Source organism: Sphaerodactylus townsendi, linkage group LG07, assembly GCF_021028975.2.
Source record: "Sphaerodactylus townsendi isolate TG3544 linkage group LG07, MPM_Stown_v2.3, whole genome shotgun sequence".
NCBI lineage: Eukaryota > Metazoa > Chordata > Lepidosauria > Squamata > Sphaerodactylidae > Sphaerodactylus > Sphaerodactylus townsendi.
The window spans coordinates 89,212,153-89,500,510 of NC_059431.1; the positions used below are offsets into that span (position 1 = coordinate 89,212,153).

Consider the following 288,358-nt stretch of genomic DNA (forward strand, 5'->3'; position numbering starts at 1 on the left):
TACAAAGCTTCCTCTAAAGAACAGCAACTTAAGAGAGCCTGTCATAAGACCCCAAGGGTGAATTCTATTCCTCACATTAAAGCCTATGCAGAGTTTCTGTATTAGCTTTCCAGCTAACATGATAGTTTACTATCCATGAGGAATCTGAGGTGGAACACAAGATAATTCAATCAAATGACTTCTCTACACTGAAGTAGCACAGTCCTGTCCTCTCAGCAAGAACAAGGCTATAGTGGTGGCGAGGGTGGGGGGAGGAGGAGAGAGATTAGGGTTTGGGGTAAAATATTTAATGACTGCCACATAATGAAATCAAAGCAGGGTTCCCTCAGCTTCCAAAATATGCTCTTGATTGATTGGCTCCAGCTCCAGCTTAAATTGTCACAGGTGCCAAACCAGCCACCAACAATGCTGCTTTGTACACCACACATAGGCCATAGCAGAAAGTGACAGTGAGGGGGGAAATGGGGAGGGGAAGCAAGACTTATTAAAAAGCTGAGTCTCAGCCATGAGTCATACAGGGAAATGGGGGGCGGGGGAGATGTTATCTGAATACAACCATGTAGAGTGATTCCTGCACTGTTGCAAAAAAAACATGTTCTGCTTTCCAGTAAATACAAAAGAGCCAAATGGACTAAGAAGAATTGTTACATTGAGCCAATGGACCAAGCTGGCATCCAATCGCTGCCAAGCATCTTCCACTTAATTCACTGAAGACTTCTTGTTTTCGGAACACTCTCTTTCTTCTGTTATTACACACGAACATCTTCAATGATGTTCTATGATGGCTATGCCATCTAACAGCAGTGACCGCTAATGTTGTAAGCTAATTGCTTCCAGCTCTAAAAAGAACCACCACTAGATGCTCAAGCAATGAAATATAAATGTACCTTTCAACTACAGAAGCCTTCGTTGTTTTGTTTGCCAACATAAAATGAGAGGTTCAGTAAGAAGGTGGCTCTGCCTCTCTGAATACTAACCAATGATTATGATGCTTCACTGAGAACGGATGGAATACTTGTGAGAACTCTGCTTTGACGTTTTCTGTGGGTACATGCGCTTCCTCTCATGAAGTGTGATTTTCTAGCCTACCTCCTCCTAAAGTAAGCCTAAAATGCTCCATGACATCTGTTTCTGTAGCATCCTCCTCCTCCTCCAGGAGTAGGGGGGCATTTCAGCCTGTTGTGGTTATACTGTTTATTCTGCAAGTCCAAGGTTTTCAAAATAAATGAATGTGTCTTATTATAACATTAGCTCTGTAACTCCAATCCACTATTTCCCAAATCTAGTGGAACAGTCTGTAATTTAGGCCTGGACTTGGCTTAGCTCCTAGACTTAGCCTGTGAAACCTGTCACATTTTGGAAGTGAAGCAGGGTCAACCCTGGTCAGTACTTGGACAGGAGACCACCAAGGAATTCCAGGATTGCTGGACAAAGGCAGGCAATAACAAACTTTGAATGTCTCTAGCCTTGAAAACCCAATAGGGTCACCATAAACTGATTGCAGCTTGAGGGCAAAATACACACAACCCCCCCCCCCCCTTTTGTATTCTAATAACAAAATCAGCCTAATATTTGGATACTTAAATCAGGTGCCTGGAGTTGTGAATGGACAAGGAAGATCTTTCTACAAACCTGAAAAGAGTTCCTGGTTTGCATAAAAATCTGAAACCTTAAAAAAAAAATCGGGGTGTGTGTGTGTGTGTGTGTGTGTGTGTGTGTGTGTGTGTGTGTGTGTGTGTGTGTGTGTGTGTGTGTAAAAAACCTGAAAATAATCAAAGGAATGCCTGCAGTTTTAAGCAATGGATGCCTCAGTGGCTGCTGCTAGGCAACCACAGTATTTCAGGCTTCCCTTTCTGTGAATTAAAAGCAAGGGGAGGGGGCAAGGCCCTTCTCAGGCATAGGACTCAGTGGGACAAGGCCTGGCTAAGGTGGCCAGCCCCGGGTTAGGAAATTCTGGGAGATGGACAACGTTCGGGGAGGCAAAAGGCCTCAAGGTATGACATTAGGACTCTACCTTGTTTCCAGGGAAACAAGGACTCTACCTTGTTTCCAGGGAAACAAACATCTGTCACCTGGAGTTCAGTTGTAATTCTGGGGATCTCCAGTTCCCAACTTTGAGGGTTCTCTACCATGCAATCAGGCCTTCCATTTCCAAGTCTAAACTTTAAGGGTTCTCTACCATACAACTGGGCCCAGTTGTCCTAGGTAGAGGCTGCTGGGGAAGGGGCAGCTGAACATAAAGGGACAGATAAAAATAGGTTTGGTTGTTGGGAAGAAGGAGATACAAGTGCTAACTCCAAGTTAGGAAATACCTGGAGATTGGGGAGTGGGGGGTTCAGGAGGGGTATGATGTCTTAGACTGCACTCTCCAAAACAGCCATTTCCTCCATGAGAACTGGGGGATGGAGATAATTCAGAATTACAACTGATCTCCAGAGAACAAAGATCAGTTCTGCTGGAGAATATGGCTGCTTTTAAGCATGGGTTTTTTAGCCATTATATGATGCTGAGGTTGCTTTCCTCCCCAAACTTTTTCCTTTCAGGGTTCCACCCCACAAATATCCAGGAATTTCCCAACCTGGAGCTGGCAATACAAAGGGGGAAGTGAGTATGTAGTTGGGAGATCTGTTGTGATTTCAGGAGATCTCCAGGCCTCACCTGAAGGTTGGCAGCCCTAGAAAGAGATAAGGAATCAGGAAAAGGAGAGAGGCTATGGGGGCTTTTAGGAAAGGGAAAGATAAAATAGTGGGGGAAGGGGGAATGAGTTGCCACCCTCAAGTCCTTGCAGGTTCCCACTTATGTATGTGCATATTTTTTAATATATGTGTGTATTTTACATATAAAATATAAACCAGTATAAAATAATTACCTCAGTAAACATTCACTCTCTAAGGTAGGTCTGTATTCTTGCCATATTACAGACAGCCCGAGAAACAGCAGTATGAGTAGGTAAACGACAGGTAAAAGAGAGCAGCAGTGGCGTAGTGGTTAAGAGCAGGTGAATTCTAATCTCGAAGAACCGGGTTTGATTCCCAGCTCTGCTGCTTGAGCTGTGGAGGCTTATCTGGGGAATTCAGATTAGCCGGTGCACTCCCACACTCCAGCTGGTGCACTTTGGCCAGTCAATACAGCTTTTGAGCTCTCTCTCGAGGCCCCACCCACCTCACAGGGTGTTTGTTGTGAGGGGGGAAGGGCAAGGAGATTGTAAGCTCCTTTGAGTCTCCTACAGGAGAGAAAGGGGGGATATAAATCCAAACTCTTCTCTTTCTTCTTCTAAACTGATCCATTGAGCAATTTCCAGTGGATCACCGAACTGCTGTTTAGATTCTTGCAAAAAACACTGGTTTTGGTCTAATCCAGAAAGCAACACATTTATTCTGTTTGTGTTGAAGATCCCTTTACATACAGTAGTAATGGCTTAACTGTTAAAGAGATCCTGAGAATACATTCCTGCTTTGCAAATTTAATGCATGTCACTGGACCACAGAAGCAGCAGTAAATAACGGAACGTAGGTAGAGTTAGCCCATCCCGTTGTAGCCATTATGATTAATGCTCTTCTAAAACCTCAAGGTGTTATTTTAAAAAAGGTTATGGACATTTTAATGGCAAATGCAGAGGTTTAACGAACTCCACTGAACTCCTGTTATTTTACCAAAAACGGGGCACTTTGTAACCTACTCTGTAATTAGTGTTCAAAAAAGTGATTCTTCAGAGCATTACACAGAAGAAGCAGAATAGAGGAAAAAGTACCCATGCAATCATTTCTTTGTAAGTTTGGTGCTCCATGAGCTGTTCGTAGGTATGAAGCTTTTGTTCTCATCCAATCACCAAGGTACCATTATCTTCAGAAAACCCTTGCTTCAAACAGACTGTACTCAGGCAGAGCTATTCAAAGTATCAATGTCTCAATACCATATCAGCAAAGCCTAACATAATGCTTCTAGGGCGAAGCTCTCCTTTTGCCCATGCAAATAGTAAAAACAGCCACTGGTCTCAGAATGAGGCAAGATTTCTGGAAAGATGCTGCTTGTGCGAAGGTGTCACAATTTACCCAGCGGCAGCAACTTGAAGGAAAAAAGAGTCATAGTTACAGGAAGTATTTATGCAGTCTGTCTCCAAAAACTCAAAAGTGACAGGAGATAGAAACACTGAACTGGCAATATCGCTTTGAAAAGGTAAAGGCAGATCACGTTTCATACCTCATGTAAACACTTCTTTCTTCTTGGGCTGTGATTCCTGAGGGGATAGTACTGACATTTCTCTTCCAAATAGCTCAATTTTTTAGGTGTTTTCAGGCAACGCTGATTCAGCACACATGTATTCTGTAAGTAATGCTGTCCATCCATTTCTTTGCGTTCCAATGGGCGTGGCCTCCGACCAAAGTTTAGGGCTGCTTTTGCAACAGAAGCCTCTCCTGTCGCATAATACGCCCATATACCACTGGAGCCTAAGTTTCCCTGCTTTCTAGAGCATTGGTGCCATTCCATGTAAACACTAAGGGCAAAGATAACCAAAAGCAAAGGATGCAAATGGAACAAACTATTCAGGGTTTATAAGAACATAAGAACAAGCCAGCTGGATCAGACCAGGAACCATCTAGGTCCAGCTCTCTTGCCACTGCAAGTGGCCTCACCAGGGTGCCTTTGGGAAATTAAGCATAGATGTGAACGTGAATGGCTCTCTCTCATGGGTTGTTGCTCCCCGAAAGCACCTGGTCTGTTAAGGCACGGTAATCTCAGATCAAGTGGAGGATCAAGATTGGTAAGCTGCCATAACCCGACTTCTCCTCCATAAATCTGTCCAAGCCCCTTTTAAAGCTATCCAGGTTAGTGGCCACCACAACTCACCTCCTGTGGCAGCATATTCCAAACACCAACTACATCGCTAAGTGGAAGAAGTGTTTCCTTTTATTAGTCCCACTTCTTCCCCCCCAGCATTTTCAAATGAATGCCTCTGGTTCTAGTATTGTGAGAAAGAGAGAAAAATTTCTCTGTCAACATTTTCTACCCCATGTATACCTTTGTAGACTTCAATCATATCCCCCCCCCTCAGCCTCCCCTCTCCAAACTAAAGAGTCCCAAACGCTGCAGCCTTCCTCCTCAGGGAAGGTGCTCCAGTCCCCTCAATCATCCTTTGTTGCCCCTTCTCTCTGCACTTCTCTTCTTTCTATCTCCTCAATATCCTTTGAGATGCGGGCCACCAGAACTGGACACAGTACTCCTAAGCGGTCAGCATCTAATTGCTTTATATAAGGGCATGACAATCTTTGCAGTTTTATTCTCAATTCCTTTCCCACTTATCCCCAGCATAGAGTTTGCCTTTTTCACAGCTGCCATTACGCATTGAGTTGACACATTCCCATGGAACTATCAACTAAGACGCCTTAAATCCCTTTCCTGGTCTGTGACTGATAGCACTCGACCCCGTAGCTGTATGTGAAGTTTGGATTTCTTGCCCCTCATGTGCATCACTTCTTACATTTTGCCACATTGAACTGCATTTGCCATTTCTGAGCCCACTCACACCCTAATTTTATCAAGGTCCGCTTTGGAGCTCTTTTGGTAATCCCTTTGTGGTTCTCACCACCCTACATAATTTGGTATCATCTAAAATTTGGCCACCACGCTTACTCCAATCCCCTACTTCCAGGTCATCATTTATGAACAGGTTAAAGAGCACTGGTCCCAAACGATCCTTGGGGACAGTAATACCCGACTCCGACATCTCTCCATTGTGAGAACTTCCTGTTTACACCCACTCTTTGTTTCCTGTTTCTCAACCAGTTTTAATCCATAGGAGGATCTCTTTATTCCCTCTTCATTGCTGTGGGAGTTTTCTCAACAGTCTCTGGTGAAGTAATTTGTCAAAAGCCTTTTGAAATTCAAGTAGACAATGTCCACTCTGCTCACTCCCTTATCCACATGCCTGTTTACACCCTCAAAGAACTCTAGTAAGCTCTGTAAGACAGGGATTTTGCTCTCTGCAAAGCCATGCTGGACTCTTTTCAGCAGGTCTTGGCTTTTCTACATGTTTTATAATTTTATCTTTTAATGATAGATTCTACTAATTTACTCAGGAACAGGGTCAAACTGACTGGCCTGTAATTTCCTGGACCCCCCTAGGATCCTTTCTTAAAGATTATGTGACATTGGCCATCTTCCAGTCTTCAGGGATGGAGCCTGATTGTCAGGGATAAGCTGTATATTAAAGTGAGAAGATCAGCAATTTCATGCTTTGAGCTTTTAAGAACTCTTGGGTGAATGCAATCTGGGCCAGGGATTTGGTAACATTTAGTTTATCAATGGCTGCCAGAACTTCTTCCCCTTGGTTCACCACTATCTTCGCTAGTTCCTGATTCGGCCTCCTCACAGAAGCTTTTTCTGGTCTAGGTGCAGGAATGTTCCTCACCTCCTCTTGGGTGAAGACAGATGCAAAGAATTCATTCAGCTTCTCTGCAATCTCCCAAGCCATCTTTAGCACACCCTTGTTCCTTTTGTCATCTAACGGCCTCACCGCTTCCCCTTGCTGGCTTCTCTGCTTGCTTTGATGTACTTTGAAGAACTGTTTGTTGCTGGTTAGTCTTGATGTTCATAGCCATGCGCTCTCATAACTCCTTTTTTTTGCCTCCCCACAGCTGCTTAACTTGGCTTCTTTGCCACCATTCATGTGTTCCTCTCATATTCTTCACTGGGGCAGTCAAACTGGACTTCCATTTTCTAAAAGACATTTTCTTTTTTCTGATAATTTCTCAACCTCTCTTGTTAACCATGGTGGCTTTCTTTGGACTGGGTGCTGCCTTTTCTAAACTTGTGGAACACATTCCAGCTGAGCTTTTTTATTACCGTGTGTTTTTTAAATAACCTCCAAGCATCCTGGACAGTTTTGACTCTCTTTGATTTTCCCTTTTCAGCTTCCTCATGCACTATCATCCCCTCATCTTTGAGAAATTTCCTTTCTGAAGGTTAATGTAACTACATTAGTAGTTGCCACTTGTTCGAATGCTGAGATACTGAATCTGACAGCATTGTGGTCGCTGTTCCCTATCGGCTCAACAACAATTTTAACTGATGACTGATGTCGATCAATTTTAACTGATGTTGATCAATTTTAACTGATGACTGATTAACAAGCAGTATGCCACTTGCCTTCTTTCAAGCGCACAGTTTAGTACAAAGACAAACGGAACACCTGATGCTGCCTTATACTGAATCAGACCATTGGTTCATCAAGGTCTAATTGGTCTGAATTATTTAAGTTTCCCAGTAAGCGTTTTCTCCATTCTGTTCTACAATATCCAGTGAGAAAAAGCAAAGGCAGTGATTAAATCTCTAGAATTCTGGCAAGCCCTTCAATTTCCAATGAGAAAGTGGAAAGTATAACTCTTCCTATTCCCATTTATGAGTTCTCTTATGTCTAATTCAGAAGCTAGGGAATTTCAAAGTTTCATATCCATCTGTTGTCAAGAACATGGCCCTGAGTGCAGTATTTTTTCTGACTATCCAAATACCAAACCTTTCACCATAATTTTTTGCTAAAAGAGGTTGTGCCCATAGATCACTGGTTATTCTGCCATTGTTCCAGTACAGCAATACTTCACAACTGGACACAGATTATTTGAATGCAGTGATAGAGTAATACCCAATGATGACTGAATGAAGCCAAAAACTGCAATCAAGCAAAGCTGAGCTTAAATTCTCATGGATACAGGGGTTGCTCACCCATTATGGAACCAGAAGGTGGGAGCATTGGGAACACCAAGGGTTGCTTGCCAGGGCTGGTCCCAAGCACCCTGCCCACTTTCCCCCATGACTGAGGAAGGAAGAGACGGCAGCTATCTGCTCTGCTGTGCACCTCCTTCCAGCTTTGTGGTGGACGCAGTGGCTCACCTTGCCTGTTTTCCCTCAACTCACCCTCAAAAGAGAGAAATGAGAGGGTAGCCCCCAGATCCACTGATGCTGGAACTTCTTCCCATTTAACTACCCAGCCTTTGGGTAAAAGGCAGCAGCAGCAGCCCCTTCTTTTCAGTCTAGTTTTGGTACCTCCGGCTCAAGCTTATAGGAGGGATGCTGGCTGGTTTTGTGTGCACTCCATCTCATGCCCAGTTGCGCAAGGGACACTTGCTGGGTCCATGAACATCTCAGTGACCTGCTGAAGTAGTTGGCATGAGCCCAGGCCTACATGGGGACGGGGCAAGCTAGGGGCTGGGCTGGGGGACCAAAAAACACTAGAATGAGCTGTCACTTGCTTGGATATTCCATGCATGTCCATGACCCTCCATGGACTTTTCAGGCAAATCTTCATCTTAAACTGTGTTTTCCAGATATGCCAAACAATGACTACAACAAAAACTCAGAGAGCCAAGCATGTCTAACATGGATTGTGAAGCATTTTGGATATTAAGAAAGCTTCTGAGTCAGACTTCAGCAAAGACCACAAACATGGATTAGGCTGACAGAGTGTAATGTCTTTTGATTTTCAACCAGCCATCTATCCACAGGAAAAGGAAAAATGGCATTCTCCAATGTTCAAAAGTTGGTATGCTCTCACCATAAATGGTCATCATTTATTTTGCACCAATCTTTACACTGCACTTGAGAACCAGCATGAAAGGAAAATAAACTTTTTTTCACCTCATAATTTCAGTGCACAGTTTGGGGACTGATTCTTTCTTGAACAGTACACTTAGAGCTGTTTTATACTCATCTTCTGAAAAAATAGATGCACTGCACTTTCTTTCACACATCTTCAATCTCCTTCCTGGTTTGCTTTAAAAAAAAAACACAACAATTGCCAAACACTGAGGTGATGTTTTCAGTGATTTTCCACAAGAAGATACAGTCGGTTTGGATCCCATAGGTGTATAATATGCATAGCTAGAATTTTTGGTCTACTGCTCAATCATGCAGTTTGAACAGAGAAGTTTTCCCAGCCTGTTTAGGATTAGCTTGAAAGTACACCCTCAGCTGCAGCTTTGCGTTCTTGTATTTTTTTGTCTAGGTTAAAAGATTTCTCTTTCTCTCTCTCTGGAAACCCATGGGCAGTTGACAGCATAAAAGAAAAACAATTTAAAAATAAAAATAAGTGAAACAATTCAGTAAGCTAAAATGTTAACAGGGAAACCCCAGGATACCTGGGAGAAAGATGGATATACAAATATTTGAAGTAAATAAGCAATCATTAATATTTTAGAACTGCAAACAGCAGTGCAAAATAAGTCATTTCAGTGTGAAGAAATGCCCAACATGACAGAATTCTGCTAGAATTTCAACAAGTAGGAATCTGTCACAAACTCCATTATATTATCCAAGGATTTAATTGGGACCTTCACACATACATTTTCATTGATATTACCAATTTTTAATGTCAACTGACCCAGTTGCAAAATAAAGTTGCCTGTACACACCATTGGATAATGTGCTACAGCAATAATTTCCAACTGGATTTTTCTGTATGAATGGTTGCAAATGACTGCAGTAGTCCCTAATCCTCATCACCACTACAGTGAGTATGGCGTGCGGGACAGAATGCAGGGTGTGCATCATGAAGACCTGGATTTAAATATTTTTACATGATGAAGGTAACATAAGCTGCCCAAGTAAAGAAGTTGTCCGAAGGATAAAGGAGGATGTTGTTACCAGGTGACAGTTAGACAAACTGTCAATTGGAGAATGCTTTCCAATATTATAGTATGTCTAAATAGCAAGAATGACAACCTTGGTGGCCAAGGCTAGCCCAAGCTTATCAGATTTTGGAAGATAAGTAGCACTTGGATAGGAGACACCAAAGAATTCTAGGATCACTATGCAGTGGAAGGCAATAGAAAACCACTCTTGTTAGTCTCTTGCCTTGAAAATCCCATGAGAGATTGCCATAAAGTGGGCATGGGAACAACACTTGCTACCACTACCAAATGGGAAGAAATCATACTGGAGTGTCTCTTTGCTTCTACCCAGCCCTACAAAATTGTTGTTGTTCAAAGGAGCAGTTTGCCTACTCAGGCATCTCAGTAGCTATTGGGAGGTCAGGGGAGAAGATAGCTGCAATAAGACACATGATTATATAATTCTTACATAGATCATGCTCCTTGATAGGGTGATAGAGCTAATGGTCATCTGTGATAACTCTCAAATGGCAGATGGGCCAGAGAGACATTCATTTTTTTTCAAAAATTACACTACCTTATTTCAATTATTTCAAGGACTGAAATTATTCGTTATTTTTAATGATCTTCAAAGGAGGTTTTCATGCTTATTTTCCAGTCTTGTCTGCCATGAGTTTAAGTGTGGGCAGAGTATAGACTTAAAAATATAGCCAAGCGTTCATATGTCTGGCAGAATAAACCAACAGATGCGCATGTAGGCACTTTCAGTGTCTATTGAAATCAGAAAACGCCTGCTTGAAAAACCTTACAGCTCAGTGGCAGAGTATATGTTTAGGATGTTGATGGTTCCAGGTACAGTCTCTGGAAACAAAGTTTAAAAGACTGGGGAAAGTACTGGGAAAAGTACTGTGTGAGACCCTGGAAGTCACAGGAACAGATGAACGAGTCTGACTGTAAGCTATATAACAAAGTTGCATTTACCAGTAACTGTTGTTCAAGGGTTGTATGTGCAGGCACACATGGGACTGCAGAGGTGCAGGCCGGCCCCAGAGAACTGCCAAGGTTTCTGAAGCTTCAGAGCACTCTCTTCCCTCCCATACAGAGCTGAGAGGGGGCTGGTTTCCCATCCAGACAGTCACGTAATGGGAGGGGACAGCACTCTTCCCTTTGCCCTTGTGGAAGACCACCAGTCAAGTAAACAGCAGCCCACAGCGGGGAAAGGAGGGAGGGATGCGTTCCTGGACAGAAGACACTCAAACAACAGTTACAAGTAAGTGCAATTTTATTTTCATTGTGTCTTCAGTGCAGTCCTGCATGTAGCAAGCTCATTTACCATGACGGCTGGTGTGGGCTTGTCAATAAAACGACTGAAAGACTGCTGTCCCAACAGCTGCATCTTTCCTAGAATCTACAGCGAAGGAGTAATGCTGGAGTAAACATGGAGAGGACCAGGCTGCTGCTTTGTAGATGTCCTGGAGATTGACCCTGGCAAGGAAAGCAGCTGCAGAGGTTTGAGTCTCGGTGGAATGGAATGAGCCTACCTCCTGAGAAACCACCTTTAGCATTTCTACACACTTCATCTCATTGGCAGAAACTACCCATCTAGTAAGAATGGTTGAGAAGAGACAGCTTTGCCTTTCTTAGGACCTTTAAAACAAAACAAATGTATGGCTTGTCTAAATGAATTTGTATGACTTAAATGAAAAAGGAGTGTCCTTCTGATCTCAGTTGTGTGGAGTGATTTGTTCTGCTGAGGATTAATTCATTGGGAAATATGGAACTGGGAAACCACTTTAAGTCTAAATTCTAGACTAGGGCGTAGGACTACTTGATCAGGATGGATCAGGATGTCAGTGTGGAGAGCTGACAACTCCTTCACTCTCCTGGCTGAGGTGACAGCAAGAAGAAAGGCAATCTGTTAGTGACTCAAAAGCAGAGGTGGGATCCAACCGAGGTTCTCACCACTCTCTAGGAAGTGGCTACCTAATTTTTCCTCAGTGCCGAAAGGGTTACATAAAGCAACCTCCTCCTGCCCAATAGGACTGGAGGTGCGTGTGTGTGGCGGTGTTTGAATCCCACCACCATCGGAACCTGCTATTAAAATGTTTGGATCCCACCACTGCTCAAAAGGTTTATATATTATTTGTGATAAGACCAAACACAAACTCTAAACAGGGAGAAAACGCTTAAACACAGGGAAAAGGTTGGTTATTTAATGTCAAGACCTCTCAAAAATTTCTTGGAGGCAGAGGCTGGGAACTGATTGCAAGTGCCAAAAGGGGCATGGCGTGCAGAGATTGTAGCCAGGAATACTTTGATAGAAGTAGTGGCTGGACCATTCTCTTTTCACTATAGCAAATATCAAAAAAGTCAGGTATAGGACAGGTGTCAGGATGCACCCTTGAACTGCGCCCAGTGAATAAAACATATCCATTTGGAACTGTAAGAGCTACGTATAGAATGCTTGTGTGACATTAGCGAAGACCTATGAAACCCTATTCAGGTCAGATGTGTGGAAGGGGCATTAGACACAGATCAGGTTTTCTTGAGGGATTCAGAGGGGACATTGTGGTGGACTAGTGTCCCAATCACGACAAGATCATCTTCCATTGGAAGGACCCTGAAATTTCCTTGAGAGTTTGTCAACAGGAAAGGGAACCAAAACCTCTTTGGTTAATAGGGGGTATCAGGATCCCTATTAATCAGTCTGAGACCGTCTTTGCTATGATCTTGTGAATCAAAAGGAAAGGAGAGAAAGCATAACAGAGGCAATCTGACTAGTGCTGCTAGAAATAATCCAATAAATTCTTGTCCAACCCTACCCTGAAGTAGAATAGACCCCAGAACTGACTCATTGGCAAACAGGTCAATATGAGGGTTGTGCCCAGTGGTTAAAATGCATCCATTTGGAAGCATAAGAGCTATGTATAGAAGGCTTGAGTGATATTGGTAAAACCTCTGCAACACTTTTCAGGTCACTGCCACAGTTGGGAGGCCTTGACACAGAGGAACATGGAACCCATTCCCCCCTTGCTTGTTGATGTGAAATTTTGTAGCTATACTGTCCAAAGCAACGAGCAGACATTTCCCCATGGATGTGGCTGAAAGATATGCAGAAGCCTACCTGATCACTCTGATTTCTAAAAGGTATCTATGGCCCCTTCCGCACATGCAGAATAACGCACTTTCAATCCACTTTCACAATTGTTTGCAAGTGGATTTTGCTATTCTGCACAATCAAAGCCAACTGCAAAGTACATTGAAAGTGGATTGAAAGTGCATTATTCTGCATGTGTGGAAGGGGCATATGTAGGTTAGACACAGGTTCTGATCAATGATCCCAAACTCAGGAGTTGCAGAAAGCCCCCAAGCTGATAAAAAGGCATACGTAAAAATGGCAGAACTATGAGGGAAGGTGTCCCAGCAAATTATCCTGAGTCCAACCAATGCAGAAATCTGAGGACTGCTTTGGGGATTGAAAGTTTACAATAGTGGTCCTCCAGATGTTCATAGACTAAGATTTCCACCAACCCCTGCCAGCATCAGCAGGCAGAGGCTGATGGGAATCACAGTCCCCAAACATCAGAAGAGCTAGTTTTGGACACCCCTGGTTTACATCACTGGGAATCCATGTTAGGTCTGAATTTCCTAAATAATTGATTACACAAACATCTCATGTTTAATTTTGCAAAGGGGATTATTGAGGTAGTGGGAAAACAGTGCTCAAGGACTGAATGTACTTGAACAATGTAAATGGTAAATATTTTTTGTGTGAAATGGCATCCAAGGTAACTCAAACTCTATAGTTTACATAGGCTGTAAGTGGGACTTTCCTACATTGATTACCAGATTAGTTAATGTTTGGGAGGTGAAAACCGAAGACTTAGGAGGAAGGAGCAACAAACAGTCAGTTGTTTAGATATGGATACACTGCACAACCTTTTGACATTAAAAAGGCAGCTACAGTTGGCATGAATTTTGTGAGAACATGCAGAGGTTTAAGAGGAAGAAGAAGAGTTGGATTTATATCTCCCGTTTCTCTCCTATAGGAGGCTCAAAGGGGCTTACAAACTCCTTTCCCTTCCCCCCCCACAACAAACACCCTGTGAGAGGTAGGTGAGGGCTGAGAGAAAATTCAGGCCTAGTTTTAGAAACTGTGACTAGCCCAGGGTGAGAGACCTGCAGCTCTCAGATGTTCTAGGATTAGTCTAGAACCTTCCCATCAGAATAGCCTGAATCCACAGTTTCAGCATGGCCAATTGGCCATGCTGGTAGGGGCTGATGGGAATTGTAGTTCCTGAACATCTGGAGAGCCGCAGGTTCCCTACCCCTGGACTAGCCCAAGGTCACCCAGATGGCGTGCGTTGGAGTGTACAGGCTAATCTGAATTCCCCAGATAAGCCTCCACAGTTCAGGTGGCAGAGCGGGGAATCAAACCCAGTTCCTCCAGATTAGAGTACACCTGCTCTTAACCACTGCTGCTCCTGTTTTCCCTTTTGGTTTAGACAAACCAAAAGGGAAAACATTATATTCATATAGGTTGTCCTTGGTGTTGAGGAGACAATGGCTTAGACTGAGAGGTATTTTTAACTTTATTTTTGGCCTTTTTAATGGGGGTTCAGTAGTTGCTAGTTTGGCCACAAACACCAAGTCTGGAGTCCACCCAGATGAAGCCATATGGACTGAAGAGACCAAAGGTGTATGAACCTCTTTAAGGATTTCTCCTTGAGAATTTCTACCAAGGTAAAAGACTTTCCCCCACAGCATACTCGAAAGCCCTGAAGCTTTCATGGCTGGCCTTGGATGGGCATGTCGTCTTGGAGATATTATTTTCACTGATGCATAGAAGACATTCATCATGCTGATCATTTTAAACCATCTTTGTTCCATGCTGGGAACATTTTTTTAATAGCACCATGTCGGCAAAGAAACTGAGGAAAAATGAAATGCTCAGCTAAAGCCGGTCATCTCGCCACAGCAGTCAAGAAAGAACTGAGGCAGGTGTGACTTCACTGCCTCCATCATGTGACCATCTGGCCCGGAAACCAGCCCACTCTCAGGCCCAGATGGGACTGAGGAGAGCACTCCAAGTACTCTGAAACTTCTGTAAGCATTTTTGTCAGTTCTCCATGGCCAGCCTACATTGTCCCATGCGGGACTGCAGTGATTTTTTTATCAGTGACTGCAATGATTTTGAACAAAATTTTCTTCAAAATGTTCTGAGAAGCACCAACCTAAGGCCTAACATCATTCTTCTAACTTAAAGAGTTCCCCCACTAACAAGATAGAGGGCTTCAATGTTGCTGGACAAAGTGGTATGATACATGTTTTTAACCTTGCATTAAAATTGAAAGGATATCATTTGAAGCAACTAAAAAATAGGTGTTTTTTTTAAGCAAACAGATCCAGGCAAAATCCTAATAAACTAACAGTGCCATGTGAAGTCTTGCATGGGCATACTGCTCATGTTTCATGCCTTACCCCCACCAAGCCCATTTAACCAGACCCAAATGCCTTTCTAAGTAAGCTTTGTTTCACAGAGAACTCAGACACTAAAGTCAGAGGCCTATTGTGCACTTACTCTTTGCAGGGAGGCCATGTGCTTTGCAGTGGGGTTTCCCCACAATTTTCTGTTTGCAGAAGAAATCTCCTGCTGTGATGTGTTTCTAGTCGATCTGATCATATTTGGTCACTGACCGTAAATAAAGACTTTACCTGTAGTCGATCTGATCAGCCATTTTGTCCCCCTGTTGCTAACTTGCCTGCTTCCTTGCAGCCTCCTTTTCAGCGTTTTTTTTAAAAAATTGGTCTCTAGTTCTTGGGTCCAGCATTATTTTCCTGGATTTAAGAGGTTTCAGTGATAGATTTTGACTGCTAATATTAATGTTTGAAAATATTTAATGAAAAGATAGCTCTGCAATGTAATTTAATGATTGTACTACTTGTTTCTGTTGCCTGCTGGCTTTTTGTTTTTTGCTTTGTGGACTTTTGTCCAGCGTTACTTCGCTGACAGGGTCCTTTGCTTCATCAATAGACCACTGGATTTCAAACCAAAACAACCCCAAAGCCCTCCTAATTGATCTGAAATGATGAAACTAGGGCAAGGAAAGGTGGAAGGAGCAAAACACTCCAAAGAGTAATTTACACCCTATCTTCTGTGCTTTCTCTGCAAAGGTGGGGATTTGCACTTTCCCCACTTTCAGAAACTGCAGGGATTCTCTCATCTGCAGCAAAGTGAATGAGTGGGAAAACCTGCATACAACCAAGAATCTGACCGGAAGGTAATGTACACTCACTGTGGAGCAGACCACAAGTGCACAAATGGCCAAAGTAGCTTCCACCCCTTGGAAGGTGACTAAAAATACTCATATCTAGACAACAACCAGTCACACACTATCAAGGGAAGAGATAGTGGGAGGGCATAATTGAGCAGAATGGAGTTATTTCAGAGGTATACGGAAGGAAAGATGGGTCCTTCAGATATTTGGGTGAAGGCCTATATAAAAGGAAGAGAGTAGCCCCTCTCTTAAGGATCACTATTCAGAGGCAGGGAATGGCACATCTCCCTTGTCAATCCCTTGCCTTGAAACCCCTACAGGATTGCCATAAGTTGGCTGAAACTGCATGGCACTTTATACATACTCAACTGCTCCTTTGGGGGTACCTAGATACATAACACTACATCTCACAGCTAAGATAAGCAAAATTTGCTGAAGTTTGGATAGAAGAAGGAAATCTAAATACACAGGAATGTGAGCTGGCCTCTTTTTTCATTTCCCAAGTGAATTGTTCAGTTGAGTCTCAACCCTGATAGGCAGTTTGAGGGGGGGGGGGTCAGCTATCAACATTATCTCCTTTTCTTTTTCCCCTTTTTGGGGGGGGCACTTAAAAGTAACTACTTCATTTCAGATACATGATTGTCTAACAGCAAAACAGCTTTAGACTGTATATTCTTACCTCACCTCTCCCATGCAAACTTCCGACTTCTGGCCTTTGTTAGTTAGATTGCATCTGCACCGATGGACACTTGTAACTAAATAAATCATAACCAGAGCTCCCATCTTAAACAGGTTTTGAAGCAGAGTTTGAATTAATTGCTAAACTCTTACAAAAAATAAACTTGTAAACTTGGTTAATACAAATGATGGCCTGCACCCACTCACCTGCAAGGTGTGAACTTACAAGTAAAAGAATAGGGAGGGAGTGCATCACTGATTTGCAAAGAGCCAGTGTTATGTCTACAAATACAAGCACTGACAACATATTCAACAAATTTTACCTAAAATAAATTAAGGGGTAAATATGACCTCCCCAGCAGAAGCTGTAATTGAAAAAATAGTGGGGAATAATAGTGTTATGAATAACAGAAAATATTGCCTAGAAGAGCCAGCATGATGCACTGGGCATAGTGCTATACTTGAAATGGGGAGACCAAAGTTCAAATTGTACTCAGCTGTGAAACTCACTGGGTGATCTTAAACCACCTATCCAACATCACAAGCATGCTGCAAAGGGACAAGGGAAGAATCACTGTGTATGTGCCACTATGACCTCCTTGGAGGGAAAGATATGCATGTAAATCCTGTCCAGAAATTTACATAAGCCTGGTATCAGGTGGCTATGTACAAATTGCAACCACACACTTGCATTAAACCCTAATTTACTTTTGGTGTGCTATCTTACACCTGAAAGATTGATGTAATTAGAACTTGCTGCTAGCTCAGTGTTTTCTGAATTTCTGAAACACTGAGATAGATTTTGAAAGTAGACTCTGGTAAATGTTAGATTATCTCTTAAGAATGCTAAGCATAGACACAGTTGATTGTGAGGACCTTCCTATAAGAATGCTCTGAAATACACATTCTGCTTGTACAACTAATGTTAAACAGAAATCAAAGGAAATTGAAGTTTGCATTTCTGACATTGCAAAATAGATAAACATAAGTACAACACCTTGTTTATATAACTGCTCCTTAGTTCTAAATATCAAACAAATTGGGATAAGGTTACATGTCTAACTCAGTTTGTGATGTTCTTAAAAGGCCAGAATTTCAGTCCACTAGATAGCACTGGCCCAAGCAATATTGGTCACATGCAAATGTCACAGCCACTGGTGAGACTGCACCATGAAATAAATACATGTATGAAGTGGGCCAATCAGGTAAAGATATGTATGATTTCTTGTTTTTGTATCATTTATTCTGTTTCTGCTAAATATATGGTAAAACAAGGAACAGAATGACTCCTATGACTTAACTGCTGGAAGTTTTATCCAGAAGTTTAGTTATTTATCTAAAATATTTATTTACCAGCCTTTCTCCTATGTATCTCAGGACTCAAGGCAGGGGAACAGGATTACAGAGAATTTACCAGGAACTAGCTATATATGTTAAAGCATGAGTTAGAAAAAACTTGTGTACTTTACAAAAACAAAACACCCAGAAAGAACACTAGAGTGATACTGGGCTTACTTTTCCAACAGTAGATAAACTGATGCACCTAGGTATTTAGATCTGAGTAATTGTTAAAAGAATACAAGGGGAAAATATAGATGTTTGTTTTAAGTACAAAGAGAGTATTTGCACCATCAGTCCAAGCAAAGTGACATCAAATGTTGGAAACAGCTGACAGGAAAATAGGGAAGGTTACAAAGTGGTTGTTTTGTAGCTACAATAAATTGGCAAATTGTCTGTTTCTGGACCCAGGATTTAGGGAATAGTACAATCCAAACTAATTTGGAAGATGTTGGTATGGAACTCATTCCTCACCTTGGAGCAACTCGTTTCCTTAGCCTGTTGGAGTCTCTGACAGTTAAGTATTATGCAGATTGTTTTAATTGTTTTCACAACCCAGAGGCTGTTACCATGCCACTGTGCCATCTCCTGAGGGCTCCAGGTTGCATGGGAAGGGAATGAAGATGAGAAAAACCCCAGCCACTGGAAAGCCCTCCACAGCCCAAAACTTTTCCAAAGGCTACATTGAGGGTGTTCCTGGGTTGAAATCCAGGTGGAAGCTGACTAAAATCAGCTCCACCCCCAGGAAAGCCACTAGCCCACCCCCAGCCACACTGTGTCCAATTTTAGTTGGGGTAACTGGGCAGCAGCCTTTTCCAGGTCAAGCGCTGCTGGGCTATGAGGTACCACCTGCTAGCATGTTTGCTCTCCTTGCCAGCCTAAGTGGCACTTACAGCGGTGGGGTGGGCAAACTTACAGCGGTGGGGTGAGACCCACTCCCTGCCCCCAATTGGGTAGCCCATGTATTAAGATAGGTTTTAGTCTTTCTTATTTTCAGGTTGCATTTGACCTCTGAAATCTGCACTGTATTTTCTCTTGGTTAATAAATCTTTTCTAATCAGTAAGTGTGGGAACTGCTTGTGAATAACCAGTCCCTGAACCCACCAGTAAGGTTTGGCTGGTTTGCCGGATACTACCCTCAAAGGAGTTGGTCAGCCTCCAGGGTTTAGGAGGGTAGCAATGACCTTGCTGGGTGATTTGCCCAGATTCTTTGAGGTATTTCCTTCAAGTTGGCTGAACCTTGGTTCTGTTTCTAAACCCCTGAAACATGTATAACCTTCACAAAAACATATGCAGAATGTAAGTGGTAGGGTAAAACTATTCTCCTCCTCCTTTCCAATGTCCATCTGACTAGGCAAAGCCAGAAAACCTCTTTTTTGCCATTAAACCATAGCTGGATACCTGGTAGGGTTTTCAAGGCAAGATATAATCAAAGGTGATTTGCAATTGCTGGCCTTGCATAGCAAAACTAATATTCCTTGGTGGTCTCCCATCCAAGTACTAACCAGATCCTACTCTGCTTAGCTTCTGAGATCTAATGAAATTGGGCTAGCCTGGGCTATCCAGATCAGGGCAAGAACACTTTCTGTAACAAGCTGTTCCAGATCTGGGGTTTTTAATTTGGCTGATGTGATTTTTTCATCAGAACATTAGTGTATCAGGGCCAATAAGCATGTACTACTGGATTTGTCTAACAAAAGGCAATTATGTCAACACTTTTTTGCCCAAATGCTGCTTTTGACATTACTTCCAATGAAGCTGTGACTCACATGGCTACTTTGGATTCAGCTATAGTGTTGCAAACTTGTACAACAATTATACACCTCATATATACACAACCAAGTAATACTTCAGGTGAATCTTTAACAAACAAAATAAAATGCCCACTTTATCTTTTTTAGCCTTTGGGACGAACATGGCAACCACCTCAACACTAAGACACCTTTAGAGTTAAGAAGGAAATTCAGGCCTACATGCCAAAATTCAGGCAGAGCCCAGTGTTCTACCTGTGGAAGTGATGTGTGAAGAAAACTTCTGAATGTGATAAAGTGGAAGCAGAATTCAGAGCATATTGGAGAAAGAAAGCCTCGCAAAACAGTTTTGAGTGGCATAAGTATCTCTCAAGATATTGAGGTACCAGGGTGATGTTTGTTATGGGTCATGTTTGTTATAAATGTGTGTTTCCCATCTACTCAGCATGCATGCTTTCAAACTACCTGTCCCAAAGGCACAATTGTTTTTAGTGGTGAAAAAAAATGTCAACATTGCAGTCTCAAGAACTTTTTGCTGTTGAGAGAAGTATGGAATGCAAAAGAGTAACACTATTATTACTTGAGAGCCATATATTAACTTCACTAGTTCATCACGCAACCCTTCTTGAGAAATTTATTCCCAGAGATAACAGATTTTCGCCAAATGCTTTTTACAGTGGTGCGTCTAACCAGTACAATGGTGGGTCTTACCAGTGTACTAATTTTAGAGCTTGAAGTGGTACTAAAAACATGTTGGAAAACCTTAACCTCCCCGCCCGCCTTGGAAGCTCGCTCCAAACAAACAAAAAATTCTAAAGACCTGTGCAAACACACTCTTCTTTCCCTTCAACTTTGTTTATTGATGTACTGAACATGAAAAAGTACAAAGGATCCAAACACAAAAGAAAACATGTACAGCCTCTTTTTAAATACTCAACAGAATATATTTTTCTACTCCAACAGATGTGAATTAAGTCATACTGTACAACTTCAAATAAATACCAGCCTTACATTTTATTAAGTGCTCTGATAAACAGTACAAAGTGAAGCCCGATACACATGCCTTCTCATCAATGCCCCCCAGTTCGTTTGTTTGTTTGCTACAGTAATATATAGCAGCAAAGAATGTAGATTCTGTTCTCCCCACCCCCCCCACAATGGAACCCTTTGTTTTCTGAAAAACTGTTTAAATGCACAATAGTTTTTCAACGCAGTTAAAACAAGCATGTGTCGAGAAGCCAATTGATTTTTAAGTAGCATTGAGTGGGTCCAGCATGAAACGTTGCTTGTCACTTTAGCACACTTTATTCTCCCACAGTATATGTACTGTACTATACTGAAATTTTATAACTACATTTTTAAAAAAATAAGAATCAAAAAAAGCAACTGCAAAGATCATGTACAAGTATGTTAATGCATAGCACATTGCTTGTTCTAAGGGGAAGCATATGAGCATCTCAGTTTATACAAAAAGCAGGACGTAACTATATAGTTGTATCAGTGCATCCTGGGGAAGGCACAGCAGCCTTCAGCTTTTGAAAAATTTATTATAAGCTAGATGCTAATCAGAAAATATCTGTACTTTTTTGACCTTAAATTTCTTCCATACATGGTAAAGACTTTTATTATTTCCCCAAATAAGTGATTTAAGCATCATACAAAGTTAAATTTCAATAGCATACAGGTATTTATGATTCTGGTATGAAAAATGTAAGGAATTTGTTCAAAACCTATGGTTATACTCATTTTTTACCACAAACATATTTATAAACAAAAATGTAGCATCACCATAAACAGCTGAAGCTAGACTATCTACAGACAAAATTTGCAACGTATCTGATACACTGTAAATTCAAGTCCCCAGGACAACAAAAATGAATAAGCAGACCTCAAGTAACAATGTTAATGCCATTTACAAAGAAAAAATACAAAAAACATTCAAAATCTGAACATCACTTGGCATGTTAAAGGAAACAAAAACCAGAAGAAAACCCAAAGTAGTAGCTGAAAAGAGGTTCATAAACGCAAGATCTTATTTACATTACACAAAGCTCAGGTGTTAGCCTTGAACGTAACTTCCAAAATACCTTCAAATATATCCAATGCAAGACTGCTTCTTCCTGGTCTGCCATTAAGCAAACCATGTGCAAACGTCTTTTTTTCCTTTAAGACAAAACAATTCTTCAAACAATACTGCAAGTACATCACTAAACACCATGAGCTCTATCTGAAGGGAATTCTATAGGAAGAACAGATTTTTCCCCCATCTCAGTTAATTTAAATTTCTTGCCTGCTCTTATATACTTTTAAATGTTTTTTCTTTTGTTTCAAAATCACAAGTTAACGTGAGCCACTTATCACATAGTAACCAGGATGTTCAGAGACTGCACCAACAATTACAAAAGCAAAACCAGCAGTGCTTTCCCAGTGATTCCACTTCTTGAATAACAAAGATCTCTAAAGAATTTCTACATCATAAATCTCTCTAAAGTTTTTCCCCAACCACTGCAAATTTCCTGGTAAGTTTTAAAAGCTCACTAGGTGTCATATGAAGAGATTTCTCAAAGTATTCAAGTCAAAATATTTGTTCCAGGACCTGTAAAAAGTTTCTCCAAATTTTCTCTTTTTTATAAAAATAGATGCTTTGTTTTTTTTTAAACCCACATCAAAGAGGCTCTTATCTCTTTGGCAAGGTACTGCTTTACGAAAAGTTCTCCAGTAATCTTACAATAAGCTTTTATAATGCACCACCCCCCCTTCCCCAAACCCAAATCATAACTACAAAATAAATACTTTTAAACTTTATAAATAAAAATGTAAACTTCAAAAACATTTTTTTTCTTGAACAGACTAAACAGCAAGGCAGTTAAGTGTAAACCAAAAGAAACTCAAGACAATCAACTTAAAGATTATAACACAAAGCCTCAATATCTACTCACAGGTTCAAGGCAGTCGTGTAAAAGAAATTTCTTCCCTTAGCGCAAACATTTTAAAAGGTCCGCCTTCTTCAAAGAAGGCAATAGAATGCATTGTGACAGGTAAAAACCCTGTACCTCTTGTCCATATTCAAACATAAGATATTTAACAAGTTTTAATTCAAATACTAGCAATAAAAAATCTCGCATATTTCTTAGGATGCTAGTCTTTTTTTTTAATCCCCCCCATCTCAATACTGACTTACAAAGACATTTACTAATGTATAAAGTTTCTTTTTTAACTTGCCTTTGTTGAATAGTTTTCAAATATAAATTGGGCTGAGGACAATTCATTAGGCTTTGTGCGTTTTGTTTGTTTTAAACGAGACCTGCAACACTCTGTCTCCAAGGCGGTATCCATTCAGGCTGGCTATTGCCATGGCTGCCTCGTCATAGTTTGTCATAGTCACAAATCCAAAACCTTTGCACTTGTTTGTGTTGAAGTCACGGATGACCTTGACGTTGGTCACGGCGCCGAAGGGTCCAAACATTTGCCACAGGATGCTCTCGTCCGCATCAGGAGCTAAATTGTATACAAAAATGCACCATCCTGTTCCTGCATGTCCCGGGATATTGATCCCAGCCAAACTGGTCATTCCGTCAATGGTCATTGGAGAAAACCTACTAACCAATGGGGATGGGGGAGGAGAAACACAAAAGAGACACAAAGCTTTTTTTAGATTCAGGCATGAATTTAAGGATGCAGTCTATTTCCATGTACAACATGCTGATTGTTAAACCAAGACCCTTTCTGCACAATTAAACTTTGCACTGTAAATGAGCACAGAACCATTTTGCATAACATGTTTATCATTCCTAATTTTGTCTGGAGTGACTAAACACTCTCAGCTTGGAATGGAAAAATGGCATTTACCCCAGGCTCTGTTTCATTCATGGCTATAATGCAACAGTGCAATAGAGTGATTAATGTCAGACTAAAAGCTCGGGTTTGAATCCCTAGCCAAGAACTTCACTAGGTGATTCTGGGGCCAGTCAATCTCAGGGGATGTTAGGACAGTCTGGGAAGGGGGCAATCCTCCTCTGAAGCTCCCTGGAATAAAGGCTGGAAAAAAATACAGAGAACTACCAACAAATTATGAGAAGTAGATTAAGGATTCCATAAACCTCTGGGGCAGGTTTCCTTCAAACAAGACTTTGGGTCAAGTAACTCTTCTTCTATTAGAAACAGCTTAATTTTACAATCACATCCCATACTGCAAGACACCCGCCACAGCTCACTGTCCTCAAAGGCTGCCACTGTGGTTTCTACATGAATTGCAGTTCCAGATGCCTCTGCCTGCAGTCTTTTAGTGCAGGGAGTGACATATTCCAAGAATCAGGTTTATCTCAACTCTCATATGTTTGGTCAATACTGCTATAGTGACTGGCGTATCTATGGAATTGGTTACTTAAGGATGAAGAGCACATCACCAGCATCCTCCCTGCCCTACACATGTATCTCAAACCTGTATACAGTTCCATTCTTTGGAGGCAGTACGCACCTTTAACTTCACATAGCTTCATTCGAAGAAACAGCTGCCAGTAAAAACAACTAGCTAAGAATGAAAGTAGGACAAATCTTGAACAGGTCATAAAGAGTTCATCATTCTCCTAACCTTTGGCGCCCATTTGCAATATGGAATTCTTCACTTTGCAAATTAAACTGGAGGCCATTACCTGGATAAATATAGTTTAAATCACACATTCAGCTCCATGTGCATTGATATAAAATGAGAATTACCAAATCCAGATGAAGAAAAAAAATCAAATTTAAATGGATTGCTACTGTTTATTACACTGTAGGGCTATATAGAATTCATATGTGTACATGAATATTCTGAAGTATTATGTGCAAGTGCTATCATTATCCTGGCAGGCTCATTCCCTCTCATCATCTATTGCATACAGATCTACTAAAGGGGTTTACTATATTGTTTCAAACACACTGTGTTGTTTCAAACGAACAAATGCAGCTGAACATACTACGTCAATTGTGCAAAAAGGCTCCTTGGTCTTTCAAAATGCTAGACTGACATAGAAGGAAAGAGATTATGATTTTTTTAATGTAAAGAGGAGTCAGCAAACAAGCAGTGTTAAAAATAATGCTAAAAACTGAGGACAAGGGAAGGAAATGACACGTGTTCACTGAAATGAAATGGGTTTGTATAATGTCCATGCAAGCAGAACACAGTGCAATTTTTTTTCTTAAAGAATATTCCAATATACTATACATTAGGAAGATTAGGTGTTATGGATCTAACACAAATCCTCATTACCTCTTTACTCCATAAGCCATATTGAGCAGATTGTCCAACCTGAAAAACATATTTAGTAAAGGGTTCAGTCTTCAGATTTACCCTTAAACATCATATTGCTAGTATGTCTCATCTAAATTTCACAGAACAAGTTTATGAGGCTGTGGTTGTACAAACATATATTACCTACCCTTTGCCACATGGAGCTGGCATATTTCCACACAGCCAGTTACAATTACCCTTCTAGTAGTTATTTATGTATAAGAGTTCCATCTTGGTAGGACAAATCACAAGATTTTCAAGACCATTAGGCAGGTCACATACGATAAAAATGTCCCCTATTAAAATAATCCAGAGGATGCAATTCACTTAAAAATCATTTCTGGAAGGTGAAGTCATTTTGTTAGTGACAAAGGTTGTTTTTTTCATGGCGAAATTGCATCTGGGTGGACCCAAGATCTCATATACCGGGTCAATTTTGCACCGGTCTGTGATTCTTCATGGATCCCCACTTCTGCCCCTACACTGCTCCAGCTATTTCTTCACGGGCACAGGGCTTTTTTCAATTGCCCCAGACAATCTCCGTTTCTCGCATTCTGATGGGTTGCTGGTTGTGTCACTCAAATTGCGTCATTCTCCCCCATTCCCTTTCACAGAGGGAGAAACCATGGATTTAGAAAAAGAAAGGGGGGAAGGGGGAACGAAGAGCAGTCTGCCTTTCCCAGGCAGGACGGGAGGAAAGCATGCGAGTGGGGGGCAGCAGCCCTTCTGCAACGGCTGCAGTGAAAGACTCCATTTAGGAGAGGAGGAGGAAGCCCTTTTACACAGATGACGACTGGGAAGCCGCAATTCCTTTCACGCTCGCCTCTTCTCCTCTTTGCCACACTGCCCGTAAATCTCCCCCCCCCCTCTTCCAGCAGATTGATTTTTGCCACTGTGGGTCCCCCCTCCTCTTTGGGCTCTACACAAGCCTCTGCTTATTGTGATCAAAGCAACCTCCTCTCCCCATCTTTGCCATTTGCATTTCCAGCTCACACTTTCAGTGTGGAAAGTGTTAGAGCGAGCCACCCTAATGGTGAGAGCAGAAAAAATACAAGAGTTCACCCAAGATCTGGCTCCTCGCGAGTTGATTGCACTACAGCGCACCGGCCGGGGGTTAGCATGCGAGGAATTTATTTTAAAAAATACCCCCTTGTTAGTGATTTCTGAAATTCACGGAGCAAAGGCAATACCATAGGGCAGTGCCAGGGCCACCTGGGCCAGACATGCTGCAGCTCCGGGAGCTGTGAGGAATCCTCGAATGCACAGGCATATTCCCTGTGCTCACACCAGTGCAATTTCACTGTGAAAAATTGCCCAAAATATATCCACCTTTAAGGAACTGCTTAATAGATGCCCTAAATAGATGTCTATATAACTACTCCACAATTATAAAGTTATCTGGGTTTCCAAATCGATATTTTGTTTAAAATCCAGTATGATTAATCCAATTTGCCAAAATTTCTGATTAGGCACTTTCTTGATGTCTATTACTTGTTTCTGCACCAGTTTCCCTCAAAGTTTTAAAATATCATACTAACTCTTGATTTACCACCAGCAGTATTCTAAATACTTAAAATGTCATAACCCACCCTGAGGCTTTGGTTAGAGGTTGGGATAGAAATACATATAAATACATACATACTGCCAAATATATACATAAATAAATACATACATACTGCCAAATAACCTTTAAAACAGTAATGCCAATTTGGCAGATTATATTTTGCTGTAAAACATGAACCTATGCAAAGTGAGTGATTTTATGCTAATACAGGATTGGTGCATAAGTTAATGTTGGCTCTTCCTTATCCGTCACTATGATATCAAAGTCTGAACAAATCCACTCATTTATCCACATTACATAATAAAATGTATGCAAGCATGTGTAAAGAGTGTAAGTAATATGACTGTATAAAGATGTTCAATGTTAACAAAATCCAACGTTATGACAAAATGTGAGTTAATCCTATCTCTCAAAAAGAAATAAAACTACAAAGCATGAGTGGCCTGCCTGGCAGTGCAGAGAATGCCTAATTATTGGTACCAAGGAAGTTGCTTTTTTCTGAGGTTTTCAGCGAGTCTCTCATATTTATATGGGGCAAAAAGATTCAAATGCATCACTTCTGAGTGGATATGCTGTGCGGGACAAAAAGGATCAAATATATCACTTCTGATGTGATGTTGTGGATGACTTAACTACCTTCAATTGCCAATGAGGTGGGCATCTGACACACAGCAATATTTAACTGGTTGAAAGGCATGTCAGGAACAGAATATCAGCCTCAGCCTGATCAGAGAGTCAGCCAGGTGTGAAGAGAGAGGACTCAGCAGTTGCTGATGGAAGCAACAAAAAGTGCTGAAGAAGACCGCGGAGGGTCTGGCAAAGGAAGCTTAAAGGAAGAATGGGACTGGAGGAAGAAGAGCCTCAGAAGATGTACAGTAGCTGAAAACAAGTTGGAGTCTTCCTGGTGCAGCCTCATGATGTCCTTATCCCAGACCTATGTTAAGCACATCAGTCAATTCAATATAGTAATTAAAGAAAACCTGTCTGGTGAAAAGGATGCACCAGTATCCGTGCCGTAAAAACCAACAATCATCTCTATGGCTACCAGCCAGAATTTTAAAGATTCTGAAAATAATCTGAGAGAGGCATTTTTCCCACTGTCTCCTCTGGTCATGGAGGTTTTTGAACATACAAAAAACTGAAGCAAAGTTGGGGATAGTGCACACAACACAAGTAACAATTATTTTGGAAATACCGAAAAACATGCTATGTGCATGTTTCAGAATACGTCTAAAATATGAAGAATGACAATTCAATACCAATTTTAATTATTCATTTTAGGACATAAGTGTGGAGTATCTGATGATGGAATAGTCAATAAATAACTGCTGGCAATGTCTGGTATTCACAAAATTTGAATGCCAAGATGCACCAAATTTTGTACATTGGCCTATATCCACCAAACAGTTCTGGGGGCAGGGGGAAGGCAGATTTTTTTGGTAGATTTGCCCCTTCCTCTACTGACCACCAACTTCCACATATTTTTCCTGAGTGTCCTCGGTCACCCAAAAAGTGCATTTCAGGAAACATTTTTTGGTCTTCAGAAAGATAGGCCAAAAAGTTGTGCTGTGTGACTGAAATCTCTTATGTCAATGAAAATTTCTAGTAGATCCAAACCATTCACTGTAACACATGTAAGCTGGAAAGAATATTCACACAGCTGAGTGCTAAATGCTCATTTTACCTTTCCTTAACCATCAAATGAGTCATATTCATACATCCTTTTAATGACCATTACACCATTGTAAGTTGGCAGCAGCTATTTTTATAGCCACTCCAATTTAGTTCAACTGCTCTTGTTTTTCCTATGTGAAATCCAAAATATGCATTTACGAATAACACTGCAGAAGTTCAGCAAGCAAGAAAGGCTTTGAAGATGCTACATTTGAAATGACGTTAATCATCTATTTACATACTGCAGAATAGAGACACATTACTCTGTATCCCTGAACAATCCACATATTGTCTGTTCAGAATAATTTTAGTAAGTGAAGCAGGATCAGGAAACTACCACTGACGAGGAAGGAGTGGAGAGGTTTCAGTAATACGTACAGTGATATTTTCAGCAAAGTACCAGCAGAATGAATGCAGACCACCAGCAGATTGTTTGTTTTTCACAAATAAAATCCAGGTAGCGCTTCAGAGAATTCTCATTACTCCCTTTTGAATATTTTCAGCAAGCTATAAAAATTGAATTGCTGTTAACATGTGTTATTTAAGGCTGCATGTGTATACTTATTTACAAAACGTGTGTGTTGCCTTTCTAAGCAACGAAGAAGCTAATGTTTAAAACTGGGATACCAGATTGGTATTAAAGTACTGTTTTGAGTAGTACAAATGAATAGCTGCTGTGGATAGTTGGGCTTAATATTTCTACAGGATATAATGTAGATATGTAATCAAAAACTTAAACTATGATTGTGAACCCAAAATTCTATTTGACGTAACCAATACAACTCATAGTTAGTGTCTCTAATGTCAATATACAGTCTAGATTAGGCAGCCTCACTAACACAAAAAAGGATGTGGCCAGGTCAAACACTAGTTAGATTACATCTTAAGCAATGTATTGAACAGTATCAAGTGAGATAAATACATAGAAAGTCAAGTTTTCGAGTCACTTATTGGCCTCTGTACTGAGGAAATTTAATGAAATACTGTTGTACGCAAAAATACATCTGGATTCAGCCCCACGCTTAGAAACTAGAAGTCCAATTAAAGATACTAGCATAAGCTAGCCTTAGTTCAGAAATAATAGAAATACACTGAAATATATTTTCAGACTCCAAAGCCTATGAACGAACATTCCTGCAAAATAAACAGCCACAGGCTGACAGAGCTCTCTGCTGGCACCCCCCTGAACAAAACGGACAATACAATTTTCAGTTTTAATATGGCCTCCTTCCAGGCTTGTGTGCATCTTTTAGTATGCTGGCCTGTAAAGTGAGCAGAGTAGTATGTCATCAGAAATGACCATGATTACTTACCCATAAAAAATCCTCATCTGAGCAAGAGGACATCTTGTGGGTGATTTCCACCATCCAATTGGGAAGACAGGAAACAATTCGTTCCCCTTCCTTTTGGTCATGGGAAGGACTGGTAGTGGCAGGAAGGCATAAAGAAGTCCCTTCAGCCACTGGAGGCCTGGGAATCCATGGATTCCACTGATGGATGGAAGTATCAAGTGAAATAATGTGCCATCTGATAACTGAATGGAGTACCAGTTTGCCCATGCACTGGGTTAACTGAGGAAAAGGTCTTTCTTGAGATTCTATTCTCCTTCCTGGATTTCCTGACAACTGAGTCAGTCTGCCTGGAAGTTGATCACTCCCCTCACATGTTTCACCTGTACTGAACGGTGATTCTTCTCTGTCCAAGAGAGAATCTTTATCGTCTTCCTGTAAAGAGCAGAGGATTAGGAGCTCCCTTAGTGATTGATGTATGCTTTTGTTGCAGTATTGTCTGACCTTATTAAAAAGTGAGTTCCTTTGAGTCTCTGATGGAAAGTCAGGAGTTCAAGACAGACAGCTCTCATCTCTACTCTGTTGATGCGTAATGTCACCTCTTTAGGTGACTACTGATCCTGGGCTGCCCCCCCCCCCCTCCATAGAGGCTTGTGTCTGTGAAGACTTGAATTTGGTTGGGTATCCGGTAGCACTTTCCCTGAAGGACATGTGTAGTCTTGGTCCACCACCCAAGCTGCACTTCATTTGATGTGCTTTCTTGACTTGAATGCTTTCTCAGGACTTTCTCCTGGAATGGGCTTAACCATGATTGTAGACTCCTGGTGTGGAACCTACCCAATAGGACGGCATCCATAGTGGAGATTAGAAGGCCCAGTAATGATGGCAGAGACATCAAGGCTGAAGATCTGCCATGGATGGTGGGTATCGCGAGGTCTCTGATCTTTTTGGCCTTTTATAGGGGAACAAAGAACTTATTGACAAAGTGTCAGTGATCACCCCCAGATGCTCCAACCTTTGAATTGGAGCAAGGAAACTTGTCAAGTTTACTAAGAAGCCATGCTCCTTGAGACATGCCACTACCCTCTCTGGCTACCTATGTGATGAGGACCTTATCAACAGGTTGTCCAGGTAGGGTTGGAGGAATATGTTGCTTAACATCACTATGATGTTCATTGGAAGCTTAGAGAAAACCCTCGATTCTGACAACAGTGTGAAAGACAGAGCCTTGAATTGCAGTTGCATGCCATTCATGCAGAATCAAAAGATATTGTCTGTGCCCAAGAAAGATGGGGATGCTTCTGTCAGGTTGATCGAGGTGAGAAACTCACCTGGTAAGGGGTATTCTGTTATTGACCTCAAGGTTTCTATCCAAAAATGCCTCAACCTCATGAATTCGTTGACATATTTGAGGTTGAGGATCATCCCTCCTATCTGTTTTTCTTAGGCATGGTAGAAAATATCTAGTAAATGCCTTTTCCTCTTTCATAAGACAACTCTGGTTTGACGGCCTGACTCTCCAAAAGATGTTTCATGGCTGCGAGGGTCTTTAATCTTTTGCTCTTGTTGAGTGAGAGGGATGAGATTAACATCCAGTCCAGAGGGATCTGGGTAAATTCGACTGTGTATCTGGTTGAGACTACCTTGATGGCCCAACTATTTGCATGGGATTGGATCCAGACTGTCTTGAAGGAGACCAGACACCCCCTCCCCATCACTGGAATTGACACTGAGTTATGCCTTTTCTGGCTTGTTCTCCTGATCAGGTCTGTCAGATCTGGAAATAAACTTCTGCAAATACTGGCCTCTGCTGAACTGCTGCCTATGGTCTTGCTGAAACCTCTGAAGCATTTGGTTGGAACAAAAAGATTGCAGCTCTGCTGGATGTCTGTCCAAACACTTCAGGTTCTTGAGTATGGCCTTTTTCTTGTCCTTGGCTTCTACCAGGATCTTATTCAGAGAAACGCCAAAGAGTTTGTCGCCTTGGAAGGGGTATGATGACACAGTTGTGTTTGAATGGTAGTCAGCCTGCCACATATGAAGCCATAGCACATGTCAAGTTGCTGCTGTTGATTCTATCACCCTCGCTGAAAAGGTGAGTGAATTCAAGATGGCACTTGATGAGAAGGCAGCAGCCTTTAGAAGTCAATTGGTGCCTTCATGCAGCTGGCAGTTCCCCTCAGGCAGAAGCTGGATAATCTTATGTGCCCACACTATGGCTTCCCAGCATAATGGAAGCAGTGGCAGAGGCTCCGATGGACACTGCAATAGTCTCATGTGCCTTCCTAGAGGTCTGCTTTGCATGGTGATCCAGGCTATCCTTGACACGCCCTTCTCCATCTTCTGACAGTTAGCCAGATGTTTGCAGCAAAACCAACAGGGTGTCTACTAGCGGCACCCATAAGAGTTCATCTGCATATGATGGTAAGACATGCAGTTTCTTCACAAAATAAGGAAATTGTTTGCCATGGATTTTGCCCACTCCCCTTCTGAGTCTCAAAAAATTGGGGAAAGGGGAAATCCTTTTCAGTGCCCACATCAGGAAAAATCTCCTTATTCCCTTTATGTTTAGATTTTGAGTCTGGTTCTGGATGATCCCGCCCCCCCCCCCTTCTTTCAGATGCAAGGCTGCCAGACATTTGGATAGTCGTCCCCTTTAAAGATGTGGGCCTTCTGCTCTGGCACCTAAACCTAACTGTTGTCTTCTTCCTCTTCCAAGAGGAACTCCCCCTCCTCTTTTGGATCTGCATTGCTCTCTGAGGAGAGTGGAGGCTCTCTGTTAGGACTAATATGCTTTCACTTTCTGCCCACCTTTGTTTGCCATAATAAAAAAATGACCAAGTGGGGGGTTGTGCAACATAAATGAAAACAGAGAAAGTGCACAGAACACAGCTAGCAGCAATAGCTATGTAAGTCAGGAATATTTACAAGGTGAAAAATCTTTAAAAAGTATTCATAGCAAGATCCAAAAATTATTTGGTGTCATCCAATCTATTTACAAATGTAAGTACAAAAGCTCAAAAGAGCACCAACAGTGCTCTTTTTAACTCTAAAAACAGATGAATGAAAATTCATCATAAAGGAATCATGGAGCACTGTTGATGTGTTTTTGATCCTTTGTACATATGTTTGTAAATAGATTATACGACACCACTGTTGGTCAAGCATTCCCTCCCCACCTAGCCAGCTAGTCTCCTAAGGCTGGGTTGCTGATGAGGCATGGTTTGGAGTTCTTGAATCCAGACCAGGAATTCCTTGTTGAATCAAGGATCTCAGTTCATCCCTCAGGGTTTCCCCTCACAAACGAGCTAAAGTGAGATGGGAATGAATAAAACCCAGATGTAGGTACACTACTGCCCTGGTTTAGTGTTGTCATTTACTCCCAATGAAGTTAGAGAGATGTCCTTGCCTCCTGGTACACCTGCATTGCTCCCAGGGTTGGTAGAGTTCTTTGTAGATTGGAGACAGGAAGAAGCAGATTTGGCAGTGACCTTGCCTGGGTGTGATTTTTTGGCATGCTTCTTTGGCCCTGACTGTACAATGGTGGGCACCTCCTCGACCATGATCGAGACAACCATAGAAGGCATGCCCATTGGGTCAGACACTTGTCTCACTGTTAGGGGAGCATCTAGATCATACTCAGATAAAAAGCTGTCTTGCCGTGGGCTCTGCTGCGTGACTCAGACTCCTATTCAATCATCTCTCAGGTGCAGGATTTTTATCCCTCTATCTCTTATCATAAACCTCCTCCTCAGCAAGTCTCGTAGAGTTGGAGACAGTGAGAAGAGGAAAACGTACAGAAGGACAGAAAAAAAGGGGGAATAAAGAAGATGGCTGGGGAAAAGGAACAAGGAAGAACTAGTTGAACGGTTAAGAAAGAAGGTAGACTTTTGTAAAATAAGACAAGAAAGTAGAGAGGCTTCCTAGATAGTTGTTCACCTGGGACAGGAAAAGAATTGAGGAGGGAACCATCCGATTACCAACAGGAAGGGGAAAGAATGGTTTCTTGTATCCCCGACTGGATGGTGGGAATCACCAAAAAGATGTTCTGTGGCTCAGTGGGAGAACACAGACAGCTGGTTAGCTGTGTAATTGATACAACACTCAATCAGTAAAGAAAAGTTGTCCTTTACCCTGTCCCTAACATAAGGAAAAAACCTTCACATAATTTCCATTTCAGACACATAGAACATGCAGGCCCTCAAGCCGTATTTTAAGGCTTCCAGCACACACCAGTATGCACCCACTGACCTAACAAGGTAGAAAAAAGACCCAGTCATTAACACTACGTGGTTTATAAGAATTATTATTTCCCATCCAGCAACTATCAGTGAAAACCAAAACCAACGAAAACTGACGCAACGCTGTCTGCACAGGCGCAACACAAACAGCGCAGTGAATTTACGCAAAAGTCGCCTCAGATTTCATTGGCAAGCCAACAAAATTGGAGGCGACTGACGAAATCCGAGGTAAAAAACGGCTGGCGACAATCGGCGAAAACTGATATCACGAAAACCGAGGCTCCACTGTATTGGAAATGTGCCAACAAACTACAATCCTACTAAGTAATGCTGAATACAGGCAGTCCCCCTTTGAGCAATTCCAGGCTACCTGACATGAATACACATCATAACTGTGAGTCAGAATGAAAACACCCAGAATTTTTAAGATCCAGGCTGCCATTCTGAAACTTGTTTAGCAAGAAATAAGCCCCACTGAAGCTGCAGTGACTTCACAAGGGACAGGAACCAACTACACAGACTTCTCAAGATTTCATTAAAGAACTATTAAGGGCACAGAACTAATGCACTAGGAGTCAAGTCAACATTCAAGTTAAAAGCAAAAAAGAGATATTTTAATACAATAAGGCCCTTTTTTGGTTTATATTAGTTACACCAGATGGCGGCAGTGTTTTGGATTCATACTAATTTATTTACTACCAAATGTTCACAATCCAAACTTGCACACCATATTCTCCTGTCCTTATTCTCAGCCTGATTAACATCACTGGCAATCTGCGAGCCTATAAACAATATAGGGGAGGGCTGAACCACAGTAACTTGAGTAAAAGCTACTCATGGACTTCCAAGACCACATGATATTGTGTGTCCTAACCCTGGCATCTGTCATTTCCACAAGAGTTTATTTACCTCTTTCATGTTAGTGCAGCAATTCCCCAATGACCTTAACATCAGACACAGTGCATTCTGGGATTCCTCTTCTGAACAGTGCTATCTCTGCTCTGGCACTGACTACTGGAGCAGGCAGTCTGCCTATGGAGAAAGGGCAAGTCTACTCTTATTCAGTATTCAGCAGTTTGATAAGAGTAAGTGTTAAAAACAATGCTCAAGAAAAAGAACACGAATTCCACTGAATACTGAATAAAGACATCTGTCTCTTCCTGCTCATGTAGGAAGTTAAATGAATGTTTTTATAAGTTGCCATCTGAAGTTGCTTGGAATGTTTGCTAGTGACTAGCTTGTTAACAACATACTTGTTAATTAGATTTTAAATTCTGTTTTAAAATTTATACTTTTTTTCACCTGAGAATGCCAATATCTACCAAAGATGAAGAGTTCTTCAAGCTCTTTCTACTCAGCATTAAAAAAAGAAAGAAATTTAAAGCTGGACAAACTAGGATGTGATGCAAATCAGCAGCAAGTTAGTACTAGAAAACACAAGCTAGCATCTCACAAAAGGCACTAAACCCATTCAAAAGACACCAATCAGATCATGAATGTAGATTAAAGCAGTATTTGCGTCAATTCACACCATCTATCCCTTTCGACACAATAAAATATTAGAGAAACACATGAGCTGTGTCACAAGAGCACAGACTTCAGACTATTTTCCCTCCTCCAAATATGTTTTATGTTGCAAAAAAGGGCAGAGTGAGAAATATGACAATTGAAACCAGGAAACAGACAATCTTTTTAAAGATATGGGATATCAAATGGTTATGAAACTTGCCGCAGCAAGTATAAACTTAGATACTATTTTTACAACATTGCAAACAATGTCAAACATGCTGCAAATTGAGGAAACAGTTTATCTTATTGTTTACGTGTTACTAATTAGGAGTTAAAAACCTTTTGTCTGTCTACAGCTGCCAATAGGTGGCAGTGCTTTTAAGTAAGTACTGACTGTTATGCCGTTTTGATGCTGAAATTCTTAGAAAACCAACAGTGCTCTCGCATCAGGAAATGCACCGCTTATCAGGGAAAGCATAAGCAAATCTCAGAAACTTCAATACATCACCACTTACCTAAAACGTTGAGCCTGCTGAGCTAGAGGTCCTGGATACCTTCTGTTTGGAGATTGGTACAGCTGGGAAAGGATGGCCTGATTGGTTTTTTGGCTTGGATTGTTGGCAAACTTTACAGTGATTGGCTCTGTGGCACCTGGAGGTTTCTGCCCATTCAAGCCTTTGATGGCTTCTTCTGCCTCAATCCTCTTGTCGAATCGTATGAAGCCCACACCCCTTGAAACTCCTACGTGGAAGCACAGGGTTCAATCACTTACTTCCAAAACTTATACCAGGCCAAAACAGTGCGTCCGGTTTTTAAGGTATTGCCTGCCAGTGCTGCACATGAGATGGCAGAGGGCCCAGTTCAGGAGAGTTACCAGCTACCGTTACCCACCTGATGTTTTTAAACTGGACCTTGTGAGCTCATTGAATTAATTATTTTAATGCAACCAGGATATCCTATTGCAAAATAGTTTTTATTTCCCAACTTACCAATAGAAAAACTTTAATATACTTCATTATATGTCTGTTTGCTGGGGGGTTGGGGGTGGGGTTTGTTGTTTTATTTTTAGTTTTAAACTAAAATGTTTTTAACTAATATTGAGACACAAAGAAAGGTGGGATATACATTTTCATAATAAATATATAAAATATGCTTCAGTGTGTGCATGGCAGATGATCTATGCAAGCCTACTGAATATTTGCCCGCTTAAATCAGGCTCACCTGTTCTCCTAATGAATCCCAGCATTGTTTTTAAAAAGTAGAGGGAAAGCACAAGAGGTGCTTAAGGAGAAACTGTTTTTCCTATTTTACAAATGTTATTTTTGCATGTGTTTGTAACCCATGCCATTTCAGTATTTTTTTGGTTTTGTTAGATCTTAGGGCCCAGGGAATAAAAGCTCACTGAGCATGTGCAGTTGGTAAGCTTGCTTACTTATTACCAACTGCAAGAGCCCCACCCTCCTCAATTGATCTGGCCTGCAGTAGGAGAAGGAAGGCCTACAGCTTAATTGAGGGAATGACTTATTTTTTTACAGGCCCAAATTGAGGGAAGACCTGCAGCAGCTACATCAGATGCAGAAGGCCAGATGGGAGAAAGAAGCCCTGCTTGATTAATAGTTTGGACTTTATTGCTATTCTTTCATTACTGGACACTGTTAGTGGTGGTAACTGTTCTGAGTGCTTTTTCTTAAAACAGCACTGAAGATTTTGTACAATTGAGTTGTGCTGCATATATATACTCACTATATATTCACTATTATCTACGTATTCTTAAACGATAGAAAGTTGTGTTAAGATTAAAAGTTTGTTAATTTGTTCAAGCAATTTCATATTGGTTTGTTAAGCCACAGGGTGCTGTCATATATTATTTCCTAAGCCTCCAATGGAGATTGATGTGGCCAAGGATAAGTAGATTACATGTTCGCTTTGAAATGACTGCTTTACAAACTCAGGGAAAATTTCAGTCACAGTTCGGAGTTTTAACTATGAAATAGTTAAGGTAATCCCTCCAAATATTTGGACAGAAGTGCAGATTTCTTTAACACAGGCAGTATTAATAAATGTTGGTAAACTTTTCAGCACCAAAAATATCAAGCCATAGTAATCTGACCTTCTTAGAATCATCCGTTACTGGTAAACAATTCCTCATCACAAATATGCAATTCCTGATCACAAATGTCATCCCTCGACAGAAGCCTGCTTCTGCATGAAGCTCACATTTGCAATATCGCCGAGAGAAGACAATAAGTCTGCAGTGTCATTTCTGAAATTCTCTCCATGTATTTAAAGCAAATGCTATACAGTATGTGATTTTTTTTGTGGGGGGGGGGAGGAGTAACGGGATTAAGAGTGCATTCCACTGTGCACTAGATCTTAAAAGCATGTTGTTAAATATTTTGCCAATTAATGCACCGGATGGTATAATGAGTTGTTTAAGTATTTGGTGACAGTGGCCAGAGTCACATTTCCTGCAAGACAGAAAGCAGAGCAACCTCCAGATCTTACAGGATGGATGAACAAATTAAGCAAATAGTCAACAATTGTAAAGCAAAAACCTCTGATGCATAACAAATCACGTACAAAATTCAGAAAAAAATGGGAGTGTCTTTTTGGACTACACAGATCAAGGTCTGCGACAACAAGAAACAATAATGGGCATATGGATAAGAACAACAGTTGTATTTAGAACATTTTAGTCTTGAAAACTGTAAACAAAATATTTGATGATGTACGTTTTAGAAGTTGACAGGTGCAAGAATGCTCCACACAACTTTTTTCTGTAATAAAATCCTCTTTTATTCTTTATAAAATAATAAAAAGAACATTCCAGATGTGGAAATATGGTAGGAAATAAGATTCCTAAATTTCTAACATTGCTATAGGGTGCTTCAGTCTTTAGCAGATTTGTCTACTACATTCAGGTTTACTGCATCACAGAGAAAGACTGTTTCAGCAATGCACTCAATTTTGCAAAGCTTTAAAAGTCAAGTGTGAGATTAATAAAAATGAACTATTCAATCTTAATGCACCAAATCAATATGACTTTCTGATTTAAAAAAAACTCCTGGGATTCATTTTCCTCTGGTTTTTACAGTTCATATTCTTCAGCAGTATAATAATACAACTTTTTAAAAGTCTTAGTAGCAATTACCAGCTTAGATTTTGTATAATCCGGGCCTGAGAGAACAGCTGAGTACTTTTTCATAAAACTGTATGATTTTATTTCAGGGGAGGGGGAAGCTGTTTATTAGTATTTTATAGGGAGCACAGGAACTATTTTCACTCCATGGCTTGGAAATGAAGATTATAGCAGCCGTAAATTTATTACAAGGCATGAAACAGGCTTCAAACCCACACCTTCTAGGTGGAAATGACTCAGGCTGACTGACTCCACTGCACAATCTATTTTCGTCCATGCATATTTATGAACAATTCCAGCAGAAAAATTGTATTTTCTGGCCCACATATACCTTTGATATATTTTGGAGACAAGTCTGCTGTATTAGAAGATGGAATATTTTGCCACATACCAGACTGAAAAAGCAAGAGAGACAACACAGAGTACCTGTCTACTTACCAGTGACTTGGTCAACAAGAATACGGGAAGTAATAATACGTCCATATTGTGAGAATAGCTGTTCTAGTTCTTTCTGAGTCATAGTTTTTGGGAGACCACTGACATACAGATTAGCATCTCTAATGGAAGCTGAACTTGGTCGCGCATAGGAAACCTGGAGAAGGAGAATGAAGAAAAACAAAGGATTCATTGGACCAAATAGCAATAGGCTTCCACAAGTTGCAGTTGGGTCTGGTAACCAATTTCTTACTAGCCCCTTAAAGTATCACACCCACCAGTTTCATTTTTAAAAAACCCACATTTAACCCCTCCCCAAAAGATAATTTCTAGCCTAATGAAAAAAACCCTAACCCTAACCCTAACCCTAATGAAAAATTGCACTATAGTACTAAAAGGAAAGCATTCTCTAAAATTGAGGGTTAATTTAAATCAATACATGAAAGGGTCCATTGAATACTTACTGTGAAGGGTCTTTCTACTGTAGGTAAGGGGGATATCTTAGATGGGTGTCTTCTCCACCAATAGCAAGGAGGCAGGAAGTGATGAATTAATTTTGCCGTGTCACTTCCGGTTAGTCGTCTCGAGGCCATTTTCCTTCAGTACCTCCGTGACTTTGCAGTCTATCCAACCGTTTTTTGAAGTGACCGGCTAACAACTTAGAAATAACAATTAACACAACTTATCTATAATTACTTGAGGCTCCGAGTAACAACCCAACCAAACATTCGACATATAACTAGGCATCGGGGACCCATAAGGAACAGGGGGGGTCAAGATGTCCCCCTTACCTACAGTAGAAAGACCCTTCACAGTAAGTATTCAATGGACCCTTCTACTGTAGGTGGGGGACATCTTAGATGGGACCTCCCCAAGCGGTGTCCCCAATTAGGGAGGGTCCTATGCGTCCCCGATGATATGTTCTAGCACTCTGCGGCCAAAGGCCATTTCCGCTGAGTGCAAAGAATTGATTTTATAATGACGGACGAAAGAAGAAATGGAGGCCCAGGTGGCCGCTCTGCAGATTTCTTCTACTGATGCTCGATTGCGGAAGGCCGCGTTGGTTGCTGCGCTGCGGATCGAATGGGCTGTGATGCCCGGTGGGACCGGGAGGGCAGCCGCTTTGTATGCCTCAATGATTGTGGCTTTTAAGGTGGTACTTATAGCTGCTGTTGACATGGTTGTGCCTACGTTAGGTGGGCTAACGTTAATGAAGAGACTTTCAGTTTTGCGCATGCTCTCGGTGCGGATTATGAAGGCCTTAAGGGCCCTGCGTACATCTAAGGTATGCCATTCTTTCTCTTTGGGATGAGATGGGTTAGGCATGAAGTTTGGTACCACTATCTCCTGTTGAAGATGGAATTTTGAGCATACTTTAGGAATGAACGTTGGATCCAGACGAAGCACCACCCTGTCTTTGTGGAATATGCATAGCTTCGCATTGACAGATAGGGCTCTTAGCTCGGAAACCCTGCACGCTGAAGTGATTGCCAGAAGGAAGAGGGTCTTCATCCTAACACAACGTAACGGGATGGTTTGTATGGGTTCGAAGGGAGGTTTTGTTAGTGCAGTCAGTACTGCGTGTAGGCGCCAGGACGGGAACCGGTGGGCGACTGGAGGCTGCGATAGTTTCACTCCCCTCAGAAAGTTAGTCACGTCAGGGTGGCTAGCAATCGTCTTGCCATTGATAGATTGGCAGACCGTCGTTAGGGCCGAAATCTGTCTTTTTAGCGTAGCGCAGCAGAGTCCTCTGTCGAACCCTTGTTGAAGGAATTCTAGGATGTTACCTATGGATGGGGTTTCCGGATCTATGTTGCGTGCCTGACACCATGTTACAAAGGTTCTCCAGGTGGCGTTGTAGATGTTGACTGTTGAGCGTTTTCTAGCTGCCAGTATGGTTTTAGTGACTTTGGTTGAGTAGCCCCTTTGTATCAGTTTTCTCCACTCACACGCCACGCGGTCAGCCTGAGCCACCCTGGGTTCGGATGGCTGATGGGTCCCTGTGTCAATAAGTCTGGGGTTATTGGCAGGGTCAGCGGTCGATGTGTTGACATTTCGATGATCGATGAGTACCACGGTCTTCTGGGCCATTTTGGTGTAACTAGGATGACCTGTGCTTTTTCCGACCTGATTTTTCTTATGAGGCGTGAGATTAGAGGAAATGGTGGAAAGGCATACATTAGTGTTTGGGGCCATGGTGCCGTGATGGCGTCCACTTGTGTCGCTTGATGATGATAATGTCTGGACATGAATTTCTGCAGTTGAGTGTTTTCTGCTGTGGCAAATAAGTCTATTTCGGGCTGTCCAAAGTGTTGGCAGATCTCCGAGAAAACTTGGGGGTTGAGTCTCCATTCGCCCTCCTGTACCTGTTGTCTGCTCAACCAGTCCGCTTTGTTGTTTTTTGTTCCGCGAATGTATTGAGCTTCGATAGATAGTAGGTGTTGTTCTGACCAGTTGAGCACTTTCAGGGCTTCCCTGTGTAGTCTGGGGGATCTCGATCCACCCTGATTGTTTATGTACATCTTGGTAGAGACATTGTCCGTTCTTACTATTAGGTGCTGTAGGTGGATTTCCTTTTGGAAATGTTGTAGGGCCAGGAAAACCGCTCGTGTCTCCAGCAGGTTGATGGGAAGTGCTGCTTCCTGTGTCGTCCAAGCACCTTGTACATAGTTCTGATTGAGAGTGGCCCCCCAGCCCGACAGGCTGGAGTCAGTGAAAATTTGCAATCTTTTGCCGTGCAGATAGCATCTTCCCTGTTTTAGGTTGTTTGGGTGGGTCCACCATTTTAGGCTTTCTCGGACCTGCGGTGTCAGGTACAGTTTTCTGTCCTTTTTTTAAGATGATATCCAGCTGGAAGCATCTTAGAAATAATTGTAGGGGCCTGGCGTGCAGTCGTGCCCACTGATTTAAGTCTATGACTGAGATAAATAGGCCTAACAGACTTGCCAGGTGCAGTAGCCTGGGTCGAGGCGTTGTCAAAACCTTGGCTGCCTGTCTCTGAATTTTTTGCATTTTTTCCAATGGAATAAATAGGGCGTTCTTTCTGGTGTCTATGATTGCCTCTAGGTGCTCTAGCTTCTGGGTGGGTAGGAGGGAGCTTTTTTGCAGGTTTATGAGAAATCCGTATTGTTGTAACGTTTGTTGAACCTGTGCAATGTCTTGTAACCCCCTGAGTTTGCTTTTGGACCTTACAAGTAGGTCGTCTAAGTAGGGGTGAATATGAATCCCCTCCTCCCTGAGTTGTATGATGGGGCCTAGTAGCATCTTGGAGAATGTTCTGGGGGCTGTGGCCAGCCCGAATGGTAATGCATGGAATTGAAAATGATTTTCCCGCACTGTGAACCTGAGGAACTTTTTGTGTGCCGAGTTTATGGGAATGTGAAGGTAGGCCTCCTGGAGGTCTAGTGAGGTGAGGAATTCCCTGTGTCTCAGGGCTACTGTGATGGATCTGAGCGATTCCATTTTGAATTTGGGTAGTCGAATGAATTTGTTCACATATCTGAGGTTCAGCACCGCTCTGCAGTCCCCGTTTCATTTGGGGACTGTAAAGAAGTGCGAATAGGTTCCTGAGAATTTCTCCTGGGGAGGGACCGGCTCCACAGCCTGAATGTTCACTAGATGTGTGACTGCCTGTATGGCCCTTTGGGCTTTGGCGTGGTTTGTGGAGAGTGGGGAGGGTACGAATATGGGGTTGGGGAAGGCAAGAAATTCTATCACGTAGCCCGTGTTGATCACCTCTTTGGTCCATCGGTCTATGTGTGTCCCTTGCCAGGCTGCCTGGAAGTTGGCAAGTCGCCCCCCCACCGGGTAACCCTGATAATCATTGTTTGTTTTTGTCTGTTTTGAAGTTCTTCCCTTGTTTTTGAAAGGGACGAAAGGAGTTTTTGTTGCGAAAGGAGTTTTGGTTCTGCCATGTATTGCGGTTACTGTCCCTGTTGAATCTGGGCAGGGTTTTCTGTGTCCTGAATGTGGTACGTGAACCCCCTTGTGAGCCTGTAGGTCTATCCTGTCTGACCGATTTGGGCATGGCTTTCTTTTGGTCTTTGGTTTGGACCAACACCTGTTCTAGTTCCTTCCCAAACACCTGTTCTCCATAATAGGAATAGGCTGCCCCTGCATTCTTAGATTGTAAGTCTGCCTGCCAAGGGCGCAGCCATGTGTTGTGTCTAGCCATCATATTTGAGGCTATGGTTCTGGCCACCATTGCAATGGCGTCTAATATGGCGTCTGCTATGAACGCGTTGGCTATGAGCACACGTTCTATGCCTTCTCTAATAGCTGTGTTTTCAGTCGGGATCATGTCTAAGATCCTTTTTGTCCAAACCATTGAAGCCCTGGCTACCGTGGAGGCCGGGGTGAGCGCTTTAATTGCTGCCGCCAACCAATTGTGCGACCTGTGCAAGGCGGCCTCCGAGCGTCTGTCTAACGGATCCTTGATATTACTTTCGCCTTCTTTAGCTACTAGAGCGCCTGAGTGTAAAACTGCGACAGGAGCCTCTACCGTGGGCACTTTTAGCAAAGTATGGAATTGTTGGGGCAAAAGATAGACCTTCTTGTATGCTGGTGGTAACCCTTTGCAGCTAGTGGGGTTGAGCCATTCTCTCTGGATACGCTTGACAAAGTATTCAGGGACCGGGAAGAACTTTTGCGCTTCCAAGTCTGGTGGGAAATAGTCAGTCTTACCCTTGGGATAACCCTTGATGGGTTTGGTTGGGTTATTAGTTTTATCAGGGGCAGGTGGTTCCTCAGCGTCCGCCTGATCCTGGAGGTCCAGGGCAGAGATGGTTTTATTAATTAAGAGTTGTATGTCCTCTTGTTTAAAGAATTGGGGAGATTGTTCACTTTTTTCAATGATAGGTTCCTCAGTGTCTGAGAACCTAGCAGTTTCCTCCTCTTCCTCTCCTTCCAATTCTTCTTCCTCTTCCTCTTGCAGGGCAAGAGGGTTCCTGTACTGGAACATGGCCGCCTCCCCTGCAGAGCTAGGTATGGCTCTGGTTATGTTTAGTTGGGGTCTAGCGGCTGCTGCGCGTTGCTCTCTGGCATCCAGCACTTGTTCTATTTGTTCCCTGAGGAGTTGTGCAAAGACGGCAGGGGGCGCTCTTTGCCACATCGTCAGGTCGTCGCTACCAGCGGCCTGAGAATGAGCGGGAACTTCCATGATGTCTGACTTGCTCCCCTCCCCGTCGTCAGCCCAGGGCCCCGGTACCTGCACCTGGCGTCCGTTGTGCTCGTTAGTTGCCGCTGACGAGTTCGCCGGTGGGTTGACCCAGCACTCCTCTGCCCTGACGGGGTGGGAGGAACTGGTCTGGGAGCCGCCCGTTTGGCCCGCGCCCTTGGAAGGCGTCAAGCTCCCTGGCAGCGCTTTCTTTTTCGTCTTCTTGGGCGGCAGAGGTCCCTCCGCGCGCCCCGCTGTCTTGTCCGGGACTCCGGTCTTTGCCGCACCTTCGGTTTGGGACGTGGTGGGAGCGTGTTTACGTCCCCCTTTAGCCGCTCGTGTCCCCTCTGCAGCAGACTGAGCGAAGTCTTCCCGCGGCGGTGTGAAAAGCCCGAGGCCATTGGTCTTTCGGCTCTCGGAATTAGGCGGGAATTTTGAATGTCGCTTCCTTTGCTTTTTAAGTGCAGTAGTTTGCTTTCAAGTGTCTGGTGCTCTGATATTTGTAGTCGCTAGTCTACTCAACACACCAAGCACTACACATACACACACACACACGTTGGGACTCAGGAGCCTCTCACTACACTACCACTCCCTGCAAGGCAGGAAAAAATACTGAAGGAAAATGGCCTCGAGACGACTAACTGGAAGTGACACGGCAAAATTAATTCATCACTTCCTGCCTCCTTGCTATTGGTGGAGAAGACACCCATCTAAGATGTCCCCCACCTACAGTAGAATGGTCTGTACTTTTAAATGGTGATTAATTTTGTAACTTTGACTTGTTCTCTCTTTTTACCTTGATCAAGTAAAAACTTTTAACACAAATTAAATTACTAGGAAGAAATTTGGGTCAATCCATAACTTTTATACAACTGGGAATTTGGTAACAGCCTGAAATGTATATGCTGAATAGTATCTGAGGTCATTATAAGCATAACATATTGGGAGTCACAAGAGCCAATGCTTAAATTTCTGTCCCAAAGAATAAAAGGACAACGGACCAGCTTCTTCAAGACTGAGGAACTCTGTGGAACCTAAACAAGTGTTCAAAGAACAGTCTTTTTCTTTTAAAGAAAAAGATGGGACCAGAGGAACGATTTCTTTTAAAGAAAAAGATGGGACCAGAGGAACGATTTCTTTGTGGAAGCCTGCATGCTTTGTTTGCAGAAGACTCCAAGTAGCTGGCATGTCCAGGTAGAAACATCTCTGGTAGCACAACGAAATTTCATCCTGTGGATAAAACCTCCTTTGATCAGTGGACTGGAAAAAAAGATTTGTACTAAGAATCAGTACACGCTACACAGAACAAACTGAGGTGAAAAGTGGGTATTTTCATAGTGGTCCTGCATCTTCTCTCACCCTCTTTCTTATTGAGAAGGTTAAGGGAAGCAGAGAAGCCCCAAGGACAAGGAAAGTTGCTTTGAAGTAAAAGACAGCATGGGGTTGAAAATGAAAGTAAAATTGATTGCAGGCCTAGGCCTATGACATTGCAAATGGCACAGCATCGCAATCTCCTTTGCCCTTAAGCGCAATCAGCAGGAGGACAGCATCCTCGCCACTGGCAACCTGGCGAGCACTTTTTACAGAACTATGCATAAGAGGAATGTGAGACTCAACTACACACGTGTATCCTTTCTTCAGATTTATTAATAGGCAACTGACAAACACACCTAGAAATGTATTATTTTTGTGATGCAGCAGAACAGAATTCTGGGTTTTCATCATGAAAAAGGACAGTCCTCCTAGGACCTAGGAGAACACGTTGGGTAGGGGTGGCTCATTCTTACTGCAGGTAATTTATTTCCTTAAGGTAACAACAGAAATGTACAATTTGTGACATGTCACTTGTTCAAATACCTAAGGTACACCACTGACCACATGGTAAATCTGAGAAATTCTACTTCATTTTGCCAGGACACGCGACTCTACTTCTACACATAGGATGAGAATGGCCAGCTGGGATAGTATGTGTAGGATAAGTGAGCTTTTTTCCCACTGGCCAGAGATGCAGCTACCCACCTACTCTTGTCTCCTGTTCAACTAATTCATTGATTTTTATAATTCTACATCATATTTTTTTTAAAAAATAAACATCTAACCAGTTGATGAGAAAAGGCCGTATAAATTATGAACTTTAAAGGAGTACTGAACAACACTCCCATTGTTCTGTATTTAAAATAACGCTGGTTTAGATAAACAAATACTGTATTGCTTTGGTTTACTCCCAGTTACCACTTCCTCTTTTAGCCTTCAAAGCTTCCACTGGCAGAAATTGCATAGTACAGTGTCCCTTCTATTGCTATTTATTACAGGACAGGTATTATCTATTACAACAGTTAATAACTTGTTACTAAAATCACTAAGGAACAGGATGTGAAATCACTGAGGTCCAACTAAAAGGAGAAGCTTATCAAAATTACATTTACACAGTTAATCAACATATGCAAGAAACATCAATCATGTCTGAGTACAATCTTTCCTCCAATGACTTTTTAAAAGTCAAACTGCTGCTAACAGAGGTTACACTAATAAACACAAAGTTTTCACTCACACATATTTTCCTTACCAGGCAGAGTCCAAAATATACCATGAAGGGGTAGAAAACTCTCCACAGCCGCTTAACCAGGGAAGGGATGAGAAAAAGAGCTGAGGGTGACTTTAGCCAGTAATGCATGGGTGGTCTCCTTTGCTTTGGGTGTACATTGCCTTTGGGTCTGATTCTTAGGTACAGACACATTTTCCCCTCTTTGGCACACACCCCACTCTCATAACGGAGAACTGCCACAGTTTAAAAAAAAACTCTTTAAGTGTGACCTTTCCTTCTCATTTTGCAGGGAGAGCAAAGGAGAGCCCAATATACTATTGTTTCCTCAGGTTTCCTTACTCCTCCCAGTCTTTCCCCACCCACCACGCAGTACCTCTTCTCACTCCACCCATCACAATTTCAGGGTGATCAAAAGGTTTGGGGAAATCCCCCCACATGTTTCTATTTAATTTTTTCATGTTTTAAGCCTATCACTGGAATGGTAGACTGGAATGGTGAATCTGGTAAAATTGACAAGGTTGTTTCAACGATTTATTGCTAGGTAAAAGATAAAACTAGTAGGCAACCTCCCAAATAGAGGTTGCTTGGCAACAACTAAGAGATGGGGGAAAATTGTCTGGGAACAGTTTAGAGACAAAACTATTACATTTAGAGGGTTCAAACAGTGCTATGCTATGGACCTTGTGTAATGATGCTACACACAGAAAAATAACAATCACCACCCCCCTTCAACACACAAACACCACACACCCATATACAGGAAGAAGTTTCTCAAGCCTTTGCAAAGTGTCTACTTACATATTTTTCCAACCTCATTTATGTTTCACAAACTCAAAACCTGACACTTGTAATCCAATCCTCCCAGAGCTCAGGTGTCAAACTCGCGGCCCTCCAGGTGTTGTGGACTACAGGTCCCATCATCCCCTGCCAGCATGATGCTGGCAGGGGATGATGGGAACTGTAGTCCATAACATCTGGAGGGCCACGAGTTTGACACCTATGTCCCAGAGGGTCTTCAGTATAGTAGTTCTACAGTATGGGTAGATGAAATGCAAAGCGGTCCTCCATCAGCCGCCCCAAATGTTCAGAATGCAACATGCACATACTCTTATTAGTGCATGAGAGCATCTAAACATGTTCAATAGTGTTTCCTATCAACAGAGCAGTTACAACAAGTTGGGGTAGGGTGGGGGGAGATAGAGATAGACAGAAAGAAAGGAATGACTGCTTTTGTTCCTTCAGAAAACTCCAGATGGGTTGCCTGGGGTTCCAAGAGATCCTCCATCCAGGCACTGACCTTCCCACTTCAGACTGGCTTACCGTTAGCAAAGGTGCTGCATCACACATGCTCCAACCATTACTAAGAGACCACAAGGAACCAAAACGAATCCACAAGCTTCAAATTTTTAAAAAAGAAAAAAAAATCAGCTGAAAGCCTCTAATTTAAAGATTCTACCTGCCAACAACAACTGCTGTATAAGAGCTGCCAATTTTAACAGCTTTCACAGGATTTATATATGATAAATACAGTAAACAACGATGACAATGGCCGATCAATTATTTTTCGGAAGAATTAAGAATTCCATAAAGTTACATTTAGTGCTTGAATACCCTCACACGTGCATATGCAGACACGCATGATATTGCCTGTCATCCAGCCTACAGTTATGCTAAATTCTATGAAGAAAAATGTCATGTAATGCAGAAATATGGAATAATACAAAAGCAGACTGGGATAATGCCACAAACAGCAATGATTTTTGTCCTGCTTTTTGTGTATCACCAGTGTGGCTGAACCCTCCTCAAGCAACAGTGCTTACTGGCTCAGCTGATTTGATATTTATGGAGAAATGTTGTGACCATCTGATCAGATTCATTCTGCATGTTCCTGTTAGGCAGCTTGTGCCTAGTGTGTGCTCTGCCATGGCCATGGGTCAAGCTTTGTCAGTGGCTGTCCCATGGCCACGTAATGGCCTCCCAAAAACCAGTGGGGTGATTTCTACCTCCTGCCTTTCTGGTCAGACTGTAAGACAGAGAATTTGGGGGAAGTTTCAGAATACATTGCCTATGGAGCATAAGGTGCATTCAGGCTAGTTTTCAAAAATATAGTTTGAGATTTGTCATTTTATCAAATTGTTTTTATATTGTTGTCAACCAACTTGGGTCCTGAGATATCTGGGAGACAGATCGTTATATAAAATGTTTAAGTGAATACTACTTTGCTAATTCCTGAGTTGCAAGTGGCTCATACTCGCTGTGAACGGATCGACTCTTTGGACTAGATCTTCTTATTTTGATTTGTTCTCTGCAAATGTAACACCATATCTTCACATGCTGGACCTGCTGGTCTCTCTGCATAATACCTTTTTTAAAAAATACAGCTTCACACACCCTTCTGCCTTTGGTAGTGAGGTGTAATGCCTTACCCTCCGCCACGCTGGAAGGTTGATTCAAAAAGATCGTGAGGTCAGAAAGAGTATGCAAATTTAAGTTCAGGAAAACAGAAACACTCAACCAGGGTTCCCCTGCCCCGCTATCCCTTTTATAATGTAGCCTGCTCTAAGATTATTGCCCCATCATTGTACAAAATTTCAGGAGGCTCAGAAGAATATTGAAGTAAAATGCTGCTAGCTGGAGGAAATATTCCATCTTTCTAGCCAGTACTGTCCACTAATTTGTAAGATATAGCAAACTCAACTCATGCTGTAGGATTAAGTGGGAACTACATACTTTTATGATATAATTTAAAAAAAAACCTTTTCAGCTATTAAGGATATTCTAAATTTTTAAATTTGAATTGTAAATTGTGATTTTATATTGTATCACCTGCTATTTAATCCACAGTCTGTATCAGGTATTTTAAAACAGAGATGAATTTTACGATTGTGTCAGTTCTTTTGCGCTTGCATTTGGCTAGATGCATTATTAAACTTAACAGGATTTTGCAAGTGAAAGAATGCTGCTATCATAAAAGGTATCACATAAGAACAGAGAGACCAAAAACAGTTGCAGAAAGTGAATTAATTCCTTTTCTCTTATTTATAGAAAATTCAGAAATATCAGCTTATGATTACAGCTTAATATTATTCTTCTGATTTCTGTACAGATTTACAACATGTCGAATTCTTGACCAACTCCCCTTTTCGGATGGGCAAGAAGCCCTCCTGACCTCAGAACAGAAGGAACACTTGTGGCAAGATTTCAAGGTTCCATTCTTGCTTTGAGGAGGAGGTCTTGGAAACTTGGGACTTCCAATAGCTGTGTCCTTGAGTGTTCGTGAGGGAATTATGTCTCATACACAACATGCTGAAGAACTTCTCAAATCTAGAGTTGAATAGACTTTCTCTTTCACACGTTTAGGTCATGGAAAAAAGGATGGTAGATAAATCTCCTGTCTTCTGTGAAAGATGGCATTAGCTTTGGGAATGAATGTGGGGTCTGGTCGGAGTGCCATCTTGTCTTTGTGAAATATACAAAAAGCTTTCCTGGATGCAAGAGCTCTTAACTCTGACACCCTTCTATCTGAGATCACCGCCGTTAGGAATAGGGTCTTGTTTCAAAGGCACTTAAGGGAAACCTGAGACCCCTTGAATTTCCCTTCAGGAATGATATGACATGTAGCTTTTTAGTCAAAGGATCAATGGTTGCTATAGCCGCTGCCTGTCAATGTAGAATAGATACCTTCAGATGTTGTCAGACATTGCCTTGAAGGAAGCCTAACAGTTGCCCCAGTCTTGGGTTTAATGGATCAATTTTTTTGTGTTGAAACCATTGCATGATAGCCTTCTACAAAGAGCTGTATATATGTCTCGTGGATAGCTTCCTGTAAGCTAAAATAACTTTGGCCACTTCTGGGGTGTAGCCAAGTCTTAGCAACCCATCCCTTTCAGGAGTCATGCAGTCAAATGGAGCCACTCAGGATCTGGGTGACAGACCAGATCTTGCTGAAGCAGGTCTTGCCTCACAGGGATCCGCCAAGGCTCTTGAACTGAAAGTTCCACTAGAGCCAAGAACCAAAGTCTTCAAGGCCATTCCAAAGCTATCAAAGTAACCAAGCTACGTTCCAGTCTTATCTTTCTCAGAGCCTTTGAAATAACCAGCAGAGGCAGAAACATAAAAAGCAGTCCCTGTGGCACAGGGAAGCCAGTGCATCTATTTGCTCCATCCATGAATGACAGTATCTATTAAAGAATCACAGCACATGATTTTTGGAAGCTGAGATTAAGAGATCTACCTTTGGGACTCCAAATCTGTTTGTGATCAGCAAAAAAAAATCTCTGCCCTGATGGGCCACTTGTTCTCATCCATGGTCTTGCTCCCCAGTGATCTCCATTGGGAGTGGGGGCTCCAAGAGGTTTAGAGGAGATGCAACAAAAGTATGGTTTGCAAATCTACTATGGTTCAAACAATGTTTTCAAATTCAGGATTGCAAAGAAATCCTTAATTATAGTTTAGGTATTCAGTTTTAATGCACAAGCAAGATTAAGGACAACAAGCCACAGCATGTGATGTCCATCCTCTGTCTGTGTCAATTGAAAAATTGAGTGTCATAGGGATTTTAAAATGCTAAATTATGAGAAATACCATATGTAGCTTATAAGTCTTTACATTTACCTTGCATGAAATGCTATGGATTTTGAATTTATCAGTTTAACATTTCCTATTAATCAGACAATCCCCCAATGAAGCAGTGATTTCTTGTCATAATGAATACTTCAACATTGTTTTAGACAGAAAATATTCATCTCGCTGGACCCCAAGCTTTCCTTATCAAATGATCTTTTATTGAATCACCTCAGAATGGAACAGCAATTTGCACTATGATTTGTTTCAGCAAACACAGCATGAAATTTGAGATGTGATGCATCAGATTTCCTTCGGCAAAGAACTCAACTTTTGACAAAAAAGTGAAGTGATTTTAATTACAACTGAATGCCATTGATTGTGTATACACAAACAAAATGAGTCCAAACTGCAGAATTTATTTTGGTTCTGACCTCTTGCTTTAAGTACTTATTGAAAAAAAGTACACCCTGCTTTTCCAAGAGCATAGAAATACACATCAGTAGATAATTTACTATACTGATATCACTTGAAAAGAAAACAATTATTTCTCTGAACTGTCTTCCAATAGATTACTTTTAGGGCAGACTGTCAGTTTTAACCAGTGGATAGAATCCATTCATGTTTTGACCTTGTGGGCATTACACGGAAAATGCACATGTCCTATGTCCATTTCCCAATTTACCAACATAAGAATATTCATTTCACATGTAATTCAGATAGTTGTCCTGGCAGATAATCTGTCAATATGAGTGAAAAGCAGTATGAGTGAAAAGCAATATGAGTGAAAAGTCCCCTCCTAAAAAGAGGGGAAGGCTCTGTTTTTTCCATGGCTGACTAGTAAGCTTTACTGATTGTGTTACTTGTAGTGGGTAATTTAAAAAAATATACTAATGTGCACAAGTCTTTCTAGTCACTTGGGCACCAAGACCATGTCATTTTTTGATCTTTTGGAGCATATTTTCACAACTATAAGCCAGCTCCTTGAGTTTAAAATCCAGCCACTTTCAACTATGAAATAAAACTTCCTGAAGAGCTCTTGTGGTGGTTACCCTTCCTGTTAGAGACATTTGCATCATCAACAGAATTGTCATCACCTATAAATATTCAAATAGATACACCTGAACCTTCCAGGAGAACAAACTGGAAAGAAACAGTCAACTTCACAGAAGACTTAAAAGGGCTTCAAAGAGTACCTCAGCATTCATATTAACATGCTGATGGACATCTACTGCAGGACTGCAGCTAAGTCCCTTATAGGAGACAGACCACAAGCTTCTCATATGCTTTGATTACTGCCAGCCTGATAATATGTACTCTCAAACTGAATCAAATATCTTGAATAACTTTATGGTGGCCAGATAGAATTTACAAATGGGCAGTCACTATTCAAACAACTAACCATGAAGGATTGAACTTCCTTGGACCCTACGCTGTTCGGCAAGTCTTTCATACTGTGAATCCAGGGACCTGGGAGGGGAGCAGTAAGAGGACCCCCAGTCTACAGAGCAGAACACTGGTGGGATTCTCAATTCCATTTCAATGGGTTTTAATTTTTTTTGACATTCTATATTTCCACTCCAATTAACCTGAGTTCACAAGGCAGCCTAACTATAAAACTCTACACAAAGTCACTCAACCACTCACTCAAAGCAACTAAATTCTTAACCTCAAAAGACCTGGTGAAAAAATCATACACTTTTTAAAGGTCAAAGGGAACTGACACTGTGGGCTTCAAGGAAGAAAGACTGTATCCTGTGAAGTGGGAGGCGGGGGAGGGGGTGCTATGTCAGATTTATTTCAATTAGAGAAATTTAAAGAATGATATAACTTCCAAGGCTATAACTGCAATCTTGGGAGATGGAAACATTAAATAAAATGGGACTTGCTTCGAAGGCTACCTCCCTTTCTACAATTATTCCTCGTGGCTAATTTATGATAGAAACTTGCTCTGTGATTTTTTCTTACACATATTGTTGAATTGAGCATTCTGAACTGAGATTACAAAGCCAACTGTTTACAAATAAAATGAGCCTTTGTACCATCCAGCAACAAAATCTAAAATCTAGGGTCATACAACCAAAATCTCTTTTGTACTACGGAATTTTTTGCTGTTTAGGAGAAAAGCTGAAATTAGACAAGGATCCAAAATGTCCTTACAGCTTATAGTCAGCGGTGTATACATTACCTGCAACACCTCAATACAGGGAAAAAAACCCTGTCATTTTTGAGCTCCCCTATCTTCAAGTATGAGGTGAAAACAACACTCAGAATACACTGATAAATCTTAAATTTGTCTCTGGAATACAATGTGATATAACAGGGACTGACCCTACAGTTGCACTAGGCATCAGACAACCAAGTACCACAGCCAGAATCTACTACTTCCTGTCAGGAGATAGAGAGGGACAAAAAGCAAGAGGTGAGCTCATTCTGATTTCCTATCACAGCCTGCCAAAATAGGTACACTCCTAAAATATAGGTGGCAATGGCCTGGATAGCCCAGTGTAACCTGGTTTCATCAGCTCACAGAAGCTACGAAGTGTTAAACCTGGTTAGTATTTTGATGGAAGATAACCAAGAAGTTACCAGGGTAGCTATGTACAGGCAGGCAATGGCAAACCACCTGTGAGCATCTCTTACCTTAAAACCCCCCAAAATTAGCTGAACCTTAATGAAAAAAAAACAGTTTGAATATACGAGTACACTGCAAAAGATCACTGTATTACTAGGAGAAAATAATTTCTACAAATAAGTCTTTTTTTTATTTGAATGAACACTTCAACGTTATCTAACACTTCAAATTGCTTTCTTGGGGATTTTTTTCCAGTCATATAACTCTCTCCAAGTAAAACATGCTGCATCAGTACAAGAAATGGCCTTCTCACAACAGGAAGATGTTTTTATTCAATCTTGTTGAAAGAGAGATGGCCTCCCACAAAAAATGTCCCTAGCATCATGAGCAGTCTGGGACCTTCATATCTTTGGGACTGCATCTCTCAATACTACCCTCAAAGGGTTCTTCTCTCCTCAAATTCTAATCTCCTGGAAATTCCGGGCCCAAAGGATATCTGGCTGGCCTCAACTAGGGCTAGGGCTTTTCAACCCTGCCCCCTAGGGTTGATCGATACCCAAAAAATTTGATAAATTTTGGATTCGGATGTTTTGGGGCATAAAATGATCTGTATGCCCAAATCCAATTCATAGCCGATTCAGATATGCCCGAAAATTCAGGTAAATCTGAAAAATTCGGGTCCGTTTTAATTTTTTTAAATTTTTTGTGTTTTTACATGTTTTGGCCTGCAGGGGGCACAATTTTAAAGCTAGTGGCACCGAACTTTCAGGACATCATCTGGAGACTGTTCTGATGATTCTCCCAAAGTTTGGTGAATGTTAATTCAGGGAGTTCAAAGTTATTGACCCCAAAAAGGGGTGCCACCATCCCTCATTGTTTCCAATGGGAGCTAACAGGAGATGGGGGCTACACCTTTGAGGGTGCATAACTTTGGACCCCCTCAACCAAACTTCACCTTCGGGGATGAGGCGGCCTATAAATTTAATAAACAAACAAAAAAAACAAGCAAGCAAAGTTTACCAAACCTGGATGGTGTCACCAAGAGACTCTCCTGAAGATACCCTGAAAGCTTTGTCGCTTTACCTTGGGAAATGTGCACCCCACAGCCCTTCCCCAGAAATTTCCCATTGGCTTCAATGGAGCCACTTCAGAGCACAGAATCTCCCAGCTCTCTAGTCTTCCCACCATAGAACTTGAAGAGGCTTACTATGATTTACCACCACTCCTACACATGAAGCCTGCTCAGTCACTGGAAACTGTGTAATAGACTTTTCTCTGTGATATACCTCTGAAGATGCCAGCCACAGATGCAGGCAACTTGTTAAGAACAAGATCTACCAGACCACGGCCACACAGCCCGGAAAACCCTACAGAACCTCCACCTCTTAAAATGAAGCAATTCTGCAACACACTTCAAGCAAGGAGCATACTTGGGGCAGAGGGAGGGAAGGTTTTTGTTGGGGACTCGGGAGGGAAGGGTTTTGTTGTCAGAGGGCTTTTTAAAAAAATGAGTTGGGCCGTCCAAGGCCTGATTCAATAATGGCACTGAATTGGACGCCATTGATTTGGATAGCTCCAAATCGGACGCCATTGATTCGGACCTGGCTCAGTCCAAATCGGAGGCGATTTGGACTGAACTGTTGATTTGGCCAATCCAAATCGCCATCCCTACTGACCTCAACATGGTGGAACTGGTTACCATTTGAGATAAGAGCCCTGCAGAATATGGAAAGTTCTGCAGGGCCTTGAAAACTGAAATTCTGCACCAACCATTTGGTTAAGGCAGCCAAGGCTTGATACCAAATTTGGTCCACGCCCTCTCTTCCCTCATTTCCCCTTTCCTTTCCCTCCCCACTTTCTTTCTTGTCCTTTTTTCTTGTCTCTCCCTTGATGCACTTCTAATGTTGGAATTCCTATGTGTGGACTGTGAGGAGGTCCTTTGTAGAGGTACCTTCCAGTATTTATATTACCGGGAAGCCAAAGTTTTTATTGCCAAGTCGTTGATGTTTAAGGATGTAGGTTTTAAACTGAAATGTTTTATTTATTTATTATATACTGTATTATAATGCTGTGTTCATCACTCTAAGCCTGGTCTTGCTGGGGTAGGGCAGGGTATAAATTTTAAACAGAGTAAAAAAAGAAAAGTAATTAGAACAGCCAACAGAACCAGCATTTTAAACAACTGAATCAACAGCTTAGGTCTGTGGTGGTGAACCTTTGGCATTCCAGATGTTATGGACTACAATTCCTATCAGCTCCTTCCAAAGGCTCGCCACCATTGGTAGGTGAACACTCCATTTCCAATGTTGCCCAGGACCTCAACAGAACATCTAATCATGAGTGATTTCTAAGCGCCATATGGAACCCTATTAGGGCTGCCAGTTTTCAGAGTTCAGTCATTTGCTTCTCATTTTCTTAACATCTCTGTCTGCTGCCTACTCGCCAAACTCCCTGGCTTTTGAGTTATTGCAATTTTATGAAATTTAGATGTCTTCAACGGTGGATTCATTGGCTGCAGAAATTACTTCCAGTGGAGAACCACCACTGGACACTTACCATAAAGAGTCCTTCTCCTCTGAGCATAGGAGACATCTTTTGGGTCAGTGGTGGCGAACCTTTGGCACTCCAGATGTTATGCACTACAATTCCCATCAGCCCCTGCCAGCATGGCCAATTGACCATGCTGGCAGAAGCTGATGGGAATTGCAGTCCATAGCATCTGGAGTGCCAAAGGTTCGCCATCACGGTTTTGGGTGATTCCCATTATTCAGTCAGGGATTAAAGAACAGATTTTTGACTTCCTGTTTCCTGTGGGAGTCACCCAATCCTCCTACAGGCCAGGTAACTCCAACCAGCCATGCCTTAACACTAACAGCACTAATAACCAAGCCCAGTCAACTATAAACCAACAGTGCTTAAAAGAGCAAGAAAAGTAAGATTAATAGTTTAAGGAAAGATAGCAAGAAACCGTTTATGGTCCTCCAACTGGAACAATAACTAGGGAGTGCAAGATGTCCCCCTATGCTCAGAGGAGAAGGACCCTTCATGTTAAGTGTCCAATAGTTGTTCTCCCTCTGAGTTGGAGAACATCTTCTGGGACCTCCTAGAGCAGTACCTTCTTTTGTGTGAGTCATCAACTTGCTGATCTTTTACATGTTGGAGGTTCCTCCTTCCAAAAGCTGCATTCATAGAGTTGTAGGTATTTATTTTGTAGTGGCAAATGAAAGTTGATATGGAGGACCACACTGCAGCTCTACAAATTTTTTCCACTGAAGCAACTTGGCTAGTGTGACACTGATTGCTGCGCTTCAGATTAAATGTGCCACAATTCCTGTGGTAGCATCTTACATGCTTCAATAGTACAGCTTCTTAGACATTTGCTAATTGAGGAAGATTGAATTGTGGTTCCTGCATTTGGAGGAACTAGAGAAATAAGCATGGAAGCAGTTTTTTTTAATTTGTTAAGTTTTAATTACATACATTTTGACTGTCCTCAGTATGTTCAGACAATACCACCTCTTTTCATTAGGATGTCTTGAGTTAGAACAAAAAGGCAGATAGGTTTCTTTCTGCCTGTGGAAAGATGTGTTAGCCTTAGGCCAAACCTAGGGTCAATACGCTATGTTTATTCTTATTGACCATGCACTGGCAGGACACTGATTTCAAGTATGCATGTAGCCAAAGTCATGATGACTAGAAAGATGTTCTTCTTCTGCAAGAATGTTAATAGGATCTCTTTGATTGGTTCAAAAGGATGTCCAGTTCGTACTGTCAGAACTATTTTTAATTTCCAGGTTGGAAACATGTATAGTTGAGCCCTGTCCTTATGAGATGCTCTTTTGAAGAATCTGCAGATAGAGGGATGCTAAGAAGTCGACCAGCTGTCAATTTTGGTATCACTATGGTAATGGAGGCCACCTGCCTTTTAAAAGGAGCAGCTTACAGATATGCTTCTACGCTATCCTTTAGGAACTGAAGAATGTCATTGGCCTTGGATATAAAAGATCCACTTCTTTCCTTCTGCATCACATGGCCAAAGCTTTCAATGTGAAATTGTAGGTTACATTTCTGGACTGTTTTTTTTTAGGTTAATATACTGTCAGTGACTTCCCTTCTATAAACTAGTTTGATGAAGAGGCTCCACTCAATCTCCAGGAGGTCAGTTGCCACCTGTCTGGCTGAGTGACAAACTGGCCCCTGCTGGACTAGATCCTTGTGACTTGGGAGTCTGAACTGTGTTCTCGTTGTTCTTGGGAGTCTGAACAGCATTCTCACTGACAACTGTTGTAGAGTTGAGAGCCATGTCTTCCTGGATCTTCCTCAGCAATTTGGGAATTATAGGAACCAGAGGGAAAGAATACAGGAGACCCAGAAGCCAGTTGGATGTAAGGGCATCTGTAGCCTCCACTGCTGGATAGCAGAAGCAGGTGAAGAACCTCCGTAGCTGATGGTTCAAGTTGGACCCAAAGAGGTCCATTACTGGGGTGCCCATCTGCCTGGAGACTAACTGGAAGACCTCCTTCTTTAGGCTCCACTCCTCCTCCAGTATCTTCAGACAGCTGAGCCTCGGCTTACACATTTGTTGATCCCTTGATGCACCCAACCCTCAGGGCAGGAGATGTTCTCTGCCTATAGTAAAATATTTCTGCTGCATTCCTGGTCACACTGTGAATCTTAAATGAGAGCTACCACAAGGTCATCAGTTAGCAGTCTTTGCAGAATCTCATTCATTTTCTCGGAGAAGAAATATATACTTTTCACATTTCTATTTTTTAAATTAATTTTCAAAATTTGACAAACAATAAAATCAAGATAAAAAAATCTTTACATGAAACTCTTAGATTTTTCCAACGATTATAATTCATATTTAATACATTTGGTATATATTCACAAGTTTAGGAAACATTTTATTTTAGTCTTCATTTTGATCATCTAACAGCCTACTATATGTTCTTATGAATACCCACTAATTGTTCGGAAGTTTCTAATTCTATACTTCTCTTATCCTCAATTTACGTAAGTTAATCATATATTCCATTTATTGTGAAATTCTGTAATAAGTCTATTATGCACTGAAAACATTAATTTTGCCATTGTTGCGTATTCTGTTAGTTTACTTATCCATTTATTCAACTCAGGAATTTTGTCTGCTTTCCACTTTGAGGCATACACCACTCTGGCAGCAGTCACCATATATTTAAATAGTTCACTGTACTGTTTTGATATGTTGCTTGGCAGCATATTTAATAATATACTTTTTGGTTCTAATACTAATTTGATTTTGAATATCTTCTGCATCTCACTATGAATAATTATCCAATATTTTCTTGCTTTCTTACATGCTCATCACCTTTGGTAAAACGTTGCATCTGAATTTTAGCATTCCCAACATTTACTATGACAACCTTTGTTAGCTTTTGCTACCTCTTGTGGTGTAATATACCACTTATAAAATATTTTTGTTCCAATTTTCTGTTAGCATTTGACATTCAGTAAACTTAATTTCTTTAGTACATAAATTTTCCCATTGATTTACACATACATTCTCTCCACAATTTTGTGTTCATTTTATCAGTCTTTCACTTTCTCTGTTTCCGTGTGAAGTAACAGCTTGTAATTTTTTCCTAAAATATGTTTCATATCTCTTGTAATTAACTATTAAAATTAGTTCTTCCTCAAAGGTCCTCCTTCTTTTGTTAGTTGTTGTTTAAATGTTGAAATGATTTGATTGTACAGTAGTCATGAAATATTATTTTTCTTATCTTTAATTGTCTGCCAAGATTTTATTCTCTCTTGCTTATCAATCATATTTCCATATGTTATATTGTCCATTATATTGTTCATATGTTATATTGGAGATGTAAATGGTGATACTGGTGGACTATCTCTTACATGTTTCCCATCCTGCTTCTGTATCGCCCTTTGTGATTTTTTAGTCCACAGACAGTTATGCATTCCTTCTTTATCATCCATTGTTTCTAATTTTGCATTTCTCCACTTTGGATCTGTAATCCAATTTGATATCCAATGAATCCCGCTGCTTGACTATAAATACTTTTAGCTTGAGGAGTGTGATAACCGATGAGATGTGGGATCTCCTCCTTGAAACGGTCTGGAAATGCAAAGGTATTTTGGAAGCATCTGTGCATTGCCTGGGAACCATCTGAGCCCTGCCTAAAGATCAATCCTTAGAAGGCTTTCCCTGTGGGATCTTGAGCTGTAGCATCTTAATTGGGAGGGAAGGAAGATCACCTCAATTAAAGAAATGTCTACTTACCCTGAATGAGACTTCCTCATCAGAGTCTTGATCCAACTCAGAGTCATGTACAAAGTCAAAGTATCTTCCAATTCAGGAGTCTTCAGACGAAAGGAACACGACCATTAGAAGTTTTTTGTATCATCTGGGCAACCAAGATAGGATGGGGCTGTCTGGCATCTTGATACTCATGTTCCAAAGGTATCAGAAATAATTGAACATTTCAGCTATCACTGAATTTAATCATAGTACTTCTGCAATGTACATGCAAGCAATGTAAATATGTTAGGAATCGTTTCAGCTAACTGTTCTGTTCCCACTTAAATAATGCTGTGAATAAAGAATTTTAGTGCATTTTTCATGGGACACACAATTTTTCTTTATTAGCAGTGTTCATGAGAAATGTAAAGGTTCTTTTCCTCAAACAGTTTTTCTCTTTTCAATATATGTTCTTGTTGCTGTATTTATATCTAAACATGTTTTCCATGACAAATATTTTACAACCATGCAAAAGGGTAGAAGGAAGTTGTATGTAATTGGAAAATTGAATATGAGGCTTCAGGTTTTGATTAAAAGTTAATGTATCAATAGATGCTAGCAATTGGAACATGAGATAAGCCACTAGAAGAGTTCCAAAAGCAGATCTCCTAAGTCTTAAGTCCTTTCAGGAACCATGAAAACAGGAATCCAAAATACCCCTAACGAAAGCAAGCAATACTTTCAAACGTATTCTCATTTCCTCTTTGCAAAAGTTTCCTCCAGCACTTTTTCCCATCATGTTTTAACCTATAGAACATTTATATTAAACCCAAAGGTATGTGGGGAAGCTATGAGGGAGAGTCAGTGTGGGATAATGGTTAAGAGCAGCAAACTAATTTGGAGAACTGGGTTTGATTCCTCATTCTTCCACATGAGCAGAGGATTCTAATCTGATGAACTGGGTTTCTTCCCTCACTTCTATTAATGAAGCGTCCTGGGTGACCTTGGTCTAGTCAAAGGTCTCAGAATGTTCTCAGTCCCACCTTTCTCACAAGGTGCCTGTTGTGGGAAGTGGAAGGGAAGATCATTGTAAGCCGCTCTGAAACTCCTTAATGGTAGAGAAAAGCTGGAAATACAAACCAACCCTTCTTCTTGGCATTATAGTTCCAAAGTAATAAAGTGCTGAGGTCACTTAAGCTCTTGTTCTTTTCAAAATACTACCCTTCATAGACTACTAACTCAGGTAACACATCAAGTACCAATTAATACAGAATTTGCAGCATGCAATCACAAGAGGAGGCAACAACCTCAAGGGGTCAATCTTCTGAAAAGAATAGGCATCTTAGATTGGCTCAAATAATAATAAAAATACAAAATACTTAAAATGGTTCAAACAGCATGTTACAAGATTGAAATCATGCTTGCAAAAAGATTTTGTACCACCCTACTTCATGTTCCACAGAGCTGGGTGGGGAGGATAAAATGGCTAACTCGAGCCAGTGCAGCACCTTATCAGTTACAGAAAAATGGAAGCTCATTTTGTTTTCAAAATTCTTGGGTACAGCATGTTTACGCTGCTGCGCTTCAAAGAGCCTTTCATTTTTAGAGAGGATCTTGTATGAACAGGCCTTCCCTCCAATTTCAAAGCAAGCACAACATTTAAAATTACCTAAAATTGCCCAACACTACAGCACAGCCATTTGAGCAACTATGATTAGTGCTGAAAATGCAGTCAAGTAATACCGACTTGTCCTTGTTTGACTGATGGATGCATAAATTATTATACCTGGGACTACACGCCAGGTTTTGAAGAGGTTCTATATTTCCATAGCTCAAGCTGTCAAATAGCTTTACTGTGTTCAATATTATTAGTTGGAGTATCTGCATCTTCAAAATATACCTTTCAGAAAAAAAGGGTGAGATATTCAAGAATTTAGCATGAACTGTGTTAAACAAGGGAAACGAAAGGACACTAAAAAAAAGCCCTACAAATGATATTAAAGTTAAAAGGTTCAACAGAGCAGATGGTCTAATTAATTTGTTTTTTCAAACTCCTGCAGAAATTTTAGACTGGGAAAACACCTTTTCTTTTGTTCCAACACAAATTGTTATTCTGTCACACATCTGCAGAATCATTTTACTTTATCTTGGGAGTACAGTCCTGTGCTATTTAATTACCCTGTCAAGAGCACTAAATGGTTTGGCACCAAGCCCTTTCCCTCAATCTCTGCTGATTGATAGCATCAATAAAATTCACTCACTTTAATTAAACCTCCAAATAGGATCTCCTTTTGCCACTCACTAGGATCAATGTTCTTTAACATGGAAAGAACAAAATGCAGAGGTTGAGAGGGTGCTTCTTCCTCACCTTCACAGTTCATTTCCTTCAGATGTTTTAAAGGGATTTTGTACAACGCATACATATTTCACAGTTCCCTTGACACACAGGTTAATGGAAAAGATTGCTGTGAGAAGCCTTTTTTCCTACTGAGGAAACGCACACAGCCTCCTAAGATTGTTGGGATTTAGGTTTGTTTTGAATTATAAACCTTCTAGGTGTTCTACAGCTAGTAAGTGTATAGGCTGTGGGTTTGCTGCTGTGAGGTGAATTTAGTGGTGCACAAGGAGGTGGAGATTACTGAGGATGGATTAATACATAAACTAAGGAGATTTATTTTTTACATGTTGGTTTTAAAGAAACAAACAAACAGCACAGGCCTCAAGATAGACAAAGCAGAAACTTGGCTGAGGAACAAAACCTTCAAACTGGTTAGGGCTTCAGAGAGTAGTTAAGCTTTCTGACAATACTTTCAGGCACAAAGAGACTTTATTGACTAGCCCAGAGATCTGAACCATAAAGCTCTGAAGCCACATGCCACTCTGGAGCTCTTTTACTGTTCTGCAGTGGCTCCCTACCTGAGTAGATGGGCCAGACAGGCAGAGCAGCTCAGGAGGTGTGGCCTGGCATGGAGGCTGGTAGCTGATGGCCTCCAGAAGCCATGCAGCAGGCAGGAAAGGCAGCCAACAACACAGTCAGCATTAGGGGCAGAGTTGGGATTGGAGGAGTGGATTTACTTTTCTACAGGTTGTGGCGAAGAAGACTCCTGGGCACCCTGCAGAGAAACATTACCCCTCAGGTGTCTGCAGCTGCGCCCCATCAGCAGCTGGACTTTCCACCAGCTGGATCTTGCATAGTGGCAGTGGCCTCAGATGGATTCCCAGAAGGTGGCCTCTTAGCAAAGCTACAGTTAGGTCTGCCAGGCTTCCCTGGCAATGCACACGAACCCAAAGGGTGCTCCCCAATGGCTCACCTTCATCCTGGAGACATGTGACTAGTGGGGGCCATGGGGTTCTGTCCTGGATCCAGTGCTTTTCAATATTTATCAATGACTTGGATGATGGAATATAGGGCATGCTAATCAAATTTGCAGATGACACTAATTCAGGAGAGGTAACCAATATCCCAGAAGGCACAGTCAGAATTTAAAATGACCTGGACAGAGTAGAGAGCTGGGCCAAAACTAAGAAAATGACTTTCAACAGAGATAAATGTAAGATACTACACTTCAACAGAAAGAATGAAATACACAGATACAGGATGGGTGACACCTGACTTGACAGCACTACATGTGAAAGCGATCTGGGAGTTTCGTAGACCACAAACTGAAAATGAGTCAGCAGTGTCTGGAGAAGAGAAAACTAAGGATGACACAATAGCCATGTTTAAATATTTGAAGGGATGTCATGTTGGTGAGGGAGAAAGTTTGTTTTGTGCTGCTCCACAGATTAGGACAAGGAGTAATGGATTCAAGGTACAGGAAAAGAGATACCACCTAAACATTAGGAAGAGCTTCCTAACAGCAAGGTCTGCTCGACAGTGGAATACACTGCCTCAGAGTGAGGTGGAGTTTTCTTCCTTGCAGTTTTTTTAACAGAGGCTGGATGGCCATCTGTCAGGAGTGCTTTGATTGTGTATTCCTGCATAGCAGGGGGTTGGACTTGATGGCCCTTATGGTCCCTTCCAACTCTATGATTCTATGCTCGCCAACTCCATCAGGGAGGCAGAGAGGGGAGACCTTTGTTTGGGCTGATTTGGAAGAAGAAGAGTTGGATTTATATCCCCCCTTTTTCTCCTGTAAGGAGACTCACAGGGGCTTACAAACTCCGTTCCCTTTCCCCCTCACAACAAACACTCTGTGATGTAGGTGGGGCTGAGAAAGCTCAGAAGAACTGTGACTAGCCCAAAGTCACCCAGCTGGCGTGTGTCGGAGTGCACAGGCTCATCTGAATTCCCCAGATAAGCCTCCACAGCTCAAGCAGCAGAGCGGGGAATCAAACCCAGTTCCTCCAGATTAGAGTACCCCTGCTCTTAACCACTATGCCACTGCTGCTGGAGAGCTCTGCAAGGGAGTGTGGTGTCATTTTGTTTTGTAATAAAGGTTTTAATTGACCAAGAGCCGTCACCTTCTCTGGTAGACCCCAGCCAGGCTATCCTTGACAGTCCACAGTCAGGGTAATCCTGGGTGGGTTGGTGGGTTTGGAGAAGAGGAATTCTGCCTAAAACTGCATAAGGCACAGAGCGGGGGATAACCTTGAGGGTTGGAGGGTTATAAAATGATGCCTGGGATGGAAAAAGTGGAGAGAACTTTTTCTTCCTCCTCTACACTAGCAGGGCAGGGGAGACTCCAAAGATTTGGATTTATTAAGTGAAATTTGAGCGGTAGTCTCTCATTCACTAAGACTCTAAACCAGGGGTAGGGAACCTGCAGCTCTCCAGATGTTCAGGAACTACAATTCCCATCAGCCTCTGTCAGCATGGCCAATTGGCCATGCTGGTAGGGGCTGATGGGAATTGTAGTTCCTGAACATCTGGAGAGCCGAAGGTTCCCTACCCCTGCTCTAAACAAAGTCATCTACACTCAATCTATATATATAAAAAGCTAACGATCCGTTTGTTGGTGCAGCTCCCCTAACGCCCGTAAAGCGTGCTGGACGAATAGAAGCCCCTAAATTTCTCATACATGACATCCCTCCCCTGTTGCGTGGGCAAGGTAATCGGACCTTCAAATCACTAAAAGTCCACATACCTGAGCCAGGTAAAACATCTTTTTCCTGGGCGCACTCAGGCCATGAAGCTGGCTGTGTTTAACTGTCACCCTTAGAATGTTACGGGTGGCAGCCTGTCTCCAGTCTTGGTATGCGAGGGCTTAGAGATGTTCGTGGCAGATGGGCAGAGAGATGAGCAGTGAAATAACCAGTAAATAGGGAATACTGTTAGGTAATACGAGTGGAAGTGAAACACATACACACTTTGCCATGTGAGACGTCAGGTGGGGTTCCCCCACACACACACATGCAGGTAACGTTCACTCTCTGTGCCTCACCCAATACTACTCTCACACACAACACACACATACTCTCATCCCACATCCAGCTCATCCTCTCACACACCTCACTCTGCCCCTCCCTCACATCCAACCACCACTTCTACCCACTTTCTTTCACCCCATATTCGCTTACTACAGCTCTCTTTTACTAAAAAGCGTTTAGCTGGAGTTTGCACTTTTTTCTTTCTAAGGTGAAAATCCCCACGAGGTGAGGCCGAACCAACACCTACTAGCTCCGGGCTTCTTTTGCACTTGGCCCTTTAAGAACCCAGGGAGCTGGCCTTGATCTGAGCGCCTCACCTACTCCCTGCCTCTGGCTGCCTGGACTGGGACCATAGGCCTGCTTGCCCCATTCTCTCCTCTCTAATTACCCAAGTTGCCAGGACTGTGCGTGTCAACCAGCCTCATGGACAGCGGGATTCGCACTCTGGACAGTTCCGTTGTGGAATGGAAAGGGTTACCTTATACTAAAAACCAAGACAGCACCATATAATAATGTGAATTGAAAAGGGAAAGAGGGATTCCATTTGACCACCCCAAAAGAAGAAGAGGAGGAGGAGGAGGAGGAGGAGTTTGGATTTATATCCCCCCTTTCTCTCCTGTAGGAGACTCAAAGGGGCTTACAACCTCCTTGCCCTTCACCCCTCACAACAAACACCCTGTGAGGTGGGTGGGGCTGAGAGAGCTCTGAAAATCTGTGACTATCCCAAGGTCACACAGCTGGTGTGTGTGGGAGTGCACAGGCTAATCTGAATTCCCAAGATAAGCCTCCACAACTCAAGCTGCAGAGCTTGGAATCAAACCCGGTTCCTCCAGTGCACCTGCTCTTAGCCACTATGACACTGCTGCTTCCAAAAGGCTATGCTGTGGATCATTGGACCTGCATGGACATCTGTGTGGGTTGTGGACTGTGATGAGAAGGACAAATGCCACAACAACGCTTGGCCGGGCCCTGCTAGTTATTTATAAAATCCATTTATACCCTCCATTTCTCCCCAGTGGGGACCGTAAGCAGCTTAGCTTGTTTTCCTTGTTTCCATTTTATCCAAATAACAATCTTTAATAGGCTCAGAGCATTAAAATGAAGATAACAAATATGTTTTGCAACTCCAGCCCATGCTGGGGACGGGGGGGATGAATCTTTTCATAGTAAAGGTTGCCAACTTCTGGACTAGGGGCTGGTTGGATCCTCTCTCTGACACAGGATTCCACCTACATCAGCCTGTACCTTTTCCCAGAGTCAGACTAAGTTGTACAAGGTCTGCCCATCAACACAAAAAGGCCTAACAAGCACTCTCTTCTCTTCCAGAGACACAGCTAAACTGTTCTGCCCCCCTACCAGGTCACACTGTTCTGACCCCTCACTCTGTCAGTTCTGCCCCCCTACCAGGTCACAAACTGTTCTGACCCCTCACTCTGTCAGCTCTTTTTCCTGAGCCAGACCTGAGCTGACTCAGATGTCTCCCTGAGGCAGAACTCAGCACTCCCTCCACTATCTCATTCCCCTTCTCAAAGATTTGTATGCTGGAGCAACGTAACTGTGGGCTCATCTGAGTGGCCAATTTGTGGCTGATTTTCCTTTTCGGAAAGGGCAGCCTCCCATCCATTCCCTGATGGGGATTTAAAACAATTAAAATCATTTGGCCACTGTGCCATTTCCCCTCCTCGCCTGGGGCTCTTGGGTGGCTGATCATTCCCTCCTTCCCTGACCTGGGGGTTGGTTGCCCCAGCCGATGACTTTTCCAGTTGGCCCGAGGGGCCAAGACTCAACCGCACCCAAAGGGCGCCTGGTGTACGCGGCAGCCCTTGCCCACGCCACCCTCTTATGGTGGGGATCATCAAAGGGTCTACTGTCCCACAGAGCATTCCAGAAACAGTGGATCCATAAGTTTCCACGAGTCTGTCACCTAAGCAGAACAGGGCAGCGGTATCCATGCGGGCCTTTAGGACAAAGTGGTCAGCTCCTCCTCAGTAGAAATTAAGTCCACATTTACCCCCATGCCAAAGATCAGATCCAGTGTGTGCCAAAGATCAGATCGAGTGTGTGTCCTGCTTGGTGTGTGGGGTCCATATTAACCAGGGAGAGTCCCAGTGCTATCATGAAAGACACTAGGTCCACCTGTTGAAATGAGGACATGTCTACATGAACGTTGAAGCCCCCCAGAACAATGAGCCTGGGAAACCTCAAGGCTTCCAGGATATACAAGGTCATTTGTATATACAATTGCAATGGATATACAAGGTCATTTTGGCATGGTGTCTGCCAGTGTGCTTGGTGGCCGGTACCCCAGCAGAATACTCAAACTCTCCCCGGCATCCCACACCAGGTCAAATACTGGAGATCACTGAGACTGGGGCTGACCTGAAGGAGAAAGTCATCTACAGATTATTTTCCAATGATATGTTTCTGTAAATATGTAGTGAACCAACATAGGTAGCACTGTTAACTTTAAAAATACATCAGTACCCATTTCAACATTGTTGTCGTTCAGGCTTTTATTTTATTCTAGAAAGCACATCTATCTACTGAGAAGCTTGCAATGGATATACAAGGTCATTTTATATAATGGCCAATGAAGAAACTTTTTCAGATTCTTTCTACCGACTCATGCTTGATAACAATGTATTTAACATTATTAAAATAAGACACACAGTGGGAAGAATACTCATAGACTTTAATTTGAGGAAGCAGTTTATATTCTGTCAGGTGATAATTATCCATAAACATATTAATGGTCAACTGAGAAATGTCATATGAAAGAATATTCCTATGAGAAAGAAAGAACATTTGGCCACTGTGGGGAATTGTTAGTTTGCACTATGGAGTTAAAAACATAGATTGTACATTGGTGGACAAAATGAAGACATCCTACTTTAAATCCTCTCTATACTCTTGTCATAAAATGTAAAGTATGAAAACAGACCAGTGGATACATACCAAGAATGGTCCTTCTCCTACAAGGCCAGGAAAAAATCTTGTGTTGGGTGATTTCTCACTCCCTTTCTCAGGGAGCCAGGATAAAATTCGTCACTTCCTGTCTCCTTATGGTGGGGATCATCCACTTCCAGTTCCAAAGCTTAACAAAGCAGTGAACCACTTCCACAATCTAATTCAAATTTGTTTCACTATAATGAGGACTACAACCTCACAGTGACAGGAAGTAAGAATAAAACAGTCTGATCCTAATGAGGTAGAATTAAACAAAGAATTATTTAACTCTGACTACATACTACTGCATTCGATGATGACAATGGGTGGACCAAGATGCCCTCCTGGAAGGAGAAGGACCATTTGCGATATATATCCAACGGAGCATTCTCCCAGAGGCCAGGTGACATCTTGTGTTGGGACCTCCCACAGAAGTGTCCCTTAGTAAGGGAGGGTCATCGTCTTAGTTCTCTAATACATACTGAAGAATGTGACTGCCAAAGGTGGCATCTGCAGAACTGTAAGTATGGATCTTGTAGTGACGTACAAAAGTCAAGACCGACGACTAGGTGGCAGCCCTACAAATCTCCTTCACTGAGTCATGTCTGGCTAACGTGTTCAAGGCAGAGCTTCTGATAGAATGAGCAGTGATACTCAAGGGTACATCTACATTTGTAGCTTCATAAGCCTCAATTATGCAGGATTTTAGCATAGAGCTGACAGAAGTTTTGGACATAGGAGGACTGGTTGATGAAAAGAGACTCTGATTTCCTGACCTCTTGTGATGGAATAATGAAAGCATTAAGTGCCTCATGTACATCTAGGTCGTGCCACATGTGTTTCTTAGGATGAGAAGGATTGGGGCAGAAGGTAGGAAGGAATACCTCCTGCTGTAGATGAAAATTTCGAAGCAACCTTGGGTCTGAATGTAGGGTTCCATGTTGATTGATTGGGTCAGTCCAAAGCCCAACCTTCTCAGGATGAAAGATGCAAAGCTTCGGTTTGGTACACTGCACTCCAAGAGGAGACACTCTTCTGGCCAAGGTCAGGGCTATAAGGGAGAGAGTCTTCACACAAACCCACCGAAGAGATATGGATTGCACAAGTTTAAAAGCAGCCTTAGTCAAAGCTGATAAGATGGTATGTAACCTCCAAGTGGAGAACCAATGGTTTTGAGGAGGCTGAAGTTGACCAATCCCCTTAAAGAACTTCAATATGTCAGGATGCTTGGAGACTGGAAGACGTCTGAAGTGGGGCAATATCATGGCCAAAGTGGTGATCTGCCTTTTCAGAGTAGTGCTCCCCAATCCAGTGTCAGCCTCAGCTTTCAGAAAGACTTGTTTCCTTCTTCACCAACTGACAATGGCCCTACGGGTGGCATGATAAAGTCTTACCATAAAGGGTTGTCTAGAGGCAACCAGGATTTCCGTTACTTTCGAAGAATAACCAGATCTCACAAATTTTCCCTCATTCAATAGCCATGTGGGCAGCCAGTACCATTCCAGATATGGGTGGCAGACTGGTCCATGTCTCAGCATGTCCGGTTCAACTGGAAGAATAAATGGAGGCCAACGACATCTCCTGAAGGCAGGAGAACCAGGGTTTTTTTTGGCCAGTGAGGAGCTACCAGAATTACCCATGCCTGGAGACAGATCTGGTGCAGGAGCTTCAGCAGGACTGGGATCAGAGGGAAGGCATAAAGCAAGGCCTTTGGCCAGCTGGCGGTCAGTGTGTCGGTGGCCTCCACCCTCAGATGAAACTACCTGGTCATGAAATATGGTGTCTGACTGTTGTTGGGGCTGGCAAAGAGGTCCATCTCCACAACGTCGACCAGATGGGTCATCTGATTGAACAAAGGTGACATAAAGTAACAAATTTGATCCTGTTTCCCTGAGAAAAGGGGTGGGAATCCCTGAACCCAAGATGTCCTCTGGTCTCTGGGAGAATTCCAATTTCATACTCTTGAGTCACTCTCTGATTTCCCACCTAAAATTTATCATATATTAAATAGGCTATTAATTTTACAAAGAATAGAAGAATCTAGCAGCTGTGGGATGCTACTTTGGTTGAAGCATGCACAACTTGATCTACCACACAGATATAATAATATCAAAATATAGGAAACCTATGAACAAGACACTGATACCATTCTTATTGCCAGAAAACACAATATTCCAGCAATTATTAATTTATTGGTGGTGGACAGTGCCCTCAAATCACAATCGATTTATGACAACCCAGTAGGATTTTCAAGGCAGATGTTTAGAGGTGGTTTGTCATTGTCTGTCGAAGGCTCTTGCTCTCTTTGTGGGTCTATTGGAGAAGGGAGACATTAGCAGACATTCTGAAGGCAGAACAGGAACTCTATTATGTAGCCTAAAGAAACGATTTCTGTTGCCCAGGAATCTACTCTTGACTGAGTGCAGTTGTCCCAAAATAAGGCTAATCTGCTGCCCATCAGAGCTGATATGTCACGCTTTGGAAGGTTTGTTTACTTTGAAACTTGCGGTTGGGAAAAGGTTATATGTTTGGATGTCGACCCTGATTCCTGTGTGATCTTTTGTAATCTTGTTAGAAGTGCATCAAGGCATTTTGAGATCAAAAGGAATTATTGGTGGCTGGTTTTCTACCGAGCCTCCTGAGGGTCCGTAGCGTGGCCTTAGTTTATCCTTAGTTTCCTCTAGGATTGGATTTGTCCCCAAACAACTGTCTGAGTGCTCAGAGGCAGGAAAAGAATTGGGAGAAGAATGGGGTGGGAAGAAAATGACCTAATATCATAAGTCCAGGAATTGTGGGAGAATTAGTACCCAAACATCAGGATGTCCCCTTCTCCTCAAATGAGAACTATCACTCTGAGCAACTCGACACATCTTTGAAATATCTACGAAACGTCAGGAGAGAATGCTGCTAGAACACGGCCATACAGCCCGGAAACCACACAGCACCCAAATATCTACGAATTGTTGGATTTTTTTTTTCCAGTAGTAGAGCAGTGGTTCTATAAATAACACAAAAAAGATACACTGCTTGCAAAAGGAGTAGAGATATCGGGGTCACTGGGAACCATATCAAGTCAACGTGGTATATGAATGATAAAGGTGCCTGGGAATTTTACACCACCTCCAGACTGTACTAAGACAGAACACTCTAGCTTAACTGAAATAGAAATACTATTTTCTTGTCAGCATTATTTTCTTGTAACAGCACACAAAGACATAAATGAATCTTGTAACAATAGCCCTCTTTCCCACATGACCTCATTATTTTTCTTAAAAGATGGAAAGAAAAATAAATACCCTTCACTACTGTGGTCACTAAACAGAAGCCCCTCACATGAAAGGACTGGAATATCAAGTGAGACAGAAGGTGGATAGGAAGGGGCTGTGGCTCATTGGAAGAGCGTATAAGTATGTCCATGTTCTTAGAGAACACAAATCCACAGATGTCTATGCTTGCAAAATGGTGTTACTGAGGAACTAATACACTGAGTAACTTCTTATACAAACAAAGGATTTTATGTACAAATAAAATTATTTTATGTTAAGCCAAGCCCAGAGAAATTTCTAGATATACAAGCAACAAAGATAAAATGGTACAAGCATGGCCTCTTTGGAAAGAATAGAAATACATGCAGTTTAAAAAGTCCAACATTTGCAGTGGTGAAAATGCTACTCTAATTAAAATGAACAGAATTGGCAAAACAGAAGCTGGTTTCTATTTTACTGCTGTGATTGTGACTAGATACATTCAAATGGGTTAATGTGATTGTAAAGTCTGAATGGTTAAATATAAAAACTTCCCTAGATATACTTTACATCAAGTGAGTATGGTATACCAGTCCACTTTAGTACCACTATTACTACTGTACTTCACAGTCAAATTCAATGCATTATTGGAAAGGGCAAAGCCTATTAAGAGAACTTCTTTGGCATACCCCCAAAACTTATGTTGTTAACATTCTAGATCAGTAATTTGACCATGCGCCCTGAAAGGTGCTAGGACTTCAGTGGAGCTGGGGATGTTTGAGTCTGGAAGAAGCGTGGAGGTTAAAGCTGACATGATAAATCCCATGTTTTAAATATTTGAATGGAAATGTCATGTCAAAGAGGGAACAAAGCTTGTTTCTCTGCTGCCTCTGAGAGCCTTTAGGACATGGAGTAATGGATTCAAGGTGAAGGAAAAGAGATTCCACGTAAACATTAGGAAGAACTTCCTGACCGTCAGGGCTGTTTGACAGTGGAATTCACTGCCTGGGAGAGTGGTGGAGTCCCCTTCTTTGGAGGTTTTTAAACAAAGGCTGGATCAGCATATGTTGGGAGTGCTTTGATTGTGTGTTCCTGCATTGCAGGGGGTTTGACTTGATGGCCCTTGTGGTCTCTTCCAACTCTATGATTCTATGAAAAGATCAATATTTTATTTTGAGAATTTGGACTAAAGCTGGATTCTGTATCTTTTACTTAACACAGAGATAAATGTGCAAACAAATATACCAAATTCATGGGATTGGCTTAAGAAATGGGAAAAATGTTTCTCCATTTTCAGAGCGACAGAATTATTAGTTATGAGACAATTTCTACAGATGGGGACAGTGAGAGATTTACTGTGTTTTCAGTTCTTCTAATTTAAACACCTAAATCCCTGTACGACAAATCAATGAGGAGAAAGTAATGAGGGGTAACAGATAAGGAATGCTGGAATTTTCATTGGATTATAGAATGGTTTTATATAATACTGAGAGGCACTTTCTATTAACTTAGTATTAGCTCCCCGGCATTGTGCCTAGAAATGGCCCAGAATACCTTGGAGACTTGGTTAAGAACCTTTAAATACTGGCTCAGGATACATTATCAGCAGGATCCAAACATTGTTTAAGATGTTGTCTGATTCAAAAGTGGCAAACACTATTAAAAAGAAAACAGTCCATTGGATACGCACCATGAAGGGCCCTTCTCCTGGTAGGCTAGGGGGATATCTTGCTGGGTGATTCCTCACCCGTTTTCCGGGGAGGCAGGAAAAAGTATTTTGCCACTTCCTGTCAGTGGATTTGGCTCCATTTTCTCTCAGTATACTACTGACGAAGCAGTCCCTAAATCATCTAGTAACAATGATAACAACAATAACAATAACAACAATCACAACAGGAAGCAACATGGAGCACGCAACAAGAAGGAACAAAAAACTGTACCAACAGCTCATACTAGATGCTAACAATTATGCAAGAGGGCCAAGATGTCCTCCTAGCCTACCAGGAGAAGGGCCCTTTATGGTGAGTATCCAATGGACTGTTCTCCTGGAGGCGGAGGACATCTTGCTGAGACCTCCCAGAGCAGAGTCCCTGAAACTGGGTGGGTCATCGTTAGTTCTCCAGAATGTGCTCCACAATCCTTCGTCCGAATGCTGTCTTGGCATCCGCCCAGGATTGTAACTTGTAATGCCTAACAAAGGACGAAGTAGATGACCAGATCTGTTCTACTGTCACGTTATGCCTGAAGGCTGAATTGGGGGCAGTGCCGTAATCCCAGGAGGAATTGGTAGACTGAGCACCTTACGTGCCTCTATGATGCAAGCCTTCAGCGTGGAACTAATAGCTGCTTTGGACATCTGAAGTTCAAAGGTGAAATGTTGATAAAGAGGCTCTTCATCTGCCAAACATCTGTTCTAACGTTTACAGTCAGGTTCAATGGACAAGTCCATCAATGATACTGCAGTCACCATCCAATACCTACTGGATCATGGGTTTGTGATGAACCTTCAAAATAGTTCCTTCTATCCTTCTCAATGACTGGAACACCTAGGGGTCCTGGTGGAAACAGTGCACAGCTCTCTATTCCTACCTGCAGTCAAAGCATGGAAACTCAAGAAGATGGAATCCTCAGTCATCAGCAGCAGAGGCTCTTTGATCATGAAACTGGCCAAACTGGGAGTGATATAGTAGGAATATATGTTCAATAAGCCAGACTTCAATCCAGACCACCCCAGAGCTTGCTACGTCTTTACCAACTGGATATCATGAACAGTCCAGGTTCTGCTAGAGGTCAAGTCATCACTCCAGTGGTGGATGGACTTGGACAACTTACAACAGGGCAAGCTCTTTCACATAAGAGACCAAGTTCAATTGTTCATGGATGCCAATCTGTCTGTCTGGGGAGTGTCCCTGGGGAATCAGACAGTGCAGAATCTTGGCCATTTGCCTGGCAATCATTCATTTCAAACCTCTAATCCAGAATTATCATCACCTTGTTAGGCCAGACAATATCTCTGCAAAGACATATATCAACAACTAGAGTGGTTCTAGGTCTTCCAAACTTAATCAGGAAGTCCTGACAATCCTCATATGGGCAGAGATGCACCTAGCCTCCATTCATGTGAAACACATCATGTGAAACACATCATGTGAAACACATAAAGGGGATCCTCAACATCAAGCCAACTGGCTCATCAGGAAATTCATTCTGAAGTCAGAATGGACCCTCAAAAAAAGCCTGTTCCAGCAGACCAAGAAATGTCTCAGATACTCGTTAGTAGATCTCTCTGCGTCTCCCAAGAACAACCCAGTGAACAAGTTTTTCTCTAGATACTTCCATTGGAAAGTGAAGGGAACAGATGCCCTCATAGCTTTCTAGCCTCAGGGACTACTCCATGCCTTTCTGCCAACTCCTGTCATTCCAGGGTTGCTAAGAAAAATCAAACAGCTGAATGTGCTGGTGATTGTGGTGGTGCCACACTGGCCTCATTGGCCTTGGTTTTCATCTCTCTGGAAGTTGTCCATATGCCATTCTCTCAGATTGCCAGTGGAACCAGACATCAGCATTCACAATGGCTCAATCTGACCGTGTGGAAGATGAGGGGAAAAAACACTTGAAGCTAAAATACTCTCAGGAGGTAGTAAACACCATCCTCGCCTCCAGATGCCCATCCACCACACACATGCATAACACAACATGGAGAGCATTTTATAGGCAGTTGAAGCACAACAGAGTAGAACCACTAAAGTCTCACATCTCTAAAGTGTTGCTTTTACAGTGTGATCATTCTTCAAGTCTGAAAGCACCCACTCTATGCTGCCAGACAGCAGCTCTTTCCACAGTTCTACCTCTCTACAGGAGTTCTCCATTGTCAAAGCATCCCCATCTATATATATAAAAAGCTAACCGTGAGTCATGCCTTAACGCCAAAACGCCTGGACCAAATCGGCTGCAATTTTCTGGGACCTCTGCTCACCCAAGCGAGCGTGTTTTGCCACACTCACTTCTACCAAACACCTCACCTGTGCCAGGTAAAACACTTTTTTCACTCACGAGGTGGATGCTGAGCCGCCGAATGCTTTACCCGTTAGAGCGGCACGCCCTCCTGGCCCCCACAGTTCCACATCGCATGCCCGGCATCGCCAATGGAGAGGAGGCCCTTCAGGAGACCTCTTCGCCGCCATGGGAGACAGACGTGTTTTGCTGCCTTGCGCCCCAGCGGGAACATGGCACAGGGTGGCGCCGCCCACCTCCACGCCACTAGCATTGCAGCCACTGCCACATCTGGCCCCTGCCAGAGGAGGGAGATCCAGCGGCACCAGTTCTGCCGACGGCGCCGGTCACGGCCTCCCTACGGAGCACCTGCAGGGCTCTTGCCACCCACTGCTGGCCCGGTCTCAGCAGGAACATGCCCTCGGTCCACGCAACGGGCACCCTTCAGACCACAGCGGCTGTGCACATCCCGGGGCACGGCAGAGCTGATACGTTTGGAGGGCTGCCGTGGACTGAAGGGTGTGCGTTGCGTGGGCTGAGGGTGTGCTCCTGCCAAGACTGGGCCAGAAGTGGGCGGCGAGGTCCCTGCAGGTGCTCCGCAGGGAGGCCGCAACCGGGGCCATTGGCGGAGCTGGTGCCGCCGGACCTCCCTCCTCCAGCAGGGGCTGCATGTGGCGGTGGCTGCTTTGCTGGTAAGCCGCAGCAAAGCGTGGCTGGGTCCGCTAGTATCTTATGATTTGTCAAGGGCGTAACACAGTTGGATTCACAACTCCACAGATTCCCTACCTGGAGTCTACACACAGTACTCACAGCATTAACTAAGACCCTATTTGAGTCCACTCAGGAGATACTCTGAAGTGGATGTACATAAAGGTTCTGTTTCTAGTAGTTGTGACTTCGGCCCAACAGGCATTGGAGCTAGGTGGATTCTCAACAAAATCAGAGTTGTCCATATTCCACAAAGATAAAGACACCCTGAGGCCTGACCCAATCTTTGCTCCCAAAGTATCCAAAAATTCCTTACTATTCAGGAATAATATCTACCTTCACTTTGCCCTAAAACTTCTCACCCCACAGAGAGAATCTGGCATTTCCTAGATGTCCACGCTGCATTGAAAACTTTCACACATACGATATTTAACATTATAAAGATGGACTATATATTTGTTAACATAACTCCTCCCAATCTAGGCAAACCAATGTCAAAGGAAGCTATTAAATCTACATTGAAAACCTCAATTATCAAGGCCTGAAAAGCTCCAAATCTTAGCCAAACAACCCTCAACTGAAGAGATTTGCAGGGCTGCAACCAGGTCTCAAATCTCTACCTTTGTGAGGCATTACAGACTGAACACATATGTGCAAAGGCTGCCTTTGGCCTTAGGATCCTGCAGCATGTGGGTAGATCATCAGCCAACAACCCACTTTGTATTGGGGGGCACTGCTTGGGGAGGTCCCACACAAGATGTCCTCCTGGCTCAGGGGGAGAATGGTCCACTGTATGCTCACCATGAAGGGTCCTTACCCCTGAGGACAGGAAGACATCTTGGCCCTCCCTATGTCGTTAGGCTATTGATCTACACTTGTTTTCAGTATTTTTGCCCTCCGCATCTTCTGCTTCTGTTAATTTACTGTTCCAATTTCACATTATATAGATAGTGTAACAATACTGCTAAGAAGGAAAATCAATTGGCAAAGGTGAGTCCCACTGCAGAAAACAGGAATTGGAAGAAAAACTTGTTCCTGCCTCCCTAAAGAAGATGTGGGAATCATCCATGCAAGATGTCCTCCTGTCCTCAGGGAAGAAGAACTCTTCATGGTGAGTATCCAATAGATTGGTCTATCTCTACACCCAACATTGTCCTTCTCTCTGAAGTAATACATGCTAGTCATGCATTGCTCTCTACCCCCTTGGTCTTCTGGACAGGTTATGTATCACCCTAAATCAGGGGTCTGCAACCTGCGGCTCTGGAGCCGCATGTGGCTCTTTCAGCCTTATACTGTGGCTCCACGTGGCCTGGAGGTCGGAGGGTAGCGTGGGCGTGTCCCTCCAGCCCTCCAGAGCAGCGCTGGAAGGAAAGGTGAGTGGAGGGGCTGAACCAGCTCGGTAGATCTTTGGGGCCGTGGAATACAGGTCCAAATGGCTCCTTGGGTGGTAAAGGTTGCCAACCCCTGCCCTAAATCAAGTCCTCCTTTTTAACACTCACTCCACTCGTTATTTCCTTAGGCTCTTTATGTTTCTGACACTCTATTTTATTTGTAGTATCTCCATCTTTTCAACAAAACAATTTTTTCTTGTTTTTCTTGATCTTTCTGGGTTTAATTTCTTAAAGAAGGATCCTGGTATACACTGGTGGAGAATCCTGCTGTTTCCTGCCTCTTGCTAACCTGCCTTTTATCCTCTCATTTCCCCAAATTAATTATCAGAAGGCAGACCATCAATTTGGGTAGCAAAGCCAGTGTCAGAACTGCGCTAATTTTGTACAGTTCAACACTAGTGAGTTGCAAAACCTCAACTACAGCACCACAGTAGTCACTGCACATTCTAGAAACCTCTTATACTATAATAAAGTATAGGCATGGTTACAGTTTGATCAACTGTTACGAAGAAGTTGATTTAGATCAGAACAACCTTCACTGAAAAATACATCTTTTGTACTGGCTAAACATCTCTGAAGTTAGACTAGGACTGAAAAGCACTCCAAATTTTTTTAAAAAAGATTTCACCACATTCCAAACGTTTAGTTTAGTTCATTCAATAAGTTATCCTTCCCCAAATGGGTTCAGTTCCGCAAACTGAGTCATAAGTAAGACAGTACAAAAGCGACGAGTCTCTCAGCATCTTCTCAATTTGAAATCTGGATGAGAAATGAGGTCCCTCTCATCATAAGGTACTAATTTACTGCAATGCAGTCAAGTAATCAGGATGAAAACCATCTTCTTTATAATCAGCTATTTAAACTGATGACAACTCTTTCTTGTATGGAGCCTACCAAAAATAAAATAAACCACAAGGTGCTACATTTCTTTGAAAAAACACAGCTTCTCGTTTTGACTGGATACTTTACTGACAGAGGGTAAAATCACACCAAAAATACATGAAGTACCTTGTTTCCTCGAAAATAAGACAGTGTCTTATATTAATTTTTGCTCCCCAAGATGCGCTATGTCTTATTTTCAGGGGATGTCTTATTTTTCCGCTCCACAGCTGCATGCTCTGGTGTTCTGTTCGACGGGCATGCTTCTAAACAAAAACTTTGCTATGTCTTACTTTCGGGGGATGCTTTATATTTAGCACTTCAGCAAAACCTCTACTACGCCTTATTTTCAGAGGATGTCTTATTTTCAGGGAAACAGGGTACCAGTTTCAGTGTTATTGGGTCATTTCATAGTCAAGAGCCTACTTCTAATACACCCAGACCACAGGAAACCATTCCAACAAGATTCCAATTTATATACCAAGGTTGCATGTTGCCGATAGCGACATCTGATTTTGCTTTGAACCAGACTGAAAAAGCTGTATTATACCTTCTCAGATAACATATAACATAGTACACAGACTTTTGAGTTCTCCAGGACATTCACTGGGCTTATTCTACCAAGTAGTGTGTGACCTAGGCAAATTTAAGTCTGTGGTCCAGAAAAAAAAAGAAAAAATGGATTCTCTATGAAGGGTATAGACTAGGCCTTAAGATCATGGCCTGACAAAGAACTCGGGAGAACCTGAAAGCTAGTGCTCATTAAAAAAAGCTGCATAACCCCTTTCATTAAGATCAGCCAAACTAACAGCAGCTCAACAACTCCTTTAGGTGAAAAGAAACAGCTTCAAGTTGGTAGATCAAGAAAAGAGAAGCAGAAAGGAAATGTGGGAAAGTATTCATTACCAATCCGATATGATAGACTTAATTCGCATGAGAAGAGCGGGTGAGCACATTTTGGAACAGGGAAATGGTGGTCAGGAAAGAGTTAAGAAAATAATAATAATTCTCCAAGCTACCTCTGCACAGATTGGATGCAGATCCTTTAGAATAAGTCCTTTAATAAGTAGAAGACTTCAGACGCAACCAAATATACTCAAGCATGCACTCATTTGACTCCCTACAGTAAGGTAAGAGTAGTCTTCAGAAAAGCATCAAAAATAACTACATATTCAGGGACAAGGATTCTCAATGTCAGCACAATATCAAGGAAATCACCATGTATATGGGTTTCATTTTAGCATATTTCCAGAGAAAGCAAATACGATAGGACTAGCAATATCATGTTTTAGCTTGTAAGACTAGTAGTATCATACTTTAGCTTGTAAGTATATAGAAAGCCTGCTTGTTTTAGAGACACAGACCATACTACCTTTAGGTATTGTATGTCACCCGTGCAATCATACCACTTAGCTTTAACTTTTACATACTTTTATTGTTTTGGTTTGAAGTCTCAATCCATTCAGAGTATTGATTGCTTTTTCAGCATCCTTGGGGTCAATGTAGTTCACAAATCCATATCCCAAACTCTGGCCTGATGAGCAAAAACAGAAAAGAGAAGTATGAATTATTCCGTGGTGCAAGTCATTAAAAAACACAGATTTAATAGGCAATTTAAGTCATTTGCATATTGAAGACAAATGAAGAATTTAATTAAAGAATCATTTTTGTTAACTTCTTCTCTAAATAGTGTTACAACAATACAGTACATTAATACTACTAGTTATTTCATACTGTTCTTCGTTCTCTTCCATAACGAGCTACTGTGGTGTGGTAGTGCCAAATTAAGTCACAATGGACGAAAATTATGCGAAAACAACTTTTGTTAATTGGAAGCTCAAGTTTTATAGACTTGTATTTTTTGTTATTACAATAATGTAAAAAAATGGGGTGTTTCATAATTACCACAATTAATACAAAAATGGAACAAAATCCCCATCTAAACAGATATAATGAAAAAATAGTATTCTTTGTTCAGATGTCTTTTGTTACTGCAGTCTCTTGCCTCTACTGATTCCACTTTTACAGGCAGGCAGCATTTACCTAATAAGGGTACAGGTGGCATGGCATTCCTTAGGGAGGAGGAAAGACAGACTCTGAGGTATTTTGACTGACTGCAAACTATAACCACTAGGATTACATACATATGTGAAGTATTCAAATTCTGAAGGATATGTAGAGGGACTCTGCCTTTCCCTTTCCCCCCAGTGCCTGCCCTGCTGTGCCAAATTTCCCCTTGCAGTCTGAACTTGTGTGCCGCTCTTCAGACTTTATCCCTTCGGAGCAAACCCACTTCAAGGCCACTCTTCTGTCTGTCTACAATCCTTACTTGTGGCACCAATGGCATTGCTTTGTCAGTCAGCCTGTTCCTCATAGCTACTTTTCTTCAAGATGTGTCTGTCTGGGTTACTACTTGGAATCTTTCCCACCAATTCTTCCATAGGCTTTAATGTTAAACATGGGTATCTTTCATTGCCTCAGAAAGGAGGGGGCTAAGCTGGGTAACCTTGCTTTGGGAAATTACACATACACCAAGTTTTGTTCAATTTAGATGGAAAACCAAGAATGTATGGAGTTGAAAGAGAGGGCAGGGGCGGGGGGGATCTTCAACTGAAACCAAAGGAAAATAATAATGAAATAAAATTATTAAAATGAAACAATAACTAAGGGCAAAAAAACTATGTAAAACCCTTGGGAATTAACAAAAATGAAGAAACAAAACAAACTCTCATGCACAAGTCTAAAGTTTTATTATATTGTTTCAAGCTACTCAGTTCAATTACAACTGGTGTGTTCTATTAACGAAGGCATTTCCCACAGACACAAAAGACTTCCACTGTTGTAATTCATAGGCTTCACACCAATGGAACATGCTGCCTATTTGCCTGGAATAGTGAGATACAAAGTCACTGAAAGAGTCTGTTGGCATTTCGATGTTTAGAGGAATCAGGGGAAATTACTGTCCATGAAACATCTGCAAGATGCATCCTGTAGTGACTGATAGGAGCTTGACATTACCTTCAGCCTGAGAGAAGTTTTAAATGTTTTTCTACTTCACAAATAAAAACAATATCAAAGCATCAAATTATGGAATTATTTGATGCTAGGTTAAAAAAAGAAAAGCTCCAATCCCCTTATAAATTGGTGGCCAAAGTTAACTACCTGGATTATAATTTACATGTTCCCATGAACTTCTGATGACTTATTTAGCTCATACAGAAAATGCCATAATATCATATGAAAGCCAATACCATATTTGGAAATCAATATTATCCATAAGCTATGAAAGAAAATGTAAAGCTTTCTGGATTACATAAATCTATGACTTGGATAATTAGAGATAATAATAATTATATGGATAAGTAATTTTAATATTTTAATATTTGTTGAGCCTTAAAAATAAAAATTGGAACAGATGTAAGCAAGTTTCACATCTTACATAATTTCTTATGACTGATTTTAATTTTATGTAAACAATGTTAAAATTATTTTAAAATAGTATCCATATATCTGAATGTACAACACATTTTTCTTATAATTTCTGAAATAAGAGTTCCCAGTTTTCTGCAGATGTTCTATAAAGTAACTAGCATCAAAGCCCATTGCAGGGGGAAATGCACTGGGCTCTAGGGAAGGGGAGGCAAGTAAGCATTTTCCCCCACAATGAGCTGTACTGGTGCTTCAGCCACCCCTTTCCCCCTGGGCTGGCAGCTTTCCACTTACCTGGTGATGAACACATGGTCCCAGGAGTGAGATGAGTTGAAAGGGGGGGGTCTATTTGCAATGGTGGGAGGGGAGTAGGACACGAGGAGGTCCAAGTCGAGGCAGTGGACAGTAAGGTGCCGCCAGGTGACTCAGTGTTGTGTGTGGGAGCCAGAAGGAGGGAGAAGTGAGGGCTTTGACCAGGTCCTGTGCAGCATTGGCAATTTGGTCTGGTGGAGGGGTGGGCTTCTCCCAGGCCCCCTGTGGCATCAGTGGCTGACTGCCGTAGTTGCACAGGGTTGGGTCGGTCTGTGGGGGTGGGAGATGGGGGAGGGGGTTCCTCCTGGGCTCACCAATGCCATGCAGAGGCCAGGTTGGTCTTTGGAGGGGTGGGAAACAGGGGGACAGGGAATGAGGGGCCTCTGCCAGGAGTCCTGCATGTCCATTGGCTGAGGGTTTGTTGTCAGATGGTCCAAACGCTTAGCAAATTATTTATAAGGATTAGACAAAGTAGTTTGGCAAGCTACACTATTAATACCTGCAGTGGTCCCAAACTATGCTATTTCTGTTATCATAAACTAATATGTACCTATCAATGCAGTGAATAAAACTAATTGCATGATATCAAAAAGCTAACAGATGTCATTATTTTTCTGCAGGCAATTACTGTGTAATAAATAATGGCACAAAATGTATGGTGTATGGAACACAAATGTATGGCAGTAATGTTTCTATTTTAAATTGAGTACATTTTGCTCCAAACCTCTGTCCAGGAAATTACTGACTGCCAATATGAAAACAGATGGAATTGGGATAGGTACTGAGCATCAAAAAGACATTTCATTTCACTCATATTTGTCACAAACCAAGTACCAGTGCAGCATTATAGCAGATTCAGAAAAGATGTAATCCACTTTCATGCCCTTCTAGCTGATTCTCTCCCTAGACTCCAACAAGTAATCAATCTTCAGAAGGATAGTCAGAAATTCAAACCATGCCAGAAATGGTTTTAAACCAGATTATCAAATGTCTTCATACCCGGCACAAAGCACTAAGTAACAATTAAATTCAAAAATCATGCCACAGATGTATAAAGCAAGCCTAGGATCTGAACACCTAAAATGACCTTCTAGAATGCCAGTAACCCTAGTTTCAAACCCAAAAGGAATAAAAACTTTCCTCAAAAAAAGTCAAGGATAAAGTAGATAGCCTTCCCTGATAGGATTCTTAAAAGAATTTTAAGCCACAGGGAGATGAATCTAGTGCTGTAATGTGAGATTTGGATTCTACATGACATAGAATATACTTCTGCCACATCTCTCCCCCAGGTGCAGCCCCCCCCCATGTGACATCATTTATGAGGGTCCACCAATCCTCAGCAGCAGGCTTTTGGGAAAAGGTGTTGAAAAATTGTTTCTACTAACTTGTTCCCTTGCTGAAGTTTGGATCTGTTCCCAGAGCATACATAAACCATGTACTGTTACAACACAAACTGGCCATAACAGTCAATCGTTGAATAGAAGCTTAACATGATTTTCAAGATTGAAAGGGAAGATTTTTCAAGGCATGTCTTCACACAAAAAAAAGGTACCAAAAAAGGAGTTAGTGAAAGCCAACTTTAAGAAGTTTTAGAAGTGACTAGCGGGGCCCGACCATGCAGTGCTGTGGCAATTGTCCTTCTCATCACAGTCCGCAACCCACACAGATGTCCATGCAGGTCCAATTATTCCCAGCATAGCCTTTTGGGGTGGTCAAATGGAATCCCTCTTTCCCTTTTCAATTCACATTGTTATATGGTGGTGTCTTGGTTTTTTTAGTATAAGGTAACCCTTTCCATTCCACAACCGGAAGGACTGTCCAGGAGTGCAAAATCCCGGCTGACCATGAGGAGGCTGGTTGACCACGCACAGTCCCTGGCTTGGGTAAGGCAGAACTGGGGCAAGCAGGCTCTCTCACAGTCAGGCAGCAGAGGCAGGGTGGTGAGGCGCTCAGATCGAGGCCAGCTCCCTGGGTTCGTAAAGGGCCAAGTGCAAAAGAAGCGGAGCCAGTAGTTTGGTTCGCCCCAACCCCACGGATTGTCTTAGAAGAAAAAGGCAAACTCCAGCTTGCTTTTAGTAAAAGAGAGCTGTGGCGAATATGGGTGAGGAAGTGGGTAAGTAGTAGTTGGATGGGAGGGAGGGCAGAGTGAGGTGTGTGAGGATGAGCTGGATGTGTATGAGAGTATGTGTGTTGTGTTGTAGTAGTGGGTGAGGCACAGAGAGTGAAAGTTACCTGCGTGTGAGGGGGGGAACCCCACCTGACGTCTCACACGGCAAAGAGTGTATGTGTTTCACTTCCACTCGTATTACCTAACAGTATTACCTATTTACTGTTTTCAATGCTCATCTCTGGTCATCTGCGTGAACAGTGTAAGGGCATACCAGCCCCTCAGGCCACAGACATGCTGCATGAATATTCTAAGGGTGACAGTTAAACACAACCAGCTTCATGGCCTGGTGCGCCAGGAAAAAGACGTTTTACCTGGCTCAGGTATTGAATTTCAGCAATGTGAATATTTGAAAACCTGCCCACATTGGAAAGGAACGTTGAGTGAAAATTTGAAAGCAATCCGTCCCATCAGTGGTTTCGGAGTTAGAGCACGACTCACAAACGGACGGGTTCTAAAGCTTTTTATATATATAGATTAACTTACATTGGAAAATGATGCTGCAATTCTTAAAAGAGGCGATTCCAGGGGGGGGGGGGACCTAGATGGATTTAGTACCAACAATCTTAATTCGCAAACTCAGCACTAGTATTTGCACGAACAAGCCAGGGCAGAAGGCGGGGAGAAGCTGATGCCAGGCTTAGATTCTTTTTCCCCATGAAAAATGAAGAGCAGAAATAGTTATACTTTATTTTCCTACTTTAATCATATTGGATTGAATTCTATACTTCCATGAATGGAGCAAGCTTGACTTCTGTTTCTCCACTGGAACTTTTGAGGCCCCTGGAAAATCACTTCTGAGCATCAGAGACCTGCAGTCATACAAAAAAAAATCTGTGTCTCTCACTCTTACACAAATAGACACACATGAGGTAAATCCTCCTGGCCCAGAACTGGAGGGGAGCAATTTCTGCTAATTTTACCTCTCTCCCCTCCAAACCTCAGGTGACACTTTTCAGAAGCCTGCAGCCCAATTTAAATGTAATGCTGAGTAGGCCCTTTGTTTCAACTGAGGTGTTGTCCCTACAAAGAAATTAAAAGCATCCAATGTTTGGGTGCCAGAGATCTGCAGCTCAGGCAAGCTTTGCGCTGCACATCTGTGCTAAACAAATATAGTTGCTGTTCATGGGCAGTAACCCAATCTGAACAACACTTAGGACATATCCTAAGTCATATGGGTAAGCCCTTTTGCTTCACCAGGACTATTTAGACCAGACTTTAGAAGGCTACACTGGGGAAAAAGGTACCAGAAAAAAAATCCCTGTCTGTGATACCAACTCATTTCACAATAGCCTAGGAGCCAATCAATTATATTTCATTTCAATAACACAAAATTAGTTTGTTGCATTTATACTATTTAGAAAGCATAAACACTTAATTTTTATTTGTATCCTGCCATCCCCCGTAGGGCTCATTGTGGCAAACAACAACAAAAAACAGCAAAAATATTCATAATCATAGCATCATAAACAGCAAAAACATCAATAATCATAGCATCACTAATAAGCAACATGAACAAACAGATGGCAACTTCTCCCCTTCTATAGCCAAAACTACAAAAAAACATAATGACCCAAGATTAAAATCCTCTAAACAATTTAAAGCAGCATTAGTACAATAAACCTAGCCTAGTGACTAAATAGACATCAAATCACTAAACTAAGCCTAACATATAATCCAGCTATACCAAACATTACCTACAGCATAACCCCCCCCCAAAACAAGCCCACAAAGGGTGGCACCCTTGTGCTGCTGCCCAAGGCAGCTGCTGGTGGACCTCCTGTTGTAGCTGCCAGACCACACCCCCTGCAGGCGTTTCAAGTGGGGTGGGTGGGAAAGGACTCTCACTCCTTCCCATGGGCAGCAAGCGTCAGCTCACCAGGTCAATTTCTGCTTGACTGGCTGGCAGGCAAACCAACAGGGAGGTTCTGTCCCAGGCAGGGCTAAACAAGCTGGTTGCCTTGGGTGCTGGTGGAACTCCTGTTGTAGCTGCCAGACCCCACCCCCTGCAGGTGTTTCCAATTGGGTAGTTGGGGAAGGACTCTCACTATCCTGGGTTGGTGGTGTAATGATGATTTAAATAAAATTTAAATCATCATTACACCACCAACCCAGGATAGTTTTTAGAGATAAAGAAGGAAGCTGCTGTATCCTGAAGTACTGGGCAAAGCATATTATGGCTGTTGTAGTTTTCTGGGCTGTACAGCCAAGGTCAGCCACAGATGCAGGCAAAATGTTAGGAGCAAAAACTACCAAAAAAAGCCACATAGCCTGGACAATCCACAACGGCCAGTTGATTCCAGTCATGAAAGCCTTCAACAATACACCGAACCGAACTTTGTATCGTTTGAAAGAAAAAGATGAAAAATTAGGTGTGAAAAACAGAAACCATCAACACTGTAATAAGCAAGAGTAATGTTTTATTTTTCGGTCTTAAATACAGTCTCTTTTGCATACAGTATTATTAAGAAAAAGCAAAATCTTTAAACACTTGTTTACTAGAGGCAACAATGGGGTAAGATATATACCACAAGCAATTATTCCTATTTCAAACTGCTTCCAATTCTCCAAAGGGGAACAAAACCATACTGTGCCTTAAGCTAAGAGCATTAAGACAAGTGTATATCTGGATACTGAGTTACAATGAATTACCAAGGGTTCAGTTTAACAAACAATGTCATAGGGAGTGAAAAACTGGTTACCAATATCATGCTATTTAGGAAAGAGGCATCCTTAAAAATGGGACATTGAGTACTTACCATGAAGGGTCCTTCTTCTCTAAGGAAAGGAGGACATCTTGATGGGTAGGGGAGGCAGGAAATACTTTTTTCTCCTTCCTGTCTCTTGTAGGAGTCATTCATACTTCAGTTCTTGCAACTCCAAAAGCTGTTAGCTATCCTTTACTCTCAAAAAACTGTATTTGTGTAACAAGCAAAGTAGAATTACAAACATGAAAAAACCACAGAATTTGGACCTGAAGGTAAACTGCATGTAAGATCCATAAGAAAATGTCTCACAGATAATAGCTTGGGAGGGACAATATGTCTTCCTTTCCGCAAAGGAGAAGGACCCTTCACTGTAAGTACCTAATTGCCTTTGTCCCTTGAGATGAAGGACATTTTGATGGGACCTCTCATAGCAGTGTCCTCAGTTACTGGGTGGTTCATCATCCAATGGCTTTCAGATACGCTGGAGAATCTTTCTAGCAAAGCTGCATCAGCCAAGATGTATACATTCATTTTGCATGGCGTTTTACAAAGGTGGTTTACAAAGGTGAGGAACCATTCTGCCTCCTAGATTATCTGTCAGCTGAGCCAGTTGGCTTGAATGGACACAGTCCCCTTGATACACTCTGCCTTGATGGAGAGAAGAGTCTTCTCCACCCAGATGGTTAATTTGAAGCTCCTTTATTTGTTCAGATAGATTTTCGCTACTATATTGTCCATCCTTATGAGGACATAAGAACTGGCTATCTTGCCCTTGAAGTGGCAAAGTACCAGATGAAAACTCCAAAGTTCAATGAAGAATCCGTTCTGTTCCATTGTCCTTGTGCAGGTACGCCATCCAGTCAGATAGACTGGCGTTGATGAAAATCTGCTTGGTCTCTTGCACCCAGAATACCCTACCTTGCTGAAGATTGGATATCCTGGTCCACTAGATCAGGTTTGATTTTACAGAGTGAAATGTAGACTGGTATGTTCCACTTTATTAGGATCTGAGGCTGCAAACATCTTAGTCGTCGTTGTAGTTGTCTGGCGTGGAACCTGCTTCATTGTTCCGCCTCTGTGTCAGAAATCAGAAGACCCATTAAGGAAGTTAGGTCCATCAATGATGAGTGTTCACTCTTCAACACTGAAACAGTCATATCCTTGGTTTGCATTACCTTCTGATGTGTGAGAAAGAAGCAATTGGGATGAGGTGCCTATTAACACTCACAAGTGTACCAACCTGAGTTCATTATAGGGAACTCTTACTCAAATTCACCAGAGAGCCAGAGTTGTGCAAGAAGTGTATTGGGAACTGTGTGTCGACATTCACCTTGTGGCACGAGTTGAATCTGATTAGAATGTTGTTTAGGAAAGGGTGCATGGGAACCCTTTGTTTTCCCAGTTTGGCAACTAGATTCGTCAACAGCTTGGAGTTGTGAATAGTTCAAAGGGAAGGGCTCTAATTTGCAGATGTTGATCTTCTACACAGAAGCTTAGGAGTTTGTAGCGCCTTCAAAGAATGGGGACATGGAGGCAGGCTTCCATCATATCTATTCATGTAAGAAACTCGCTAAGTTAGAGAGATTCAGCGATCAAGAGGAGTGTTCCCAACCTGAAGTACCTTAGTTTCACAAATTTGTTGAGGTACTTCAGGTCTAGCATCATCCTCCAGTCTTCTTTCTTCGGTACCAAAAAAAGGTGGAGGATACACTCCATTCCTTCTCAGAGAGTAGAAGGGGCTCTATGCTTATATTTCCAACAAATGATTGACTGTTTTCAGGGTCCTGAGTCTCTTTAGTGTTTTCCTGTGGGCAGGTGATGCAATAAATTGCTCCAGTAGATAATGGTGGAGTTCTGTTGCATACATTTTGGTGACAACATGCATTGTCCAGTTGACAAGTCATTCCAAGGACCATCTCTCCCTCTTTTTCTAAAAGAGGAGTCATTCTGTGCTGCTTTAGTTGGCCAACTGATCATGAACTCCCCACCCAATCCTCCTTAATTAGAAGGGCAGCGATAGGAAAAAATACCAGAACAAAAAAACCCTGCATCCTTCTTAATCTGTCTCAAAAAAGAGGCTAATTCAGGTGGGAGGGAAAACAACTCACAAGTGGACCAATTACTTTCTGGCAATCCCAACTTGAACCTGGTTGAGGTGGGGCCGAAGATCAGATACTCTCAATCATCCTTGCCATTTCTTGCACCCAACTGACCTGTGGAGGCATCGGGAGCCTCAGTGCAGGCTTGGTCTTGCTTACACAAAATGGTAGCTGCTTGAATCCTGAAGAATGGAACAGGCAACAGGTCAGAAATGTTCTCAGAGCAGTGGTTTTTTGTGTACTTTTCAGACTCTTTTTGGGGTGTGTTAGAAATCAAAACTAAAGCAGCCCTGCTTGGGAACATGCTTACCCTGTTAAGAGGCTCTTCCGAAGCTGCCATGATCTGCACCTCCAGCTCCAGTTCAGAAAGGAAGCTGTTGCTCTCCTCACGAGCCTTAGCTTGAGCAGACAAAAAAATGGGTGCACCTGGCAAGTTGAAGGCAAGTTGTTCTTTTCACTCCGAAACAACACTAATACTAAGTCTATACTTGAAGGCAAGAATGAGAAGCAGTAGAAGGAAGGTAAGAAGCAAAAATAGTTAGTAAGATAGCAAGAATAAGAGACAGGAAAAAAAACAGAAGGTAATCTAATACAGATTGCTAAACCAGATGTTATCCCTGATGAAGCAGGAAAAGGACTGAAAAACGAGTGACTCCCTCATGGGGATAGGAAGGAGAAATAAGTATTTCCTGCCTCCCTGGTAGGATGGTAGAAATTACCCATCAAGATGGGTGTCCTCTGCTCAGAGAGAGAATACTATCCATTAAGATTATCTGAACAGAATCAGTTTGTGATTTTGAACTTTCATTATCCTTTCCCATGAAATTGAGAGCATGAGACAAGCTTGTCACACGTTAACATACTCTTTGATTTGACATACACATTGCTGAACCTGAACATTTTCCATACAAAAGAATACAAATGAGGTAAGAATATTTGAAATGTGTACAAATATACAATACATCTACATTGTAATGGATATACATCAGCATATATTGTGATGGGTATATTTCCATTTAACACAAAATATCTGAGACATTAGTAATATTTTAAAATTGACTTTCAAAGTACTTCACTCATCACCCCAAAGAGACAGTATTTCATATGAAGGGTTTCCATCCTTTTCCGCCACTAGCAGATTTCCCATTTTCCCCATAACAAAAAGAAATAAATCTCGGGGGGGGGGGGGGGAACCCCCCCAAAATCTTCCCTATGACTTTTTTTCCCCATTCCCAGTCTCAGCCCATTTTTCTGCAGTGTACATTTTCCATGGACTTCTTTTTTAACAGGATGCAGTTCTGCTGAGAACAACCAACTGTATGTAAGAGAACCTTAACGGTAGAACACCTTTCTCCCAAGTTGTATTTGGCAATTAGAATTCCCAGCAAAAATGTTCAATAAGCTCTAGCCTTTTAAAGTACAGTTTTTAATTTGAGAGATTTCACTTGGGTGCCATTTTAGGACAGAGTTTAAATTGCTTTAATTGGGAATATTTAAAAATGGGTTAAGTAATGAAGGGTTTCAATATTTCTTTCACATCTACATATCCCACTTTGGCCACCTGTCAAGTTAGGCAGTTTTGGAAAAGATGTTCCCTTATCCGGGAACACAAATATTCATTCCAAGGTCTGCTTCTTTACAAGGCTGTTTAGTATTTTTAAAAAGTGAATAAGCATTACTCTCACGCACATCTTCCTAATTTCACACTAAGTATGTGTGCCACTTTTGCATGAAATGTACAGATTGTTGACACTCGTGTACTACTTCCGGTTTTGTAATATAGTTTGGCCATTACAAAATAACAGAGACCCAAGAGGAAGGGGAGAATACCAGACCATCTCACCTCATGCTTGTTCCCAACTCATAGCTCTTTCTTTTCTGCTTTCCATCCGTATCGCACTGCTTTGTTGTTCAGCCAGATTATGCTTTTTTAATATAATGTACTGTATATTTAATATACCGCCCTCCCCCGAAAGGCTCTTGGGCGGTGAACAGAATAATAATAACGATATCAATAATCATAACATCATACAGTAAACATCAAAAACGTAAAACCAATAAACATAGCATCAAAAAACATCATAAACCTAGCATCGTAGGCATAACATTATAAACAATAATAAACATAACATTATGAGTCATTGCATTAAACCACAATAAACATAGCATTAAACAACAACCCCAGTAATTATAACATCAAAACTGTAAGGCAATATGATCAGTATAAATAGACAATAATAAACATGGATGGAGCTACACGATAACCTAGAAACTACAGTCCACAGCTGCTATAACAACATAACGATCTACAATCAGATGGCAACAGTATAAATTACTCTAACCTACCAACTAAAATTAAATACAATCTCCATTTCACTAAGCTAAACCTAAACCTAAGCCAACCTAATAGATAACTGCTATGACTAATACTAATAAATAATACAATTTCTCTAACCTAGCAACTAACATTCAACCACAGTATCCATTTGCTAAGCTAAAACTAAACATAACTAAACTAAAACCTAATATGTAACGGTTATGACTAAAACTAAGATAACCACTACCGTTGTTGCCACTGTCTCCGCATTCTTTCTAGGGTCCACCCAGTCTCAGCTGCCTGAGAGCATCCCTGTCCAGCTTTGTTTAGGGCCTCTGCCACCAGATCCTGTTGCGGTCTTGAGGTATGTATAGTCTCTGCTCTCATACAGGCAGTTTTTAAAAATGCCATGTGCATAGGGTTGTTAAGAAACCTTTTAATGGTAGCTGTGATCTCATAATCATCTATCTGCGGCCTACCTAACATCTTATTATTCAGTGTTGTGAAAAGCAAACATGACCTATTTCACATTTTTTCAAATACTGGGACAATCATGGGAAAACTCAAGTTTCTTAAACAACTGGCTAAAAAAACGAACTCACTAGAACTATTTTTAGTTTGCTTGCAGCTGAACCCAGCTGAACAATGGAACATCTTACTGGAGATTAACTATCCTGTTCAGCAATAGCTAAATTAGCAGTTGTAATATACCTTATCAGGCCCACAAGCACTAAGGCACGGGGTTTCCGATGCTTCCAACCTGCCACTTCCCCAACAATATGGCAGTTGAATACCAAAGTTACAAGCACAGCACATAACATTCAACAAGTTATCTTCCAACCCCCAGACCTCCAGTCATTACTTTTTTTAAAGGGCAACATGTATAGAAATTTATTAGAAATGAAGCAGGAAAACAGCAATTGAAGATCAGCCAAGTTAATTCAGAGGTATCGAATAAGATCAGAATTGTCCAAGGTAAGTGGAGCGCTTTAGTATATTTCTGTAGTTCGGGAAGGAGAGATGTTGATTTACAACACTTCTTCTTGACTAGTCCCAATCTGGTTATTTTTCCCCACGTACATGCATGAGTCACATGAAAAATACTTGCCCACACGAACACTCCATGTTTCCATGCCATAATTTTTACACAGGATTGGTAATTACAAAACTCATTGTATACAGACCACTACTTCGTGTTCTCTCCAAAATGGTAGATAAAATTAACAGTGTGTGTACCTGCTGAAAGAAATTTTGACATCTACCAAAGTTTAACATATGAATCAATACAGAATAATCAAGCAAAAATTTCACTCCTGTGCGACTCTCAGTGTAAATTTGTATACTTCTTATTTTAAAAAGTCCCAAGCAAGGCAGTGAATTCCACAAGATGAAAACAAAAATTTGACAATTACTTGTTGGGGGGTGGGGGTTGTGTTTTAAAGGCAAAAGCATTCAGGATATTTTTTGCAGTTCACGCTTCTATTTCAAAATCTAAACACATCAAATAAGCAGTTTTCATAGTACTGAAGTCACAGTTCAAAATACATTTAATTTTACAAAGCCAAGAATAACCAAGCCGTTTCTTGAGTATTCTTATGAAAAACGCTGGGAACTAGAAAGATCATGTCTGCTAAAGCAGCTCAAAGCATATGCAAAGAGGATATCTGAAATTCACCTATTCCCATCATGAGAAAAGTTAAAATCACATAAGGAATTCCACCTAAAACGACACTTGGGAACTAAATGCTGCAAGTCCAATGATGCAATTTGCCCCCTCACAGCTTTAATCCCATTCTGCTTTTATCTCTTGATGCTGGAGAGCAAAATCAAGCCTGAATGCATAATGGAAGCCAAAGTAACCATGCTCCATTTTAAACATAAGGTCAGAACAAGGTCTAGGACAAGCATTATGGTACCTGGTTTAATGATATTCCCAGTATAGGAAAGCAGCAGGACAGTGGCACAGAAAGCAAGATGCCTTTCCTGGACTAATTTTTCAAACACTGGAAGCAGGCTTTTCAAGTAATACAGAATGCCTTCAGGCATACAGCTTTAAATAGCAAGAGGTCTGTTTCCTATAACCATTATTTTCATGTTTGAAACTGGAAGGAGCCCTTTTGACAGAGTCGAGTGCAATGTTAGAAATGGGAATTCATATTTCAGAAAAGTTTTGCACAGTTCAAGCCCTAATGATTTAACATGGATTCAATTAACCATTTCAGGAACAGAATGCAAGATGATTTTAAAAAAATTATAGTGCAATGCTATGCAACTGTCAAGTCAAGTGAAAGTGCTCGGCAGGAGCCAGTTCCAAGACTCACCTCTACTTCAGAATTAAATCCATAGTAAAACGAAAGACTGAAAATTAGAAAGGACATTTTCCTTTTGCAGCCATTTAGGTCATATTTCTACAGTTCTATAAGTATTTGTTAAAACTCTGCATACATAAAACAAAATTTAAACTACTGAACCTCCATGCTAGCCAAGAGGCTATGAACAGAGAAGTCATTTTAAAATTCAGATATGTAACAGAACATTAGGTGTCCATAAAATCATCATTCAAAACGGTTGAATGGTTCTTTAAGCTTACCGGCAGAAAACATTACAAGTAAAAGGTACTCACTCTTCCTACTCCAACCCATGGAGTTCAGAGTATCTTCCAAAATCACATTATCACAAACAGATGCAAAGACACCCATGTAATGTATGAACATAGGGACCTGCCAGCTTTCAAAGGTCTCAGTTACAGCCATTCCCAGTATACCTACTCAACATTATTGTAAGTGAACTAAGGTATTTTACTTTCTACATATGCTCTGCTACTGTGTGATGGACTCAAGACTGTGTGGTTTGGTTCTGTGTGGTTTGGTTCTGCAACCCAACAAGATCGACACAGACTTCAGAGAATAATTAGAACTGCAGAAAAAACAATTGCTGCTAACCTGCCTTCCATTGAGGACCTGTATACTGCACGGGTCAAAAAAAGGGCTGTGAAAATATTTACTGACATTCCTCTCGCATCCCTGGAAGCTCATAAACTGTTTCAACTTCTTACTCCTCCTAAACGGCCGCTACAGAGCACTGCACTTCCTGCAAGACAACTAGACATAAGGAGAACAGTTTTTTTTCGAATGCCATCACTCTGTTTAAACAAATAATTTCCTCTCGATAATGTTAAAGCTATTTTATTATATATTTATTATATAATTAGTGCACTAATTTTTTCATCAATCTTACTGCTCATCGCCTCCCACTTATAACTGTATGACTATAGCCTGTGCTGACATTTCCTTTTAATTCAGTTTATTTTATGATTTTTTACATTTTATGGTTTTCAGCATTACTATTGATTGTTTCCTGATTGCTTACTAGACCTATATGACAATCATTAAGTGTTGTACCTTATGATTCTTGACAAATGTATTTTTCTTTTATGTACACTGAGAGCATATGCACTGGAGACAAATTCCTTGTGTGTCCAATCACACTTGGCCAATAAAGATTCTATTCTATTCTATTCTATTCTATTCTATTCTATTCTATTCTATTCTAAGAGAGCCTCCAGGAAAAAAAGAACAAAAGCAAAGCATTCCTATAATGCAGTCAACTGTCTTATGGATCATTCTAAAAGCAGCATTTCACGAAAGGATCTCATTTACTTTTCCGTGTCAAGTCTCAAGAAAAAAAATGAGAATTTTGGCTCAGAATTTTATTAACTGCTGAGCTTCAATCTGAAAACGCAATCCACTATTTTTAGCATCTCTATTCCAGCATTTAACCTCTATTCTACAGATAAGAACGTTAAGATCCCTGAATGTAGCCAAATGTAGAAATAAGGATACCAACTGTACAGCCGCATATAGCAAGTTGTTGAGACCTTCTCCTGCACCACTTCCAACTATAAAACCAATTTCAATAGTAGAAGTCAGAAAATTGCCACCAAGGGAATGGAGATGGACCATGTTTATGAAACGCTGTAAAGGGAAAAGTGGAGTAACTTGGCAACTCACTGAATATAAAGGGGGCGGGGGGGAAGAGAAGCATCAAAGATAAAGGCTTTTATTCCTGTTCTATAGGGTAGGTCATGATGCTGTTAGTAGATGCAGATAATAAAGTCTGGGAGGATAGATTTGAAATGTGTATGCCTGTCTTTTTCCCTAAGGAAGAACCAAGGTGGATCAGTCTCAAGCATACTAAGTTTAAGACAGCAACAGAAGATTTCAGTGGAAATATTTGATAGGCAATTTAGATACTGTGTTGGATAGAGGAGAAAAAAAGAATAGAAGTGGGGAAGAGAGAGGTGAAATTAGGCAGAAGTGAAAGCCATGACACTCAGTGAGGTCACCGTGGAATGGGGGTGGGAAAGAGAAGAGAAATTTAAAGATGGGGGGGGACAATTTGATGGGTAGGAAGGGAACAGAGCCACAGGAACCCTGGGGACTCAAACAGAAGGGGCACAATCTACTACATCAAAAGTAGTAGAAAGGTAAACGAGGAACAAAACAGCACAGAAATTTCCCTTTCAGAAGAATGCAAAAGGAGGAAGCAAAGGTGAAGAGATGAGATGGAGGACACAATCAGGACAGTCAGAGTATATAACAGATGGTAGAAATGTAGTAGCGCTTAAGAAGAGATAGGTTGAAGTATTTAAACCTGAATGCTATCCCTGGAGGGTTTTTTTGTATCTTTTCTTACTTACGTAATGAAACTGTTCACAAGCCCATAATTTCAAGACTGTATGTGCAACCAGGAGGAACTCAGAGGATTACAGGCTCAATTAAATAAAATATTTTTATATTTTATTTAAATATTACTTATTTAAATTAAAGTATTACCTATGCCCTAAAGCTGCCAAGAAAGCCAAACTACAATACAACCTTCAGTTACCAAGAGTCAATTAACTGACTGAAAATGAAAAAGTCTTCCTAAGAAATTCACATTAACATCCCAAGAACCATATTATTTTAAAGGGGGCAAAAAAAAATTGAAGACACTTAGTCCTTCTAAGGAAAAACGAAGCAACCAAAATAAAGAACCACACAAAGAGGTTCCCTTATTTCACCAATTCAAATATAATGCATCCATCAAAAAGGGCTTTGTATAGGTAGAGTCTGCATTTGGCTACGTGCCAGTAAGGTGTTCACAACAGGTTGCATCAAAATTCTACTGCCAATACCACCCCAAGGGATTTAAAATTGCACTTTGCTTAAGGTGCTATTTAATCATCTGATACCTTATTACATCTTTCACCGAATCCATACTATTCAAAAGTGGATCCTTTGTACTTGAGTTTTACAGAATATATAAGCTTCTTCCTGCCAACCTACCAATTCAATTAAATACAGTATAGTCATTTTGAGCCTTTATTTCTCCGCAACAGTGACAGGAAGGTAGCCACACACAAGTGACCAGTCCCTCTCCAGGTAATTAAACTTAGGCCCGCCCCTCCTCAAGTGTGGCTGCAATCCCTTATTCTTTCCTTTAAAGCTACTGACGCAACTTTTGTGTGAAGGAGTTGAAGGGTAATTCTCCATTGAGTGGAAGAGGACATGGGTTATGCTCATCTACCAGGCAGGGAGCCAAGAACTCCTTCACTGATTTCCTCAGCTTCTCCTCTGTGTTGGGGACCGCCCCTCTGTGCACCAGTTCCAGTAACTCCGATCAGCAGTGCCAGCCAATTTATGGTAACTGGAAAAACAACTAGCTCCCTTAACAAGACGAGGCAGAACTAGGAGCATAGAAAGAACTGGTTAAACAGATCTCACATAGAGAAAAAAACCAATACATGAGGCAAACTTGTCCACAACACAAATAACTGGTGGAGAGGGAAGCTAAATAACAACACATAGCAGAATGAACATATGTACATATTCACAGTTGTCTTGTTTCAGGGAGAGGATGGACTATTAAACTGGGAGGGCAGATGTCCTCTCCCGCTCAATGAAGAATTACTCTTCCTGGATAATTTCTTCCTTCGTGGGTAAGACCAATGTTATTTCTCCATTGAATTCCAAGGATATCTGGGTGACCTCCCCTAGCAGTGTTACAGCTAACTTTACAGGGTGGGGTCAAACTCCTCTCCCATGATATGCTGCAACGCTCTGTTTGCACCTGTTGCACTGAATATGTTCAACCTATAATGTTTGACAAAAGTAGATAAGGATGACCAAGCAGCCGCCCGGCAAATCTCATCCACTGGTACATTGTTATTGAACACGGCATTAGTAGAGGCATTGCGAACAGAATGCACTGTAATGCTGACTGGTATTGGTAATTTCTGTATTTCATAGGCCTCCTTTATGCATTCTGTCAGACATTTACTGATGGTCTGAGCAGATAGTTTTCGTCCCCTACTATGGTTGGAAATGGAGATGAAGAGAGCCTCTGATCGTCTAAAACCCTGTGTTCTAATCAGGAAGGCCTTTAAAGTCCTCCTGACATCCAGCTTATGCCAGTAGACCTCCTTGGGATGGGCGGTATATAAATTTAACAATAAATAAAATAAATAAATAAAGGTGGGAAGGAAAATCTCCTGTTGCCTGTGGAATTTTGAGTTGACCTTCAGGATGAAGTAGGGTCAATGCAAAGCACCACTTTATCCTTGTGAAAAATGCACAAAGATGGTTTAGCTGACAGTGCGGCCAGCTGTGACACTCTCCTTGCTGATGTGATAGCTATGAGGAAGATGACCTTCATCCTCAGGTGTTTTAAAGAAATGTCCATAATAAGCTCGAAGGGAGACACAGTTAATGCATGCAGGACCGTGTGCAGTCTTCAAGTGGGAAAGTGGTGATGCACTGGTTTCTACCTGAGAGATGTGACCCTGAGGAATCTAGTAATGTGTGGGTGGATAGTAGGGCTGTATTCCTCAAAGGATGGGATGACAAAGGCGATTGCCTGTTCTGGATCTGGATGTAGGATTGGACCGTGATGGAGTAGATCCCTGTGCTTCAGAAAATGGAATGGCTTGCGAACCGACAGTTGAGGAATGTTGGTAAACCATGGTCCCTGGGGCCACCAAGGTGTCACTAATATGACCTCTGCTCTTTCTTCTCTGATCTTCCTCAGAAGTCTGGGTATTAGGGGAAAAGGTGGAAAGGTATAGAGCATTCCGGGAGGCCAGTTGGAGGATAACAACTATTTATTTTGACTTACAGTCAGAAACCAGCATGTAGAAATACATAGCACACTGTTTGATGTTAAAATACAAATATTGTTGAAATCAGTACTAGAAAAATAGTTCTCTATTAGTCTAAAATTCACAAATAGCAAGTTACAAGTTAAATCAATAGCATTAAAATACCAATTAAACAGAATCTATAAAAATTTAGGCCTTTTAATATTTTTTTTCCTTTTACAGTACCTCCAAGCAAACTTGGCTACATTTGCCATTATTTCTTTGTCTGTTCCATTAACCAAAATTGAGATGAGAGTTTTCCTTTCTCTTCCAGGATATTTCATCAATATTGGATTAATAAAATTATGCCTTTCAGTATCTAACAACTTACAATCAAAAATAAGGCGTTCAATAGTTTCTAATGAACCGTTATTGCACAAGCATTTACAATCCTCAGTGGCTTTTTAAAGATATTTACCATTTAATACTAGCGTTGGTAAAGTTTTATGTCTTATCAACTTAAAGCTTTTCCTGTACTGAGGGTTGTTTAGAAAATTAATATATGATGTCATTTTAGTTTCTTTAAAATTACTTGTATCAAAAAAGGGGCTTTTTAGACTATATCATTACACCTTTCTACATCTTCAATTCTTTGTTTGATTTAACAGACAAATTTTATTATATTCAGTTTTTGTCAATATTTCTATAGATGTCCTCAGCTTTAATTCTACTTTTTGACCCCAAATAGATTTATATGTATCTTTACTGCTACGATGTACTAGACCTTTTGAAGTGTCAAATATCTTGAGCCAGTACAAAAAACTTGCTTACCATATACTGGCCTCAATTGACATGAGGCCAGCATCCAGTCTAATGGCACCATTTGAGATGTATGAGGATGCCTGAAAAATAGTTCTTAAAAATTTAGATTGGATTCTTTCTAAAATCCGATTATCATGTTCCACACTAAAGGTTGAGCCATATGACATCTGTGTCAAAGATTTCACTTTGTACAGCTTTAGGGCCGCCTCTATATTGAAAGCACCCTTCCTTCAATGAGCACTCATCTCAGCTTTCAACCACTCTGGATCTGGATGTAGGATTGGACCCTGATGGAGTAGATCCCTGTGCTTCAGAAGGGGGAATGGTATGTGAACCAACAGTTGAATAATGTTGGTAAACCATGGTCTCTGGGGCCACCAAGATGCCACTAATATGACCTCCGCTCCTTCTTCTCTGATCTTCCTCAGAAGTCTGGGTATTAGGGGAAAAAGTGGAAAGGTATAGAGCTTATTCCAGGAGGTCAGCCGAGGATAAGGTATCCCTTGCTGGTGATGGAAATGAGAGATGAATCTGAGAGTCTGTTTGTTGTGATTGGAAGCAAATAGGTCTAATAACAGTGTTCCCAAGGACTGAGATATCAAGAGGAATACCTCCCTTTTGAGACTCCATTCTCTGGGGTGGATAATCTGCTGACTTAGTCAATCTGCCTGGGTGTTCCTGATCCCTTGAATGTGCTTTGCTCAGAGATAAAGTACGTGGGTCTCTGCCCAGTTGAAAATAATTACAGCTTCTCTCTGTAGGGCCGCAGATCTGAAGCCTCCCTGTCTGTTCAGGTAAGTCTAGGCGGCTGTTATCTGTTCTTATCAGAACATGAGATCCCTGCAGGAGATGTTGAAACTGGAATAAGGCCAGACAGATTGCTCTCAATTCCAGAATGTTTATGTGTAGTTTGGACTCTGCCTGGGACCAAGTTCCCTGAATAGGAATGTTTTCCAACATCACTCCCCAACTGGTTGGACTTGTGTTCAAAAAAATCTGTTTGGTAGAGCCAATCCAGAAAGATTTTTCCTGTTTTAGATTGCTGTTTCTGGTCCACCACAGGAGGCTGGTCTTGACCTGTCTTGGGACCAATAACTGCATCAGAGATCTGTTGGAAATTTGGCTCTGGAAGGGCTGAAGAAACTTCTGGAGTGGTCTGGATTGGAATCAACCCCACTGTATGGCCACTGAGTACGCTATGAGAAGACCCATCAGGCTGGATAGGCAATGTAGTGAGCATCTGATTCTGGACAGCACTTGCTGGATCTAGATCTTTAGCTCCTCTGCTTCTCGATAGGAACCAGTATCTTGCAGGACCTCATATATCTATTAGGAAGCCGAGGTGCTCTAGGTGTTGTGTCGGAGCAAGGGAACTCCTCCTGAGGTTGATGAGAAATCTGTGCTGTTGTAGGATCTGTATGGTCTGCTGACTGACGCGTAGGGCTTGAATCTGAACTGTGAATCTGAACATATGAGAATATCGTCCAGGTAGGGATGTAGCCAGATTCCTCTCTCCCTGAGTATTACAATGAGGTTGATGAGAACTTGGAGAACACTCTGGGAACAGAGCATAGACCAATGGTTAGGGCTTTGAATTGAAAATGATCTTTTCCTACGCCAAACTGGAGGAATCTGTAGCATCCTTCAAAAATTGAGACACAAAGGTAGACTTCTGACAGGTCTACTGATGTCATGAATTCGTTGGGTTACAGGGAGTCCACAATGGATTGCATGGTTTCCATCCTGAAATGTCTCAGTATTATGAACTGGTTTACATATTTTAAGTCCAGTATGGCTCGCCACTCTCCATTTCTTTAGGGGACGGTGAATAGGACTGAGTACACCCATTTTTCTCTTTGAGGGGATGGGACGGGCTCTACTGCCTCTATCTCTAGGAGGTGGGAGATGACTTCTAACTTCCTTTTTTGCTTCAGTATTAGTAGAAAAGAATTATGCATCCCCTTTGTGTTTGGATTTTGCATTACATTTTACTGGTTCTTCCCCTTCATGAGCCTCGCTTAAGTGGAGGGCAGCTGCAGATTTTCACAACAGATACTGGTAATCTTCTGCATTACATAAACAGGAGGACTGTTCAAGCACCTGGATCTCCTCAACAACCTCCTGGTCAGAAAAGAATTCCCCCTCTTCCCTCTCTGGTATATCTGAGTCAGAGGAGGCACCAGAATTACAGTCTGGACTATGCCTGGGTCTTTTAAGGGCCACCTTAAGTTTTCCAGGCCAAGGGACCCCTTTTAATCTCCCTTGGGGGGGGAGTGGAGAAGGGTACAATGGCGCTCTGTGGGGGGATTGGGGGAGTCAGGTCAAAAATGGACTCTAAAAAGTGCTAACATTTCTTCCCTCATAGCAGCCCTTTCCTGTTGAAAAGCCCCTTTGATAAATTCTCAGAAATTATTCCCCTTTCTGGGGTGTTACCCGACTCTTCTAGGAGTTCTGAGGTGGCAGAGATCTTAGGAGCCATTTCCAGGCATTCTAGGCTTTGAGGAGAGGCTCCAAGATACTTTGTGTGGGTTGGCTCAAACCGTGCCTGCCTGCATTGCCTACGCATTCTTCTTTTTCTCACCAAAATCGTTGTTCCCTGGGCTCGCCTGGTGGCAGCGTTCCCCAGCTGTGGAGAGGGTCGGACATTGCATTCAGAGCTGGTGCCCATCCTTTCTGGCTGAGGAGAGTCAGTGGCTTCACTTTCTTCCTCAGAGAGAAGGACCTCCTTTCTTCGAGGCATCCTCTCGCCCTCTATCAGCCCGCTGCTTGCTTGCAAGAGAGAATGCAGAGCAGAACATTTTAGCCATTTTTTTATCCTGTTCATTGCTCTGGCGGCAGCCAGTCCACCTCTCCCTCACAAAGGCATAGAAAATCACAGAAGGGGGTGGGGGGGTCCAGACAAGAAAAGGATTAGAAGAAATTAGAATTTGAAAAGAAGAATAAGTATAGTGGCAGCTAGCTAGCTATAGGTCTGCAATCCCTGGAGGCAGGAAGAGAACTGGCACGCAGAGGGATGGGCCCAAAAACAGAGGGGAAGCTGAGGAAATCAATCAAGAAGTTCCTGCCTCCCTGATTGGTAGATGAGCGTAACCCAGATGTCTTTGGAGCTCAATGGAGAAATGTTGCTTCTAACAGGAAGATAGTACAAACTTACTACTCTATTAGTAATTACAGTTAACAGTTTAGTATTATAGTTAAAAAGCAGAAAGTTCAGAGATCACCGACAAAATCACTTCAGAGGGATTCAACTGAAAAAGAGTTATCAAACCAATACAGCATTTCCAGGAACAGAAGTTCTCTAGGTGCTCAGAATTTCTCTCTCAGTAGTAGATTTTTGCAAGATCAGAGCAAGGCTATTAACAATATAAAGTTTTAGAGGTCGTTAATTCATAGGATTGCCATAAAGCTACAACAGTAGATTATGTACCTACAACATGTTTTCTATCACAAGAAATGATCACTGTTAAAAAGTGTCTACCTACTTTGAAAAGTATATTCTGTGAAGTGGTCTACAGTCAGGAAAATCACCATACAGTCATAATAAAGTTACATATTGTATTCTCTAAGAGAGAAAATAACTGAAAACCAGAATGTTTTTCAGTGAAAAACAGGGGGAAAGTTCATATGCACATAAGACCCCTGCTGGATTAGACTGGTGGCTCATCCACTCCAGCATCCTGTTCTACACAGCAGCAACCTAGTTGCTTTGGAAGGTCAACAAACGGGGTACAGAGACCATGGTCTTTACCTGAGACTTCCTCCTAGCACTGCATTTTCCAAAGTTTGCTGCCTCTGAAAAAGAAGGTTCACTTTACTCACTATAGTCAGTATCCACTGATGGACCTATCCTTCAAGAACCTCCCTCCCTATTAAAGCCATCTATGCTAGCCATCACATCACTACAACCATTAGCAGTGAATTCTACAATTATTCAGTGAATAAAGACAGATTTGAGTACAACAGAACCTTAGAAACCAAAAAGATATTGGATACTGATAAGCTGGAACAGGTCCAGAAGAGGGTGACCAAAATGGTACAGTCTGGATTCCATGCCCTATGAAGAGCAGCTTAGAGTGCAAGGCATGTTTAGTCTGAAGAATAAAAGGTTAAAGGGGACATAATAGCCATTTTTAAATATTTGAAGGGAATGTCATCTTGAAGTTGTTGACATCTTGAAGGTGCTTGGAGGTTATTTAAAAACACAGTCTTAAAAGCTCAGCTGGAATGTGTTCCGCAGGTTAGGAAAGGCAGCGCCCAGTCCAAAAGAAAGCCACCATGGTTAACAAGGAAGGTTGAGGAAATTATTAGGAAAAAAAAGATGTCTTTTAGAAAATGGAAGTCCAACTTAACTGATGAAGAATACCAGAGAGAACACAAATGGTGGCAAAAGAGAAGCAAGTTAGCTGTAAGGGAGGCAAAAAAGGATTATGAGGAACGCATGGCTGCGAACATCAAGACCAGCAACAAACAGTTCTTCAAGTACATCAAAAGTAGGAAGCCAGCTAGGGAAGCGGTAGGCCCGTTAGATGATGAAGGAACAAAAGGTGTGCTAAAAGATGACAGGGTGATTGCAGAGAAGCTGAATGAATTCTTTGCATCTGTCTTCACCCAAGAGCAGGTGAGGAACATTCCTGCACCTGAACCAAGCTTCTTAGGAGGTGAATCCGAGGAACTAGGGAAGATAGTGGTAGACAAGGAAGAAGTTCTGGCAGCCATTGATAAACTAAATGCTACCAAATCCCCTGGCCCAGATTGCATTCATCCAAGAGTTCTTAAAGAGCTCAAGCATGAAATTGCTGATGTTCTCACATTAATATGCAACTTATCCCTGAAATCAGGCTCCATCCCTGAAGACTGGGACAGAATGGCCAATGTCACACCAATCTTTAAGAAAGAGGTCTAGGGGACCCAGGAAATTACAGAGCCAGTCAGTTTGAAGCATCTGTTCCATAGTAAATTAGTAGAATCTATCATTAAAAGATAAAAATTATTAAACATGTAGAAAAGCAAGACCTGCTGAGAAAGAGTCAAGCATGGCTTTTTTTTTTTTTGTAGAGGCAAAGTTCCTGTCTTACAAACTTACTAAGGAGTTCTTTGAGAAAGGTGTAAACAGAACTTATGTGGATAAGGAAAGGGGAACCAAGTGGACACTTCATCTACTTAACAGATTTCAAAAGGCTTTTGACAAGAGATTCCTCATCAGAGACTGCTGGAGAAAAGCCTCAGCAATAAGAAGGGAATAAGAGGGGAAGTCCCCTCTCCTATATGGATTAAAAACTGGTTGAGGAACAGGAAACAAAGGAGTGGGTAGCTAAATGGGAAGTTCTCACAATGGAGAGATGTAGGGGAGTGGGTGTCCCCAAGGATCCGGTAAGTTATTAGGACCAGTGCTCTTTAACCTATTCATAAATGACCTGGAAGTAGGGGTGGGGTAGCATGGTGGCCAGAAGTTTGCCAGATGATACCAGAATTATGTAGGGTGGTGAGGGACCACAAAAGGATTATGGCGAAAGAGCTCCAAAGCCGGACCTTGGATAGGAGATTAGGTGAGTGGGCTAAGAAATGGCAAAATGCAGTTCAATAGCTTAGCAAAATGTAAAGAGTGATGCACACTTAGGGGCAAAAAAAAAATCCAAACTTCACATACACGCTACAGGGGTCCAGTGCTATCAGTCACAGACCAGGAAAGGGATTTGAAGCGTCTTAGGTTGATAGTTCCATGGGAATGTCAACTCAATGCATGGCAGCTGTGAAAAAAGGCAAACTCTATGCTGGGGATAATTAGGAAAGGAGTTGGATAATAAAACTGCAAGGATTGTCATCATGCCCTTAGTAATAAAGCAGTGGTCTGCGACCGCGACTTGGAGTACTGTGGTGCTCAGTTCTGGTGGCATACACATCTCAAAAAGGATACTCCGAAGAGATAGAAAAAGTGCAGAGAAGGGCAACGAGGATGATTGAAGGAGTTGGAGCACCTTTCCTTATGAGGAGAGGCTGCAGCGTTTGGGACTCTTTAGTTTGGAGAGGAGACGTCTGAGGGGGGATATGATTGAAGTCTATAAAATTATGCATGGGGTAGAAAATGTTGGCAGAGAGAAATTTTTCTCTCTTTCTCACAATACTAGAACCAGGGGGCATTCATTGAAATTGCTGGGGGGAAGAATTAGGACTAATAAAAGGAAACACTTCTTCAATGCCAACGTGTGATTGGTGTTTGGAATATGCTGCCACAGGAGGTGGTGATGGCCACCTAACCCGCTGGGATAGCTTTAAAAAAGGAGGCTTGGACAGATTTATGGAGGAGAAGTCAATCTACTTGGCTACCAATCTTGATCCTCCTTGATCTCAGATTGCAAATGCCTTAGCAGACCAGGTGCTCAGGAGCAGCAGCAGCAGCAGAAGGCCATTGCTTTCACATCCTGCATGTGAGCTCCCAAAGGCACCTGGTGGGCCACTGCGAGTAGCAGAATGCTGGACTAGATGGACTCTTGTCTGATCCAGCAGGCTAGTTCTTATGTTCTTATGTTCTAAGATGGAACAAGCTAGTTTTCTGCTGCTCCAGAAACTAGGACAAGGAGTAATGGGTTCAAGGTGCAGGAAGAGAGGTTTCAACTAAACATTAAAAATAACTTTCTGGTGTTAAGGGCTGTTCAACAGAGGAATACACTGCCTTGGAAGATGGTGCAGTCTGTTTTTTTGGAGGTTTTTAAATTGAGGCTGAATGGCCATCTGTCAAGGGTGCTTTGACTGTGTATTCCTGCATGGCAGGGGGTTGGACTCAATCGCCCTTGTGGTCTCTTCCAACTCTATGATTCTTAGATAAGCTTCTGAAAGCTCCCTTCATCAGATACGAATCTAGCTGTTGCAAACCAACACAGCTACCCTCTTCATTGAATAAAATCAAATTTCTTTTTTTAATGTAGATTTTAATGTGCATTGTGCTGTGTCAGAATACACCATTCATAATTTACTGGGGAGAAAAAGAAAAGTATTCCAAACTTCAATGATGCTCCCCCCCCCCCCCCCCCCCCGCATCTTTCTTTGGAAGGAAAAGAGCACCTCAAGAGCAACCATGAAGGCTAAAAGTCCCTATTTGAATATTTTGCTGCAAACTTCCATTGAAGTGACAGGCTTGGCATAGGCACCAGATTACCATCACACTTCATTGTGAAGCTGAAGATCCACGAGACCTCACTGGGCCAACCACTTCTGCACATCCTGTAGAAGAGTCCCCTCTATCTTCCACTGCTATAGTCCAGAAGCTCCATTTTGCTATGCTCGGGGCAGTGCCCCATACTCCTGATAAACCAATGATCTTTCACTAAAAACGTATTGAATACAGTAGTATTTCCTGTACCTCCTTGCCCATCAATTTTGTTGGATGCTGCCAAGCTCTAGTATTATAGGAAAGGGACAACAGGCTTCCTTTTTTCCATTTTTTTCACCCAGAGATAGCTTTATACACTTCTACCATGTCTCCCCCAGACTTTTTTCTAAGCCCAAATGATGGTGATGCTTGGATGAAATTCTTAGGGAGATCAGCAGAATTTTTGTATATAACTCCAAGTCTTATCATTGTTCCAGTGGTTGTTATCAACTTAGAAGATTTAAGAGGAAAGTTTGCTATAGTGAGGAACGCTTCAAGAATATTCACATTTCTCCACAGATTTTGAAGTTCCAGGTTACCTGGCTTCCTTTATAATACCCTGGAAATTAAAACTGACTTTATAATTTCTGAATAATAGGGACTACTGCATGTGGATAATGTGCTACTGTAATCTTCAGTTCACCCAAATATTCTTTACATTCTCAATGTGCCCACAGCTTTTTTGCAGTGATTTGTGCATCCTGACTGAAGAAGAAGAGTTTGGATTTATACCCTGCCTTTCTCTCCTGTAAGGAGTCTCAAAGCAGCTAGCAAACTCCTTAACTTCATCTCCCCATAACAGACACCTTGTGAAGTAGGTGGGGCTGAGAGAGTTCTGAGAAAATTATGACTAGTCCAAGGTCACCCAGCAGGCTTCATGTGGAGGAGAGGGGAAACAAATCCAGTTCTGCAGATAAGAGTCCACTATTCATGGGGAGGAGCAGGAGATCAAACCCTGTTTTCTAGATCAGAGCCCATCACTCGTAACCACTATACCATGCTGGCTTTCACATGTATGCTTGTACCCAGACTCTTTTTGTATGTTGGGTTTTTACTAATACTCAGGTTCTGTACATGAATCAGTTAACTACTTAAATGTAGTCTTGGCACAGTCATACAATCCCATCCAGAATTTTTTTTTTTGCTGTGACTTGTCAATACACATATCTGCAAGCCAAACAAAGGGAAAAGAGGCAGATGAGCTGAAATCTGTGGTCAAGTACATGCCCTGAATCTGAAAATCCTCAATATAGAATCTAGAATCTGAAAATATAGAATCTGAAAATCCTCAATATAGAATTAAGGAGCACAAGACAGACAAAATCTGAAAAAATAATAAGAGTGATAGCATTTTTGTTCAAACCTATTTGTAAATATATACTTTACATTTACAGTATTATAATTCTATGCCCCTGTTCATTACACCAGTACTGAGCTCCCTCTGGTGGTGTATACAGTTAGCCCTTTTCACAGCAGACAATGGTTTTGTTTTGTTTTTAATTTCCTCTCACTTTCCTACACTATTTACCTGCAATCTCTTTCATATCATACAAGAAGGAATCCCATTAAAGAACTTGTTGTCTGGGGCCAGCCACTTCAAACATCTGTTCTTAAATGTTGCCACTGGTAGCCTGTTTGCTTCTAGGTTTAACATAAAGTCACACATCGAAAAGGGCCATGTTGGTTGGAATAGTCTTGGGAAGGGTGAATGGGCATTTTACTATATCATTTTGGCTTAACTGATTTTATTATAATGTTGTGCCTGGTGAATTTTGTTAGCTGCCTTGAGTCTTTGAAGAAATGTGGGATATAAACTTCAAAAAAATATATGAGAAGTTTACCTTTAAACGAAAGATAACCAGTTTATGGGAGAATGTAACGTTCTCCGTCTGAGGGAAGACTTCTTGCTTGCTTGCGTGATTTCCAACCCTTCCTTTAAAAAGGGAGGAACATGTTCTTTCTACTTCCAGTCTCCTATAGTGGGAGTCGCCCTTCCTCAGTTCTATTCCTGCCTCAGTCAGGGACAGCTGCAGCAGGCACAGGATTTGAGTCCTCCTCTAACTTTCCTCTATTTTCTCTAAAAATCTACACTTTGTTCCCTGCTGTCCCTTTCTTCCTCTTCCCTTTCTTTCGCTTCTCCTATCTCCAGTACTCAGGCAGAGTTAGGGAGTATAGGAGAGGTAGGAGGGAGAAATTGTGGATTACAATGGGCCTTTACAATGGATTTTCAACTTTATGCCAATAAAAAAAACCTATTCCAGAAAACAACTACAGTGACAAGACAAGATTTTGAACTGCAGTTAGCCTAGATGGATCTGTGGACGCAGCTTAAGAAACACCTTTCTGCCTCAAGATACAAAGATACAAGATACAAAAATATCATACACAACCAAAAATCTAACAGTATGCATTTACAGGAAATGCTTCCAGTTAAAATGCTGAATTTTACTGAGCCATGAAGCTATCCCTGAAACAGATTTAAGTCAACTTCCTTAAAATGTTTTCATAAAATACTGGAAAATATCTGAGAATTTTCAAAAGTTAAAAAAACCTTACACAGACAGTACTTTAAAAAAATGAACATGTAACTCACATTTATGTCATATATATTTTGCATGTGATGGTTGTCCATACTAGCTTCCCCCACAACTGTACCCAACCACAGCACACCTCCAAATGACATTCCCCCACCCCAATATGAGAAGTTAAGCAGGAAGAAAAGCATCTAAGAATTGGAAGTGAAGGGCATGACTGATTCATTTTCAGCCTTTGCATATTTTTTTGCATTTCAAATCTCACCTGCCCCCCTTACACACTCTTCATGTGGGCAGACCAGTCTTTGATGATCATAAGACACCATTCTAATTGTCAAAAGGGCCTACCTTACAGCATTTCAGAACATTTGAGAAACAAGCAGGAACCTTCGAGAACTTGCAAGGGTCATCTCATTTCCCATTCCCACTATTACCTCTTTGCCTTCCCTGAAATCTTCAACAAGCTCTTCCTTTTACTTGTGTCCTTCTCTCCTTTCCACCAAACAGCCAACTTACATTTATCTGCCCTTCAACTTCCCTTCTCCCCACAGCAGCCTCCCCACAAGACAACTACAGCCAGGTTCTGTGATGCTGGCTGACGGGCCAGGCCTATTTGCATCATAGGGAACCCTCAAGGCTTATGGGACAGGAGAACATCATTTCCCCCTGACAATTTCCCCCCTTTCCTTTCCCCTGGCAACCCCCATATTTTCTCACCTTTCCTTGACCCATTCTCTCCTTCTCAGCCATTCACCAACCTGACTTTTATCAATCTCCTATATTCAGCTACATTATTTATTAAATTATACCCCATGTTTGTCCAGTGGGGACCAAGTAGTTTATATCATTTCTCTCTTGCCTTTTACCTGAACAGCCCTGTAAGGTAGGTTAGGTTGAAAGTATGTGACTGGCCCAAAATCACCCCTCCCCTCCACTTCCCTCCCTTGCATGCCACCCCTCAGTCTTCTCCCCCTTCCTCCACTAGATGTCTGGCTCCTTCCCCTCCCTTGCATGCCACCCCTCCCTCCCTTCCATGGCAGAATAGTCACGCACAATTCTAATATTTACCTCTGAGAACTTCTGTTTTTAACATTAAAAAGGGATTCCTTTTATCGTTTTGGGGTTTTTAACCCCACGTATATTTTTGTAAGGTTTCAGACTTTCGAGCAAACTCGGAGCATTTTTCAGATTTGTAGGAAGATCTGCCTTGTTCATTCAAAGCTCCAGTCACCAGAATTACTTCATTTATACCACACTTTTCTTCACAATAGGGACCGAAGCAGTTTGCAATATTCTCCCTTTCATCTGCACAACAACCCTGTGAGTTAAGTCAGGTTGAAAGTATGGGACTGGTTTATGACTTCGCAGTGAGCTTCCACAGCAAGTTAGGGATTTGAACCTGGGTCCTCAAGACCTTATTCTGAAACTCTAGCCTCTACACTGCACAGCCTTTCAAAGGGTGGCTGCGGCTGAACAATGGTAAGCAGCCGGGCCTAGCTGAGTCATGTAAGTCAGGTGATATCAAGTCACTCAAGGGTTGGTGTCAGGCCTAGGGTTGCAAACCTCTGGAGATTCACCAGAACAACAACTGAACTCCCAATGACACAGATATGACTCCCGGCAGAAAATGGCTGCTTCAAAGGGTAGGCTCTTTGGTATACATCCAGCTGAGGCCCCTCCCCCCTCCAGACTCTGCTGCAAAATCTCCAGGAATTTTCCAACCTGCAGTTGGCAACACTAATCAGATCTGCTCACAATGATTTCTCCCTCAAAGGCCAAAATTGGTCTCGAATGGCTCTGCCCCCTCCCCTCTGCCTCTTCACTCACAGAAACCCAGCCTGGAATGCTGTGATTGCCTGGCCAACAGCCACACAGGGCATCTGTCACTTAAAAAAAAAACAGACATGTTTATCATTTAGAGTTTTTTTAAATTGCCCATATTTTTGTTGTTATTTTGTTTAAATTTGAGATCTTTCTGCAAACCTGAGGCATTATCCAGATTTGTAGAAAGATCTGTCTTGCTCGTTCACAACTCCAGTCACTGGATCTGGCTGACTTGATTAGTAGTATATAGGTGATGATAAAATCATTCTCTAAACGTTCCAGGCTTCAGTTACGAAAACAAAAAGTTTCAGAGCAATTAGAAAAACTTTTCTACTTTTCTTCCAGCTCATATAGTTGTTTTTAAAAGTGAACCAATTACTTCTTGAAGACCTGTCAACATTTTCTTGATTGAAGGTGGGTATTTTGATCCTTGATGAATATTAATGTGATTTGCCATCAATCATGTGCTGTTTAGGCTGAGAAAATGTTTAAGTGAAGGATGAGCTAAAAAGCTTGGACCTAGCAGAAGTGTTCCATTTCTTCTAAATCTCCCCACCATTTAAACTCATCCCAGTCTAAATACAGATAGCACAGTATGTAACACACACAACAGCAACATCTTGAAGACACTGTCCACAAGCACTTGATCTTTTCATTCAACATTTTGATGATTTATTACCAGCCAAAATTATATACAGCTTCTCTTATAGAATAACTATGGAGCTTAATTATAAAAGGGACACTCTTTAGTATGAAAGCCTTCCCTGCCATATTATTGACTGTCTTAAGAGCCAGGAATTTGGAAGCCCAACCTAATCAAGAAGCATGAAAGAAAATCAGCAAAAAGTATTTCTTATTTTTCTAAATTTTTGTATACAATGAACACAATGTTTGTATACACTGAGTGACAGCATGGTATAGTGGTTATGAGGGGTGGACTGTAGTCTGGAGAACCACATTTGATTCCCCACTCTGCCACATAAGTGGCAGACTCTTATCCGGGAACTGGATTTGTATCCCAGCTCCTATACATGATGCCTGCTGGGTGACACTGGGATAGTCACAGTTTTTACAGAATTCTCTCAATCTCACCTACCTTATAAGGCGTCGGTTGTAAGGAGAGGTAGGGAAGGAGTTTGTAAGCTGCTTTGAGACTCTTTACAGAATAAAAAGGCAATGTTTAAATCCAAACTCTTGTTCAAAATGGAACACAGTACATCAGTTTCACAGTTACCACACTAAGGTCGAATCCCCACTACCGTCTTAGCCAGGTTTCAGAACACAAACTAACCAGGTTTGAGGGACGACCTCCCCGGTCGAATCCCCACTACCGTCTTAGCCAGCTTTCAGAACACAAACTAACCAGGTTTGAGGTCGTTTGAGTTCTGAAACCTGGCTAAGACGGTAGTGGGGATTCGACCGGGGAGGTCGTCCCTCAAACCTGGTTAGTTTGTGTTCTGAAACCTGGCTAAGACGGTAGTGGGGATTCGACCTAAGTTAACAGTTCTCAGATAGCATGTCAAAGAGCCACAGATGGGTCCCAAGCTACCAAATTACTAATATATACATGTGCCCTTCTAAGAAGATAGTTACATATATTAGAGACTGCAAGACCTAGGCCAGATTGTGACCACTCTAGTGGGTACCTGGTCACATCAAAGTTATAAAAATAACTGAGGGCCTACAGAAATCTCAGATGTTTACAGATATTATGGGTAAAAATAGATACCAGATTCAGACTGGCCAGATTCAGCCAGAAACACAAGATTTTCAGAAGTTTTCTGCAAAAGTCCAGGGGTCTGTTTTTTCTGAAAATTGTGACTTATCAAAGTGTTACATAAGTTGTTCCTGTTCATATTTCTAACATTTTAAACATAATATTGTAAATAAGGAATTCAAAATGTCATGGTAACACATTCAGCAACTGTCATTTCCTTATTTATTTAAGCACACAGGTCTCATATTAAGAATTATGTGTCTCTATTTACCCAGTCAGGTCTGAACATTAAACAAAAGATGTAAAAACTCAGATTACCACTACGGTTCAAAACATCTATTCAAAATCCTGGCAAGCTATCAGTTCTGCACTAAAGAGAATGTCTGTCTTTTGGCTGCAACTTTCTCTTACTACTGAACCTTAAACTCTAAAAAGGCCTAGTTTAAATTGTTATTACTTCCCTGAATATCAGAGCGTCTCTCAGAAACTAGTTTTTCCTGCCAAGTTTGGGTTGTTAATCAATTTTCACAGCTATAGATAAAGCTCAGCAAATCCTGGTCTTTTTTTTTTTAATAAACACCCTTCATTTCTCTTATATTTTAACTTTCTGGGAAATTTTAGAATTTTATTTATTTATTTTTTATATTACACTAGCGGGGCCTGGCCACGCGTTGCTGTGCCAATTGTCCTTCTCATCACAGTCCGCAACCCACACAGATGTCCATGCAGGTCCAATGATTCCCAGCATAGCCTTTTGGGGTGGTCAAATGGAATCCCTCTTTCCCTTTTCAATTCACATTGTTATATGGTGGTGTCTTGGTTTTTTTAGTATAAGGTAACCCTTTCCATTCCACAACGGAACTGTCCAGAGTGCGAATCCCGCTGTCCATGAGGCTGGTTGACACGCACAGTCCTGGCTTGGGTAAGGCAGAAATGGGGCAAGCAGGCTATCCCAGTCAGGCAGCAGAGGGAGGGTGGTGAGGCACTCAGATCGAGGCCAGCTCCCTGGGTTCTTAAAGGGCCACGTGCAAAAGAAGCAGAGCCAGTAGTGTTGGTTCGCCCCCACCCCGTGGATTTTCTTAGAAGAAAAAGGCAAACTCCAGCTCGCTTTTAGTAAAAGAGAGCTGTGGCGAATATGGGTGAAGAAGTGGGTAAGTGGTGGTTGGATGTGAGGGAGGGCAGAGTGAGGTGTGTGAGGATGAGCTGGATGTGTATGAGAGTATGTGTGTTGTGTGGGGGCAGTGGGTGAGGCACAGAGAGTGAAAGTTACCTGCGTGTGAGGGGGGGAACCCCACCTGACGTCTCACACGGCAAAGTGTGTATGTGTTTCACTTCCACATGTATTACCTAACAGTAATACCTATTTACTGTTTTCAATGCTCATCTCTGGCCATCTACGCGAACATTCTAAGGCCGTGGTGGCGAACCTTTGGCACTCCAGATGTTATGGACTACAATTCCCATCAGCCACTGCCAGCGTGGCCAATGGGAATTGTAGTCCATAACATCTGGAGTGCCAAAGGTTCGCCACCACTGTTCTAAGGGCACACCAACCCCTCAGGCCACAGACATGCTGCACGAACATTCTAAGGGTGACAGTTAAACACAGCCAGCTTCATGGCCTGGTGCGCCAGGAAAAAGACGTTTTACCTGGCTCAGGTATGGACTTTCGGCAATTTGAAGGTCCGATTACCTGCCTGTAACAGGGAGGAACGTCATTTGAAAATTTGGGGGCGATTTGTCCAGCTGTTTTGGTGTTAGGGCATGACTAACAAAGTCACTGTTAGCTTTTTATATAGATTACATTTATACCTGCCTTTTTCTGGAAGACTCAAGGTGGCTGCATTAGGGGTTCCTAATTTTTTAAGCCTGTGGGCATCTTTGGAATTCTCACACAGCATGGTAGACACAGCTATAAAATGGCTGCCACAGGAACCTACCACAAAATGGCTGGCAAGTTTACCGGCAATCATACATTGAAGATCTTTGTGTTGTGGTGGCAATCACAGTAAAAGCAATTATTTAAAAAATCTGCACAGCCAATCAAATCCCCAGTGGTCAATCAGAAGCCTTGGCAAGCTCCAGGAAAGGGATCAATGACATAATATTCTACATGCACTATGCTAGGGACCCTGACCTACATTAAGAATTTCTAAAAACAAGTTGTCTGAAAAGTTGCCCGACATTAAGTTGCACATTCCTCTTTCAAACTGCACACTCCCGCCCACCCCCCTAGACAACAGGAGAAATTTCATGATTGCCTGTGGAAATCCAGATATGATTTCATTTCAACACAGATTCATAAATACATAAGCAAAATTCATATGCAAGCAAGCACTTGTCACCAATTTGAAAAAAACAACGCCCCCACTCTATAATACTCAGGCTCACCAGGACCAGCTCTTTCCAGAACAGAATTGGAATTACAAGGATTGAAAACAGAACCCATTTTCACGGACACACAATTTTGAATAAGAATATTGTAGAAGCACAACAACAAAATTGCTCTACAGCTGCTGGAATGCCCTATGCCACTTTCAATGTGTTTCATTTTCCTGATATGAAGTGATGCTGCTCATTTTGATGCAATGAGAGGCTCGAATTAAATTGAAAAGACTCAACTGTAGGTTTCGTAACCAATCTAAAGGAAGACTGTTGGCAGTGTTATTTAACAGCAGAACAATAAAGAGTGCAAGGTGACCCTGTACGTTATTAGGAAAGGCCATGTTAGAAAGAGCTTTGAGGGCGTCCGTAGCAGTGGAAGGGTTGTTGGACAGGCGATCCATCCTCCAGCACGGATCAAGTCGGTTTCATCTAAGCGTCCTCAAAAAAGAAGTTCATATTGCATGTGTGATTTTAATGACCCCTTTACTAGATTTAAAACAAATTCGACAACGTAGCTGCTAAGGGTTTTGGTTTAAAATAAAATACTAGCACAAATGGGAACTGCTTGTTTAAATCTCTTCACCCAGTTTTTATTGCTGAAACACACAAGTGACTTTGATCCAATGGGCAAAACTTGAGTATATGCTTTCCTAAAAGGTAAACAAGTACCATAGCTACAAAATGTTTTCAGTGGGAAAATAGAACAAAAGGGAAGGATTTAAATCCCAACTTCCCGCCTAAAGGTCAGTTTCCATATCACAATGCATAAAATAAAAGCTGCAAAAGTTTTCAATTATATAAATATATCATACAATAAAATCTGTCATGCCAAGTTACATATAAATGAATTGGATCCAGACTGAACTGGCAATTCGACCAATTCACCTTTCCCACTGCTGGCCGCCCCAGTCATGCCATTCCTCAGAGTCTTCTATCTACTTGGAGTAACATTTCATTAAAATCAGTCTTAGGGCAAAGGCAGGGAAGTTCCATTCTGATATTCTGGATTCAACTAAAATGTACCAGATGCTACTGAAACAGCAAAGTAGGAGATTAAGTGTGGAGTAGAGGTTAGAGGGTTAAATTAGGATTTTGAGAGACCTGGCTTTGAAGCCCCACTCTGCCGTGAAAGCTTGCTGGGTGACTTTAGCCCATTCTCACACACTCTGCCTAACTTTCCTCACAGGGTTGCAAGGACAAAATGGAGGCGAGCAGAATGAGGCAAACTCCTTTGGATCCCCATTGTGAAGAAAGATGGGGGATGAATGAACTAAATAAGTTTTGGATTGATTAGAAGAACCATCGTACATATTTCAATTTTCTCACAATTTCCATGGCTTCAACTCATCCGGAAAATTTTATATCTTTAGTTAGTTGCCTAGCAGAATGAAAGCTGAGCCCTGTACAATGTCATTTAGCTTCCAGGAAGGGAGTGGAGGAAGCAAGTGCTTGCCTGAAGACAATGAAAGGAAAGTAGTAAGGTGAATATTAACCTGAGTGCTTCCTACTCAACTTTTTTCCCCTTCCACAAGTATCCAGTGTGGTCTAATAGAGAGAAATGAGAATCAGAACTACAACTTACAGACTGTTCACAGATTACTCTTAATCCACCCTAGCTATCAGTTAGGTTACCAGTGGCTTTCGCATGGGTTATTTTTCTTCCCAGTAATACTGACATGCCAGTTTACTATACAATGTAGGCTGTGACACAATGTTTGAACAGTACATTGAAAATTTTGAATGCACTCCATATACTTTCTCGATAACCCTTACAGCCAACTGTTCCACTTCCCGATGGGGGCAGACTGAGGCTGACAGCGTCCTGCAAAGCTATGCAGTAGGTCAGACAAGATAAAAAACCAGGGACATTCCATACCTCACTTCCCACCACAATCCAACATCACAGCATGGTAAGTCTCAGGAGTGGTGGTTCAGTGGGAGAGAATCTGCTTTGCATGCAGAAGGCCCCATGCTCAGTCACTGGAATCCGTAGATTTTTTTTAAAAAAAATGTATCAAGTAATAGCTCATGTGAAAGATCTGTACCTGAGACCCTTTGGAGCCACTGCCTACCTGAGTAGACAATACTGAATTCAATGCACCAAAAGGTCTAAGTCAGCATGAGGCAGCTTCATGTGTTCAAGATGTTTGCTGTCCGTGGCATGCCCCCCATTGGCCAAGTCTTAAGAGGCCAGTAAAGATCTACCACTTTGATTTTTTGGGGTGGGGAGAAACCTGTGAAGATAAAATGCACCAGGACACTCCTATTTGTTGTACTGTCACATATTTTTTCCAAGGAGCTCAGAGCTACATATATTACACTCCCTTCTCAAATTTTTGCAACCTCCCTGTGAGTAGATTAGTCAGAGAGACTGGCATTCCATGGCAGAGAGTGGATCTGAATTTGAGTCTCCCAGATCCTAGTCACTATTATGCAATGATTAGGATATCCTGAAGATTCACAAGTACCACAATTTGTTTATTTACTACATAAATTACTGAATTAGAGAGACTTTACACTGCCAAATCTAAGTAGCGGTATGAACTATGCAGAAGATTGGGGGGAAGGGGTGGGGGTACTCAGAAAGAATAAAGTGTCAGCAAGCCATACATGCTATCTATTCCTTGCCACAAGGAACATTAAGCTAAATCACACATAAAAATCTCCAAGGCAGAGAAGCTGCTAATTGCTAATTATTCAAGCTGACTTGCAGCCATTAATGCAACCCTTTCAAAGTACTAGGTTTACAATGTTTAAGATTCCTTAATGCTTTTTAGATCAGAAAACACAGGGAGTTGCCAACACTTGAGTGTCAATGTGACAGCCAACTTCTGAACAGGGTGATGAATGGGAACAAGGACAGAACAAGATGAGATGCTATTCTGGGAAGCTGCCAAGAATACAAAATACAGAAGCTAAAAACAAAGCAGGGGGGAGGGGGGAGCTACCTCTCTTCGGCTCAGCTATCAGAAGACACGCAGAACTCAAAATTAACTGAATTTACTGTCTACCTGGGCAATAATATGCCATAAAAGGGAAGGTGACCTAGGCACAACAGGCAGTCTACAAAAAGAACCCAACTAGCAACATGATTTTTGAAAGTATATTTTAGAGCTTGGGAGCAAGGTCTCAGCTCCTGCCTTCCATGTTACACTGTTCAGGTGAATACTGCAGAGAGTTCTGAAGTGAGCTAAACACAGAGATGACACTGGAAGAGTCCTCTTAGTACCAATGCGGTCCTTTACATACTATCCTAGGCATCAGTCACATGCCTCTGAACAGTATAAATTCTCCTTAAATTCTGTTCAGTCACACAAGAAATCTATTTTTGTCTACTATATATGGCTGCAACCCACCAGCATCTCTTTACGGAAAAAAAATTACTTTTATCAAAGCAGTAGCTTTTAGAGTCTGGACTCTATTTCAGAGTATTAAGAGAGCCGATTGGATTAATTAGGAATATATACAAATTCTTCCCTACCCTGCATCCTTTGCTCAACAGCTTTAATGTGACTAGAAAGACAGTGACAACCAAGACTAAGGGTAGCTAAAATTTTCAGGCCCAGTTTTTCATTCTCCTCTCCAGCCATAAGAAGAAAAGACAGCTTTTAAATTCTGTTGGTAATTGGGATTCCTTTGTGAAAGTAAAAGTATTCTCTACCAACAGTGTGGAGCGTTATGTCGGCCTTACAATTAAATCTCTATTTCCAAAAGCTTTTGAAAGCTTTTCGGGTTATTCTTTGAAAGCCTGGTTAAGTCTTCTATTTAACACATGACAGCCAGGATGACATGCTAAGCCATCATTCAAGCCAATTCCCTAAAACTCCTCTTCTGTCATTCGCAAGGAAGTAATGCTATTCAAGCTTCGATTTAACAGTAATATTTCTGTGTTACATGTGCACACTAAGGTGTGCTGCTACATACCTGTTATTTTGTCTCTTACAAGTTTGCAGGATTCTATCTCCCCAATGCTCCCAAAAAGACTTTTCAGCTCTTCTTGTGTCATGTTCTGAGGAAGATAGTTGACTATTAAATTGGTTTTGCTGTCCTCGGTGTTTCCAGAATCAACTGGTGATGAGCAGTTGTTGTTTATGGTAGTAGGACCATTGGTTGTGTTATTGCAAGTTGGTCCATTAGACAGTTGTGTTTCCATGGCAGCAATTACCTGCTAAAAACAGAGAAAATCGAACTGTCAGAATTCATATTTCAGAATCTATTAACAATTCCAGCCAGGAATTTAAATCTTCATCACTATGCAAAGAATGGCCAATTGTCAAGGCTGAAATAATGGCTCTACAATACATCAGCTTTAATTTCCTCCCCTCACCCCCCAAAATTTTTAAAGCAATATAAGACTTTAAAAGATTCTCTATATCAGGGCTATTTAAGCTTTTGCCGAAATCAAGGAATTAAAAACATTTTTTCTAGCCCTGTGCTCCATTATTTCAGTAAATCTTTTAAAAACTTAACTGTGAATATACTGAATCCAGGCAAAGCATCAGAAGTGAGAAAGTACAAAAGTCACATCTGGGAAGCTTCCACAATTATTGAAAAAAGATAAGACAGTAGATTTCACAGGAAGCCATTATTAAAAACAATGTACTGCTTTTGGTTATTTTTCCAGTAGGGAAGAGAGATTAATATGTTGGTCGTTCCACCAGCAAGTAATTTTATGTTCCAAAAGACTTCGCAATTGACAAGGCTTAAATGTAGAATTACTGGCAATTGCTTACATCTCTGGAGTTCCTCTGACATGAAAAACTTTACTACCAATTAGAATGCTACAATTTGAATCTCTGTTGTTCCTTCCAGTGCTTCTAGAGTAATACAAGCAGATATGCACCTATTTTTAAATTGGGCTAGTCTATAAATCTGTCAACAAAATAAGGACTGCTCATTTTGAACAGAGGATAAAACTCGGTCTTCCCTAAATGCAAAAGATTTTATTTCAGCTTCAGATAGACTGCTAAAATGTAGCAGTTCGCAACTCTTCTATGCGAGACCTAAAGATTGTTTTTAAATTAGGTACTTGGTCAGTTTTCAAATAAGATTTCCAAACCTAACCACCTACATTTTCTCAAACCTGTCAAGACAGAACATAACTCTAACCCCATCAATAGCGTAATGCACAATTATGCTGTGCTAATAAAATTATTCTGCTCCAAATCCACTGAAAGACCCTGACTTCGAAAGGCAATGGAAAAATGGTTCTCAATAAGCAGGTTCCAGATTGTCAAAAGAGCAGCAGAGCTTCTGCCGTCTTGCTCCCAAGGGTTTTAGGCCCACCATGGAATGTGACAGAAGGTACAGTAGAAGGGCAGAAGGGTTAGTAGATGCCCTGCTTACTATGGCATCATGTACAAGCCTTTGCTTCATTCATGCAAGAGCTTATGCAAGATTCAACAGCAGGAATTACAACAGTCAAAACAGTTCCTACTTTAGTCTTCAGGACTGAAAAAAGGGGGAAGGTGGCAAATTATTTCTTCTGTAAACTCTGTTCACAGTAAACTCATTATTCAGGAATTTGACAACAGTTAACCTGCTAGTAACCTAAAAAGAGCTATGTCAGTACTGGCATTTCTGTTCGTTTATAGCTATAGTTGATCAAAAGGAAAGAAGGGGATTAGGAATCACCCAGAAAATGGCTGGGTTCCAGAAAAAACAGGAAATACAAAACAAAACAAAAAAAACCCCAGTCACATAACTGTTGGTAAAGCAAATCTTTTTTAAAAAAAATTCAATAATGTATGCTTACAGATTAACTTCTGAATTCCCACAAGATTTAGCTGGCCATGCAGAAACCAACTAGGAACGATTTTAAAAAAGATTTCTAGTCAGACATTCCCATTTCTGGAAAGAGTGACGGGCGGCAACAATATCTTCAGACTGAAGCTTCCTAGAAGTGTCTAACTGTAACATATTGACTGACTGACTAATCAGCACGATTTTAAAGAGGGAACGGACTGTATTTATTTTCACATTTACATGGCAAGAATTAAATCCTAAAATCAATATTCAAATTTACAGGTGAAACAGTGTTGTGCTAAATCATGCTGCTAACACAGAATGATTTGCTTCTGCATAAGACATTATTAACATCCTATACTTTAACAAATTAGTTTCTCATTAAAGTGTTTATAAAAGAAACCTGTTCACCTGATGAGAAACTTGATTTGAATATGTTCTGAATTTACTCTTTTCAGCCAAGCAAATCAACAAGTGAAAATTCTATTATTTCATTAGTAACCAAAAAATGTACAACATAAATTATTTTCAAAAGCAACTTACACGGCATTCAGACCATACCAAAACAGCTTTAATACAATACTATTTTTTAAGTTACACTAAAGTAAACAGATAAGTTACAATCAAGAAGAAGGCAGGTGGCATTTAAGGAAATCTTAGGTGTATCAGAAGTTTAGAAAGATGTCCTGCCCAAAACCTGGGATACAGCCTAATTCCTACCCAAAACTTAGAAAAGATGTACCAAATTATTCCAAATACAATTTAAAGTGTTTGGTATGGCCTCAGAACCACTGTAACATGTTAAAAATAGCCTACAGAATTTAAGAAAAATCCCACAGACCCCAGTCCAAGGCTCTGCTGCCCACGAACCACTTCTAAGCAGAGAAGCCACATCACACAGTCTGACTGCCATGTTAGTTTGGAGTTGCCGTCTGCAATATGGACACAAAAAGTACCGTATGTTAGATTAGCAAGATAATGCAACAAATCAGTTTGTACAAATTTACAGTAATTGTATTTATATTCCCAGCACGTCCATGCAGTGTGGCTTAATAGAATTTCAGGCAATTCCAATCTAATCTTTTCAAATTCGTTTAACATGTTTTTCTTTCAAGAATTAAAATACTTTTTAGAAGCCTGATTTAAATGTAGCATGAGCTGGTTACTTTGTACTCAACCGTAGCCCTATCTTAATGCTCTCATACCACCCATATATTAAAAAATCCACCTTACAAAGATAAAAATTAGATGCTAAGCCAATTGGAGATGAAAGTAGAGACACATGGAAGAGAAAACAATTAAGTTGTTCTAATTTAGAAACTGAACCCATGGACTACTTTATATAGAACAGTCACCTTCACGAAGCCTTCTAAAGTACCTACCCTGTTTCCCTGAATATAAGACATCCCCTGAAAATAAGATGTAGTAGAGGTTTTGCTGAAGTGCGAAATATAAGGCATCCCCCGAAAGTAAGACGTAGCAAAGGTTTTATTTGGAAGCATGCCTGATGAACAGAACATAGAAAAATAAGACATCCCCTGAAAATAAGACATAGCGCATCTTTGGGAGCAAAAAATTAATATAAGACACTGTCTTATTTTCAGGGAAACACAGTATCAACCGCTTCCTCTTTCTGCTGGACTAATCTGTTAATTTTATTGATAAAATATTTGGCAGGATTTGATATTGTACTAGCAAACTAGTTCACTGTACATAGGGAAACAGTAGAAACAAGTAACTTCATAAAGATGGAGCAAGTAAACCAATAAACAGAAATGTTTTCCATCATTTATTTTCTTCAAGGCACACAGAAAAATTAAAATCCCATGCAAATTGTAAACCCAGTGGGATTTAAATTTAGCAAAGCTAGGCAGTAATGAATATAGCTGATAAGCCAATTATAGTGTATTACAGCTTGCCCAGGTATTTACATGATGACAATAGGGAAGTTTTGTGCCACAAACATGAATGTGCCAAGCAAGGCTAGTCAAGTCTTCCATTTAGATTCTTTTAACAATCCAGCCACGAGTGTACTCTAGTGACAATAAATTGCATACTGACGCAGGCATGCATGTTTATATTCACAAATGAGACTTCATAAAAACGTTGCTATCAAAGGAGGTCGTTCCTCTGAAGGACAGTTTATTTTGGGTTTTAATCACAACAACAGTTCAACTGTGAGAGTTAAATCTTGCAACTAGGAGTCCAAAGCTACAGCCAATAAAACAAGCTAATTAGCCCACCAACCCAGATAACCTTCATTAAGCCATTGTGGTTTATCAAAAGCCTGAAAAGAGCTCACTTACTTTCATTTTATGAAAAAGAAGTTTCCAAACTAACCCTGCAAGGAAATGGTTGGTCACTTGTGGTCAATGAACAGGTGGTCATTTCCAATACAGGTTTAGACCATTACATTAAATGTCCTTTCGGTTGAAGGTCAAAGTCATAATGACGACTTGGTACTTTAGAGCATATTAACAGTGCTCCCAAATACACTACTGTTTCCAATTTGCAAGCAAATAGCACTATATAGAACCTCAATTAAGTGCGTTTACACACCTAGCTGCTCTCTTCTCTCTGCAATTGTCTCTTCTATCTGCAAAAGCATGCTTTCTACTATAGAACAGGGAATCCTCCAAGGACAGAATTATCAAGTTACGTTGAATATGAATGAGATAAGCAGGGAAAAATTCAACAAGAGATGGAACACATACTGAACAGGACTGACATTTATTAGCTGTTCATGTAATACCTTTACAAACCTGATAAAAGCAGTGGTACAGGATACATTTAGTGTCATGTCATTGTACATGGCTCACTAGACACATTGCTCTTCACCATATCATCAAAACCCTGTACTCTTTTCACAAAAATATGACACACAAGCAATTCTGGTGGCTGATATTATTAGCTGAGTCAGGAAACAGCACTCTCTCTAGGTTCTGGCAAAAAAGGATAGTCGCCGGGTCAAAGGAGATTAATAGGCAATCAAATACAGTAGACCGCTGCTTGTTGGAATAATCAAACATCACCAGACAGTGGTATATATAGTCCAACCGGGCAGAAAGCGGGTTCAAGAAAAACTAGAGCCAAATTGTTCTTACAGCCTCCCCAGCAGACATAGATAATTTTCAGTTCTGGGGATACAACACTGTGCAATTCTGTGTAAAGTAACTCCAGTCTCAGCCCACTAAAATGAATGGACTCAGAATAGAGTTAAGTCTAGTGAGGATTGTACTATGAGGCTGATCTGGACCCAGCATTGCCTTCCTAAGTACATTTTTCTGTGCCCCTGCTACCCAACATCTATAAACAAGATTTACACAACACAAATCTCCTGCAGCCTCTTTCCAAGTAAACGTATCTTCTAAAGACTTCAGGAATTTCTAATGTTAAGGTTAATGAAGAATGCAACACTGCTTCAAACCTATTAGCCACAAATTTGTTTTCAAAATGATTTAAGGCTATAGTTGGCTGATGTCACTAAAATGGAACTGCTTTTTTTAAAGAACCCCCCCCCCCCCGTTTGGGTACTTGTTGCTACCCAAATGGCCAGCGAGCCACACAACCTACATGCAACAATAGCTGCCCTTCAATAACAAGTATAGAAGACATGAAAATTATAAGCAGTGGTTTGGAGCAGATGTAGTCACAGGTTGTGAAATGCCTATAGAGAACTCAAAACTAAACTCTGTTGGTCAATATCCTGTCATCTCTCCTCACAGCGCGCAGTTGGCCTAGCATGCACTAAAATCCATTTCTTTTCACTGGAAGTACACAATTTTGTGTTTCTTGGTTGTTTGGAAAAAGCCTCTGAATTAGTGAGGAGGTATCCTCTTTCGAGGTTTATAGAAGGCACTGCAGGGCTGTAATGTTTGACAGCATTTAGTGGGACTTGAGCTGCAAGCAAGGTTTTTTTTTCTGTCAAGTGTTTTATGAATGATTTATTTTATGTTTGTGGAATAAATTATACCCCCTTGAGCTGTAAAGGCAGCATATAACATTTTAATAAAATAAAATAAAAGCCACCCTTTAGCTCTTTTGTATTTAAAATATTTATAACCACTTGGTATGTGCGTGCAAACCCAATGGGAGAAAAGTGACATAGTTCTTGAAATCAACAGACAAAAGGAATAGGAGGGGGAATGTTATAACGTTAATAAGTGTTTATATATCCAACGCATAGAAGAAACTGTGCCATGGAAGTTTTTCTCCTGTTTTGACATTTGATAAATTCATCAAAAACAGTTTTGGTGACAAATTGTGGGTTAGGCTGATTTGTAACACAAACAATTCCAGATTTATGACAGAAGAACGCATGACATTCAGTACAGGGCTGGCATTGCGTGCCATTATGATCACAGCAAGGTCTCAAGCAAGTAAGCCATCTAAAGCAGGTGTCTGGAGAGGTAATTTTTTTCAAGTAAATATAATGTAGATCCCTGCCCCCCCCCCAAAAAAAGCCACAAATCTGGAGGCACATTCACTTATATAACGACAGGTTGTGCCAGCGTAATTGATTACATTGCAGTCTCGCCATCTTTATTAGTAAAAGTGGTATTCTTTGAAGTAGGGGACACGTGTCTAAGTGATCACTGCCCCCTCAGGCTAGTACTCAAATGTGATACAAGTGTAATACTTCCATCAGTCCCAGAGATGGCTGAAGGGCTATTTTCAGGGCAGAGGAGATTGAAATGGTCAGACCATTTGCAAAACAAGGTAGCTCAAATTTTGTCAACTGATGAATTGACAAACTGTCACGTGGCTATACTGAAATGTGGAAATGACATTTTAGAGCAATATGAGGAGATAACAAACCAACTTAAACCTATATTAAGCAATAACAAAGGTCCATTTCCAGTGATTCATTCAAATCATGCCTGGTATGATCGAGAATGCAAATCCTTTAAAAAAAATCTGCTAAAACAAATGAGGCAAGCAAGATATAGCAAAGAGGAAACTAAGCTAACTCAAGTAAAACAACTCAAAATACAATATAGGGATTTGCTTAATAGAAAGAAAGAAGAACATGCCAAACAACTTTGGGAGAAATTAGATGAGGCCGTTAAAGGAAAAAATGAGTCCCAATTTTGGGCATTAGTTTCCTTAGGAACAAATAGAACAGCCAATCAGTTTGAAGCCCAAATATCAGGAAATACATGGTATGCACATTACTCCAGAATTTTTGGTATAACACAGTCAACATTCAGTTCTTCAGAAGACATAAGTCCATTATGTAATGTAAAAATTTCGGCTTTACCAGACTGGCCTCCAGTCTCAGAGAAAACAATTAAGAACTTAATTTCATCTTTGGCATCTGGCAAATCACCAGGTGAGGATTTAATTCCACCTGACTTATTTAAATTTTTTTCCAGTTGGTGGTCTCCAGTGTTAGCCAAGGTATTTACTCATATTAACAAATTTGGTATCTTCCCCAAAGGCTGGAAATTAAGTATAGTGATTCTAATCCACAAAAAAGGTGACAAAACCGATCCAAAGAACTATCAACCAGTAAGCTTACTAAATACGGCCTCAAAAATCTACGGCAAATTTTTATATCAAAAATTAGAAGATTGGGTTATAGACAACCATCTAATATATCCACATCAAGCAGGTTTTAAAAGAGGACAATCTACCATTGACCACTGTCAAAGCCTTTACAATCTGGCATTTTCAGGAATAGAAAGCCCTACTAGAGCCTTATATGTGGCTTTTGTTGATCTGGCCACGGCTTTCGATTCAATTGACAGAAACAGACTCTGGTCAAAACTAGAGAAATTAAAAATCGATCAACGTTTGTTATTCCTTCTTCGTGAATTACATACAGACACCCAGGCTAGGATTAGAGTTGGTATGATGGGCTCCCTTACAAACAAGATATCAATTAAACGAGGTGTAAAGCAAGGCTGTGTCCTAGCTCCACTACTTTTTAATCTCTATATAAACGATATAGTACAAAGGTTATCAGGACCAGAATACATAGCCCCCTCTATTAACCAACAGAAAATTTCCATCCTATTGTACAATGCATGGTGACATGGTCCTAATTTCTCAAACCCGATTGGGATTAAAAAGACTGCTCAATAGTTTGGGTGAATATTGCAAGGAGGAAGCACTCTCCATCAATTATATCAAAACAAAGGCTATGGTATCTAGGAAAAAACCGAAAAAACACTCCTGGACGATACAAGGAATTCCTATAGAGCAATGCAGCTCATTTAAATATCTCGGAATTAACTTTAGTGAGACCTTAAATTGGAAAGTACACTTAGGAACTTTAAGAATCTCAGCTATAAAAATAATAGGGGCAATCATGAGATTCTACTACTCAAAAGGTGGTTGTCTTGTAGATCCAGCTGTAAAACTGTTCGAAAGTAAAGTCATCTCACATATGCTATATGGAATAGAAGTTTGGGGCTGGAATGACCTTATACTCAAGACACTGGAATCCATTCAGAACCTTTTTTTAAGACGGATTCTGATGCTGCACGGAACACCGGCTGCACTAATGAGGGCAGAGTTAGGTTTACCATCAATTGAATCACGGGCCCATCTTGCAATCTTGAAGGTCTGGAAAAAAAACAGCTCAGATAATAAGGAAACCTTTGGTCATCAGTCTTTTACTCTCCTGATGACAAAAAATAAAAACCGCTCTACCTTTTTCGAAAAAATTCGATCTCGGTACACTATTCCAGATGATCTATTAAGAGTTTCAACATCCAATGCTGAACTCCGAGACTGGGTGTACAGAGAAGATGCCAGAATAAACAGACAATTAATAGTTCAGACAAAAACTGCTCCATGGTACAAACTATTTAAAAGAGATCATATTAGAGCTACATATCTGACCACTACACTAACAAGAAATCTAAGAATAGCTTATACTTCTATTAGATTTCAAGCAATGCCTTCAGCAGTGCTTAGTGGCAGATACACACGAGTACCATTTTCCCAGCGCTTTTGTATCTGTGGAAAACAAGAGCCTGAAGATCTCTTCCACTACATACTCTCCTGTCCTTTATATTCTGAAATAAGGAAAAGGTTTTTGGAGCCAATACTACCTAGGACAGCTTTTTTGTCCGATGATGAGAAACTGATTTTCTTATTATCGGATATTGATTCCTATGTTTCTTATAAGATGGCTCTCTTTGCCCTGGCTGCTAGGAAACTACGAGCAAAGTATTTAAAGCGCTGTTTGAACTAATGTTGTAAAGTACTGGAGATTAACTTAGACTAGCTGAAGAAGCTGCAAAAACATCTGACGTATTTGATGGGGCATTTTAATTTAGAGATTGTGAACACTAATAATTTATATTTTAATGTAAAACTAAATTATTGTTTTAATTTAAATTATTGTTTTAACTAAGTTACTGTTTTAACTGCATGTATTTTTGTATTGTTATAGCCAATGGCTCAAACAACAATAAATACCTGACTACCCAAAAAAAGCCCCTCAAGATTTACTGCATCCTAATACAAATCTGAACTCCAGAATCAGGAAAGTCTATATTAGAATATCTAATTGCACATACCTCAACCAATTTTAAAATAACCAAAACAAAATTTAGAACTAGGACTGTTAGCCACCTGAAAGATCTTGTAGGAAATATAACTTATTCAATAAATGTGTGTGTTTTAACTATTTTTATATCCCATGAAGAATCCTGAATAAATATGACATTCAAGATCAGTGCCATGTGAGACTGCAGTTGTTTAAAAACTTTTGTAGCTACCCTGTTTCCCCGAATATAAGACATCCCCTGAAAATAAGACGTAGTAGAGGTTTTGCTGAAGTGCGAAATATAAGGCATCCCCCGAAAGTAAGACATTTCAAAGTTTTTGTTTGGAAGCATGCCTGATGAACAGAACACAGAAAAATAAGACATCCCCTAAAAATAAGACATAGCACATCTTTGGGAGCAAAAATTAATATAAGACACTGTCTTATTTTCGGGGAAACACGGTAAACAAAGAATTCAAAGATCGTGATTTTTGTATACTACAGTCCACAGAAGATGTTCTCATTTTAATTCACTTCAGTGCAAGACAGAACTCCAAACAGGAGTTACAATTCAGCCTATGAATATCAAGACAGATTTTTATATATTACTTGGAAGCAAAAAAGTATAATGTTTATAACTGACTTTGACATTGTTCATTACACACCTCTCCCTCTTTTGCATCCAAAATTTCATATATCCAAGACAGTCTGTTTTTTTCCTATGATGCCCTTGTCTCTAAGCTACTTTACAACAAAACCAGCATACTCTCATGGATTGAGGACTACAGAAGGCAAGTTCAGAAGACAGTAATGAGACAATGTTAGAGCAAACTCATTAAAATGAACTGTCGTCAGGAAAGCTTTACTCAGAGCACATTAGTCAACTCATCAATGCCACATCAAGGTAGGAGACATAGCCAGGAAAGGGAAATAGTTTCTGGTGGGAAAACCATGTTAGCCTGTAGTGTATATAATTTTGCTAATATGCAATCTATGTGATGTAGTACATGTAGTCTAGTTTGTAGTCTATATAATTTGCTAAAATGCCAAGTGCCATGACAATGAACTGTTAACCAATGGTGACATGATACTGTCCTGTTCGCCCAGTGGATCAGGCTTCAGCGTCGCACTCAAGATACAGTGAGAGGAAACCCAGGCACAGTGGAAAGGAGGTGTGTGCTGCGAGGCTGCCCAGCCAAAAATGCAAGACCACCCAAACGCCATTGAAAGCACACACCTGAGTGAGCCAGCCCAGACAACAGCAACACATCAGCCGGCTGCCCTGGAAAGGAGGCACCTGCCACAAGGCCACCCACATGCCATGGCAAGGAGGCTGTCTGGTTAGCCTGCCCCCCCATTCCCCGCCAGTCAACTCAACCCCTCCCCCAGACCAAGCTGGCCTCTGCAGAGAACCGCTGGTAAGCCTCTGAGGCTTCACAGGGCCCAGCAGAAGCCCCCCCCCCCCACTAAAGGAGCAGATTGAGGGTGAAAAACTTCACAAACAATATATTTTAAGGTTTGTGATGCTAATGTATCCAAGTTAGGCATGCAGTCTGCTACAGGAAACAATGTTTGCTAATAATTCTACTACGACCTCGTCATCAGTTTTTCTGTGCCATGTTCTTCTCCAAAGAGATGCTGAAGGGTAGGTGGCATTCTGAAGTACATTTGGAAATGTGGGTGGTGATGGATATGGCCAATAATCAGTGATTTAATTACTAAAGTGAGAGAATCCTGTCTGCAAAGTACTCACTCCCACGTAAAAATTCATGTCACGATACCAGGGAGGTAGATATGCACAACTGACAAAAATGCACTCTGCATACACTAATATTCTCTTCACCTGTTCGCAGTCTCAGCAATTACCATTCTTGGTTCTGATGTACTCAGATCCTAACATTTTAGTTTATTTTAAAGCGAAATATTATGCCCAACTTCTGCTTTTCAGCAACAAACAACTACTTTTTCTGCAGTAAAATTCTCTGGAATTAAACCCGACTGCACAGGTTAGTGCTTTGCTATCTCAGATTTTGGAAGAATTGAGGACACAAGTTTGACAATGGTTTTCAATGCTAAGTGTCAGGAATGTGGCAGATGCTCACCTAACCTCAACACACGTCAAATTACAGGAAAGAGCTTGTAATAATTGTATTGAGTAGTCTGGTCCTTAGGTCCCTTCTCTCCTCCCTGCTGCAGAATCCCAGAGATACTCTTACCTTTTGCCATGCTCTAAACCCATGTTTATCAACTATCCTGTTTCTTGTCAGTGATCTGGGTTATCTGGGGAACTACCAAAGATTTGAGTCTTAGAGACCAACAGGAGTTTCAGGCTACCAGCTTTCAATAAGTTTTCTGAAATACTTTCCAATGCCCAAAAAGATCTGATTTAGCATATTTAATTTTAAAGTAGTACTCCAAATTAATTTTGCATCCCAACAAATACTTGAACTGAAGTATTAGGTAATGGAAAAATTAAATCAACCATTGTTTGAGCATTACATTCAAATAACTACAAATTGTTACATAGAAACAACAACAAAACTAAAGATAATGCAGCATGTACTTCCCTACTCACTGTGAAGGGCCCTTCTCCTGGTAGGCTAGGAGGACATCTTGGATGTTTCTCCGTCCTTCAGCGAGAGGCAGGAAACCTTTTAATGTCACTTCCTGCAGGAGCCCAACTGCCATGTTCTAACCAGTAGCTCCTGACAAAGCAGTGTAAAACTTCAAAACATGAAACGGTAACCTGAAGTGATAATCATAAACTTTTTGGAACTAGGCTCAGAGAAAACAGTAACGAGAAAACAGAAAGGTACAGAACAGAACAACCTGTGTAGAATGTATGTGAAAAGGAGGAGGACTAGTGATGAACCAGGGAGGGCCAAGATGTCCTCCTAGCCTACCAGGAGAAGGGCCCCTCACAGTGAGTAACCAATGGACCGTTCTCCTGGAGGCAGAGGACACCTTGGATGGGACCTCCATGAGCAGTGTCCTGCAAAAATGGGTGGGTCCATCCTAGTCCCCAAATATGTGTTCTAGCACCCTCTTGCCGAAAGCTGTTTCGGCCGAGGCGAAGGACTAAATTTTGTAATGACGGATGAAGGAGGATGGCGAGGACCATGTGGCTGCTCGACAAATTTCTTCTACAGAAGTGTGCCTCCTAAAAGCTGCATTTGTAGCCGCACATCTAATGGAGTGGGCTGTGACACCCTGCAGTATAGGAAGACCAACGGCATTATGGGCCTCAATAATACATACCTTCAGAGGAGAACATATGGTTGCTTTAGACATAGGTGTGCCCAAAATTGGGTTGGAAAACATTAATAAACAGAGTCTCTGTTTTGCGGAAAGGTTCCGTTCTAATGATAAAGGCTTTTAGAGCCCTCCTAACATCCAAGATATGCCAAAATCTTTCCTTGGGGTGAATTGGATTTGGGAATTAGGGATGATAATTTCCTATCTGAGATGAAAGGTAGAGTTAATCTTTGGAAGGAACGTTGGATCCGTTCGCAGGACCACCCTATCGGTGTGAAAAATGCAAAAATTAGCGTTAACCAATAAAGCTCTTAATTCAGAGACCTCCTAGCCAATGTGAGGGCTAACAGAAACAGGACCTTCATTCTAAGCCATTTTAGGTTGATAGTCTGAATCGGTTCGAAGGGTATTTTGGTCAATGCAGTTAAGACGGAATGAAGGCACCAAGATGGAAATCTGTGTACTACCAGTGCTTGGGAGAGTCTGACCCCTCGTAGAAATCGCATGACATCCTGGTGTCGGGATACTGGTATTCCCTTTGCCACTGGCCATACTGTGGACAGAGCTACTACCTAACGACATAAGGTGGAGCTACGGAATCCCTTCTCGAAACCCTGCTGAAGAAATTCAAGTATGCTGTGAACTGAGGGGCGTTCTAGGTCCACCGAGTGACCTCTACTCCATCTCACAAAAGTTATCCAGGAGGAATTATAGATGTTAATAGTCAAAGCCCTTCTAGAGGCTAGAATAGTTGTGGCAACCTTCTCTGAATATCCTTTGTGAAGTAGTTGGAGCCTTTCAAGTACCACACGTTCAGGTTGAGTCATCTCAGATCCGGATGGTGAACCAGACCCTGGGAAAGGAGATCTGGAATGGTTGAAAGTTGCAGAGGAGTGGCTGCAGACATCTCCTGGATGGTGGAGAACCATGGCCTTCTCTGCCAACGCGGAGCTACCAGTATGACCATGGCTCCTTCCAGCCATATTCTCCCAAGGAATCACTGGGAAAGGAGGAAAGGTGTTCAGAAGTTGAGGTGGCCAAGGTGCTGTTAAGGCATCTGAGGCGTACCCTCTCAGATGATGGTGCCGAGTCATGAAGAGAGGGAGTTGTGCGTTCTCTGGGGAGGCAAACAGGTCCATCACGGGAGTCCCGAATGTCTGGCAAATTGATTGGAAAACCACTGGGTCGAGCTTTCACTCCCACTCCGAGATGTGTTGTCAGCTGAGCCAGTCTGCCTGATGGTTCAGTGTCCCTTGGATAGGAATGGCTTCCAAGGATAGCAGATGGTGTTCTGCCCAGTGGAAGATCTGGGAGGCCTTCTGATGTAGTCTGGAGGAAAGGGAGCCACCCTGGTTGTTGATATACATCGTTGTTGATATGTTGTCCATTCTGATTACTATGGCAATGTTGAAGTAGTTGCTGAAAATGACTGAGAGCTAGCCAGACTGCTCTGGTTTCCAACTGGTTGATCTGGAGTTTGGTTTCCTGATGGGACCACACACCCTGGACAAACTGATTCTCTAATATGGCTCCCCAGCCCTGTAGGCTCACGTCTGTGAACAATTGAGGACGATCGTAATGAAGGTACACCTTGCTGTATTCCAGGTGGTTCTGTGAGGTCCACCACCTGAGGCTGTCTCGCACTCGAGGAGTAATTGAAAGTGCCCTGTTCCGCTTCAGAATAATGTCCCTCTGGAAGTGACGCAGGAACTGCTGGAGAGATCGCACATGAAGACAGCCCCATTGGGCTTGATCTATGACTGAAATGAAGACTCCCATAAGACTGGATAATGGAAGTAGAGGACTTTTTGGGCCAAGATGGTTGCTGTATTAACAAGTCGATTTATCTGAAGAACTTTGTCCCTTGGGATGAATAAGGTGTCTCTTGAGGAGTCTATGACCGCTTCCAGATGCACCATCCTCTGGGAAGGTTTTAGGTTTCTCTTTAAGATGTTGATCAGAAAGCCGTGACAATGTAACACCCATTGAACTTCTTCCACGTCCTGAATTGCGCATTTGTGGAAGGGAGACCTGACGAACAGATCGTCTAGGTAGGGGTGGATGTGAATCCCCTCAGAAGAGTGATGGGCGTGAGGAGGACTTTGGAAGAAACTTGAGGGACCATCGCCAGGCCGAATGGTAACGCTTGGAACTGAAAGTGTTGGTTTGCGCAGGCGAACCGAAGATATTTTCTGTGAGATGGGTGAATGGGGACATGGAGGTAGGCTTCCGTCAAACCTAGAGATGTTATGTAATCCCTGTGCCGGACAGAGGAAGTGATGGAGCGAAGTGTTTCCATCCTGAACCTTGGTAATAGAATATGACGATTGATGAACCGAAGATTCAGAATGGCTCTCCAATCCCCTGATCATTTGGGGACAGTAAAGAAGTGAGAGTAAACCCCCAACCCGCACTCTCCGGGAGGCACCGAGTAAAAGCAGCTGAGAAGCAGCAGTTTTCAGGGAGGGGGAACACAAGAAATGGTAACGGTTAAAAAGTCCTCCCCTCGCTTCCCATTCTCCCCCTGGAAATTGCTGCCCCAGTGGCTACACTGTGTAAAAGAAAGAAAAGTATCCTTTAAAGTGATTGCATAGTTCTGTCTGAAATAATAAAAAGTCATGGCTATTCCACAGAACACCACTTGTATGCTTCAGATTAAAAGGTGAATGAAGCTGAGTACTGACAGAAACATTTAGGAAGCAGGGGAGAGATATACAACTATCATGTCTACAAAAAAGAGAGAGAGGTGTTCCACAAATAGCATTCACACACAGAGAGAGGTTTTTACTGTTGTGGCATACGGGGACAGCATCAACTCATTCGCTTTCCCCTTTGTACATAGTACATTATAACTATGCACCTTTTTAAGTTTAAGGCCCTTAAAAATGCATCTTTAAAGGAATCAGACAGCAGGTACCTCGCAATGGAATCATGAGATGTAGGCTCTTCAGTCCAATTAGGGAAAAAGAAAATTCTTTGAAGTATACATTCCTAATGTTCTCTCCCCTCTAGCTGAACAACCACAGATCGGCAGCCTGGTGCTACTTCACATGTTCCCGTTTCTTACATGTGCTGTCCCCTTTACTCCTTTAGATTTAAAGTATGAAAAGTCATCTTTATAAACCTTTCCTCATAACAGGGGGATCAATACATGCAAAGAAATCTTTAAATTGGTACAGCCTGCAATGCTCAACTTTCTATCTTAAGCAGAATGTGTAACTGGAACTGCATTAACAAGGTGTTCTCATTTACACTTTTAGAAAAATTTCTGCACTCTGCATTGAACTGAATTTGCATCAAATGTATTTAAAGTAGTGGTTCCCAACCTGGGGTACACGTACTCCCAGGGTTACATGGCACAGTGTTTGGGGGTATGCAAAAGACTGCACAACGGGTCTGCTAATATGGGGGTACTATTTTAGGGAAATGCGTTGCCAAAAGTTGGGAACCACTGGCTAAAAGCATTCAGCTCTTGCACAGCAATAAGATAACTGGCTTTGCATGCAAAGTTTATGGTATTTTATTAGTAGCTAAAAGTTAGGACCTTTTTATGGCACAAATGAACAAGCACTGTACCAACCAAAAAGAACTATCCTTTTGTTGTTCAGTATACGTACAGAACTTCAGTTGCAACAGCTCAAATATTTTCCTCTGGCATTCTGCTTTTTATAATAGAACGCTGTGTGAGCAAGCAGTTCAGAGTGAGAGTTACTGCACAACTCCCCCAGTAAGTTTCCATAACAGAATGGGGATTAGAACCTGGAAATTGGTACTGATTGTGGCTATGTGTGAAATGTCCATCCAATAGCCAACAAAGAATCCCCATTCCTGATCAGATGTATTTATCCTTATTACTTTTTTTGTATCCCCAGAGATGCTGCAACTTCTGACCTCTCATTATACATTACGTGTAAGAACTAACTCCATTTCAGTTCCTTAAACAGAATTACACTTGAAAAGTTCATGATGGGATTCATACCACATCTCTTTCCCTCCGCTCCTTTCCTCCCTTTCTGAAATTTTCCCTGCAAATATTCACAAAAATTGTTTCATTTTCACATATCTGAAGTTTTGTGCTCTCACAAAAGCTCATATTGAAATAAATGTTATTAGTCTTTAAAGTGTCACTGAACTTGTTTTACTCAACTCAAGTTTGTCATTACATAATGTGCAAAATAGCAAGGAGATACTAAGAGACTGCAAAAAAATTTTATCCAAAGAAATGCAAAGTAAAACATTAATGTAACAGAAAATAAATGGCTAGGAGGACATAATGTTGGTGTTTGCAGATACCCGATCATGAAAAACAAAATATTAGATTAAAAGTTTGGTGTTTTAACAAAAACAAAAGATCCTGGTTACTTGTATTATAAGCAAAGCACCCATGATGAAAATATTAGCTTACCTGACTGAAGGTAATACTGTTACAATACTAGTTGTGGTGGGTTTTCCAGGCTGTGTGGCCGTGGTCTAGTAGATCTTGTTCCCAAGATCTACCAGACCACAGCCACACAGTCCGGAAAATCCACCACAACCAGTTGAATCCGGCCGTGAAAGCCTTCGACAATACATTGTTACAATACTGTTTAATGAAAAAATGTTGAATTACACCAAGAAATGTACTTACTAACTGCGGAAAGTGACCCTACCCACAAACTCCATGTATGGGTGAGTAAAGAAGTCACACTACTAGTTCTCTACCAGATTAACATTCATGTAATGGTCACAAATGTAATGGTTTATATACTCATTTAGGCAATTTCATTCTTGGGGGGAAGGGGTCATTAGGATATAAATTCACTGGACATAAAAACTCTTGGGCCTTATCTGCAAATCTCCTGTGAAGATTCTAAAATCTATGCTAGGCCTCCAACAAACAACATAGGGTTATGTAAGTTCTTCACGAAAGAAGACATCTCTGAGCTAGCATTTCAGTATATTGGGGCAAACATCACTTTTTAAGCACATCTTGATTGCAGCAGCAATTGAAAAGGCTCCACACACAAAAGACAAGACACAAGGAGTATTTACTAAAGATACTCACACATTTCATACTGATTTACATGGAACACACCTCTAAATAAAAGTAAACAGTACAATTCAAAGGCGGCGGCAGCTGGGAATAGCTCTGCCACCATACTGACCCCAGAGGGCTTCCAGGCAGCACAGGAAAACAAAAGCACAGGAAGACAAAACAAAACAAAATTCCCAGCTGCCTGAAAAGCTTCCATAGGGCAAAAACGAGTTTTGCCACCCTTTCGAGTGGCATAAGGCTGAGGGCTACACTGGGAGCGTTCCTGGTTCAATGGAAACGAACTAAAGTAACCCTGGGACTGTCCCTAGCCTGCCTCCCGGCTACGCCTGCAGCCTGGTTTAAGCCGGTGCAACTTGGCAGAGCACAGTTCCAGGTTGAGAACTGTGGAGATCCATGGCGCCTGGCCCACCTCCCAGTTTGCCCTCCCTGCTGACATTAAGTGCCACTTTCACTGGTGGGGTGGGCAAAAATACCAGAGCAACCCCACATCAGCCCCAAGAGCCAATTTGCACCCCCCACCCCGAAAACTGGGTTATAAGACTGCAACTGCATACCAATACAGGTATTGGTATGCATACAGAATTCATTACGACATATCCTGTCTCTTTCTGGGTTTGTGAATTATTGCTTTGTAAGCCACCTTGAGTCTGAGAGATGAGATATGAAATAAATAGATGGCAGCAAGGAATACCATACTTATATCAGGAGGGGGTGGCCAGGAGGAGACTGAGGGCGGGGGCAGGGCCAGGGAAGGAGCATTCTCTTCCAGTCCTTCTTTCATGGACAATTACATGAGACATTTATTGAAAATAATTTGGAGGAAACAAGAATGAAAATCTAGTTCCATACAGTGGTGGCGAACCTTTGGCACTCCAGATGTTATGGACTACAATTCCCATCAGTCCCTGCCAGGATGAGCAATTGGCCATGCTGGCAGGGGCTGATGGGAATTGTAGTCCATAACATCTGGAGTGCCAAAGGTTCGCCACCATGGCAGGCCTAGGGTAATCCAGACTTTCACACAAATGCCACATTCAGAAGCTTATCTACAGAAAATGGTGTTCTGCCCCCACCCTTACAGCCTCTTGCAATCTGGATGTTATGCTCCTAAGATTGCATTAGACTTTTTTGTTGCTGCATCACCCTGACTGCTCATATTTAACTTACTGTCTACCCATGCTGCAAGATCTTGTTTTCACACACTCAATCATAAATCCTTCATCCAGAGAGAAGAATGGGGAAGGGAGAAAAGAAACAGAGGAAGGGAGAGAAGGAGGAGGAAAAGGAAGAGAAGGGGAAGGGAAAGAAAAGGGGAAGATAGAACTTTGGGGGGGGGACATCGCCCATATTTCCCTCACCTCTGCTCTGCCAAAGGAAAAGGTTATGGTTGTTTAAAATTAAGCTTAATTTACTTCCAGGCAAGTGGCACCATGGCTGGGACATGACTGAGGGTGGGGACAAGGCCTGGGAGAGTGCTCCTTCCCTGACCTTGCACCCGCCCTCAGTCTCCTCCTGGCCACCCCTCTCCTGAAAGTAAATTAAGCCTATTTTTAACGTAACCATAGGCTTTGTGGAGGCGGGGGGGGGGGGGGGTTGCCCATCCCTCCCCCACATTGCCACTAGGGGGAAAAAGCCTACAGTTGCTTTAAAATTAAGATTCAGCTACTTCCAGGCAAGTGACAGCCAGGAGGAGACTGGGGGAGAAGATAAGGCCAGGGAAAGAGATCCCCCCCACCTGTCCTCAACCCCAGTCTCCTCCTTGTTATGGTGCTGCTCACCTAGAAGTAAATTAAACTTAATTTTAAAGTAACCTCGGGGGTTTTCTTTCTGGCAGCCTGGGTGGGAGCAGCAGCCAGGGAACCCTCAGACAACTGACTCTGGGATAAGAGCCTTCCCTTGCCCCACCATTAAGTCTGCCATAAAGTCTCTGATTTGCAATGTGGTTTCCACAAGCCTCTCTTTAAAGGATAAGGTAGGTCTGATTTCAATGAATTCCCATGGATTTCCTAGCTACAATCTTCCCATCAAAGGCCTGCACAAGAAAGCAAACGGTTATGTGTTTTGCTACCCAGTTAAATAAAACAGCAGACATCCCCTGGAATGTTTGGGACTGAAAACACTTATCTTCAGCCTGTTAAGTTTCAGACCCAGCTTGGTGTGAGTTTTAGCCACTGGCAAATAACTAGGTACTTACTAGGTACCAGAACTACAAAGTACAAGATCACTTTGTTGTGAAGTCTTGCTAAAAATTGCAGCAAAGCTGAAATATGCCGATCTTTGTCCCACCCACAGTTGCTGTTTTCCTTTCCCCAGATCTCTACTTCTCTACCACTAGAGGGCTAATTAAAAACCAATCAGCAGGTGACATATTACAGTACTGTAACACTGTAACAATTTATCTGTTGGATTCTATTAATTCCCAGATTTCATTTTAAAAATTTCTAGCCTCTTCATTGCAGAGATATGTCATTTTGTATATATCTCCACAACAAGAAACTTTTAAATGAAAGCTATAGGTTCAAAGCAACTAGATCCTGTTCCCCTCTCATGTTGCAAGTGGTGACCCCCGCAGGGGACCGAGGCAGTGGGAGTCACATTGCTGCTGCTCTATGGGCAGCCACAGCAGCAACAGGGAACACAAACATGCCTGGCCTCGCGTGAAAAACAATTAGGCGATTCCACAACATTGTGTATAACAAATTGGGCAAGTGTCCCCAACACAGTGCCTGAGGGCACCACAGCATCTTTGGACCCCTTACCTGGTCGCTATCAAGTGTTTTTAGAAAGTAGGTGAGGCCAGGTAGGCTTTTGTCCAGCAGGATCATGGGAGAACTGACTGGCTGTCCAGTTTTTAAAAGCTGCCTCAACAGCTGCCCCCACAAAACTGAGGTGCAAGAATTTCTTTTATATTCCCATGTGTTTATTTAAAAGACACCCAGTTCAACAGAACTTTGGCCAGAAATGTTAAATAGTTAACATTAGAGTTATGCATAATTCCACTGCAAACATTTTATGGTTGTGTCCATAACACTTTATTAGAGTTATCATGGCGCTCACAGACTTGAAAATGTCAAAGGTCCCAAAAATAGGACAAGGGCACCGTGGATATTATTTTCTCTCCTCTTAAATTTGTAGGAATTAGTTGTGGTTAATTTGTACTGAGAAAAGGCTATTTGCACATATTCAGATGCCACAACACTTCCTAAGTTCTTGAGCAGTTTTTAAAAATAGGTGTTATCCTGAATATAGCAAGGGCAGACTAAACTGTGATGGAGAGGATGGGTGGGAAGAAGGTCCACCTCCAGCTGCAATACTGTGTTGACAGTTGTGTTATAAAATATAATTAGTTGTTGAATTTGGAGAAACACATTTGTGCCTGACCAATGGATACATGGTGATGGGGTTGCCTAGGAATGAAACTGAGAGGTTTCTGTTGGACCCTTTCAGATGCATGTGGCTAGTCAACAGGAAAATACGCTTATGCTAAAACCTCCCTAATTCATTACTTTAAATGCCCTATGACCAAGCCATAGCAGAAAACAAGATAACCATGACTCGAATTAAAAAACTGGTTAGTGAAGACATAAAACACAGGGACATGCATTTTCGGTTGCTAAGGTCCACTGTTTATACTTTGTGTTGCTAACAATTGTCAGTGAGGAGAATCAGAACATGAAGAAAGGTGGTACAAGCCACATAAGTGAAGCCTTCTGAGTGTGCCATCCTACAAATAGGTAACATTGTCAGATGCTCATATCAAGCATTCTCTGTGGGAGCTCTCAACTGGTGGAATTGTCTGACTGAAGTGCTCAAAAAGGCTTCTACACATTTTATCATTCTGAAGAGCAAGTAAAACAGAATTGTTCAGGAAGGTCCTTTTATGAAGGGGTCCTCCTTGGATGAAAGGACATGGGAAGAGTCTCCAGGGTTTCCCTCTATCCTGATCTCTTTCCTAATCATAAGGCCTTGTGCTCTATCCTCCAGCCATACACACCATCCATATGCTTATTTCTTGAGCCGCCTGGAAAACACATGCAGCTAGGAAAGTATGCGGCAGGAGAACGCATAAGCATGTGAACAGAAAGCTATGCTGGCACATGACAGAAGGTCCCACTGGAAGCCTTGGCAGGTTGAGATATGCTGATGCTGGCCCTGATATTGTAAATGAAGTTGTTTTAATGCCTGAAAATTCAGCATTTTCATGGTACTGTATGTACGGCACTGTACTTACTGTATTTTGGACAGTGTGAATTCAAGTTCAACTAAACTGATTTCAATGAGTTAATCACTCATCAGTAAAGCTCAATTTAAACATGGCTTTCTATGTAAATGCACTGTTGTTGACTATTAATACTTTAATATACTAATTTGAAGAGGGATAAGAGGATGGGGATCTGTTATTCATCTCTTGCCTTTATATTTTCAGAAATATTAAGAAAAGTTAACCCTGGAGACACAAATTCACATTTTGAGAAGTGAAAAACTAAGCACCTCCAATGGTACTTTTTAGACTACGCACCAAGCCCCACTGAGTAAATATAAAGATTAACCTAAATAATTCATATACACGCTTCAGGAGCACATATAGTGCCTAAATCCACAATAGTGGAATTCCCTTACAAAGTTTTTCTTAAACATTCTGAATATGTTGTTTCATATTACAGAATTCATTATTCCATGATGCTAAATCTTTGTTATTTATTAAAAGTATTTATAACCCGCCTTTCTATTGTCCATATTCAAGTCAGCTTACAACTCCAACAATAACCAATAACAATACAATCCACTAAAATATAATACAATAAATTAACTTACCATTATTAACCAGCAATAACTAAACATTTGTCCTAAAAATATTTTATGAACTAATCTATAAAAAAAAATAACTGACTTTCATCCATAGTGTTTTTAAATCAGAGAAAAGGGAGATCCAAAAAGTAAATGAACTTGCCTGTGTTCTTTTTTCCCTTTCCTTCCCTCTAAGAGAAAAAGCAAGGGCAGATATTATACCATTAAAACCCCGCAAAGCATTTGATTACTCAGAGATATGGTCAATTTGTTGGTAATACTATAAAAATACTATAAAAATAATGATGCCTTATTTTTAAAGCAGTTGTAGGTGGCAACCACAAGGGAAAATACGTCCTATGCAGCTTAATTTGTCCACAACCACTGTGAAAGTAGAAGCAGCAAGAAATAGTGCTATGATGAAACTTTAAAAGGTAAGCCGTCACTTCCACTCTGACAGACTCCGCTTCAACATGTAATTTACAGTATTTGATTATGTTCAGACAATATTCTTAAGGTATAGGAAAGGAGATAAGTGGGTCTTCCTTCCATCCATTCCCCCATTCTATAATCCTATACCAGCTCCCTAAATTGGCCTCAGATGCTCACAAAGTACTGAAGCAGCTGTTCCAAAACAGACTAAATTCTAATCACTGCATTGTGTAAGTCATAAGCAGCACATTCTGCATCAGCTAAAGCAAGCACATCTTTTAAAGGACATAATGGGACTTTAAATTAAAAATGGCCAAATAATATGAACACATTAATGATGGTGGTAAGATTTCCATTTTACAAAGGATATATTGCAAGCACTCTGCAATAGGGGCCATTGCTTTTTAATGCAGTCATGGAGCATAATTTGGTCTATCGGATGAATATATAACATCCTCCCCCCCAACAAAGAATCAAGTGGGACACTTGGAAAATTCTCCAGACTGGGCTTATGAATGATCAGAGTGGTACTAAACATCAGAACTGGATATTCTTGCAAATTCATATTTCTCTAATTTGTTATGTAATGGCTTGCAACAGGAAAGAAGAACATTATATAAAACAAAAGTCCAGAGATGATGCAGAAACAGGAAAAAAACAGTATATGAGAAGACTCCATGGAAAAGAAATTTCTTCTGATTTTTTATTTTAGAAAGGCTAATAACGCACAGGACAAAAATTTGTTTTCCTAGAAAAGCAAGATGCTTTAATTTTACTTTTTAACTCCATGCTGGCATGGTCCTATAAAGAACATACAGTGAACAAATTGTGAGGATACATGCCAAGAATCTATTAATATTTGGTGATTTTTTTTTCTTCTGATTGGAAGGTAGCTAGAGCAGAATTGCAAAATAATGGAAGAGCAAAAATGGGGGAATCTGTGATGCAGATGCCTGCCTCTCAAAAAGAATCCAGATTTCAGCCAACATCAACTCCATCTTGCCTGGATTTAATTTTCATGTGATAATCCTACTACATTATGGGCCTCCAAACACTCTTGAATTCCTGATGCTTAGTTACAGAAACAGAACTTGGAACCACCAGCACACTAATGATACCAGACAACAATGATCAACAGCATCTTTGACCATCTTTGACAACAATGATAAACAGTATCTTTGACCATCTTTGACCAGTGTTAAACACAGGAACCACTGACTCTGCTTACTACCACACAATACAAGCATCCCACAAGTGCACCTTTTGGTTATGCTCAGAGAATGGCATATATACACATCCCTTCCTAAAGCTGACCTAAGTCAATTCCCCATTTGCGGAATTGACCTAGGTTCGACCTGGTCCATGAAAGTACTGATCTAGGTCAATTACACAGTCACTCCCCACAGCAGCCGAGCTCATCGTGCTGGAGCTGTGCTCAGAAGGCGGGATCACCTCAGCACCTCTCCTCTTCGTTACCGATTGGCTGTTGTCTGCTTACTCAGCTATCAGTTCAAAATGGCATCTATCCCTCAGAATGACAAACTTTTTAACATGCCACCAGAAAGGAAGGAAGGAGGGAGGGAGTGTAATTGATTGGCTGTTACATTGCTACACAGGAAAAATGTTCCAACTGCGTTGCTATCAGAAGTGTAAACATGCATCGTTTATATGTCTGGCCGTCGCTTCGTATATAAGGACTTTTTTAAAAAGCCGTGCTTTTCCCAGCCGTGAGTCTCCTATTCTGTGCATGCCCAGAACACTTATCTGTGATTGGCTGAACAGGAAAATCACAGTGACGAAGATTCCCCATTTTACCAGCTTCGACCTGAGTTCGACCTAGGTTGGCAGAAAAAATTGTACCTCCCTGGTGAAGTCAGAAATTTAATGGTAAGAAGGGGCAGAGCTGGAACAGACCCGGGCTGAACTCAGCGGATGTGGGGAGTTCCTAGGTTGAACCTAGGTCAAACCTAGATCGATCCTAGGACAATTCCGCAATCTACCCTGAAAGAAATCAACCCTAGTGTTACTAACTAGGTTCCCTAACGACACAACAGCACCTTCTACAACATCAAAATTAAAACATGTCTGGCAGACAAAACAGATATTCCTTCACCAATGACTAGAGAAGCTTCACAATGGTTAACATTGTCTCCCTCATAGGTAAGTTTTCCACAAGTTGCAGACACTTGAGTCATGGAAGAATACCCTGAGTTGCCCTGCACATGCTCTATCACCTCCCTCATAATGGGACCTTAAGTAGTTTGCCATGCCACAAAGATGGTTGCTAAGCAAAAGGTTACCGCTCCTTAAAAGCATCTACCCTGAAAGAAATCAGACCTAGTTGTTCCTGGCTCACCTGACTAACCAGTGTAGGGGGTCAAACATATATTCACTTGAAGTACCCTTCTCCAGTGTCTAGTAAGTCGATAATATTGTTCAGCTCAGAAGATACTCTATTACACACCTGGCATTTTTCAGCATATTAACTATCAATGTGCTTTGCAACAAGACAAACATACTTTCAAAAATGTAGTTGATAATATAATCAGAAACACAGAGAGATCTGGAGATGAAGTAAGCATCATGCCCAAAATATCTATAAAAGCTTTTTCCTAAGCCAATTTTCCATGTAACATCATTTGGAAAAAAAATATGCCCTTGCTACTCAGCTTGGCATTTTGTTTGCCACCCATCAGTCGAGAAACAAACCCTTACATCACTAAGTCAATTCTCAGTAGCTGTCATTTTTTCCAGTACGATTCACTACAAAGCTTCTAATGTATCAACAGAAAAACACATTCAGGGGAAAACTGAAAATGTTGTAAAATGAATTCAACAAACTGAGGCTATCTACTACTTTACCACTACTCTATAAATATTACTGCTCCCTTTCAGTCATTGTAGAGCATTGTGAAAGGGCTTGATATAAGGAACTATAGTACCAATTATTTGTACTATTTGAATACAGAAAAAACACTTCTATTTATGGATATATATTTGGGAGTGAATACCATAATGCTTGGAAATGAATCTAAAATAACCCAACTACATGTGTGGCAATCATCTGGTGGTCTTTGCCACCAGAGCAATACCACGTCACCCACGCACAAACAGTCACATCATTTATATGGAGTTCCAAACTGTTATCAGATCTGCTGATAGATAAGCATCTCCCTTACAGCTGAGAAAGCATTTAAATGATAAATAGGAAAGAAGTTCACAGCAATCAAGTAGGAGATAAACCTTTCCAGTGTAAACAGCCCCTTGTAATAACATTTTCACGGTACTGAAAATGACCTTGCTCATACTGCATTCTTAAAACAGCTAAAGCTGGTAACAGTTTGCCATAGAAGCACATTCTTCTTGAAAGTCAAGAGGACTACTCCACATGCATAAGCTTTCTATAGCAATAATGTTCTATTTAGGGACCACGTGGATAGAGGTCTGACACAAACAGTGAAAAAGATGTGTCTCTCCTCATACTTGGTGGCAAATATGTGATGAATGTAAATTCCTACACTGAATTGATAGTCAAGTAAAAATATCTGTCCCATGTGAAGCACAGGTGTGAATTTGAAAATTTTCTCAAACAGAATAATTTTGTACTTTATTTTTTTCACGGAACATTATCCATTTCTAAAGAGTCACTGCTTCTTAAAACCAGAAGTGAATGGATGCCATCAAAATCCGACAGTTTCAAAAACGTAACTGATGTGTTTTAAGTCTGGTTCCAGGTCTGAATAAGCAGGAAGGTCTGAGCAGGCAGGGCTTGAAAACCAAACATTTATTTAATTTGCAACATGGATGGGCGGGCTTCCTAATAACTTGTGCAGGCTAAACTGATGGCCTCTTTGATATGTCTATTCTGACATTCTTCTGATCTTTGAGTACACTATTACACTACTTAAATATATTATTTAAATTTAAGAAAAAGCCCAAAGGCAGCAAAAACAACCGATAGGCTAACTTCAGCACAACCAGAATAACCATGCATCATGTGACAGGCACATGATTGTCCGTTTGCCTGTTTCAACATTAATGTAACTCTTTCCCACAGATAATTCTGGGGAATCTCAATTTCACTGTTGCTCTCCATGACATTGCTTATACCACTTCTGTATTAGACTGGTGATTACAGTATCCCTTCCTCCAAATGAGAGCTAGGTATGTTGCGTGTGAGAATACTGTCAAATCACAGCTGACCTATGGCAACCCCAAAATAGTTTGCCATTGCCTTTCTCCATGTGGGCTGAGAGAGTTCTGAGGAACTGTGACAGCCTGAAGGCCACAGGAGACTTCATGTGGAAGACTGGGGAAATAGAAACTTGTTATCCAGGTTAAAGCCTACTACTCTTAACCACTACACCACACAGATTAGCAGTTTTTTAATGTTAACAGTCAGCTGAATTCCTGACTATTTTTTATTTGGATTATCATTTTATTTGGATCTATTTACTCCTACCATTCTTTTGTCTACCCCATGTCACTGTGCATGCAAAATGCTGTCAAGGTGCAAGTGACCCAGCAGGTTTTCAATGCAGCAGACTAACAGAGGTGGTTTGCCACTGCCTTTCTCTGCAGAATGACCCTGGTTTTCCTTCGAGGTCTCCCATCCAAATGCTAACCAGGGCCAACCCTTCTAGCTTCTGATCTGGAGGAACTGGGTTTGATTCCCAGCTCTGCCACTTGAGTTGTGGAGGCTTATCTAGGGAATTCAGATTAGCCTGTGCATTCCCACACAAGCCAGTTGGGTAACCTTGGGCTAGTCACAGCTTTTCGGAGCTCTCTCAGCCCCACTCACCTCACAGGGTGTTTGTTGTGAGGGGTGAGTGGGGAAGGGCAAGATTGTAAGCCCCTTTGAGTCTCCTACAGGAGAGAAAGGGGGTATATAAATCCAAAACTCTCACACTCTTCTTCTGAGATTCAACAAAAATCAGGCTAGCCTACACAACACATAATAGATATTTACAGGATCTCTGTTTCTAGAGATTAGGATAGAACGCATTACACTTTTTAAGATTCCTAACTCATCTATGAAATAGAGTTTGACTGCCTGACCCATGATCACTTGGCCTATTCCAGGAGCTGATCATGCTTTGTCAGCTCTCTGAACAGTGAACAATTTTGCCAAATCAAACTGATTTCAAAGTATTCTCAAACCATTTTTAAATGGTTCTAGAACCAGTTGAATCTGGCTGTGAAAGCCTTTGACAATACAGTTTTTAAATGCTGCTCTAAATAGATAGGAGCAGCAACTAAACCAAACAATTGAAGCAAAGTTAATCGTTAGTTTTGCCCCGTGTTTCATATTGTGCAGAGCTAAGTCAGTGGCACAGGTTAGTTCCACAGAACAGAACAAGTAGATAAAAATCAATTTATCTACATCAAAAAACCCAGATTTTAAAATTTGAATCAGTTTTTTTTTAAAAAATATAGGATTTTAAAAATAAAATAGTTTGAGGGAAAATATCTAATGATCATTTAAATAGCTTTTCCGCTCTGAGTCTGACTTCGTCAGGAAAAGATGCCTAGAAATCAAAATACATAAAAATAAGATTATTTATGGTCCAAAGGTGAGTCATAACAAAATAAGGAATAGTTTTTAATGATGAAGAATGAGGCTGTATTTTCATGCATTTTTTTTAATAAAGGAATTCTACTAATCCATTCACAATATCATACTCCTCCAGAGGTTTCTGTAATATTATTTTGGCCAATTTTTCTGCCTAGAAGTTGTTTAGTTCTGAGTTGTCAAAACTGTGAATTTGTCTTGGTGGAGATAACGTGCCTCATTCTCACATTATAAATGTTATAAACATATATAGCTGAGAAAAACACCTTAATCCCATAATTCCTTTACAAATCTATGTACACAGAATCTACTTACTTCTTAAGCGCTAAGTTTCAAGAAGTTTAAATGAACAGAAGATGGAGTGGAGTGGAAAAGATATGCACAAGGAGCAAAGTGTGAGGAGGAAGGGACAAGCAGTAAAAAATGAAAGTGAAACCTTTTGAGTAGAATACCCACAAGACTTGCAATCTTTGTGTGTATAGCCTGAGGCTTATATTATTCTCTCCATGGAGGAGAATATCTATAAGGGCAGCAGGCCATAAAAAGACCCAGTTTAAGAATATTTTAATGAACTTCCTCTAACTATGGATAAGACAGGCATGCATGCAAAATGCAAACATGCAACAAAGAAATCCAAGGCTCAAATGAATCTGGAGATAGATAATTATGAAATTATTGCTAGGCAAACTATGTATTTGTAACAGTTTGAGCAAATCAGTAATTTTTAATACAAGTCTGAAGAGTTACTATTCTAAAAACAAAACTTTCATCTGGTTGTAAATATTAAGATTATACCAGCAAGATTGAGTCTATGTAGAAAATCATTATTTAAATCTAGTCTTACTTAGTGATTTAAATTGCAATTTAAATCAAATCCACCCCGGAATAGGGTGGGGGTCACTGAAAAACAGCCCCATTGTAACTGCATATGGTTAACCAACTCCCATATAGTTCAGAAATCTTTTTTTTAAATGCACCCCTCTGCAACAGGTGATCAGTCACCAAAGGCTTACCTTGCAGCATGGGAATATTTCAGAAACCCAAGCCCAATATATCATTATGCACAGTTACACAGTTCTTCTGAGTCTGAGCAGAATCTACATTTTAATGGAATGTCAGAATATGGTTGTTAGCTATGGCAGTGGAATCTAATCTATATTCCCTACACCCCATCCTCTTTTTAACAAAGAGGGTGCCAATACGTACCACCTTATTTTCCAGGCCTGCAGCATTTTCTAGGAATGGGATCAACCAAAGAGATTCCCAACCTTGAAAAGAGATGGCAAACATCAAAATTAATTAGCTAAGGATTCATGACTGACAAAGCTCTCAAGTTCCTTTGGAAGTCACTAAGCAAACTTTATTACAATGACACTTCTGAAGCCAAATTCTACCTAAAAATACTACCAGAAAAGGAGAGGTAGTTCATGGCCAAGGAGTACTTATGAGGAGGTGAGTTTCAATCTCAGCCCCTTTGTAGTTGCTACAGACTCAAACACACAGACTTTCCACCTCATATCAAACCCGCATCCCCATGTGCAGAATTTCAAGTGGTTCAGTGGATTGCAGAGGAGAGGAAAGGCAGGAAAATCACATTCCACAATCTGTGATCCATGACTTTCAAGATAACCTTTTAGAGTACTCTCTTAGAAAGATTCACTGGGTTATGGCAAACTGAAGACACAGTTTATCATGGTGCTGTAGATAAGTTAGCTTGCTTGCAAAATGCCCGTCTGGACAATCTAAAGATCCTTTGAAGACTGGTACTGCAAAACATCAAAGCTTCATGCAAGAGTTGCTGCTTAAAACCATTACTATCAAAGCAGTCTAGACTCACTATTTCAGGGATGCGAATAAAACAAATATAAATTGTCATGAAACAAGGGTTTTTTTGGGGGGAGGGGATCAACTAGACTCGCAACAAGTATTTTCTACAGCCTTTTCTACAACCACCCAATTGTTCTTTTCTGAATTCAATTCAGTTCTCAAATTAAGTTTTTGGATGTAGTAGTTATGCCCTCTCAGAGGAGCCCACCCTCTGTTCTTCTGCATGGTACTTTATTTATAACAATCTCACAGCGTTATTCAGGCAAGTAATTCTGGTATGTATGTTAACCAAGTGTGACTGACCAAATCTAGTGCATGTGTGCACCACAGTGGCCTGACCCCTAGTGGAGGTAAGGAAAGAACACTAAATACAGACACCAGCAGGAAGGCCTTCATTACCCTGCTTCTCGCACATGTGGATCTTTTGGACTCACAGGCACATTTCTCCTGACACGCTTGCATCTTGGTTCAAAATTTAAGAAATATTAATGCAGCTACTTAAAATGGAGAAGAAATTCCACTGCAGAGAGCAGAATGAGGATTCTGTGCACTCCAATCAGTTACTAGTGTGCCAGGAGCCTGATTTTATTTTGTAGACCAGGGGAAGGGAACCTTTAACACTCAAAGAGCCATTTGGACCCGTTTTCCATGAGAAAAGAAAACACTTGGAGCCGCAAATAATTTTTGACATTTAAAATAAAGATAACACTGTATATATTGGGGTTTTTTACCTTTTACTCCGCTCATTCTGAGAAGCGCATGGATGCGTCCGCCCTGCTGCCTGCAGGGCGGGAAAGGATGGGGCCAGCAGCTCGGCCTCGCCGGCCGCCGGGAAAGCGCCCACCCCGCTCCAACGGGGCGGGCGAGAGGGGAAGCCCGCGGTGTGGCCCAGCCGGCCGCAGGCAATTGGTGCACCCGCCTTGCTGCCTGCAGGGTGGGCAAGGATGAAGCCGGCGGCTCAGCCTCGCCAGCCGCCGGGAAAGCGCCCGCCCCGCTCCAACGGGGCGGGCGAGAGGGGAAGCCCGCAGCGTGGCCCAGCCGGTCGCGGGCAGTTGGTGCGCCTGCCCTGCTGCCTGCAGGGCGGGCAAGGATGGGGCCGGCAGCTCGGCTCGTGAAGCCGCAGTGCAAGGGCAGAAGAGCCACATGCGGCTCTCGAGCCGCAGGTTCCCTACCCCTGTTGTAGACAATACTGTCATTTGTTACCTTTCACATCTAATCAAGAACTGATGTCCACTCAAATGTTCTTGCAGAATTCCTCTGCTTGTTCAGCAAATGGGCTTTGTCAACAGTATCCCTTTAACTCACTTGCCCAAAAGTAGAATAATTAGAAACAGGTGTGAACTGCAAAGATGTGAATATCAGCTATTGAAAACAGTAACAGAAGCTAGCTAAAACAGCTTTTGTATTCAGGGTCCCTGCTTCCCCCCAGACCCTCGCCCAAGTTTTAACTGAAATTTGCTTATGATTATTCTTTGAGTCCCAATCTTGGGGCTGAACCCTGGGAAATTCAAGAGCTGTTGGGTGGGGAGAGAGACCAACATGCATATGTTCGTTCAAGAAAACCCTGCTCATTATTTTCACTGTAAACAGGTATCTGTTTGGACTCACCGGGGGGGAAGTGCCGTAGGTATAGATTTTTAATGGGGTGGGTTCGGTGACTGAGGACTTTCCGGCTGTTCCATTCCATGCATTGTTTCAAGCAAGCCACATACGTAATGGGAGAAATTTGAACCCGAGAACCCCCCCCTACCTATGTGTCGGGGGGGGGGGGCTCTTGGCTGGCCAATCAGGTACCATATAATTGCAACCACAATTGTCTTCCCAGTTATAACCTAAATAGTAATTTGGATATGGGTTTTCCATACACATACATAAGAAAAGCCCCTTCCTCAGCATGAGCTCAAGAGTCTTCATATAGCATTTTCCTGTACAGTAGTTGCAGATCCTGCAAAGGAGTTCAGTTTCTTACTTGGATTCAAGTGCCATAGCTGGCATGGAGAAGGGATTTTACCTGGAGTTACAGGAAATTGTAACAAAAGCCAGAAAACCCTGCTGTGACTGCCTAAGCTGCTAGATATTAGATGCTGCCCCTTGAAAATTAGAAATATGTTTTTCCAGTTAGCTAGTAACCATGGTTAGCATCCCTCCCACCATTCTTCTGGATTGAGTCATCTACAGCCATCTGCTCTCGATTATTTAGCATACTTGCTCGTTGCCTGCTCCCCCATCTCCAATTGTAAAATAATATTTCAAGGTGACAAATAAGACAAGATTTCCTAAGGGTCCAGCCAATTCTTATTCCACAACAGACAGCTTGGGGGGGATTGTAATACATTAACACATTCCTACCTCAACACTTTTCATTTTTTAAGAAAATTGAACATGTTGCAGAGCTTGTTCAGCAACTGCATCTAGAAAGAAGCTAAACTCAGCAAGGCCACAGCAAACACTGAAGTGGTACCGTGTTTCCCCGAAAATAAGACAGTGTCTTATATTAATTTTTGCTCCCAAAGATGCGCTATGTCTTATTTCCAGGGGATGTCTTATTTTTCCGCTCCACAACTGCATGCTCTAGTGTTCTGTTCAACAGGCATTCTTCCAAACAAAAACTTTGCTACGTCTTACTTTCGGGGGATGCTTTATATTTAGCACTTCAGCAAAACTTCTACTACGTCTTATTCTCAGGGGATGTCTTATTTTCAGGGAAACAGGGTAGCAACAGGACCACATGGACGCTAGGTTTAGGTATTTTTGCTCCTGACAAGGCGAAAGCAATTTGGACCCCTAAGTTTGTTGTCTCAAACATTTTTTTCAAGTCAAAGTTTATTTCTGTTTTTTTTTCTTATGAAGTCTTTAAAGTTTTGCAAATCATCTTCCCATTTTGGGAAAAATGAAAAACATACATATAAAATAAACAGGAAATTCCATAGTTTTACACTATTTGTTTTTAGAGTGCATGCCCAGAAAACATAGCAGTTATTGTACACAGTTAAGTTCAAGTAGATTTCAAAACAGTGCCGATTTTGGAGTCATGTTTGTGTACCAAATTCGGATTCTACTTAAAAACAAACTGAAACATGCATCAGCTACTGAGAGACACGGAACTTTAATCCCTTTCTTCACTACAAGAAAAATGTTATTATTACACCACCCTAAATACATACAAATATAAACTCATGAATTAAAATAGACAGTAAAATTATTTAAAACCATCTTACTATATAATTGAAAAAGTGTTCCCAGTGACAAACCAGAATATGCGAGGGCTGTTGGGAAGTGTAATCCTAAACTATCCAGGAGGGCCCAATTTCTAGCTCCTCCCAGAGGAGCAAGAACTACACTTCCCAGCAGCGCTTGCTGTAGGAAGTCACAGCCCCCCCCCCCCGCCCCCGGTATGCTTTTTCCTGCAGCAGCAAGCCTTGAAAAAGGGGGGAAAGTGCAGGAGAAAGCCATACTCCCCCCACACAGACACACACAGAGACACTCGGTATGCTCCTCTCTACCAGGACAAGGTCCAGGTCTCTATGGTGAACTTTGAAGAACTTCCTGCCTGGGAATATGGGACAAACTGTGTCAAGCTGCAATTGAGCCAGAAGATCCCATTTGCAGAGTTAAAGGAGCCTGTCTGGGAGGGAGGGAGGGAGGGAGTGGGGAGGGGAATATGAGAAAGGAGAGATCATTTGTAAGGTAGGAGCCTGTCACCGGAGGGAGAATCTGTAAGCTAGCTTTTTTCATTGAATATTAGACTTGGTTTTCATTATCTTTCCTCCCAAGCAGGAAGGAGAGGCAGGAGGGGTTGGCTCTCTCAGTGGGTGCCATTAACCCACTAACAGTTTTCTAGAGCCCACTGCACTTGTTCACACAATCGGCTTTACTGCTAGTTTTACAGATTGTAAGAATGCCTTACCAAGATAAACTAAAAAATGGGCCTGAAGTTTCACTAATACTTCTTAGCATGCAAAATAGTGCTGATTTTGGAGTGATGTTTATATACTAAATTCAGATTCCACTAGAAATAGACTTTAGCATGCACCAGTTACTGAGAGACAAGGGATTAATCCCTTTCTTCACCATATCTCTTAAAATTACTAGGAACTACTATTAAAGCTCCAGGGGTTACACACCAGAAGGGACAGCACACCAAACCAACTATTGGCATACGGAATATCAAATCTTCAGCCAAACACCATAGATTCAATTTGCCACTATATTGCATCTATAGTAATCACAACCACCATGCCACTGAATTATCAGGACACAGTGAAATCAGTGACATTATTTTCAACATTATTTAATCACAAGGCAGTCTGGAAGCAAATGGACAAGTTTAGTTAAAAGATATTTCTAAATGAAAGTCAGCTATGGGTGCAAAGTGAAAAATCAGGTGCTGGAGTCCCACTCTTCTCTACTGGGGAATGGTTTAAGTACCACTGACTTACACAAGCACTTCTCAGTGCACATTCCTAGCATCAGAGTTGCAAGTGTAGTATTGAAAGAAACAAAATTAGTTCACCTCCTACTATGATCAACATTATTTGCAGGGTTAAAAGTAAGAGACTCCAAAGGAAAAAATATCGTGCTAAATCTTAATAGGAGGTAAACAGATTTTTATGAACAGTAGGCACGAAACTGGAACCCCATGGAGCAGATAATCCAGTCAAAGTTGAGTTTGATCCCAACGGAAGCCTGTTTCAGGTAGTCATCTTAAAATTAACTCAGCCTTCCATCCTTCTGAGGTCAGTAATGAGTACCCAGCTTTCTGGGGGTAAAGTGTACATGACTGGAGAAGGCAATGACAAGTGATCCTGTAAGCAGTCCGCCTAGTGAATATATTGATGTGGCGTCATACCATGGGTAATGACCCGGTGCTCGCACAGGGGACTATCTTTACCTGTTTAACAACAAAATGGGAGAAGCAAAATTCTCAACTACCATCGAATCTTTAACAAAGCTAAATTCCACATTGTACATATGGACTAATAATGGTCTCCTGTTTTATGGATAATTTTTATGATGCTTATGTCTATCAGCCTGTTTTTAAAGACTTTTTAACACTGTGGTTTTTAACTGTAAGCAAGCTCAAGCAAGACTCTGAAAAGGTGACACTGGATTGTTCTAATCCAGGGGTAGGGAACCTGCGGCTCTCCAGATGTTCAGGAACTACAATTCCCATCAGCCTCTGTCAGCATGGCCAATTGGCCATGCTGGTAGAAACTTGATAGATATGAATTCCCTAGGCTATGGAAAACACTGAGTCCCTGTTCTAATCAAATAAACAGAATGTGTCACAAGTCACTTAGAAATGATGACCTTTCAGCGCTAAGGTGGTCATAATTGAGATTCATAAAAGATTCAGGATACTTTCTACATCAAAGCTGATTAAAAACAAATAAACTAGGCTGCCAAGATTTGGATCACAGACCCTATTCCTTCAAAAAAATGTGCATGATTTAATGGTGGCAAAGCACATACTTCGCATATAAAAACCCCAGGGTTCAGTTCCTGGCATTAGCTGTTAAAGGACCAGGTAGCAAATGTGAACTATTCTGAAGATTACAGATAGCTGCTGCTGCTAGCCACAGCACAAAATACTGAGCTTAATCTGACTCAGCTTAATTTAGCTTCATACGTCCAAGGTCACTGCTACAGACAATTTAAAAATCAAGAAGCATGTGTAAGATGAGTGCAAAATGAAATACATTCCTCTGTCATGTTAGCAGGGTGAGCCAGTATGTTGTAGCAGTTAAGAGCAGGAGGATTCTAATCTGGAGAACTGGGTTTGATTCCACATACCTCCGCGTAAACCCACTCCTACATATGAAGCCTGATGGGTGGCCTTTGGTTAGTCACAGTTCTCTCAGAACTCTCTCAGACCCACCTGCCTCACAAGGTGTTTGTTGTGGAGAGAGGAAAGGAAGGAGATTGAAAGCCATTTGTGTCAAGACCCCATTTCCCTGTAGGGTCTTGCAATGTGTTTCGAGGGAAGTCCAGGAACTGTGACACCAAGCAACCCCTTATGCTTATGCTTGCTTTGTATAGAGATTAGTAGTAACATTTCCTTTTCCTAGCCAGACACCACCTAGCCCTTATCTGGGTTCCAACCTTGGAGAAACTGCATGGCCTGAGCACACTTTCGCTTAAAAAAAAAAAAATCGGGGGGGGGGGGTTATAGGCTGCTGCTTAGTGTGAAACTGTTAGGTCCAGCAAGAACCCCACAGAGTGTACCTGTTTGTTTATTCTGATGCAATAAATCAATTTCAGTGAACCTGAGTCTATTGGGAAGAGGCTGGAGGGCGACACCACTTTGAAACTCCTTAAGGTAGAGAAAAGTGCAGTATAAACCTTCCTCCTTTTTTAGCATACCTGCAGACAATGTATAATACTAGATCCAACACCAACACCGGATCTTCTACAACTGCAGTGTCTATCATTACAGTGTCCGTATATGTTTAACAAACCAGCATGTTGAAAGCTTTATGCAAAAATCTAGTCAAACTATTTCAAAAGAACTAGAAGGTCAACTTTTCACAACCGTTCACCCTTAGCTAGATGCTGCTGCTAAACTGAAGTGCTTGTGCACTACTCAGTGATCTTGTTACCATGCTAACTACTGAAAGCTTTGGAATTTGGTACCCAAAATCCAGACAAATGTATGCACAGCTATAACAACAGACTGGTTCATCGTATGCAATATCTCCAGTTGTGCACTTTCTTTAATATTCCGGGCTTGACAAACTAACAGGGGAATTCTGAGTGTTCATTTTACAGTTCTCCAGAATATAATAGCCTCCTCTACCATCTGGCTTCCTGCCATCCCCCTAAGTTCAGTGCTTTGGTAAAAGGCAGAAATAAATATGAACACAGTTTCAGGCTCAGGCTCACTTCAGAAGCAGCAACAGATGACCAAAAATCAGCTGGTCACCATCCTACCAGTGCTACTAAACTACAGGATATTGAATGCCTAGGAGAGAACTAGAACAATATACTCTAGTTCTACAGCAATGTGGCTACATACTGAACCAGAAAAATGGAAACGAACACCTTCTCCCAGTCCATGCAATGACTCATATACATAATTGACAAGTGGCTGACTGCAGAGACAAACTATCCTCCTTAGGGTTTTGTTTGTTTCCCTGAGCCTCCTGCTCCCTCCCTGCAAAGGATTCTTTAACATTCATCCATACTCAATACCAATCATTTTTCTCAGCTTACTGGGAAGATGCTCTGATTAAGTTAAAGAATGGCTGTGCACTATTTTGATCAAAGACTTTTCCTATGTGCCACCTTCTTCCTTGAGGCTGTTCTTCTGTGACAGTTTCCTTATCAGAAGGAGGCAGACATGACACATCATGTCTCCTGCAGAATCTGAGGCAGATTCATCATTACAGAAAATAGCTAAAGGATTAGGGAAGTGGGTATGTAAGAATGTTCTAATAAAAAAAATCTGCCTTGCTAGACTGCACACAGTGGGGGTGTGGGAGCATTCGGAGGGCCATCTCCAAGTAAATGTTTGGTATCAGGAGTTCAAAAAGTGTCACCCTGAGTAGCGCAAACCAAAGAAGGTAGAACTCAGATTAAAAGAACTTTGGAAGCCAACAGGGCCATTTAAAATCCCTGTGAAGTCTTCCTCAGGAAACAAAAGGCTTCCTAACTGTCAAAAAGTAGAGATGCTCTACTAGTTCAATCCCACTACAAGAAGAACAGTAGCTACTCATGAAACACAGTGTGTGGTAGTGAATAATTAAGCATTCTGCTTCCTACCTAAGACAATAACAAAGCTTGAACCAGAAGTTTGAGAGAAAGACCATTGGGCACTTACCCGGAAGGGTCCTTCTCCTCTGAGCCTAGGAGGACATCTACAGGTGATTCCCACCACACTGACAGGGAGGCAGGATCAAATTCTTAGACTTCCTGTTTCCTGTGGGAGTCACTGCCTTCAGCTCAGTTCCAATATATGCAAAGCGCACTCTGTATTGAAATTAACAACTTCCTCAACAGGAAAAAAGGTCCCCAAAAATGAACATTATAACAAGGATAAAAACTGGACCAGGTAGAAATAGAAAGAACTGCAGGAAACAGAAGTCTACAACGCTTCAGTCACCCATACCAGCACAATGAAGGGAGGGTAAGATGTCCTCCTAGGCTCAGAGAAGGACCCTTCATGGTAAGTGTCCAATATTCTTTCTCTCTTGAAATGGAGGACATCTTCCGGGATCTCTCAACACAGTGTCTTTAATTCTGAATGGCCATGTCCTCATGTTATGTCTCTAATATGCGCAGGAGTACCCTACGGCCAAAGCTGTGTCAGCAGAGCTACATTGTTTGTCCAATTTTACCTTTGAAATGCCTGGTAAGAGATATGAGAAGTGGAACACCAGAATTGGTTGCTCAATACATATCTTCCACTCCACCAAGAGCTTTTCCTGAGTCATTGAAGCTGCTTCATGCTTAGCTGCATTTTCTCCCAACTAGGGAGTGGACTGTGCTCCCCTGAGTCTTATATGCTTCCACTATGCATTCTTTTAGACATTTCCCTATGGTGGGAGGGGAAATTTTGTGACCCAACCTAGGGGGGGGGAAATGGAGATGAACAACACTTCCATTCTTCTGATGGAGATAGTTTGAAGGATGAACACCTTGAGTGCTCTCCTAACATCCAGGGTGTGACAGATCTGTTCTTTATGGTGTCCAGTGTTAGGAAAGAACGAAGGCAAATAGATTTCCTCCTATCCATGAAACCTACAGTTTATTTTTGGACAAAAGAGGGAGTTTGTTCTGAGAACCACTTGATCCTTATGAAAAATACAGAGCAGAATATATCAATAGACACCCCCCCCCCCCAATTTGGATATCCTCCTGGCTAAGGAGACGGCCACCAGAAAGATAGTTTTGAGCCCCGAATGCTTCAGCAATATTTCTTTAATCAACTCAAATTGTGGTTGAGTGAGTGCCATCAACAGAGTGTTCAGTTTTCATTTTGGAAACCTATCACATACTGGTTTCTCCTTGAGAGTTGCTCCCCTCAAAAAGAAATGAAGACTAGGGTATTTAGAAGCAGGCCATTCATCAAGAGTTGTCAGCACTGCAGCAGTAGCTGATGATGATCTATGCCCGTGGTGGCGAACCTTTGGCACTCCAGATGTTATGGACTACAATTGGCCATGCTGGCAGGGGCTGATGGGAATTGTAGTCCATAACATCTGAAGTGCCAAAGGTTCGCCACCACTGATCTATGCAGTGTTGAGGTCCTCAGGCCAACCTGGATATCGTCTCATAAGAAACGCGGGATATCCACGGTTACCGGGGAAATTGGTCTACAGCTTCCTGGTGATGCCATCTGGTAAATGCTTTCCAGGTCCCACTGTAAATCTTGGTTATCAATTTCTACCTGGAACCCAAGATAGTTTCAGTTACCTCAGCTGGATAACTTAGTCTGCAGAAAAATTGCTTTCCAATCTCCATGCAGCAAGTTTCCACAATTCTGGATTGGGGTGTGTCACTGGGCCCAGTTGAAGAAGGCCCTAACATACTGGCAACTTGAATCGAGTTGTCACCACCATCTCCTGGATCGTGGAATACCAAAGACATCTGGGCCACATGTGGGCCACCATCACAATCACTGCTGGCTGCTCTCTGATCTTCTGAAGGAGTTTTGATAGGATGGCTATGGCAGGAAAAGAATACAGGCTAGGCACCCAGGCCAAGGCAAAGTTAAAGCAGCCATGATGTCTGCCCTCAGGTGGTCAAACTGAGAAACTTGGAAAGTTGGCACTGGCAAATTTGTTGAAATATTGCTTTCTTCAAGCTTTATTTCCCATCTTGCATGTTTTGCATGCTGAGTCAATAAGCCTGGATGTTGGAGATTCCCCTGATGAGCTCCACCCTGATTGACAATCCCAATTTTTTGGCCCAAGACAGCAGAAGGATGGTCTCTTGTTGAAGGGTGGGCAATTTAGAACACCCCCTCCACCGGTTTGTTGGTGCATGTCTTAGCTGGCACATTGTCCACTCTTATAAGTATATGGCTGTTCTGTATCTGGGGGCCGCAATGCTAGAAGGCCCAGACGAATGGCTCTTAGCTCCATACCAGGGGTCTGCAACCTGCGGCTCTCCAGATGTTCATGGACTACAAATTCCATCAGCCCCTGCCAGCATGGCCAATTGGCCATGCTGGCAGGGGCTGATAGAGGTATGAATCGAACATCCTGGAGAAACCGCCAAGGAGTTACTGAACTCTCAGACAGTTGATGGGCAATTTGGTTTCCTTGGGTGACCATCCTGAACTGGGGAGCTGTCCAACTTTGTTCCCCATTCTGAGAGGCTGACATCTGTGAAAATCTGTTTGGGTTTGGAATCCAGTAAAATTTGCCCTGTTTCGATGTATTTCTTGTTCTTTGTCCACCACACATGCTTAATATTGGCCATGCTGATTTTTAGGATGCTATCTTGAGCTGGTATGGATGGAGGGACACTGTTGGAGCCCCTGCAAGAGTGCAGTCTGCCTTACTGCAATGTAGCCTTGATGTTTGTTTTCCAGGAAGGGCCCACATCAGACTGAGTAAGGAGTTATCTGAAGGAGACATGCTTAATTGTGGGATCTCATCCGCCTGGAGCGAAATCAAGTCTTTAGTCTAAATTTGACTTTTTGATGTGTCCTGCCAAGAGATTTGGAGCAGGAAATGTATCCCTATTAGCAAAACTCCAGAATGTATCTTTGCCTAGCCTCCCACTCCCGAAATGTATCTATTAGCTTGCTCCCAAATGTATCTATTAGCACTCGCTTAAATATTCCAGAGAGTTTGAAGAAGGAGCCAACAAGCTTTTGGAGAAGCTTGACCAGAAGAGCCGTTGTCCTGTAAACCAGCGGATGGAGTCGTTCTGTGCAAAGGGTGGCCCTAATAGCAAGGAGGGAAGCCTGATAAAGGAGTCTCCAAATAGAAATGGATGTGGATTCTCTGCTGTCTGAGGACGACTAGAATGTTGATCATCAACTTTGAGAAATACCCTCGGAGCAGTATAGAGTCTTGAACTAAAAGTGATTCTTTGTCATGCAGAATCTGAGAAATCGTCTGGGCCCAGGGAAACGATTGGAGCGATGTAAGGTAGAAGCTTCAAGGTGAGAGTTCTGTGGGGATCAAAAGAATACTATGGGAAGAAAGAAAAGTCTGCCACATGGATTTACATTTCACTGAAGTAACAAAGCTTGATAAAGGCTGTTCAGGAATTCCATACCCAGGACAGCCTACAATCTCCATTACATTTTGGCACAGTGAAGAACAGCAAGTAGATCGCGTGGTTCTGCTCCTGAGAAAAAGGCTTCTTCAACAAGAAGTACTATTCTAAGGGAGGATGAGCCAGTGGAGATAATAAAGCTAATAAGGTATGACTTGCATCAGGTCCCAGTGGGAGGAAGACTGGCACACTCTTCAGCCAAGTTGCCATGCCGTGGGTAGGCCCGGATGGGAATTGTAGTCCTTTTTTTGAACATCTGGAGAGCCGCAGGTTGCAGACCCCTGCTCCAGACAGTTGATGGGCAATTTGGTTTCCTTGGGTGACCATCCTGAACTGGGGAGCTGTCCAACTTTGTTCCCCATTCTGAGAGGCTGACATCTGTGAAAATCTGTTTGGGTTTGGAATCCAGTAAAATTTGCCCTGTTTGATGTTCTTGTTCTTTGTCCACCACACAACGCATGTATGTGTATGCTGATTTTGGATGCTATCTTGAGCTGGTATGGATGGAGGAACTGTTGGAGCCCCCTGGAGTGCAGTCTGCCCCACTGTGTAGCCTTGATGTTTGTTTTCAGGAGGCCCATCAGACTGGTGGGAGTTATGCGAGGAACATGTGTGGATCTCATCACCTGGGCAATCAAGTCTTTAGTCTCGGTGACTTTTTGATGTGTCACAAAAAGTTTGAGCCGAAATGTATCTATTAGCACTCCCGAATGTATCTTTTAGCACTCCCAAATGTATCTATTAGCACTCCCAAATGTATCTATTAGCACTCGCAAATATTCCAGGGTTTGAGAAGGAGCCAACAAGCTTTTGGAGAAGCTGACCAAGAAGCCGTTGTCCTGTAAACAACGGATGGTCGTTTCTGTGCAAAGGGTGGCTAATAGCAAGGAGGAAGCCCTGATAAGGTCTCCAAATAGAAATGGATGTGGATTCTCTGCTGTCTGAGGACGACTAGAATGTTGATCATCAACTTTGAGAAATACCCTCGGAGCAGTATAGAGTCTTGAACTAAAAGTGATTCTTTGTCATGCAGAATCTGAGAAATCGTCTGGGCCCAGGAAACATTGGAACGTGTAGGTAGGCTTCAGTGAGTTCTGTGGGGATCAAGAATACTATGGGAAGAAAAGTCTGCCACATGGATTTACATTCTGAAGTAACAAAGCTTGATAAAGCTGTTCAGGAATTCCATACCCAGGACAGCCTACAATCTCCATTACATTTTGGCACAGTGAAGAACAGCAAGTAGATCGCGTGGTTCTGCTCCTGAGAAAAAGGCTTCTTCAACAAGAAGTACTATTCTAAGGGAGGATGAGCCAGTGGAGATAATAAAGCTAATAAGGTATGACTTGCATCAGGTCCCAGTGGGAGGAAGACTGGCACTCTTTTCAGCTGTTTGCCATGCTGGCAGGGCAATAGCAATCGAACATCTGGAGAAACCGCCAAGGATTACACAGACTTTATAACAATTGATAGACAATTTGGGGTTTCCTTGGGTGACCATCCTGAACTGGGGAGCTGTCCAACTTTGTTCCCCATTCTGAGAGGCTGACATCTGTGAAAATCTGTTTGGGTTTGGAATCCAGTAAAATTTGCCCTGTTTGATGTTCTTGTTCTTTGTCCACCACACAACGCATGTATGTGTATGCTGATTTTGGATGCTATCTTGAGCTGGTATGGATGGAGGAACTGTTGGAGCCCCCTGGAGTGCAGTCTGCCCCACTGTGTAGCCTTGATGTTTGTTTTCAGGAGGCCCATCAGACTGGTGGGAGTTATGCGAGGAACATGTGTGGATCTCATCACCTGGGCAATCAAGTCTTTAGTCGGTTGACTTTTGATGTCACAAAAGTTTACAAAGTTTGAGCGTAATCTATTAGCACTCCCGAATGTATCTTTTAGCACTCCCAAATGTATCTATTAGCACTCCCAAATGTATCTATTAGCACTCGCTTAAATATTCCATATAGGAGTTTTGAGAAGGAAAGGCCAAGCAAGCTTTTGGAGAAGTTGACCAAGAAGCCCGTTGTCCTGTAAACAAACGGATGAGTCGTTTTCTGTGCAAAGGGTGGCTAATAGCAAGGAGGAAGCCCTGATAAGGTCTCCAAATAGAAATGGATGTGGATTCTCTGCTGTCTGAGGACGACTAGAATGTTGATCATCAACTTTGAGAGAAATACCCTCGGAGCAGTATAGAGTCTTGAACTAAAAGTGATTCTTTGTCATGCAGAATCTGAGAAATCGTCTGGGCCCAGGAAACATTGGAACGTGTAGGTAGGCTTCAGTGAGTTCTGTGGGGATCAAGAATACTATGGGAAAAGAAAAGTCTGCCACATGGATTTACATTCTGAAGTAACAAAGCTTGATAAAGCTGTTCAGGAATTCCATACCCAGGACAGCCTACAATCTCCATTACATTTTGGCACAGTGAAGAACAGCAAGTAGATCGCGTGGTTCTGCTCCTGAGAAAAAGGCTTCTTCAACAAGAAGTACTATTCTAAGGGAGGATGAGCCAGTGGAGATAATAAAGCTAATAAGGTATGACTTGCATCAGGTCCCAGTGGGAGGAAGACTGGCACTCTTCAGCCAAGTTTGTTTCTGATCCAACATATTCCTGGGCTCGAGATACAGTGTCTGAAGGAAATGTGGTAGAATTTCAATCCATCCCTCTGGCATGCCTGCTGATTTCTCCATTATGCAATAACAAGCCAAAACTGAAGTGAACACGCCAGGCAATCAACCATCTTCAGACAATTCATTCCACAGAACCAGACCCTTTTGTGGGGCTGTTCCAACACAACTGGCTGTTCCAACACAACTTGTGAAATTCTTGAAGAAAGTGGGGAAGTGTGTGTTCTGCCCAAAAAGAATGAGCACTGTATGGTCGCATGTCATTGCGTCTTAGGTACCTGGGCGCAACCTTTCCCTTGGTGTCAATCAGGATTCATTTCAGTGCCTCTCTGAAGAGCTTATCCCCTTGGAAGGATATCAAACAAGGGCCTTCGAGTGAAAATCTGCCTGCCAGGCCCTGAGCCACAGCAGGCACCTAGTGTCTGTAGCTGATGCCATGGCCCTAGCTGAGAAAATGATGGTATCTGATGTAGAAGAGGAGTTTAGATTTATACCCTCCCCCCTTTTCTCTCCTGTAAGGAGACTCAAAGGGGCTTACAATCTCCTTTCCCTTTCCCCCTCACAACAAACACCCTGTGAGGTGGGTGGGGCTGAGAGAGCTCCAAAGAACTGTGACTAGCCCAAGGTCACCCAGCTGGCGTGTGTTGGAGTGCACAAGCTAACCTGGTTCAATCAGATAAGCCTCCACAGCTCAAGTGGCAGAGCGGGGAATCAAACCCGGCTCCCCAGAGTGCACCCGCTCCTAACCACTACACCCTGCTGGCTCTCCGTAATGTAGAATCCGTAGTGAAGGAGGTAGCCTTAAGGTTTCTAGAAGCCCCTTTGTGAAGACATCGTTTGGAATCTGGGAGCAGCTGGATCATTTTCCTTGTTCAGACTATGGCTGCTCTGTGACTACTGAAGCAGGTGTTGAGGCCTTAATAGCCATAGCAATAGCTTTGTGTGTTTTTTGAGCAAGCTGGTCCGCCCTGCAATTGGTGCTGTCCTTGATGGTCCCTTCTCTGTCTTTGGAACTCAGGCCAGTGGATTGCAGGGCCACAATGGGAGAATCAACCAAGGGAATCTGGAGTTTCTGGTTAGGGTAGGCAGGCAAGGCATACAGATTCTTAAGGAATCCTGACACTTGTCTATTGGCAGTAGGGGTTAGCCCATTGCACCTTTAACTGCCTTTAAAAAAAGTTAGGAAATGGAAAAATCTTACCCGAGGTTGAAGGATGAAGGAAGAACTCTGTGTTCCAAACGTGAGTACCTATGGTGTCAGATTTATTATTTTCTTCCCTCTCCCTCTTGCAGCATCCTTAATATCCAATGCAGCTAGGGATTTATTAAGCAAGAAGGAGAAATCCTCCAATTTGAAAAGCCTAAGGGACTGTTCCATGACCAGCATTTCTTCCTCTGCTTTCTACTCAGACAAAAACTCCCCTTCTTCTTCAGATTCCTCCACACTATCTGAGAAATAACCAAGTCCCCAAAGGGGACTAACTCTGCCTCTTTTTCTGGCAGTTTTCCTTGGCCAAGAGGTGTAATCCTTCTCCTGGGAGGAGGGTTACTTCCTGCAATTGAGGAAGAATGGGAGGGAGCCTGAGGGTGCTGAAGCAATCCCTTCTCAGACAGCAAGCTCAGCATGTCTTTAATTTAAACCTTAACAACTTTAAACACATCCAGGAAGCTAGCCCTAGCACCAAACTCGCCAGTGTTACCCGACTCCATGCAGTTGGCTCCCCCAATGGTATTCTGCCCTCACGGAGCAATCTGGAATTGGGCCCAACTAGAAGAAGCCTTTGGAAGGCTGGGTCAGTCAGCAGAGACTGCACAACTGTCAGGAATGCCAGAGGTGTTGGCCGCCTCCTGGTCTGCCTTCACCCTTGCCTGCTTATTGTGATAATGCAAGAAGACACCACACGGGAAGTCCTGGGCAGCTGAGGCAGAGGCAGTCCATGTTTGGGTCATGCCAGCCCAGTCAATTACTGGTTCTTCTGTGGGAGTGATCAGAGCTCCTGCCTCTCCTTCAGAGAGAAAGTCATTGTCTGGCCAGCTGCCTTCCATTTCCAAGGCACCGCATCTAAATTTCCGCAATGCCTGCACTCAAGCTGCTGAGGAGCCTTAAACGGCCAGGCGCTAGTAAATCCAATCCTCACAAAGAGGAAAGAGAAAAGAGGTAGAATGGTAGAAGAATAAACAGACCAATAGAAGTAAGAAAAAGTGAGTTAAAAAACAGTAGTAAGGAAAATTTAGCAGATACAGCTGAAGGGCAGCTGCTTCTCCCTCTGAGGCAGGAAAGACACTAAGGTGGATGGGTGATTCCCACAGGAAACAGAAAGTCAAACAATTTGATCCAGCGTCCCTGACAATGCAGTGGGAATCACCCAGAATATGTCTCTCCAGGTCAGGGAAGAAACTGCCCTTCTGTCTCCTGCTGAAAATATTTAAAGGCATGAGACTAATGATTCTCAGTGCTTACCCTGACAACTACCAGCCCAGGTTGCTGTGAATTTTATGTATTCATACTTTTTTTAAAAAAAAAGTTTAAATTGTATCAACTTTTTATGAGCTACTTTGGGTCCCAATGGAGGCAGTACAATAAAAATACATTGAACAAACACATTTATTAAGGGGCAGAACATTGAGCAACTGGCTGATATCACCAGACAGTAGTAAAATAGTCCATAAGGCAAAAAACTATTAGATGGCAGATCACCTTCTGCATAATCATAGCAGCATATGTTAACTTAGGATGTGGCCAAAATTTCATTTTAAGAAAGATGCTGGCTCTCCCCCAGGAAAAGCCAGTCGACCTGTTGTGGACTAAAACTGGATTCCTTTGTCAAGGCTAGTGTGTATGCCACACTCATTCTCTGAGTAAGCAGAGGACAACTTCTACCAGTCACCTCACAAGGGAATGCAGTACCCTACCACAGAGAAACAGCACGTACCTTATGGGATACAATCGGATTTTTCTTCATTATTTCTTATCAACTGGAATCCAGTGAGTTTCCCCAGACGGCTCCAAACCTCATGACTGGATAGTCAAACAGATGCATTTGATAGGGCTGTTGTATCCAGTTCCAAGTTTTCCCCATGGTTCGGATGGATCACAAGGCACCATAAACAGCCCTCCTTATTTTTTTACCATCACCTTTGATAAACTCAGAACTGCTTTCAATGGTACGTGCTTTTAAACTATGCCAACACCCTTGTTAATAGGCTGTTGCCCAGTGCCTACTCTCTGTGAAGCCTTAAAACTGAAGGGCAATTGTCATTATGTTTTGCTCTACTCTCCTTTATGCAAAACCTCGACCTAAATGTCTTGTTGCTGTCTTACCTAGCCTTGATCCATATTCAGCAGCAGAGAATATTATTTTCCTTTTACCAATGTAGATTTGCATATCACCTACATGGTTTCACTGTATACTTTGCCTGCTAAGAAAATTCAAGCTTGAGCCATGCTCAAGGCCAAAACTGCTATATTTGATTTGCATGTTTATTATGGTGGTTGTTCCAGTTTGGGTGTTATTTGTTATTTTACTGTTATTTCTCAATTTTATCTAAATTGCTTTTATGGTTCTTTCCTATCAACCCCTGCAACCACATCTGTGAATCATTTACAATAAATTATTACTAGTAGGATTTGAGTGAGTGCTCGGTCCAACACATACCCATGTGTCCTACAACAGGCAGGAACAAATATAGTAGCATAACTAAACTTTTCTTAATCATGGCCTACTTTTAACACCAGTCCTTTCCAAATTGGGAGAATAAGCTATCTACTTATCACAGACGCCATTTAAACCAAACTTGCATTAAAAGGAAAAACCAGCAATAATTACCTAATCTTTTTTTTTAAGTTGTAAACTGTAAATTATATTTCAGAATAAAAGTTAAAGAACTGTTCAGTGAACCACTCGGATTTATAAAAACCTTAAGTTACAAACATTTCTTAATTTAATGTCATTGTTTCATGAACAATTAATTTCAGAGCAAGTAACAAAAAATAGTATCAAACGTGTTGATCAGTAAATTGTATATTCTTCTAATGATGTTAATCAAAATATTTTTACTAATATTTGTCTGACCTATTCACCAAACGTATCTCAAGAATGTCTCCTCAGTCTGGTAATTCCAGTTCAGAGTTATGATTTGCTGTTGATTTGTAAACAAATCCAGAAACCCTCACTAAAAACAGTCTTCCTCCTTACATCGATGCTTATTCGCAGGGTTAAAAAGAAAAAGAAAAAAGCTTTCCTGTGTGTACTGAAGGGATTTTTGCCACCAACAAGCAGGACCACAGGTATTCACAAGCCTACTTTATAGAATGGTGTCATCCATTCATTTCCAACAGCAATTGTTTTCCACAAAGTTCTTGTTTTGTTTGTTTAGCTTAATGCATTGCTCAGGCTCCAAAAGACAAAACTACTTGTACTAGTTACCTAACAAGTTAACAGCCAGTTATACACTGCAACAGTACAGGAAATCTTTGCAGGTATTGTTTTCATTCTTACATCATAGTAAAACAGTGTACAAATCATGATTTCAATGGACGCCAGTTATAAATGTGAAAGCTGGCGGGGGGTGGGAGTGGAAAAACTAGTTTTTCCCTGAGGTCTTTCCCCTTATTTTTTCCAACAGAAAAAAGGAAATTTGGAGAGTATTGAAAAAACTCCTATGAAATGTTTTCTCTTTTAGAATGAATGAAATATTTTTAGAGACAAAGTAGGCATGCTATATACAACTCTTGAATGCATGAATTTCTGGAAGTAGAAGGATACCTAAACTCCATGAAGGGAGAATACAGGGCTTTCATTGACTTCTGCTGTCCTCTGGACCTGGACCTCTCCTTGTGGTTTACCTCATGTCTCCCTCAAACCACTGTGAGAAATACACCCGCAGAAAGAGTCATAAGTAGCTGATTTCCCTACCTTGCTAGAGCAAAAGAAGATAAGAAGCTAGTAGGGCAGAAACTGCACGAAAGTCTGAAAAGAAAACTCTGGAAGTTTCATTGAAAACTACATCCTTTCTAATCAGTAGCAGCTGAAGGAAGAAGACAGCATCTACAGAGTGAAGAAATTCACACAAAAAGACAATAACCGTGTAGACAAATACAACAATGAAGAATTAGGGCTCCTAGCCTAAGTTTGTGCACTCCCTGAGAGGCAGGAAAAAATACTGACCAAAATGGCGCTGAGGCTCAGCACAGGAAGTGGTTTTTAAAAGTTCCTGCCTCCAGAATCACCCCAAGAATCACCCCAAGCAGATGTCCTCAGCCTCCAGGAGAACTAAGACATTTATAACATTTAACTTCCATAAATAGGTAATTTAATGTGATACGTTATAAATGATGCATTTCATGTTGTTAAAGCAGTAAAATTAGTTTAGCTTTGACGTGACACTAAATATTGTAAATATTTAAATTTCCTGACATTTACAAAAAATTCTGAAAACTGGGAAAAACTTCCCCTGTGGCTGCAACATTTCTGGAAATGAGACACCTCTAATGCCAATTTAGTGTGATGTCTGAACATAGCTGAGAAACTGTGCCTTGTTGATAGGTGCTGAACCGGACTTCTAAACCACACTCATTTTCTGCAGTTTGCACCAAATGCAGTTTGCCCTGAGGACTGAACACAAAAATCCAAGTTTCTTCAGTACCGCCACAACATGCAACATTGAGATGGAAACACAGATCACCAAAAAAAATCATGCTGCTGTAACAGTAAGCTATCAATTATACTTTATAGAGTCATTGCCTCCCTTCTCCTTCTCTTTGTGGCCTACCCCAGCTCTAAGCAGAAATATTCTTTAGAGATTTCAGCCTCACAGGACAGTAAATTGAAAGGACAACAAATAGGGGGGAAGAATACAACAGTGGGGGGGGGGGGCAATGAAATGGCTTAACACAACAGAGGGGTGGCCATTGATAATTAGAACCAGAAGATAGGTGTGAAAGGGCTGTAAAATTTATTCACTCCACTTCAGAGTAAAGACATTCAGGAATTTGGTAAAGCTGTTAAAGACTAAAATGGAGAATGATGATGCATAATAAAGAGCAAGGTGAAAAGGCTTGGGTTACTAAGCATCTCCTTCTCACCTCAAACTCAGTTGATTACAGTTAACTAAGAATAAAAAGGTCACATGGGGAATCTTTGGTGACATCCTGGCAATATAAGGGAGCCCAAGAAAGAGGCAAGCAGCAAACTAGTTGGGGATTTACAAACTGAGGTCTGTTGTGCACATCTGGTAAAGTAACCAGCATTTGTGCCACAAATTCTAGTTTAAACAAGCCACAGTTTGAGGCGTGAACGCAGATATTGTCTTTGTAAACACAAGCATAACCAGATGGATAGCTGGAAGTGCACAATATTAACAGATGGCAGGAAGAACAAACCATTCAAGCCAGACAATATCAGCAGAGGCTGTCACAAACCTTAGAAAGCTGAAAATGGCAACTCAGCAAGCAGACATTTGGCTAGCTGTATTTTTTTTCATAGATAGACTATGCCTACAAAGCTGATACTTCAACTAGGAAGAATTTAGTTTCCACAGAGAACACTACATATAAAAGTTGTACAACACTGCAGATGTAAAATTCACCAAAAAAAAAAAACCCTCCCTCCCAGGTTTTAGCAAGGGAAGGGTGTCACATTCTGGGAAAAATCAAAATGTATGCATATATATGCAACGTCCTATCAAACATAAGCTTCTTTTATTAAATCAACAACACAAAATGCATAATTTAAGAACATAAGAAATGTATAACCTAGTCGGGATATCAAAAAGTATGAATGTCTATTTTCTATAAGAAAATCCACAACTATATGCAAGGAGTTGCAAACTGCTGCCTTCTATGCTATCAGAGTCCACATATCTTAGTTTCTGGCATCTGGGAAGCAGGAAAAAATAAAAGGTAAAAGAAGAGAACAATGTAACTAGCACAAGAAAATGTATTTGAACAGAAACACATGCATAGCCACAACAGGTAAGAGTAGCAGCATATTTTAAATAGTAATAGTTAGCTCTGAAATCAACGAATTTATAATAAAGTATTACTAAATACGATTATAGCACATTGCCAAAATCATCATTTAATGCTATAGACCAGGGGTGGGCAATTATTTTTTCCATGGGGCCGCATAAGAAACAGAAAATATTGTGGAGGGCCGGGCCAAAAGGCTGAACTCAATTCTGCATAATAGGGGCTGATAAGTGACAGACAGGTGCACAGATCAACTTGGAATCAGTGGCAACGGTTCTGCATACAACACTATTTGGCACAAAGAATCACAGGCTTAACCTACCTGCATAGTTGTCCACTGTGACAATCAAGCAAGTGGGGAGACTTAAGTCCCTTGACCTACTTTTTTCATCGACTGGTGTTTTGAAAGCCCCGCAGAAGCCAGCAGCCAAGGCAACCGGCTTCTGCGGGGTTTTCAAAGACGCCTCGCTCCCCAGCAAGGCAGGGGGGCCAGTCAGGGTCATCCAGCGGGCCGGATGTGGCCCGCGGGCCGTATAATGCCCAGGTCTGCTATAGACTGTCTTACATAAATTTCTTCACATTATACATACTGAGCAAAACCTTTTCTTACATTTCGCTTATTCCAAAACAGGGCAAAGCTTTTTCTCCACTGCTCACCATTGAGAGGAAAAAGCCCTCATCTCAAAAACGATTGCACTAGTGACTAATTCAAAAGAAAACACTTCATATGAGTTCTTTGCCATACTTCCCCAAATTTCCCACGGCAGAAAGTGAAAAAGGCCTAATACTTTTTCATGCTATAAGTTTTGTGTGAGAAAAATCTTTCCTTTAGAAGCCTTTCACTTATTATGTGAAATATGTTCTTCTTTTACAAGTTTTTTTCTCCTCTACTCCCACAAATCTTTTGCTGGAAAAATTGAAAAAGGTCCTTAGAAAGAACATGATGTCCCTAGGCCTTAACATCTCTGTACAAGATACCTATTAAATATTTAAAAGCTTGTAAGTGAAGATTTCGGTATCCAGTAGAGTCCTATGCTACCCATGTAGGCCTGAGCATGATAAGTCATAATATGAAGAACTTTTATCAATAAATATTAAGTAGCATAACCACATAATTAATGTAATATTCTCCAGCATCTAAAGATACCTGGAACTAGAAGGAGATCATATCCCATTAAACGACATCATGAAAAGACCTCAGTCAGTTGGAGTATGAGACTGAATACTCAAACAGGATTTCAAAGAACATCCTTGTGCCCAGAAGCTTGAGTGCAATGCAGAACACTATTGTACTGTAGACAAACTATTACAATTTGGGTCTAGGAGCCCAGGGCAGCATCCATAGTTTGCCTCTCAATTTTTTTCCTTCACATTTACCTTGTGAAACACCTTAGAACTTAGCAAAACCTTAGCACTTTATCGGAAGTCAGATGTGATAGAAATAGTTATTATATCATCAACTCTTCCATCGTAGAGAAGAAATGGAAAGCTACATTACCTGAAATGCTTCTTCCACTGATTAAGTAAAGGTATCCCCCTGTGTAATCACCTGGTCATTACTGAACTGTGGGGTGACATCACATCATGACTACTAAAAAGACTCTGTTTAGGGGATGGTTTGCCCTTGTTTTCCCAGTCATCTACACCTTACCCCCAGCACGCTGGGTACTCATTTTATTGACCTCATAGAAAACTGAGCCAACCTTCAGCTGCACCTGAAACCAACTTCCATCAGGATCAAACTCAGGTCTTGAGCAGAACTTTGGTTGCAGTACTTCAACTTACCATTCTGAGCCATGTAGTTCCTGATTAGATACATCCAAACTGAACACATTTGAGGATCCTAGAGTTGCCTGTAGATGAGTTTGTAGGCAGCCAATCTCCAGAAGATACACGAAAAGACATGTCAAGGCCCAATTGACCAACTGACAGTAATCTCAAGGACTCCCACGCACACTTTTATCCAAAGGGGAAAAACTGAATATCTAGAGGAAAACTGAGGAGGAGGAGGGATTTCCTTATAGTTCGTGAAATGAATGCCTCTTTCTAATTCTTGCCTAAAGGAGCAAGCAACATCTTCAAAAGAAACTGACCTATGTATGGAAATATCTTACTTGATGATATGAAGTGCCAGCATGTAGAGAGTAGAGAAGCTTTTTTCACTGTAAATATTCAGTTCTCAGGAGTCCACGGAACTAAAAATGAAGATTCCGAATCAGACATATTAGTACTTCAAGAAGCTGTTTGTGACTCGAAACAAGTACATGATATTCTGAAGGGAACATCACAGACACAGACAATTTTGTCCAGAGCTACATAATTCCATTGAACACTGCTGAGGAGATCAAGAGATGCTGATCTCCGAGATGTTGGAAATGCCCTGACCACATTCAAACATGACAAAACTCTGTTTACAGTGGGCCAACTATAGTGCTAGCCTCTCACTTGTTCCTCCATCCTCCCCAACTCATGTATGGCTGCAATCTCCCAGTTCCAGAAGCCTCTGGGCATAATTACAACTCATAGTTTGAGCAGGCCAAGTTAAGGGGTTTTGTGCCATACAAATTTATCTTAAAACCCATTAATCCCAAGAAAATACATACCACATTTTATAAAGCAGTAATGCAACCTCGGTTAAGAAGATCAGCATTGCATCTAGTTCAGTTTCCCCCCAAATCTTATTTCTTCCCCAAGGAAAAAAAATTAGATGAAAAAAGATTTTTCCCCCTACCCTTGGTTTCAAGTTTTCTGAAATGTCCACATCCCCATGGGCAGGGGTAGGGAACCTGCGGCTCGAGAGCCTCATGCGGCTCTTCTGCCCTTGCACTGTGGCTCCACGAGCCGAGCCGTTGGCCCCATCCTTGCCCGCCCTGCAGGCAGCAGGGCGGGCGCATCCATGCGCTTCTCAGAATGAGCGGAGTAAAAGGTAAAAAAAACCCAACATATATAGTGTTATCTTTATTTTAAATGTCAAAAATTATTTGCAGCTCCAAGTGTTTTCTTTTCCCGTGGAAAACGGGTCCAAATGGCTCTTTGAGTGTTAAAGGTTCCCTACCCCTGCCCATGGGTGATCATTAAGCAGATGCGGATCTTACATGTACAAAACTCAGACTTTCCGTCAAGTTGTATTTACAGCTACCAAAAACTATCAAACTTAGGAACTTCCCATGCTTAAAACAAAAACATGCACTACAGTAATAGTCTTGAAATCCTGCTGAATACAAAATGGCAACTATAGAGAGCAAACCTTTAACAATGCAGAGTACTGAAGCATATTCAGCAGCAGCAATTCAAACAGCGAACGATCAGACTTTGTAACACCAGAAATACAGGAACTCTCTTCTCAGAAAGACTTGCCTGTCCCTTTTTGTTTCGTCTGGCGTCCTTTCAGTGATCCTTCCTTCCTGCCCAGTTTCAAATTGTCATTTTAATGTATGTGTATTTTAACTCAGTACTAGTTGTTTGAATGTTATTGTTTGGTTTTAACAGTTGTACATGGTTTTAATCTGTTTGCTGTGGCCCCGATGAAGGCTGAAAAGCCAGGTATACATTTTGTAAATGAAATAAACAAAAGTTCCTTTGTAACAGCCGTGTGACAACTGTGGCATCCCATTCCTCAACTTCACAGTACATAAAATCTACCACTTGGCCACCATTATCTAAATTCAATTTGCAAGTTATCCAAGTACTACTAAAACAACTAACCACTGGTTTACATATGAAGAGCTGATAAAGTGGCATTCAAATAATGGACAGTGCAAATATCATAGAAGTAATGCTGCTTTTAAAAAAGCATTAACTTTGCAAGCTTTCGAAGTAAGGTAAATCTGAGAGATACTCACATTGGTATTGACTAATAAGAATGCTGCAGACACATTCAGAGGCCAAATTCCACACATTGTCATTATTGTAATAATTGACCACCTGGATCTTCCTTCTCAGACAGGAAAACATCAGAGGCAAACAATTAACAGCCACACATCCAATGTCATGTGGATTCTAGAAACACCCCACATCTGAGGGCAAATAAGATGTATACTTGGAATGTTAGAGATGTCACAATAACGAAGAATTCTTCTTAAGGAAGCTGCAAATCATAGCACAGTGCTGGGGTGGGAGACAGGAAGAACAAATGATGCTCTTTAATGTACAGGGGAGGGGTTTCTGCCCCTACAGCTGGAAGCCTGATCTCAAGCAGAAATATTTCATAATTAGTCCAAGATGGGAAAGTACCAGAGAAGACAGGATTTAAAGACCGTATTTCTCTTATTGGTTTAACTTCAGTACTAAGGTGTCTAAAATCAGCAGGCCAGCAAGAGAACACCACTGTGCATGGAATGGTACAAAGTCAAAGTGATCTTTCACAGTCTTCTATGTACAGGAATTCTCCTATCTCCTACTCTATTACCTTACTGGTCACTGCTCACTGGCCTATTATTTCCCCTTGGGGGAAAGTCACCACTCACTTATCTGCCCATTCTCCTTTCACTTGAACCCGTTCTTTAATGACCCGAGACATGAAAATCAGTTACCTAAGCCTCTCTAAAAAGGAAGGGGTGTAACCAAACGGCTCATCCACACACATTCACGATGCACCAGGTGATCAATTAATTATTTTATCTTTTTTGTATTTTTATCTACACTAAAGGACACACCAAGCCAAAGTAAAGTAAAGACAATCTGAGGATTTTTCAGTATTTTCAATTTAGGTGACATTTCACACAAGTTCTCAATGTGCATGTCAATTCTTTGCAAGAAGTAGAACTTGTCTCTCTAAAATTAATATCCATGGTTATGCACTAATCTTGCCTAGATGAAACAGTGAACTGTAAACAGATTATTCTTATAGTTCTTATTCTTGGCTGGATTAAACATGAGGTATCTGACAGCAAGCTTATGATGTTTTTAGTACAAGACAATGCCATTTGAGTACAGTGTGCTTACCAAAATTGTTGCACATTTTTCTATGTTTTGGATCACTTAAGCAAATCAGGAAGGAGATGTACTATAATACAGCTACCACCAAAAAAGCTGACATCAGATTTACTGTAGAAGCTTTATAGCAGGAACAGCCTTGTTTCCAATAGTCATTAGTACAACTTGTTAAATTCTTCCAGAGCCACACAATGTGACAAAGTGCTTTTGTTTTAATGATCAATAAGTTGGCATAACTGACAAAAAGATACAATATGAACGCAAGTTACAGTTGTTTCCCACATTACAAAATTTCTACAGGTACCATGTGTGTGAGAAAGACCTCTTAACAGTCCCATAAACCCACCTCAGGAAACCATTCCATAAGCTCAGGTACCTGTTAGGTAGATCAACTCAAGCATTTGTTTAGTGTACTGTAGAGATTAAAGCTTTCTTCCAACTAACTCTTGGTAGATTATTAAGGCCATTTTGTCTCAGCTGTACTATTTACACATTCACAACCTATAAGTTCTATTCTCACAATGGGAGAAACTTGAAGCTTATCTTAGTTCAGTATTGTTCTTAATAGATAAATGGTATATGCCAGAAGACAAGTAATCTTTTACGGATTAAAAATAACCACTGAAAAGTAACACTGTCTGCCCCTGAAAACAACCAACAGCCAATTCTTCATAACAATTGTAGCCAAGTCACTCTTTAGTGGCATAGGAGACATTTCCATGCACCTCCATCCTATAACTCTGCCATAATATTTAGCAGTGTGCCACAATGCAAAAATACCTGACCTTTATAAATATGCAATTACCACCTGGCCAGGATTACTCTTTGAACATTACACTACACAATGAACTTGCAGAAAAATGGTTCCATTTTACACTGCAGATATAATGCGTATAAGTCCCTGAGATCAAAGACTTGAGGGAAGAGTGATGTCAGTTCCAAGATTTTCAACCAGAAGATTTATTATGCTCTAGTTCTTGAACCAGAACAGGACTTTTCGCAACACCCTTAGCCCACTGGGGAAAGGCGGCCTAAGCCTTCTTTGCTTCAGTCTCTCTGGAGAAATCCAGGCCGGGGGGGGGGGGGGGTGTGTGTGTGTTTGCCTGCAGTGTAGTGGGGATAAAAGGGATTTCCAAAGCTCCCATCATAATCTGGCACTATTTTTCATCAATACACCTCCTCTAACAACCAGACAAACTTTAAAAAAATCACTGCCAGGTAAATCACTACTTTACTACTATAACAATATCCTTTGTTGACTTCTAAGTAGACCAGCTTAGGTCTACTTTACAGCATTTCACTCAAAGAAAAAATTATTTCATTTCAGTTAAATTTGACAAATTTATTTATTTATTTTGATTTCTAAACCGCCCTCCCCCACCCCACTATTATGCCCACGGGAGGCCAGATGAAATGGCAGTGATGTATTTAACCAGGATGACCAAATGCCTGGCGGAACAGGTCCGTCTTACAGGCCCTGCAGAAACTCTGCATGTCCCGCAGGGCCCTGATCTCCCTTGGAAGCCTGTTCCACCAGGTAGGGGCCAGGGCTGTAAAAATCCTGACCCTTGTAGAGGCCAGCCTGATAGCTTTAGGGCCAGGGATCACAGGAGGTCCTCCTCCGATGAACGGAGGGGCCTAACGGGGCGATATGGGGAGAGGCGGTATGGGGAGAGGCAGGTCCAAGGCTGTGAATGGCTTCAAAGGTCAAGACCAACACTTTAAACATGACACGGAACTCGATCGGCAGCCAGTGCAGATGGTATAGGATCGGAGTAATCCAGTCCCTGCTAGACACAGTGGCTAGATCAGGGCGGGAGAGGTACGGGGCCAATTGCCATGCCTGCCACAAATGGAAAAAAGCCGACTGAGCCGTTTGGGTGACCTGGGCCTCCATTGATAGTACTGGGGGTCCAGAATCACCCCCCAGGCTCTGGGCGGATGAGGCCAACTGAAAAGCCTCACCATGCAGCATAGGCAGGCCAAAAGACACCGGACACTCTTCCCGACCCAGCCACAGGACTTCCGTCTTTGTAGGATTTAATTTCAGCTGACTCGCACTCAACCAACCAGCAACAGCATCCAAACAACGCTGGAGAGCCTCAGGGGCCGAAGACGGGCTGCCTTCCATCGTGAACACGAGCTGCGTGTCATCCGCATATTGATGACACCGCAATCTGAAACTCCAAACCAAACTTGCCAGGGGGTGCATGTAGATGTTAAAAAGCATCAGGGAGAGGATCGCTCCCTGCGGCACCCCACAGACTATGGGATGTCGTCTGGAGTTCTCTCCCCCCGACGCCACCTGCAGTCCCCAGTCTCGGAGAAATGAGGCCAGCCAACACAGGGCTGACCCCCTAACTCCAACAGCAGCGAGGCGGTGGACCAAAAGGTCATGATCTACAACATCAAACACTGCGGTGAGGTCTAACACCAACAACAACGCCAAACCGCCTCTGTCCAAGTGAAGCCGGAGTTCATCCATGACAGCGACCAACACCGTCTCGGTCCCATGACCAGCACAGAAGCCGGACTGGAAGGGATTCAATACGTTTACATCATCCAGGAACTGCTGGAGCTGATCTGCCACTGCTCACTCAATTACCTTGCCCAGAAATGGGAGGTTCAAAACTGGGCGGTAATTGGCCGGATCTGTAGGATCTAATGACTGTCTTTTCAGGAGCGGGCGGACCACTGCCTCTTTAAACCAACCTGGGAAAACTTCTTGCTCAAGGGAACTGTTGACTATCTCCAACAGGTGGCTCTGTAGCTCCTCCCTGCCAGCTTTCACAAATTTTTCAATAAGTTATTTTTTACAGCCATTTACAGGGTGGGAAAATGGACCATTGGATACTTACTGGGAAGGGTCCTTCTCCTGGGGAATAGGAGGCCATTTTGGTGAATGATTTCATATCCCAGTCTCTGGGAGGCAGGAACTTCAGTTTTTGTAACTTCCTGTTGGAGTCCATTTTAAGCCAGTATTTATCCTGCCTCACTCGGGAGACCTGTATCTTCATTTTTTGTGTACTAGTTGTGTGAAAGTCTTCCCTATGTCACCCACCCCTCATTGTTGTGTGTTGTCATTTAAAGGGTGGGGAAAAATACAGTTTATCTGAATGTTTCCATATTTTTTTCCTAGGTTTATCCATCTCTATTCAGGATCTGCATTGACTAAAGTGCAACACTAGCAAAGTTACTGGAATCTTCTTTGCAGCTGATCAATATTATGCATTTGAAAAATCAAGTCCTTGAATCTGTGTCTCCTTGGCCTTTCTCTGCACATCTTTCCAATTTTCATTAGTTAAAAGCTAACCAAAGTATTACCATTATTACTTAGCAACTCATTCCCATTACAAGCATTTCCTCAAGCCCACAAAAATACCAGCCCCTGTTATAATCTAGGATCTGGTACTCACTGGTTAACTGTGCTGGCTCCAACTATCTGTTGTGCTTTTCAGTACAGTAGGGAGGTTGTAATGTCCCCTCTGGAATATGGATCTATGGTGAATCCACCCCCTAGAGTGATTCTGCAAAAAAAAAGTTTAAAATCTCTCATGCCCAACTTCAAAAACAAGAATGCAAACAGACCATACCGTTACACATGCTCCAGGCAGAAAATTCCAGAAAAATATTCAAGAACATGAAAATCTGTCTGACAATGTTGTTTTCCATTGTTCTCTTATTGCTTTTGCCACCAAAGGGGAAGGAACTGTCACCCCAGTGTCATGTGAATCCTCATTCACAGAATTACATTGTACTGAGATACAGTGTGATCTTAAGAAGAATTATACCCTTCTGACTTGCATGGACTCAGAAGGACCTCCCGTGGCTTTGGATAATATTGTTTTAGTCCTAGAATAAGGGATATATTCAGTTAATGCTTCGCTTTAAGGAGACCAAAGTGTGGCCTGCATTTTTTTCCAGAAGGCACCTAGAGCAGGACAGTATTATTTCCATTCTACAACTGTGAGGTAACCAAGAGCATTTCCCCCAAAACCCACTTCTTAGTTCACATTCTTAGGTCCTACCTATAGCTGGTCTTTATTTCACCAATAAGAATTAATTGCTTCACAAAGCACGCTCAAATGACACATGGAAAGTGGATTTAAATTATGGGTTGAGAGAACAGTTTTCAAATACTAATTGAAATCAAACCACCCTGATACAGCATAATAGATTAACTAGGTATCTAGAGAAGACAGTGCCAGCAATAAGATTTCTTCGGTTGAAACTCCACTGTGCCACCTGGTGTTATGCAAATTTAATCTTATCACCCACCTTTCACAAAACCAGACATGTAAAGACCAGTCTACACATAAAAGTAGACCCTTTTCAAGTGTATGCAACTAAAAGCAGAGATCGTGGGGAACATCCATCTTAATTCCCAGCAGGAAAAATATTATCTCAGAATTCGAAAGGGTTTTTACTGAATCAAAAATAAACTGCTGCATGCTCTCTCAGTTCCGTATTGTTTCCATGCAATTAGTATGCCTCTGCCAATCTCAGTTCTCAAATATGAAGGGCAAATACATCTCTATTCACTGAGGCACAAAACAGAATGAGCCAATCATTCAGGGTTCCTTGATCCATACCCAAGATACGTATCTGACTTCTACGCATCTGTGAAAAAGACTGCTGAAATACTGATGCAGCTACAAACATATGTGGCCACTCTTCCATGTAACATCTTATACCATCAGAAGATGAAATGCTTCCACCCCACACAAGTGTTCTTCACATCAAAGTTTAAGTAAAACTGCATCACTTTAATTAGAAGCTTAAAGATAGCTTAACAACCCTGGTGGAGTTTCAGTATTGGCTCATTCTGCTAACATGTTAGACTCAAATGCCTATTGTTAACAAGGAAGCATTCTTCCTAGGAACTGCAACAGCTACAGCAGAGGTTCCACTATCACACTAAAGCAAACAGACCTTAGCAACAAATGCGTAATTCAGTATTCTAGAGAAGGCTTTAAAAAAAATATATAGTCCTTTAGGTAATCAAGACAGACTTGACCATGTGAAAAAATATTCGGTGAGAGCAGACTTCTAGCGATACAGTCTTTAGAGTCCTGTAGAGCTCTGCACCAATTCCACATGCCTAGACTAGGAGAAGCAGAATCATACAGCCTTAACAGCATACGCTGAAATATCCAGAGACATACAATGAGTGAAGAATCATTACATAACCTTACACAACCTGGAGAACAACTGATAGGGTTCGGTAAGTGTAAGATGCTATAAAATGCATTTTTGGAGTTTTTGCAATTCATACAAAGAAGTTTTTCTTTTAAAAAAAACACTGAGGCTATATTTTGAAATTGGCATGCGGTAAAGGGATGTCTTGATTCTTCCTCCAGAACAATTTTTTGTCTGCTTTAACCCAAAGCTGCTTTTAATCTTAAGATACAGGTGCCCTTACCTTCTCAGTAAGTAAAAGAAGCTGATAGATACAACCATACTCAGAGATTGTGTTGTACAAAAAGTGAAAGTGAGAATGATAATACTACTAGCGGCCCTAGTTGGAAGAAGGTTAGCATAAAATTCCGTACATGTGGGGAGGAAAAAACTGGAATAACTTCAGAACTGTTTTCATCACGCCTCCTAAAAAGCTCCCCAATTTTACCAGTGGAAAATTTGAGAATCTTTGGGGAACAGAAAACTCTTTTCGAATACTCTATCTTATAATGACTGAAAGCTTCTAAGACAAGGTTTTACTCAATGCGTAGCATGCAATCATTTACTGTAGCACTAGATGACACCTATGTACAGTATACACACGCTCTCCTATAATATATATACAGTATATATGTACTACATTTACCATCTGCTGGTCCCCTCCCAGGGTTAGGACTGGGCGCCACCTACCAAGTGGTAGACGGGTTATATTGCTGCTATTTTAATTAATTGATTCCATTGATTTTAATGATTTTTCTATTGTCTTTTGTGCACTGGTTTTATTGTTTTATTCTTTTGAGCCCTTCAGGGGTAGAGCGGTTAAGAAATCGAATAAATAATAATTACTATTACTATTATTATTATTATTTAAAGGTGAATAATACAAAACGAATTAGCAAGCACACAGTTCATGATTTTGAAGTTTTCAATGTTATTAATTTTAACAGCTTCCAAATATACTCGTCTCTTTGGGATTGTATAAGACAATTTCTGTCCAAACACTGAACCAGGTATTGTCGAAGGCTTTCACAGCCGGATTCAACTGGTTGTGGTGGGTTTTCCGAGCTGTGGTTTTCCAGACCACAGCCACACAGCCCAGAAAACCCACCACAACCAATTACCTTCAAATGTTCCAATAACTTGCTATCACTTTTATACACCAGAAATCAAATACAGCAAAAGCAACTAAGCAAAACTTACTGGTCAACTGCGTCTTTAAGCACAGATCAGTCTTGAACATAGCCACACTAGCCCCAGGAGAACAGTAGAAAATAACTGCAGCCTTGGTATATTTTAGTATTGCAGCCTCAAATGACCTGTCCAAACAGTAACCCCAATATAACCTTGGTTTAGCTTGCAGGAACATTTAATACTCCTTTACCAAAAGGTCTGGAGATTATAATTTACCTTAATTCCTCAAAGGAAGCCCACTTCTTGTTTATTCCAGTCAAGCATCTTCCACAGCACATTACCTACAAAAAAATTACCCTATGCAGCTTGTTTTTATGTGTTCTGGTTAATGCAAGTAGAACCAAACATCATGTACAGGGGACATGACAAACCACAGCTTGCAAGCCTAAATTTGATTATACTCCAGTTTAATGAGATTTCTGGATACAGAGTGGCCAACAAACTTGATTGTTGGCAGCAGATAAACTGCAATTGTAAATCCAACATGCCAACTGCTTTTTGCCATGACATCTAAATGACCCAATCCCAGTTTCTACAACAGCATTCCTCTTCACCTCCTACTCACAGAGAGAGCAGCACAGACCAACAGCAAACCTTGCCACTGCCATTAGATGTGTTCACGCTATTAACAGAGTTCCTAAGAATATTCTTTAACTCTGTTTTCTCACCATAAACCCACTGCCAATCTACTGCTCACCAAGCAGAAATTTGCTCCAGGAACTTGCAGAAACAGTAAAAGAGGGAAGGAATAAATTATAGGAAATCTGTCTCCGAGAATTCCATACCCAGGCAGCAGCATGGCATATCAGGCATATGACAGAAAAAGAAAGAGCAAGAAATATAACACCACTGGTGAGGGGACACCTATGACATTAGCACGAATTCAGCATTTAGAGGGCCAGCTGCTGGGACAGAAGAAAGCCTCTGAACTTGCCTGCCCCAAAAAGGAATCCTCTCCACTATCAAGTGACCTTAACCATCCTTTGGTCCTCTTCACACATATGCAAGCAGAAACAGAACATGTGCATATGACACTCAGCTGTCTCCACTGATGAGTGGCCAGCCAACTGCCACCCTGGATAATATGATCAGCTGCCTAAAGGCCAAGGCAAAATGGACAACGCAGAGCCAGCTGAAATTAAATCCAGCAAAGAGAGATGTTCTGTGGCTGGGCTGGGAAAATTTGGGAGTGGGCTGCCAGCTGCCAGTTCTCGACAGTGTGCAACTCACACCTACACCATCAGTCAAGAGCCTGGGTGGGTCCTGGACACCCCTCAATTGAAGGAGGCCCAATTACAGATATGGCAAGCTGACATTTTTCCACCTACTCCAGGTCAGGCACGCTCACTTTGATCTAGCCCCAGTGATCCATGCAATGGTCATCTCCAAATTGGATTACTGTAACTCACTATACACTATATTACTGTAACTCACTATACACAGGGACAGATGCAGAAACTCCAACTGGCACTAATGTAGATGTCCTTATGGGGATGCCGTGGAGAGCCCGTATTTGACCAGCTGCACTGACTCCAGGTGGCAAACCAGGTTCAGGCGTTTAGTATTAACATTCAACATCCTAAACAGTCTGGGACCATTGTATTTGTGGGACCACCATTCCCAATATGTCCCCCAAAGAGCATTATGCTCCGCTAATAACATCTACCGGTGATCCCTGGCCTAAAAAGTGTCTGGCTGTCCTTGACTAGAGCCAGAGCCTTCTTGGCTCTGGCCTCGGACTGGTGTAACACACTAAATGAGACCACAACCCTGCAGGATGTATCTCAATTTTGCAGGGTCTGTAAGATGGAGCTGTTCCTCCAGGCCCATAGTTAAGGGCAACAACAGGGTTTTGATCCATCTTTGATCCATCCTCCATTGCCCTCTCCTTCTGTTCTTCGAGTTTTTGTCATGAGGTGTGTGGGTGTCGGGGAATATTTTAAGTTTTAAATTGTTCCACCATCAGTCAGGTTTTTAAGGCGCCATGATGGATTGTGTACGATTTGTATGGAAACAAGGTTGGGAGCTGTTCTGACCCTGCTGTGTGAGGAAGAACAGGATAAAAATCTAAGACCATTAATAAATTATGCCCTTACCCGCTATGCATGTGTGTAAGAAATAGGCTTTTAAAAAAAACCCAAAAATGATGGTTCCAACACATGCAAGGGGAAAAACCCCAGGTTGAAAAACACTGAAATAGGGATGCACTGCATAAACCGAACAGAAAAAAGCAAGATGATGGTGGATGATCAATGAGAGAAAGGGATGCGTGGGGACTATAATGCTTAGACAGTCAGCAAAGTGTTAAGACAGGAAGAAGGTAACTGACCAAACTTGAGAAGAATTTGCCCTAGCCTCCTCTACCCTCCCTTCTCTCACATTTATTGCAGCGATGAAATAGCAAACCTGCTGCTCTAAGGATAGAAGAAATGGGAAGGGAGGCAAGCAGCATATTAACTGGGGATTACAAATAAACTGTGGTCTGTTATTTTGGTCTGGTAGACTAGTCATAGTTTGATGTCTGAAGGAAGCACCAGTGCTACTATTTTGTTCTGCGGAAATGATTCATCAACAAAGCATACGTTAAATTTACATGTGTATGCACTTTGTAACAAATACAGGGTCCTTAGCCACAAACTGATAGACTTATGCATTTGTTTGCTGTACTCAAATGCATCTATCCACACCTACATCCAAAAGGGAAAATTTAAAAACATAGGTCTTACCAATATCTGTATTGCACAACCTACTGGTAAGGATCAGTGGGGGGAGGACAATGCACAGAACTGATTTCACCTTTTATAACTTAGATCCATATTTAAATCACACTGTGGGTTGACAGTCTTGAAGTTACAGAATATAGTATGAAGAGCTTTCAGTAGAACTAAAGAATATAACAAAAATGGGAGGAAAGTCCACCAATAATTTTAAGAAATGTTGTTGATTGATGGCAGAATTAGAAAATAATTTTTACATAATTTTTATAAGCCACACCTTTAACAAAAAGTTACCACTCATTGAAGCCCTATTGTCAAGTATCTCCATAAAAGATAACTGAAGTTTCATTCTACATAATCACAAGGCAAAGTCTGCATGATCACCTCTGGCAAAAGAATCAATTAACTAAAACTTCAGAAAAGCAATCATACACGCCATTTAGTGTAATAATTTGGTTTTCTGAGTATCTTTAACCTGGAAATTGTCTCTAAATAACAAGGGACAAACTAGATCTGACACAAAGAGATACACACATCCTTTCAGAAATTTTTAAAGTGGAAGTGGCAGTCATGAATTGTCCAAATTCATACTGGAGTCACCAGGACTTTGGGGGCAGAGGGGGGGGGTGCTTGACTCAAGCCCATACAAACACACATATCAGCAGCCCTGAAAGTCAGAAAAACAAAAAAGGGAAAGAGTTAAATTCCTCTCCCCACATATCACAAATGATCTGAACTGGGCCACTACACATCCACAAACAATGTTTTTTTTAAAAAGTGTTCGCAAAATCTGTGAACACATCTCCCAAGGATATCTAGTACAAACCCAAATGTAGGGCTTCTGTGTACTTATTGCTTGTGGTGCAGCTGTGTGCTTTGCAGTGGGGTTTTCATGTGGTTTTCTATTTTAAAAAGAAATCTCCTGCTGCAAAGTCTCCCTAGCTATACCGATCTGATTTGCCATTTTGCCCACTCATTACTTACTTTCCTTCCCGTGCAATCTCCCTCTGGGGAGGTTGCCTGATGCCTTTTTTATTTGGAGGTGCCATCTTTGGTCTATCGATAATTCAATAGACTATGTTAATTTCACTGGTCTATTGGATTATCAGTAGGCCAGCAGCGTGAACATAAAAAGAACAGCATAGCCAGAAATGCTGTTGGGTGGGTGGAGTAAGAAGAGAGGAGTAAGAAAACCCACGAAGAGAGTAATGTATGCTTTTTTTTTGTGAAGACAAAGAAAATGTCACATTTTACCCACTTTCAGAAACTGCGGGGAATCTCTGATCTGGGGTTTGGTGAGTTCGTGAATGGGGAAAACATGTGCGCAACCAACAAGCTACCCTGAAGGGAATGTACACTCACTGTGGAACAGACCACAAGCGTGTAAATGACTGTAGTCTCTGACTTCAGCTTGTTTACTTTACCTTCTCCTCACTGAGTCATTAAGAAAGTTGCTATATGAACCCTTAAGGTTTACTTTTACAAGAACAGACTGGAGAATACAGCTTCTTTTTTCCATATCTAGCGTGTAGAGTATTGTACCAGCAATGCAAGGCTCCTATCTTTATACATGTTCCTTGTCCTTTCCACTTTTGTTTTAGAAATACTCCTTCAAAATAACCTTGATTTTCAAAATCAAAAAAAGAACACTCACTCAGTATTAGAGTGTCTATATCCGCCTATGCTGTGGACATGAAATAGGTACATTTCAAGTCAATGCACCCTAAAAGGTATATCTTAGCACTGAGAAAGATTTGGATAAACACTAAAAGGATCAAGAGTTTGAAGCATCTTTTCTATGAGGAAATGTTCATATATCTGCAGCATTTTAATGTAAAGAATTAAAAAGAAGGAAACATTCTTCTAGGTTTCAACTACAAATGTATGGTTAGAAAAAATAACAGATGTTATTCCTTTTTCATAAATACCAGAACATGGATCATCCAAATAAGGCAATCAGCAGTAAGTGGCAGAAGGCTGCACACAGGAGCAAATATAACCTTCACTGCAAGACTGCTCAATACTTCCCTTGGGATTCCAACACTGGCCATTTAAGTATATGGCAGTTCAAAGCTGCAATCCTGCTTACATTGAAAGAGCCCCTCTATACAGTACTGCAATATGGCACCCTAATTTGGGTTCAGACAGCCAGGTATAATAAAATTCAACACTACAAAGAGATAACTGCCAGTGAACTTAACAAACATTGCAGATTTTTTTTTCACGTTTAGCACTGCTTTGAGACTATGTTCTGTGTATTCTTTTCAATTTATTTAATGTCACTCATTTACTTGCATAGGAGTGCCACAGAAGCTTAATCTTAACCCCACCTAACTTTCTCAGTTACAAACCTAGCTGACAAAGTTACAGCATCTTCTATCAGCCATTCTCAATATTTGAGTTTTAAGAAGGTTATATGTTTAATTAAGAGATACAAAACAGTGGTGCTTCTGTCTATTAAACTACAGGGAAACCACTAGTAAGCCATTAAGTTTGGGTTAAAATTTACTTGTCAATTAACAGCAGGTGCAGGTTGTTAATTTGAACCTGCCAGGACTGTAAGAATCTGGGGAAAAAAACACTGAAGTTGGGAGAAAGAATGGTACTTGCATCCTAGCTTTTAATTGTCTACATTTGCAGATTTCAAGATCGGCGATGAATGGCACATACAGAAATGGGAAGCCTCAGATATCCTGCTTAGCCTTGCAAGTGGTGCATCTGAAACGTTATGCCAATAAACTAATCTTTAAAAACCAAGTTATTTGTCTTAGCTATTTAAGAGGCAGATGCTAACCTGTAAACAGAGCAAAATATAAGTTCCGCTGCAAGACTATTCAATATGCCCTTTAAGGCTTCAACACTGGCCACTTGTATGGCATGCTATTTGATTGTTTAAGGGGGAAGTTCTTTGCACACTTACCTTGAAGTAAGCACTCTTCAATTTAGTGGTACTTGCTTTCTAAGCACACAAACAGGATTGTGCTGTAAAGCAGCCATCTTCACTTGGAATAAAACTTACATATTGGCTTGTGAGGCACTTTGCAAGCCTGTGCACTTCTTTCGAAAAATATATTTTGCAAAGTCTTTTCAGTTTACAGTCACAGTGAGACACTACTTATTTCTTAACACAGTAGCATCCACACAAAATTTTGCTTCCCCACTCTTAGCAATCACAATTCTTTCTTTAAGTCAGACAGAATCCTATTTCACTGAAATTAAAAAGCCTCCCAGGTTGTTCTCAGTTAAGAGACACTTCAGTTTCATCTAGAAACTGATACACTGTACTGAAAAGGTTCCAGTACTCGCTCTTCTTATTTTCACGCAGCACATTACTGGTTCAGTGAAAGTTGCACTGTTTTTTGTTGATAACTCAATTTTCAGACAAGATCTTTTTTATACCAGGTAGGGTCCAAAAGGCTGTCAGCACATGAAGAAGAACAAGAGAAAGAACATTTGCCTCATGAAAGGGTATGTGTTAACCCACTACTAATAAATGGTATAAAATACACTTAAATTGTTATGCCTGACAGTAATTTAAAAACTTATTAGTACAGACCTTAAATAGCCCCCCTTAACTATTTTACTGCAAAGCAAATTCCACTCGTTTCAATGGGAGTTTATTTATTTATTTATTTATTTATTTTTTCAATTTATTATACCGCCCCATCCCCGTAGGGCTCTATTTATTCAATTTATTATACCGCCCCATCCCCGTAGGGCAATTTATTATACCGCCCCAAACCCCGTAGGGTTTCAAGAATGCATATTTGAAATAGCATTCTTTTTTTAAAAAACCTGAGAGGTGACACAGGCAGTTGTTTGTAAGGAAACCTAGCTAACATCTCACTCCACCGTTGCCTCATCTTTCCACTTGACATGGCACATGGAGCACTGTAAAGGTGTTAAAATGCTTTTAACACCTAGCCTATAAAAAGTTAAAATTGGCACTAAGGTTAAACTTGTTAGCAGAGAAGTGATGCAAAATCCCACACAGTGTTTATTCTAGGTGTTAACTGTGTGGGGCTATCAGAGGACCTAACAGTACATGCAAAATGTACTAATACACAGTGAAACATCTGTATGGGTGAAATGCTTTCCTTTTCTGTATTTGAAAAGCTAAGCAGATGCAGAACAACAAGAAGGTTCAATTTTTGGAGTTCAGCAGAAGTTCTCTGTATTCCTTCACACTCATGGCAGAACCACTACTGTGTCAAATCATGCTCTGTTTCCTCCACACTAAGTTCGTTAATGCAATCAGAATACATTACAGGCTCTAAAGACATAGTTAGAGGCCTTTTCACACATTTATTTAGACCTAAGATTTTTACATCTTAGTGTCTCATTTGCTGTTCACACATTCTTAGAACATACCCTACAACTTCCCCAAAAAGCCAGGATTGGCTTCAGCGCTTTAACAAGACTGCACTTGAGTTTGTTGTCATCTAATGTGACAAATGTTCCTATATGTATCATGATTTAGGGTAGTACAACAACCTGGGGGGGGGGGAAGAGAGATGGGACATAGAGATCATCTTGTTGGCAGATATTAAGTTTTATTGTACAAATATGAAAACAGAGCTACACCTTCTCTTGATCGTATCCACCTGGTTGCTTCAATCCCAGACAACTGTGTGGTTTGACATCGTCCAAACCTAGTTAGAAGAGGCATTTGCCACTGTTAGAATGCTGCAATATTATGAATGCAGATTTGAATTTTTTTTAAATTACAAGCATTCCATTCAAGTTCGTGGATCTTATTCTCAAATTAGCGTGGTCAGAACAAGGCTAAAGGAGGAGCCTTGTTCGATAGAAAATGTTATACATATGAGGGTTTTATAATGTTGAACTAACATAAGTTAAAGCTTAAAATTGTGAGACCAACAAGCCATGGAGCATGCAAAACAGAAATTGGGAGTGTAATTTTATATCACTCAGCAGGCATCATATTTGCCGTTTACATCATTTCTTCTTGAGGAGACAGAAAATTTCACAACAAATAAAAGTGTAAAGCTGGCAGCTTTAAGTGGTCTTATGCAGCCCACATGTGAAATATAAATAAAGCACCTGCCCTGGGGGGTCAAGACCAAATAAAAAATAATAAATGAGAGTATGAGCGGTCTGAAGACCAAGCCTAAAAGACAGCAGTGGAGAAGATGACCAACTGGAAAGTCCCTGGATGATTTCTGCCCAGTGACTAGGATGTGCTATCGTTAGTTTCTTAATCCCACAAAAGGAAAAAGTGACTGAGCCATGGGAAAAAATGTGTGTCAATACAACACTCCAGAAGGACTGTGAATCAAGACAACGGGACCTAAATCAATGAGTGTCAAAGTGACCATAAATGGCAACATGCCCCTGACAGGAATGTAATGGCTGAGAAAAGGAATAATGGACTATGAAATCTAGACATTCCCAGGGCAGAGCAGAGAACATCCTAACTGGTGAGCATTACTACTTCAGGCTTAGCAGAGTTCATCAGAAAGCTCCTTTGTGGGACTTCTTCTGACCGGTCAGTATTCTACTCCCAAGTCCAGCAACTTCTGTGGCAGATGGGCATATCTCTCTGGTGGAACTGACATGTACTGTATTCAACTAAAAGTGCACTGTTCTTTTGAATAGTAGCTCTCTGGTCTTTTTCTTTCCTGGCAACTCTGATGCTCAGTAACAAGAATCCTGTGCTAAACTGTTAGGGTTTCAAGAGGAAAGGATTATCAACTTCCCTTGCAATCCCCAGAACTCTTAGAATGTATTACTGACACCTTTAACTCAACAGGTCCTCGCATCCACAGAAGGTTCTTTGCACTGGACAAAAGTACCAGTTATATCCTATGTGATCTCCATAGCTCCTACCTCTAAGAGGTCTTTGCAAATAACCTTCTTAGTACAACATGTGTGCTAAGGATTTGGGCAGAAATACCAAAATGCTGAACATCCCTCTCATTATCCCACCTTCCATCATCTTGACTGTAAGCTGTTCACACCAAACTTTTCTTTTGCTTATGCTAGTTTGTAGAACTGAGTTCAAACTGATATTTAAGATGAAATAAAGAAACTCTTCTTCAATCTGCTAAGCCATAACAACTTCCCACAACAGTATCAAATAGCACAAACAGTGCTTACCATAATCACAAGGTGATTGCAAAGCACTTGGCTTCAGTGGCAATTGACAACATCACCAGAACTCCAGATGCCACACTGGCCATCAATACCCCAACATTTTTTCTAAAGACTTTGGCCTACTCAGATCAATGATCACCAACACCCATAAAACTGAGCACATCCTATCAGAGGCATAGCAAGGAGGAAATGCGCCCAGTGCACTGGTGCACTCTCCGCCCCTGCCCCAGAACACCTTCACCCCGCCCCCACACGCCTCACCTCCACCCCGCCCCCGGTCTCCACCCTGCCCTTGGTGCGTCATGCACACCCCCCTGTAGCTATGTCTCCGCATCCTATCAATTAGATAATCTCCTGGAATGCTGCACATCAGAACTGAACATTTTTAATTGCTGGAAAGAACTTATAAATAGACCTGAAATCTACTTTTTCCAAAAATAACGTAACACACTTGGAGCCACTCCCTCCCCAACTTTTTCACAGCTGACGAGTTCATCAGTCCCCTTCAACTCTTAACAGTGAAATCTTAAGTTATGTTCCCCAGAATTAAATCCTACTGATGGCCCCATCCAAAGAAGGGGGGGATTTGCCCATGGGAGCGGTGCAAAGCTGCCCTGGCAGATTCGCCTTGTTCTGGCGGACAGATGATTCTACTGGCTTGCAGCTGCCATGGACCTCCCTGATGCCAGGAAACAGCGCCAGCATTGCAGAATCCCTGCTGCCATGGTTGGGGAAGGCCGGGACCTGGCCAAGGAGGAGCTAACAGTAGTCGGCTTTTTCTTGGCCATTCGTTGCCTTATGATGGGACTTTACGCTTACAGCACCTAAAAAGGTGTCATAAGTCTATTTAATGAGGGTTTTTCAGTGTCAGGGAGGCTTCTTTGTTTTGCAAGCCTCCACACCCTGCTGGGAAGGGCCTACGGGAACCACAGGGGTGCCTGACCTCTTGGATGGGGTGGTGAGTCCTATAAAGTTTATTGTCAACTACAAGCATTTCAAACTGCAACACACATCTAAGAATGCTTGCTTTAAAAAAATAAGCCATCTCAGGACCCAAAACAGGTTCCTTGCATACTTAATACAGCTGGCTTGAATAAGAAAGAATTGTTCACTAGCACTAGCTTTCTATAGTTTGGCATATATTATAGAAGCCTAGCTCCAGTTGTAATCCATTAGATGTTGGAATCCCTGCAATTTGACAACAATGCCTGCTGGGCTAGAAACACAGGCTGCTCTTTCAATACTGGCAATGTTTTCCTGATTTTCCTCAGCAGACAGACATAAAACTCTACTCCTGCATTCCACACTGTTAACACATTCCCCCCTTTTTCAACACATATAACTTGGGTTCAGTTGCCAGAAACCTGATGATAATGCATTTCCTAGTGCATTTCCTGATACATTCTATTCCACGCAATAAGCAATTCCAACAGACACTTAATTTTTACTCTTTTCTTGTAATGCTTTGCACAATGCATTTTTAAAGGAGTTTCAAAAGTAGCTTTGGAGGTTGAACGACCCTTTCACACGGGTCGCCTAAGACTCTCTGCATCTGTAAAATGGATAAATGTTAGAGTTGGTGGTCACCACAACATGAGGAACTGTATTAAAGGGTCGCAGCATTAGGAAGGTTGAGAACCACTGCCCTAGAAAGCCAGCACAGCAAATAAACACTGTCTTTTGAAATAATGCATACCTGCATCAAGACTGAGGGCAACTTGTTCTTCCTTTCTTTGCATGGCCATCAAGAGGAACTGCAGAAAGGCCGAAAGGATTCCTCATGGCTCTGGCCCTTGATCTCTCCCTCTGTGAGTTACTTCTGCTGCTGCTCAGCTTGTGTTTCCCATCGCTGTCTCCCTAGGCCTGCTGCCCATGACCCAAGTCTTGTCCACAGTGTAATCATAACCCTGCTTTCCCTCCCCCCACCTATCATTTGACTCCAGGGTCATGCAACTTCCTGTCACGCACTTGCAGCTCCTCAGATCTGGAAAGACTGAAGACCAGTGTTTTATATAACATTGGGGGGGGGGGGGGACTGCCATGTTTGTTAAAGAGTAAACATTCCTATTTAGAATTAAGTCCAGAGTGCACATTTTTCCTCAGAGTGCACATTAAGGTGGCTGTTCTTATTTCATTCCATCCACCTTTCTACTCGTAAGAATGCTCAAAGCAGCTGTTGAGAAGCTTTGAATTGATCTAGGGAGTGAATGTTGGGAGGTGGTACTTTGTTCTAGGTGTCAGCTCACTTGTTCTGTGCATTCAAACATAGTAAGCACAATTAGGCAAGCAGGGCAGCAAATACACTACAGTTTTTCAGGCAGGCAGAAAAAAACACAGAGGTGGTATTCAACTGCAGTTTGCCCTAGAACAGGGGTAGGGAACCTGCAGCTCTCCAGATGTTCAGGAACTACAATTCCCATCAGCCCCTACCAGCATGGCCAATTGGCCATGCTGACAGAGGCTGATGGGAATTGTAGTTCCTGAACATCTGGAGAGCCGCAGGTTCCCTACCCCTGCCCTAGAATTGCAGCCTTGGTTTTAACAGAATGACCATGTGCAACTTTCTGGTCTTAAGGGCTCCAAACGATATGCTTGGAAGCGTGTGGACGACACCTATAACCACAGGAAGCCAAGGGTGGGGATTCAGTATCTTGCCCCTTCTCATGCCTAAGATCCTGAATTGTAAAACTGTTCAAAATAAGATTATGTGCGTGGGCTAAATCTGTAGGTTTTATATAGGTCACAGAATTGCACTTCCCACACACTGTAAAAATTTTGGTAAGCCGAGTACATATAGTGATGGTTAAAATGGAAAAGCTTATATAGATATCAAAAAACATGTTACAGCTTCTCTAGTTACAGTAAAGAACAAAGCAATTAACATCTTTACACTGTACAAGCACAGGATCAACCATTTTACTTAACACACACATTTCAACTGAGAAGACTCTCACTGTAAAAGGAAACATTAGATCAAGTGCAGCTATAAAAGACTTTTCAAAGGCAAATAAAGCCTCGGTTTGTCAAAACATTGAATGACAATGCAATTCTGTTCCACTTTCAAGGTTATTTGCCATTAATCATGTTTGCCACAGAGATGGTTACAGCAGTAATTCGAAAAGTTGTTCTCTATCTAAAACATTAATGTAAGTGCAGTCACATTCCTTATTTAAAAACTGGATTATTCGACAAATGACGGGCTTTTCTTTTAGCTAGATTGCTATTATGAAATTAGAACAGTAGAAGAGACTCAACCTGATAAACACTACCAAGGATATACTGGCACTAAGGGACAGTTTGCTTGCAGATGAAATGTTCTTAACCAGGAAAAAAATCAACGTATCTCAAATTCTGCATAACTAAGCTATCATCGCCCTTACAAGTGAAGGGCATCTATTTAGTTTAGGCACAAAATATTCTTTACTAGACCTTTTCTACAGATCATCCAAAAAACTGACGTGAGAAAAATATAACTGACGAGATCAAAGCACTAACCAGCAATCTTCTATGAACCATATGTCTTGCACAAACAGGTATTCCATGCCTGGATGACTTGCATACTGAAAACCACCTGTCTAAACCATATACAATATGTCCTGGGTATTTGTTTAATCAAGCTTAGTTCCCAATTTGAATAAAAGAGTTTTCAGTTGACTGCCTAACTAGCATTTATTAAGAGACGCAGTTTTGTTAAAAACGGAGATCAATTTGTAAACTAAAAGGATTAATCTGATGTAAATACAACCGTTGCTAAACTATTAATGTCTTCAATGTCACTTTGAGAAGCTGCTAGTTACTTTAAAAAACTGACAAGCCTCTATAGTTCCCAAAAAACTAGAGCATGTGTTAAGTTATACAAGCTTCCACCCAAAGTTCATCAACTTTGTAATATTCATAATAGCCTGTTCCTTGAATTACTAGTGACAGGGGGAGGCCAACTGTACTGGTTATCTAAATCACCAGACATTTTAGTCTGCTGATATACTCCCAGGTTTCCTTTTTCATTTCACTTTGGCCATGGACAGTTAGGCGTAATCTGAAAACCTGATGCTAGTGTGCACCTTCTGCCACCGGGAGGTGCTCCTGCTGTCAGTCATCCTTGTTTATCCAGACTAGAGTAGAGCCTGCATTATTTAAACTGACTAGTTCTTCTGAAAAAAAAGCAAAGCAAGAAGGCAGGCAGAGGAAAACAAAACAGGGAGGTTGTGTATTTGGCCACATGCAACATAGAAACTGCAAACATTAGGAACAGAGCAAAGACTCCAGGGATTATGAAAGTAATAGTTACAGGCTGGTGCAGCTAGGAACAGGATTGAGTCAGCAGAAGAAGTAGACTGCTTACAAGAGTTATTTCTGGCATCCAACTGCAAATGGAAAGGGTTGGATAGCATGTTCTTTTATTTTAAGCAGGCTACCCAAAAGTGCATCCTATTTTCAAGGTTGAACTAGAATTAGTCATTTAGACGGTCTGGCGAACTTACTCCCACTGGCATCATTCCTACGTTGGATATTTTCCCCTTCTCAAATTCAGCTGTAAATGCTCTCTTCCCAACATGGCATTTTCAATTTTCTCTCACTGCCAAGCCAATAACCTCTCCTTTGTGATTCATTTCTCTGAAGCAGAAGTGTAGGAATGGTTGAGGGTAATGAGTCCAAGTCTCAGCAGTCTCCATTAGCAAAGTTGAGCCACTATTGTTTTAATCTGTTAACAGGCAAACGGAGAAGCCAATCAGCACTTTTTCCTGGCTACGCTAGGAGAATCCACTTCCTCTGGTCTGCATTCATTGCACTCACAAGCCTGGTTAACAATGATATAATGCAAACCTTACAGAAATTATTTTAAATGGCCATCCACAAGATGCCACCAGTAGTTCTGCTCAGGTGGTTTTTGGTCAAGCAGTGAGACATTTGTTACAGCATACTCAATCACAGCCCTGAGCCTTTGGAGGCAGTGTCATAAACTGAACAAAATAAATACTGAATAAAGCAAGCACCAAACACAGTCCACACACTACACATGTATGTTTTAGCTTGTAAGCTTTTCAATCACTCCATTTTTGTAGCCCCAAGCAAGTATCAGTAGTCAACATCGCCTGCATGTGCTCATGCCCAGCCACAAGCCATGAAGATGTCTTTCAGTTTACTTTACCCTTCAGCATCTGAAGTACAACCGCACCATTTTCAAAACCATCCATTAAATTTCATCTCACCCTTGCTCCAAGGCACTTCAGGCAACTGTACACAGTTCTCCCCCTCCTTTTTTTCTCAAATGCAAATGATATGTAAATAGAGAACAGCCGCAAGTCTTCTGGGGAGCTTCATGACAAAAGAGGGATTCTGAGCCACCTCCCTGATGTCAGCTATCTAACCTCCATACTACACTGTTTGTCCCCCCAAATAAAAAAGTAGAATATTTCAACTGAAGGTACATCATTATGCCATTATCAGGAGACAGCATTGCATCTCACACAAAAGCCAAAAAGGCAGATTAAGTATATATTTTATTGCTATTATTTCAAAGCATCTTATCACTAAAAATAGATGCATCTCAGAGATTTTACTGCAGAATTACTGTCTGATCAAACCTAAACATTTTACAGCTTTAACATAAAATTCATTATTTAACTTCATTAGTTCACAAAAAAAATTATGTGGCATATTTATATAAGCCAACCCAACACAAGAGTGAGAGGAAAAGGCAAATTGCTACACGTTACCATAAAACATATGTTTGTCATCCAAGAAAAAGTAAAAGTTGAACTTTGTACTAAATGTGTAAGATTTGAGACTGTCCAATCGTTGCATTTAGCTACAGCGTTCAACTTTAACATTGAATTCTTCTATAGTACATGAATCGTGGACAACATAAATCATTTTTAAGCATATCAATAAGTATATTGTGTATCAACAGTATACACAGTTCTCTAACGTTGTAGATTGATTTAGGTAAAAATGTTCATATTTACGGAAAACCATTACTTTCTAGAAGCAAAAATGTTTTATTGTGCTTAGTGCTTCCCAAAGTTTTCTGATTTTTTTCCACTCAAGAGTACTTGAAAAAGATCAGGGGCTGTGTTTTTCCACAAAAAAAGTTCTACCATCTGCATCCTTACCATCACTACTGCTATTAGCCACTAAACTAGTTCCAGAGAAGTTTTCCAACTGGTAAAGGTAATGGACAGTTTAAGTTGTTTTGAGTCCCAGGCTGGTCTGAACTTTTAAACAAAAAGCAACTACAGAAACGAAGAGTTCAGGTCCCCGTGAAATACTATTCCCTCTTGCCCAAAAATGTAGTCAGACATAAACAATATACAGAAACGTTTGAGCAAGGCAAAAATGTCAATGGAAAATCCGAGGAATGTTAAGTGATGTGGATAACACAACAAAACAGAAGCAAAGGTGGGAGCGGAAATTACAGCTACAGTAACCACTTCTTACCTGTTAGCACAGAAGGATGCTACTTCAAATAAGCCTTGCAGAGCATGATGCTAGTTAACAGCACAACCTTGCCACTCTAGAATCGCCACTGATTTCAGCAAAAGGAGAGTGAACAATGTGCACCCATTCAGACAAAGTCAAATATAACTTTGAGTGAACTGTGCCCTAATTTCTGTAGTTTTGAAAAATATATCACCAGTCATATCAACATATTTTATTTATTTATTTATTTATTTATTTATTTATTTATATATTCGGTTTATAAACCGCCCTCCCCCTAAGGGCTTTAACACATTTCTACATTCCTGATTGCAGACTTGTCAAGATATGCTGCTTCTCATATGCCTGGGCACTCACACAAACACACCCCCATCGCACCTCAACATTTGCCAGCTCCAGCAAGTTCTTTCCTCGGAAATGTCTTCCTATTAGCTGCATCCACATGCAGCTCCTGATTCTATTGAGTGCAATTTAGCTTACTGGATGCAGCTGCTGCTCTCTGCTACCCCCTTCCCCAACGTTAGGTCTTCACCTCTCCCACTGTTAGGAATTTAAGCAAATCCAAACCTTCACCACATTTCTCCTGAACAATGTAGTCAGATTCAAGTGCCAGCTGCATCTGTGACATTTAGAAATGTGCATACTCCTTCTGGCATCCATTTAGTTTAAACACCATGCTAGAGTCTCAATAACGTCAGCAAAACAGACCTGCCAAATAGCATGCTCATAACCACAGAAGCTCTTCTGCACATACACACACAACCCTGCCAAAGGAAGGCCCTAGCCCTGGGCAAGCTTATTCCATTTTGATTTTACCCATTGCTCTGCTTTTTTCACCAAGTCCCCCACTCTCTCAAAGGAGAAATCTGCAGCAAATATTCTTCTTAACACAATGCAAAAGTAGGCCTAATTTATGCATATGAGGTAAAGATGTCAGAACAAGGTATAACATTGGACTGCACCACATCAAGCTGGCTCTCTCACCAATGACTTAGAAGTGACTGTAAGTGCACTGTTCATTGTTGGTATATCCTTAAAGCCAGTGGTGGGATCCAAAAATTTTACTAACAGGTTCCGATGGTGGTGGGATTCAGGTGCCGCTGCACACACGCACCTCCAGTCCCTATTGGGCAGGGAGGCTGCTTTAGTAACCTCTTCTCGCCACTCAGAAAAAATTAGTAATCACTTCTAGAGAAGTGGTGAGAACTGGTTAGATCCCACCTCTGCTTAAACCGCTCCATGCAAATACAGAATCAATTCAGCAAGGGGTGGGGGGTGGGGAGAACCATTCAAACCCCACTCTCACGATGGTGCAGGCCATTCAACACCCCTTGGATGTTCTGCTGCATGTGTAAACTAAGCCATAACCTCCACTTCCACCGGTCTGACTTGACATTATCAACGTCTTCAGAATATTTTTATGAAAATACGCTCCACACCATTGCTATTATCACATTCTATTAGCACGAAGGGTTCGTTTTAACACTTTCTTGCATTAGCCAGAAATGTTGTAATAAGGGCTTTCAGTCTCACACAGAGCAAGAGACAGACTACAGAACTGACCAGAAACCCAAATACTACCCATCCCTTTAGAATTGTGATCAAAAGCCACGGGGTACTAACTGCCTAACAGTAAAGTTTACCCAATGGACACTCTTATTTTTAATTTTACACAACAGGGCGCTGGCTGCATCATTTCAACTATGTTCTGTTCTGACATCTGCTATGTCTAGTCCTGACATCCTTTTATTCATCATCCTCCCTACTTTAAACAGAACCCTTTCCAACCCAGATCCAGGATCCTCTGGTGCATTGCAATTCCTTGCACGTGCATCATTCTGCAAAGGTGCAAAGGAGAAAACCAAACTTGCTCCATTTCTACCACAGGCCTCTGAAATGGGCGGGGGGCACACCTAAATCCGAGTAAACGTCTTGTCATCTCTCGGTTCCAAATGAGACAAGTTGCTAGAGCCGAACCCAACTGTTGACGATAAGCAGATAAACTGGCTAGTAAACAGTTGAAGGGTACCCTTTCGCCGTCCAAGGTCAAATGGCTTCGTTGATCAGGTGTTCCCCATGCCCATTAGGGAAGCTGCCTGAGCAGCCATTGGCGCGCGCTCCCTTCCACTGGGCCTGGCAATCGCTTGCCACCTGGGCTCGCCTCGACCCGCGCGTGCAGGGCAGTGAGAGCAGGAAGATTAGCGGCACGTGCCCCAGCTGCCTTTCCCAGGCCCGGCGCGTGGCCACCGCCGACGCTTTCAAACGCATTACGCTCCCTCCTTCCCCCTGCGCGCAATCCCAGCTCATAAAGTCAACGCCAATCAAAGCGCGACGTGCGCCTCCATCCAGAAGGAGATCCTTGTACATTCAATCGCTGATTGCCTATCCATCTATTCGTGCTTTGCAAGTATTCCAATCAGACTGGGGGCGGTGGAGCGAAGAGTCCCTTCTTTCTAGGAAGAAAGGCGTAAATTGGATCAGTTGCCCCGCAAAGCCTTCTTTACGTCACCGCACCCCAGCAAGCAACAGCGGGCCTACAACGACAGCAGTTAGCCAACGAAATAAGATTGCAATCTTTTGCACAACGCTCGGAAAAGTGAACCTGACTGGGCCCAAGGAGACTTACCCCCGAGTAAGTGCGCTCAGAATTCCCATCAGTACATGTTTAAACGCGTTTGCAATCAGCTCTACTGAGCTCAATGAGATTGCCTAGCTAGATTGGCTAGGGCTGCAGCCTTCCCTGGAAGTCACGCCCATTAATTTCAATGAATTTATGACATCCCGATTAGGGTGGGCTTATTTACTCTGCGGGGTACTCAGACTTTTAATTTATTTACTTCACCCTTCTACGGAAGGATGGCTCACGGCCTGCCTTGCTAGACCCGCAAGGTTAAATCGTAGTTTCAACTGCAATCCTACGTGCGCTGCCTTAGAAGGCCATTAGAGCGGAGTCAGGCTTCCTTGCAAATAGCGCACATAAAAGCGGGAAAGAAGGCGCGTGGCGTCTAGGGAAAACCCACTTCGGTTGAGCAACTAAAGAAATCCGCCTCCCCCCTAAAAAGTATTGCAAAAAGACTGTGCAAGGCTAGTGTACAGCGCGCGCGCGCAAACACACACACAAATAAACAACAAACCCAGACCTACAACAATCAGCTCTTTCCACCGCAACGTGCTGCACCAGAGCAGGAGACCGGCGCGAGCGGGAAACAGAGGACCGCCCCCTTCGAGCAGCTTGAATGACAACCAGCTGCGCCTGCGCCGTGCCACCAGGGCACAATTAATACTGCAAACTAAGTTGAGACTCCACCCCCACGAGAAGTAAATGTAACCCAGCTCTTGGGCCACCTGCGAGTCGCTGCAAAACTCCTGGAGAAGTGCTGGGGCGGTGGCAAGGCTGCAGATCGCAAACTAATGGTGGGAAAGGGCCGGATTAGGACCTTATTGAGCAACTCAATTTCCCAGTTCAACCAACGGGTGACCTTGGGCCTGTTTCTTTCTCAACCTAACCTGCCTCATAGGGTTGTTGTGACAATAGGAGGAGAGGTAAATCCGAGAGAAAAAGGCAATTCCACGGCCTGCCACGCTTGGAATAATGTAATAAAAACAATGTCTTAAAAGCGAAACCGGCTCAAAGAGCCTTGGGTCCTTTCCTCTTTAGGAATATTTGAGCCCCTCAGAATCCAGGGCTGATCGTCGGGAAGAGACTGACAAGCTTGCGTGATCTAGAATCCTGTGTGATATTGGAGCGCCTTAATTCCCTCCAAGGATAAGAAATGGAGGGGGGGATCCGCTGGTGCAGGCAGGCCCAGGTGAATCCTGCCATCTCCCAGCTAAAAGGATCAACGAGCAGCAGATGTGGGGAAAACGCCTCCACCTGAGATCCTGCGACCAGGCTGACCTTGAAAGGCCCGCGGAACGTAAGGCACCTTCATGTGGCGCGGCTTCTTTTCTTTTTTTGGCCAGTGTTGTGTAATCGGATCCGAGGCAGAGATTCATTCCAGATGGGTAGCCTTGTTAGTCAGGAGCAGCAAAATTAAGCAGCAGTCTAGTGGTACCTCAAAGACTAATAAAATTTGTTCCAGCATCTGCTTTCATGAGTCAGACCTCACTTTATCAGATGCCTTGAAATGTGCATCCATGGGGATGGGGGGTGGGGTGGAGAGTGACAGAGACGGTTACCAGGAGAGACCGGTTTAAAACCAGAGCCAGAAATCAGTTATCAATGGGAGGCTCCCCTAGTTTTAAACTGGCCTTTCTTTGGCACCTCGCCTGCTCTCCCTGCTTTTCTGATGAGGGTGAAGGCAATCAGCTTAATGGATTTGGCACTCCTGTGCATCTGATGAAGTGACCTCTGACTCCCGAAAGCTGGTGCTGCTGGAAACAATGGCCGGGTGCCGAAGGACCAGTGCGCGCCTCCTTCATTACGCACCGTTTGTAACGCTCAACTCCGGGAAAGGTGGCGAGGCGTTTCCCGCCTTTCCTAACTATTGGTGTACTGAAGAAAAACGGAGGCTCTCCCTTTCAACGCCCCCCCCCTCCAAACACACACACACCAGGAACTAAAAAAAGAATCCTATTCGAAGTATGGGAATTGCTTCTGAATCCAGTATTTTCTTCCCCATCAATGGGATGCAAGGGGAACTGGGCCGCGTTGGAATCTGTGGCCCTCAATTCCGAGTCACTACGAATAGGCCGTTACGCTGCGATCGTCCTAAACTCACCACCGGACCTTATGCTTGTTTCTTCGGAAAGGACACTCGGGGAGTGTTTTACTCCCAGGTGGTGGCTGCAATCCTGTGCTGTTCCTCGCTGCGAAGCATCATTCAATAAAGAGGGGTTATTCTTTCGAGCAAACACGCATGGGGATTGCATTGTGCCATTAAGGCACACAATCTTCCGCATACCTACAAGAAAGTAAGTCCAGTTGAAATTAGTGGTTTGTCTGGGCGTAAGAACAGAGGCCGGATCTGAAGGCAGGCAGCGCCATGCACCTTTTACTGGGAGTTAGTGAACGCAGCGGGACCTGCTGCGGACGCAAACCTCAGCAAATCGGAGTAGATGGGTATTCCCAACAGCCCTCTTTCGTGCCTACAATTGTGGTAAGCAGGCATGGGCGTCAGGGTAGAGTCTTTGATGGGAAGTAAGAACCGCAGAGGTCTGCGAGTCTGACTTCCACGTCAACATGTCCAGTGAAGAAGCAAAGCAAACCTGGTGAGAAACCTTACAGGCCAGTGGACTTACTCTGGAGTAGATGGTTGAGAATGAGCGTTTTTGGCTGCAGGCCACGAAACCTCTTAACTCTACAGAAAGTCTCGTTAAAGATTAATGAGCGAGGATGGGAGCGTGCAGCCCTGGCTCTGGCCCCTAAAACGCTCCGGCAGTCATGGCAGAATTTACTGATTGGGATGGAAGATCTTGTGTGCTGCTAGGCGATGTGGGGAGGCGGATCTTTCGATCCCAAATCCACATTCATTCCAAATTGGATTAAGTGCTTTCTGGACAGCAGTCATTTTTCGGGTGGCTTTCTCAACAACGCCTTAGAAAAGACTTTGTTACGCAGTTGACCATTGTTAGAGTAGCTGTCCTGTAGGCCGCTTATAAGGCAATCCTAAACATGTCTACTCAGAAGGGCTTAATGGGATTTACTCTCTAGTAACTATAGTTAGAATTGCAGACTTAAGCCTTTCCTTACATCCCAACAGTTCTAAGCCCTTGGGGTGCTCGACTCTGCAGTTGCGTCCGAAACACTGATCCTCCATCCCGAGACCGTGGACTCGAAACAAATCCTGCCCGATTCCACAGTTCCGTTTTTTGGGAACCGGGGCTTGGTTTCTGCTGGGCTGCCGGGCCCTAAACCTCGTGCTAAGCGCAAGCAGGCCGAGTTAAGCGACTTCGGGAAGGCAGAGCTCCAGGCCGGTGTAGGTGGACTTTCCTAAATCTGGCGGCCTAGCAGAGCCAGGCAAGTGGATCTAGAGCGCAGTCCCAGCTCAGAAATAAGCCCCATTCCATGAGAATCATTCCCTAGCCAGTGATTTGAGGACTGCGGCCTTCGAACTGCCTTTCCTTTGCGCCCAAGCGCTCAGCCACCACGTCCTGCTGGCGAGGCGTTCGCAACATCCCCTCGGCCTGGCTACTGGCTACACCCCCGCCAGCGTGACCTTCAGCCGACACTCAGGTGGCCCTGCTGGCACCTGCCCCCTTGCTCAGCTCTTTGCGCGGAGGCTTAAGGCGGTCACCTGCCCACTCGGTGCGGGAGCAATGGCCTCAAGGAGCTTTTCCGATGCAGCGCTCGGAGTCGGAAGGGAGGGGGCATTGACTTCTTTAAGAGAGGGATCTGCCCTTGAAGCCTTGCGCCAGGAGGCAACCCGGCTTGCAGGCTCTTAAAGTAGATCTGGTTGTTGGACATACAAGACAGGCCTGTGTTTCTGTATTACCTAGGAGGACACCTCGAGTAAGGGTCGGAGTTGCGTTCTACTTCTTTCTGAGTAAAACCGATGTAGCCCTTAGCAGTTTTGAAGTGGGCACTTGCGCGCCATTCCAGCTTCGGAAGCATAGAAGCAACCGGCTTTTTAAAAATTTATTTTTAGCCTTTCTGTGTACTATTGGGGGTGGGGGAGGGAGGACTACGCCCGCCTCCCAAACAGCTGTATCTGCGCACTGTATCCCTACAATCCCACTCCTCTCCGTAGTAAATACGCTCAGTTGTAAGTGGCAGGGGGGGTCGAGCTCGGGTTTTTAAAGGCGTGCCCTCGGCAAAGCGAAGTGGCTTAACTTCGCACCGTTGACCTGCCGCGCTGTTGCAAATGCCCGTTTTGCAGCCTGTCCCGAGAAGGCTGAAAAAGCTCGAATCAGAGAGACCCAACCGGACAATCCCAGGCTCAGATATTGCCTTTGCTCGGCAGCGGCGGAAGCCGAGCGATTCCTTCCATTGTGCCTGCTTGGAATTAAGAATGGCGGAGATCCTCTTTTGTCCCCTGAGTAGGATCTAAAGAACCCCCTCCCCCGCCAGCCACTTACTCCAGAGAAATCCCACTGATGCCTCCTCTACCGAGAGCAGAGCTGAATATCGCAGCCTTCCAGAATAGCTACAAGCATCCTGCTCGTGATGCGGAGCGGCAACGATTCCCCCTTACGTTGGCTAGCATATCACACAGGGGCATCCACACTTCACGGGCATGGAGGGGTGTGTGAGCTTGCTGGACCTGCGAAGAGACCGCCGCGCCCTCCGAAAGCTGGCCAGAAGCTGCGGGGTCTTTTCAGCATCCCTTCCCCTACCCAACCCTCCAGCCAGCACGGGTGAACCTGCGACTGTTAATTCAATCGCAACGCCTCGAGTCCGGTTTTCCTCCCCTCTTTCCCCCCTCCCCCTACTTGAAGAAACCCAAAAGGCAGGAAGGGAGCCGAGGCTGCCAATTCGCCACCGGGAGCTGGCTCGCCCGTTAAACGCTTTTCAGACGTGCAAATCGGTGGGTACACACACAGCAACGTGCTGGGCATAAATTAAGCCACAATAGCAGCGCCGGCGCCGATCCCTGGTAGAGGACCTTGCAGGCACATTAAACACAGGGAAAGGAGGCGAGTTTTTTCCTTCTATTTTTTTAAGGCGCCTGGCCACATTCTCCACGCCCCATGTATTTTTTTTTCGCCTTTCCTTTGCCGCTTAACTTCTCTCCTGCAAGGTTCAAGCTTCCGTTGGGGAGCCGGGAAGGCCCGGGGGTGTGTGTGTGTGCGCGCATCGCTCTTCCCCATTCAACAAAAGGCGCCTAAACGCTGACAGCCGGCAAGACCGAAGGAGAAACGCCTCGCCATCCTCTCCAGCATGGTGTCGGTTTCACAATGGGGGCTGGGCTGGGGGCTGGGTGGGGGCTGTGGGAGGGGTGGCTGGGCTGCCTCTACGGCTGCTCGCTTCAGGGGACCGGCTTTCTTCTCCTGGCCTTGGATGCAGCCACCCCCTTTCAGGACCAAGGACAGCGGCATGGGGGGGGGGGGACTTTCTGCCGCCTAACCGATGGAGCTCCCATCACGGCGCCTTTCGGCTGCATCAAGAACCGAAGCTTTTTTCTTTCCCTCCCCGCTTCCTCAGAACAAAGAAAAACCGTGTCTCCCGGATATAAAAGCTCAGCGCTCCCTGTCGAGCGCTATAATTGTCATTGGAAGGCTCGTAAAAAGTCTCCTATACTGCTGCCCCCCCCTCCATCCCCCCCCGCCACCCCTCCAGTTGTCACATCCTGGCATATCTCGAAGCCTCAGCCGAAGCCCCGGGATCTGCCGGGTTGGCCACTTCCAAGTCCTTTCCTTTCGCGGCTTCTCTCCCCCTCCCCTCGCCTCCCCCAGCCACCAAATGCTATTTGGCTAATGCAATTAGAGTTCGGGAGCTTATCCCGTCTGATCTGCAAACGCCGGTTTAAGCTCTTCAAAGCGATACACATTTCATTCATTCATCCACCTGCCGGGCGCTGGATGGCTTCCCGCCGGTCCCACGCCAGAGATGCATTTCACGATCGGAGTTGGGTGTTTAAAGCGTTGAACTTTACACCTCCAGCCCACTGCTGTATCTCTCTGGAGCTGCTCAGGGTGGGTATCTAACAATGCAAGCTTGTGACAGAGTTACTCCACTCTATGCCCACTGAGTTTAGACTGGAGCAATCCGGCATAGGATTGCGTTTAAATCACAGATTAAAAACTGATTCAAATAAAATCCGTGCTTCGTCTTCTTTCTTTCATCCTGAGATTTCTATATGAGGCAGAACATGTGGGGGGGGGGGAGTTAACCCTATGAGCCCACTGCAGAGGACACGAACTGCTGGAAACCCACGCTGAAGCGTGTGCGATAAACTTAATTGTATACGGCATGCACTTTGGTCATCTCTTTGCATCTAGCGTCCAGCCAGCTCAACAGTTACAGAAACGCTACCCAAATATTTAATATGAATAATAGCGCAACTTACCTTTCTTTCTTCAGCTTTAAAAAAATAATAAAGGAACGATGTAGGGTCTCCCAGTGAGGATGAGTCTTAAGAAGCAGATGGGTAAGGTCTCAAGACAACACCCCAAAATCTAAATTGCGGACAGTTGTAAATAAAAGCAATTTTTTTTAAAAAATGGAGGAAAAAATTAAAAAAACAACAAAAAGCTCCTCTTCTCTACTCCCGCAACGCCAAAAAAAAAAAGATAGAGAGAGAGAGAGAAAGAAATCGGGAGAGGGGAATTTTAAAAAAGGGTGAACTTTAAAAGAAAAAGAGGAGCGTGACAGGAGCGTGAGGTTCTTCCGTGGCAACACAACTCAACCAAAAGGGGGGAGGGGAAGAGAAATAAAAAGGTAGGAACAAAGGAAAGAAGGGAATGGAAGAGGGCTTCTTAAGAGCCTCCCCTCTCTCTGCCTCCTGGTTTCTTTCTAGCAGCTCCCAATCGAAGTAAGCTGCTGCATCTCTTAACTGAGGACAGGCATAAGGGGGGAGGACGCCTTAAATGGGAGGTGGACTGGATCACAGATTTATAGGAACCGTATCACCCGGCGCTCCTCTGCTTCCGCACGAGTGTGCGCGCGTATGTGTCTCTGCAGCCGCGCCAGGCTCTCCCACCTATCCCGGGTGCCACGCGCGGAAGTATACGTCGAATCCAGAGACAACGGGACGCGTTCGGCAGGCCTCTCGCCTTCTCGATTGGCTGCGGCGGACGCCTTTGGCACCGCCCCCCAAACAGTGGCCGGACACCATTGGCTGACGCTCGGTGTCAATCTGGCAGGCTCAATGGAGTCCCTGGTAAGGATGGGTTGAGCCGAGCGGTACCATACTCGGCACAGGGGCAGGCGAGGCGGAATTGAGGGGGTGGGGAGGCAGCGTCCGGGGAAAGCGGCGTGGGATGTGGCTGGATCAGCGTTGCAGGGCAGGCGGGGGGGGGGGCGCTTTCACACTCTGGTCCATCCCCCCCTTCCATCCCCTTGCTCGTTTGGTAGGAAAACTTTCTTGGAGTAGAGAGATACAATCCGCGTGGGGAAGCTTGTCACTGCTTTTTTACAGCATGTCCGAGGAGCGACAACATATGTCCATTGGGGAGCGTGCCTGGATTTGCCCACTTCCTTAGGCTAAGGGAAGGAGGTTACCTGTCATGACCAATGTGCTTTGCACGAGTTCTCTCTGCCCGGTCTCCATCACACACACACTTTCTCTTCTAATTCCCAGTGTCCAGAAGTGAGGGTGGGAGTGAGGGGAGAATGCATCCAGTTTGGAAACAGAGCAGGAAGAAAAGGTGGGCTGATGCTGGTTGAACCAGAACTTTATACCTGGAGAAGTTGTAGAGGCAGTCCTTTTCAATGATACCTTCAGAGTCAGAATCTTATCTGTCGTATCTGTGATCCCCTGTCCCCAACATATGCAAACACGGTGTGGGGGTGGATGGTGGCGGGTGACGAAGAACAGGGGGGCAGTGAAGTCCTGTGCACTCTGCATAGGATTTTACTGGGAGATTTGTTACTTTTGGGCAACAGACCTCTAAAGAGCTAGTCTTCGGTCTCCGCCCATAACTCGCCCTTTCTCAATGACAATGATCCAAAACCGGCAGGCACACAAGCTCCCCTAACCAGGTGGCAGAAAAGACAAGCGTTTGTATTTCCCTACTCCCTGGTTCTCCTGACTTGGCACGACGCACCCTTCACATGCTTCTCAGAGGTTTGCCCTTCCGTGTCCTTCCTCAGTTCTTCAACCTGGCTTCTCTCTCGCATAGGAAAGGCTTTCGGAACTGGCTGTGGAGGAAGGGGAGGAGGAGGTGGGAGGGAAAGAACCCTCTGGTGTGTGTGTTTTTTTCTAATTGCAACAACTGCACATCTCGGGGAAAAAAAATTTTAAAAGAGAAAGAAACCCAACACACACAGGCAGGCACAGACACCCCGGCGTGCCTTTAACAGATCCAACATTTGCATGTAGAGATTGCACGGCAGGGACGTCAGGGGAGCGGCGCAACGTCCATTAGTGTTCCGTAGGAGTGTGCCCTTGAGGGTTTCAGTAGGAGGAACGGACCGGCTGCCAGAGCCTTTGATTATCCGGCTGTTTGGTCCATATAATTTCCATATTCTCTCAACTGCACCCAGTCGCGGAGAAGAGAGACACGAGGAACTTTGAAGGTCCGATTTGCCGGGCAGAGTCCAACAATGGGCAGCTCCATATGAAAGCAGCACTTCCACATGGCCTGAAGTCTAACTGCCTTTTCTCTCTAGCCTTAACTCACTGAACGTAAAATCAGACCTCTCATGTACGTGGGGCGGCGGAGGGGAATCTTGGCTGAAAGAGATGCTAAACAGAAAGAACATGGAGGAATAGGAGGCATTTGTGCTAAGCCTGGGTTATGACTCCAATTTCAAAGATAAGGACCGTGGGGGCTAGATTGCTACAGGCCATTACATATCTGGGACTTCTTGTGCCTTTTCCTTGTAAATTCTGGGAAGGGGCGCTTAGCTGATTCTTGCTAAGTCCTATACAGCGCTCTGGTCTGGTCTGCCTCGATTCCCTCACCTAAACACACACACACACACACACACACACACACACACACACACACACACACACACACACACACACACACACACACACACACACACACACACACACACACACACACACAGAGAGAGAGAGAGAGAGAGAGAGAGAGAGAGAGAGAGAGAGGTTCTTCCCCTCTAACCATCTAGTGGCACGCCCCTCCTTTACTCTCATCTTCTGATGAAGCCTGATTATTGTGTGACAAATGGGCCTTGGGAGGATGGGTTAGAAAGCGGGAGGCTACCAGCAAAGGCACCGTCTGCTATCGACAGGCACAACCCAAGGAAGAGTTTCTTCTTACTTCTCAGCCCAAAATTACGACTCCAGGAACATTCCGAGAAGACGGCAGCTTTGTCGAAGAGAAGTAACCTTGTGAAATCAAGGACCTAAAACCCTTTAGTGACCTGACTTTCTCTCCCATTCAATCGATTTTTTAAAAGGCTGTTGCTACACTGTCCAAAGCAACAACTCAACGGAAGCCCGGAACGTTTACACTCTTAAATGGTTAAGAAAGAAGAAATGAAATTTGCCCAGGACTAAGTGGGACTCCTCGAAGGTGTCTGTGCACAGATGTCTGCACGATAGGTACCTAAAATTTAACAACAGCCCCCTTCTTATTAGTACTTTGAACGATTAAAAAAACCCCCCAACATGTTACTTAACTGTGGAGCGAGTGGAAATCGTCCGCTGCCACTGTGGCCAGGAAAGTCATTTTGGGTCCTTTCCTGTTCTCGAATCCTCCTCCTCTGTAGGCAGTTATTATAGGCAGTGGCTCCCGCCTTTCTTTACTGGATGGCTTTGTCCTTCCAGAAAACTTTCCAAAATAAAGGCGACATTTACCCCAATGTCAAAACTTAATGCACGGAAGAGTGAGGGATCTCTCTTCTCAACAGTGACACAAGTGTGTCTCTTTTGAAGCCTTGGCTCTACTTCTAAATCGCATAATAAAACTTAACACACACTTTTGTGCTCGCTCTTTTCCTTGAAAGGATACACAAAACCTTTGAGTGTGGGGCAGAGTTGTCCAGAGTAGACCAGATCCCATCGCCAACGAGACACCAAACAGAGGAATACAGAATAGCACCTCCCTAACTTCAGCAAACAAAGACAAAACTACTTTTAACACGGGTGCGCGAGAAGTTGCACTTGATCCAGCAAGTTAACTTTGACAACCACTGTGCTAAAGGTAGACAGACGTTGACACCCTGGAGATTGGACCAACGCAAACAAGGAAATTCCAGGAAGAATCATGCGTCTCTGAAGAGCCTTCGCACAGCAGTTTTCCCTATTCACCAAGTTGGGGGCGGGGGGGATTCAGGACCATGGACAGAAACCCGAGCTAGTCCTCTGCGAGCCCTGGTCGCTTTTCTGCACCAGGGAATCACAAAGGGGTAAAAAAAACCGGCTAAGAGTTCAACAACCCAGCGTTTTGTTAAGTTTTCAGAAATCTTTTGTCAGCAACCTATTGTTTTACCGATGCCACAAAGAGAATCACTTTTTAAGAGCGAATTTTTGCCCACGATAAAAACAGAAAGGAAGGTCAGTTAACAGAGTGTATGTGGAGGGGCGCGCGGGGGGGGGGGCAGGGAGAGTGAAGGAGAGAGATCTTATAGTTGGAATTAGAGGTCTGATCCGCGCCTATTGTGTCAAATAAGTAGTTCTACTTAGTGTTTCCGGTGTGCGAAACTGTATAAATCGGGCTTTAAAACAGATTACTTTGAACGAGTCCTGTTGGATACTGGCAGGGTCGCTAAAACGAGAGTGTATGCGGCTCAGGAAAAAAGTGCACCAGACTCTTTCTCCCATTTCCAGCTACCAAATCACCAAGTTGCACACAACAAATTTCCCCCTTCAATTGGAAAAGAAGTTTCACTTTCCTTTCCTTTGGAGTTCTTATAGTGTGGCTAAAAACAAACTGCGGACTTTCTAGGGAAGACATCCCGTTGAACTCAAGGGCGGCGGTGTGTGTGTGTGTATGTGTGTGTTTCAGAGTCAACATATGTAAGGTCGCCCTGTATATGCTGAAGCCAAGTTCAGGACTGAGTTGCAAGCTTGCACGTGGCAATATTGCTTTGCTTTTCTCCTTTTTTAAAAAGTAACATTTTAAATGTTATTATGATCTTTTCTCTCCCTCACCCCCACCCCTCCCCGGTGAACGATGGGTAGGGGCAAAAGAGGGAGAAGAAAAGAAGGATAGCCGGGCAGGAGGGAAGGGGGGATGATTCCTTCCAGGCAATAGCAACAGCAATCCCTTAACTTCTTGAAAGGAAAGATAAATGATCATTATTTGGGTTTAGCCATCTGCTTGCTTTCTCGGCAGAAACTCGTTGTTATCCCTGGCTGGAATAAAAAAAAAAGGGGGGGGAGGAGGAGCAGCTTTCTGCTACGCGGCTTATGTGGTTGAGTATTTCTCCCCGCCGCTCCCCTTCAACTTGGGTGCAACACACGTTTCCCATTTTTAAAAAAATTAGACCATGCCTTCTTATCAGCCAGGCAATCGGTCCCGTCGCCCTCTGTCTCCCTGTTCTCTCTCTCTCTCTCCCCCCCCCCTTTGTGCTCGGATCAAACGCCCGCACAACAGAGAAAGTGACAGCACCAGGCCAGGCGAACAAAGCCACAGTTTGTACCCAAAGAAAGACCGAGGCCCAGAGAGACACGGCGGCGAGAGAAACAGCTGTCTTATCAGCACGCTGCAGAGATGGAGATGGCTCAAGAGGTCCTCGACAGATAATCACTTGAAAGGGGGGCGCGTGCAATGCGCCAAACTTCAGCCTCGATAAGACCGTCCCGACCCGAAGGGAGCAGCAGCTTCCCTTCTGCTTAAAAAAGAAAATAAAATAAAACCCCTGAGCTGTACATTAAGAAATTGAAATTCGGGGCGGGGGAGAGGGCACAGTCAACCGCATGTTGCTACTCAGAAGAAAGTCAACCCTGTGGTATAGAATGCTTCTTGACAGGAGAGAAAAAACAGTGGGGGTGGGCACTAGGCTTGGCTGAAAAAGAAACAAGAACACAACTACTAAATCTGCACTTCCAGTTTTTAAGGGATGCCCCAGTCCAGGGGCTGGAATCGAAGGTTCACCTTTCCTTCCTTACTGCCAAATCCATTCACCTCCCAAAGGAAAAACTGCACTGCACTGTGTGTGTGCAAATGCAGATCTTACTAAGCGTATGAGAAGAAGATGGCCTCTATACAGGCTGGCACTCAGGAACCCCTCTCCTTGAGGGATCATAAATTAGCAAAGTCATCTCTGAAAGAGGTGTGTGTGTGTGGGGGGGGACCTGACTAATGAGCTTTGGAATAATTACTGAGTTGGTGCAATGAGAAAAGAGAGAGGGGGAGAGAGAGCACCATATGCTGAGCTGTTTGTGTAAGCAACAACTCGTCTTCTGAAGGCTAATGGTTTTGCGGGATTCAGCTCCTCCCTGCTTTAGGGTGAAGGAAATACCTCCTGCTGAAGCAGGACTTTCTTTGTATATTTAGTGTGGATGGAAAGGGCAGAGCCATGACAGGAGAGCTTGAGGAAATTATGCATGAATTGAGAAAGCTGGGGTTGAAATTTCACTTGCCCCACCATTGTGTGATGGAGCCTTTCTCAAGCACCTCACATGCAATGTGGGGGCCATGCTGTTGTCTACTTTACAGGATTATTGAGATAATCCATGTTCCATGATACTATATAATTAGTCATACTTTGAACAGAGGTGCTGCCAATAACTGCACTGTGGGAGTTCTTAACAGTTTTGAATGTCTTCATTTTTCTCCAAGCACTGTAACTTGCTCATTAAGCTGACAGCTATTAATCCTGTGGGCAACTGGGCAGTAAGGTGCAAATGATGTGACTGGAAGCCCATGTATGTCCCTGACACGCAGGAAAAGTCACGATCAAAAAGGGGAAATTCTAGCCGTTGAGTCTCATAACAGTGATCTGGAATACATGGAGTTAGTATGAGGTCACATCACTTCACTTCTCAGAAACGTAGATACCCTGAGCATAAAGCAGAAAATTGGCATTTTCATATATCCAACTTCAGTGAGATACTAAATACCAGGGGGTGGAAGCTGGCATGTCAAACAATAGCACACCTATGGTTGCTACCTAGATTGAAGCTCAAAACTGGGCCAGATGACCACCAAGTTCTCCCAATGTCCCACCAACACTTCGAGAGGCCTCATTTGCATTTATTTAAAATGCATCCAAGGTGGTAAACAAAGCCGCTGTACCAAACCAGAGAATCTGTCTGCTTTTTTTGAGATCATTAATTGATTATAACCATTAACTGAAGACAAGAAAAAGAAGACAATAAACCTTCCATAATGAAGAAGACAAATGTTTATACCACTGATATTTACAGACAATAGTAGCAGAACATTACAAGCAAACACAACTTCCTTAGTTGTATACTTTTCAGTACCAACCTTCTAATGCTAATCCATTTGTTTGGGAAGAATGGTTGATTACATGTAGCTTCAGCCAGGCTTCACCAACAGGACTATCCGAAGAATAACACCTTCACTTCCTTTAACATGAATGTCAGAAAATAGTCCAGTAGCCATACGGCAGGACTACACATTTGTATTAACATTTTTAAAGAAGGCTCTTTTTCAAACACCACAGTGAAAACCAGTTCTTACGAACTGCTATTATTTAATACTATAAATCATGACAAGACGCCTTATTGAAAAAGAAAGGTGTTTTATTAAGTACTTTGAATGTTTGTACCAACTTGGAGAAGATTCCCCCCTTCCCCCTCAATGAAAAGGGGGGAAAATGCCCGCCACTGTGATGATTAACAAGCACCTCTGATATGAAAAGGTAAAACAAATCTACTAATGAGTTTCAGGGACATGACTTTTATGTTTGAATGCCATTAGTTAACGAAGAAAAGAGTACTCCTTGCACTAAAATCTCTCTCTTCTGCCGTAATTGTTCTGCTAATAATATAATGCTGTAAAATAATGGCTATTGCCCATTATTAGTTACTACATTAAAAAAAAGAAACCTTCTACATGCTTGGTGTAATTAGATCTTTAGATAATATGATGGCATATATGAGAACTAAAGTCATACCATGGTTAGGGGTATATTTTAAACACACCTGGTATAATGTGAGGAATTCAATTAAGTTATGATTTTACAGCCTTGTTGGAATTAATGGAATGGGATGATTTTTAATCTTCCCCAGAAATAAATGGCAGGGTGTTCAATGGATTTACTTCCAAGAATAAATGTATAAATGTATAGAAATGCTATCTTAGTCCATTATGGAGGAAACTGAAGCCGTTGCATGCACAATGTCAACAATAGCTTACAGTTCTGTGATCATAAACTAGTTCTCTTCCAGATTCCAAGAATGGTACTTGTCTAATGTTTCTGTCACCTTTAGAAATATAAAATTATTGTTAATATCCAAAGAATATGACAATACTTGGCACTTATATGGCTTGTTTGAAGTGTTCAGAGTTTGTCATACATTTGCTCAGTAATACTTAAAACAAGCCTGTAAAGTATTCTTAATGAAAACAAGAGATTAAGCTACTGGATGGACAGGAAATAAACCAGAGGAGAATTTGAAGGCTCATGGTTTAGTTTCATTGCTGAAATTAAGCAGGCTTGTCCCTGGAAACCATCATACATGGGGAAAAGAGTAAATTGAATACTTACCCCCCTCCCACATGCAAAATAAGAAAGTCCCTAGCTTTATGGAATAGTGTCCATCATGTTCCATCAAAAATATGCCGTGGTTTAGGTTTTTAGTTTATTTTCCACCACTATTTTTTTCTTACCTCCATCTGCCACCACCTCCATCTCACCACAGCGTGAGGCCCTGGAAATCACCCTTATATATATATATATATACATACATACATAAGCCTTTATTGACATAATCGGAAAGCAAAATGAATACAATGATAATAAAAACAAAAGGCCCCCAAAGGACCATAACAGATACATACTATTGGGTACTCTCAGCTATCTTTATAATAAAATTGGCGACCCCTTCACAAAGACTAGGGTCTGAGTTATTCAGCAATAAGGATAACCTAATCAGATCTGGCAGCCCAGATTGGAAAAGAGAATATAAATTGATATATTTATATCTGATTTTAACAAATCTGGTGCAATGCAAAAGTTGGTGGGCCAGGGTTTCAACCACATTGGATTTGCAGCTTCAGAAATCACCCAAAGTGTCCCATAGGTAAGTCCATCTCTGCTTCCAAGTGTACATGCTTGGTTACTGCAAAGAACACATGGAAAGCATTGATTTAAGCATTCATTTGACCATTTTTTATTTTTTCCAACATCTTCCAGCTGACTTTCTAAATTTTGCCACAGACCATTTAATGTAGTTATGAAGAGAATGAAACAAAAGTCCCACTGTTTATAATGAATCAAGATGGCTTTAAAGACTTTTTGCAGTCATGGAGCAATAGTATTTGTGCAGCTTCGTGCCTATATGGACTTAAGTGACCAATTAAAAAAAAACCTATTATTTTCTTCCACGGGTAAAAGTCATTCCACTTGCTTGCTTACAAAACACAGCCACTGTTACAATTTTAATACGTGCGTACATTCGGGGGAGGGGCTTGCAGCTCATCTATTGATCAGTTGGGGTCAATCCAAAAAGCTTCAGCTGTATTCAAAGGCTGCTTCTCTTGCCTGGTTAGCTCATACCAGGCCACATTGATGTGCTTTAAATCATGATGCTGAATGTCTTCCGCGTCTGTGAGGCCACACCCAAGGGTTAGAGAGCCACCAGCCGCTGCTCAGTACAAAGGAGGCTCAGCCATAGTTTAAATGCACTGAGGATCAATCAATCAATCAAAAAGCTATCCAAGGTATATTTCTGTCATAACACCTCTTACGTCATCCTGCTTCTTCACTGCCTGTGTTCGAAGAAAAAGCATGCCAATATCACCTCCTTGCTAATGACAATAGGAAGCTGTCGTTGATAATGCCAAATGAATGCTTTCTGACATTGAGCCCTGTTTTGATTAGAAGTATGTGCATGAGTATTTGCTCAATATCTATACAGACAGAAAATGGATCTGGGCATCCCATGTAATTTCTTAGCAAAAGCACTCAAGTTTTCAAATTTGGTCAGAGAAGATGATTGTAACTAGCTCTTGATTCTGGCATTCATAATGGTCAAAAAACAACTCTAAGATGGAAGAGGGTCTGATCTGGTTAGCAATGTCTTCTGCCCTATTTATATTAGGTCCTTCCTTCTAAGATGGAGATGATCCTTGAGATGGGGCAGCTGTTCTGAGCTCTGAGACCCTGTAACAGATTAACTCAGCCCTCCTCCCCATCTGCGGCCCTCTCCTGTCGGTGGTTTAAATTATGAAGAACTCATCTGCTTTGTCAAAAATCCAAGATCTCAATTTGAGCCAGAGTTCAGCCTTCACAGCTAAGCCTTAGATGATGTTGCATAACATCTGTGCATGTACAGAATGCCTTTCTCCTAACTAAGGTACCCTCCATATAGACTAGAGGGCAGGGTTTCCAGGCGGATTAATGTAGAGAGGTTTCTCCTCTTAGAAATGAAACTACTCATTAAAATAATGGCAATTGTAGCAGAAGATAATTATAGAGCAACTGTTCTTTGGGCTTGATTGCATAACCAAGCTGGAAACTGTGATTACTTTTCAAGTCATTTAGGAGATTCAAAAAGGGCCAGTGATTTTGAAGTGCCCAAATACTGATTGCTGGCCAAACAAGAGCACCCTGAAGGGAGCTGGTTTTTAAATAGTGCTAATTAGTGGACATCCAGTCTGGGAAAATTGCATCCTTTAGAAAGGGTATCTCTTGCTCAGCATCCCAAACTAGTAGTCGTTTATGAAAAATGTAGGCATGGATGGTTTGAAGGGTAAACAAAAATCTCAAAAGCCCTCTGTATATGCTGACCAAAACCCGAAGTAGATAACATTTTAATGTATTCATTGATAGGTATACCTGTCAAATAGATAAAGAGTGACAAGGTTAGAATGTCAGACTAGGATCCAGTCGACCTGGGTTCAAATCTATATGCTGCCATGGAAACTCACTGGGTGTGCTCAGTAACTGTGTTGGCCTAACCAACTCACAGGGTGGTTGTTGTATGGATAGTTCCCACCAGAACAAGAAGGCCTGTTCTCCAGCCTGAACATTTTCGAAAGTGAGTGGGAGTGGGGGGGGGGCGCTGCCATAGGGGGGCGGCATGATTCCTCCCCCAGCGGCCCCCCTGCGACAAGCCTCTCACACTTGTTTTCAGGAAATTGGAGAAGGCTGGGGAGAACAGGCTCTCCTCAGCTCTTGAGGGGAACTAAATTTCTCCAGGAGACCCTCTGGGAATGTAGTTCCTAATTCAGAACAGGAAGGCCTGTTCTCCAGCCTACTCGGTTTTCTAAAGTAAGTGGGGGTAACTGGCAACTGGAAGTGAAGTAAGGACCATCACTCTGGCCCAGCTACACCTCTGAAGAAGAGCAACACTCTTCCAACACTTCACTGTGAACATAGAAGGCTGTAACTATCCCTAGGACTGCACAGTCGTGTTCTGACTTAGCATAAAATGCTGTATTCCACTTCAGATAGCATGTTGGGTATGAGGAGGAGGGGGACCACAGATTTTAAAGTTTCCACATGGAGAAGAAATCCTGTCCACAGGAAGCAAATATGCCACAGCTGTGCAAAACCGGCCAACCACTTTTCTATGCGGAAAGTGATTTGATTTTTGCACAAGAGGAGCCTTCACACATGTGCTTTCTCACTGCAGCCTGGCACGGTTCAATTCAGCCACAGCTGCACCTCACAGTTTCCCTACAACTTGTTCAGCCCTCCAAAGAAGCCTGAGATAACCTCTGAATCATTTATTGTACGAGAAAGCCCAAAGACAACTGCAGGCGGCGTTTGTTTATTTCTCATGGTGCGTAAGCCGTTCCCTTGCGACACGCCAGCATGTCCCGGCCCACAGTTTGGGAATTATAGTTTTAATAGAACAATTCTTTTAGTGGTTGGCACTAGGATGATAAATGATTTTGCGTATGAGCAGGGCTTCTGAAACAGAGGCACTGTTTCAGACGTTGGTGTGGGATGAAGGAGGATCAGCTGCTCAACAAAGGCTTACGCTTGCAAATTACGTTGCAACCCCCCTCCCCACAAAAGAGTTTTAAGAACATTCATGGCAGATAATTTTCTTTAAAAAGAGATACATTTTTTTAATGCTGCAAAGGAACTATCACAATGTTCTCAACACAGTCCCTTTTTAACAATGAAAGGAATTTGTGCACATATGCAGTACCCAATGCTATCCGTGGCACACTGTTTATGCAGATATAAGGCTGTGAGCAGTCTTGGACCTACATATCTGGGGGACTGCGTCTCCCTGTACTGACCCATCAGGTCCCTCCGCTCCTCGGAGGAGAACCTGTTGGAGGTCCCTGGCCTGAAAGACAACTGGCTGGCCTCTACAAGGGCCAGGGCTTTTATGGCCCTGGCACCCACCTTGTGGAATAGGCACCCTAGGGAGATCAGAGCCCTGAAGGATTTGCAAAGTTTCTGCAGGGCCTGCAAAAATGGAACTATTCCACCAGGCATTCCCATCTGGCCAGCCGGGGTTGACTGTATTAACCCCATATTTCATCTAGATCTCTCGTGGGCGCGGGGCGGGGTGTGTGTTTGTCGCCATCTGCTTTTTGCTTGTATTATAGTATACTTTGTAGTATTTTATGGTTGATTATATTGTTTTATTCCTTTATTGTTCACCGCCCTGAGCTCTGCAGGGGAGGGTGGTTTATACATAAATCAAATGATAAATTAAAATAAATAAATAAATAAATCTTACAGACTTCAATGAGAGTTACTCCCTGGGTGTTTGCATTTATATAGGTATTTATGTCTGGCTTTTCTTCCCTAACAGGAACCAAAGCATCTTACAATCTCATTCTCCGTAAAACCATTTTATCCTAACAATAATCTTTTGGAGCAGGTTAGGTCAAGAGTGAGTGACTGGGATAAGGTCACCCAGCAAGCTTCAAGGCAGAGAAGGATTTGAGTCCAGGTTGCTCAGGTTCTAGTCTGAGAATGACTCTCTGATGGCTTCTCAAACATGCAGCTCCAATTGTTTATAACAATCCACCTTCTCCAATATTCTCAGAAGCCTAGGAGCCACTTCTATGGGCAGCAGTTCCATTCTGAATTAAAATAAGTGCAACAGTGGACAACTGGGTAGGTCTTTCCAGGGAGGAGGGTGCTGACTGGCTGGGAAAGATGTGTGAAACTGGTCAACCCCAAATATTTATATATGTGTACCTGTCATGTGTGTACCTGTCATGTGTGATTACATATGCACAGATGTGGCTGCCACACAGCTGGGGGTGCCTCTGTAAAACTCTAAGCACAAGCTATAGATGCTCCAGACAAGCTGATGGTGGTGAGGGAACAGACTCATCACAGCTATCTAGATGGGGCTTTTAAGCACTGACCTCCTATGCCCTCATCTAAAATTGAAACTTTCCCCCTCTGCTGAGTTCCGTGGTCCCGGCATGGTATGGAAGCTGCCATGCAGTATAGCACAGCCTTGGAATAAATCTTCTCCTTCCCCAACCTGAAGAACAGTGTTGTCACACAACTAATTCAGCTTGTCTACCAGAAAAATCTGCTGACAACTCTGCTTTTTTCAGATCTTCTTGATGGGGCCAGGGGGGCTTATGAAAAGGTAGTGCCGAGTGAGCCAGCCTGCCAGAGAAGACCATAAGACAAATAGCACTGCCCATCTGAGCAACACCTCTCATAGATGGAGAACTTGATTAACTTGCCTCTCACAGATTGCTTATCATAGCACCTTAGAGACCAAAAAGGGTTTTTTTTTGACAGGGGGAGTGGTGAGCTCTTGAAAATCAAAGCTTCCTTTGGCAGATATGAAGATTCAAAATTATGAAGACTCCCCAGAGTTTTGACACTCTAAACCAGCTTTAAAGCTTTAAACTAGTGGTGTCCAACTCTGCCCTTCCTGTAGGATTTTTGTACTGGGAATTTTGATCAATGAACATCTGGAGGGGCAGAGTTGGACACCCCTGCTTTATACCATGCAAATGGTGTGGATTTCAAAGGTGCTACTATACTTCAATCTAGCTGTTCTATTGAAGGCTAACACATCTACCCTCTGAAACTCTCCTCTCATACTCCTGACTTCTAAGAAGTGCGGTAGCGGCACAAAGAGGGATCATGAGTGGAAGGATGATAAATGAGGATGAAGGCATTTTCCTCCCCAGAAGATGCTGCAGAGGATGGATGTTACAATCTAGAAAACGTCCAGATTTTTGCTGATGTCAATTCAAGTGCATCTCTTTCTGTCGAGCTGATGTTGGCAAACCAACACTGAGATAATCTGTAAAACTGAAATAGATCGCCAATCTCAACAACATGTGTGGATACAAAATGAGGCAGTCTTGAGTTTAGTGGGAACTCTCAGCTAAGAATGTGGAGAACGGAAACATTAGTAGTTGTGACAGTGAATGGATTTTAATATGTGTGGCTTCCTTAGCTCATTGATGTAGACATTTGGGCTTAGGACGCTCCTTAAACCACCCCAGCATGATGCAGTGATTGGAACATCAGACTAGAATTTGGCAAAACCAGGTTTGTCTGCTATTGAAGCTGGCTGAGTGCCTTAGTCACTGTAGTCCACAGGTGTCAAACTCACAGCCCTCCAGATGTTATGGACCACAGTTCCCATCATCCCCTGCCAGCATGATGCTGGCAGGGGATGATGGGAACTGTAGTCCATAACATCTGGAGGGCTGTGGGTTTGACACCTATGCTCTAGTCACTGTGTGTCAGTTTAACCTACCTTAAAAGACTGTGAACATAAAATGGAGCAAGTAAGAATGAAGCAAGCCATTTTGCATCTCCATTGGGATGAAAAGAGATGTATATTCATCACAATAAATAATAAATGGAGTCCGGCCATTGGCCAAATGTAGTTCAGCATTTTGTACTGCTTGGCAGAATGGCTCCCTAGGATGTCAGTTATGGAAAAAAGTATTTCCCTTCATCTGTTACCTGAGATCGTTTAATTAGAGATAACAAGGACTGAACCTGGGACCTTCTGTATGCAACACTTGGGCTCTACCACTGAGCTACCCTTCCCGCCTAACATATGACAGCAAACTTCATCTCTTCCATACAGGTATTAAATGTACAGGTGCCTTATTCTCATTGACATCTGATCACTCTAAACCAGAGGTTTAAAATATTTTAATTATATTATTATTATTATTTATTGGGAGGGAAGGCAGCATGGTATAGCCTGATCTCATCAGGCCTCAGAAACTAAGCAGGGTCTGTACTTGGAAGGGAGACCTTCAAGGATGGTCCTCACTCCTCAGCAGAGGAAGGCAATGGCAAATCACTTCCTTTTCTCACTTGCCTTGCAAGCTCCTTGTTGGGGTTGCCAGTCAGCTGTGCCTGCACATACATACATACACACACACGCACAAATACACACATAGTCATATTGGCTGCTTCTCTTTAGATCAAACTCAAAGCAGCTCTCAATAATAAAGTTAATATAAGTAACAAAAGAACTAAGCATTAAGATACATCAATGACAAACAACAGAAATAACTTAGGAAGAACCATTACTAACCATCAGCCTGGGCAAAAACACACACACAACACACACACACATGCCCGGACTGATGGTTAGTAATAGTTAATAATATATTTTGCCCAAAGTGTAAAAGATAATAAGCTGCACATCAGATCGGCCAATTGGCCATTCTAGCAGGGGCTGATGGGAATCGTAGTCCATTAACATCTGGAGGGCCATAGATTGGACACTCCTGATCTAGACAGACATAATGGCGGTGCCACCAAGTAAAAAGTCTCATTCTGGTTTCCACCCACCTCACTTCAGATGGTGCTGATCTTAAAATATATTTTGCTTGCCCAACATCTTTTTTCAAAATAAATGGCAAAAATTATCTCATCTATGCCAAGTTTAAAAACCCACTAATTCTTTTTAACGGAAAGCCAGAATTCAGCAGTCAAAAGGAGCAGATAACGCCCCCTCAGTAATCATAACTTCACAGTATGAAAGGCCAACATAAAAATAATCATGGAGAAATTGAGGAAATGCTAACAGTTTAAAAAGTGCTTGCCTGCAACTGAGCATTAATAATGAAGGTGCCCAGTAAAACTCATGAGGCAGAAGGTTCCTAGGATGTGGGACCACCGCTGAAAAGGCCCTCTCTGTGGTCAACTTCAGATGATCTGGGAGACCCAGAAAAAGACTAAAAGGGTAATCTCTGATGCCAGGAGTGGTATAAGGTCTGAGTCATTTAGTTCAGAGTGTAAAATTACACCACTGTACCACTTTACCAGTTCATACTGGAGCCAGAAGTCTTTTGAAATACTATGGACCTACACTGGGTGATAAACAACAATAATAGCACTCCTGAGTTGCATCCAAAAACAAACTAGAAGACAGTGCAAATCTTGGGAAACAGGAGGAACTATGTGTTCTTGTCGACAACTTTGGCACAGCATTTTGGCCATTCCAACTGTTTCAAGAGGTCTTCAGAGTCAGCCCCATCTAAGGGTGAGCTGCAGTAATATTCATTGCACTGATGAGTAGACCTGCCACTTTTTTTCCCTGACTGGCTCTGCCTTGGAGCCAGCCATGCAAAAATCTTACTGTGAAACTTATCCCAACAGGTGTACCTCCTTTAGAGGAGAAGATTTAACCTTCAGACAGGCTATCTGAGGCAAGGAATAACATCAGTTTTCAGGAAATCGTACGTTTTCCAGAACCAGGATTGTATAGTCAGCTTTCTTTTGACCCTTTTAGTGCCATTTTGAGCAGAGCTGCACTCTTCTAAATCCACTGAAGTCAGTGGACTTTGAAGGGTGTGACTCCACTTAGAACTGCCATGTCAATGAATTTAAGAACAGATTTTCATCTCACCCAGATTTGACCCCAGCAACTGTTGCTAATACCAGTATTTAATCCAGGAACATTGGTGCTCAGAAGGCATTCCAATGCCCCTGAAGAAGAAGAAGAAGAAGAAGAAGGATTTATATTTCCCACTCTCACCTGTAAGAGACTCAAAGGGGCTTACAATCTCCTTTCCCTTCCCCTCCAAACACAACAAACACCCTGTGAGGTAGGTGTGGCTGAGGGAGCTCAGAAGAACTGTGACTAGCCCAAGGTCACCCAGCTGGCGTGTGTTGGAGCGCACAGGGTGATCTGAATTCCCCAGATAAGCCTCCACAGGCTACGCCACTGCTGCTGAGCAGGTGCAGAGTGTCTTTCCCTCTTTGCTGAACAATTACAGAGTCCCCACATGGCAGAGATCAAGGCTCGGACAGAACAGAGAGTGGTTACAGGTAAAGCTGACCTCCAGACATCAAGCTTTTAAAATTCTTTGGCTAACATTTCTTGCTAAATTTGGAGGAATTCTTACCAACCACACATTCTGGATACTGTCTCAGTTCTCCCACCCTCTCCAGAGCTGACAAGATGGATGAAGCCTGCTTTATTTTGAATTTTTTTCCTTGCATCTCCCAAACTCTCAGCTTCAGCCTGCCAGCCTCCTCCTTTTCTCTCCTCCTCTAACTCCCACAAGGAGTCGCTTGCTGTAATGTAACTTCCAGCAGAGCGGACAGGCAGGGAGACATGTTGGGAAACAGCTGTCAGTCTCCTCCTGCAATCGCATCCACGACAATGGGTTTAACACTCCCTGAGTTGTGTGTGCATTTCTTTTTCAGCTTGTCGTCTTTCCCTGAGATGCTGAATGTGCATCTGCCCTACAGTATTCTTGGCTGGCCTACATTCCGTGCTGACTCAGGGTTGCAGAGTCTCCAGTGGAAAGGTAACTGGGCCCCCTGAAAAGCATCAAAATCCCCTTTTAACACCTCGTGTTAGCTCAATAAAAGCCATGTTTAAATAACCAAACTGCCTTCCGTGAACTGTACTTGCCATTTCCCCCCCTGCTTCTTAGCACGAATAAAATAGGGGATAATTATGAAGAGGATGAGCAGGTTTAATGAAAGCCAGTTTCTTTTGGTATATTCCTGAAACAGCAATCATCATCTGTTTGGCTTTTGAAGAGCAACAATTATAATCACTTAAAATCCCCAAGGGGAACAAAAATAGAATTTGGATTAGCATATAAAATATACAGCTGGATTGGGCAAGCCTAAGGGAAGAAAAAACCTGGGAAGATCATTCTCATTTGAATGCTATTCAATATCACAAACAAAATGAGTTCAAGAGGATTTTTACATGCTTCTTTGTGAAGGATTTTCCCAAAAACAGAATGTGCCGATCAGCTGATGTTGGTGGAAAAGACATCATGGGAGCAAAAAAGGAACAGGTAGACCTCGGAAACAGACGTGCTGGTAAGCAAATGTGTATTTACTGAGAAGTGAGTGTGCTTGAATTCAGATGTGTGTGTGAGTACAGAAGGTGACCTAAGTTGCTTCCAACTTTGAAGGTAAAAATGGATGGTCTGCATGTTTTCTTGGTCAACAAGTATAGTTTTAGACCTTGTTCCTTTGCCAGAGGACTACACAAAAACAGGAGGTGAGAATGGAAGCCCTGTACTTATAACATTGGTTACCAGCACCTCTCTGTTACCTTTGGGATTACAAACTGACCAGGCAGGTCTTTCATGGAGCTGAATTTGACTCAAAGACCACCAGAGGATTCCTATTTGTCTCATTTTTATCCCACTTTTCCTATCAGGAATTGAGGACAACAGATCTCCACTCCACCATGTTATTCCCTGAGAATTATAAGAGGGTGGGGGGTGGGGGCAAGGTCACCAGGTATTTCTACGGGGGTTGTAAATCCAGGTTTGTCCATTTACAGTCTAGCATTCTGAGTATTGCATCACACACCTCGATCTTTTGTTGCATATGTGCACATGTGCAAATACAGATATAACTCTCTGAAACAAAACTACAGATTTCAGAACTCACTTCTTTCTTACTGAGGAAAGTGACTTCTCAGTTATGCCTGACAGGTGAGCACCAGTGCTAAAGAGCTCATGGACCTGCCTATTAAAGTTCTGCATAATTTCATGCTCAAAGCACTGTTGACCCTCTTGAGAAACCCTCTGCAGAACAGGGCTAGAAGCCCTTTCCCCTTTATTCCTGGGTCTGTGCAGTGAGGTTTTGCATAGGCCTGATGAAAAGAAAACATCCCATCCCTTTAATAGAGGTTTCATAGGATGTTATTTACCTGCACCGCCCAAGCAGGAAAGGTTTCAGCTGCCCAGTTACCCACAAACCTATACTGAAGAAACAGGACATTTTCCCCCAGGCCTGCTGGCAAACTAGAGCCAACCCAACCTATGAGCATTTTCACACCTGCTGAATAATGCACTTAGTGCATTATTCAGCATTTATGACAGCACTCTGTGGTAGGGGGAAAGATACATGAGTTCTGGAGCAGGTTTTTACATGACCCATCGCCCAATTAGAAAGACTAATGTAGACACAGAGGCATAGGAAGGGGGGAAAGCGCCTGGTGCACCAGTGCACCGTCCGCCCCCGTCCCCACCACACCCCTGGAATGCCCTCGCAACACCCCCACAGGGGTGCGTGCCCAATGCGTCGCGCACCCCCCACCTCTGGTTAGACATGACCTACTTCTCCAAGCAGCAGCAGGTTCCAGGGGCTAGCTCTTACCCTGGTTGATTCACTTGGAAAGAAAAAGTGCACTGACATTTATCATGTTTTTGTGGTGGTTGAGCACAGGTGAAGGCACGACGATGCTTCCCCCAACTCTGAGCAGAGCTTCTCTGCTCCTCTCCCTGGCTCCTTCAGCATCTTAGACTGCACTTTCCTTCCATCAGAGAGACAACTGCCTTCAGTCAAAAGAGGGTTTTCCATCTTTTCCAAACCCCAAAGCGATCCTGGACAGAGTAATCTTTCAACAGTTATGTTCCATTGATATCTACATCTGTGAGGACACAGTGCCGTTTTTCATATCAGTCCAGGCTTGCAGCACTATTCAGACTTCTGCATCGTGGAATGGGTCACAGTAAAATGTGGATGAAGGTTGTTGGTATCTTGATTTTCCTATTTAATAGCAGAGTCCCTAAATCACTGCAACCAGAAACTGCTGATATGAAAACTGTCGATGGGCAGACTCACACAGAGACATGCAAAGAGTAGCTACTAAGTAAACCAATCTCTGCAGCGAGAGGCATTTCATTAATGAAATGCTTCTGTGAAAGCTAATCTTGCTATGGACTATTGCAGCTCCAGCAGAAACGTGTGTGTATCCTTTCTGCTCACTCCCCCAAAGCTGCTTCTGCATTTGCACCCAGATTATTTTCTGGTCTCCTTCATTTTGTTTTTCTCACCTTTCTCACCAGCTCTAGGCAGACAAATCACACATGCAGCTGAGAACCAATCAATCCCATTGTTTTCAAAACAAAGTAGAACGTATTCAAGACTCCGAGGTTTAGTACATTCCTGGAAATGATGGAAGGATGGCTTGATAAAGGGACGGCTCTGTGGTGATTTTGCAACTGCGAAGGGTGCTTGCCTTTCTTACCTTTTAATTCAGAATGCTGAAAACTAGGCTTAGCTAATGGATAGGAGCTTTGTAAGTTCACAATGCTATTCTAAGCAGAACTATGCTCTTTTAAGCCCATTAATATAGATGGACTTAGAAGAGGGTAACTCTACTTGGGATTGCACTGTCAGACTGCAGATGTCCATACAAATGGTTGAATATACTTTCACATGACATGCCCCACATCGAAAACCAGATGTTAGCAGAAGGAAGCGTTCAAGTCTACCTCCTTCCTACTATGATACTGATGGTTAGGGGCAGCTTCCCTGCTGTGAAACGGTTTGCACAGAACCAGTGTCATGGGAAAGATATTTCCTTGGAATTACTCTCTGTCGCTTCTTTCCTCCTGCAAATCCACCCAGTGCTTTTCCCTACAGGCAAACAAGTGGCTGAAAATCTCAGCTGAGAGGAAAAGGGAGGCGGAGAAGAAAAATACTGTCATGGAAAAAAAGGAAGAATGGCATAGATGGTTAAAGTGTTGGGGGCAGGACTGAGGGGAGACCTGGGTTCAAATTCTCACTCTGTCTAAAACTCACTGTGTAATGCTGAGTCAATCACTCTCTCGTACTCTGACCCACCTCACAGAGTTGTTGTGATGATACAACAAAAGGGAGGAGCATCCTGAGATCCTTGGAGGAACAGCTGGATAAAAATGGGATCAGGGGTAGAGGCCAAAAATGAGGACAGGCATAGTTATCAGCCCGCTATGTTTCACCTGCAAATGCCAACCTGCCCTCCCCCCTCCTATATTTCATACTGGACAGGCAGCTGGGCCCTGAAGTCCTAAAAAGAATTTCTAAAGAAAGACCAGGGGAAATGCTGCTTTCTCTTATTGCCTTCAACACTGTCTCTAGAGTCTACAGCAGGGGTGTCTGGCCCTCCAGATGTTCATGGACTGCACTTCCCACCAGCCCCTCCTGGTATGTTGCCAAGGGCTGATGGGAATCATAGTCCATGAACAACTGGAAGGCAGAGTTGGACAACTCCGGTCTACAGCTTCATGCACACAGAGGAGCAAACCCTTTGCCTGGGGCTACTATTTCAGCCTGGAGGTGGGGATCATCTCATAGCTCAATCTTCCAATTTTTAAAAAAAAGTCTGTATTTTTTTTAAAAGCCTGTACTTTTAAAAGACTGTATTTAAATGACCAACCACATCATGGAGAAGGGATTTAGATAACTTCCTCCCTGACATTGAGTCCCCTGAAATGGGGGAACACAGTACACATATTCAGTCCTGTAGGCCTCTAACCACAGTCAGAGCCAGTTTGATCCAGACACAAGTTTTACCACTGCAGTGAAGATAGAGGTTGTGTATGTCTAAAACTCCCAGCCCCAGTCCTCCTTAACTCTGGTATACAATAAAGAAATAATCCTTTCACTGTGTAATGGCATACATAGATCCATGCGTGGTCTTTCATGGAACAGATGACTGGTATGGGAGTGGCATTGAGGGAGAAGGTAGAGAAAGTGGAAAGGGCAGACCTTGAGCACAAAGAGTCAGAGAAATCTTAGAGAGCTGACTTCTGTGCTGTAATTTCTGCACAGTTTTCAAAGCTCACTCACTGCATTAGTGAGCTTTTTTTTAACCAAAGGAAATCTAATCTTTCTTGCAAAAATCGGATGTTTCTAAAAATACCTATTTCAAAGGCTCTTATGGTACCATCATCCCCTTAATGTTAAGGTCACATCAAGAAAGGGCACAAAACGTTTCCCTTTTTCCCAGGGCTCTCTTGGACATCTGTTTCATCTTGCACTTGCACCAAGCAAGACAATGCAGCATGGCATGCAAAACACTATCGATGCTTGTGCAATTTTATGTGAAATCTAACTGCCTGCTTGCTCAGAAACAATCACGTAAAAAGAACTGGAGGACATTTGGCGGTAGACAAGGAAATTAAGCCAACCCTGCCTATCTGCCTTCAATACCCAGAAAGGCACATGTGTCCAAACAGCATGCTCAACACAGGCGGCATGGCTGCGCCTGCTACATTAAAGACACCGTTGCATTCTTAGAATGCGCCCACCAGGAAGTCAGAGCCGAACATATTTTTAGAAGGAAATGCTTGACTTGTTAACAAATGGTAGTCGAAAATAGATCCTTCACTCTCCCCCTCCCCCAGACAAGCCTAACATTCCCACCAGCAGCTCCTCCTTCAGAAAGAGAAAGGCCCTGTTTTTTCCTTTATGACAGGCTAGTGCTTATTTTAGGGACCAGAAGCAAAGGGAGACAAGTCCCTTGTATCTTTACCAATGCTGGAAAAATTAGGCTGCTGCCACTTGTCATGCAGGGTTGGCTGCACTCCCTGCAATATTCTCTCCAATCATAGGGATAATATCAGTTTTTGCAACTGGTCATGCTAGCACTGATGTATATATATACAATCCCATTCAGCTAGGACTGAGTTCCAAAAGCATGTCAACTTCAACATGCTAGTGTTCAGCACTACATAAATACAGTTGGTAGATGAGCAATCACCAGAGGAACATACGAGATATCCCTGGATCTTAACATGTGTCCTTGTAATACTGGCAATGGGAATTGGCATAGAAATATTGTTGGGTTCATGAAGACATTTTAATGCTCAAATATTCTTCAGCTCTTGCCATTTTTCTTTGTCGGAGCTGCTGGTCTCAATCTCTTTCATTTGCTGGAGCTCTTCTTCCTTCTGTGCTCATTGCAGAAGCATTGATACTGTCTACCACTGGGGTAACATTTAGGGTGGGGTGGGGAAGAGGAGGAATTATCTCCTTTGTGAATCATAAATGACACCTACATCAAATCACTGGCGCTGCTGTGTGACTATGACTATTGTTAGTTTGGCCCTTTTTGCCTCAGATCATCCTGGATTGGGGGTCTCCACCCTATTCCAAGATCTCCAATGTAGGCTGATCTTATGCACCACAGGAAGAGGGGGAAAATTTGTCTAGCTCAGGGGTGTCCAACTCTGGTGCCCCAGATGCTCATGGACTACAATTCCCATCAGTCCCTGCCAATTGGTCATGCTAGCAGGGGCTGATGGGAATCATAGTCCATGAACATCTGGGGCACCAGAGTTGGACACCCCTGGTCTAGCTTGTACATGAAACCTTTCTTTACTCTGTTACTAAATGTGTTACATTCCAGCGGAGAGATGTCTCAGGGATATCTCTCTTTGTTGTGGTAGCCACATTAGACATCATTATGGGAATCTTCCCCTCCTACTTCCATGCAAACTTCACCTGCTCTGCAGGTTTAGAGATATTTTGAAGTGACTGGATGTCTTATCCTAATTAGTACATTTGCACAAATAGAAAAATTCTTCCCTACGTACTGACAGCAGCAATTGAGTATGATCTGAAGATAACAGAATGAGCCTCTAGATCTGCATTCTAGATCTGCTGCTTGCACAAATAGCCCAGCCCAAAGCAAAGTGTCTTATCTTTGGATCTGAAGACTAATCTTTGGATCTTTTCCAGGATGCATACAGTACTCTCTGCTCAGCTTTCTTCATCATCTAAAGAAATATATATCCCTTTTTTCTGTTGTCATGAACAAGAAAAAATGTTCTGATTTTTTTCATACTTGATTCCTTTCTTATAAAAGCCTTCTCCTTTTCTATGTAGTAAAGGGAAGGAACTCCTGCCCCCTTAACGAACTGTCATTCGACTTCCAGGGACCAATTTAACAATCTGAAGGGTGAGATGGGAGAATTTGCCATCCATTTCTATTCACACCACTGCTTGGATTATTTAAGAGGAAATCTGAGAACTAGAAGGGTCCCATCTCAGTTGAGAAGGATACAGAATATACCACATAGCTATTGGGGTTTTTTCAGGCCTTGGGTGTCTATTCATCCAGATGCCAAAACAGATCTGAGGATTAAGGACACCAAAATCCAGTTCATATGGGCCCTCTCATTCCAGATTTAGACAGCAACTTTAATTTTAAAAAGTAATCCCATTTTTGTAAAGCTTTTTAAAACCTGTCTCATCAGCAAATGGAACTATGTTCATATCACCACTATAACCCCACTTGACTTTACCACCTAAGATGTCAGAAGCCTCTCCTTTGTTTGTATTTCAGATTTATGACAATGCTGGTCCAACCCAAACAGTAGATTAAAAAAATCACTCAATTGGTCTGGCTCCATGACCCTCCGAGATTCCAAAAAATTCCCACCATTTGCCCCAGAAGGTACTATACATTTAGATAAAATTTAAGACAATCTGCAATGAGTTGAACATTTTTTTAAAATGAAAGGAATACAGAAGGTCTCCCTAGAGCTACTGTCCTGACATAATAGTGATCCATGTACAATAGTGATCCAAAGAAAACAAACATGTTTTATGACTGCAACCTTTTCCTGAGAGTTCACCTATGCCTTCAACAGTAGTTAAACAAAAAATAAAAATAAGCAGGTAATTTTTTCCTGCAAAGGAATCTAATCTTTCCAACTCATCCAATTGATCAGTGTACAACAATTCAACAGTGGGGAAATCTGTACCTGCTAAAATGTTTAAGGTATTAGAACACTGTCAGATGACAACATCCCTATCTCTGAAGTATCTATCCCTTATTTACAAGAACTCCCCCCCCCCAAAAGAATTTGTGTTGACATTTCTGTTTGTTTGAAATAATGTTGCCAACTTTTAAATTCCCTATTGTAGATGTGCTTTACATAGCTTTTTGAGCCCTAGACATTACCATGGAGATAATGCTATATATTTTCAAGGTCAAAGGGATAATTCTTCTTAACATGTAAGGCTTCACCTGCTGATTTCAGCAAATAAAACTGTTCAAAGCAGAAGAGGTGATGAGAACAGCTTTATTCTGGTCATACAGTTCCTTTGACATGTTCTGTGGCTGCTAACATTAATTTACAAAGCCCTCTCAGATCAATAACTTTGATATGTCTTGGATATGGCACATAAGCTTCCAGCCCTATGTCTTGGATATGGCGCCAAGCTTTAAAGATGTGGTTTACATTTTTATTGTCTATTCTGAATCTTTTTATCTTGGGACAAACTTTGTGTCCTCCAAAGCACCCAGTGGATACCTTAGAATTCTGAAGATGAATACATCTGTCCATGGAGTTCTTTCTGAGATTTCTATCCATTTCAATAAGACTCAAACAGATGAAAACTTGGTGGATTGGTGTGCCACAGTGCAAGAGAACTAATGATTAGAACAGAGGTGGACAACAATTATCAGCAAGCTATTAAAAATAATTAGCCTTATTAACAGCAAATTACAGCGACCTCTGGTAGATGTGTTTCTGACATTGTTGAAACAACAGTTCAGGATACTGCTGTTGTCTTGTTGAGCCTACAAGCAAGAGAGGTTAATAGGATTGCAGGACTTCACCCTTCCTCCTCATTAACATGAAACATGAAACGGAATATTTCACAATTTCCTTTTTGCAGACAGGTTTATAGGATAACAGCAATTCCTCAGGACTGCTGTCCTAGCTAGGCTCATTGAAAAGTCCAAATAAACACTGCTGGGCTTGTAGAGGTGAGGACTGGACTGGACAGAAAGACCAGGAGGGCAGCTGGTTTTTACTGAAGCGAAAACATTAGTTTGTTTCAGTATTGTGGTTCCTTTGTTTTTGTAAATCCCTCAAAACAGTTTTGCACAGTATAGCTACTGTTAAAATTAGCTGACGGATGGTGAAAATAGATGGATGTAAATTACCAGAAGGCCAAGCTTGGTCAAGGAAGCTTACTAAAGCTACATGTCCCCGTCAGTGTTTAGCAGCCGGCCTTCTTACTTTGATAGTCATTTGTGACAGACCAATCCTCTTTAAAACAACAAAGTCATCTCCCTTCTCACATGTTGATATAAATTGTAGTATGTCAAATCTGTCCAGCTAGCTCATGCCTGGCAGTAGCTCTTCCAATACCTACTACCAGAGATCCTTTACTGGAGGTGTTGGAGGTGGAACCTGAGACCTCTTGGATGCAAAGAGGGGGCTCTACTTCTAAGCCCCAGCCCCTGGAAGTTAAGTCTTGTCAGCTGAAGGAAAATCAGTGCTGTGTAGTGGTAAGAATATTGGACTACGATCTGGTTAACAGTGCAGGACAGTGTTATGGAGGCCGTGGATTCCCCCCACCCCACCCAAAATTGGGTTCTAGATCAAATCATGCCTGAACTGTCCCAGGAAGCTAAAATGACTAAACTGAGGCTTGTACTGTGGTCACATAATGAGAAGACAAGAGTCACTGGAAAAGACTATAATGCTAAGAAAGGATGGTAGGAAAAGAAGAAGACCCAATATGAGATGGATTGACTCAATAAAGGAAGCCACGGCCCTCGGTTTGCAAGACCTGAGCAAGGCTGTTGATAAGAGGACATTGTGGAGGACATTGATTAATACTGTCACCACACCTTGGAAGTGACTTAACAGCACTTAACATACACACATACAGTTGGCTATTGCACTGTTGTTGAACTTTAACAATCATTTTGCCATTGGATTGGCTTGTCCTTGCAGGATGGTGTCATAATAACACCATGTCTCAGTATGTCCAGATGTAGCCTGGTCCCATTGGCTACAGCTCTTCCCACAACTTGGTTAGCTTTTTCCCATCATTGCATGATGGGGCATTCTGCACTGCTCTCCGGTTCGAATATTCTTAGGAACACCTTTGTGACTGCCATGAATAGACCATAGCGACCAAGGCTATAATTACATTGCAAAGGCCGGTGTTGGAAAATCACAAAAGGATGGATGCTGTTCCTCTTTTAAACCTTTCTTTCACTGTATCATTGCTAATGATCCATGTAGATGGAAAAGAGAAACACATCTCAAAGGTACATAGTGCCATGAAAGAGTTCAACAGGGGGGAAAAGTTTGTGAGGCTGAATGTACAAAAAAGTGCGGCTTATAAGTGGAGCATCCCTTGAACGATCTTTTCAACAATGTTCAGATATATGGAACAGGGAGGTGTGTGGGTGTTACCACTTTTCCCCTGACAATGGCTTTGTCCACTGAACTAGTGCACAGTGCATGGAAATAGAGCTGCTATGCATTTAATAGGCAGGAATTCTACAGGTGGAGGATTGCTGTATCCCACGCACTTGTTAAAGCCGCAGAGCTTCTCAACTGGTGCTTGACAGGCAGACATTTAAGAAGGTGGCTTCTGTCTCAGTATCTGAAAAGCTGCACCTCTGGAAGCCTTGCAAACTATATAGTTACTAAACCTACAGGGCTAATGCAGAGCAGAAGACCTTTAAAGGGAAGCCAGGGTGCATGAAAGTCGCCTCAGCATCACCTGTGGTCAAGCAGGACCCAGGTTTGAATCTGCTCTGGATCTCAATGGCTCAGGTCCACTGCTAGTCTGATCGGAGGGTGCCTGTCGCAACAGAAAAGTGAAACTCTACTAAGTGGTCATAACCTGGATCCAGTGGGCGGTGTGTGGGGTTTGGGGCCCTGCCAACTCCTGCCCCGCAATGCCTTGACAAACCTCTGGGAACAGGAGGGTCACTGCAGCAAATGACAAGCGCCTCTCTCAAACAATAGCGTAGGGTTGCCAACTGACTGGGGCGGGCGGGCAGGGGGGACCCATCCTGCCATGCTTTATGGAACCACATGTCTTGCTTTCACAGCATGGCCCAAATAAACACGGTCACCTGCTAACATCTGGACGCCGAGCTACTTTGAAAGCCAGAGGAGCCAGTCACGATGGATGACCCTTCCCGGTGAGCAGCAAAATCCACCCGGTGTCCCGTGGCTCCTGCAAGACGACTCCGGCAGAAGCTTTGCGGGCATCACAGCTCCACACGAGCGTCGTCTTCAAGGTGCCACCGGAGCCCCGAAGAAGACCCGGGCACGGCGAGGGGGCAGTCCGCGCCCGGGGCTGACTTCCCTGACTTCCCGCGCCCGGGGCTTCCTTGCCTCCGCCTTGCAACTCTCTGCTCGGAGTTGAACTGCGCGAGAAACTGCACCGCCGCTTTGGAGAGGGGCGTCAGTTGCCTCCGAGGGGCTCGCCATCCACGCCGGTGGGGAGAGGGGCTCCTGCAAGGCGCGCACGACACCCAGCCCGGCGTGCCGCGCAGCAGAGGGCGATGCGCCCGGCTCGGCATGGGAGACCAGCCCCATTGTCCTTGGGCGGCGCCGGGGCGCCTGGCTCGCCCTCCTCCGCTCGGGCGCAATTCAAAGCACAGGTGGCGGGCCTGGCCGGCCCCACCCCCGTTCCCCGCATCATTTAAATTCAAGCCCAGAGGGTGTGCATCCGAATACAACACCCTTCGCCTCCCATCCCAAGACAGAGCTAAAGTTTTCCCCCCAAAGGGGACTTTCCTAAGAGGATTCTTTTGGGACCCCTCCCCCCCAAGCTTCTCCCTCCCCCTTATCGAAAAACACCCTGCCATTCCAATGCAAAAAGAGAGAGGAAGAATCAAAAGGGGACTTACCATTGCAAGCTCATAATATTGGTCACCCCCCTTTTAAAGCAAAGAAGTCTTATGAATTTGTAAAACGCCTGACGCTGGGTGGACCATCTAAAGGGAGGGGGAAGAGAGAGAGAGAGAGAGAGAGAGCAGCACTTGGAAGTCAATTCTATAATCATCTCCAAAACAAAAGGAGAGAGGGTTGACCAATCAGAGGCAGACCACCCCTCTTCTTTCTCCTCCCCCCCACCAAAAAAAAAAAAGACTAGCCAGAAAACATTAGGGAGACGATCCAAGCTGATCCAGAGATTATCACGGTCGGGGAGCCTGGCTGAGGGAAAGGGGGGGGGGCATGGCTCACTCACTTGTGTCCAAAGGCAGGAAGGCAGAGGAGAGAGAAAAACCCATCTCGGTTCGCTGGCTCTGTCTGCCAGTGATGGATGTCCCCCCCCCACCCCTTTCAATAAAACCCTTTCTCAAGCAGACAAGGATGGTCTCTCTCTTTCTGTCTCCCACTGACACTGACACACGACACACACCAGGAAGTGTTGCTTTGAAATTCTGGCCTCACATTCTGCTTTTTTGAGAGGTGGATTTTGTACCCCCACACATGTCATGAAGGAAGGGGGCAAATGTGTCCTTGCATATGAGAGAAGAATTGGAACCTCAGACATATAATTTGGGTCTAAAAACAGGTGTGGGAGTGAGGGGGGCACTGTTGATTGTGTTATTGCACCTGAGAAAAAGGACATTTAGATCTTCCCAACATCCCCAATCAAAATGGCTCACCTGAGCTGATGAGGCTCTGTGATAGGGCCTCTGCTTCACACACAGAAGGTCCAACTTGAATCCCCAACATTGACACATAAAAGGATCAGATGATGTCAAAGAACTCCACTTTAGCCCCTGAGTAGCCAGTGAGGACCTTGATGGGCCAATGGTCTGATTCATTATAAGGCAGCTTCCTGTATGTTTGTATGAGTACTGTTGATGGGAAAAAGAGACATGGATCCTCTGTATGTCTACGCGCAGATCTTGCTTGAAGACTGCTGTATCGCAAAGAGATCACTTTGCATGGGCTGCTTTTCAGGGAAATCAATTCCCCCATACATCAAGGGGCAATTCACACACACACGGATGTAATTTGTCTTCTGTGCAGTTGATTTCTGCTGGATATGGGATTTGGTGACTGAATGTGTGAACTGGTTGCAATGATGAGGCTATGGGAAAATCCTGTGTCTGTGATGATGGTCCCATCAGAAATGCAACCCAATCGATGCTGCAATTAGCATGTGATAGACGTGGACGTGTGAACCAAACTTAGGTGTACAAAGGAAAAGAAACCAAGCAATGGGCATGCCTGAGTCAGCCAGGCCATACTCATCAGAACCCCCAGACTGGTTGCAGCAGTTCGTGAGCACCTGATGATTTGTCTCACATCCTGGTCATTGGCTGCAAACTACTGATTGTTTAGCTTATTCATTTGTGGCTGTTCAGAGGGTCACTTATATTTCTTCCCAATAGTACAGTACAATGCAACCAGCTTTATGTACCTGTGTGTTCTACACCTCCTCATCGTTGCTCTATAGCTGCTTTGCAACAGCAAATCATACAACAGTCATGAATAAACACTGTGCTTTTTTTAAAAAAAACTTACCATTCAGTGTTGTCTAAGTATCTTTAGCAACATTCCCAGCTGCTGGTCAGTTTGCATAGTCAGCATTTTTGCATGTGCACAGTTTTTTTTTTGGGGGGGGGGGACCTGATGCAAATCCGTTTGGCAGGAGTTCCGGTTATTTGTTACAGATCTAGAGATCTGCTCATGTTCGACAGTCACAGTTGTCACATGGTAAATGTGCTTATTTATTTATTGGGCTCGCTATCCCACCCTTTCCCAGTCGAAGCTGGGCTCAGGGAGGCTCACATACATAGTAATGATACAATACAAATTCCAAACAAAATATAGAAAGCAAATAAAAACAATAAAATTACAGTCTCCTACCTTTACACTTCCCAAAGATGGCAATAACAAAATTTATTACATCAGAAACCATTTTTAGGTCCTGAATTGCCTAGAATTTTTCTCCCACCTTCCAAAGACAATAAGGCAAATATGGGGAAGGGCAGAGGCGTGGGGGGGGGGGAATGGTCCCCAGGGCAAAATGGTGCTCCCCCTATGGCACCCCGCAAGGTCTCCTGGGAAGTGTAGTTCCCACCAGGCTACTTTTTCAGCTGGCTGCTTTTCTCAGCAGGTTGAACTCAGGTAAGTGTGTGTGTGTATGGGGGGGGCATGGGGATGTTTGTCCCCAGATATCCCTGTGGCAGCTACGCCACTGGGGAAGGGGGAGGAGGGGTAGATTGGAAGACCAGCAACATGAAACGAGAGGCATGGCTGCCTAAATCAGACCATTGGATATGTTCACCACAAAGTTTGTGACTTCCCTAACTGCTACTCTCTGTCAGATGTATACTCAGTTCAAAGCTAGGTTTCTCTCCACACCATGCTTAAAAAATGATTCAGAAACACAAGCATTAGGTTCAATCTCAAATCAGGGGCGTAGCTAGGGAAAATGTAGCCCGGGACAAAATCTGAGTTTTGCGCCCCCCCCCCCCCCAAATATGGGCAGCTGCCCTCCACCACTACTACCAATGAATGATTTTTTGCACCAGGTCATCTCAAAGTCACCATCTCATTATAGAACATGTCCTAACTCCCAAATCTGAACAGAACACAGCAATGGGCCATGCCACACAGCAGAAATAAAAAATGTTGAAAACATTCTCAAAATGCTTTCAAAATGTTTTATTACTGCTATGAAAATGTTTCATGGTGTTATATCTTCACCCCCAGTTGCCCCCCAGCATTAGAAATACAGTACAGAGCCAGGAAGGAAAGGATGGAGGGAAAGGGGCAAATTTTAACAATAACAATGTAAGGCACTTACTAACATGAATTCACAGTCTTTAGAAATAACGTAACTTAGAAAACTTGGAATAGCTTAAAATAAATTATTCTTTATTTATTTTATTTATTTATTTTATATATTAGATTTTAAACCGCCCATCCCCGAAGGGCTCTGGGCGGTGTACAGCAGGCCTGCAACAACAATACATAATAGCATTAAACACAGCAGGCTAAAAACAACATTTTAGTCATAAAAACGAGGGTAATTTAAAACAATTTACAAATCTATAACCATAAAACGCAGCCGCCGCAATAATATATGGCGCCCGATCCCAAGGCCGGGAGGGGACGGCACTGATTAGATAGTATATCAGGCGTGCCAGTAATGGCACGCAACACAGGGGCATCCTAGAGCAGTGGTGGCGAGCCTTATAAAATAACTTAACTTGAAATAAAATACAAATATTTCTGTACAATACGTTGGAATTAGTCTTCCATGGAATAGATTTGTTACAGTCACATGCCTTTATTGTCTTTATACTGTGGGAACTATTCTTGGAATCATAAACATTTCAGTAAAAACACCAAGAGTTCCCATCTTGAGGATTCTCTCACAACATACTGCATAATACTGATACCAAACTCTAGAATCCATTTTTCAAGGTCCTGTCTCCACACTCAAGTCCATCTATCAAGGACCTCTCTTCACAAATTGAGATCACAGGATCAAGACCTGGCTGGGGCTGCCCTCGGCTGCTCTAGGTGGCGCGCTCCATGGCCGGCAGGGCCTTCTGCAAGGATTTTTCTCCTGTAAGAGAGCTGGAGACTTTCTTGCAGACTCTCTTACAGGAGAAAAATCCTTGCAAAAGGCCCTGCCGGCCATGGAGCCCGCAAACACCCCCAGAGCAGCCCTGGGGAGGAAGAAAGTCGCCCAGGCCACCCCCCCACCCTCCCAAACAGCGGCTCGCCTGCCCCCCCCCCCCCCCCCCTCGGATCAAGACCTGGCTGGGGCTGCCCTCGGCTGTTCTGGGGGTGTTTGGGGCGCTCCCTGGCTGGCAGGGCCTTCTGCAAGGATTTTTCTCCTATAAGAGGGCTGGAGACTTTCTTGCAGGCTCTTACAGGAGAAAAATTCTTGCAGAAGGCCCTGCCGGCCATGGAGCGCACCAAACACCCCCAGAGCAGCCGAGGGGAGGAAGAGAGTCGCCCAGGCCACCCCCTACCCTCAAACAGCGGGTCGCCACTCCCCCTCAGATCAAGACCTGGTTGGGGCTGCCCTCGGCTGCTCTGGGGGTGTTTGGCGCACTCCATGGACGGCAGGGCCTTCTGCAAGGATTTTTCTCCTGTAAGAGAGCTGGAGACTTTCTTGCAGGCTCTTACAGGAGAAAAATCCTTGCAAAAGGCCCTGCTGGCCATGGAGTGCGCCAAACACCCCCAGAGCAGCCGAGGGGAGGAAGAGAGTTGCCCAGGCCACCCTCCCACCCTCCCAAACAGCGGGTAGTCGTTGCCGCCCCTACCTGCCCGGCCGGATCAATCCAAGGCCAGTCTGGCTGCCTGCCAGCCAGTGCCTGCGTGCTGCTTACCTGACCTGTTGTTTGTCTTCAGGCTCCGGCAGGCAGGCGCTTAGGGACTCACAGAAGTGGAAAGGCCTCCCTTTACAGCAGCCTTTCCGTTGCTCCTCTTCAAGCCGTATGCTAGACACAGGTCACATGTGGTGCCTGTTCAAGCTGTGGGCCCGCCCCCTCAAACTCCGCGCGTCTCAGGCAGCCTCAGCACGCCCACAAGGAGGCCTGCTTCGGCTGCACATCCGCCCCAGCAGCCCAGCCATAACCGGCAGCCAGCAGCCGACGCTGCCGCCCCCCACGTGACCTGGCAGGAGCCCGCCCGGGGCGGACTGCCCCGGATGTCCCCATTGGAGCTACGCCAGTGTCTCAAATGGATCTCACTGAAACCTCCTTAGACTGAATCAGACCATTGGTCCATCAAAGGATACTCAAAGGACTGGCAGCTGCTTTCCAGGGTGTCAAGCTGACGTCTCTCACATTTTAGCTGGAGAATATTCTCCTTTTAGCTGGAGAATATTGAGGATTGAACCTGGGACTTCCTGCATTGAACCTGGGACTTTCCTTCCCCAACACCAGGATCCAAAGTAGGTAACAACAAAAACAAACAAGGACAATTAAAACCCTCCTGGCATCAAAGCATAATACCCAATCCATTCAATAATTAATTAAACATCTGTTAAAAACATCAATTAAAAACAATTAAACGTTTAATGCCTTTATCACACCCTGCTGCATGAAAATAAACTGCATGGTTCCAGATCAGAGAAGGAATAAAATTGGCAAACCATTCAGAAAGCTATGCCAGAAAAAAAAGAGAGGAGAGTTTTAATTTGATGCCGGAAGGCCTAACTAGGGCTTATGGTTTTCACAGGTCTGACCCACGGATGCCATCATCATTTCAGAGCTGAATTTGGATCATTTAAAAATGCTGTGAGGGACCAATTCTGATAGGGCTTTCAGTGGGGCAGAACCAGGAGCACTCGCCTTTTCACCTGCTGAAAGAGTTGTAGGGTGGGGGCTGTTTCAGCACTTGAAAAGGAACATGGTGGGGGAGGGGAGGAAAAAGAGGGCCTAGTTCCACTGCACTGTCTGTCCAATCAGGATTAAGCCCTTGTGTCATTTTTAAAAGGGCCCAAATTCAGCTTTAAAATCGCAGCGGTGTCACAGACTGGGCTTGTGGACACTGTATCTCTTATTTAAGCACCCAAAATCAGTAAGCTAGGTGCCAGGGAAATACTTGTTGGAGAGTCTTGTACTATCTGGGAGCAGTGACAGAAAATGCCTCATATCTGGTAATCAACTACCATGCTTCAAAGGCAGAGGGGGAACAGAAGAGAGTATCCGGCAACAGTGTTAATTCACTCAACAGCACTTCAATGAGGTCTTGGTTTAAGTTGCGCCTGTAAGACAGTGCTATTCCATCAGGTCAATGGTTGAGGGCAACCATGATATTTCCAACACAGTTGGTCTCCCTGCTCCCTGCTTCTTGTCCTATCCATATTCTTTTGTCCTTTCTTCCCTTCCTTTTCTCATTATTAGATTGATTTTAGCATCTTGAGTTGACAGAAACTGATTGTATTTCAATGTTACGCATTGCTGTAAGCTGCCCTGAGTTTGTACAAGTTAGGGTGGCCTATAAATCCAAAAATAGGAAGGAAGGAAGGAAGGAAGGAAGGAAGGAAGGAAGGAAGGAAGGAAGGAAGGAAGGAAGGAAGGAAGGAAGGAAGGAAGGAAGGAAGGAAGGAAGGAAGGAAGGAAGGAAGGAAGGAAGAGTTTGAGGGACTGTCTCAGTCTCAGTCTGAACATCCACGAACTCAGGCCCTGATCCATTTTCTTTGTGCTACGTTAGAAAAATGAGGACCAGGATTGGGGTCCCTTTTGCACAGGCTCAGGCCTGTGGCCCCTTTTGCTCAGGCCTATGGAGGTGAGCTTTTCCTCATACAAGTTCTGCAGGACCTTTCCATTTTAACCTACATTTAGATGACTGAATTTATTAACTGCTCTTGTTATAGGATTAGTTTTTTTTGTGTTTTACTTTTAATTGAATTTATTATAGGGTTAAAGAACAGGCACAGCGCTGCTGCTGTGTCACCCGGCTTCCTCCAATGGGCTTTTTGGAGGTGCAGGGAGGGAGAAAAGAGCAAACCCCCTCCCTACTTCCCAAAAGCCCTCCACTGGGGCCAATGGACCAGGGCTGTGACACAATTGGCCACAAAATCCAGGTGGGAACAGGCTTCACCCCATGGAATACTCTGGTCTGCCACCCTCCATCCCCACCTCAGTGTCTGATTCAGATACTAGCACAGCCCTGCCACAACTGAGACTTCTGTTTTTTGTAGTGGTGGGGCTGAGGGATGCACAGCTGCCCGCATACTGGGCCCTCCACTGATGCATTTGCCCCTTGTGCCGGTGGAGTGAGCACTGTGCAGGTAGGTCCATCGCCCCTCTGAATTTGGCTATTCATTTATTATATCATTTGTAAAACATTGAAATTAAATAGTAATAAACATATTAATATCTTAAGCTTAAAATCAACAACAAAAGGTTTACTTAAACCCAACTAAGCCAAGCAGCTGATGTATTTTATGAGCTGTCGCAGAAAATTTTGCGACAAGTGCTGTATAGTCTGGCTTCCTATCTTGAAGGAATAGACTAGAGGATTCCAAATTAGGTATTCCACTAAGCAATGAAGTAGTCCTCTCTGCACAAACATCTCGATAAAAGTGGCAATGTAAAAGAACATGGTCCACAGTCTCCATCATTGCATGGGCAAAGCCTTTGGGCAAAAGAAATATTTCTATAATACCCTTCTGAAACCACAGATGGATGGGCAGCACACCTAGCAAGTATAGAAGCCCTCTTATGTTGAAGTACCTCAAGTTGTGACAAATGAGCAGCTGGTTTTACTACATACCTTGTATTAATAGTGGACTGCAAGGAGGGCATCCTTTTAATATCAGCCTGTCACTCAGTGTCCAAGATCCTTTGTTTCAAAGTCCGCTTTGATGAATCATATCCCATAGGTAACAGCTGATGAGATGAAATACGCAGACCTTCAAGTTTACTGAAAATTGTCTTTAACCAAATTCCTTCTGTTTCCTTCCCTGGACCCAGTTACTACCACATTTGGGTTATTTAATTCTCATCAAAAGCTGTTTTTTTTAATGGTTTAATGCACTTTGCGATGTGTAAAGATTTTTTTTGAATGATTAAACCTTTCCCATCCAAAAAAAAAAAAGAAAAAAAAGAAAATTGTCTTTAACCAGAGGATACAATAGTATCTAAAAGGAGCAGTGGAATCAGTCCTTCTGGAGAGTAACATACCTTGAGCCAATAATTTTTGGATGTAAAGCACACCTTGGCATTTGATATGCACCTAGGAACTTGTAAGAGTGTTCTTAAAAATGTTCATTGGACCCACTCTGTAGAAGTGAAAAGGGAAGGAGAAGGTCCTAAGATAATTCCAGATATAAGTTGGGCTAGAACTTTCACTTGATTTAATTTTAATGCTCCTGGAATAATGGCTATATAATGTGTGGTTTTCTGACCATTGTTGGCTGCTTGAACATTGTGGATATTCTTTGATCCAGAGGCTTGAAAGATTATACCTAGATTATACCTAGATATTGAGCATCTGCTCAATCTTATTGTCTCCAATGGTCTATGACTATGTCCTAATTTTCTTCCAAAGGCCATTAATTTTGCTTTTTGATAATATGTTACTCAGGAATCTTCCCTGCAAAGTTTTTCAAGGGCTTTTAAGGCTCTTATTAATTTGACTGGGGTCCTAGATAAAATTGCAGCAGCATCTGCATAGCGTGAGGTTTAGTCTTTGGAAACAACATCTTTATTGACTTTTCTTTCAAAATTTGTGTGGCAGGAGGCTGATCAAAGATACCATGAACATCTCTAATAGAATCGAATTGAGCTGGTGCTGAATTTTTTTGTGGCATGCAATTCAGATCGATCTTTTCCGCTTCAATACTGCAGTCTCACTGGTCAATGGGATATATAATATCCTAATTCTCCTCCAAGAGGAGATGACTGACATTTTTGTTTTCCAAAGAAGCCTAAAAAAGAAAGATCAGTTTCATGTATGAGATTTTGGACTTGGGAACTAATTGATGTGTTCAGTCTATTGGGTGCTGAGCATCAGCATCGCAAGTTTTCATTGTGCCTTGAAGCTTACTCCCAGCTATACATGCATTGCCTGATATCTGCAACTTGAAGAGATAGGTGGCGTGTGTGAATGAGCCATGTCACAGATCAACCTCTGCCTCATTTTTATTCCATCCTTCCCTCAACAGTTTCAGAGTGGTGCGCATGGTACTGTTTCTCCTCCCTGCTTCATGTTAGGGCTGATCTATACATTTGCAACCTGCTGCCTGTTGGCTTAATTGCTAATATTTATGTTACTTAATTGGAAGTTTCACAAGGGAGCCAATATCCACTCCACTGAATGCTTTGCAAATGCAAAAACAGCAGGGTGTGGGGGAGGCTGAAACTGCTTCTCTCTGCCTGCTTTGGTCCCAAGTGGTAAAAAGCTAGTGTGTATACAGGAGGCAGAAAACTTCCAACATACGACTGATGCAAAGTCCTCATGCTGTTCCCAAACAAACGTGAGGTTTTTGTAATGTACTGATGGTATGTATTTATTCATTTATTTTATTCGGCTTCTAGGCCACCTTTCTCCCATATGGGCTCAGGGAGCTTACAACAATGCATGTAATAAAACATTAAAACCAGAAGCAACATTAAAACCAGAAGCAATCAGCATCATTCAAATCAACCTGAGGGGATGGAACATTACCAAAGAACCCTTCATATCCCAAGACATCCATATACCATTCAAAAAAGGGGAGGGGAAGGGAGAGAGGAAAATGGAAAGGGAGAAGGGGAAAAATATAGGGAAGGGAAGGGGAAAGGAGAAGGAAAGGTGAAGGGGAGAAAGGAAAGGAAGGCCAGTCAGTTGGAAACCATTTCAGTCTTTAACCATAAGCCTGGCGGAACAGTTCTGCTAAGGATGTTGGGGAGCAGTCTTATTGTTGGCTTCAGAAAGATGCCTGTGCCAATTGTCTATTTAAGTTTTCTGTGAGTTAGTTTATGCTGAGCAAGAATAACTACTCCTAAATTACACCAAGTTCCAGGGTTTACCCTTTTCAGTCCCCTGCTCCAACCATAGCACCAAAATGGCTTTAAAACTTGAGACGGAACTTTCAATACTACTTAAATGAAGACAGACTCTTCAATACCTCCTAAAAATGTGACTTTTTTTTTTGCAATGGAGCCAGGTTCCATAAACAGCTCCCCATCATGAGAAGATGTAGAATTGGTTGAATGTGAAGTATGAGTGAACTACCCTTGGATATATCATAACACAGTGAGTAAAAAGGACCAATTCCTTGTTCCTATGAAGGAAAAGGGAAATTGCAAAGAGAGAGAAGAGAGTGAAGAAGAGTTTTGGATTTATATCCCCCCTTTCTCTCCTGCAGGAGACTCAAAGGGGCTTACAATCTCCTTGCCCTTCCCCCCTCACAACAAACACCCTGTGAGGTGGGTGGGGCTGAGAGAACTCCGAGAAGCTGTGACTAGCCCAAGGTCACCCAGTTGGCATGTGTGGGAGTGTACAGGCTAATCTGAATTCCCCAGATAAGCCTCCACAGCTCAGGTGGCAGAGTGGGGAATCAAACCCGGTTCCTCCAGATTAGATACACGAGCTCTTAACCTCCTACGCCACTGCTGTTGAAAGAGGGATAACTACATGCTGCCATAAACACTACCCTTAGACTGATTTTTGTGGGTTCATATTTAGCTTTCAAGGCAAGGTTGAAAGCTTTCAAGGCAAATGGAGCCCTAGCAATAGTTGCTTTACCTTCATTTGCTTGGCACACAGAGTTCTTTTTCCCCTTGAACTCCACATACTGCCCAGGAAGAGCTCTTGCCATTCTTTAGAGAGCATGGGCCATCTTCACCTAACACATGTTCACTAAACCAGAATTTGTCTAAGGAACATTCCAATGGATGTTTATAGGAGAATGAGGGCCTCTTTCCCTCAAACATCACAACTGGCCCTCCAGGGCAGGTGCAAAATTTCTGGGAATGTTCTTGCTCAGTGGGAATCCACACTTTCTTCTGTGAAGGCATTGCAGATAAACACTGCAGAGTGACTTGTGACAGACGCTGCAGCTTTTTCTCTTGGTGCAGCATAAGAGCATAAGTATTGCCTTGATCAGGGGTCTGCAACCCGTGGCTCTTGAGCCACATGCGGCTCTTTCAGCCTTATACTGCGGCTCCGCATGGCCTGGAGGTCGGAGGGTAGCGTGGGCATGTCCCTCCAGCCCTCCAGAGCAGCACTGGAAGGAAAGGTGAGGGAAGGGGCCGAAACAGAGGCAGCTCCGTGCGTGCAGGCGCCACTTTTCGCATCCCCTCCATTCACCTCTCCTTCCAGCGCTGCTCTGGAGGGTTGGAGGGACATGCCAATGCTGCCCTTCAACCCCTGGAGGTTGGAGGGTAGTGTAGGGATGTCCCTCCAGAGCAGCTGCCATCCCCCCTCTGCCCCATGGAGCACGCAGCTGCCTGCTCAGTTGGGCAGAGGGGTTTCCCTGTCCGTCGCCTATGCCTCTGCCTCCCAGCGCTGGAAGGAAAGGTGAGTGGAGGGGCCGAACCAGAAATGGCTCCATGCGGAGCCGTTTCTCCAGCTCAGTAGTTCTTTGGGGTCATGGAAAACGGGTCCAAATGGCTCTTTGGGTGGTAAAGGTTGCCGACCCCTGGCCTTGATGGATCACCCCAAAGGTTCATCGAGGCCAGCTTTGGGTTCCCATTGTGGCCATTTTGATGTCTGGAAGCTTCTAAGCAGGGTGTGTAACCAATAACTAGGATGGAGAGCAATTTTTGCCTACCTGGCCAATTCAGTCTGAACAATTCTCATTTCAGTTTCTCCTTTGTAAGAAACAAACTTGTCAATCCTCTTTTTTTTGGGGGGGGGGGAGCATTGTTTTGTTTTCTTGCACAAAGATTTCCTTTTACCATGTATGCATTTTGCCAGGGAGGATCACATGGTATGTTCTGTGTAAATAGCAGTTATTTGTTTATAAATAGCTGTTATTTATTTATTTATACTTATTTCATTTATACCCCACTTTTCCCCCCAGCGAGGGCTCAAGGGGGCTTACAACGTTCTTTTCACCCAGATTTTTCCTCACAACAACTCTGTGAGGTAGATTAGGTTGAGCGTGTTACTGACCCAAGGTCACTCAACAAATTTCCATGGCAGAGTGGGAATTCAAATCAGTGTCTCCCAGATCCTAGTTTGACACTCTTAGTCACTCTGGCTTTCTGGCCACCCTGACACCTGAGGATTGAACATCATACCACACCGTCTACATGTCAAATCAAACATGTTCTGGGAGTTCTGTGTTGAAAGTGGCATAGAGACAAGTGGTTTAAGCCTTCCTCACATACCCTTTTCTCAGTTTTAAAGGGTCCTGAGCAGTTATTGTTTCCCCCCACTGGGGAAACTTATGTATACTGATGAGTTGCATGTGAACTGATGGTCTACATGACAGTTTCCCCAAATGGGCCTATTTCAGGACAGAAAAAAATCATGTAGGCTTAAGAAGGCTTAAGCTCTTACTTTCTGGGCATCCCTGTCCCAGTCTAAACTGGGCTCTTCCGTGCCTGAGAATTATGCTTTATAATGTAACTCACAACATACATCTGGTTCAACAGAATCCACAAACTATCTAATGTGCGGTTAGGTCCCATTATTTAGCTGTATCTACCCTCTCTGAACATAGACACTCCACTGAGTTCTCTTGGATAACTGGTATAGATGCTCTCCTTCTCCATGGACTTCTCTAAGCTTTTTAAAAAGTCACCTTAACCAGTGACCTTCACTACTCAACTTCTCTTCCCTACTGCCTATATGAGGCCATTAATTTTAGTGGGGTTTTTTAGGATGATGCAGTCAGGCAAGGAATATGGTGAGGGTTATCTTGGGTAAACCAAGCGTATGTCCATGCATAACAAAAAAAGGAACTTATTGCCAAGCGGAGACCTCCACAGCACCAACCTTAGCTAGTTTTCTCAGAGGCAGCAGAAAAAAAACTTGATCTGGAACTAGTCTACACTTGTTACCCTGGAACTAATATAAAAATGAAATGTATTTCTGAAAATTACAGGGTTAAATAAATCCAGATTGTTGAGGCAGGTCACAACGCAATGCTAGAGTTTTATGTCAACCTGCACAGTTAATATAGAATTGTTTTTAAAATATCAGAGTTGCAGTACACCCAAATAACACAACAGTTAGCAAAATGGAGTGTCTCCAAGTTGGCAGATGCCAGCTTGTCAGCATCATTCACATTTTACCTACTGCTTTCACCTTGGCACAGGCATCACCACTTTATCCAAACTGACAATGGTAATCTCACATAGCCACTAACACTGTAATTCAAAAATACTCCTAGGGATTTCACAGTCTCAGTTCTGAATTGTACAGTAATATTTGAAAAAAGCCAGGCTTTGGGTGTCCAACACTGTCTAATTAAAGGCACATATCCTTCCAGTTAAGTAAGCAAAGTATGAAACCTTTCTTCAGGCTGTGAAGGTTTTGTCCAATGGAACTTCCTTCAGCTTAAAGTAGGACATATGCCCAAGTCTATATACTGGGTCTACCTGCAACTGGATTAATCATGAGCTATTTTTTTGACTTGTTTAGCGGGTTCTTTATACATGGTTGTAAAAACAAAATTCTCTCTTTTTAAAAATATGTGTTTATTTAAATCATTTATATGTCTGCCCTTTCCCCAGGCAATGGGGACCAAAGGTGGGCAGCAAATTAACAACCCGCTCTTGAAAAGACAGAGGCCCTTTCCGCACTGCGGAAAGGGCGCCCCTGCACTGGCAGGAATTCTGCCGGTGGAGGGGTGGGGACCGTTTGCACGGGAGCGTGCGAGCGGCCCCCGCAGAGGCTGGCGCAGGAGAGGTGGCTCCGCACGGAGCCCCCTCTTCCCCGTCTCCCCCCACTCACCTCATCGCCTTCGTCGCCCTGCTGGACTCCTAAGACCCACCCACGCTGCCCTCCGACCTCCAGGGGTCGGAGGACAGCGAGGGAGGGTCTCAGCAGTCCAGTAGAGCAACGAAGGCGACGAGGTGAGTGGGAGAGGGACGGGGAAAACAGCATGTTCCTGGCGGTGCCGTTCGCACTGCGCCGGTGGGAACGCGCTGTTTTCCAAAAACCTCCCTCCAGAAGGGAGGTTTTTGGAGGCGGCCTAACGCCGCCCTGGGGGTGGTGGAGGGGAGCCAGGTCGGCGCTGCTGCGTTTTAGCAGTGCTGCCTGTGCGAACGGCTCCCTGGGGACGCCGTTTTTGCCGTCACTGGGGCGCCGTATATGGCCCGTGCGGAAAGGGCCTATCATTAGATCTGTTGGATCTGGCCAATTACTGCCCAGTTTTGAATCTCTTGTTGCTGGGTAAGGTAATCGAGAGAGCAGGTGTGGAGCAGCTTCTGACTTTTCTGGATGACCCAAAGGTGTTGGATCCCTTCCAGTCTGATTTCTGTGCTGGTCATGGGATGGAGATCGTGCTGGTTGCCATTGTGGATGAGCCCAGTCTCCAACTGGATAGAGGCAGATTGGCACTGTTGGTTCTGTTAGATCTAACCACAGCATTCGATATTGTAGATTTGGACCTTTTGGTCCACTGCCTTGGGGATGCGGGGATACGGGGACCAGCTTTGGCTTGGCTGGCCTCCTTTCTCTGTGGCCGAGGGTCACAGGTAGCATGGGGGGGTTACTCTGGGTGGTATCCCAAGTGTGGGGTGCTGCAGTGGGCCTCCCTTTCCCCAATGCTATTCAACATCTACATCCAACCCCTTGCCCAGCTGGTGTGGAGCTTTGGGCTTGGGTGTCACCAGTATGTGGATGACACCCAGCTCATTTTTATGATGGAAGGTCTGCCGGCCTCCACCCCTCAGGCTCTCCAGCTGTGGCTGGATGGTTGAAAGCTAGCAGACTGAAATTGAATACAGCAAAAACAGAGATTCTCTGGCTGGGTCAGGGGGAGAGACCTATGGATTTCCGGCTGCTGATCCTAGACGATGCGGGCCTTGCATTGGTTAGGTCTCTGGGAAAGATCCAGGACTCCAGCTTATTGCTGGAGGCACAGGTCACAAGCCCAGACAGTCTTTTTCCATCTTCAGAAGGCTCGGCAGCTGGCCCCATATCTCTCTAAACCCGACCTTGCCACTGTAATCGACGCAATGGTCACTTTGAAATTATACTACTGTAACTCGCTCTATGCTGACCTTCCTTTGGCTTTGATCTGGAAGCTTAAACTTGGTTAGAATGCAGCCACTAGGCTGCTTCCTGGAGCAGCCAGTCAGGACCATGTAACACCGGTCCTAAAAGATCTGCACTGGCTGCCGATCGAGTTCTGGGCCATTTTCAAAGTGTTGGTGTTGACCTATAAGGCCATGAGTGGTGTTGGACCCACATACCTTTGGGACCACATCTCCCCATATTGCCTTTAGAGACCTCTTCATTCGTCGGAAGGGAATCTCTTAGCAATCCCCAGCCCAAGAGAGATCCGGAGGGCTTCAACAAGAGTCAGGGCTTTTACGGCCCTGGCTCCAGTCTGGTGGAACAAATTGCCATGTGACTTACAACAGTTCTGCAGGGCCTGCAAAGTGTGGCTGTTCCACCAGGCTTTCCCCATCTAACCAGCCGGATCAAGCAGAGTAAGTTCACTGCCTTCGGCCTCCGGGGGGATGAGGGAGATGCGGGGGAATGATAATAAGAACAACAACAGACTACATTGCTATCTGCTTTTATCCTATTTTATTCATTGTATTTATATTTTGTTTTAAAATGTCAATATTTTGTATTGTTTTTAGTGTGTAGCCTGCCCTGAGCCCTTATAAATATGATAAAAATATATAAATAATAAATAAATCTCAGGAATGTTGAAAGCATCAAACTATTTTTTTCTGTCTTGCTTTTCTTCCATCATGGAACTTAAGATGCTGTAGATAGGTTTTCCAAGAGATCTTCAATGCAGCCACTGATCACATCTGCCTAGCAACAACCAGAGAGGTGTTACATGCATTCTCCAACCATACCACATAACACTTGCAATCCCTCTGCTTCAGTTCAGTGTTTTGTGAAAAGAGCTGCTTTTGTGGTTGAACTGCATTCTAGATTTTTCTATTTTTTAATGCAGTTCTGAACATGTCTATTTTTTGCCTTGAAGGAATCTGGCTAAAGGATTCCCTTCTGTAGACTTGGTGAAAATAATTCTGGAGTCCTCCTGTCACATGCACAAAGTGCAACTTCTGACATAAAACACCAACAATGCTAGGAAGTGATGCAGGCTCCATTCTAGACTAGAGATCCATTCCAGTGGTGCATAATGGCTGAATGCCAAGCCCCAGGATTAACTGCAGTGATTCTCAATAGGAATGACTGATTAAAGAATGAAATGTTCATATCTATCAATGATTCATCCTAAACCATTCCACAAACCCCGGTCAGTGAGAACTGCAGCTGTTAAACGGATTGCAGTCAGATGAAGGACAAAGAGAATGAAAGCTGCACTTTTCTTTCATTTGTGCATTTGCAGATAGGTACACAACCATAGTTGCACCTGTGGCAGATTTGGATTTGGGCCCTGGTACACCAATGGGGGAGACTAACCCTTTCTCTTGGTACCATTTCCCCACTAGCTGCTATGGGGGCAGGGCGGGGCGGGGGAAAGACAGCTATGAGAAGAGTTCTTTACTGGGACTCACAGTAGCTTGGAAGACATTTCTGTTGAGATCACTGAGCTGGAAGGGGAGAGTTCACTATAGGCCCCTTCCGCACATGCAGAATAATGCATTTTCAATCCAGTTTCACAACAGTTTGCAAGTAGATTTTGCTATTCCGCACAGCTACAAAGAGCATTGAAAGCGGATTGAAAGCGCATTATTCTGCATGTGCGGAAAGGGCCTATACTTGTCCCAGGACTTTCACTCTATTTCAAATCTCCCTCTTCCCCAGGGCTGATCACATGGAAAGATTCCAGGAGCACTTTGAAGCAGGTCTACTCAGAAGAAAGTCCAATTTTATTCAACGAGGCTGACTTCCAGAAACATAGTCTCCTGGTGAAAAGAAAAACAAAACAAAACAAACTTGGGCCTCCAAGCCAAGAATAAACTGAATTAACACTATTATAGCACAATCCTAAACAGAGTTACACATTTGTAAGCCCACTGACTTCAATGGGGTTAGAAAGTGTAACTTGTCTTAGAATGGTACTGTCATTTATGTAAGGAACCCTCCCTGTGTTGTTTCCCTGTCTTATTGGAAGATAAAAATACAACCAAAGCAACCCTCTTGGTTGCTAAGGGTTGCAAATGCAATCCTTTTTGTCCTCTGCACAATCCAACAGCCAACCAGTGTAGTAAATGAAAAACAAACCAGGGAAAAGGGCCAAAGAGGCTAAAGAAATGTTTCATCCGCTCACACTGTTTACTTGCACCAGCAATTTGTAATCGGTATTGGCAACAATATTGTGCAATTACTTCTTTTACTTCCACTGAGTTGTAGACCTGTTCTCCCTGCAGGAAGCCTTCGAGTGGGGAAGCTGGCGTTGGCGGAAACAGACAAGGAGTCTTGCCCTGAATCTATTAGCTGTAATGAACAGGTACAAAGTAACAGGTGGTGGGATGGGTGATGCCGCACAGAATAAATTGCAATCGAAACGCGATCTGTGGATTTGCATGAAATAGTTCCTCGGGCTTTTCTGACTGAGGAGAAGAGAGAGAAACTTACAAAACCCCATTCATAACACTAGGCATAGCTAAAGGCAAAAGAGGATGCATTCTGCCTCTTGGAAAGGAAGCCCACACACTGATGTTAATGGGGCTGGATTGCAACCAGAGCATCTTTGCCAGTGTGCAAATGCCAGAAGGCTGCAGTTTTAACATTGAGTTTGGATTACACATTGTTGTCGTATAATAAGTACAGTTTTGGGAGCATTAGCCATGCATGCTTTCTTTTTTGCTTGAAACGGCATGGTTTTTCTTGGTTTCTTTTCGAATAGCAGACGGAAGAAGCCCGCAAATCTTTTAATAAGGCAATTACATACAGACAAAGATTAGATCTTGTGGCACAATAGATATTTTTCCCCAAAACTTTTCACATTCAGCGCCTTTTTTGATATTTCACTGTCACCAGACAAAAACTCTGAATAGTAATGTGACAAGTCTATTCAGGAGGCGACAATATGAATTTTCTTAATTGCACTCACTTGTGTGCGGCATAAACTGCCATTTAATTTTTTTTGCCTGTTTTGAGAAAGTGGAAAGAAAATACTAGTTAAGAGTCACAAAAACTGCTGTTAAACCAGTATGAAATCTTTTTGTACTTAGCAAGCAAAAAGAAATTTCATTGAAGTTTTTTTCCCTACCAATAACCATGTTGCCTCTGGATTTTAAACACCCACCTTAATTTAGTCATGAATTGGGTTAGGTGTGTGGAGTGATAACTGAAATTAAGCAAGTTGCTCATTGTGATAAGGAATTCCACTTTTTAAAGGATTGTAGATGCTACATGTGATACGTTGTCATCTTTGAAAAAGATCTCAATGTGATGGCAATAGAAAATGACTGTAGTTTGGGGTTGTACTTCATATTTAACCTTTTAATAGCATATATGACAGTAAATATGGTGACATTTCAGCGGTTTCAAGGGTCACAGGGACAGTTTTTGATCACTGAAAAATGTTTTGTATATAAACAGTATGTGAATTTATATTTACATATTAATTTTATTGTATGCTATATTTTATTGTATTATTCTATTCCTCTATATTTCTCTATAATAAACCATGTAAATAAGTTATTACATTTACTAAAATAAGAGGAAATCAAGCTTTTTCCCAATTTTGTTTCCATTTTTAAATTTGTACTTCAGTATCAAAGTCCAAAACATACACAAAACAGCATTTCAGCAAATTATAAAGTATTTCATATAGACTTCCAGTTTCTTCTGCACTGAATATTAACCCATAAATCCTACACTTTCAGCACTTGGCCACTAAGTATCAAAATAAAATAAAATCTTTAGCATCATTATTAATAAAAAGTCTCTCTTTTCTCTATTAGATCTTAATTTAAGAAGCCTTAAGAGTGCAATCCAGATCCCAGAAGCAGTCGGGGACAGTGCCTCTGCTGCGCCGCCTTGTTGCCTCCATAGAGCATTCAGGCAGCATGGAAAGGCAGAAGAAATAAAAAGCCTCTCTAGCCACCTGAAAGCCCCCTTAGGGGAAAACAGAGTTACATCACCCCAAAAGGTGGTGTCTGTCCATCCTCCTCACTGTCAGCATTTTTGGGCAAAAGCCCAGTGGGAACTGACTAATGTTGGCTCCACCTGTGAGAATACCCCCAGGGTACCCCCAGTTGTACCAGCTTACAAGGTGTGCTGACCAGGAGGGCAAATGTGGTGGTTTGAGCCCGCACCACTTCCTATGGTCTTTGCCCCCACTCTGGATTGGGCTGCCCCCAATTGTTTTCCCACAAATAAATCACTGTAACTAAAGGAGTTTAAACTGCATGTAAGATGTAACTTTCTGTGTTAGAATATAAGGTAGGATAATATAAGAGAGGAAGGGAAGGTGATCTTGTCAGACCTTGGAAGCTAAGCAGGTCAGTACTTGGAAGGAAAGGCCACCAAAGAAGATTTTGCAGAGGCAAGAACAACTTATAAGATATTTATAAAAGCCTATAAGGTGGTGATTAAAACTGTGAAAAGAGATTATTTTGCAGCTAATATCACATCTGCAAGTTCGTGTCCAGCACAATGATTCAGAATAATGTGGCAGTTGAAGATCTTAGCAGATAGGTCCCAAACAGACAGGGAATTGGGATTTAGCTGCGATGATTTTACAAGCTATTTTGTGGATAAGATCTTGTTTCTCTGCCAGGGCCTACCTGATAGCCTTGACACCATAAACACACTTTGACCCAATTCAGCCATCTTTCCCAGGACAATGTGGACAGAATCCTGTAAGCCGCCAGGCCACTACATGCGTCCTAAATGCGTGCCCAACCTAGTTAGTAAAAGCTAGCCACGATGAAGTACTGATCCCTCTGAGGAAACTTGTTAATTGTTCCCTCACTACTTTATTCCGACTGCAACTCATTATACATTTTCTGTGCGGAAGGGGCCCAAGTCTTTCTTTATTGCCATTGCTGTCCACAACAAAAGAAGCTTCAGACTTACTTTGAAAAAAAATGCATATTGCTATAGGGAAACCAGCAATGCGGAAGCTACTGTGTGGTGTCAATAGCAGCATAGAGGAAACTGCACAAGCCAGTCCTGAGGAAAAACAGCAAGAGATGTTGGAGGCTGAAACGTGATAACCCAGTATGGGGTGTTGGGGGGGACTTTTCTTGAATTGTATGGAACCCCATAACTCAATTGTCATAGGGGATACAAAACCTTCCTTCCATTGTTCTCCTTCAAACAGGAAGTGCTTCATGGCATATCCCATTCTCTCAGGCTGGCATACTTTCTGCACATGTAAAACCAATGCCTTGTATGAGAAGAAAGCATCTAGTGCTAGAAAAAGGTGCTAGGGATGAGTGAACATTTCCAATTTCATTTCTTTTGATATTTGAATCTGCTTTTATCAATAGTTTTGATCCCTGCAATTGGCTTTGTAAATATGATTATATTGCAGATGCACGCTGACTAGTTTCTGCGTACAGTTTGTACAGTATGCACACTACATCATTAGCAGGCATAATTTCTGTGAAAGATATTGTGCTGATTTATTGAGGCACAGTGTTGAAAAACACATACATTTTATGGGAAGGATTTGGGGCAAGTTTGCAAGAAATAGCATGAAAATAAAGGACCACAGGCTCAATTTACACAAGGGGGACACAAAATCAAAGCTGGAAATTTCAAGTCAAAGTGGTGGGGTGGAAGATCATTCACATCTGCAGGCTTCTTCTGCTAAGCTCTTTTTCTCCCAGTGGGGATTGCTTCCAGTCATGGACTCCCACTGGGAGAGAAACTGATGAGGTGGAACGATTTCAGGTGTGTGTGTGTGTCTATGTCTCTGTGTGTGAGGGAGTGTTAATTTTGCCTTACCATACAGATATTTTTTATTGTTGTCTTTTATTTTGTCATGTATTACAGCTCATAACGAAAATTAACAGAGCAGTTCAAACACAACATGATTTAGGATTTTGTGCCCTATCTCAACCAGCTTCCTGCAGAATTACATGAAAACTCTTTAAATAAACAAATAAATAAGATAGTACTAAAAGAAGCCTACTCATCCAATAATTTCCTCGCTGTTTGTGAAAAGCACTGGTTTCAAGAAATCTACCAGCACTAATATCTGATTTTTGAAAGGAAATAAACCTATTCCCTATGGAATCACTCCTTTTTTAACCTTAATGTAGGAGAAATGAGTGGGGTTTTTTTTACAACAGTCTTTTATTTGTTTTCAATAAATAAAGCAGGATGCTAGTAAATGGGAGGTGAATCCTCATATCTGATCTTGCTTCCTCCTATTATAGGGCTTCTTTTAAATCATATACATTTTTAATATAATCAATGGGAAGTTCAAAAGATAAATGCTTATGTATGTGGAAATGCTGCCTGTCTATACTGTTAGCCCTGTGTAGTGCAGTAACACTTAAATGCCAAAATGCTACTTTTTGCTTTTTCCACTACTGGAATCTGCAGCAAAGGCTATTCTTGTCCAAAAGGCTATTCTACATTTTCATTCTTTTATAGTAGTTAATAATAGTTAAATAATAAATAATAAAAGTTGAGATCAATGATAAGGCATGTAAGTTAAAAAATGCTTCTCCTCGGATAAATTACTGCTGTGATTTATTAGTCATAGAAGGAAGCAAAGTGGTGCTATGCTGCTTAGTTGCCCTTTTGTAGACTAACAATGACAAAGCTATCATCACTCTTACTATGCAACAGAGCCCTACAAAATTTCATAGAACTGAGCATGTGAATGAGCATCCTGTCAAACAGTAACCCCACCTCCCCGCCCTTGTATTATTAGCAGAGGCGAATCTAGATAAAATGGAGCCCGCAGACAAAAATCTGAATTTTCCGCCAAGCTCTCTCCCCTCCCCGCCCCTGCAGGCACCCAGGTCTACCACCCAGAGCCCAGGTCTACCGCCTGGAGCCTGCACCAGCATCCAGGTCTACTGCCTGGGGCTCATGCCAGCATCAAGATCTACCACTTGGGAGCCGGCGTCAGCGTCCAGGTCTACTGCCTGGAGCTGGTGCTGGCAACCAGGTCTATGTGCGCCCGGGGACATGGTTTAATCAGGTGGTATGCCCCTGATTATTAGATATGCCACAAACTTTGAGGGAACATCTTCAGTGAATAAACATGCAGTTTTCAACAGCCACAATTACCCATGAGCTGAATTTAAGATCTCACCTCATGCTGTTGAGCTCAGGCAGCTGCAGAACAACTATACAGTTGAACAGTGGAGTTGAAGTTTCATTTCCTTCTGGATTGCTGCAGCTTTTTCATCTATGCGATAGGTGATAGTGATTCTCTCCCAGGGTCAGTGACTGTTGAGTCAAGTAATTAAATTACACCTGGGAGGGTCCTATAAATCCCATAAGGCTCTGCAAGTAGATGTTAGCACAGACTTAGATGGACACCAACACAAAATGACTTCTCCTGCTGTTCTTGATGCTTTATTTTTCTGGCTTGGGCCCACAAGTAATGTAGCCCTTTCCTCAGTCAAACTCTAGGTGTTTTCTCTCCAGGTACAGGTCTGACAGAAAAGGTTTTAAACAGTATCTTAAGCATTAATCGACTAACAGTTAAACAATCCTTTCTTTATACTGTTTCTGAAAAGGAAAATATGCAGTTTCTAGGTTTGCCAACCTCCAGGAGGCACCTGGAAATCTCCCACTATTACAATAGGATCCTTCCTACACCAGCAAAAAATTAATAGTTTTGTCAGTCAAGCTCTAGGCACATGAAGCCTGCTGGGTGAATATGGGTCAGTTACAGGTCTCTTTGAACTCTCTCAGCCCCACCTACCCCACAAGGGGAAGGAAAGGAAATTATAAGCCATTTTGAGACTCTAAAGACAGAGAAAAGCAAGGTGTAAAAACAAAGTCTTCTCTTCTTTTTCACATACTCTTGACCCTGGAGACTTCCAAGGAATACCTGGGTCCTGACGTGTAGGAAGGCAATGACAAACTACCTCTGAACGTCTTTTGCCTTGAAAACACTAAGAGGTCACCATAAGTCAGCTGTGACTTGATGGCAAAAACAAAGAAGTGTCCATTGCTTCATTCATTAATTTATTCAAGGATTTATACACCACCTTTCCATTTCAGAAATACTGATGGTTGCAACAAAATACCCACTGAAAACCTGCCTGTTTCTGAAATCGTTGAGTAGAATTAATGCGTCCCTGGTTTTATCTGTTCTTGTTGTTTTTGATTTGATCCTCATATTGAATTTTACCTGTTGTGTTTTTGTGAGCTGCCTTGGGCATGTTTGAACACAGAAAGGCAACATAGGAACTCTCTAAATAAATAATAAAAAAGAACTACAGTTATTTAACAGAGAAAACAAAAATTGACTTAAGATAGTGGACTTCAATAAAATATTTCCAGTTTGGTGCATTCTAATGCTCATTACTTGTCATGATACAATGTGATACTTTATTGTTCATAGTGTTTGATGCTTTAGTGTTATTTATTATGTTGTGAGCTGCTTAAATAGACAGGAGGGATACATTAAAAACAAACAAATAAATAAATGTCAGTCATGAATCATATGCCAGTCTGAATAGGGTAAATTAATTTTCTTCAGCCTCTGTGAAGCGGACATTTAAAATGTTCATTCCTACAGGAAGTCTGTAGGATGGTTTCAGCATTCAGCATTGCTTGACAATATCTCACCTTCTGATCCAAGAACAAATCAGGGATTTAACTGCAAACAGTCACAAAGACAAATGGTGAATTTCCCAGGCAGCGGTGAATAAATAACAAATAAGGGAATCCATTAATCCATGAGTGGCTAACTGGCAGCCAAACATCTGCTTTGAGGAGTACCTAGACCAGGGATCTCCAACCTTTTTGAGGCTATGAGCACCTTTGGAATTTTGTCATAGCCGGTAGGATGCAGCCACAAAATGGTTGCTGTAGCAGGCACAGTCAGCATCAAAATGGTTGCTGTAGTTTTCTTTTAGTCAGGCAATAAAGATCCTTGTCCTATGGGGGCAGCTGATGTCAAAATAGTCTTTTAAAAAATCTGCATAGCCAATCAAATCTCCAATGGCCAATCAGAAGCCTTGCTGGGCAAAAGCCGCACGTGACTCCACCCATTTTCTAAAAACACTTGGTGGGTGGATGCCAAGAAGGGGATTCCTTATCTAGATTGAGAGCTAAAGTAGATATTACATTGTTTGGTAAATTGTTTCTGGGTTTCCTTGATCCAATTCATGTTCCTTGTTTTCACGCAGCAGGTGCAGGGAAAGTAATTTTATAGGAGACAGTGAGTCCCTTTTTGCTTGAAACTGAAATATGATGGTGGTGGGTGGGGGAGAGTTGGGGCTCCTACCCCCCCCCATCTGAGAAGCTTAAATAATCCTGGAACTGAATTATTTACATAATTTTGGAATAGAATGTGGAATATTTGGATTTACTACTCCAAGTATGATATTTTGAATCCCATGTAAATGTGTGATAATTCTCATTCTCTCTCTCTCTCTCTCTCTCTCTCTCTCTCTCTCTCTCTCTCTCTGCATGCAAAAATTGACATCAAGTTGTTGCTGACTTATAGTGACCCCTGGTGGGGATTTCAAGGCAAGTGATTAAACAGCGGTGGTTTGCCATGGCCTTCCTCTGCTGAGTCTTTTTTGCAAGGACTGACCCAGCTGAGCTTCTGAGATCTGACCAGATCAGACTATCCTATACCATTCCACATCCCCTTGTATTTCCATCCATTTTCATCATCCCCATGACCTTTTCACCATATTCCTACCTTTACACACCCACCTGCATTGTTTTTCTTCATATTCAACCCTTTGGGTAATGCAACATCAAGGAAAACACACCTGGAAGAAAATGAATGTTTATGCAATGTTAAAACTAGGCATGGTTGTGAAATCCAATTAGGGTGGATTTTGTCACTGAATTTTGGTTCTGCCCGCTCAGAAAATGTTTTGGATTTTTTGGTACACATAGGGCTAGATTTCAAAGGGTTTCAACCCAATCCCCAATATTCCTTTGGAAAAACGTGGAAGAGGACTTCTTATTCTTTATGCATGGGAGAAAAGGTCAGATGAATCTTAACCCAGACAAAGATAGGACAATAACTCATCTTAGAAAAAAATCCATGATATGCCACAATTGTGAGTGAAATGTACATCCTTCCTCAAAATAAAGAACAGATGTTGATGCAGCAAACTATGGGGGGATTGGAGTCAGAAGTTTAAATTATTTTCTTTCTTCCCACCCAAACTGGTGGCTTAGGTTGCAGAGAAACAGAGGAAAGTGTGGATATTCCAAAAATGTTTTTGAGTTCTTTTAATGCAGCCTACTTTCGGCTCAGTCAGCATCCCGCAAATTATTTTAAAATAGCCAAGAAATTCAGTCTTCAGGAGGGAAAAGAGGCAAGTGTGAATAGATGTCCCAACAGAATTCACTAAAATTCAGATTATCACTGATTTTTCTACTGAAATCCATTTTCAAGACCTGGAAATGGAACAAGCAGTGCAATACTAAACCAAGTTACAACCTTCTAAGTGCACTGATCTCAATGGATTTAGGAAGATGCAACTCTGCTTAGGATAGCAGTATATAAGATGAGAACAAAAAGTTCTTCTAAAGAACTTTGCACACTTTTGAAGTTTAGAAGGGATGAGAGCTGTAACAAATTGATCTTTCTGATCAGTTAAATTCCAGATACACATTTTAGCAAACAAGCCCTGGTTTTTTTTTTGCAAGTACATAGATCTAATACGTGTTTTACAAGGGAGAGCATCTAAGAAATCCTATGATGTAGATCTTTTCAGCTGGCCTTTCTCTATGTCAGTAAAAACGTTAAGTGTTGCGGGACATGTGATTAAATGCCCTTGTTTGATGCATTTTAGCTAGGTACTTTCACAGTAACTTGCCACTTCCCTGATTAATTCCATTGCATCTATTAGTTCAGTGATAAATTTCAGTGTGGCTGCAATTTCTGCTCTGTGGGGAGAGGCATTTATTTAGAAGAGGTTGTTGCGAGAAAGGATTCTGACCAAATAAAGAACATTCGTTGTTACTCCTAGCTTGGATACATTTCCAGGAGCAATACAATGCCAAATTTGTCCATCTTTCCCAAACACCTGGATCCTAGCAAACGATGTCACACTTTTGGAAAAATTAAAATGACGCATTTTGTGGATGCTAAGCATGTTTTTAAAAAATCAGCACACTAATTTTCAGCTGTATACCAAATAAAAATTATTGTCAGGTTGCAAAGACTTCCAAAAGATTCAGTATTGCAACTTTTTCCCTGCCTTGTTCAAATGTATTATACAACACACACCTGAGCATTGTGCTATGGTACTCAAAGTCTATGACTGCAGTCATAGACTTGTCTATATCAACTTGGAAGCTGAAATCAGAGGTATTTACCTTTGAGTAAGGTCCACAGAACTGAGCTGCTTGTGTGACTTTGCCAGCAAATGGCTAATGTTATAACAGTCGACAGAACATTGTAGGGGATTCTGGGCAGCATAAATGGAATGCATCCTGCTACCTCTATGGACTGGGTCCAAATCACCACCAGTGGAATGAAGCAGGTAGAGCAAGATTTCCCCACCTTCCTGTTCCTGCTGCAGCCCACTGAGCACCCTCCCTGAATTCTGTTCCCATAGGGCATCAGAGGACCCTCTGGAACATCATGGGCAGAAAGTGAGAAGCTATGGAAATAGCCCTTCCTAGTGGAAGTGCATTTATGCTTTGGATCCAGTCTTATGCTTTGAAGCTGCAGTCCTGTGCAAACTTACTTGGAAGTGAATCCCGTTGAAAGCTGTAAGATTTAATTCAGAGTAAACATGAGTAAGATAAGCATATAAATCAGTGTTGCTTGCACACAAAGTCCCAGGAGACACAATTTTGCTACAAGCACCTAGTTTTCTCCTTGGTGTATCCTGAACCACAGCTAGAGAACCTGGGCATTAAAGACAACTACCAGAACCAGTGGGGCTGACTGGAGTCAATAAGGCTATTTGCTTTTAGAATCAAGGCTTTAAAAACTGAGCACATCATACAGGATCTCCATATGACACCTTTATCATTTTGAATATAATACATGCAGCTTCCAAATGGTAAAGCAACTCAGAAAGTTTATTACAGCATTTTTTGGAATGTTCCTGGTGACAGTGTAGAACTGAATATCACAACAACAATGCTACTGTTGCAGCAGTCTATGCAAAAGTGCTTGAGCACACCTGGAGAGAGTATCCACGATAGCTTCCAGGTGACATAAACATTTTCCCCACAGACAAAATATCCTGGGATTGACCCAAGTTAATATATCCCAGGGTGTTTTTATCCTGGTTTCTCCCTTCGCATGGCTGCCAGTCAGCGCATTCAGGCCGGGAGGAAGAACTCCAGTGAATTATGCATGACCCCCCAGTTTATTTTCATTTTCCACATGAACGTTTATGTCATTTACATAGTTTGCATACGTTTATGTAGTTTATGTAGATTTCGTTTTTCTAACGTTCTGATTGGCTGCAGCTAAGGGACAGGGAGAGCAGGCGGTGATGTTGGAAAAATAAACCGGCCCGTCTCCCGTGGCGTTTGCATGGGCATGGGATTGGCGCATACTTTTTCAAAAGAACTGCCAATTTTATTGTTTTTTGAAAGCCGCGGGATAAGGCAAATCTTGTGAGATGGGCCCAATTTAAGCATGGAAGTCTTTGCAGAATTAATGCCCAAAACGGGATGGTTCACTTCCTTATCCCAGTGTATATTGGCTGTGAGGAAAACGCCAAGGAGGCTCATATTAAAGTGGAATTGGGATAAATTTTTGGATATATTCTATTCAGTATAACAAACTTCATTCATATATGTGTTTTCATTCAATAGTTATGGTGATTCAAAGTTATAAAGGTTTCATGATTCAATGTCGTAAATGTTTCATTTGGGCACACTGCATTTCTCTTAAGCTACAAATTGTTCTGACCATCTTAACACTGTTTTAAATATTCAATTGGCTCAATATTGGAAGTCGTAGATGTTACTTAATCCCCCCCTCCTGTTTTTCTTACTTCTGTGTCTGTCCTCTATCTCACTTTCTCTGTTTCGAATTCTAATTTCTTACCCATTAGCTCTAAAATCCCCCAAGGTTGTTAACAACAGTATGTAAGTAAATTTAAAAGCAACACAATAATGTCACTGTTATAAAAAGAGCAGGAAGAGAAAGAACACATATCCCCCGCCTCCTTCAGAGTTCAACTTTCTTGCTGAATAAGAAGGGTGCCACTGAGTTTGAACAGGCAAAGTAGTATATAAATGTTTTAAATAAATAAATTGACAGCTCATTAATGCTGCTATAGATATATTTTTAAGGGAAGACATTCTACAACAAAGGGGCCATTTCAAAAAGATCATACCTCTGGTAGATGAAATTCTAGCTTCTGCATGTGTTTACACATGATCTGGCCACAGCAATCGATTACATCTCAATTAGATTACTGTAAGGTGTTCTACATGAAGCTGCCTTTGAAATCCATTTGGAAACTACCCTTGTGGCAAGGCTGCATCCAGGGGTTGCTTACTGGGATCATAGCACTCCTGTGATGGAAGATTAGCACTGACTGCCCATCTGTGTTTCCAGGTATAATGCAAACTGATTGTTCTTACCTTTAAGGCCTTAAATGACTTAGGGCATGTGAAGGACTGCCTCTTCGAATACTATCTAACCTGGAAGCTCAAATCTGCCTCACAAGTCCTGCTATCTGCACCCCCACCTTCAGAAATGACAGAGGCGCTAACCATGGTGCTTCACCTGTGGAACGTCCTCCTGCTTGAGTCTCTCCCTGCACCTACACTATCTTCTTTTAGGTGGCAATCCAAAACTCCTGGCTTTTAATTAAAGAGTGGGTTTTTTTAAGCATTCTTTTATAGTCTGCTTTTAGCCTGAGAAATGTTTAAGACTCATTTTACATTTCTCTGTGCTAGACTGTTTTATGCTCTGACTGGATTTTTAATGCGGCGTTTTAAGATGTTTTATATTTTTACTGTGTTTTGTTCTATGAACACTGTTTGGAAGTTTTCCTAGAGAAGCAGCATAGACATTTTCCAAATAAATACTTTTGTTTTTTAAAATCTGTCTTAGACTGCATGTGTAATTTATCAGGAAGGATTGTCAGTTTTGGGTTGGGAAATTCCTGAAAATTTGGGGTTTGAGCCTGGGGATGGTAGAGTTTGGGGTGGGGCAGGAACTAAACCCGTATGTGATGCCATAGAGGCCACCATCCAAAGATGACTCCCCCCCCCAAGGGAATTGTTCTCTCTAGTTTGTGTAATTCATATAAGGCAGTTTCATGTGCCTGCTCTGGCTAAAGTGATCTAATGCCTAAGGTCACCCAGCAAATGTCCATGTCAGTATAAGGATTTGAATCTGGTCTCCCAGATTGACACAATAACCACAAAACCATGCTGGTTGCCAGAGATAGGAGCCATGTCCTGCTTTCATTCTTGTAATGAACAGGACCATACATTATATAGTTTCTTGCTCCAACATGGCACTTGTGTCTCAGTATCAGTACTGAGGTCACAGTGCAAGCTGTTATGCCCCCTACCAGATTTCATAGTCATGAACAGAAAACATCTTTTTTCCCCTGAAATGACCATATCATCAAAATGGGGTTTCAACTAAGATTGGGCCTTCTAATCTCTGCCCCCCCCCCCCCATTCTTGGACCTTTTCAAAGCTCTGAGAGCCTTGAGTGAGGCTGCAGGAGCTCTGCTTTCCCTGCTAATTTTTGAAAAATTTCATGAAACTATACAGTGACTCTTTCAGGGAAAAAAAGATTTATTCACAGATTGGTTTTAGAACAAACCAACAGCACAGGTCACCAGATAGATAAAGTAGAAACCTAGCTGAGTCACAAAAATTTGAGTATGACTTCAGAGAGTAGTTAGACTTTTTTTTACAGCACTTTCAGGCACAAAGAGACTTTCATTGACTAGCCACTAGGTTGAATCCTCTCTCACACACAGGTTCCACCAGTGGCGTAGCTGCCATGGGACAGGGGAGGGGACAGAAAATCACCCCTATATCCCTCCCCCTGCCACGCCATGCAGAAGCCTGGAGCTAAGCTGGCTGCAAAGAGCAGTCAACTGAACTAAGGTAAGTGGGGAGGGGATGGGGGTGCAGAGGGTGGGGCCCAGGCACCATTTTACCCCAGGTGCCATCCCCCCTTATGCCACTGGGTTCCACTTATACCAGCCTATCTTTTCCCCAGAGTCAGATGGTCAGCCCAATCCAGGGACAGGGACGGGGAGGGGGAGTGTACAGCAACCAAGGATGATACTGCAGCAGAGCCGCCCCGTCACCTCCAAAGGGGTTATGGGCAGCGCAGAAAAAGTGAAAATGGAGGAAAATTCTGCCACCCAGAAACCTCACTGAAGCAACAGAATTATGACTGGGCTAGAGCAAAAACCAAAAAATGTGGTAAAATTTGGGTTTGGGCTTTTTCAGCTTTAAAATTATCGGTAGAGCAGAAAAACCAGAATGCCTATATTGGCAAAGCCAAATATTCAGCTCCATTTAGCCTATGGGGATTTGGAAGGGGGGGGGGTATTGTTTCTATCCACAGGGGGTAATTTCAAGGTAGAGGCACAACATTTTCTTCTGCCACAGCTTGGATTGACAGTGAGCAAAGCAGTCTGTTATCAGGAGGTCTCCCACCATACTGAGAGGCCTGGCAGCCCTATGTAGAATTCATGTTGTTTTTATTGCAAGGTATCTTAAACAGGATTCTATCATTATTGAATAAATAAATAAACATAAGAAATGCTGTAATTTTGTAATTTACATTTTGTCACGCTGGAGTTTTTAACAAGCACCCTCTTCTTTTGCACATTTTAAAAAGAGACAACAAACTCCTTTATTTCTGTTTTTATAAACATTCACTGTGAACAAAATCAGAGAACTGTAGCATATACTTTTTAGTCTTATGCCTTTAGTGAGCTATAGTCTGCCCCACGCCTGCATGCAGGCTGTGTGGAATTTCAATGAATGACCAAAAAGAATGATGGCTGATGCTAATTCAATAGTAAAACCCAATCACAGCTCTCCCATTAATGGCAGCAGGGTAACATATGCAGATCTGGAGTGAAGTGCTCAGATAAACAGGGCTATATGTTTCTTCAGCACCTCTGGAGCCAGATGCATCTTTGTCAGCGAAATAGTGGCAATTAAAGGAGAGAATAGCATTTTAGACGATTGGGTCTTAAGAGCTTAGAGGGATTGTTTAAAATAAACCAAGATGGTAAAGTGGTTGGGCAGCTGTAATGCTTCTGCAGTCCCTTCAACCTGCTGGCCAAGTCAGAAACGAGAGGATGTAACTCCATTAGCTAAAAATAAAATTAAGAAACAAATTAGATCTGGCAAGGTTTTGAATGAAACCTCCCTGTTTCTACCCTGCCCACCCCCTCCTGTATTGAAACAAGTGCAGGGATGATTGGATTTCTGCAAAGTACATATGCCTGAATTGTGCATGTGAGTGTTTGTGGGGGGCGGGGGGACAGAACTGATTTAACATCTGTAGTCTGTAGATGAAAGCCTCAGACTTGGTCTTCCCTTGAGATTCCACTGAGGCAAGCAGCTGATGGTAACTAACAGGCCATGGCAGCTGGGGCCTGTTACAACCCCTTACCACAGAAAGGTGGGATTAGGGGATAAGGCTGAGATAATGGAATTTGGGCCTGCCTAGGGTGATTACTCCGCCTGAGCACTGATACCATTGTGACAGCTGCTTTTTTCAACTTTTTTTTCCCCTGCTGGCCTTTGCATGCTCCCCTCCCTGCCCAGCTTCCTTCCCTTAAGCAGCAAATGGTGGTCCAGTCTGTCAGCAGCTCATGTATACTTAGCAGTGACATATTGGCAATTGGGGAGAGAATGAGTCATATTTGTATTCACATGGGGGAATAACTTATGAAATATTTAGGGATTGAATTTAAGTGCTTACCAGACCTCATGATTTAGCAAGTTTCCTTGTGTTTATGTGTATTTGTATGGAGGAAAAGCATCTTTATAGTGATTTTTACATGCCTGTTTTTAGTACGTATATCCCTAGTTCAAAGGACCAGATATATCACAGGGACAGCCTATCTTACTATATATACTTAGGGATATCTGTGGAACATTTCTATGTAGGGATGCCAGTAGCGGTGTGCACCATTTTTGGGGGGGTTTTTGAGTTCAGGTTTTTAAAAAACCCAGAAATTTTCAAAAAAGCTAAAAAAACCCAGCCCCTCATGCCTGTATTTTCTCATGCCTTTTCCAATCTTTTTGATTTTGGGGGGTCTTTTAAACCTGATTGTTGTGGGCTCAGAGTCAGCCAATCAGGAGTTCTCTGATGAGGAGCACTGGCAGGATGACCCCACTGTGCCCAAGCCCTAATCGGCTGGGCTTCAAGCACAGCCAGAAGCCTCACAGGATGCAGACAGAGCTGGCCCAAGCCAAGAGTTGGAAGTTAGAGTGCTTGCAGAAGTACCTCCAGCCGCTGAGGCCCAAATTTGCAGTCCACCCAGCTCACCTGACTCTGTGAGGCAGCTGAGAAATCGTATCCTGCAGGAACTACACTCTTAAAGGTGCAGTGCATGCTTGGAAGCCTAAGGCATCTCAGAGAATGCAGTGTCAGCTCAGGATCAAGACTGAGCCACAGCACAGACATATAAGAGACAGCTCTGGGAAGTGGAAGTTGCAGCAGCAACATTGTTGAAAGCCTAACAGTTTTCTGCTGCATCCACTTGCAGACTGATTACTCAGACTACCTTCGACCCTGGACTGCTTGTTCCCAGACCTGCTTGGAACTTGTTCCTCTGGGTTCAAAGTTAAACCCAGTTCCTCTGGGTTCAAAGCTTGGAACTTGTTCCTCTGGGTTCAAAAGTACATCTGCTGAGCCTCCTAGCAGATGTAATTCAACTCCTCATGAGCCCAGAAGGCCAGGAGAGGATCATACGTGCAATTAATAAAATATTGCTTTTTTCTACTAGTAGTGAACTTTATTTTTGAAGAACTTCATGAGGAATTTTATTGTTATTTTTCATATTTGTAAATTAGATGAGTTACCAAGATCAGAACAAACATTTGATTTTATAATGGTTTTCTTCTACCATTTCAGTGTCTCATTATTCACAATGGCCATGTTAAAGGCTAAAAGATGCTTCTTGGACATATGTACACAATAAATTTAAATTATTTTATAGTCATTCTTCATTTCCAGAAAATCCTGGGTATTATAATTCTGTGGAAAAAGGATTGTAATTCTTTGAGGAAAGGACAGGAATCACCAATGGCGTAGCACCCATGGGACGGCGGTGTGTGTGATGCACCCAGGCGCATGCCGGTGCAGGGGCGTGGCTGGGGCGTGGTGTGGTGTTCTGGGGCATTGCGGCGCAGCAGCAGGGGTGCAGGGAGCATGTGTGCCCCAGGCACAATTACCCCTCGCTCCACTCCTGGGAATCACTAACAGAGACTTTACATCCAGATCCCTGGATTGTGCTATGATGGTTGAAAGTGGTGTGGCAAAGGTGTCGTTGCACTGCCTCTAACTGGCACCTCTGACCCCCCCTGCAGGTATGAGTGCTCCTTGCGCTGGTGAAGGCAGCTCTCCAGCGTCCCTCCCCCGGCTCCTATGAGCAATACCCACTCCCATCTGGATTGAGCTGCCCACAGTCTTCCCCACGATACTTTGAAAGAAGCCATAATATTTACAACAGTGGAAAAACATTATGTTTGTAAAGGAGACATACCTTTAGTGTCCCTAACCTTCCAGCTTTTTTTGGAGGATTCTATAATTTCATTAGTTTCTTGTGACTTTATTCCATTTATATTGATGTATTTTTACATATTCTAAGTGGGTGGTTTTCAAACATTTTGAAGTAAGACTTCTAAACTTACTGAACTTATTGGGATCCATCTGCAAAGTAATTTTATACTTATTTCCCAGCAGCAATTCCCACCTCTTATTCTCTCTTTTAGGGCTCCAGTTCTAGGAAAGGGCCTTTAAGTATTCTTGGGTGTTTTCCTCAATTCAAACTATCCTTGCGCTGTTATTTATCCAGACACATTTTTTTTTAAAAAAAAGAAGACAGGCATCCTTTCTTTGTGATTTCTACTGTGACAGTGGTGCAAAGAGAAGAGCTAACTAGCTCTCTGGCCCAGAACAGTGCTCCCAGTTAAAATTCGGACCACCACACAGCTGCTTTTCAAGTTTGAACTAAGGATTCAGAACACAGGTGCCCAATAAAATATATACTTTGTAAATCTGGATTATTGGAGAGATTAGCAGGTATGAAAAGCCTTTTCAGTTGCTATTCCTAGTGATGGAATTCTGGATGAAAATAGATGGGATTCATGTGGAACTCTGGTTGTATTCATCTGTGAATCCCGATGATATTTTCCTCACCCCCTAAAATTGGTGAATTGGCTTAGCAAAACTGGGACGACTGAATTTACATTGGTTACTGCTTCTGCAAATGGTTACTATACTAATCTCTTCTCTCTCTCTCTCTCTCTCTGTCTGTCTGTCTGTCTGCCTGCCTGCCTGCCTGCCTGCCTGTCTGTCTATCTATCTCTCTCACAGATTTTCCACATTGAACGAAATATCTCAGAATCACACAAAACCAAGTTCAACAGTGGTGCCATAAGAACACTTTCCTGAAAGTAAGACTGATTGATTAGACCTGAGTAGCACTGTGTGCGGGCCTGTTTAGGATTGCTCTATGAATGATTTGGCATTAAGCTGTTTCTAGCACTTGTATTTGCCAGTCTATCCAGCTGCACAGGACCTTGCTTTTGCTATCTAATGCTTATTTTCAGAAGCAAGTATCATGTTCAACATTAAATTTCTTGCTATTATCATCCATCCACAAAGAATGTTCTGCCCTTCTATTCTTTCTTTTGCCTGACCGTTCTTTTTCTTTAAAAATTAATTTGACATTTTAGAAACTGTAAGATCTACATTTAACTCTAAGGTAAATCTCAGGCTACTCATTGACATCTTTTCAGATTTAATTAATTCTTTTCCCTGACATTTTTTCTCATCACAAGGTAAATTTATTTGTGGCGCTTAACCTTTAAGAATTATATCTGCTTTCTCAGGAGTCATGCAGTGGTCAAAAGCATCATGATAAAACAACATATAAACTACTCAAACTCAGTTCTCCAAAAATGATTCCTCCTTTTTGTCCCTCTGGTCATCCACTGTCTTATCAATTGCAAGTGTGACTTCTGCCTAAACAAAAACTGGGTATCCAATTATATACCATAAGAACAGTCATTCTAAAAGTGCATTAACATCAGACAGGAGACAGCTAACCCTTAAACCATGTAAAGGCCACTCTTAATTTAAAGTGACATATTTATGTACATTGTATGAAAGACAGGAGCACTGGCACCAGTTGGCCTGACAGGTAAGTTAATCTGCCTAATCTTTGGATCAGTCTGTCTTGATCCATGATCTATCCAGGGGAATATGATTTGCATATGATCATAGCAAGATATTTTCTTAATGTAATTAGTATTCTTCATCCTTCTCTCAAAATATGTTGCAGGGCATAAGTCAGCGGGGCAAATTCAAAACTGTGTTGATAAAGATGGGGTTGGTTGAGGAGGTAGCAATTCATCAAGGTCTTAGAGAGCCAGTATGGTATAGTGGTTTAAAGGTGTGGATTCTGCTCCGGAGAACCAGGTTTGATTCCCCATTCCTCCACATGAAGCCTACTGGGTGACCTTGGGCTAGCCGTAGTTCTTCAGAACTCTCTCAGCACTACCTTCACACTGTATCTGTTGTGGGGAGAGGAAGGGATGCCACTTTGGGACTCCTTATAACTGAGAAAAGTGGGACATATACCCAAATGCTTTTTCTTCTTAATTACTAAAAGGGAGAGTCCTGAATTGTATGTACCTGCAAATCACCCCCTCCATTCTAAAAATTATCCCCTAAATTCCAGGTAGCTGAATGGATATGGTTGTAGTTAGGCTGACATTACATTAACGTGAACTGGGAGCCAGCCCACTATACATATCAGGTACTTACAATTCCCACAGTGCATCTGACATGCATAGCTGCTGTCTCATGTGGATTGGGCAACACATGGATTTTCCATGTGTATGGTATATCCATATATGTGAATCAGAACCTCATAGATGGTAGGTTTCTAGTTTGCATTCCTGTAACATTACAAAAATGGTTTGTGCCATAAAGAAACAACAATATCAGCATTCAGAGAAAGAACTATTCTTGGTTGAAGATTTAGATTTCCATGAAGTGCTTGCTTTTCTATAGCAAGAATTGGTGGGATTTAAGACTGCCTGGATAGCATGTCACCTTAACTCTCTGAAGTTTTGAATTTTAGACATTTCTGAGCAGTAGGATTACCAGGTATGGTCTGGCTACTGGCCAGAGATGGTGGAAGTGGGGATTTACAGATGGAGGGTGGCTTTCAGCATCCCTGGCACAATGACATCCCTTCCAGCACAACCTGGAATTGTTTTGGATAAATGCTCAAATGTCATCTGATGTGATGACATCACTTATGGGTTGCACTAGAAGTAACATCATCATGCCAGGGATGCTGATCAGGTCCTCTCCATTATTTTAAGGGGGAATCCCCCACACCAGCTGAGTAACAGTGAACAGCAGCAGCAGAGGGCAGGAGGTCTTCCACTACACTGAGAGATCTGACAACCCTAGCATTAAGCCTCTTCAGTCCGTTCCCCTAATCACAACACAGCTGGAACTTTAGTCATCTTCCACCTGGCTTTTGAGCTGGGAACTCTCCCAATACAGACCTTAGGCTCATTCCGCACACGCAGAATAATGCACTTTCAAGCTGCTTTCAGGGCTCTTTGAAGCTGTGCGGAATGGCAAAAACAGTTGTGAAAGCAGCTTGAAGGTGCATTATTTTGCGTGTGCGGAATGAGCCTTAGTCTGTTTAACCCTATGGAGGCTTTCAAGCAGTCAGGGGGTTTCTGGAGCTTGCTGCCTTCCTGCACTGCCTGGAAGTCCTCTGGATTGGGCTGTTTGTTTCTCAGTGATAGTCTTATTGTCTCAGCCTTTATCTTGGAAATAGCCAACACTTGTTTCTTGAGTAGTAGTCTTGGCAAGAGGGAAAGGAAGAAGAAAGAGACTCTAAACCTGAAGCTTGATGAAAATATTGCTATGGTTCCTCCCCCTCCCCCCATGCATTTATTTTGACAAGCTACAATACCTGAAAAAACCCACAGAGCCCTCAGTTGAGTTTTATTATGAAAATTGGGCTACTTTGGGTCCCCACTTGGGCAACAACAGGATGTAAATGAAGTAAATAAATGAAATAACATTCAGAATTATCTTGATAATCATGGTGTGAGCTACTGAGGCAAAGGAGAGCAAACAGCAGAGGCTCATCTGAGAAAGCCAGGTTTAATGCAGCCAAAGGTTTCAGGTGTCTATGTACCAATGCCCAAAGCTTGAGCTTCTAATGCAGAGGGATATGATTTTGTAGGCATTGCAGACACTTTGTGAGATGATTCCCATGACTGGAATGTAGTGAGGATGGATATGTGCTGTTCAAGAAAAACAGACAGGATCAAAGAAGAGGTGCAGTGGCATTCTATGTGAAGAGAGGATTTGCTTGTCAGGAAATACTGGAGGAGGTAGGTTACAGCTCAGTGGAAAGTATCTGGGTAAGGATAAGGAAAGGAAGGACAAAAAGCATTGTGGTTGGAGGTACAAATCAAAAGTACATTCAACACAGACAAAGAAACTGTATCTAGCATTGGATGTTACTTAGAAAGTTCTGTCACTTGTAAAATAAATTTTGCTACTTTTTCCAAGAGCACGGCATCTGTATTATTTAACAAAAGCTCCAAAACAGTTGTCAGAGTCTCTTTCAGATTTATCTAGGACCAGCCCAGGAGAGAAATTCCTAATACCCACATATCTCGGACAGTCGAGTATAATGTGAGCAAGAGTCTCCACTTGGTTTTTACAGTGTGGACAGACCCGATCCTGGAGAGGGATAGATAAGTAGCGACCCTTTGTAATGGTGTACTGGAGTACTGTGTGCAGTTCTGGAGGCCTCACTTCAAAAGGGATGTAGACAGAGTAGGTGCACAAGAGACCAACCAGGATGATCAGGAAACCAAGTCCTATGAAGAAATGCTGAGGGAGCTGGGAATGTTCAGTCTGGAGAAGGGAAGGCTGAGGGGGACATGATTGCTCTCTTTAAGTATTTGAAAGGCTGTCACTTAGAGGAAGGCAGAGAGCTGTTCCTGTTGGCAGCAGAGGATAGGATTCATAGTAATTGGTTTAAATTACAGGCAGAAAGGTAAGGTCTAGATATTAGGATTTTTTTTACAGTGAGCGTAATTCAGCTGTGGAATCAGTTGCCTAGAGTGGTGGTGAGCTCCCTCTTACTATTGGCAGTCTTCAAGCAGTGGCTAGACACTCATCAGGGATGCAATGAGCAGGATGTTGGACTTGATGGCCTATATTGCCCCTTCGAACTCTATGATTCTACAGTGATCTGGCCCTCTGAAGTTACCAGATTGACTGTAACCAAAATTGACATAATAGAAACCACAGCTCTCCATAAGTTAGTATAATGTAAATTATGCATGTGTCATGTTCAGACATAATCTGAATCATGGCTGTGTGGGAAGGGAAGAAGGATTTCAACCCTTCAGCTGCCATTCAGTTAGAAACTGAACTACCCATGCTGTCATTAGAAAAAGGATATGCCCATTAAATACCCCTTTTTCTCCTTTAAACCACTAACAACAACACAGAAAGCACAGTTTTTATTTCCTACATAGCCCAGTACCAGGCTAGAGTTGCACACGTACACAATATATCTTTTACAGGCTGCCAGAAGTTCATAATCTCAGTCATGCCTATTCTGGCCCTGTGTGGGATATGTAACTGTCTATATTACCTTGGTTAAAATAAAGCCCCAACGTTGAAATGTATGAAAAAGACAAGGAGAACACAGCGGCATATGAATGTAGATCAGTTAATTACCAAGGACCTTTGGGTTTAAAAACACAATAAAAAAGCAAGAGAACATATGACAATGCTTCCTTTGCACATTGCTGGTCCCATTTCTCCTGACAGAAATGTGTGGCTGCGCATTCAGAAATAAATGTAGTAGGGCAAGATAAAAAGAACACTTGAAAACAGATGACAAAAGTTGCAATTTTCATATTCCCAGTTGCAACTCCAGTATTTAGAAGGAAGCATCTGTTCCCTTTTCCTTGCTATGGAGTAGGGGTTTTTTTGACCCAGAGGTGTTAAAAATATGTAAGTTGCTGTTTTATTCATTTCTACTGTTTACTGACTGTAATGGCTTACATATCGAATGAAATGTACAATGTTTACCCAAGTGACAGGGGATTCAGAAAACAGGTATTACAGCCTGTGATGCAGAACTTAGGAATGGAGGATTCAGGATATAATTTTTTTCCTTGTTGCCTCAGTCTGAAATAGGGTGGACAAAGTCAAAATGAAATTGTGAGGCAGCAGTCCTGTGGGGGCTGGGCAACTTTTCCACTGCTGACAGTAAACAAGGTTGGCAGGAAATGATGTGACACCACTAACAGCAAGAGTCCCCCCTCACTACCACTGTATATAAGAAGGCATGGGGAAGGTGGGGGGAATGATTATGACAGAATGGCTACGGTAGAAGCTAGGCATCTATCTGCACCTCCTTACTGCATGAGAGCAAGCAGGCAGTCCTTGACAAAAGAGAAAAACCCTAAGAATCCATAGTTAAATCTTTGAATATACTTGGAAGCCTTGCTGCAAAATCTTAGGTGTGACAGTCCTGAGGGAGAAAAGGAGCCTCTTCCTTACTAATGGAGCTCCTCAGAGGAACTCTTTATTTACCTTGCCCTCAAACAACCATGTAAACTTGCCTGAAATGATAGCCAATATTGAATGGGGATTTAGTTATTCTCAAGATCAACATTAATAGGACTGGCATTAACCATTCCCCCATATTCTGAAGCCCTCCCAAGCCACTCTCTCAGAAGGGTGCTTTGAGGATTGGAGAGACAAGGTACAGCACCTATGTGCAAAGGATAGGGCAGCACATCAAATGAGATGACTATCTTATGAGACGTATAAAGACAAATGGGAACCTTGGATTAATTATATTAACAATATCAATGATACTAAGTCTTCACTCATTGATTACTGAATTGCATCAATAAAGTGGTAGAAATTTTAATTTCTTGTGGAGGAAGTATAAGAAAACAGGGTTTTCCTTGATTACATAATTAGAAAAGAAACATAATAATAGGTTAGTTAGCAGGGTATATGTTAATAATTATATAAATAAATAGTAAATTAGTAAACAAGTAAGGTTATATGACTAAATTCTGTTAACAGTGGTTCATTATTTAATTTTGGTCGTTTAAGATTTGATAAAGGAGTTAACTTAAGAAATAGCAGGATAATTAAAGTCTTATTTATAAAAAAAACCTCTTTATTTCACATTGTAAATAAAGTTAAAGTATTCTTTTCCAATTATGAGGCAGAAATCTGGACAGGAATGTAAAATTAATTTTTATTATGTACATTTAACTAGTGATACTGTTATTGATTGTAACTGTGAAGATTTTGATTTTTTGTTTATAATAATTTTAATTTTTAAAAAAGTTAAAAAAGAAGGGTGCTGATAGAAAAGCTATAATTCTCTCTCTCTCTCTCTCCCCCCCCCCGTTTTATTGCACCCTTTCTTCAACAATTTCAGGGTAGCAGTCAAAGGTCTCTGTTCTTCCATTTTATCTTGTAATGAACTTTTTGACGTAGGCTATAGTGACTCAATGATTCTCTCAAAGACACCCAGGTTGGAGAGTGCTGAGCTCACAGTAACCACAGACACAGTGATTGCAGAGTCTGAGCTCACAGTAACCACAGTGTCCATTATCTGCAGTTAAGGTTGCCTATCATGGATTGGGAAATTCCTGGAGATTTGGAGGTACAGCCTGTGGAGGCAGAGTTTGGGCAGGGTAGAGGTCTCTGTGAGTACAATGTCATGCAGCTGCCATTTTCTCTAGGGGCTTTGATTTATGTAGTCTGAAGATCAGTTATAATTTTATGAGATCTCTAAGTCCCACCTGGAGGTTGGCAACAGCAGATTTTATTTACAAGGGCAGTTTCTCAGTTTTATAGGCTTTATCATCAGGATTACAACTCCCAGCATGCACTGACTCCCGCCTTTTCCCAAAAAGAGCAGGAAAACAAACTGAGAAGCTACATCCCACCGGAGCTTCAGAACCAATGAGAGGCCAGGAGCTGGGGGGAGGGGAAAAGCCTTACACTTTATTAGACCAGAGTATATTGGACTGACTATTGGCCTTGACGATGAGAGACCCATCTTTATAATCCTCATTTGGAGATGAAGCTCTGAGAGGATAGGCTTAGGCAAATCACTATCCCTTCACTTGACTTTTTCACAATCTTTGAAGAGAAGTGCAAACAATTATCAAACACATTGGGTACTACAGAGTGCTATATAATGAATCTTCCAGGATGCTGCCATTTACTGAGTTTAGTATTACATTTTCTCTATTTACTACTTCTTCTCCATCAGTTCATTTGTTGGACTTTTATCTCTTTTCCTTCCTAAGCAAATGGTTCCTAGATGTCATTGGACTGAAATTGTGCTCACGCAGTCTCCTCTTAGTCTCTTGATCAGATCCCTCAACATCCATTACTGTAAATGGACATGCAGCAAAAGGAGACAACAACCTCTTTCCTTCCTTTAGTTCAGTTTTAGACTCCCTGACATCATGCTTTCTTTCTGCATGGAGTTTCATTTTTAACTTCATCTTGTCATTCTTTTGAGTATGAATCATCCCTTGGTGAAGGAGTATGTTCTCATCACCGGGTGCAAATGTTTCTGTTGGAAATTACAGCCCAGCTACAGCTTTAAACAGTGGACAATCAGTTGTATTGTACAGAATTGCATTTGGAGATTAGGTACCGGTAATCAAAATTCAAATTGCATCACCACTATTCTTTAACTTCTTTAATATTTAATATACCAACTGTAATTATTTAAAAATAGAAGTCAATGATCCTTGGAATCCTCCCAAGTGATCAAAAGTCTTGTGTGTCACTGTTGCCTAATCTTGTAGCTGCTTGAGGTTAGGACAATAGTTGTAGTAGCAGTGAGATGATAGAGTGACTCACTGGGCCCTGGTGGGGAGAAGGGGCAAGCGAGTCTTCAAACCAGACAGCTTCTATCAGTTCTGGTAGACTGTTTACAAGTAAAAACAACAACCCTGGTATGAAAATCTATTTTTAATCAAAAACAAAATGCATGGGCTATGGGGAGCTAAATTCTATCCTCTCCCACACCTTATTCCAGGGCTTGAATTGTTCCCTATCCAAGGCATCAGGGTTCAATTTCAGTATTGAAACTAGGCTGGGGGGAAGTTCGAACTACTGGAATAATGGGGGGGGGGGTGATTTTCCTTTCCTCATGTATTTTTGTTTAAAACAGACTCCTCTCCACTTAAGGATCTCACTAATATATCAGTGTTGTCTCACTTTCAGGAACTATTTTAATTGCCTATAAAATGGTCACATTGTACCCTGTTAAGTCTTAAATTTGTCAGAAAATGTCCATTGCTTGGGAGGTATAAGTTCTTAGAATTTCATCCCAATTTGCTGTGAGGGGGAAAAAGTTACAGGTGGCAGTGTTTGTCCCTATGAAAGGAATGTGGAAAAAACCCCTGAATGTAACAGAGACTTCCAAGCACTGAAATAATGATAAAGATTGTATTTAATTGTTAAAGATATTTATATTCTGCTTAGCTCCACAATGGGAAGCCAACGTCTCCAAACATCATCCGTCTTTCCTCCACTTTTTCTCACAACGATCAGCCTATGAGGGAGGTTAGACTGAGAGACAGTGACAAGTCCAAAGGCACACAGTGAGTATCCATGTCAGAGCAGGGATCTGAGCCTGGTACTTCAAGGTCATAATGCATCACTGAATATATGTTATCTCCATCTTTCTTGCATTGTACAGGGTGGCTCTAAAGTTTTTCAGAAACACCCCAAGTTCATGTTTCTAGTTCTGAGAGGAAAAAGCATAACATTTTCCATATGTTTCTTGGTCTTGAGGTAAATACAATCACTCTGAGTAGAGGAACTGGCAAGCTCAGAAAATTTCCCTGTTAAAATTTTCTAGAGAGGCATAGACCTTTCAAATATTGATCTGATTCAGAATGGTTTGCAAAATGGCTACTGCTAACCCGAGGGCTGTGCAACATTTCCAGCTGTCACACACCTTACATTTCTAAAGGGGACAGGAGAAGCCAGAAGCAGTGCCTAGTTCTTCCAAAAGGTGAATAAGCCCTAACAATGGATTGCTCATTACTATCAGAGGCGGAGTGAGGGGAAACTGCGCTCAGGCCACGTGCATGCCCAGCACCCCAGAATGCCCCGGAACACCCCCTTCACACCCCTTTGACAGCCCAGCCCCACCTTTGCTGCTGCTCCACCCAGGGCATTGCGCCCTCTTCCCCATGGGTGCTACACCACTGATTACTATGATCCTTGTTTCCCAGGTTTTCTAAGAGGCTGTGGTAGAAAACCAGATTGCTGCTTTGGCAGAAGCTTTGACTACCAATTTCTTCTAATAGCTGTGGACAATTCACCATGGCCATTTCCAAGCGAGACCAAGTGTCGAAACGGCCGGGTCGGTGTTCTCCGACGACACCTGACGACGCTGGGACAGTCCCGCGACAGACGGGTCCGGTGGGAACAGCCGGGCAAATCGGCGCCATCGGAGCGCCAGCTCGCCCAATTCTTCGCATATCCTTGGGCCTTCCAGGCCGCCGAGGCCTGGGGACACGCCCCCCTGGCCCTGCGCGCCTGCTCCAGCAGCGCAGGGCAGGGTAATGTGTCCCCAGGTCCTCGGCGATGCGCTGGAGGCCCGGACAAGGTAAGTGCCGCGTCAGGAAGGCGCTGGAAGGGCCGCTTTCAAGCCGTTCGCTCGGCAGCAGTTAGACGGGCGCAAGGTTTTCAAAAAGAGCGCCGTTGGAAGCGCTCTGGGGAAACGCCGGCTTTCAGGCTGGGTGGGCAGCTGAGGGCAGCGCTGCTGCAAGCCAGCTGCGCCTCGCAGTATCGAATGGCGGCCTGGAGACAGCGTTTTTGCCGTCTCCAGGTTGCCATTTAATGCCTGTGCGGAAACGGCCCAAGATAAAATGGTTATTAGTGTGATTTTGTTTAGAGGCAATTTTGGTTATCAGTGGGATTTTGTTTAGAGGCAATGGATCCAATTTTTCATTTATCTGCTTGATCATTCATCCCCTCCTTTTTTCCCCCAAGGAGATCAAAAGTAAAAAAAAATAGATGTCACAGTTGCATTCAGCGGCACATTGTTTGTGCTTAGTGGCAGGGCCCACTGTAGCTTGGAGATTTGGTGCAATTCCAGGAGAATGCCAGGAATCATCTTGAGGCTGGTAACCATAATCTGCATGGAGGAGAAAGGGTTTTGCTCTACCTTCCTGCTCTTCCTCTTTCCTGCAGGGTGCTCCTACTCTCTCTCACTCTCCCTAGCTTGCCATTTCTTCCTCAGCTCTTAACTACCACCATGAGATTCCCTCAGCAAACCCCACTCCATTGAGACTTCCAGGTATCAGTGAGGCCATGGTGCCTACTGGAGAAAGCCCTGTACTCTCTCTGGGGAGATGGACTAGCTTTTCCTCACATGGGCAGGACTCCGAAGCAATTAGGTTGCTGTTGTGAGGGGGGAAGGGCAAGGAGATTGTAAGCCCCTTTGAGTCTCCTACAGGAGAGAAAGGGGGGATATAAATCCAAACTCCTCCTCCTCCTCCTCCTCCTCCTCCTCCTCCTTCTTCTTCTCCTTCTCCTCCTCCTCCTCCTCCTCCTCCTTCTTCTTCTTACCTTCCTGTTATGCCTATGTGTTCATTACTGTGGGCATGGCCCTGCTTCTCAGCTGACAAGTGATGCCATAGCCAGGACTGGAGGCTGTGATTAAGCTGTCCCTGAATGCATGGCTCTGCCCTCAGCTGGTTGGCAGCTACTGTCCATGAGATCAGCCTTAGATCTTTTGCTTACTACTTTCAGTGTATTCACTAATTTACCAACACTGGCATAGTTAGTCTGTTTGCAACTGCCTGATGGAGTTCTTTTCCTGTACTGTACTGCTATTTTCTTGTACTGTACTGTACTGCTATGCTGAACTCCATGGCTTTGTGTTGATGTGTTTGGGGCTGTGTAGGGTTGGGTGGAGGAAGGGGAAAGTGAGGATGGGGTATGAGTCTGAAATTGTGTGCATCGAGGAATGCTGCTGTAAATTTCGTTGTGCATGCAGAATGACAATAAAATGCTTATGCTTATGTAACTGTTCATTCAGGGGCATTATGTATATTAGTTACTTATTTCTAAGTGTTTATTTTGTCTCCTGAACTGAAAAACTGGTTTGTAGAGTGGCTAATGAATAATTACAATTGTTACAAACCCGACTGATTTAAAAATTCAAAACTACCTAAAACATCAGAAGAGTAAAAAAGATATAAAAATACAATGTGACACAAAAAGTTTTTGTAAAACTAACAATTAGCAGAACTAAAAAAAATCCCAAAATAACCAGTAATGAAAATACAAAGCAAAGGAAGGGAATAGAAGTATCTGCTTGTGTCTGTTATAGAAGCTCTCCTGATGCAGCTCCCTGTAAAGAAAAATGATTTAATGGTTGACCTCATTGGATGACTCATGAGGTTCCTGTAACATTTCTTAAATGGGCGTAAAACTGCTCTTTATTTCCCATTGTTGGTCTATATTTTGCTCAAACTAATCTTGAGTGTGGCCTGAAAGCTCTGACATCCAAGGTTTTGTCATTCTGAATAGACTGGAATTATATATATCTCACTGTAGCTGCTGGTAAACCAGATGACCCCTAGGTGGATGATGAAAGCCACACGACAGACACTTACACACATGGGAGGGTCTCTACTGACACAGAAAATTTCCTAGGTACAAATATGACTTTGTAAATTAAATGAAAGGAAAACACAGGAATGTTTGAAACTGGAAGATTAGGCTGAAATATGTCTCTGAAAGATTAAAGTGATGGATAGTTAAGGGAGGGAAGGGGGAGGGGGAGAAATCAGTTCACTCACTTGCCTGAGAACTTAAAGAAGCCTGGAAAAAAAGATTTTGAGGAGAGGAATTTCCAAATTATTATCCCTTCCCTGATTCCTTGTAGCACACAATTTGTGTCCATGCGTATTACCTGAGTACTATAATTTATTTAGCATGTTTTTGTTCTACCCTTCCTCCAAGGAGTTCCTTCCTCCATTTTACCAATATGATCATCCTGTGAGGTAGGTTAGGCTGAGAGAGAAAGAGACAGAGAGAGAGAGAGAGTGACTGACCCAAGATCACTCAGTATCTTTGTGGCAGTGTGGGGATTTGAAAATGGATCTCACATACCGAAGTCCAACTCTTTAATCACTATACTCATTTGGCTAGAAGCCAGAGCAGCATTTCAGATTTTACTGTGTGAGTGACAGATTCCTTTATCAGGGGATGTGAAAAGAAGGTTGAAAGTCTCACTCAGGGTTTGATTTCAGAACATGCAGTACATGTTTAAAACATTTGCTGACTTCATGTTTTGTACATTGTAATAACAATGCAAAAATTAACAGCACTGACGAGACAGTTATCCCCTTACCCTTTGTTTAGGCATGCAATGAAAATATACAGGCCCACTAAAGTAGGGTTGTTACAATTATCATGCAACATTTAAAACCAGTGAGCTGGCCATAGGTAGCCTCATGCTCCCTCTGTAACTGGTACCGCTGCTTGGAAACCTATTTTGGAATGTGATTTACTCAGCACAGATATAACTTGGAGCCTATGTTGTTGCTTAGGTCATGCAATGTAACCTGCCTTGAAGGCATGACAGGAAATTTCTTAAGGCTCAAACCCTGAGGTGATTTTCGCTGTTTCACTGAATTTCCCTTTGAAAATTAACACAGATGTGTCCCCAGCAGATCTCATCGGAGAAAATTCTCTGCTCCTGCTGAAAGGAGGAGGGGAAAGATCTGAACAGTTACACCAGGCCTTAACCTTACCTGGCCTGTGAAGTAAAGCAAAGCTCATGGTTCAAAGCGCAACATTAAAGTGATAGAGCTCTTTGGTAATTCTTGATTGCTGAACTGAGCATTAGCCCATTCCCATCCTTCCAGGAAGAGATGGAAGGAATCTTCAGGGTTTTTTCAGCAAGGATATGTATGTGTTTGTGTTGTATATGCATTTTAGGGTAACTGTCAGAAGTCTGGTGAGTCTTGACAGTTGCTTATAATTCTGAAGTGAATAATAGGAAGGCTTCAAGGGAAAGGTGGCATAGTTGTGTTATAAATAAATATACAGTAAATGAAATGTCAGAAGGTTATTGTCATTAGTATCCTTGACATTTTGACACCATACACTCAGAGAGTAAATGACATCTGATGACTGATCACATCAAAATACCAGTGGAATATCAAAAGGACAAATGTAGACCTTCCTTGTTAATTTAATCAGATTCTGGTGGGTTTTGATGGTTGTGGCATCAGTGAACCGGACAGGCAACATTAGAGACAACTTCATGAACCTGAAGCCTGAGACTTGCCCTATTGTCCTGATGGTGATAATGCACGTTACTCTGGACATGAACATGAGGGTAGAAGCGGCAATGGGATGTGTAGTCCAACTTCATTCTAGGGTTCACTGAGGTTTTTTTGGCAAGACTTTGAGTAATGGGGAACATGAGTAGAGCAGAAGATTGACACAAGGGCAAGGATCTGGTTGGCTTTTGAGGATTCTTCTACTGGAGAATCCACTAGATCTGGCAAGAAAACTTGGAAACAAGATTATCCTACTTCCTTCAACCTGTAGGCTATTCTACTTCCTTCAACCCAAGGCCATCTTATAAATTGCCTAGCAGAAATTGTATTCCGATTCTTCCAACAATTGCCCCAGGTGAGTTAACATAGCAGCCCAGATGGATACTGGGTATCAACTGAGGAATATTGACTCAGCCTAGCGAAGGTTTCAGGATAGTCTTTCCTTTTATACCTCACTGATCAGGTTATCTGTACTTTAGACCTGACCAACCTTTAAATACCACTGCTGAATAAAAGAAGAAGAAGAGTTTGGATTTATTATGCTCCGCCTCTCTCTCATGTAAGAAGTCTCAAAGTGGCTTACAAACTCCTTCCCTTTCCTCTCCCTACAACAAACACCTTGTGATGTAAGTGGGGTTGGGAGAGTTCTAAAGAACTGTAACTAGCCCAATGTCACCCAGCAGGCTTCATATGTAGGAGCAGGGAAACAAATCGAGTTTGCCAGATAAGAGTCCACTGTCCTGTGGAGGAGTGGGGAATCAAACCTGGTTCTCCAGATTATAGTCCACCACTGTTAACCACTACACCCCATTGGAACTGTTTTCAAGACTATAAAGAATGCTTCTCATCTACCATATGGCCCAGTATAAGGCAACTTACTAGTTAACAGACCAGATAGCAAGCATTCTCAGTTTGCTACAGCAATCAATTTCCCAGTCCACAGGTGGGTGAGGAATAATTTGTCTGCCTCTCAGCCTGTCTGGATACAATGTACTGTTCCCCTCCTTTTACGCTCCATAGACTTGGATGTTACAATTCATTTTGTCCGATATTGTCCTCCACTGAGCATCGATGAGCAATTGCATCAGCACTTCAGTATTTCTCATTTTCGCAACTTTCATACATGGAAGAAAAACAAGAATATTCCATGGGGCAAGGGGGGAAAGAGTTATCATCTAAAAAAAACTGCGTTAAGAATTGAATTGTAATTGGTTGGGGCATCTCACTGTTGACCTTGTCTGGTTGGTTTTATGTTTGTTTATTTGGTTGGTTGCCAGGAAAAGCATTATAGAATTTCTGGCCAAAACGATCTTCTTGTTTGTAGTTTGCATCCAATACATTTTATATAGCTGCTGTATTAAATATGGATGAAAAGATATTTCGTGTGGGAAGATGCCTTCCGGAGAATATAAGCTTGAATCCTTTTATAGCTTCAAGGAAGTATGAGAGAGCTTGTGCAACATCATCACCAACCTGTACATTAGCTAAATTAAAGCCACAACTGGATTTTGGCTCTTCACAGGGAGGGTAATTGTAGCTAAATGATGACACATTGCAACTGCCTTGGTAGATATCTTCCTTCCTTCTCCTTCCTTCCCCTAATTCCCAGGGTGAGATAATTTTTCACCAGATTCAGTTCTCTCATCAGTGGTGCAAATACTTTTAAAAAGTGGGGAGGGGAAAGTAGGGACTATATTCCCTATGGGAGAAACTTTCAGCCCTGACTGCACAGTGAAGCTCTTTAAACTGTTGTCTTTGCGCAGAAGAAGTTGCAAAACTGAATTAAGCGATGTGGGGTTTGTTTTAAGAAAAAGGAACCCATTCTCATTTCGTTTTTCTAATCTTTCCAAGGTTTCTGGATAAGATTTTGGTGTCAGTGAAAATAAAGCTGTGAACCCCAAGTCTGATCTTGAAATCATAGGGAGTTTTTGCTTTGGCAAAATACACAAGATCCCTGATCCTGTTTGATTTGCCCATCAAACAGGGTTCCCTTTTATCAACCTTGCTCAGCTTTAACAGCACAGAGATAGAGGTTGGGATGGCAAGAAATGGGAGCAGAAACAGACTGTGCAGCAGACAGTGTTCAAAGTGCTTTATCAATATTAAGGGATAGATTTGATCCACTGCAGTATCTTTGAAGCTGACTGGTGCCTACTTGTCTTACCCCAGGAAATGTCTTTTCTACTACTCTAGCTATCAGATGGAATGTATGTTGACACCACTTCGCTGGTTGCCTGCACTGCTGATATTGGGGATGGGGAGCAGATTAACTCACAGTCAAGCCACTCATGACATTGGAGGTCCATGATTAGAAATGCAGACGCATGATGTGGTCTTAAAAACGCAGTGGTAGGATCCCCCAATCTGGATAATGTCTGAGCTACTGGTGTTACATTTCAGATGAGTCTTCAGGGGGAAGAAGTACCACATCTTGTCCTTTCTTAATCTTCCAGTGCTTAATTCTAAGTTCATTCAGATATTTTGCCATGATTAGACCCCAAAATTTAGATTTAATAGGCATCTATTTTACTGTTATGAAATACAGCACTGACATTAGTAGCTGTTCTTTGAATGTAGCAGCTCTTTGAATGTAGAATTTCTTTTGATTGAATATGTTCTAGCAAGTCATAATTTTTGGAAGTGTTATAAAGACCTTTTATTTGTCTTTTCTTGTGCGGTGATCAACTGAAGGGGTAACCAAAACTTTAGTCTTGTACCTGTAAGAGCTATGTACATCAGGAGTTGATAGATTTCAGTCCTTTGTGATCTACTTTTTTTTACTGGATTTCCCAGTACCCACTGATGTGCCTTTGCACAGCAGAATTGTGTACATGGTATCTCCAGACCAGACAGTTAGTTATATATATATACCCTGTTAGAGTGTGTGTGTGTGTGTGTGTGTGTGTGTGTATGTATGGTATGGTATGATATGGTGTATATATATATAGTATTTAGTACAGTATACTGGTAGTATATATATAACCTTGTTAGTATATATACCCTGCTTTTCCTCTTGTCTCAAGGAAGTTTGCAAGTAAATATTGAAACATTACCAAATAAAACCTACAAATGGGAGTGAATTCACAACACTTAACACACACAAGTTCTTCCTAAATGAAAAGGAGCAGCTGGGAGCTGATCCTCGAAGTGAAAATTAGGGTTTAATAATTATGTCTCTATTTTCAACTGTGAAATTTGAGACAGCATGTTGTTTGTGGAAGGATTGTTGTATGTGTGTCATGGAATCTGCTGTGCATAGGAGAGGATTCTGAGGCATGTATGAGGAACCTAGCTCAGTTCACAATATGCCAGTCTTATTGGGCCTTACTGTCATCCTGAATAAACTGTGAAGTGGGAAGCAACCAACATCATGGCTTCAGAGAGGTACCATGACCTCCTATAGAATGATTCCTTTGCATCCCAACCTATTTTCCTTGCTCCCTGAGACTTCAGTATAGTGAATTTTGTAGCCCTGGTCCTATTCCTCTGCCTAGCCCTGTCTGGCACATTTCTGTATTTGCGTATTATAGGTAAAGTGTAATGGGCTGCCTAAAAAAACCAAGTTAATACAACTGCAATACTGAGCCCATCATTAGTTCGAAACAAATGTGTCAGGAAGAGCCCTTCGGGGGTGAGCGGGATACTAAATTTAATAAATAATAATAATAATAATAAATAAGAACTGGATTTGGGCTAATATAGTCGTACTTTTCTGGCTGTATTTAACTAAAGGTGGCTTCATTTAAAAAGTACACCATGTTTAATGTTTATTTCTTGTAAGTCCTTTTAGAGGCACAAAATGATAAAAAGCACCAATTTGTGAGGGATTTTTAAAAAAAGAAATATAAACAAATGTTGACCTGACAGCTGGAACCCTGATATCTCTTTTTAGTGAAACGGGAGTCCCTCTAATCTTCATGATTCAAGGCCTCTAGGCTATGGGCAGTCTTTTGTGTTACTTATAAATGCCATCCTATAAAAAGGGGCCTTTTTCTGCTTGCCTCCAAAGAGGGCTTTAAAAATCCAAAGAGATTGAAAGCTTCGGCATTGTGTGGCCCACAGCTCGGCTCGTGTGCTTGCTTCCTTGGTAATATTTTTATTTTAGCCTCCCCCCTATGACTGACCTCCCTTTATTGTGTTCAGCAGCTGAGGTAAATACACAGTGGTCTATGCAGGAGTGGCCCACTCATTCTTCCCTGCTTTTAGGACAAAGCTGCCCCTCCACATGTCTACCTTGGCCTCTGACCCGGCACGTTTGCTTCAAGTAAACATGCCAGATGGTGAAGAAAAGTGGTAGGTCAAAGAACAACCCCCCAGGGGTCAGGAGTCACAAAATCCTTCTCCACAAAAGCCGGCTTAAAAGCAACAATTTCAACAAATGCCTTAGAGCAACTTCACAGTTGGAACGATAAAGGGAAAGGAAGGGAAGAATATTTTGTTATCAGTGTCTAAATGGATATTTCATTGGTTCTTTTCAAAGCAAAATGTTTGTAAGTGCTAATAGGGAACCATGGACAGATGGGCTCTTATTGGGAATACAGAGTCTGAGGTAGGCAGGGAGCCTAAGTGAAACAAGTGGATCTGGGCCTTGAGCATTATAATTAGAATCCGCTATGTCTATTCACACTGCCACTTCCTCTGTGAGGCACTGTTGAGGGTGACACATGCAATTTGACATTAAACCGAATCCACTGCTCTCGAATGTCACACCTGGGAGGGCATTTTATTTATTTGATTTTTTAGCTTACATTTCCTCCAAGCAGCTCAGAATGGGATACATAGTCCTCCCATTTAATTCTATTTATATTAGTCATTGTATTATTTATTTATATATGCTATTCTTCTGTTCAGGCCCATAAACAGAAAATTTGCATTGGGGGTGGGCATGAGTACAGTGGTGGTCAGTCCATTATTATTTATTTTCTTTATTATTTATTTATTTGTTCTTTATTATTTATCAATTTTGTACTTGAGACTTAAGGTGACTACGTTGTATAAAGCAACGTAATTGAGTAGCATGAGGGATCTAATAAGCAATGCAATAGATCTAAGATTACAAAAATTAGAAAAGTGCAAAAAAAGTTTTAGGCATTATGTCACAACCTCCAGCTTTTTAAATTGGGACCCTTCAGCCCTGCCAACTGTCAATTCTGTTCTAGCCAATTGCCTAGAGAATTTACATTTGGTGGATTTACGATAGGATTCAAAACTTTTTACCTCAGCTCCTTCCTTTTTTTTAACATAGAGAATTTATACTTGAAAGACTCATGATGGGTTTCACATAAACCCTATTGTTGATTGGAGGAGCATGACAAATGACTGATGGGGCCCCACCTCTTTTTGCACCACTGAGGCTATGGCTTTTGTTCTGTTCCTTCAGGGATGTCATCAGGATGCTCATTACGGCCTTCGCACCGAGGTTAGACTGATTGAGAGAGCATTGTGCGACTGGAACCAACAACACCACATGAGCATTATTTATTTATTTATTTATTTATTTATTTATTTATTTGTCTGTCTGTCTGTCTGTCTGTCTATCTGTTTATTTGTTTATTTGTTTATAATTGAATTTATATACCGCCCACCCCTGAAGGGCTCTGGCAGAGTGTGGATTTGAGCTCTTGTGTCCTAAGTTCTAGTCCAAAACTCTAACCACCATATGACAGTGGCAGGCCAGAACAGTGGCGAAGCTACAAGGGGATGGGGGGGGGGTGCGCTGTGCACTGGGTGCACACCTGTGGAGGCACGGTAAATCACCCCCAGGCTTCTTCCTCTGTCCCCCTCTGCAGTGCCCCCCATGCCCTTCCGTATAATTCCTCCCCATGTAGGCTTTTCCTCATCCCATTGTTTTGTTCTTAGTTCCCTTCCTTTTTGAGAACTTTTTCAGGCTGCAAAAGGCCTGTTCACAGTAAAAAACGCCCTGAGGAACTACAGTTCCCAGGAGACCTTGGGGCTCACAAGATCTCCTGGGAAGTATAGTTCCCATCAAGTCATTTTTACTGAGAATGTGTCTCTTGTAAAAGGCCCGGAAAAGTTATCAAAGCGAAAAGGAACTTAGGTAAAGTGTAGCAATTCTGCATGTGTAAGTGGGCGGAAAATTTAAACGTACCGCAAATCAGAGCAGGAGAATAAAGGGTTGGTTAGCCAGCCGGCAAGCGGCCCGCCACCTTGAGAGGGCCTACTCCCTCAGGTAGAGGGAAAGGGGATCCTTTGGTAAATATATATATATATATATTGTAAAGAGTATCAAGGGGGAATGTTTCAATACAAAATATTAAGATTTTAAAGAAGATTCATAATAATAAAAGATTAATACAGATAAAATAGAGGTAAACAAATTCAGATAACTGAAACCGACTTTTGACTTATATACATCTTGAATAAAATTGCCTCATTACTTTTTAAATAAATCATTCCAGCTCTTTTATTCTGTTCTGTTACTTGTAACTTAAGTACATCATTACACATGCACATACCCATAAATAAACCATTATATTCAGCACTATTACAAAAATATTTAATAAGCAGTCTGAAATGGGGTCTGCATTTCCCATCTGTCCTGGGCCTATTACCTGCTTTGCGTGAGCCTGGACAGTGGTTCTGAACCACTACATCCCATAGAACTGACTCTCAATCTTTACTGTTATTATTATTATGGTCTTAGATGCAAACAATGCAATTGTAGATATAAGGGGATGAAGGTTTGTACGGGGATGTTTGCTCCACTGACTTAAGTCACTATCATAGGGACTCAACTTTTTTGAGGCTTGTAAAAATGCAGCATGTCTCCAAAGAAATTGACTATTTTACTTTGCATAACTCCAAATCATAGTCTCACTTGATCTTGTAGTTGTTTATGATGTGGTCTTAAGGATGCAACATCACTGAAAGCTGTTTTTGCCATGTAAAATTTTACTGTCTAGGCTCTTATCTGGGGAATGTGTGGCTTCTCAAGAACTGGAGAATGAATGGTAGTCAAA

General features: G+C 42.3%; 1 protein-coding gene across 12 annotated transcripts; it reads right to left on the reverse strand.

Annotated features, from left to right (window-relative positions):
* Nucleotides 1-20,486: 20,486 nt before the first annotated feature.
* On the reverse strand, nt 20,487-234,086 carry ELAVL2 (ELAV like RNA binding protein 2). 12 transcript variants are annotated; one of them, XM_048503241.1, is made up of 9 exons: nt 205,460-206,082; nt 178,287-178,397; nt 121,540-121,630; nt 118,878-119,121; nt 79,806-79,909; nt 38,774-38,927; nt 35,712-35,937; nt 24,899-24,937; nt 20,487-23,246 (listed from the first exon to the last, which is right to left on the reverse strand). In XM_048503241.1, exons 3-9 carry the CDS (start codon nt 121,609-121,611, stop codon nt 22,916-22,918), a joined length of 1,170 nt encoding a protein of 389 aa, XP_048359198.1. In that variant the 5' UTR covers nt 121,612-121,630; nt 178,287-178,397; nt 205,460-206,082; the 3' UTR covers nt 20,487-22,915. The 12 variants fall into 12 exon arrangements, with proteins under 12 accessions (XP_048359198.1, XP_048359199.1, XP_048359197.1 ...); XM_048503242.1 differs by lacking the exons at nt 178,287-178,397; nt 205,460-206,082 and adding an exon at nt 234,014-234,086; XM_048503240.1 differs by lacking the exon at nt 178,287-178,397.
* Nucleotides 234,087-288,358: the final 54,272 nt, after the last annotated feature.

Bases quoted from the DNA above. Each gene is read 5' to 3' on its own strand.
- ELAVL2 (XM_048503238.1), bottom strand. From the start codon at position 172,072: ATGCTGGCACTTCATATCATCAA. The intron at 119,122-121,539 runs GTCTGTGGGATT...CTCTGTTTTTAG, and splicing joins CAGCAGAGCCTTGGACTGGG to CAGGTAATTGCTGCCATGGA. The intron at 24,938-35,711 runs GTAAGTGGTGAT...TATGTTTTTCAG, and splicing joins CAGCAGGCTCAACGTTTTAG to GTTGGACAATCTGCTCAATA.